Source organism: Halictus rubicundus, chromosome 2, assembly GCF_050948215.1.
Source record: "Halictus rubicundus isolate RS-2024b chromosome 2, iyHalRubi1_principal, whole genome shotgun sequence".
Lineage (NCBI taxonomy): Eukaryota > Metazoa > Arthropoda > Insecta > Hymenoptera > Halictidae > Halictus > Halictus rubicundus.
In genome coordinates this window covers 13,905,326-14,146,065 of record NC_135150.1, presented here as the reverse complement: position 1 = coordinate 14,146,065, position 240,740 = coordinate 13,905,326, and the positions used below count along the sequence as shown (strand labels likewise).

General features: G+C 41.8%; 12 protein-coding genes and 1 long non-coding RNA gene across 26 annotated transcripts; 5 read left to right on the top strand and 8 right to left on the bottom strand.

The window, feature by feature from the left end:
- Positions 1–4,640: 4,640 nt before the first annotated feature.
- Positions 4,641–7,197, top strand: LOC143365347 (uncharacterized). 3 transcript variants are annotated; one of them, XM_076805440.1, is made up of 2 exons: positions 4,641–5,132; positions 6,020–7,197. In XM_076805440.1, the coding sequence occupies exons 1-2, from the start codon at positions 5,017–5,019 to the stop codon at positions 6,705–6,707; spliced, it is 804 nt and encodes a 267-aa protein (XP_076661555.1). In that variant the 5' UTR covers positions 4,641–5,016; the 3' UTR covers positions 6,708–7,197. The 3 variants fall into 3 exon arrangements, with proteins under 3 accessions (XP_076661555.1, XP_076661556.1, XP_076661557.1); XM_076805441.1 differs by lacking the exon at positions 4,641–5,132 and adding an exon at positions 5,369–5,526; XM_076805442.1 differs by lacking the exon at positions 4,641–5,132 and adding an exon at positions 5,576–5,870.
- Positions 7,198–7,562: 365 nt separating this feature from the next.
- Positions 7,563–93,864, bottom strand: Src64b (Tyrosine-protein kinase Src64B). 3 transcript variants are annotated; one of them, XM_076805437.1, is made up of 7 exons: positions 93,633–93,864; positions 18,461–18,698; positions 16,838–17,029; positions 15,865–16,075; positions 15,521–15,774; positions 13,425–14,135; positions 7,563–12,967 (listed from the first exon to the last, which is right to left on the bottom strand). In XM_076805437.1, the coding sequence occupies exons 2-7, from the start codon at positions 18,501–18,503 to the stop codon at positions 12,753–12,755; spliced, it is 1,626 nt and encodes a 541-aa protein (XP_076661552.1). In that variant the 5' UTR covers positions 18,504–18,698; positions 93,633–93,864; the 3' UTR covers positions 7,563–12,752. The 3 variants fall into 3 exon arrangements, with proteins under 3 accessions (XP_076661552.1, XP_076661554.1, XP_076661553.1); XM_076805439.1 differs by having other exon boundaries at positions 16,898–17,029; XM_076805438.1 differs by lacking the exon at positions 93,633–93,864 and adding an exon at positions 41,239–41,261.
- A 1,475-nt stretch (positions 93,865–95,339) lies between these two features.
- On the top strand, positions 95,340–97,788 carry Uev1a (Ubiquitin-conjugating enzyme variant 1A). Its single transcript, XM_076805501.1, has 4 exons — positions 95,340–95,597; positions 96,047–96,189; positions 97,013–97,138; positions 97,207–97,788. Exons 1-4 carry the CDS (start codon positions 95,573–95,575, stop codon positions 97,345–97,347), a joined length of 435 nt encoding a protein of 144 aa, XP_076661616.1. The 5' UTR covers positions 95,340–95,572; the 3' UTR covers positions 97,348–97,788.
- A 1,228-nt stretch (positions 97,789–99,016) lies between these two features.
- Cyt-c1 (Cytochrome c1) lies at positions 99,017–101,694 on the bottom strand. Of its 2 annotated transcripts, none has more exons than XM_076805487.1 (9): positions 101,596–101,694; positions 101,339–101,456; positions 100,658–100,708; positions 100,326–100,471; positions 100,119–100,251; positions 99,872–100,036; positions 99,676–99,789; positions 99,450–99,584; positions 99,017–99,371 (listed from the first exon to the last, which is right to left on the bottom strand). In XM_076805487.1, exons 2-9 carry the CDS (start codon positions 101,408–101,410, stop codon positions 99,261–99,263), a joined length of 927 nt encoding a protein of 308 aa, XP_076661602.1. In that variant the 5' UTR covers positions 101,411–101,456; positions 101,596–101,694; the 3' UTR covers positions 99,017–99,260. The 2 variants fall into 2 exon arrangements, with proteins under 2 accessions (XP_076661602.1, XP_076661600.1); XM_076805485.1 differs by having other exon boundaries at positions 101,560–101,642.
- Positions 101,695–102,162: 468 nt separating this feature from the next.
- Positions 102,163–108,994, top strand: Tral (LSM14 family protein trailer hitch). Of its 2 annotated transcripts, none has more exons than XM_076805474.1 (7): positions 102,163–102,390; positions 103,389–103,543; positions 103,630–103,825; positions 104,927–105,128; positions 105,487–105,768; positions 106,020–106,199; positions 106,825–108,994. In XM_076805474.1, the coding sequence occupies exons 1-7, from the start codon at positions 102,270–102,272 to the stop codon at positions 107,129–107,131; spliced, it is 1,443 nt and encodes a 480-aa protein (XP_076661589.1). In that variant the 5' UTR covers positions 102,163–102,269; the 3' UTR covers positions 107,132–108,994. The 2 variants fall into 2 exon arrangements, with proteins under 2 accessions (XP_076661589.1, XP_076661590.1); XM_076805475.1 differs by having other exon boundaries at positions 102,167–102,390; positions 103,630–103,930.
- A 201-nt stretch (positions 108,995–109,195) lies between these two features.
- LOC143362046 (uncharacterized) lies at positions 109,196–125,257 on the bottom strand. The gene is made up of 26 exons (XM_076801854.1): positions 125,178–125,257; positions 124,550–124,648; positions 124,098–124,224; positions 123,631–123,737; positions 122,327–122,500; positions 121,763–121,911; positions 121,328–121,460; positions 120,716–120,923; positions 120,464–120,561; positions 116,520–116,678; positions 116,344–116,411; positions 116,271–116,283; positions 115,860–115,987; positions 115,591–115,594; positions 115,326–115,496; positions 115,105–115,121; positions 114,260–114,439; positions 113,696–113,800; positions 113,391–113,493; positions 112,642–112,927; positions 111,994–112,163; positions 111,793–111,919; positions 111,168–111,274; positions 110,917–111,090; positions 109,907–110,061; positions 109,196–109,828 (listed from the first exon to the last, which is right to left on the bottom strand). The coding sequence occupies exons 2-26, from the start codon at positions 124,643–124,645 to the stop codon at positions 109,594–109,596; spliced, it is 3,294 nt and encodes a 1,097-aa protein (XP_076657969.1). The 5' UTR covers positions 124,646–124,648; positions 125,178–125,257; the 3' UTR covers positions 109,196–109,593.
- On the bottom strand, positions 116,897–120,888 carry LOC143365376 (15-hydroxyprostaglandin dehydrogenase [NAD(+)]-like). 2 transcript variants are annotated; one of them, XM_076805494.1, is made up of 7 exons: positions 120,464–120,888; positions 120,020–120,148; positions 119,803–119,929; positions 119,520–119,626; positions 118,025–118,198; positions 117,584–117,675; positions 116,897–117,352 (listed from the first exon to the last, which is right to left on the bottom strand). In XM_076805494.1, the coding sequence occupies exons 2-7, from the start codon at positions 120,110–120,112 to the stop codon at positions 117,199–117,201; spliced, it is 747 nt and encodes a 248-aa protein (XP_076661609.1). In that variant the 5' UTR covers positions 120,113–120,148; positions 120,464–120,888; the 3' UTR covers positions 116,897–117,198. The 2 variants fall into 2 exon arrangements, with proteins under 2 accessions (XP_076661609.1, XP_076661608.1); XM_076805493.1 differs by having other exon boundaries at positions 117,569–117,675; positions 120,464–120,884.
- A 1,542-nt stretch (positions 125,258–126,799) lies between the features above and the next one.
- On the bottom strand, positions 126,800–129,271 carry LOC143365378 (15-hydroxyprostaglandin dehydrogenase [NAD(+)]-like). Its single transcript, XM_076805495.1, has 6 exons — positions 129,176–129,271; positions 128,804–128,930; positions 128,351–128,457; positions 127,893–128,066; positions 127,331–127,479; positions 126,800–127,020 (listed from the first exon to the last, which is right to left on the bottom strand). Exons 1-6 carry the CDS (start codon positions 129,269–129,271, stop codon positions 126,885–126,887), a joined length of 789 nt encoding a protein of 262 aa, XP_076661610.1. The 3' UTR covers positions 126,800–126,884.
- Positions 129,272–130,748: 1,477 nt separating this feature from the next.
- Positions 130,749–140,283, bottom strand: LOC143365374 (15-hydroxyprostaglandin dehydrogenase [NAD(+)]-like). 2 transcript variants are annotated; one of them, XM_076805491.1, is made up of 7 exons: positions 140,178–140,283; positions 133,460–133,558; positions 133,216–133,342; positions 132,746–132,852; positions 131,916–132,089; positions 131,367–131,515; positions 130,749–130,994 (listed from the first exon to the last, which is right to left on the bottom strand). In XM_076805491.1, exons 2-7 carry the CDS (start codon positions 133,553–133,555, stop codon positions 130,859–130,861), a joined length of 789 nt encoding a protein of 262 aa, XP_076661606.1. In that variant the 5' UTR covers positions 133,556–133,558; positions 140,178–140,283; the 3' UTR covers positions 130,749–130,858. The 2 variants fall into 2 exon arrangements, with proteins under 2 accessions (XP_076661606.1, XP_076661605.1); XM_076805490.1 differs by lacking the exon at positions 140,178–140,283 and adding an exon at positions 133,985–134,032.
- LOC143365389 (uncharacterized) lies at positions 138,031–138,725 on the top strand. Its single transcript, XR_013084538.1, has 2 exons — positions 138,031–138,532; positions 138,609–138,725. It is a non-coding gene; the product is annotated as an uncharacterized LOC143365389 (long non-coding RNA).
- A 10,701-nt stretch (positions 140,284–150,984) lies between the features above and the next one.
- LOC143365375 (uncharacterized) lies at positions 150,985–154,088 on the bottom strand. Its single transcript, XM_076805492.1, has 7 exons — positions 153,576–154,088; positions 152,542–152,668; positions 152,361–152,464; positions 152,005–152,181; positions 151,757–151,902; positions 151,522–151,684; positions 150,985–151,118 (listed from the first exon to the last, which is right to left on the bottom strand). Exons 2-7 carry the CDS (start codon positions 152,627–152,629, stop codon positions 151,002–151,004), a joined length of 795 nt encoding a protein of 264 aa, XP_076661607.1. The 5' UTR covers positions 152,630–152,668; positions 153,576–154,088; the 3' UTR covers positions 150,985–151,001.
- A 14,003-nt stretch (positions 154,089–168,091) lies between these two features.
- Positions 168,092–180,204, top strand: LOC143362961 (uncharacterized). The gene is made up of 10 exons (XM_076803515.1): positions 168,092–168,135; positions 168,286–168,597; positions 170,488–170,825; positions 171,532–171,863; positions 173,021–173,205; positions 173,310–173,521; positions 175,381–175,716; positions 177,339–177,461; positions 178,562–178,729; positions 179,025–180,204. Exons 1-10 carry the CDS (start codon positions 168,092–168,094, stop codon positions 179,177–179,179), a joined length of 2,205 nt encoding a protein of 734 aa, XP_076659630.1. The 3' UTR covers positions 179,180–180,204.
- Positions 180,205–183,367: 3,163 nt separating this feature from the next.
- Positions 183,368–240,510, bottom strand: LOC143365352 (protein FAM135A). Of its 6 annotated transcripts, none has more exons than XM_076805449.1 (17): positions 239,419–240,510; positions 204,803–205,060; positions 204,500–204,576; positions 200,696–200,909; positions 198,682–198,840; positions 198,573–198,602; positions 197,228–197,309; positions 196,921–197,118; positions 196,647–196,781; positions 196,088–196,328; positions 195,026–195,691; positions 193,519–194,459; positions 191,101–191,897; positions 190,073–190,385; positions 188,882–189,131; positions 188,561–188,788; positions 183,368–187,525 (listed from the first exon to the last, which is right to left on the bottom strand). In XM_076805449.1, the coding sequence occupies exons 2-17, from the start codon at positions 204,877–204,879 to the stop codon at positions 187,320–187,322; spliced, it is 4,614 nt and encodes a 1,537-aa protein (XP_076661564.1). In that variant the 5' UTR covers positions 204,880–205,060; positions 239,419–240,510; the 3' UTR covers positions 183,368–187,319. The 6 variants fall into 6 exon arrangements, with proteins under 6 accessions (XP_076661564.1, XP_076661568.1, XP_076661565.1 ...); XM_076805453.1 differs by having other exon boundaries at positions 190,073–190,274; XM_076805450.1 differs by having other exon boundaries at positions 196,924–197,118.
- Between the last annotated feature and the right edge of the window lie 230 nt (positions 240,511–240,740).

The following is a 240,740-nucleotide window of genomic DNA, read 5'->3' as shown; positions in this document are numbered from 1 at the left end:
GGCCTCCGCGTCTTCGAAACGCGTCCCGGAAGAAAAAGGAGAAAAAGTCCTCTTTGAACACGGTGGCCAAATGACGCCAGCGAAGGGGGAGGAGTCCGCAGAGTGTTCCGCAGACGATTACGCCTCTGATGTAATTTATTGCGCGGGAAAGCGGCGTGCGGTCGCGTCGTAACACGAGAACGAAGGAAAATCCGCGCCAGCTTCGCCGATGGGATTAATATGCAAACTGTCGAGCAGCGGCGCGTCGACTCGCGCGATATTTGACACGTCTGTCGATTTATGCTCTCAGCACACGAATGAACCAGACGGGCTTCCTGTTGGGCCGCCTATCCCCTCGCCTGTTACAACATTTAGTGTAGGCAGCCGCGCAACAATATTGCATCGCGCATTTATCTGCCGAAAATATTCTCTGTTGATACTTCTATGCAGCTATGTATCTACGATGTGCACGCATTTGTATTGTTCTTTTTCAATCGTTCGTGCACAATAACTGGATCGTGGACTTTATGCATTTATAATAAAAAAGAATGGATCAAAACAGTAAAATTATTTAAGGAGTTTAAAAATTCTATTATTTCCAGCAGTATAAGATTGTTGAGAAAAGAAGTGGGAGTCTATGCACCTCCTCTGTCTTGCAATTAGCACTTTTACATCGCATAAAAATCCGCAGTATAGTAGCGAAGTGATATGTAGCAGAACTAAAAACCTGTAACCTCGGACAGGAGCAATTAGAATGATGCATTATAATCACATTGAAATAATATTTAGCAGTTTCGAAAAGGATTTCGAAGCTAGTTATCAATCTATAAAACAGGATTATATTGTCCTGCCCCAACTACGAAGGATAGAAACTGAACAATTTCAAGAAAGAACTACAACAAAAGCATGAATTACCAATTACAGAGGAGGACTTCCGCAATCACATGCCGTCAAATTCAGGTAACCGGAACTCATCAGGATCGGTGACGCGCGCGTGTGCGTGAGCGTGTAAAAAAAACGCGAGCGCAGTTAGCCGCGTGTGCGGTCGTTTCGCGCTAATTCTCCGGATTTGTCGGAGATCAGCGGAAGGGGATCTGTCAGTTATTGTCGCGAACGGCTACCGGTTATTGCCGGGGAAATATATCGGATATCACGAAGAGCAGTTGGCCGATGCACCGGCGATCTTGAAATATAAATTTACCGCGATGGTGGACGCGTTTCCCGCGTGCCGTTCCACGGCCATTTCCAAACCGTGTGCAAATCCGCAGGAAGTTGACGCGTGGGTGTACGCACGACGCGCGACGTCCGCTTTTGGCAATGTTCCAGCACGCGTTTCTACCAACGGAACGGAAAGCTTCGAACGTGGAAACGGCGGGCTCGTTTCGATCCTACGGTCACGAGGATCACGCTCGTCGATCGATAAATCGATCGGCAGATTCGTTCTCGGGCGAAAATGCTTCCAGAGTTCGTAGCGGATCGACAGTTTACGGCTCAGACGTCCTCGTAGAGTGGTCTATTAAAACATATTTTGTACGGACATTTGTTCTTTCTATTTCGTAACGAATGTAAATATAAATATGTTCTACATTCTTGTTTTAAATGTCAATTTCCACGGACTCTGTTGTAAAATCTACTATGACGAACAAATTCAATTTACCAACTACAAAATTCCTCTGTCGTTAATGTTTGTAACCATGTATACGTGTTTTTATTTTAATTTTAGATATGTGTGAATACTATAAACGCTAGAGATTCGCAGTCCAGTTATGAATGTGCATAACTGTGATTGGAAGGAAGCCACTTGCAACCAGAAATCGAAGAATTGATTGAACATACTTCTGCACTTGTTACTATAATATATGTTGATGGAAACGAAATGGATACCACGCGCAATTAAAAGATTACATTTAGAATCTCCGTCAGGAGTTTAATTCGATATTTTGCAGCAATAATTGTGTGCAAAAATAAACTGCGAGTCTGGACCATTTAAAAATATGAAAGTTGTAATCGAAGAGGTATATAATGTATAAATCGTGTAGGTCCTATGAAGCATGTATCCGACGGAACTTGAGAGTTACTTAATGTTTCGAAGGAGGAGAACAATGCTCCAGGCTACCGAGAATAGACGAGGAAACACGAGATATGGTTGAATGGAATCAACACCGGGCACCGTTGTATCAGCCGCGCGCATACCGAGTTCTTGAGTGCTTTTCGGCACACGGAATTCGTAAATATTTCGCTGAGAAGCTAAAATAAAGCCTCTCGCGGAATGCATCGGGCCTTGTTCGCCCCGTTGGCTGATTCATCGATTGTTATACGCGAAAACGAGCACTCTTTCCCCGGTAGATTTCCTTCGTTTACTTCGAAATTCTCGCGTAAACTCGAACACGATAATAAATCGACCTATAAATACCCCGGAGAAAAATAATAATTCGCTTTTCAATCACGGAGCTCCATTAGAACCATAAGTTGAGAAAACTGAAGAAATCATTCAGCTTTACACATACAGCTGCTTCAATGTTCTTATGTTCCTTAAAAACCGTGTTATTTGCTAAGAACGATTTTTTCTTCGAAGAAAAAAATATTGAGTGTCTAAGAAATCTAATTATTTCTAAGAAATAAAAATATATTATAAGCATAATTTTTGTATTCTTTCTAATTTATAGGTCTCCGCGATCGCATAACTGCTAATCAGTTTGGGGTAGAGAATTGGAGACACGTCGAAAAAATGAGACCGCGAAGAATGTCTCGGGCGTCCATTTTTTCTGAACCGTTAAAGCGTCCCGTTTTGCTAAATAGATTCCATTCAAATGTACTTCCGGTTCTCGGCGCTCGTTAATTCAGTAAAGGATGCAATTAAAACGCGGCATTTAAGAACGCGAGAAAACACGTCATTAACGAGGCCGTTTTAAGAACGCTCACGGCTGAAAGAAAACAAAATGCCACGCGGCGTACTACACGATAACGAATATTTCCATAAATTATGGGAGGAAAGTTTTCGGCCGCGAATTTTCTCAGGGGCGCAAAGCGAAACACGCACGGAACGCGACCTGCCACGTGGGCAAGAAAATGGATCCAGTTCTATCTCGTTTCGCTCTGTTGCACGCTTAATCGCGAATGAAATCGATCCCCGGAGACTCTACCCGAGGCTTTCCGGAAATTACGGCACCCTTAATAACGGAAAGATACGTTTGATCAATACTTGGTTCGAATTGCTGTTCTACTTAATTCTTAGCAACTTATGCGCCTCCGTAAATGCAATGCGGCAGATCTAGCTGGCGAGAATGGCACGCGATACCGCCATTTTGGCACGGTCACGTCAATAGGACATCTGAATCGCAGGTACGAATTTTCGGGAATTGGATTTTTCGTTATTAACACACCTGTGATCACAAAATTACTAGATATTAAAATAAGTAAGTAATTAAGTCGGATATAATTTTTGGGAAAAATTGTAATAATGTATTTAGACACAATTGATTAAGATGTAATTGATTAAGCTGTAAAGATAAATAAAACTGATGTACTAAAACAAAAATTATTTATCAATTTACTCCAGGAGAAAGACCTCAAGACTTTTGATAAGAGTAATTATTATAACAACGGAAATAAAAAGAATATTTGGTACACGTTAAGAAGAGAGTTAAGTGGCAATTATATGCTAAAAAGATAAATAAAAGATTGATGGTTCAATTACCTCATACCTCATTCTTCATCTTTGTTTCTAGTACCCACACACAAGCAAAGTAGAATATTAATAGAAACAAACAGAATTCAGAAAAATATTTGCTTGTAAATTTTCATTCAGAATCCAGAAAATGTGTGACAGGTTAAATAAAAAATTTACTTCGTTGTTTAAAAAAAGGTAAGTAAACATCTGTCTCATCCACGTTTGTCTACAATGTTCAGTTATAGTAAGGGAGTATATCAATAACAAAGAATACAGATTAATTATAGATTATAGATAGATTAATTATGAAACTAGTTGTCAATTACCGATCATAGATATTTATTGTTGCCCAACAATCCCTGTTTAAATACATTAACCATTAATCATTAATTGTTGGTTTCTGAATTACTTACGGTCAAGGTAAAGTGGAAACGTTATTAAAGTGTGTCGACGTGAACATCTTTTGCAACGTGAAAGATCTGCAATCACGCAACAGTAAACCGTTAGTTACATTAATCATGATTTAACACCGCGCGTCATCAGCGTTCGAAGTCTGATATTCGAATCATTTTGTAAATGGCGGCGACTATGAGCGCGTTCCCGGTGCCGCCATCTGGGATAGTAGATTCCGGGATTGAGCAAGAGTAGAATGGCAGTTACGCGCAGAAGTCTGTTTATTTACGTTCCGTCAATGATTAATTGATGACGAGCTGCTGTCCACGAGCGATGTCTGCTGAGCAAGCCTTGTAAAAGCGGGTTCGAGATTAACCCAGTACTGACCATACGTTACCGCTACCGCCGTGTATTCTCCTCGTGCGGAGTCGCTAAGAGGAAAATCTGTGCCCGGTGCCATTTTCTCTCTGGTAGAAGTTACTAGAGCGCATACGATTCGACAAACTTAGAAACTAAACTTACTAGCTAGGGTCTTTAAAGCTAATTGCGCCTAGGTAATGTAGGTGTCGCGGTCGGATCGCCAATGGCGCATGTAATCTCCAAGCGCGTTCGCGATGGCGCCATCTGGGATCGTAGCTTCCGGTATCGAGCAGCAGTAGAATGGCAGTTGCGCGCAAAAGTCTGTTTATTTACGTACTGTCGATGATTAATTGATCGCGAAGTGTTGTCCACGAGCGATATCTGCGAAGCGAGCGCTACAACAACGGGTTCGGGATGGTGCACGCGTGACAGATCGTAGAAACGGTGAACCGGACACGGTGGAAATGTGGTGATCGTCGACGGACACACGGCTTTCGTCTGGCTGTCGTCATTGTCGTTCTAACCTAATTTTCCCGAAACGTTCTACCCATCGTTCTGGAATTTTCCGACGGAGTGTCAACGTTTGTTTGCCAACAGTGGTTCGGCAAGATGCCATGTTCCCGCGAGCATTGAGCACAGAAACGTGTAAAACTGTGAGCATGGCTGACGAGGTGCTGCCGGCGAGTTTAGAGAAGCTCGAAATTGACCGACTCTCGACGAGCTGTCCCCAGTAAGCAATCCACCGCCAAAACCGAATGCTTGGCTATAGCTCTCACTCTTCGACGCCAGTGGTCGTTTAAAGCGCCTGCTCCCTCGCAAACGAGTCCCGAACGCGTTCGATGTGTCCGATCGCAGAGGCGGTTTTGCGACTCAACCCCCTTTCCGCGCGCGGTCAAGGTCTCCGATTAACGTTACCTCGTTTTCCTCAAGTACGTGACCATCCGTCTCTCTTTCTCTCCCTCTCTTTCTCGCGCTCTTCGTCGCCGTCCCGTGTCTTTGTTTACATCGCGCGTGACTTCGATTTATCAAGTACAGCAACCGTTCGCCAGCATACATTTCAACGACCGACGTCTCATGCTCGTGGTGTCGACGCAACGACCCGACTACAGGGTTAACCGTGATCCGTAGGGGAATCGATATGTTTACATGCCAACAGCGAGTTCGATAAAAACCGTTACGATACGCCGCGAGACGCGAGTCGTTCCTCTCGAACGATCGCGAAACGCAGCAACGTCGAGACTCGATAGTGTTCACGTCGTGACAGTGTTATTTACGTACGTTTCGACGGACATTTAATCGATTCAACGTGGGCGACATCGGAACACGGTTCGAATTGCGCGAGTTTCCTTGGTTTCGCGTCATTGCATAAGCGACAAACTCGACCTTTATTTACCAATATCCGACCCAAGGCTGTGCGCCAGGAGTGATGAATCATCATTGAATAATACAGAACGATGCTCTTATCACGGTTCCGTTGACTCTTAATAAATACATTGTCCGATTAGTACTAGCTATGACATCCGAACAGTGATATTATTTTGTTTGTGTTTACCAAGATCATTGCTGCTGCTGGTCGTCGGTGATAATAATCCTGAACGTTGCTTTTTGTTGTTTCAGTTTAACGACCGCTGACAAAGCAAAGTCGCCGAACCCGTTTAGAAGTACAAGTAAAAGCGTTGGATCCGATTGTAGTTACTTATTTCAAAGGAGATCGATGCCTGGTAGGCCAAGTTTATCCGAAATCAGCCCCAGAGGCGTGAAAAGCACAACGAACTTCAAACCTTCAAAGAATGAAAGAGCACTGGATAAGAATAAGAACTCGATAATCAAAGAGGCTGTCTTAAAATTGAACGACACTGGCACTGCTTGTCTTAGTGATAGTCCAACAAGTACGCTGTTCAAGAAGACTTGTAAATGTAGCATCGCATGGAAGAACAAGAAGGTTTTCGGCCATTGGTCCGTGGCGAAAGACTTTAAAACTCTGAACATTGATCAGGAGAATAGGCAGGCTAAGGACGACACTAGCATCCAAGACAATTACCAAGCGTGTAGTTTCCTACGTGCGCGTAGCAATACAATGCCCAGTTTGAAAAGAGGGCCTGGTCCTGGCAGAGGTAGCGGTAACAGCCAGTCAGAGTCTAGCAGTTCGACCGGTCAACCTTCGAGTTCAAACACATGTTCTGTACAAGCGAGAATGTCTCCGCCTTCGTGCGACGTCACCATCGATGAACTTGCCAGTTACTTCGAGGAGTTTGTTCATATCCCAAAGAAGATGTCGCACATGGCAGAAATGATGTATATTTAATTGTAATGTACCGAGTTACTGGCAGATTTCTTATACAGTTCTTCGAGGACTAGCGTGCAGCGTTCGTGCATAAGAGACATGTCTAAATACTATATGTTTGCTACATGAAACCAATTCAATTTGGTACCTAAATTATACATAATATAAAAGCTCCAAAAAAAATAACAAAAAATATAGAAAGAAAGAAAGAAAGAAAAAACGAGAAAAAGCATCTGCGTATTTGTAAAAAGTATTAAAAAAAAAGAAAGAAATAACATTTAAATGATTCGATCTGGATATCGTTTCAAAGAACGTGATAAGAAAAACAAAAAACACGAAGATAATAAAACACGATGTACGGGTTTGTTTTGTTTTCCTATAAATCGTTTGTGTCCGACTAATTCAATTAGTTTTTAACGAACAGAAAAAAAATTAAATTTAATATCTTTATTTACAAATTTTTGTATTACGAGATGAGAGATTGGTACTAGAATAAATTTCTTGAAATTAATTCATTTGTATCATTCAAATTCCCAGTCTTCTGTTGCTGCTCTCGCGCGATGGTCGTTTGTTCAAGGTCATCAACATCTAACGTGTTCGTATGATACATAATATATTTATCTGCATAGGCTTATGATACTTAATACAATGATACAAAGTAACCGTTAAATTACTTAATGATAATAAGCTTTGGTACGTAAACAATGACGATATATTGATCCGTATTCTTCTTCTTTTTCTTTTTTCTCTTTACTTTAGGTACGAGTGTGAACCATGTTGACGCGCTGTGTACTGTGAGAAACCTTCGACGAAAGCCTAAAACTGCGTTAAAAAATATCCATCTATTTGGTGTGCGCATCACGTGACGACTGTTCGGTTTTTCTTTTCTTTATCATATTCTTCTTTTTTTTTCTTTCTCTCTCCGTTTATTTTCAACATCTACTACGAACGGTATTGTTTAGCAGCTTCTCCGGTACGACGAATGATTTCGTGGTAGCCCCGCGCAACACTCAAACTCTGTATCAAAACATGAGGTCTGTCGCTATATCACAGATTTAGTAAAATTTCATTTGAACGGAGACACGACGAAACGGATTTATTAATTAAAAGGAAACGAAGAAAAAAGTGGAGAGGGAAATGATTGAAGAGCGCGAACGCGCGTTCGCCACGAAGAGAAACCGAAAAGAACATGTTCGTGTTTGTCGACGCGCTCGAAACTTGTCCTCCGAGCCGAGTGACGCGGTGTTTTCTGGACAATAAACAAAACAAAAAAACCCGAAGGGATCGATCTCTGGCGATCCAGACGCTCAATCAAAACGGATTGTTATTACTCGATGTACCTAACAATGGAAACGAAGCTGTGCCTAAATATACAAGTCATAATGCAATGATTGGTGTTGTTAATAATAACCGTACAACGTATGCCAATAGAATCGAAAGTGTCGTTCGCGAAAGATTAGAAACGATACGGCTGATCGGACCGGTAAAAATAGATTTTACAGGATAAAAGTAGTAAAAATACAGTCGAAGTTATCGCAAAGTGCTACTAGATCGATAATTGAGACGGCAAACATTCATAGATTACGAAACTTCCAGTCTGGATCTTTATAATTCTATCAACTTGGTATTGAGAGAGGTGTGCAAACTATTGAACAGGCTTTTCGCTACTCTGCCGTTAGAAATTTCACTCGACAAACTATTATTCTCTGTTACAATCGCACGAACTGTGGCAAACAGCGCCGAAACGTTTGTCTCGCGTAAAAACAATAGATACGATAGTAATTGAATATTGTACTACCTGCGAGTTTTGAATAGAAGGAAACAAGTTTTTGTTCCTCGCCGGTTTCATACATAATCCGGGACCAATAATTTGCATACCTCTGTGTGTCTGTGATAACGAATGGTAGACAAGCATCGAAGAAAAAGTAATAGCGTTACATACTTGCGCAAACCAGCGTATTAAATATACTTTGGACTACCGGACGCATTACGATGATATCATTAGCAACAGGTTCTCTCGTCACCGAAACGCACGTGTGTCGCGGCACCGTTCGGAACGCGGCGTCTCCCGACGAAGAATTCAATCTCGACATTGAAAAAACCGCTGGAAACCTGGAAATTTGCTTCTTCTTCCTCTACCGCGAAAAAACTGTTCCCGTTCGAATATGATAAGAGATTGTGCCCGCCTAAGGTTTGTATTCAAATATCGACGAACAGATAATGATTCAACAGGCACGTGCAATAGAAATTTCACAACAGCTTTTTGTCTTGTACTGACACCGTACTATCGACGGAAGAGACACGTGGTCGTAAAATCGGTCGGGAGCCGAACCTCTCGTGTTCCAGACGTCTGAACAAAGATTATTAACAGCTAAAGATTTAAATCCTTTTCTTTTCTTTTTTTTTTTTGTGTGTACACAGGAAAGAAAGAAAAGATTTTAATTTTCTGACTGTTAAAAACATCGCTGTCCTTTACCAAGATTGTCATTTGGAATTAAAGTATGTAGGGTGAGGGACCCAATTGAGGTGGGGGTACCAATCACTGTGCCTATATCAATTATACTTATTTTAAAAGTATAATGAATATTAAAAAAGAGATGTATAACATATATATTAACTGATATTAATGAAAAAAATCAACATCTCTTTTTTAATATTCAATATCCTTCAAGAAGTAAGTATAATTAATAGTAATTGGATCCCTTGCCCTACATTTTACGACCACATAGCATCGTTTCCAGCGACTACACTTATCGATTCGAACAGATTGTGGAAAATTCGTGTCAGGTATAGTCGTCGAATACATTTGAATACAGCTGTTTCTGTTTTCTCTAAACGATATCAGTCTCTAGGTCCAGTGGAGAAGGCCACATGATGCCCTAACCAGTTATAACATTTAAATATACCACTCTCTTACGTTTTGCTCGGGTAAAATGATCTATGGGGACAGTGACACTCGATACAGAGAAATCAAACGATACTTTCCGCCCACCTGGATGGGGGTGGAGAAACACGCTTGGTCGTGTTCGAACGGACTTGGACGAGTCCGCTGAAAGCGAATCTTTGCTTCCGGTCTACCGAACCTATGGCGACAACATGATCAGTTTAGCGAGACACCTCGAAGAGTTCTCCGTGCGAGAGAAACACAACAACATTTTGATCGGTATAAAACGCTCATTAGAAAAAGTTTTTACTGGACGTAATACAGCTACTCTCTAAACACTACGTAAACATGATGCTTTTCCACGTGCACTCACCGCGTCGTATTATATAGAATAAATTAGTCAACTCACACAACGAAGGTATGGCGTTCGCCCTGCTAATCAAAGTAGAAAACATTATATCATATATATATACATATATGTATTGGTATACTATATATATATCTATGTATATATATATATATATGTATATGTATATATGTATAAAGTCTGCAATATAATGTCGAGTTCGCGACGAGTCCCGGTGAACGTAAGCCGTTTAAATGCATTACACTGACACGGTATCCACGATATATCGATGTATCTTGGGACGTTTGCGGTCAGAACTACGATAAACAAAAGAACCTGGTTGCTCGAGGTGACTTCTCATCAATAACACAATGCGTTGGCCACAGGAAATATTATTAATACTAAAAACATACAAGCTCAATCGCAGACGTGTTCCGATTCTAATTCAATAACAACTTATTACTTATTATTTCATTACTATTTTCATGGAATGTTGCGAACTCGGATATTCTATTTCTCCAACATGTAAAGAAAATTTTAATTCTCCAGCAATAACGTCCACGGTTTTAATGACAGGAATAATATCATCTCTATACAGTTTCATGAATTGTCGTTTGAAAAAATCCGTGGCTTCGAGCAACCAAGATCTCCCATCTCATAGATACTCACGCTAGTCAGGCTTGCCGGGTGCGCTCTGCTTCCTAAACGTGATCAGGTGAAAACGATGGATCCTTCTATTGAGCAATGTTTTACGGGGCGTCCGAAGAGCGCGACATTTTATTGCTGGTCTCTTACTGTCACGGCAAGATGCGCGTGAAAAATGAAAATAATACCGCACAGACACTGTGTAACAATTCACTACACACGCGTAATCTCTCTTTCTCTCATTTCGCACGCTATCTCTCTGTCACGCACACATTCTCTCAGTCTCTCGCGCTCGCTCCCTCGCATCAATCAATTGTTTTTCATTTTTTCTTATTCGTTTAAACGTTAATATCTAAACCTGTCATAATGGCTCATCGTGTAATTTTTCTTCATCTTTAAATCGTGACAATAGTTCAATGTACGCCTAGGGACTTACGTCTAACGATACGTTCCGCGCGGGGAACGACCATGACGACAACAATGATGTCCTCGGAATCGAAACTGGGATCGAGATGTCGACGTTAGAAAAAAGAAAGGTTCGCACGATTGCGCGTTTCACACCCCGAGGAGACTTATCTTTCTCTCTTTTTTGCACGTTTCCTTTTTTCTCTCGCTTTACATTTACCACGCGGCCTACCGCCTAGACACTACCCTAAAACCTGTCGTTCTTTGCGTGTTTAGTAGAAAATTTACAATCTCTTCGCTTTGTACGAGAAACATCGATGACTGAGATTCGACTTTTCCTCCGAAACACAGACGAGAAACGACAGTTCGACTTTGTTTTTGCGTTCTTTTTGCGGGCTTCGATCACAGTAGAAAATAATAATACGTATATTACAGAAACGTATCGTCGTGCGGTGCATTCGAATCGTGTACTCGCAAATACACCGTTCACAGAACAAAAGTATACACCGAAAAAACAGTTTCGTTACTGTTGTCCTTCCCTACTCTTCGTCCCTTTATCTTTTCGTTTGCTTGTTCATCTACGTAGAAAACGTATCAATCTCTCGTATAAAATATTGTTCTACGCGACGGCGCGTCGTTCGAAAACTAAACGATAAGGTCGCTGCTACTCTCTACACATTACCGTAGAACGTGATTGTGTTCTATCGCCGATTTGTGCGTCCGATGGACCGTTCGCATCGAAACACTTCGATCCTCGAGGATCGGACTTTTATCGCGTTACGATAAAAAGAGGAAAGAAAACACGGTTTTTGTGGATTTTCTTTATCTTTTCTTTTTTGTTCGGATCCTAGGAAAGGTCGGTTCGCGACCGATTCGAGATCAACGAGAACGCTCCTCCTTTCTGCTCGCGCTGCGATCGTACATCGACGGACTAATTATTACATCGGTTACATCTTCTACCGTTTAAGGACTCTACTCTTAGCTCTCGACACGTCTCCGGTCTCGTCTACCCTCTAAAACACGCATCTCCTCTCCCCTCGTACGATGATCGGTGCCGCCGTCGCCGACCATACTTCTCAGCTCCTCGAAAATTGTGAAAATGCTTAGTTTATTTTTTAAGTATCTCGAACGACGAACGATTTTTCGTTTAAACCTTAAATAGATACTGGATACGGGTAAAGATTCTATTAATCTTATTATCAGTCGTCTGACTCCGGAATCAGTCGGCAGTTATTTACGATTGGTCACAATAATTTTCATTTTTTCCTTCTTTCTTTTTTTCTTTGTCTCGGCTCGATATTCATATAGTCCCATGGCACACCAAGATCTCAACCGTCTTGAGATGCTCGCGCAATTTGAAAAAGTCCCGGAATAGAAAGAAAAAAAGAACGGTCGAAGAACACTTAGTATACTTCGCGAACACCGTGGAGATATTTTGGCAGCGTTTTTAACAACGATTGCTTCGAGAAATCTGTGGTAACGTTTAGAAAAATTCCTTGCCGCCAGTCTGCGTTTTCGCAGTGTGTTCCAGTTCATTCTCTCTCATTTTTCGCACGATCGTACGCACACTCTGTCATTCCGTTTCGTTTTTTCTCTCCTTTTGTTTCTGTTACGTTTGTGTGTTTTTTTTGTTTGTTTTTTCTTTTTGTTTTCGGAACCTGGAGAGCATCTCTCCTCGGTCGGAGGCTTTTTAACAGTAAATACCATAAAACTCCATGGCACAGTTAATGTGCGCTGGGTGGAAATGACCGTGCGGCATCATGTGACTCGGCATGTGAGCTGTGTATCAGTCCATTGGCGGCTCGAGATACGGTATTTCGCTAGTGACGTTAAATGACTCGAAATAGTGATTCAGGAACTCGAACGTGGGCCGCTTCTCGGGGCTGGCGTCCCAGCATTGCAACATCAATCGATAAATGCTATCCGGCAGCGGGTGATTCAGTGGTTTCGGCATTCGGTAGCCCTTGTTTATCTGCTCTATTACCTCGCGACCTTGCATACCTGCAAAACAAACCAAAGCCAACCATTAACTTTAAGCAATTAACATTTTTTTCAACCAGCGGTGTCTTCTAAAAATTGAGGATTAACGATTGGGGGCTTTTTACTCATTCGTTAGCAGTTTCACTCGTAAATCAATAAGTTACCTCAAGTAACGTAGTTTAATCATTACTTTTGGGTCTGTTATTTAAAAGAAAATGATTATGCTTCTTTTAAGTACAGTATAGTCATTAATCTCTTCAGTGCTTATTAGAATAACAGAGTTAATTGTTACGCTGCGACCAAATGTGAAGATACTGATCTTTTGATCTTGAAACAATTAATGATTAAGCTTGCAGTGGCTAAAGTGTTAATAGAACCCCCTACGACAACCCCCTATAATAACAATTCCCAAAAATGAATCCCTTTTCTGTTCAGCCAAAGAAGACTAACAAAATTGTGGATAGTGAACGATACCCACCAGGATAAGGAACTTGGCCGTAGGTGAAGAGCTCCATCAGCAGTATGCCGTAGGACCAGACGTCGCTCTTGATGCTGAATCTGCCATAGACGATGGCCTCCGGAGCCGTCCACCTGACAGGGAATCTGCTACCCTGCTTGGGACAGTACTCGTCGTCCTCGATCGCCCTGGCAAGGCCAAAGTCGCAGATCTTCGCCTTGTTCTTCTCTCCTATCAGCACGTTCCTCGCCGCCAGGTCTCTGTGTATCAACTGCTTGCTCTCCAGGTGTTCCATCCCGGATGCCACCTGTGCCGCAATGTAGATCAGGTCCTCGAACTGCATGTACTTCCCGTCTCCCGTCCTGAGGAAGTCCAACAGGCTACCGTTGCACATGTACTCCTGCACGATGTAGATCGGCTCCTCCTTCGAGCAGATCGCGTACAACGCCACCAGGTGTCTATGCCGGAACTGTTTCATGATCGCCGCCTCCTGGAGGAATGCTTCTGTAGACATGGTCCCGGGTCGCAACGTTTTCACAGCCACTTCGATCTTGTTCCTCCACTTGCCGTAGTACACCTCGCCGAAGTTGCCGTGGCCCAGCTTGCGGATCAGCTGGATCTCGTTCCTGTTGATCTCCCACTTGTCACGTAGCTCCGGACCGAGGTCCCACATGTCCGGCTGGGGCTTCGGGCAGGGTTTCGAGAGCACGTGGCAGAGACCCAACGCGTTCTCTGGAAGATCATCATTTTATTTAGCGCAATGTCGCCAGGGGTCTGCTGTGATCCTCTTATCAGGATTTACATCTTTGTAGTAATCAAATCCGAGCCGGTATTAACCCGATGAAAGAGGTATGTAGTAATGTATGATGTGGATCTTCTGATCGTACGATGGACTAGTTCGCGTAAGTTCATCATTTTTGTAGAGTATATTGTCAAAGATAGACGTAGGACAAATTTTGTTTAACTGAAAGACTCCTTAAGGCGAGATTCAGATTAAATACACTCTCGAATGCTGCCAATGTAGATGTTTTCTTGTATCCTACATTTTTAACGATTTATTAACACTAACTGTACCGAGCAAAAAGGTGACTGGCATATGTTGTTTCATGGAAATTACAAGACTGGAGTTATTTAGATTTAATGGAAGCATCTTATAATTTCAATAATTCTAAAATAAGAAATGTGAGACCGGTCATGGTGTGGTTAGTGTTCAAAATAAACGGATTTAATAATGCAAAAATTGTTTGGAAAAAGGCTAGAAGTTCCTGTAATCTTGCAGTGGAAGTAATTATCTTTCAGGTGACAGGAACAGGGGGTCTACTTTGATGCAAGGTGTCAAAAGTTGGTGGTTGTTTGTACCGGCTCTAAAAGGTAATCGATATGTCTTTGATTTACTGTTTCACTGAAACCATCGTCGCCGTGTCTGGAGGTTAATAGCGTGACAGAAATGGGCTTGGCGTTAGGATCAATGCTTGCGGCAGCCAAGGTACATGATAAATATTATTGGGCTCCGAAGAGAATGCTCCTAAGAGACACAATGGGGCGACGGAAACGCTTTATTGATTCGCAACTGTGCCGCCGTGCAAACATGTGTTAAGGCAGTAAATAGTCTACGAAATGTAAGGGGCGCTGAGGGATGGGCGATAAGGACATTTGGCACTCTTGCGGGCTCTGTGTTCATTTGCTCAATAGAACGCGATCCTGAAATTGATCTACTTCAAGAAGATTCTTCGTTTCAGCCATTTGCGAATGAACGTCGCCTCTGTGACAGTATAAATTACTCTCGAATGAGATCAGACAAATTTTCATTGAACTCGATTGACTCTTCAGTTCGTAGTGTTGCTTCATAGGGAAAATGGGTACATTAAATCCATAGAAAAATGCGATAGAAACAGTTCATGTTTGCAAAGATTGAAGTTCGCAGGAGTCACTGAATATCAAATTACTAATACTGAAATAGATTATAGTATAAGGTGAAAACATCATTATCAAGTAGCTAGCCGGTGTCGTTAACAAACGGTGATCATTTCTATGAATGAAACCGGTGTTAACGCAACCCATCATTTTCCTACAACATTGAAGCAAATTTTTCAAGGTCATACGAGTGGATTGCTTACTGCTGTACGCCATAACGAGGGCCGGCAGAGTGGGGAATGTCTGGTTGGTGGCGATAAAGAAGCCTCCATTGTCCAGTGGTTTAATTTTATAGTGTTTGACGTGGTGGCCCCTTCCCTCCTCCCAGTCCTTCACGGAAAGGCTGTATCCTCTAGGATTGTGCTCGCTGGGTCTGACCAGGAACGTTCCCCGCGGGTTCTCGTCGACCAGCAGCAGCTTGCCGGCCTCCTTTCGCGAGACATTTTCGAAAAACCAGCTGCGAACAGATAATATCATGTTTGTTTTAGCCAAAGTTAGTCGCCGGAATCAGCTGGCGCTGGTAAACCAATTGAAAAGGAGGGCTCACTCTTCGCTCTCCACCGAACGCTCGACGGCCACGAAGTTCCAAGGAATCAGGCCCTCTTGTAAAGTTGTCAAGTGCAGAACTTTCCACCAGTCGGGCTCCGTGTCGTCCAATACTTCCATTCGGTCGCCCTTCACGAAGCTGACGTCGGTGCTCTCGCGCGCGGTGTAATTGTACAGGGCCACCACGATCTTGTTCGACCTCTGTGAATGCGCTGTTTCAAGAACGAACCAATTTACACACGGGTCCAAGGCGCCCCGAGGGGGCGGCGACGGCGGTCTTAGGCGACCGACCGAATCCTAATTTCGCTGCGTTGCTACTGGTTACTGTCGAGCCCGTTTCGCGGCCGCAGAATCTGACGCCGTGCAAATCCTTCCTCGCGTGGCCGCGAAACTCGCGGAGCCGACTCTCTGATGGAGCAACTCGTGGAACACTATGTAACAAGGCAATTTCGGACATTTTTCTTTGGAGCGCTGAGAAAGCACAGTGTTCTCAAACTTTTAGGGGATGTTGCTACACGTCTCTGGCAGTAGAGAACATTTTTTCACGACAAAACTTACAGAGAAGTCTGCTGAATTATTTTACACGCCATTGGTGCGCGAGTTCTATGTTGTATTTGATGGAAACAAAAAAATCTAATTTCAAGAACGTCTATGGAAAATTGACGAAATGACACGTAGTGCTAACAGTGATTGTAGTTCTGTTAACATTTCGAATTTGGCGTTTAAATTTTAGGAGAATATTTGTAAGATATAGTATTATTGATTTGGGTAAGAAGAAAGTTGATGTTTTCAATCAGTTGCACGAGCTGCCCCGCTTCGGTTCAATAAAACTGACAAAACTGAAATCTCTCGTGTCTGGTCGAGGACCAGAAACTTGCTAAGCTTGTAAAGCTACATATAATTAAATGGTATAAGTTGAACTAAAAGGTACGTTCTATGCTACGAAATAAAAGAAAATAACATAAAATACACACATGCAGGCATAACGACAGGCGAGCTTGTTTTACGGGGTTGATGCGGAATCTGTAGCTTACAAGGTGTCGGCCTCTGCCGGATGATGTCCGCCCTGGCTTGTACACCCCTCTGATTAGGGTCGGCAGTGTACCGGTCCAAAGAGCCTCCATTGCTGTGTTTCGAGCTTAGCCCTGTGTCTGCCTTCTTGTAACCTGGACGAAGATAATCAAATCATTTCACGTGTTCTCGGTTCCTCTAGATTTTTAACCCTCCAATTCACTTAAAATATTAAGAAATGGTCCTGAACAACATGAATCATCATATATCCTTTATCATTCGGTACTGAAAACTCGGACGTCTGGGCCAACCGATTTTGCTACCCCAAATTAGCTTATCCTTCTTTCATCTCCAGGTTCACAACAGCCGCGCGAAACACCCCAAAAAATACTCAAAAAGGTAGTAAATGAAACTTTTGAAAAAGAGATCAAAAGAACCATCAGCTGGTTTGTGTCGAAAAAAATTAGGTCGACTCTGCTTTCCTGCATAACGGGTCCATTCTGCAACCCTTTCCCGCTGCAGGTAAGTCCACAATAGTCAACCGGTACTTCTCCAAGAATGTTCAAATCAATATGAAGAAGTTCCAAAAAGAAATTAAGAGGCAGAGAAAAAAATTGGGTCGACTTTGCTACCCTGCATAACGCGACCATTCTTCTTTTTTAGTGCACGATTACGTTCCTCAGGGTCAAGCGGGGCAGAAAATTCATTCGGCTCCTTTTCTCCTGACGCTGTCCGACTTCTTTTTTTTTTTTAAGACATGTTTCGTTAAAGTGTGACGTGATAAATGGAACGTAAGTTGTCGAGTTGAGAAGTATAAGGCGTAAAGTGCAAAAATGGGCGAAGTATTGATCATGGGATCTTTCATACAACTATTTCTGAGGAGCATACGAAGTGAAACTTGCGTAAGAAATTTTTTAAACAAGAATAAAGCTCCTGCGTCTAAAATAAAAATAATAAATTTGTTAAAATTTAGCATTTTATGCTAAATGGTGTACTCTAAAACGGAGTCTGTTGGTGCTAAATTCGATCATTTATACGATTCATTTCTATTCGATTAATTTGAATCATTTGCAATATATGTATATTAAATGCACGTTCTCCACGGTTTTCGAAATCCATCGCGACTAAAAATACAAGACACCGTTCCGGTACAAGAGCGATCGCTCGACTAAACAAAGAGCATAGCTGATACGATTTGGTGGGTTCATTCTTTACACAATCCCCTCTCTAAACCCCAGATCCTAAGGAACATCGCCGATCTCGTTTCCCACGGCAATGTCCTTAAACTTTCCGAACGCACCTTGCAAAACACGACCGAACTTGTAAAAGAGATCAAGATGCTGGCAGCCCAACAAAAAAAAAACGGGGTTATCTGTGGCACCCTGAACAAAACGTCTGCGAGGGCCCGTGTCTCGCTGCAACCAGATCCTCGACGGCCACTCGAAACTTTCCCAAAAGGATACTTAAAGCCCGACCGTAAGTTGGAAAAGAAAACTTTATCGCGGGGAACAGCCGCGAGATTGAAGTTCCAAGGAGTGACGAGGTCCGGGGGGGGGGGGGGGGATTGAAGTTTCGGGGGTACTTACCGAGGGGTTGTGACTCTTGCCGCTTGCTGCAACACTTGCCCATCTTGGATCCCGAGCCACGAAGCGACGGCGATGGTTCCCCTTGCGATCCTGATTCTACGCGGCTTCTATACTGACGGGAGCGCCGAGGAAAGTCTCCATCTCGTGAACCCGAGGTCGAACGGCGGCGGCGGCTTCCGCTGCGATTTTTAGGATCACTTTCTTCTCTCCATCGCGTGTTTATTGATTCCGCGCGCACCTGCAAGGTGAACCAGAAGCATCAGACGCCGCACGGTTCCCAGGCGAAACACGCCGTATCCAGGACGGTTGCAGGATGCGTCGTCATAATTCACGGTTGCGGATAGACGATCGTTCAACCGTGGAAAATAACCCGGCTCGATAACGTTCCGACCGTGACGCCATTATTATTACGATCCACGGCGTCCCTTTTTATCGATAATTGACCACCGATCGCGACTTTTGCAAACTTTCGGCTGGGAAACTCACCGCAATCTCTCTTCGCTCGAGGGAACGGTGTTCGAGGTCAAACGGAGAGCACGGCGAGTTTGGGAATTTTTTTAAACAAAAGATACTGGGTTATTTCAAGCTTTGCACACTTGTTAAGTTTCATTCGAAGGATGTACTCGTAATTTTTAGTAAAATTATAAAACTCGTAGTTTTAGTAAAAAGTTTGTTCCTGGAGAACGTAGTCCTCTCAGTTACAGTGAGCTGATCCGAAAAATACAGAACTTTTGTTAACCCTCGAACAGTTGACCTTTTTAACTCATTGCTAGATCTACTCAAAATCTTTATCAATTTTCTGTTACGCATTTTTCATTTTTCTTCGAGATCGACGCTAGTCCTCTTACAGAACCTATTATAAACAGCTAACAATTTCAATATGCATAGATAATTCTCCATACATATACGTAAAATAGAATACCGAATGAAAAATATTAAAAAATGAGGAAGTGCCATCATTCTGAGTGAAAATTCTCAGTTTTTGCTTGACGATTCTGTAGTTGAAGATTGCTTTCCGTGTTGAAAAGAACCTCGATAATCGTGAAAAGTTAATTTAGAGCCACTTTACACGAAGAATTTAAACAAAAAGAACATCTCACAGGTCGTTCCGACTTTCAAGTTTCGTAACAGCCCCATTTTTATAGGAAGAATACATTTTCCACGCGTAAATCCGAACGATCCGAAGGCCGCATAATCAACCAGAGTAACGGATGCTGCGTCAGTGACTAAGATTAAGTTGGACGCGTTCTCGGGCACGAAAAACGAGCGAACTTTCCCAGACGGACCTAATATCTCGAACGATTTCATGAAACTACGAGTCGCCCCCGCTGGATCATCGATCACGCCGTATTTAAAGAAGACTTTAGGCGTCCGCGTCGCCTTCGCTCTAGTCTTTTTCTCTGTCATGCATCTTCTTTACCGGGGGTCGCGTGTTCCGTTTCGGCGCGAGACAAATCAGGCATGTGGCCGATGTTTCCGAGTAGCACGCTAAATTAGAGCGAACGTTCCGACGACTAACGACGACGATTCTTAGAACGCTTTCATTCAGAAATTTTTCACGCTTCGTTCGGGAGAATTTATTCCGCGCTGCAACTGTGCCCCACCCCTCCTTCACTTCTTCGCTTCTAAAGCAGATTATTGTGCTCCAATAAAAATGTATTTAACACAATGAGGTCTGTGAAATTCTGTTCACTTGATTATTCAAGAATTTTGTTACGTTCTGTTACCGAAATTCACTTCTACTTCGATCTAAGACGAATAATTGTAATTTTTGTAAATGTTCTTCAAGAACAAAATATATTTGCTCAATTCTAAGCAAGAAGATATAACGAATGAACTGTTTCAGCCTGAAACATGTCTCAAATATATTTATGCATTTATGATAACAATGAGTAAGTGCAATTTGGGAAAATATGAATTTTAAAAGAGTTTGAAAGTATCGTATTATTTCTAGCTTACCGGAGTCATTGAAGAATGAAAGTTCTACTTGGGTCCTGATTCTTGCAATAATTATGAACAATCTATGCATAAAGATCCGCAGTCTAATTATAGGAATTTATTTTCCGAAGCAGAAGCGCTAAAATACAGTGGAAGGAGAGTGTAAGGGATTGGAAAATCTGACGAACGCGATAAAAATTGGACAATTTTTAATTTGCATACAGATCTAATGGCGAATTATAAGAATTAATTTTCTGAAGCAGAAGTGCTAAAATAAAGTCGGAGGAGAGTGTAAGGGATTGGAAAATCTGACGAACGCGATAAAAATTGGACAATTTTTAATTTGCATACAGAGCTGATGGCGAATTATAAGAATTAATTTTCTGAAGCAGAAGTGCTAAAATAAAGTCGGAGGAGAGTGTAAGGGATTGGAAAATCCGACGGACGCGATAAAATTGGAAAATTTTTAATTTGCATACAGATCCGCTGTCTAATTATAATTAATTTTCTGTAGCAAAAGCGCCAAAATACAGTCGAAGGAGAGTGTAAGGGATTGGAAAATCCGCCGAACGCGATAAAATTGGAAAATTTTTAATTTTCATACAGATCCGCTGTCTAATTATAATTAATTTTCTGTAGCAGAGGCGCAAAAATACAGTCGAAGGAGAGTGTAAGGGATCGGAAAATCCGACGAACGCGATGGAAATTGGACAATTAATAAAAAGTGCAGGTTGCCGGGGATAAAGGGGCGTCGGTACACGGTTTTATGAAAATGCAAATGGATCGCGTGTGTATAGATCGCGTGCGACAATGCGGGCCCGCGGGCAGGCACGATTTTCCGCGTTGCTCTCGATCCCCGTTGGCCTCTCCAAACACAAGAAACGCTGAGACGCTTGTTCCCTATTCACGTTCGTTCTTCGACAGATGCAATCGTCCCCGGTAGCGTACACGAAACCACGGAGCAGCCAGAATAAATAAACTTAGACGCGATGTGTCTAGAGCCTCGGAGGGTTCGTTTGGTAGCGCACGGCGACGCTTCCTGTCGTCTATGACACACCATTACATCTTGCATAATTATGAGGCTCTACGCGACCTCGTGTCCGAGCCCGTATATCAATCCTCCTTTATTTCGGCGGCTGAAAGCGACACGGCAGGAAATGCATTACGATTTTTAACCAACCGCCGCCATCCGGCTCGCACGACGAGCGATTTCGTCGCTCTCAATTTTCGGAAGTTCCACTTAAACATTGCGAACGTTTATTATTATATCCTGACACACTCCCGTGTCCATTGATTATTTGTTAAAGGCTAGACTGAAGGAAAAATTTATTTTATCGAGCAAATGATCTGAACGCGTGAAGATCTGCAGTAATTATAAGTGAAAAGTGCATGAACTTGTAGCGCAAATATTTATTTGTATTTTTCTGTTCAAAGAAATTTCGAATTCAGCGACCCAAGGATAAAATATTTCTTTAATAACAATGCACGCGAACATCCGTGATGACCCGACTATAGATCTTTACGCAAAAAATGCACTGCACCAAAAATTTGAATAAATCCTGTTTTCTCTATTCAATAAACTGTCTTACTGTTTTGTTACAAATGCACAAAATTCGCAGTTTAGTAGTGATAAGTCAGTAGACGGCACTGATGAATATTTGAAAATTTCTTATAGTGATTTCTCTATATATGTCGCCATGGCCTGGATGATAAACGTCGCGGAATTCTCCCCACTACCGCGGGGTATACCCCGTGAGGGACCGTGAACGTCAAGGACTGTAAACATAACACGGCTCGGGTATGTCTCCTGGACGATACACGACGCAGGCAAGATCCGTGTTGTTGACATATATCGAGAATTCACTGTATACAAAGTTCATACATTATTGGTCGGTTTTGAGAACTTGATGGCTATGAAAAATATCGAAACAAGATCATGGTAAAATGTTACAACGTCGACGTTCCTGTTAACGAAATGCCTGTTTCCACGGCGAATTTACTGTGACTTGTCAGTGATAGAACTTCACGAATCCCCGTAAGCATAGTGACGCAAGAAAATGACCAGCGAAGCAATCCGACGTAGTAGGGAAACTATGTAAATGCAAGTTGATAAAAGCTCGTCAGGTAATTCCCAGGGAGAGGATCGATCGGAACGGTCCCGGCGTTCATTCTGATCACCGAGGAACTTTCGCAATTACAGAAAGACGCGAGCGCAGCGGGGCACTCGCCCCGATAACAGCGTCAACTTTTGAAAAACAGTGCGCCGGGCTCGGATCCAATTCGCCGGGTGGAGTCTAAATATTTACGAGGTGATTGAACGACTCTGCGAGTTCGCGACACGGCTGAACCATGTTACGGAAACTGGTCGGCCCGTGTGCGTTTAACCCTTTTGTTACTGTCGGCGTCGAAAGGCGCTTCGAAATTTTGCTTCCGATCTACCGTTGACGCCTATGAACGTAAGGTCCACTTTCTTCCAAAATAATCGACGGCGTATTGTAACTTTATGCAGCTCAATTTCACTGTTTTTCGTCACCCACCCAGTATACTTATTCAGCCATTCTAGCGATGCGTATCTTTACTGTCAAATTAGTCTACGTGCTAACGATTCAGTCCAGAATGTGAATAAATGATATTTCAACACAAGATTCAGTGCTTTAACCATTTCAATATACCTTCTGAACAATTTTCCAGCGGACGTCGCGGCTGAATTTCTGCAGCATACCACGCACAGTATGCATGAGGTTCGTACAAAAATAATTACGGTTTTCTTCAATTTAAACTTCCGCGATGAAGAGGGTCGTCCTCCTGCCATTGATAATAACGAACCAAGGGCTATTATCGAGGCAGATACTCGAGAAACGTCTCGAGAGGATGCAAAAGAACTAAAAGATGATCATACAACAGTTATACGACGCGATGTTTAGTTCAAATTGGCAAATAAAGCAAAATATAGAGCTTTCAAATTCAAACCCGCAATTATCTTTACACTAACGTTAGTATCAAAGTTCTTCCGACCTAGAACGTTCCCAACTTACATTTAATTATTTTATTTTATGCACGAGGAACTGATGCTATGACAAAAACTTAACCATTTGCGCTCGAAGCTATTTTATCTCCAAAAGGAAACATTTCTTCCGACCTAGAATATTTCCCTTCTATATATCTGTTTTCATGTTATACATACGAAAATGATGCAATTTACTCGTACAATACTGAAATGTTTAGTAATTTATGAAATACAAACAAATTTAATAATGCAAAACATATTTTGAATAATGATACAGCAATTTTTAGTGGTGCCTTACAGTCACCATTCGAGTGCTAAGGGTTAAATGTCTCGTGATTTATTGAATATGAAAAAATTTAGCAAGGTAAAAAATATTTACAATAACGATGTACTCATTTTTTTCGGGCGCCAAAAGTTAACACTAAACCTATCAAGGCTGGGGAAAATGACCTTTTCAAACTTCTGCGTACAATTTCGTACACACAACATGATCGCATCGTTATTTATCTTTACGACTTTTCCTAAAGTATGTATACAATGTATTTTTCAGTATTTATTTCTCGTTTTATTTTTTTCCCCCAAGAAATATATGTATCTTGTTCTACCTACCGCGGCCGGTTCTAAACCTAATCAATTAGTATAAAAGAAAGGGTATTCTCAATGTGGCATGGCCAACTCAAAATAGACGAGCCGCCTTATTGAATGAGACGCTATCAAGTTACGCTCGTGCCTGGTTGATCATACTGTGTCATAGCAAATGCATCCAAACCGCAAATGTGGAGGACACAGTACAATTTTGTAAATCGAGGAGAGAGCATCGCAGTATTTTTTGTATAATTGAAATTATATGAAAATAAAGTATCGTCGTTCATCTACTAATTCATTCAGCAACAAATCGACTATTATCTACGTTTATTGTATTAACCCTTAGCACTCGAATGGTGACTCTGAAGCACCACCAGAAATTGTTGTGGCATTATTTCAACGAAATTACAAAAAATATTACAAAATATTTGTTACATTACAATAGTTGTATTTAATCGATTACTAAACATTCAAATACTATATGTAGAAATCGGATCAGTTTCGTTTGAATAAATTGAAAATATTGTGAGACGGAAGAACAATTTAATTTTACATTGAAAATAGTGCCGAGTGCAAAGGGTTAACACTTTGAACGCCAAACTAGAAACCCCAAAAATTCCATAAAATCAAAGTAAGTTATGTAATGAAATAAAAGTTGCAAAAAATGAAATGTATGATACTGAGTAATCCTCCAACTTTCTTGCATGTTACAGATCCTAATTAAGTTTAGTACAATGAATATATCAACGTAAAAATACATTTTAAAACCTGCACAAATAATTCCGTCAGCCACATATGGCTGAGGTGGCGTTCAACGTGTTAACAGTAACTTTTTTTAAGGACCGTTCATCTTGACCACGCACGGTAGGAACAGGTATACAAGAAGTGTCGGTAGGTTTAGCGTTAATATCGACGGTCTCTATAACGGAAGTCGAAGGATCCGTAGGATCGCGATTCGCTTCGTGCGCGTGACGTGCTTTCGTGCCGGAAACGATGGTAAACAAATTACGGACAAGCCGTGGGCCGAGGGAAAGCCCGGCGCGGCGTTGCCGCTCGAAAGGAATATCGGGGAACAATGACGCGACATTTCAATTTTCACGGCGAACAGAATTAACCCCGGGCCGAGGGACGGTTGGGTCTCTGTTCGCAGTCATAAATTTAACGTTTGCCTGCTCGAAACCCTCGGAAATTACTCCGTCGGCCGAGCTGTCTTCGAAGTTAAAAAGAATCGGACGAAGTTGTTCGCCCCAATTGTGGAAATTTCGACGCAGTTACGGCCGAGCAGAAATTAATTAAGATGTAACGTGGATAATTTTATTTTACAGTTTCTGGCGGATTCGGGGGTGCTGGATGGGTTGCTGCTGCCCTGCGAGGACACCGTTGTGCCCGTAAATGGAGTTCGAAAACCACGTCGATGAATTTCAGATGAAGCATTCCGCGAACAGAGGACACTTAATATCGGCCCGGCACTTAATCTTCCCGCACGCTCGACCGCGCAATTTCTCGCGCTGTAATTCAGGATGTGGTTCGCGCCGATATTTCTCGTTAATAAGGGAAGCCCGTCGTAATTACTTCCCGCCGCGAAAGACGGACTTCCGTCTCTGCGTTTCGCAGCTCTCGATGGAAACCGTGTTTTTCGCGGCGGACCGCAATCCAATCGCCGCGGGAAATTGCGCGATTTTAATATCGCAACTTATATTACCCACTGTGAATGTCGAATACCGTATTTTATTCTGAAAATGAAGTCAGAGTTCCTCTTTACGCGTCGCAAAATACGCACCTCAAAACGTCACGGACGAAACTGTGTTTTTCACTGGCGATTCAATTCTCAGTCATCGTATTCATTCTCGAAGCTTTTTCTTGATTCACCTCTGTTTCAGATGCGGCAAAATTAATTGTTTCCCCACAGTATGTTTTAATTCAATCAATGTCATGCCAAAGGTGTTTCTCATTCTTGTTGCATAAAACAGTGAAAAAAATCATACATCAGTTTTTAAAGAGTCGCTGCTTCCATCTTTACGGCAGTTTCGTTTACAAGACAAATTTTTGGAATGTTTTTGGAGACGCGCGAGTTTGCAAAATTTTTTAGGAAAAATGGGTCTTCCTCGTGGAAAAATATCTTAGGAAAATGAACACTGCTTTGCGAACGTAGAGGCTTCAAGCTTTATGATGAGTCAAGATTTATGGTTGTACTATTTGTTTTTACGAAATTGTCACTATTTAAATATCGATAGCTTTTCGAGGATCGGAAATGCAGTGTTGAAATACTTTTTGGATCCGCTCTGTAGAAGCGTACTATGACTCTCATAATTTCTCTCGTACACGAAACTAAGATATAATAAGATACACGGATGGGCATCCCCAATACCATTTCGCGCAATAGCCGGGCAAACTGCCGCCCCCGACGAGAATCACTGTCAAACAGCGTGGCAGCGCATTCCAGCGCCCTTATATAAGTAACATAAATCCCACGGAGCTCGTTGAAACCTATCAAACATCTCCATTGCCATCGAAATTTCCAGCAACCCTCGGCAACAGCAGTCACCCACATGCTCTGCCCCTCGTCACTGGACATTCATCGGACAAAGCAGGGGACACCATAAAAGGGTCCCTTTCGGGAAAACTCCGAGAAAGAGAACGTTTCCCTAAATCAGAAGACGCCCGCATCCGCGTCGTCGCAGGGGAAAAGTTTTTAATTAAACAGCCCGCGGGCTTGTCTCGAATATTCGAACGACATAACAACGTCGACAGAGCGAGACGTGGTCGATTTGGATATGGCCCGGCCTGCCCCGAACGGCCAACCCCAAATCGTGTAGCGATGGCAGTAAAAACTCGTAGAAAGTCAGACAAGTTCAATCGAACATTTTTACGACTATCGTACGGTTTCGCGAAACGGCGATTTCGTGTCCGTTATTGTTAGACTGCAGATTTTTATGTAAACCTAGAATGATCTTCGTGAATCGCGGGGTACGAGATTTGGTGAGAAATGTATGTGCTTTATAGCCCTAACACTTGTAACAGATTGAAAAGGATGTGACGGTGCTTTTACATTATTTCAATCTTTGAGAAAAATTGTTATCGTTCTCTTATTTTACGACTTCGGGAAATGGCACTTCTAAAATACTATAAAAATGGAGGGTAATGGAACTTGATTGCGATTTTTATGTAAATCGAAAGTGATCTTCATCGATAGGTTGCAAAACGTATGGAGATAAAAATACTACAAAAATGGAGGGTAATGGAACTTGATTGCGACTTGGTCCCATCACTACCATTCGGCCAGGACGACCACCGCCATCAGGATGATACCTTCGCGCGTCTCTGTGTCGGGGCCGGGCCGGGCCGGGGCGGCGGTGGCACACGCACGAAATCACACGCACAGCCGTCGCGGCGCGTAGACGGTCGATATCCCACGGTGGTCCGTATATACCCGGTATCTGATGGTGCTTTTATGCGACGAACAATGGCGACGGTTTCGTGGCACGGTGGACAAAGACGAATTAAAATTTTCGTCCCGACGCACTTTCCCGCCACTTTAGCCGGAGAGCGGCGCGGGCGCGGGCGCGGCACGGTCGGCGACACGGCTGGTGTACAATGCAGCAGCAGGATTAACAGAGAAAGGGATATCCTGAAGAAGAGGTGCGTGATCTCTCTCCGGTGCCTCGGGGAAGGAGCATTTAACGGGACCATCGAGAGTTTTTCCCGTTGAAAGAGGCGGCGAACAATGCGCGCATTAAACGACCCGCTTATCGGTTCACCGATTGAAACCTTTTGCTCCCAGCGATCCTGGGCTGGATGGCTGGGTTATGGTGTCACCGGGAGCGAGACCGTGGCTTTCGATGTTAATGCGTCCGCTTTTTGTGCGACGATGAGTTATGAGAAACCTGGGTGGCTCGCCTCCTAGATCGATCGACCGCCCTCCGGATACACACGAGGCTCGGTCAAATGTAAACAGGACTTTTTTTGTCGAACTTCGGATTCAAAAGAAATTTTCTAGGAATACGAATGAGCTACCTCCCCATGTCCTGCAAGAATCTACACACGCCCTTGCCACCGGATTGATCATTGTTTAACTCCGCAGAAAGTGGAACGTCCTAAGGCAATTGCACACGAAGTGCTCCGCAACTTCGTTACCACTGAAACCCTCAAATCTGTCTGCTCGAGTGATTCAAACAAATGGTAATCGCAATACGCAGCAGACAGGATCTTCGAGAGTTGCCTAACGCAGTGTCGCCAGACGAGGGGAGGGAACAGGAATCGAGGGGAAACAATTAACACCTCTCTGCCGGTACCGGAGTATGCGCGACAGAGACGGAACGGGTCACGTGACCGGGCCGCGTGGGGAATAGCATGGTGGAAAGGGAAATTAGAGTGGGGGAACAAGTCTTGATCTGGCGACACTGGCCTATTATAGTGTTTCAATTTTTTATTCTGCTCAAATAGCTCCTCCATTTAGCTTCAGTTTTTAGCGCTGACGTTTGCTTTGAAGCGTTGTGTTTCGAACGTGTTGAGTTTTGTTAAAGCCAACACACTTGTCCTCTTTACAACATTTCATCGTAAATCTTCTGACATAATGGATTTTCTCCAAAATGTATCATGATTATATATACGTCGGTGAGAACAGCGGAAAGTACAATGCAGAATTAGATTAATATTTGACTGACGCTCGTATTTCCCATCGACGATAACGCCGAATGTTCTTCGACAAGAATGCGCACACCTTTCTCTCTTCAGCTCCGACTCGGCGGGGGAAAGGCTCTGCATTATGCAACTATTAATTATCGTTCAGCTTCTACCGTGTCGCTCGTGATTCATCGCGAACAATGACAGAATGGGGACTTTCTGATAGAACACATTAATCAATACAGCAATAAAACAACCGGGGCTTAGCACGCGGGCGCTGCGAGGTGGACGTGCGCGCGCGCAAAGCGCAAACACAAAGGGAATGTAATCGGTAATGGTGAAAAATTAGCAAAGGACACCTGGAGCACGGTATAGTGCTCGCTGTCTAAAGACTAAAACTGTAACGCTTAAATTTGCACAAGCCATCCGCCACTCGTCCCCTGCCACTTACTCGAGTCAGCGCAGACTTATTCCACTAGGCAAAAATAAATTAAAGGAAGAGATGCGAAATACTAAATAAAAAAAATTTCAAATTCAGTCATTTTTGCTTTACCCTTTCGTACGTAGTATCCATTGATGAGATTTTTCTGATTGAAATGAGTCCCAACACGGCGTATATCGGACTAGTTTTATAGACTTAATTTAGGGACATTAATTAGAATGATTGTTACACGTAGAGTTTGTAAAAGTGGACCGATTTACGTCATGTTTGGATTCATTTGAACCGGGAGAACCTCGACAATCCATTTTTCAGGGTGAGTACCACATTGGAAATGTCAAATTTACAGAATTTGAAGTTTCCGCGGCATCCTGTACCGCAAGAACTCGCATTCGTAACGTTTGCAAATTCATGCGAGCACAACCGTATTTTTCTTCGAATTCGACCCGGGGCGATCGGTCAATCGAGGTTAAAAGTTACACAGTTGAAAACCCATCGGGCATCGCGTCCGTTCCGGCTATTTTTATTTGTCACACACCGGCCGGACCGTAACTAGGTTTCCGTTAGCGACCGACATTCTAATGGACACGCGACTACATTATTTGCCCGGGCACGATTCATCATCGTGTAATCGTGTTTCGTGCGCGGACCCGGCCACGGGGAATTCGTTTGTGTACCGTATCGTATCGGCGCCGAGGGGAAATTCACCGTGCACACACGGAGAGGGCCGTGCGCGTACGCCCCTGCGACGCAATAATGTCCGATCGACGCACCTCTTGCCCCTCGGAGCCCCCGGGAGCCCCACGGAGCCGCCGCGGGAGGGCAAGAGCAAGCCAGAAGGGTGGAACGGCATAGTCCCCGAAATCACGGGGTTCGCTATATATACCCATATCCGGCAAAGACGATGGCCGAGGGCTCGAATAAGCCCGACAAATCTGCCGGGTTGCCGCCCCCGCATCGGCAACGCAGCGATAAAACCTCCCGGATTATCCCCGCAGATATTTTGTCCTCCGTTCGGGTGCCCGTTGATAAATGATCAGCCGCTTAAACTATCGGGAGCTCGAATTGCTCTGTTTCATTGTTTGCCGGGGCAAACGTGAGCTCGCAAGAGCTCGCTAGCTGCGTTATTATTTTGGGTAATTCAGCGGGGAACGAGCAGCATGATTTGTGCGAGGTTACTGCTATGGAATCTATGATCTCGCGGGGCTAGAAGCTCTCTTGCTCGAGTGCTTAAAGCCCTTGCCCTGTAATATGGAAGCAGGCTCGTGGCGAGGGTTCCACACAACGTCTACTAATTTTTACTAAAATTCGATATCTACTGAAAACTTCTACGTTGCCGATATTTAATCATCAGTTAAGATACGGGAGTAGGAACAATAAATTTTGTTTCTCTTGTAGGAAATTATGGACAACGAAAAAGCTAATTTTGATTTAATTGGACTGCGGTTTTTATGCATTTATGACAAAAACTAGTTGGAGCAATTTAAAAGAGGTTAAAGAATTTGAGGGTATCAACATGTCATTTGCAACCTATTAACATTGTTAAGGAAAGAAGGAAATTTCAGTTTTTACAATTGATGCAGGTAATTCTTATTTTGCATAAAGATCCACTGAGATCCAGTCTACTAATTATCCACGACGGAAAGAAAATTCTAGTGCAAGGGGTTCGAGAAAAATGAAACGAGATGGTACGCATTGTGTTATCTTGAGGTATTATTTTACCGTTTTAAAATAAGATAGTAGAAAATCAAAAGATAGAAGAAGAGAAAAATTGAATGGTTTCCTTGTACCAATACAAATTCAAACTGTTTTCAGAAAAAACATTACTCTCGAACGAACAATTCAATTGATTGGACGAATTTCGAACTGTAGACTTGAAAAATACAAGAGTTGCTTTCAAAGAAAACTTTCTGTTAAAAAATCATTGACTTTTTCGGAAAGAAAGAAATTCATTTCCTGTTCAACGGACGAAATATGTACTAATTTTTAATAAAAATGCAGTCATTGAAAACGTCATTTCAGATTCATACATAAACTAGTACTCTAGTGGTTGTTGATAAGAAACGGTAATTCCCGATTTGCGATAAAGTTCATTATCTAGGCGTCAGGGGCTAATCGGCCATACTTTATCGCGACACTTGGAAATTTATTTTTCAATTATATTTTATTTGACGGTAATAATGTTTTTATGATTTTGATAATCATATCTACGAGTGTCTGTAGCGTCTGTGTCGGTAACGTGAATACTTTTGTCTTTACTTCATGCAGTGGTTGTTTGAATTTTGATTCATAATTAGTTTGTGCTTCATTAACTTATATCTGCACTACTTGTTTCATAAAAAATAGAATACATGAAATATTATTCTCTTGGATTTCTTCATGTCAAAGTTAAGTAAAATAGAAACGTCAGTAATTGTAGTTGATACAAATATTTCCATGTATTTTATAAAATTTGTACATGGTGCATAACGATCACAGTCTACTCGTGATGAAGCTACAGACAGTAACGTACAGCAATCTCTAAAAAAGAATTGCTAAAATATACTATACCAAAATGTAACTAAAGTATAATTATTGCTTACGTTGTCAATAACATAAATTTCACTCTTCCATATAAAATTACCGTGCGAACGTCCCTCGAATAAATCACGAGTGCACAATTCAACGAAGACAATCACTCTCTCCCATTCTGAAAAGCAGAAGTAGCCCTATAGACAGAAAATCAATACGGCCGAATATAACCGAACCAACCCAATCCCGCCATCGCATAAAAATCGATTCTTTTTCAAAGCTTCTGAGCAAATCACAAAATTCAATTTAGCCATTTAACACACTGAACGAGCATTTCGCGTTTACTTACCCTTCGGTTTTAGAATCGAAACGACCGAGTGTACTACTCGGCCCCACCGAATCAGAAAAACTGAGCACGCATAAGCGTCCCCCGCACAGTCAGTGAGTCATCCAACGACCGGCATAGGGAAGCACTCGGATTTCCATGCACTATCGATCGCGTCTAGAGAACGCGAACCGGCAGATATTATACGCGAAGACACATGATCCAGTGTACAGTAGCCGTTTCGTTAACCAAGACGAGCCCGTTTTCGTCGACGAAAAGCGGAAGGGACGAAGGAGCCATCGTCGGAGGCGTTGCAAATTACGTTTCGGTCCCTTCCATCGAATGTTTCACCGAGTCAAGGGGGAGAAGACTGTCTTTCTCACTCTCTCTCACTACATTTCGCAACCCCTAATTTTCGACCGGGCTGGGGAATCTCCGGATTCGACGGCAGCGGAAGCGACCCCAGTGCCGTTCAGGATGGGGCTTTTTTTTACGGTCCGCCATAGCAGGATTAAAAATATTAAGTTTGCTTCGCTGGTAGATCAATTCGCTTGATTAAACGCGCTGCCAGTTCGGACGAAGTTAATGCTATTCGCCGCCACAGGATTCTACTTTATTTCATCGTTACTTTTCTATTATCTATAGGGCCGCACGGGTAACAGTGTGCCACAGTGATGCACAGTTCTTTTTAGCGGTGAAAATTTCTCTTTGGGACACTATTCGTTGTTAGACATATCTCTGCCGTTTGCATTACTGCGTCAAGAAATATTAGGGGGATCCATAAGTAATCAATTATTTTGAAATCTAAAACAAACTTTGTAGTAAATTCAAGTTTTTATTTCTTAATTTATTATACAATCTCCATCATTACCAAGAACAGTTTGCCATCTTTCCTGCAAATTTTCAATCCCCCTCTTATAGAAATCCTGGGCTTGTGAAACAAAATATGACTCAAGGTGCCTCCTTACATCTTCTACAGAAGTGAATGTTTTATTTCTTAAATAATGCTCCAGAGATCCGAAAAGATGATAGTCAGAGGGAGCAATATCCGGTGAGTACGGAGGGTGCGGTAAAACTTCCCACTATAATTATTTGATTTTTTCCTGAGTGTTACATCTTTTCTGTGGACTAAAGATGCCCTCTTTTTCAATAGTTCTGAATACAGCCGTTGTAATTGCTGACAATACAACTCAGCAGTAACTGTTTCTACAGGTTTCAACAACTCAAAGTGAATTATGCCACGACAATTCCACCAAATGCACAGTAACACCTTTCTAAGTGATAAGATAGGTTTAGGGGTTGATATTGCGGTTTGGTTTACAGAAAGCCATTGCTTCGAACGCTTTATGTTATCATAAAGAATCAATATTTCATCTCCGGTAACGATTCTGCTAAGAAATGGATCTCTACGAAATCTAGATAGCAATCAAGTGCAAATTGATCGACGAATATTCTTGTTGGTCTCAGATAATTGATGCAGTACCCACATTCCTTGCCTATATGTCTTTCCCATTTCGTGTAGGTGCCTTTGTATAGTTGACCATGTGGACCCAAGGCTTCTCGATAATTCTTGTATACTTAATTTTGGATCAGCTTCCACTAGAGATTTTAGGGTGTCGTTATCAAATTCGACTGGTCGTTCACTTCGAGGCCTGTCAGAGAGATCATAATCACCAGCAGCAAACCTTCTGAACCAACGTTGACACTTGCTGACCTTCAATACATCTCCATAAACATCGCAAATTTTCTTTGTTGTTACCGTTGCATGAAGTCCCGCATGAAAATGAAAAAGTATGCAATGACGAATACGATCCTCGGAAGGTACGGACGCCGCCATTTCATTACAGGGTTGTAAAAACAATTATACTTTTTAGAATATTTGGAACACGGGCTGCTTTTCCGAAAACTGAATACGTGTTTCCTCTTCAACGATCGGTACAGAACTAAAGGCAAAACAAATTCTTTGCAAATAATTGATTACGTATGTGTACCGCTAATATTTAATCTGGTATCTAAAATATTCGTATGTAGTAGCATGTATTTTCGCTGTTCCACATGCTCGTGCATTTCCATCGGACACGGGCGGAGAGCAGCAAACACCGGGAGCGCGCGAGTCCCCTAAATCACCGGTAATGAACATAATACGCCGATCGGACCGGTCCCGAAGATTCGCTTAACAATTTACGAGCGGATGATCGACCGTGTTCCTCCGAAGCAGAACAAAACGAGGGCGGCCATGGGATCCGCTCGGGCGAGCGCGGCGGTCGTGAACGGAACGAGGCGTGAAATAATTTCAGTCCGTTCCTGCGCGCCGCGAAACGAGAAACGATCAATCTAACGATCCCGCGTGGAGAACCGACGGAACAATCGTGGCGGGATCGATGACGGTGCCACGTGAGGGAGGATCCAGCCTATCTTTCCCCCGAGATCTTTGACCCGGTTCGGAGTATCGGTTGACGTCATTCTCCGACATCTTAGGGACACGTTGCGGCTCGGTTCCGAGGGAGCCTCGAAAATTTCGGTGGGTTTGTCGACCGACATTAGGCTCCGGGTGAACGGACTATGCCCTCTTCCCTCGGACCTTAACAACCGCCAGGTAGACCGGGTCTGTTTACAATGAGATTACCGTGTAACAGATCATTAGCGGGTGGCACGAAAACGTCACCCGGAGGATGAATAATGCCATTAGGCGACGCTCGAGGACGGTTGTTCATCAGGCATGTGACCCAGAGTAAAAATACGCGATTCGAATCGCGGACTTCCTGCCGCAGATAATTAATTACTCGCGGTGACTAAGGGCCGTTGCTTTCGCGGAAGCTCCGCCATCATGCTGCTGCCCTTTGGCCACCGGGATTCGTAATTCCGCTGGAACCACGCTTTTTACGCGAATTATCGCTGCCGCCTAGTTTTGGCGTCGATCATTCCCGGCCCGGAAAGTCTCTTTTGGCTGTAAATCTAGACGGGAGTCTAGGATGTATTTCTTCCTTCAGCAATTTGATAATTTAAAAATATTCCACTGTTTCTGCCGTTTTCCATTTCTCGTCTTTGCCGTATCCGCGGTTTATTGATTATGTTCCTGTACCTTAATTTGGCTCTCCTCCCATTGGCGTCTCCATGGACACACGTTCATAAAGCGTTCCACGAGTTATCATGTCAGTAGGAAAAATAATGCTGTCTTGATTTGTGTTAAAATGAAGCAAAACAGCGAATAAATTCGCGATTATTTCTAACTTTGTCTAATCCCAATAAAATTTTTGATCAGAAAAAGAATCGAAGAAACCGTTTTTTTTTTTTAAGTGCTTCATGCTAAATCCACTTACAAAATTCATCAAAGAGTCGTATCTGTAAAGGACGTGATTGTAACATCAGCGAAGCTAATATTGTTCCTGCTAATGCTTCATCCTTTATGCAGACGGGCCAGGAAAAGCTTTCGCTCGGCTCGCTGCGCGCAGGCCGGCATCGTGATGGCAACATTACCATCATCGGGCTAATTAGAGTAGAGTCTTTTTGAGGTCAAGCTTCCCGCTAAATGAATATTGGCGGAGTCTAAGAGCCGCGGGATAATAATGTCGTTCCCCGGAATCACCGTAGTTCGTCGAACAGCGTTTTCTTCCATCGACGAGCGCCGTGTCGCGCGTCCTCTCATAATCTCGCCGGCCGAGTAAATTACACGACGTCGCGCGGCAAATTTCTCGGTCAGCGTTTCGGCTATGACGCATTTGCATTTCCATCGAACTCGCGCCCAGACCCAGCAACGGTTCGCTCGCAGCTTCCCGTCCTCGTCCCGCGGGTTCTATCTTTGCGCCCGTGCCCGGAGCTGGAAACGATCCCGCTTGTTGCCACTCTCGCTTCGTCTAATTCCGTGAATGTCCTCCAGATACTTTAGACAACCAAAGGAGCCCCGGCTTCTATTCCTGGAGGCGTTTTATTGCGACGCGGAGCTCGATGATAAGGCTGTTGCGTCCGTGGTTTACGAGGTCGTTTCGGGCCCGATGAGCCTCGGGGATCTCCGCGTTTCGGTCGTTATCGAATTAAAAGTCGCTGGAGCGTCATACGAATTTAGCCGGGAACGAGCGTCGCGTTTCTTACCCTCCTTTCTTGCTCGGGCGAGCACCCAGCATCACCAAATGAGAGGCATACTCGAAGCTACAGAGATTTTTGACACTCGTGCTGCCGTTCGAACAGTATGGTCTTGCAAGAGACGTTAGTTAAAATAAGATACAGTGATTTCTCTCTATATATGTCGCCAAGGTCTCGATGATAAACGTCGCGGAATTATCCCCACTACCGCGGGGTATACCTTATACCTTATACAGTGACTCCCAAAAATATTCGGACACTAGCTATAACTACCTTTACGACTTGATAATTCCTTTGTTAATGAAGCAATCGCCCCGGGAATTGTTTCTAGCAATAAAAGATCTATTAATGTTGATAAACATAAATAATTTATTTGAAAAATGTACATAAATTCCATAATAAAAATTAGTAAAAGAAATAATGTACCATTTTTGGCTCACAAAAATATTCGGACAATATTAATTTTTCAATTTAGATAATGTAATTTAGCATTAAAAAATTTGTTTAATACTTCGTGGCATAACCATTTTGTTTAAGAACATGTCTTAATCTGTTTGGCATACTGTTTGTAATTTTTTTTTAAATATTCAACAGTTATATTCGACCACTCAGTTGCAAGTCTTTGTTTTAATTTAGCTATCGATGTAATTGGGGTTTTTCGAATTTTTCTATCCAATTCATCCCATAAATTCTCGATAGGATTAAGGTCCGGTGATTGGGGCGGCGAATGAAGAATTTTGGGGCAGCGGTATAATAAAAATTCTTGCACAATACGTGACTTGTGCTTGGGGTCGTTGTCTTGGTGAAACTTAAAAGTATTATTAACCCCCTTTTTTTCAGCACTTTGAATTAAATTATTTTTGAGTATATTTAAATAATGATTTTTGTCCATGATACCGTCAATAAAAGCTAGGTTACCGACTCCATATGACGAAATGCAACCCCAGACCATTACGCTGCTTCCGCCGTGTTTCACTGTACCTCTTGTATTTTCAAAATTAAACTCTTTATTCGCTTTCCGCCACACCATAGTTCTTCCGTCGGAATTGTACAGATTGAATTTGCTTTCATCAGCAAATATGACATCCTTCCACCATGTCTCATCCTTAGAAATTAGCTCTCTTGCAAGGGTTTTTCGTTTATCAATATTCTTTTCGTTGATAAATGGTTTCTTTCTAGCTACTCTTTCATTGTAACCAGCTTGCCTCAGCACTCTCCGAACTGTTTCGGCTGAAACATTTTTGGAGCTTTTTCCTAATAGCTCACTAACTAGTTTTGGAGCACTTAAGCGCGGATTTTTTTTTCACTTTCCGAATAATTTTGCTTTTCTCCCTCGTACATAAGAGACTTGGTCTTCCAGTTTGCGGAATAGAATCAATGCGATTCTCAATATAAAATCGTCGACAGATATCTGCAGCACAGTACTCTTACTTATACGAAGCATTGCACTAATTTCGCGATAGGTTTTTCCTTTTTCTCGATGAAAAATTACAAGCTGCCACACATCGAAACTCGTATTCTTTCCTTTGCGACCCATTTTGAACGAATTCATGTTTACTACTGACAGTAGTGAGGTGGAATGGACATCTAATGGTCCACGAGATTCTGTTTGTAAACAAACGTTTTCCCGTTCTTGGAATATCGCGTCCCCAGAAGGCGATTGCCAGAGAAATATAATACGTGTCCGAATATTTTTGTGAGCCACAAATGGTCCATTATTTCGTTTAATAATTTTTATTATGAAACGTATATATATTTTTCAAATAAATTATATATGTTTATCATCCTTAATAAATGTTTTATTGCTAGAAACAATTTCCAGGGCGATTGCTTTATCAACAAACGAATTATTAAATCATAAAGTTAGTTATACCTAGTGTCCGAATATTTATGGGAGTCACTGTAGAGCTCGAGGGGCCTCGGACGCCGAGGAATGTAAACATAACACGGGTATGTCCTCCTGGACGATACACGACGCTGGCAAGACCCGTGTTGTTGACATACATCGAGAATTCACTGTGCCTAATTAACGCGAAAATTTGGATCTAGCCACCTCGGCCGCAAATTCCTGAAAATCATCCGAAGCTTCAGGGTTAGGAAAAGCTGAACGAGTTATAAGAAGACGGCAGAAGAAAACGATGAAATTAGATTTGCCGGGGCGGAAAGTGTAGAGTTATAACGTAAAGAGTTCAGAAGCTGCGGCACAGCTAATAAAGCTAATCCAGATTAAGTTTGCGCAGACGGTGTGCCTAAAAAGCAAATGGTTTCGGTGTCTGTGTTTCTTATTCGAGGTTCAAGTAGCGTAAGAGCGTCCTCTGTTCGGTGTTCGGGACGGTCTGTTCCGCGTGCTTGGCCAAAACTCGCGTTATTGCCCCCCCTTATCCCTCCCCCCTCCGTTTATCGGCGGGCCGAAACCCTGTTTCGGGTCCTTGACCGTACTTTTACGACGTGACGAGCTTTAACGCTCTCTAACTTTCCCCTCCGCCGTCCCCTGATCACCGTAATTGGAAGCCGGATCATAATCTCGAACGTAACGCGGCCGAGATATAAAAATTCCCGGGCTTAAAGTTTGTTGTTCGGTCGACGGGACGCCCTCGGGGCCCGGCCACTGTTTTAATGGCCCCGCGGCGTAATTAAATCCGCACGGAAAGACGAATCGCAATTTCATGGAGCTAGTTCGCGAATTTTCGCCGATAATCTGGGACGAGCGCGCGCGGGAAAACGCGTCGCGACGCGTTCCACGGTTTCTGTTTGGAAAGCGCTCTTTTTTAATGAGATCGAGAACCCCCGTGGCGCTAGCCTACTTTTTTTCACTCCTTCGACCCCCGCCGCTCTCGTCCCCCGAGAATCTAATTAATTTTGCCCGGCAAGCGGAATTGTGGTCGGAGAGACTAATTGAAACGAATATTAAACGCTTGAAAATTTTTCTTCCCTCTCCTGTACGAGCGCGCTTTCGTCGACCCCCTTTGCCGCCACTTAACCCAGACCTCTCTATAAGCGCGTCAACACCCCCGCTGCGGCCCAAAGTCAGCTGACTGGCTTTGTGCACCCCCCCCCCCCCCCCACGTGACAAATTTTTTGCTTTTGAGAGAGAAATGCCAAGGAATTTCGTGGTGGACCAGTTAAAATTGTTTTCATCTGATACCGTGATTCAGAAACATTTCTTGCGACTAGTCAATTTGTCCACATTGTTTCCACATACTCTTGTCCACTAAAAGTTTGCATTATTTCATAAAAATGAAAAGGGCGTAGTTATCCAATTTTTTAGTGATTTTTATTGAATAAATAGAATTATAACGATGGAAATAATAACAACAATTAGACTGTGGACAGTTATACAGAATAAGAATTACTTGTACCCATTACAAGGCACTGGAGCAGAAGGTTAGGCGCTGACCTGAGCTTCATTTTTTTGTTGAATAATTTTGTTTGACAGTAACATATCGATATTCTCAATTTCTTTTAACCGTCCCACTGTTTCACACTTCTCCTGAAACTTTTTTTATAAATACAGGTAACCCTCCTACAACACGGCATCTTATAACACGGTTTCGCTACCTGTACGTAACTCCCCTTTTTGTACTGGCTCTGGGTCTCATACAACACGGCATTTTCTTAGGAACCTATCTACCGTGTTATAGGAGGGTTACCTGTACATAAGATCCATAGCCTACCAAAAATGTGACAAGTCAATAATGAGTAGGAACAAGTCAGAAGTCATCAGTCAATAAAACGCTCGCAAAATGCCGTCTTTTACGATCGCGTGTCCACGTGATAGTACGACAACCACAGTTGCGGAACACTACACGGGACTTTAGCGTCGGAGTTTTTATCCCGTCGTTGTATAAATTAACGTTCACTTAATTAAATGTTGTAATAGCAGCGACGCGATGGATGTAGAAGCAACAGCTTCGCAAAGTTTCGAGGGAAATTTGCAGGCGGCTCCGGCTCAGGCAAGTTCGGCCTTAACACCGTGAAAGCGGGTCTCCATTATTTCCTCGAAGCTGATGATTAAGCCCGTTGGCGAATTTAATGCCGCGGATATCGACACGCGGACTATAAATAGAAGGAAGCGTGGACCCCCTTATCGATTATGAAACAGTAGGGCTTCCCTCGAGCCGGGAACACCTCTGGTTGTTCGTGGGAGTTATGCTCCTGTGGAAAAGTCAATAGAAACTCGACACTCCTGCCGCTACTCGATACGATATTGTAGGAAATCGATAAAAGCGTGCTCGAACCGTAACGCAATCTTCGTTGCTTCTGATGGGGAGGCGCGTTCGTGCGGTGCCTCGTTGTAAATAAAAAATCGCTCTATAAACTAGCAACATGCCTGGCGAATCCTTCGCAGTTTGCACGGGACACGAAGACGCTCAGAGGTGCAAGATCAAGGTCCTTCGCTCATTATTCGACTGCGGAACTTTATCCAAAATAAAAATTGTCCGCCAGAAAAAAAAACACTTAGGTAGCTCCAATTACCTGTTCAGTGTTCAGGAATACTGCAATGTGTTATGGATGAATACAACGGGAATCAATCGGGTGAGGAACTACAGCTGAAAAAATCAGACTTGCTCGACGCAGGACCGCAAAGGGTTCAGAAATAATGTTTGCGCACGAAGCGAGCGGCATTCCGGGCCCGAAAGTTTTGACTGCGCATCAAGACGTAGCCTGTGTTTACCAATTTGTGTTCTGGAAGCGAGCGTCGACCTCGTTCAGGCTCGTGGCTTCGATCGCGGTGGTACCTGCTCCGCGGACGTCACCGCTCGTTCCGACAAGAGAAAAGAGAGGAGACCGTGACTAAGTCACGGAACATCCGTGAGTCACGAGAGCACGCCGGGTCGCACCGTGTACCCGTCGCTTCCCGGGGAAAGGCCGAAGAGAATAGACGTCGTTAGGCGCGGCTGAAGAGGCCCGACCCGGAGCTTTAAAGCGCCACTTAACCCTCGCTGGGTCGTTGTTGCGCCGCGCGAAAAACGGCCTGGTCCGAAACGCCAGCTGGCCAAGCCCGCGAGAACCCGAAAATATCAGAAACATATCGGGAATCCCGAGAATAAATAAAAAATTTCCGAAAATACCGCGATTCGAGAGAATATTCCCGGAAATTTCGGGAGTACCAACATATTCGGAGTTCCGACATTTTTTAAAAACCCGACTCGTCCCGACCGTCGAAAACCCGATTTTCGAATTGATTTTCGGGTTCTCCGCCAACTCTACAGCTGGCGGATCAATCACGCCGACCGGAAACGGAGTCCCAAATCATGTCCAGCACGAACCTTCCTCTACTGCACCGGTCTCGTTCCAACGGAGCCTGACGATCGTCCAAGGACACCGATCTCTCCATCGGTCCGTTGACATTCAGCCCCGAATCAACTTCCCGAAGCAACCTTGACCATCGATCGCCCCCACGATCAACCTCGTTTCTAGGATCCCTGGACCGTGAATAGTTCCCCTCGGGGACTTTCTCGATTGGAGCTGGATATTTCGGGTTTGCACGTTGGTGCATGAAAATGTCAGGTCAGAACTCTCTGTTCCTGCGGAGGAGACGTGGGAAAGGCTTAAAACAACACGTACAGTGAATTCTCGATATATGTTAACAACACGGGTCTTGCCAGCGTCGTGTATCCTCCAGGAGACATACCCGAGCCGTGTTATGTTTACACGGTAGTGGGGATAATTCCGTGACATTTATCATCCTGGTCAGGGCGACATATATAGAGAAATTACTGTATATGTTTCGTGCTTGGTAGGTTTAGTCCGAGGTCCGAGGCCTCTCAGGGGGTATACCCCGCGGTAGTGGGGATAATTCCACGACGCTTATTATCCAGGCCTTGGCGACATATATAGAAATCTCTGTAGTAGGATAAGAGTTCAATAATCGTTATATGTTTAATCGTGCGATCATCCACAGATCACACTTTTAGAAAAGCCTTATACCACCAATGTACATTAATAGACGCTTCATTCTTTCAAATTTCATTACACAATTTTAGAAAAACAGTTCCGAAGGATCATACCACCAGCTTCTATAGCAAAAATCGATTTTTTCGATCCGCCAGATCAGATTGTCCTCTGAAGAACAAAGTCGGCCGTCCGTGACGCGAATCGGGATCGTCCCGCGACCGGAAACAGCGTCGCTTTACACCGGAAGTCTACGAACTAGCGAATGTTCTTCCTTCTCAGGCGTTTCCGTCGTTCGCCGACGAGATACAGATCGCGATTCGGCCGACACACGAGGCGATCGTCGGACCCGGTATCCTTAAGTGCGGAACGGCGTACTCTGCCCCTGCACAGGCGCTTTTCTTCCCAAGTTTCCTCGTGATTTTTCGAGCACGAGACCCGCCGAAGAAACGACGCGCTTCGAGCTCGCAGGAAATGTTCGAAGTTAAGCTGACAGAGGACGCCGAGATTCTTCGGAAGTTCCGTGGACGGTGGGCGGGCAAGAGAAACCGTTCGATGTCCTCGGATATTTTTGCTCGCGGAGATATGATATCGACGAACAGTGATGGATGGTGGCAGTTTGTTGTCCCGGTTTTGTGTCGCGAGTCGTGGATCATCCGACGGGATTGTCGGGGACGCGTGAGTGGCTCAGGCTCGGCTTTCTCGAAAATGTCTTGGAAGATGTTACGTTCGACGCTGCCACCGCTGCGACGGTGGAAATACAAATAGTACTCCAATGATTTAGTTGTGACTAAAAATGAAGCTGATCAAATGAAAACTATTAGGGGGGCCCATAAGTAAGGAATTATTTTGAAATCGAAAACAAACTTTTTAGTAAATTCAGGTTTTTATTTCTTAATTTATTATATAATCTCCATCATTATCAAGGACAGTTTACCATCTTTCTTGGATCAGCTTCCACTAGAGATTTTAGGGTGTCATTATCAAATTCAACTGATCGTCCATTTCGAGGCCTGTCAGAGGGATCATAATCAATACATCTCCATAAACATCGCAAATTTTCTTTGTTGTTACCGTTGCATTAAGTCCCGCATGAAAATGAAAAAGTATGCAATGACGAATACGATCCTCGGAAGGTACGGACGCCGCCATTTCATTACAGGGTTGTAAAAACAATTATACTTTTTAGAATATTTGGAACACGGGCTGCTTTTCCGAAAACTGTAAAGGAATACGTGTTTCCTCTTCAACGATCGGTACGGAACCAAAGGCAAAACAAATTGTTTGCAAATGATTGATTACTAATGGGTACCCCTAATATTTAACCCTCCAAAACAAAACATTTCTTTCAACCTAAAAAATTACCTTTCTATATATTTTTTTTTCGTGTTATACATACGAAAATGTTGCAATTTATTCGTGCAATACTGAAATGTTCAGTAATTTATTAAATACACACAAATATAATAACGTAAAAAATATTTTGAATAATTATACAGCAATTTTTAGTGGCGCCTTACAGTCGCCATTCGAGTGCTAAGATTAATCTGGTATCTAAAATATTCGTATGTAGTAGCATGTATTTTCGCTGTCCCACGTGCTCGTGCATTTCCATCGGACACGGGCTGATCTTCAACGATCGGTACGGAACCAAAGGCAAAACAAATTGTTTGAAAATGATTGATTACTTATGGGTACCCCTAATATTTACAGTCGACGATTTTATGATTGATTTTATATTTGAATTCAATTTTCGAGAAGAATCGGGCACCGTGCGCCGCATAGCAACTGCGCTTCCGGGCGCGTGGTCTATTAATCCCCGAAAGAGAGGAAAAGCTCAAAGCGGAACCGCGGAAAGCTCTTGACCCCGTTCCGCGGCTAAATGGCCCCGACGGTTTTTCTCCGTTTGCGGGACGAATGAAAGTCCCGTTCCGCCCAGGATCGATCGTTTTCTAGCACCAACACACCGGCCAGGATCTATCCGGCGAAGGAGCTGACCGGAAGGTCACGAACGATCCTCCCGAGGACTTTAATCGGCTGGCTCGCGGCCATCGTTTCAATTTTCCGCTACTCGAGCAGGCCTAACGTGTCATTGAACGATCGCGAGCTCGTTAGACCGGCCAGCCTCTCTGGTTTGCTGCGAGATTTACTCCGAAATTAGATTTACATATCGGCTAATATTAGGCTTCGATGAGAATTCGATCGGTCGGATCCTGAAGAACGTTTTCGTTGCATTCGATAAAATTGTTGGAAAATGGTAGATCAGAATATGGGAGAACGGTGGACAAGAAATTAATTGGACAGCGACAAAGAAAGTATTATTCGTTAAGAGTGGCTGAATTGACAATAAGTTTTCCAGTTACTTTGTGGGTCGCAAGAATGTACGGCACTTTGATATTTCGCCGCTTTCTCGACTTTGAGATCGAATAATAATTCATGTTTAACGGAACGTTACTTTTACCACTGCATACTTCCATTTGAAATTTATTGGCAAATCTAGCAGTATTGCACCATTACTCTCGCCACTGTAAACATTTCCCGTATTTAATGTTGCATTAGGTCGTAAACCGGGTCTTTGATGTTGTCCGCAACGATTTCTGTTACGGAAAGGGTACACGTAATAAAGCAATTTTTATGCTCAATATTTTCATCGCTTTCGACTATTTATACACAATGGTGAGAAGTTGTTTAAAATTTATGCCATCGATTACGAGATTGACTGTATAAAGCCAAGAAAATGGTGCTGCATACAGTGACGCGACGAAGGTTCGTTTTGAATCGTGATTATGGACTTTTTTCCCTTAATGTTATTAGTAGACTGTGCGGCGTCAATATTCCTTGCCGGTGCATAAAGCCCCATGGGAAACACTCATTCACCGCTATTGACCCGTCGCCCAGCTCTGCTATCGACTTCTGCGAAGGATCGTCACCCTATTCTAGTTGGCGCCATTCTCGTCGCGGCTCGTACACCCCCCATCCCCCTTAGGACAGACAGGAAATCGACCGGTCCGCGATTACTTTTAATTTACCGTCTGTTCCAGCATCGAGCTCCGCCGATTGCCGATCTCTCTTTCCCTCCGGTTTCCCTCGGATCAGGGAAACCGAGGGAAACCGAGGGAAAAGGCAGAGAGTTTCGTTGGATTCGGGCGTTAAGGGCGTCCGGCCCACGGAAGCCGCCTCCAACTGTTTCAGGAGTTATATCCTGCAAGAATTATCACCGATGGGAAGCACGGCCTCCCGTAGGATATTAGCAGCCAAGGTCCGCGCCGGTGTACACACGGCGAGGTGTCAAAGGTCGTCTCAACCTCTCCAGAGGCATTGGACTTGGCCGAGGGTCGGCCCTCTGAGACTTGTTCGACTGCTCCTCGAGGGATGCTTGATACTTCTGACGCCATTTGCTTCGCTTTCGTCCCCTTGTTTTTTTTCTTTTTCAACGGACAAATACTCCTCCGACAGCACCTCTCTTCTGCGGAGAAGCGATAAACCTGACAGGATCGGAGAAAAAAAAATGGTACATCGTCGTTTTCGTGTTTCTGAACTATGGCGAAGGCAGCGCTGTTTCAAGGCACTTTGATGGGTTCCTCGATCATGGGGACCTTTGGTGTTATCATGTTTTATTGGCGAAAAGAAAACTGATGCCAAGCAGAAACTTATAGGCTTGACAAGATTGTTGTGATTGGAGGAAAATTTCGTAAAATATTATTCAAGGTATTTAAGATTGTATATTGTACACTGAAACATACTATAAACTACTTGTCATTTGCACGTATTTAACACTATTCCTACCGGGACCGGTCAAATGACCGTTTTTAAAATTTCGATTAGAATTTCTTATATACAACGTAATTCAATTACCTTTAAACTTCACGACTTTTCCTAAAATATGCGTATAATACATTTTTCAATATTCACTTCTTTTTTTATTGTTTATTTTCTGAGAAAAATTTGTAGTCTGTCTTACCTACCGCGACCGGTCATTTGACCGGTAGAACGATTTATATCTTTTTGTAATAGTATTCTTTCAAAGACTCAATTCCAAAACTATAAAGTCGTTACAAACGAAAGGTAAGGCAGTTGTGGTATGATTTTAGCCGAAAAGTACCATCCAGGGACTGCTTTACGGCACTTCAAAGTGTTTACAGTTCTCGCTCGCCTATCGGCCTCGCGGTGTTTATTTGCCTGATTGGTATCCGAAGCGGTCCAGAACCTCGGATTTTCTTACACCGTCTTATCTACTATGACTGTAAAATAGATAAAATCATAGCCGAAGGAGATGCCTAGACGTCTTCTCACGAATTCAAATCAGTAAAGTCTTGTGAGCTGAACAGAGAGCATCAAAACGTGAAAGTTACAAGGAGCATATTCGGCAGTCTTTTACTATTTTGTATTTTTATTCTATTATTATTCTACTTTTATTTTATATCGTATTACGTGTTATAAGTGTCATTTTCAAAAAAGTGAACAAACCAACAATACTTCGTAGTAAGTTTCACATTTTATCTTTTGTTCATTTTTTTATCCATCTTGATTTACATTTTTATATTTTAATTTTTATTTTATCCCTTGAATATTCATTCCCAAAATGTCAAGACGTTCGAAATGTTTGATATTGAAAATGACAATACGGAAAATTATGATCTATTTGAGAACGACTCGAACACCGATGAGGACGAAGAGAATGTTTCGAACGTACGTAGAGGACGAAAGAGAAGGAGATTTTTAGTTAGTTCCGATAGTGAGAATGAGGAAGAGGTAATCGAAACTGCTGTAGACGGAACTGTTTGGCAAGAAGTAAAAGAAGGGTCTAATCCTGGAAGAGCACCTATTCATAATATTTTTAGGGGAACATCAGGCCCAACAGGGTATAGTAAACGAAATATTATGCGGTGAAAACGAATAAAATATACATTATATACTCCTAAATAAAAGAAACTATATTTTTATACTGTCAAATTGGCTATTATCTTCATTCTATATTAAAAAATATAAGTTGTGCTAAAGACCGGTCATTTGACCGGTCGTGATAGGAATAGGTATACAAGTGTCGGTAGGAATAGTGTTAATAACGACGTTATGATTGTTAATCCTGAGTCTAATAGTATTAGAAACTCTATATCGGTGGTTACAGGCAACTATCTAAATATCTTTCTCAGTTATGAAGACATAAAATATATTTTCTGCGCAATTTGAACGGAATCAATGGACAAATATTCTGCAACTGATTTTTGAACATATAGTGGCCGAGTAAATGATTAAACTAGACAATTTTTAAACGAATGTCTAGCTGGATCTACACTTTTTATTTTTTTACGAAATTTTCATATTTGCAAATTGCAAATACACGCCAGCTAACAGTGCGTGAGACGATGAAATGGTACTCTTCTCCCATCTTCCGTGGAACGGAAAATGTTCATTCCAGAAAATTTACTTTCATGAAGCCTTTGAAGTCGCTGGCTTGCCAGTTAGGATGTTAATCTGTAACAGAAAGATAGGATCCTAGGATCCTTTGTGCAAAGGATCTAAATATTTCCGAGTAGCGTATAAGAATGAAATCCTGTCCAGAAGGATCTAAATATTTCAACCTTGACGAAATGTTCCTTTTTCCCATTTCCCATGGAACTATTCTCCATTTTCCCTTTTTTCAAATTCCCAGTACAGAACCAAAAAGAAAAAAATCGACGCGACTGCCCAACGCGATTATAAGCGGCGTAGCACACGCGTTTCCCCTGTAACGCGACAAAGCAGCCTCGTCGAGAACTTCAGGATACGTGTCGCACACAATCCCGCGGGAAGTGTGAATAGAAGCGAAACGAGGGAGACGTTCCGAGAGGAACCGGGGCGGTGGGGAGAGAGGAGAGGCACTGTCGGCCGTGTAGACCGCTTAACTTTTCCAACATTACGATTCAGTAGACAACGAGCGACGGCTTTTGGAAAACAAAAAAAAAGAGAAGACGAAGAAAAAGTAGAAAGAAACGAGAAGCCTCGATCCTTTGCTGGCTCAGGCCTGTCCTCGTCCGTCCTACGCTCGGTCAGCGATCTTGTATGCAAACCGCGCGCGACGGCCACTTCCTTCGTGCTTCGACGATCGTCGTCTGCTGCGTTCGAAGACGTCCAGGAGACGTGACGATTCATCTGGACACCGGAAGCTTGAACCGAACGTGAGATCGAATTCAGGAAAAACGAAGGACGACGCTGACCCTAAACACCGGCTGGCGCGCTATTGTTTGGCAATTGCACCGTTCCGCGTACGTCCGCGGTCGAAGATTTTAGGGGATGGCCCCCCTGGTTGGGTCAGATGATCTATGAAAGGTAATAAAATGCCCTCGAGTGGGACTTCTTCAAGCCTAAGCTGTCAGGACTTCAGTCATTCCTTTTCTTTGTCCTGAAAATGCTGTAAGACATAATTGAATGCTTTCCCACTATGTTCTGAGGGTGTTGGGAAATGTTTCTATTAGATTTCTGTTACTACGCATAAATTGTTTCCACTATAGCGCTGTTTTGTATTCTATCAGTAGACTGCGGATTTTTATGCAATTTCCAATTTTTATAGATAAATTTTCAAAAAGTGTAATGAAATAAAAACCTATTTTTAATGGGAACAGCCTCTGCAGGTCCATGACAAATAAAAATCGTACTAAATTCTCTTGAATTTTATATTATAGCTTTTTTTTTAATTTCCTTAGGGCATAAATGCATAAAGATCCGCAGTCTATTTACCAGTAATAATTCTTTTAAGACTGATGACGCTGAAGAGCTAATGACGTAATCTAGAGGAATTAAAATTTAATTCCTCGACTCTGAACCATTTTTCACTAGAACGCTGTTCGAAATTTTCGTGATTATCTCGCCAAGAATTAACGACACCATCATTCTCGATACATTTTGCTGTAATTTCCATAGGGCATAAATGCATAAAGATCCGCAGTCTATTTATCAGTAATAATTCTTTTAAGACTGATGACGCTGAAGAGCTAATGACGTAATCTAGAGGAATTAAAATTTAATTCTTCGACTCTGAACCATTTTTCACTAGAACGCTGTTCGAAATTTTCGTGATTATCTCGCCAAGAATTAACGACACCATCATTCTCGATACATTTTGTTACACAAACTTCTGGAAGCGGTTCACGGAACTTTTGATTGGATTCGTGCGATTCGTTTTTCGTCGATCGATCCCAATTAGCTCGCGAACCTCGTAAATTACAGAAGATAATATTCTTCGAATTTCGAAGCAGCGATTGTTTCGCGACTGAGATTAAGCGATCTCGAGCAACCGTGCTCCCGTCAAGATAAAATGGATTAACCCCGCGAGCTTCTTTCTTGTTAGAATTCGCGAGGATTAACGAGCGATAAATCATTTACGAGGAGGAAGGCTCGCGAGTGGCAAACTCGTGTAGCAAGTTTCTAGAGAAATACGATAAATTTAACAAGTTAGGTGGACCGTGTCGCCGTACTACGGACATACTGCTCGTCCTCGAAGGATCTCGAGGCTCCTCGGCCCCGATAAGAACTCATTAAAGTTTCAGATCGACCGGCGACGGTTTTCTTTCGCCGTGGATTTCCCGTAGTCCTCAAAAAAAAAAAAAAAAAAAAGAAATTCCGACGCGCGACAAAAACGCCATGGTAACGAGTCTAGCTTACTTCGACGGGGTTTCCAGCTTGAGATGCGAGGGACTGCCCCACGGCGAATGCGATTGTCAATATCCTTGGTTTCAAGTGGACGCGACACTACGCGAGACTGGAAACAAAATAGACGAAACGAATAAACAGGTTTGTCCGGAGCGTTTGCTCGATCATTATTTCATATCGCTGCCACGGTCTGCTGCCAGTTACAAAAGGCGTCGGAGAATGTGGAATGGAACTCTGCTTCTATGAAAATTGCAATTTCAATTAAGTAGGAACCGTTCTGCGAGTTGGGCGGACGAAAATGCCCCACTAACAGCCAAGATTCGCAATCACGGAGTAATAAAATTATTTGAATGTACAACACAACTTTACTCGATTTGTTAACCAGGAGACCCGGTCACAAACCTTTACAGTCCATGATTGTTCATTCTCCTCCGCTTCTTTTGAATATTTTCTTCCGGTTTCTGCGATTTTAACCCCTTGCCCTAGAATATCGTGTCATACTCGTGATGAAGATTCTGAACAGAGTCTACTAAATATATATGTTATTAATTTCCTTCGAACCGAAATAAAATTCTATTTTGCCGTTGTTAATGTACAACTACTGAAGAACATATAGACAGACAATGAATATAAATATTCTCCTTTTTGCAGGAAATTACGAATTATAAAAAAGGTTTAATCACTGAAACCGTAAAATAAATCGTAGTGCAAGGGGGTTAATCTTATGTTGATCAGCTTGTTTGTCAAATAGTCGCGAAATACTTTTTTAAACGTATGAAATAAATACTGTAAAAGATATATGAATACTTTTATATTTGTAATTTATATTATGAGATACTGCCATTAGAATATAAATATCCAGTAGACATAAATCTTCTTTTTATTCTAGGGAACGACAAATAAATTCGAATCACTGTGACCAAGGAATAAATCGTAGCAAATAATACAGCGTTTCGTAAATGGTGGGCAAAACTTTAGGAATAGATTCTTAATGTTTAGAGAAAAAAAAGATGTGACAATATAGGTCCGGGAGAGATTAGTTTCTGAATTATTAAAGTTTTTGTGCCACAATTCTCGTCACATCGTCTCGAAGGCCAATTTAAAGGCATCAACAATGTTTTTGGGATAATCGCCGGTCTATGTTTACGTTCTCGAGGCGTAGTATTCTTGTTTACAATTTAGACTTTGGGAACGTGTTCGGTGCTCAATAAGACGACGAGCCCAGGCTTGTATTGAGACATGAGGTGGACATATTGAACATTTCCTCTGAGACGATATGACGAGAATTGTGACACGAAAACCTTAATAACTCAGAAACTAATCATTTCCGGTTAATATAACTTTTCTGTCTTCTCTAAGAAATCTATTTCTAAAGTTTCGTCCACCATTTACGAAACACCCTGTATAACAGTATTTTTAACACTAAACCGACCAAGCATTAACACCATCCGGTGAATATTGCCCTATTAACACTAAACCTACCGACGTTTCATGTATACCTAATCTTACCATGAGCGGTCAAATGACCGCTACAAAAAAAATATGTATCTTAATATAGAAAGACAATGTATGAAATTTTTTCGGTAAGTAAACAATAAAGGAAGTTATGAATATTGAAAAATGGGTTTTATGTATATTATAGGAAAAGTCAATAAGTTACATGGCGATACAGTAACGTTGTATACAAGCAATTCTAAACGAAATTTCAAAAACCGTCATTTGACCGCGCGTTGGTAGGTTTGGTGTTAAAATGACAACCCTAACTTTATTAAGATTGTCCGTAATTCTCAATATAATAAACGCTTGTACAAGGAAATTTGTTCCACTATTTTCCATAAATGAATTTATACAGTTTCAAGAATAGACCGTGGTAGGTTTAGTGTTAAATTGTTCTGACGTTTTTCCTGTATTTCTTTACACCTACTCATTTCCGTCATAAACGCGTAATAACCGGTGTCTGCTGACGATCCCGAAGGGGTTGTGAAGTATCATTTTCACCGAAATGTATCAAGCGAAAAGAACACCAAGGAACAACGAATCGCGACTACTCCGTACGGTCTCACCGCGCCGTTAGAGAGAAGACCAACGGATCGCGTACCTCCGAAGCGTCAACGACACCGATATATATTTTTATAGAGTCACTGAACTGCGTTCGTTTCCCGTCTCGGCCGTTGCAGGATCGCGTCGGTATCGGCCAAAGGGGTTGGCGAAGGTTGTATCTGCGGCGGCGATCGAACAATGCCTGTCGCTGATAGCGATTTACCGGTTGGAGAAAAACAAAGGGCATGCAGGTCTGAGAGCGAGAGAGAGAAAGAGTAATTTTTCTTCCGCCTACCGTAAGAAATCCATCGCGGCCGACCCTCGGCCGGCTGGCTCGCAAGGGAGGTTTTCTCGGGTCGCGTGGCCCTCCGCGACGGTGTTCCCGAGAGAAACGGAGAGATCGATAGGCTCTCCCCCGATAAGGGGAGGCCGTTTAACGCGGTAATGACGTATAGCCGAGGAGCGAGTGCAAAGGCCCTCGAGGAAGCCTCGACGCCGCTGCGTCGCGCCGAGCCGCGCCGCGTCGCGTCGCCTGGAAAAGGGAAAGGCGTACTTTCACAGCGGATTCGACCGACTGCTCCTCAACGAGCAGATTCGAAATTAGCACGGCCCGATGGAAGAGAGAGAGACACACGGGGCACCCCGTACAACCCAGGTGGGGGGGTGCTGTGTTCTCTGGCCGTTTTCCCCCCTTCGAGTGGCCAGAGGACAGCCCCCTGGTTGTACGGGGTGCCCCGTGCCTCCCTCTTCCATCGGGCCGTGCTAATTTCGAATCTGCTCGTTGTTCCGGCCAACGCGCCGACAAAGCTTTGATGCCTCCGGCACAGTACAAAAAATGACGCGGTGGAAAAAGGTGCAAAAGAAAGACGGAGGTGGCTGGCCAACGGCGACGTGGGCTGGGCTCAGGGGTGAACGAGGACCCAAGGGATGAAACGATCGAACCCACCCGATTGGAGAAAAAAGAAAGAGCACCGAGGCCCGATCGATTTTAATGAAATTTTTCGGTTAATTCGCCGCGCTTTGATTCGCGTTTCGGAACCACCCACTTTTTTCCTACCCTGTGTCCGCGGCAAGGGGTGGTATTGCTCGGTTCCTCTGCTCCGCGAACCTACTCGGTACACGCTTCGCCGCCATTTCCCCGGGATTTTCGAAACCAATTCGCCGTTCCATTTTTCTTGCTCGCTCGGCCACGAAATATCGAGCCGTGAGATTGCCGCAGATGGCGGAAGAATACGGGGACTGTTTCGATCAACGGCTACCACCCGCTCGTTTTCACCGATATCGCCCGCCAGTTTGTTGTTGACACACGACCCTCCGCATGCTACGGGCACTCCGATAGAGAAATTGATACTGGCGATCGGTGTTTCTGCGATTCGGACGGTGCGAGCGCACCCGGTAAACTACAAGTTTAACCCTCTGACTGGTCCCTGCGTGCTAATTCTGTTTTTGTAATTTCCGGCGAATTTTTGGTCGTATTTAGTTTCTCATTTTCTATGTAAACTTTAATTCAACGGATCAAGAGCACACACCGAATGCACTCCCTCAGCCTCTTGCATTTTGCAGATACTAATCAAATTCGCCGCACTAGACACTTCCGCCTTCCATTTCTGGAAGACGTGGCACTCGAAGTGCTAAACAAGATTATGAACTGAACAGCTAAGTATACAGACCCAGGGAAACACGCTGCGTTTAACGAAAATTTGTTTGATATTACTTGAAAATAATAACTTCTCGCAGCCCCGGTAACGTCAGACGTCCCCGTAAAATATTAACCCTTGGCACTCGGATGGCGACTGTAAGGCGCCACTAAGAATTGCTGTATTATTATTTAAAATATTTTTTAAATTATAAAATTTGTTTGTATTTAATAAATTACTAAACACTTCCGTGTGGTACGAGTAAATTGCACCATTTTCGTATGTATGACATGAAAAAAAATATATAGAAGGGAAATATTCTGGATCAGAAGAAATGTTTCGTTTTGGAGTTAAAATAACTTCGAGTGCAAAGGGTTAATAAATCACAAGAGTGTGTTTATTGAAACAAACTCAACTTCACAAATAAATTAATCAACTTAACCAATATATAACAAACTGTCAGAGACATGTGATAAACAGATTTTATAACAATTACCGAACTTCTCTATCATGTTTCTACTTTAGATTTCTACTTCACAAACACGCGGAAAACTACCCTTACGTTTTCTGTGAGCATAGAATAAAAGATACATTCTCGCCTAGTTCGATAGCACAATTGTCGCGATGCTATCGCCTCTGTATACGTCAGCCCGGATTAGAATAATCTGCGGGCGGAATATCGCGTCGGCGATTAGCGTAGGAAAGTTCAATTTTGATAGCGTCGCGAAGCTTTTAAGCAGCCCCACTTAATCTGCGAATATTCAATTCAATCTCGACCCAGATACAACCGGGTTTCCGTGCGGCTACACCATAAGGAAAGTTCGCGGCGGACCAAGAAAATTGCCAATAAATTTTCGCGTGCGCCGCTCTTCCTCGCGCTCACCTGCCGGCGCTATCGTTATTAATTCGGTCGTTGTACCTGCGCGCCAGGAATCGCCGATCGATTCGTTTCGGGAAGAACCGAGCTAGCAACTGCATATACTCGTCCGCATTCATTTTCCCCCCGCTTCTATCGCGAATCTGAATGCTCGTGATACCCTCGCTCCGCAAACTGGTTGCTCCGATTGTTAAAACCACGCTAAAAGCCTCGTGATCTATTATTCGAGGGAAAAAAATTAAAGGTCTTTAAGTGAAATTGTGAATGAATCCTGATTCGGGAAAGCTAATTACACGTGAAGATCGATCGTTCGAAAATCTACGAGAAATTAAAGATAAATTATGAACGTAGGATTTTAGGAGACTGGGTCAAATTCTCGTAATCTGAAATATTTTTGTTCCGTCAATTGCAGGTAATAAGGTCGTTTGAACATTTACGAGAAATGAAAGATAAATTATGAACGCAGGATTTTAGGAGACTGGGTCAAATTCTCGTAATCTCAAATATTTTTGTTCAGTTAATTGCAGGTAATACGGTCATTTGGGAATTTAGGAGAAATGAGAGATAAATAGTAGAATTTTCAGAGAGGAAGAAATTGGGTCGAGTTTTCCCAGAAAGTGTTACAGATAAGTATTGATTTTGAAGAATATTGTTTAATAGACTGATTTTGAAATCTCGTACAGATTCTCAACGGCGAAGATTATTCACTGTCGAAGTGTGGAAGACGCAGAAAAAGAATTTTTTTCAAGCAAAATTCCGAAGATTTATACGGCAACTTCGCCACGTGAAAATTGCCGCGTTGAAATTACTGCACAGCAAGTGAAGCATTTAAGTTCGCAGTGCGCTCCTTTGTGTTCAGCCCGTTGATCCTTTCATCCAAGTTTTTTAATCTTCCACCCGGCCCTTTTATCTGTTATCGGCAGTTTGTCGTGCGACGCCTTTGTAATCGGTTCCTTCCCGCTGTATTATCGTTCGCGATTTAGTTTAAACAGGTATGAAATTACTGTTAACGGCCGCCTCCTTCGCCGAGAATACCTAGCGAAAGCAACGAACGAAACTTCGGTTGGTTACTCGATATCTCCGGGCGAATTTCAGCTTCCCACATGGAAATTTTTATCATTATCATTTGCATAATCCGACGAGCGAGTTCGTTAATAAACTCTCGGGTTAACAAGCTATGGTAACTTAAGCGAAAACTGCTGCACGCTGTTATCGTCTGGCGGAGACTGCGTCCTCTGTGCTTCTAACGGAATAGTTTTCGTAGACACCATCACTTATGCTTGCAATCGCCGAGAGAATTCTCACTATTGAATCATAAAGTTGAAAAAAAAAATTGGTTCTGTACAAAAACTTAATCACAATACTGTTTTCTGGTGGATTTTATCAGGTAGACAGAATTGGTGACCGCCTATTGTAATCAGGTACATTGTCAGCACAAAAAAATTGTTGTGATTCTTTTTACAATTCTGAATATTTATGCATTCGATGCTTGGCAGCTAGATCTTCGTGCAAAATAAAAGTGATCAGTCAATTCGAAGAAATAGGAGCCACATAAAAATTCCTTTCTCTCTTTAATAATTTTTGCAAATTGAAAATAATATATATTCTTCACTTTTTAAAATCTTTCTGTTTTAAATTTAATCCGCTCAATTTTATTATGAATGCATAAAATCCACAGGTTAATGACAACACTCTGACGCTCCTAGTCGATGAATTTCATTTGTTTAATAGTTTCAGCAATTTGAAAATAATACAAAGATATCCTTCACTTTTCTCAATCTGTCCACTGTTTCAAATTTAATCTACGTACTTTTATCATGTACGCATAAAATCCGCAGTCCAACGATAACGTTTTAATCCTCTCAGTTGACGAGTTTCATTAAATAGGCAGCACCAGCTTTTTCCGTCTGTTACAATCAGAAATTTTGTGGACTTATGAATTTGTTTATAGAAGATGCGTATTCTTTGAGATTTTTCAAATCCCAGTTTTCGCTTTACGATAACATTTTCTGCGGATAATATCCCTTTGGCAGCGTTCTCGTCGGTAAAGGGTCAACGTTCAAGCACCTCGCGAGCCGCCATTGTAGACGGTCGACATTCAAAAAGGATGCATTCGACTATGAGCGCACGGTTCGGGGAAAAAAGATAACGCAAAAGTTGGGAAGGTTGTTTGTTTAAAATCGTACCGTCCGCGGGGTAAAAACGGGTTAAAGAAATTCGCTTTGTAGCCGATAATACGCGGAACGTATCCGAGTTCGAGCGAAAAGAGAGCACGGACGTCTGAAGATGCGGTGAATTTACGGGCGAACGGGTCGGTCCCGCGGGATTTTCGAGCGGAACGGCGGAATCCGAGCGGAAAACACATCGGTCGCGAGATTTCGTTAGCGGGCACGAGGTTTCCGGACCAGCCGACCGCCATTAAAAGGCTTGCCGCGGTCTCCCGTTCGTTTCGTTGGTACGTGATCGACGCTCGCTGGAATAACGAAAGTTCGCGGCCCCGTGTGTTGAAACACCTGCCGATTCGCAAGCCCTTTCGCGGAAAGGTGGAGCGCGCCCTTTGGGACGCAATCCTTCCGGCGGAATCCCGACCAAATTTCATTTCCACCACCCGTTCTTTACGAATTTAACGGCGGCCTGGCCGCGGCTGATAACAATGTTATTTCGAGCCGCGCACAATACCGTGGAAAAGTACGCAATTGTTCGGCCACCTGGAAGGTTGACGGACGTTCCCCACTTTTCCAAAACGTTGCGGTTTTCCTCGATAAAAAAATCCTCCGGGCACACCGACGCGATTTTTCCAGAATTATACGATACTCGCGTTCGGTTTTAACCCATTTGCATCATAAGGAAATATGAGAGGAAGGACTTTATCACCAAACTGTTTTTTTTTTAATTATATTTGAGTACAGAAATGACTACAAGTAAAAGAACTTCATATTTCAGCATTAGAAGAAAAAATAACCAGGAAAATTGAGTGTATTAAATACGCTAATGATGCAAATGGGTTAATATTTATACCCTCGCATACGGTAAATTAGTTTGCATCCGGAAAAATTGCAAATGTTCCAACTCAATTTTCTAGAAACCGATTAAAATCATTAACTGTTTTTATAGAGTCCAATAAAAAATCCGCATTCATTTAAAAAAAGGTAGTTTAACTTAAAGTTTGTTGCATAGGGATGTGGTTGGATTCAGACATGGCTGCCATGAAACCGTCAAAAGCATCCGCCTTGCGGAGTTTAATTAAATAATTTCACACACGAGCAGGGCGCTCGCAGATTGCAAATAACGATTTCATTTTACAGTTTCATAGTAATGCAGAAGTTTTAATTGCAAAGAGACCACCGAGAAGCGTTTGTCCTCATTGGCTGGCAACGCTGCTGATCCGCGATTGGTTGAGCGACGAGGTGGTCGAGATAGAAACGCGACGCTACGGAGGAAATATTTAAAGAAGCGTTCTCCAAAACAATCGATCGGAGAATGCGCGTTGTCTCGAGCATGTGTTATTAATTACGTCATCAATAAATGAAAATACAGTACAATATAATTTCCTCGTGGGAAAATGAAAATGTAGAAAGAAATGTTACAGCGAGACGTTCGAGAGTAGAGGAAGATATTTCGTGTATTCAGCTCACTCATTGGCTGCTGAGTCACTGTCACTGCGCGATTGGTTGAGCCATGAAATGGTGGGGGCAGTAGTGCGACGCTACCAAGGAAATATATTTCCCTCTACACCGAGCCGTGTCGAAAATAATTGATAGGATAATGTCCATTATCCCGAGCACACATTATTGACTACTTCATTCGTCCGTCACTAGGGGAGTTGGCAGAATAACTGACAAATGGAAGTAAGAGGTCACATAAATACGGCACGATCGTATTAGCCTTTAAAGAACATTTAAGAATTGTAGAAACAAAATTTTATAGTGAGAGTAGAGGATGTTATTTTCTGTTCGTCCTGGTTGTTGAGCAGAGTCGTTGTTGGTGGGGGCCGAAACGCGACGCTACAGAGGAAATATAATATTTGCTTCCGGCCAAGCGTGTCGAAAACAATCGATAGGACAATATGCATTGTCCCGGGCATACATTATTGACTACTTCGCCCGTCCGTCACTAGGGGAGTTGGCAGAATAACCCGACAAATGGGAGTACAAGAAGAGGTCCCATAAATACCGGCCGGGTATACGTTCGCATTCGCAATTAAAGGAGTTTCAAGAATGTCAAGCTGCCAATCGTCCGGCGGGGGTTTTGTTTCCTGCCTCCGGCGTCGAACGGTCTAAATCGGTGCTCTCGACGACAAAAGCAAGGTAAGCCCACCCTCTGAAAATAGACGCGACCCCCGATCGCGCGACGGCACGGGGGGAAACGCGCGACAAGTCCGATCGTCGAAGCGTTCCCCGGAGACAGAGCAAGAGAGAGAGGGACAGGGAGAGAGACAGAGAGGGAGTCGAATCCTCGGATTCGAGGTTTCTGGAGCACTCGGACACGGTTTTAAAGGTCGACAACCTTTTCCGCCCCGCGTGATCGTGCCTCGCGAGCTACGCGGACCCGCTCGATATCGTTGAAATGCTATTAGGTCGCTGGCAAAACGACTTCCTGGCGGGTAGTTCTCTCGCGAGCCGACTACCCCTCTCCCCCGCGCTGGCGTTTGTTTCCATCTGCCTGGTGGAGACGCCCGGGAAAATTTATGGGAGTTCGTAACAACGAGCTTGAAGGACATCTCGCTCCCTCTACGGATTCGGCACCGGCTGCCGAGCAAGACGAAAAACAAAATGGACGTCCGGAGCTCCGTTTGGTCTCTTTGGTCCCGTTACTCTCTGCCGGGGTGAACCACCTTCTTTCAACCCCTAAAGAAAATCTTGGTGACTAAAGTTTCAACGGGAGATTCTTTGCGGAACTCCGTTTTATTGACTGTCCGACTAGCGTGATTCGGTAAGGAACGGTAAATATGTTTCTTCGGGAAATTGATGGTCCTTTTTGACCCCTTCCTGTACAGTCACGAAATCGACCAAGTATTATTCGTTCCTTTTTAAGGGAAATTAAATTTAGTTTATCTATTATTATTATTTAAGCATTGAATGTACGATACATAGCAATTTTCTTTTTCTACTAGGAAACTGCTAAGATCTGTCGTCAAGGCCTGGATGATAAACGTCGCGGAAGTATCCCCACTACCGCGGGGTATAACCCGTGAGGGGTCGCGGAGCTAGACAGGCCTTGGACGCCGGGGAGTGTAAACATAACACGGCTTGGGTGTTGTTGACACGTATCGAGAATTCACTGTAGTCGTGAAGAAAATAATACGACAAGGTATTGAAACTTTTGTGCACCAGAATTTGATAACAGAGAGACAATGTCTTAGTATTTTACAAGCTCTGTTGATGTCGCAATGAAGCAACGATTAACCCATTTGCATCATAAGGAAATATGAAAAGAAGGCCTTTGTCATCAAACTTTTTTCAGCACTCCACAGAACTTCAGAACTCCATATTTCAGCATTATAAGAAAAAATCAGAATTACTACTTTCATCTCCAACAACAGCCTCCATTTCTATTTTTTAGCTAACGAATAATGATAGTGACCAACAATGATAGTGACCAGGAAAATTGAGCGTATATATACGCTAATGATGCAAATGGGTTAAACGTTCTTTTGGGTTCTTTTCTGACGAGAACCTGCATATTTATAAAACCGTTTCCCACTTGCGACGGTTTTTGTCTTTCTAAAAATAGAATCGACGTTCAATTTTGATCAGTGAATTGTTCATGACATTTACCTGCCTCGGTGAACAATCTGGACTCGTGTAGCGGTCAAAGGTCGACAAACGAAAATATCATTACACTCGGAAAGGTCCTCCGACCTTTCTTTTAAAAAAGGAACATCTGAAAATTGTTCAGTCATCATTGTGCGACTGGTCGTCAAAGTGGTGCGAGTAAAAATTTCAAACATACAGTCAAACTTGCTTTTGTGCGGTAGATAGGGACCTCATAAAAGAAACCACATAAGAAAATATTCAGAAACTTCATAAACAGCTATAACAAATAATTTTTTACAACATGCTAAAAAAAAAGTCTCACTTAGAAAATATATCAAAGATTCACGAACTAGCGAGAAAGTGCTTTCCAAACAAAATAAATAATTAAATTACATATGGAAACATTTAAAAAAAATTTAATTTCTCATTTTAAACATAGAGAAATTTTCCAAATGCGCATAATTCAATGCCAACACCGTTGGTATTCATATACCGCATAAAAAAATCGCACAAAACAAATCGCATAGAAAAGGACCGCACAAAAACAGGTTTGACTCTATTCATCTTTTTGCTTATTATTTACACGATCCTACTGATCCTGCAGCTTAAAATATAATTTAAAAAAAAAAAGGAAAGAACCAAAACATGGGTAAGCGTCCGCGAGCAATAGCAAAGGACGCGTCCGCAAATCCGAGGAGCGCGGTCTTATAAATAGTTGCGTGCACGAATTCCGCAGACTCTGTTTGACCTTTCGGCCGAGCCCCATCCAATAATACCGTGACATTATTTTTCGCGATCGTCGGTAGGCGTATGTATGTATACAGCAAAGGGAGAGAGAGAAAGGCTTCCGGCATAGCCGTTCGATCTTTTTCCGCTCGTGTCTCGGGGCCAGGCAGCGACAAAGAAACGCTCCTTGGAGGTACGTCCCTTTTGTCTGTACGTCGACATTATGCCTGACCCTAGCTCTCCCTACGCCGCTGTGTGAAAGGTTCGAGGGTGAAGTGGCCACTCGAAGCGAACTATTGATAGCACTACCAACGTGGCCTTTCGGAGATTCGCCTCGGCCCCGCATTCCCATTCGAACGGTTTCGGTGCCTCGCACGCACACGCGGCGACGCGACGCGACGCGACACGACACGACGCAACCCCAAGCGTCGACGCGACGAGGCCTCCGTCGACTATGTAACGGCCGTGTTACTTTCATTGCCGCTAACTAGACAATATGCCTGGCTTTTATTTCAATCGTATAATGCTTCCACGACTGCCTGGCACCGCGTGCACGCTCGATATCGCGCGGGAGCGATCGCGTCGACGACGTGCCCCGCGTTCCAACTATACTACCAAGTGCGCCACTCGCCAAAGAAATCTCTCTGAATCGTGTGAGCATTATGCTTTCTCTCTCTCTCTTTCTAACCCCATCTTTCTCTCTGGAAATCGAGGGCTCCCGGACCGAGTATTTTTCACTGCCATCGAATCAACGAAACTGTTTTCCTGTTTTTTTTTAGTCCCGAGCCTCAGAGTCTCAGCGCCCAGCTCGCTCGCGCACTTGAGTGCTCTCGGCGACGCCGAATTGGGAACACCATTGTAGCTCGGTGTTGCCTTGATATAGTAGCAAAAGGGGAACATTTCTTAGTGATAATTGGGCTGGGGACGTCTTTACGCGGAACAGGGATTTTAAGGTTCGGTTGCGAGAAACCGGAGACACTTGGGAATTCGTTTCTTCCTGTAGTCATTTGAATACCGGTCACCGCAGGTCAAACTGCTGGGTTTTAATGTTTTATGCAATTGTTGAAATTACAAAGGTCGTTCCAAGGGGTATCATTGAATACAGTTTTTTTTTTTTTGGTGTTAGTGAGTTGGAAGTCGCAACAGAGTTAGGAAGTCAGTGATTGCAACAAATAATAATATAAATGCGACTGCTCCAAGAGAGAGTCAAGAGACCAGTGAACAGTAAATTTCCATAGATGAAAAAAGTATCAAGATTTGAAGAATCATTATCCCTCGACTTTTGGGGACTCGGTCTACTTTCCACGCTTATCGGATAACGTTTTCCCACAGAGGTTATCAGTCGAGACGGTACGCAGACCCCGTGGTCACTCTCACACTTTGTATCGCCATTCAAGAGATCTATCAATTACTATTAACCCAAATTCGAAGTCTGACGAATCTCCAGTGAAACATCCAACACCAAATGAATGAAATACGCAGTTAATTAAATCACGAAAAGACAGAATTAATAAAAAGTAGACGGAAATAATAATTGTGAAACGAAAAGATTTCCTCGTCTAGACGAACACAAATCAGAGAAAAAGGCAGTCGAACGAAGATCGATTCCCAGTCGAAACTTTCGAAACGATAAATCGCGGCGAAAAATAAAAACAATTGTTTGTCTGTTGTTTGCACCGGCGAATCACGTATCGGCGGGACGTTTATACGTACCGAAGGTAAAATAAATTTGCAACGAACGTTCGCCAAGGATCGTTGCACCGATCGGTCGCTGGCTCGCGATCGTACGCGCGACACGGACACAGGTTGCAGACCGCAAGCTCGACAACGAATAAACTGCCATATGCAGAATACTCGGAACGGGCGTGCACGCGTTTCACCGTAATTACGATTCTCGATATTGTTTTCGGTCGCATTATTAGTCGGAATTCCGGCGAAAACCGCCGTCCGTGCGAGGACGCTGAATCGATGCGACACGTTGCATTGTTGGTGTGCAAGACGCTTCGTAATAGCAAACACGATCCCGGTTGATTGCACTTTGACCCATATTTTTATACCTTAAGCTATGTCCACATCGGAGCAACATCGAGCAACTTTTTGTTGCCCTCTTCGTTTTTCACCGTATGGAAGAACAACAAAAAGGCGACAAAAAGTTGCTCGGTGTTGTTTATTCGGCAGCTTTATGTTTACATTCTAATGATAGTTTTACGAAATCGTATCAATTGCGAAGAAGTGTGTCATTAAAGATAGATCGCGCGTTCTCAACAGTTTGAATATTGTTCCGTGTAATTATTTTCATTCTGTTGATTAACACTAAACCTACCGACACTTCTTGTATACCTATTCCTACCGTGCGCGGTCAATTTGTTGCTGAATGAGTTAGCAGATGAACAACTTCCATAAAATGACGATACAAATTTATTTTTATATAATTGCGATTATATAAAAAATACTGCGATGCTCTCTCCTCGATTTACAGAACTATACTGTGTCATCCATCTTCGCGGTTTAAGTGTATTTAATAAATACTGGAAAATGCATTGTATACATACTTTAAGAAAAGTCGTAAAGATAAATAGCGATGCTTGTACGAAATGGTTTAGTGTTAAAAACTTTACCAGAAGTTGTCGGATTGTTAATGTCACACACTTCTCGCCTGAGTAACGAGCAGTTCGAAATCCGATTACTTTGTGAAATGACTAGATCTGAAGCTTTTAACGAAAATTTGATGAACTAGAGCAGAGGTTTGTTTCATTTAGGACTTTAACGGATTATACAACTCACATATTCATCATATTACTAGATCTCTTCGCGTAATTTTCGAGAATAGACGTCCAATTAGTAAATTCTGTAGAATTTCACATTATTCCAAAGGCGCGGCGAGTTTTCCACATTCAGCAGCTTTGTTTTACTGAAATCTCGTTAAAATATCGTAATAGCAGAGGCGGTATTTTATCCAGAATATCATTTTGCCAAGTTCCCAGCTAGAAATTACGATCCTGAAATACAGCGCGGATCGTCCACCGCAGAAAAATCCTCGAAAGCGTTCAAAGTATTCCAAAACCTTGAAGTGGCTTCAACGAAACTTCCTCCCTCGTTTAAAATCGGAAACCCGGATAGCAACTCCTATTTACAAGCGATCTCCCCGGAACGAGGTACCAAAAACGTTACTAAATCACGTGTGAATCAATTCGCAGCCCGTCGCCCAGCAAAATAAGAAACAGAGCCATTATTCAAGCCGCGAAACTTTCGCGAAACAGAATAGGGATAAAACAGTCGTAAATCAGGCATCCCGGAACGGGGACGGCCATAATTTCCGGGAGTTCGGGGTCTCGAAGGTGCTCGAAAAGTTCGCGAGTTTCCGCGGGGCGACAAACGGGAGCACGAAGTCGTTCCGCTATTTTTCGTAAACAAACGCGGGGCGGGTTGTTGCGCGCCGGAAGATCCAGTTTCGAACAAACCAACCCCCCGAGGCGTCCCCTATTCCCGGGGCCATTCTGCCGCCGCGGCGTTCGTCTGCGAAAACGCGAGAAAGTTCGCGACGCGTGCATGTGCAACCCGATGGAAGAACTAGGAAAAATGGCGGCGGTGAATAGCAGCGGCCGAGTTTTCCCGTTCGCCTATTATCTGATTTCCGGTACCCCCCTCCCCCTCACGGGCGACCATTATCTTGTCCGACGTCCGGTATCGTGTTTAACATTTTTACGTGTATTCAACTGGTTGCCGTTCGTCCGGGGCTCATGCTCGAAAACTTTAATAAACCAGCCATCCCCGGCAACGTTCGTTTCCACCCCCGCGACCAGCTCCGGGGTTTCCTCCCTCTGTTACTAGGGTGAAAGCGACGAGGATCCCCTCTCTGTCTCCAACGTTCCCTCTCTCTCTCTCTCTATCTCTATCACTCTTTCTCTGGCCCGCAGCTTTCGACTCTGGGACACACGATCGATCGATACCCGTACCCCAGGAGGGAGGTAAATTTTCGCACGGCAACAAGATATATCCGGAAATAGGCCCCCGACATTAATAGACACCGGCAGCTTGGTAACCACCCCTTCGCGTCTCGCGACCTGCTCTCTCATCCCCTCTCTCTCTCTCTCTCCCCCTCTCTCTCTTTGTCTATCAGAGCAGCACACTGCGACGATTTTCCGGGCGCTTCGATCGGTCCTAGTTCCGCGTGTTCGTCAGCGAACCGCACGCTGCTGGACGAAATGCTCGATCCAGGTGCATAGAAACGGAACAGCGACCACCTGGTGAAAAGGAAGTTGCCTTCCCCCCTGTACAGGGTCTGTAATGAGCGATGCTTTCGGCGGCGGTTACCTGTTACAGGTAGTTTGCTTCGGAACTAGTTGGGGGAAAGTAAACAAGCGTTGTTTCCGCCCCCTAGAGTTGATTCCCAAGTTGTTCGCCGGGGGCCGTGAGTAAATCATTTCAAGGACCATTTACTGCTATTCTTAGTCTTAATCCTTCAGGGACTATGCTCCATTCTCGGTTTTCTTGTCTTGCACATTTTACCGCGATTTAACAATTATTAACCCTTAACGGTCGTAAGTCACCTCTCACGTGACAACAGTACTTTGTCGCTGTGGGCGTAGCGTCCGATAAGGATTAATAGACTGCGGATATTTAGGTAAAATAAAAATTGTCTGCTACATCGAAATCGATCTCTTAACGATCACGGCGCCTGATCAGAACATATTTTTCACATTTAACCTCAACTTCAGGACAGTAAGCAGTGCTGGACGAAAGTGTATCGCGCCTAACAATCTCACCTCGTGTAATAAATTTAGGCATGCTCGTCAGAAGCAGTACGCTGCACAGACGTCGTCCCTGGAGGGTTGAGTATGTAGATATTGTGTGTGAAGGATGTGGCTTCCGTTAGAGATTTCTGTCTTGATATACACGAATCACTGAGAGATTGGACCTACTCTGTGAATTAACCCCCGCACGTTCCTCGGGGGGAAAATTTCCATTTTCGTCCTTTAGGTACTGTGAAAGGGCTCCATTCTGTTTGCGTTGCAAGATGTACTTCTTCGAAACGGGACAGTAGAAGTGCAACATCATTTGTCAGTCAGTCTTTTCGGTATTATTAAAATCAACACTTAACCCCTTGCACTACTATTTATTTTGTGATTATAACGATTAGGAATTCTTCATCGTTCAGAAATTCATAGAAAAAGAAAGATATCTATTGTATGCTAATGTTTTCTCCAAAGGGTATATATCCACTACAAGAAAATAGAATTTTATATCGGTTTAAAGGAAATTAATAATCAGAATCTGGATCACATGTCTGACTCGATATTGTAGAGCAAGGGGTTAACAATAGTCCTTTTCGTTTTCAACAAATGCATACAAGTCAGAATAGTTTTTCATATATGAAACGTGCAACTGCGAAGCAACTTCTGGGAACAATTTAATACTAAAACATGAAGACACATTATTAAAGATCGAAGAACCTCAGATACACTTTCCAGAAAATGGTGGGCGTTCCATTAACTCCAGCGATGTTATCGATGAAATTCAAGCTGCGCCGACTATTATGTTTTCATGCTAGTATAACTGCACCAAGTATTGTAATAGAACCACACTCTATGAGTTCATTACAATTAGAATTCGAACTATTTCGTGATTTAACGGACTATTTTCGTGCCAGCAGGATTTTTATCCGTCTGGATCGGCAATTTCGAGCACGGTGCACCGTGGGAAACCGTTAGGGGCCGTCATCGATCCCCTCGACAACGAATTAACTGTTTCGGATGACCGCGGTCCGGCGGGGGTTGGAAATTTCGCTCGCAGCTGTTTTTAATCGGCCGCTTTTACCGGTCGAAAATAAAAGCTCGCGCGCGTCTGGGTCGTGCGGGTGTTTATGTAAATCCACGCTTTTATAGACTATTTGATGGAACGCGAGATCGGCCGAGCACACGGTCGCCGGTCGCCCGCGGAACCCGGAATAAAAAGCTTTGACGCTTTCATCCTGGTCTCCGCGCTTGCACACAGTCGCGACGGTTTGAAGTCTCGCTAGGCGTCGTAATAAAATCGCAGACTGAAATGATTATTGAAAGGTTTAAATAAAGGGGCATTCTGGACTGCTCGGTTGCGCGGAAGTTGCTTGCGATGCATGCTTTTTACGCTTCGATACTGGCATTGTGCCTGTCACGAGTAAACACTATATTAACACAACAGTCTCTATTTCTTAATCCACTCGGAATGGTACTGCACTTGAGTTGTGTCGATTGTTATCCTTTTCTAGAAATAAATTCTTTTTACTCGGCGTCACTTTACAAGCAGACACACAGCTGTATTTATTTTATTATTTTACATTCGGTGAAATAACTGAACGAATTCCACTTTGAAGAATTCATAAAAATTCGATCCGATCCCTTTTACATGGCAACCCGCACCAGTCGCTTTAGCACTCGCTAGGTTTACTGTTGATCAAAGTATACAGAAAGAATTAATGGATGGAAACCGTTCTAATGGAAGCTCTCTGCACCGGAGATCTAAAAGGGAAGCTGATAGCAAACTTTCAGAAAAATAATCTCCACTTCCCGTCTATCTGTGGGTTCTTCAAAAATTGTTTAATAAAAGCTGCGCTGACTGAGAGTTGGATACGTTATCGAACGTCCAATTAATTAAAGTTCGCGCTTCGGTGCATCGTTCAAGGAAAAAATCCGCTCGGGGAAGTTGAAGTTCGAATCGGCTGATAACGAGGCGTTTATCAGTCGCGGAACGGCCGATATCGGAGCATCTGTCGCGAAATTGCGTTTTAATTTCCGCGCCACTCTGCCGGGAGTCCTTCAATCTGGTGTTTCCTTGGACGAACGGCAAGGGAGGGGAAAGGAGCGAGTGTGCCCCGAGTGTGTATTTTTAAGTGGTCACAGCTGGAGCGTGCTCCAAGATTAGATAACAAGCCCTTCGTTTCGACCGAGACAGGGATTCTCTCTTTCGCGGAGCCAGTGGAAAACGGCCGAGGAAGACAGTCGAGGAAAATGAACGGGAAACACGGAAATGAAATGCCCCAGGGGCCTCGGATTACTTCTACGACACGCGGAACATAAAATAGTAAATGAACGGGGAAGTTTGGCAACGAGAACCAATCAAATTTTCATGCGCGAGCAACTCCCGCCCGACTTTCTAGATAAATATCGAACTTTCCAAAATCGCAACTCCGCTTCCCTGACGTTGCTCCGTTAAATAATACGATATTATGTAACGCAGCTCCTCCGAATGGTCGCTGCATTTTCCTAGAACATTTTTATTTCTGCTTATTCTAATCCCTTTCGCAGGAGACGAATTTTCTTAGGTAACAGTGAAAGTACAGTATTTTTGTGCGTTCTTTTTTTGTTTGTTAGACTGGTTCTTTACACTCTCCGTTTCTTTATGTAATGCACACCACTATTTTTAAATTACAAGTTTCTATTTTTTAAAGGCAATTCTTAGAAAGCTTCTATGTGATTGATTATCCTGTAAATAGTGCGAATTTCCTTTCCTATTTTTAGAAGGTGTAATAACACAATAATCATCACTATCGCTAGAATTTTTTTGTGCACACAGTTCCCTTCATTTTCTGTAATCTATCAAACGATATACAAACTTCTAATATTTGTGATTTATCATTTTGTGTTTCACCTTTCAAAAGTATTAGTTACTATTAGAAAGTTTTAGAATTTGATTATTTAGACACATCTATAGCAAACAAACAATTGCACAAAAAGGTGGAAGATTTAAAAAACTGAAACTTTTGCATACATCTAGCGTCCTACACATAAATAAAACGATTTGGTAAAATTGCTTTAAAGTTCTTATCGCGTTTGCTCGTTCAATAAACTGTAAGATCGATGTTTCAAGCAGATTTACATATCGCGCGGGTCGAAATGGCATCCCTCTGGGACCGTTTATTATTTATCAATTGTTGGTCCCCCGGTCTCCATAAATCCTTCCAGAATGGCTCGCAGTTCGGCTAGCCAGAGTATAATTTTGAAGATGAACGCATAAATTATCCGAAAGTCTCGTCTCGATCGACGCGACACCTTCTTTATCTGGCGATCGATCGGCAGATAAGTCATGAATAGCTCTCGCCGCGGGATGATCGTATCATTACGTCATTTACAGTTACGACTCTGTCGACGTAAAAATTGTAGCTCACCCGCGCGGATTTAACGACGCCCCGATAAAATCTGCTCGTAACAATGACTCGTGAAACGTCTTCTTGAATGCTGGAACGTGTACATTATTCTACAGTGTGTAGGTATTCCCGTTTCTATGTGCGTGTACTGGAACCTGTTCAAAATCCACGGGAATCGATACCGAATGACTGATTAAATATGAAAATTTTGTGAAATATTCTACGTAATATATCGCGGCTAATAACCGAAAAACTTTTGCCGTTAATATTCATTCATTATCCTGGGATCTGGCTTTATTATTCGTCTAATGGTGACGGAGATCGATTAATATTTATGCCGCCCGGAATAAACACCGAACTTTCTCTCTCTCTCTCTCTCTCTCTCTCTCTCTCTCTCTCTCTTTCTCTCGCCCTTCCTGCCGATACTATAGCGATCTCTCATGTAACTTTAATGAGAATAAATTATTCATTAACGCCTATTCCGCCGTCAAGAATTCCCGAATGTACGCGCACGATTCCGCCTGGACAAATCAAATTCGTTAGAGTGTTTCCGGCGATCTTAATTGCAACGAGGAGAAAACTCGTCCGCAATCCTTGTTAGAGGAACGTCTCGCAGGCATTAGAAAGCTAAATAAAAATTATTACGCGAAGAACACAATTATAATTTTATTAAATTACTCCAACTATTGCGCACGCGGATCCCAGAACCGTTTCAAGACGTCACACGCGTTACTCTTCCGTGACGTCGGACGGACCGGATGAAGGTTGAGGCAACCAATAAACAACTTCATCGTTTATCGGAAATTATTTTACAGTGATTTTACAGTGCACAGTCGCGTGAAAGGTCAGCCTAACATTAACACGAGCACGGTTATTCCGGTTAGCAAAGTCAAGCAAACATTCGATCAACTTCATTCTGGTTTGTACCCAAGAGATTGTATTATTTTAAGAAATTACATGCGAATGGTTAACAGGAAGAAGAGATTAGGACAGCTCGGGATGTCTATCGAGAAACCGCAATTCGTGAGTCGCATGAGTTGTCGCGGTTTCCTTGGAAACGTCTTCGAAGCTTTTGTTAAGATAAACTTCTCGAGACGAGGCTTTGTCACAAGGTGGCGAAGTTTCAGATTTTAAATAAAGGGTGTCCCAAATAGGACTGACATTTTAAATTGCGCGCAACTGGCATCAGGAAGGATTGAGGTTACAGTCATGGAGAATTACACGATCCAGCAACGTATAGAAATTGAGAAAATTCACTACAAAAATGGTGAAGACTGCAGAGACGGTTCGAAAAGTCCGCACGGCTTTTAGACGTCGTACCCCCCCCCCCTCCGTTTTTCTGGTCACGCAAAATCATTTTCAGCGACGAGTAATAAATTTAGGGGACCGAAAATCCACAAGTGATTCAACAGCTTCCCATACATCCACCACGAGTCACTGTTTCGTGCGGATTTTCGGGAGTTCGTTATCGTGGGCATGATAACCAACTTTTTATGGAATCAATTGAACTGCATGGACTGGGAAGACATATTCTTCCAACAAGATGCCACACTGCGGGCGAAACAATGCAGTCACTGCAGACGAAGTTGGCCACCAAGATCGTGCGATTTGACGCCATTGGACATTTTTCTTTGGGGTTTTCTGAAAGGAAAAGCGTATGCCAATGATCCACAGACCAATCCGGAGCTGAAGGAAGCAATTGGACGCAGCATTGCAGAAATTAGTTCGCAAATATGTCAAAATGTAATCGAAAATTTCGTCAAAAGAGTTAACGTTGGCAAACAGGGACGAGGCGGCCATTTGTCAGATATTGTGTTCCACACATAACCTCCAGGTTTGTACGTTATTATAAATAAATTCAGTCAGTCTTATTTGGGACATCCTTTATTATTGTAAGAATGATACTTTTTGTGAGCCGTCACGGAGAGCCGCATGTTCGCGAGGAAGAGCGTTTCCAGGATGTCTCGGCAGGATACGCGGCGGCGAAATTTCGCAGCGGGCGTAATTCCAACAAACGGCCGGATCAATCGCGACAATCTCGTTCCGCAGACTGCTCTCCGCGTGCAAATAGTCGGCATTTAGGCTTCTTCTTGCCAGGAGGCGAGGGCAATATATTAGGCGGATCAGCGGATTCGAGACACGTTCCGTGCAACGTTGCCGATAAACACGTGCGGACCGTGAACCGGAGGAGGACGCGAATCCTTGGACTTGTCTGTGTCCTGGCATTTAACGAACCGCGCGGCCAAGGGGCAAGGTTCGAGCACGTGGCGTCCAGATGTGCCCCCGTTGGTCCCCGTTGATCCCAGGAATCGTTGGGACCCCGTTTCCTTCGCTCCATTGGCCGCGTGTGCCCTCTTGCGCGCCTGTGTTTCCTGCGCGCATGAATAATCCATCGGGCCACCCGGTGCACACTCTGGGCCCCTTCACCTTTCAATGGGTTCAACGTGACACCGAGGCGTGGGGAAGTGTTGCCAAATGTTGAAAATTCCCGCGAATAAATTATTTTAACCGGTTAACTGCGCTCGACGTGTACACGCATCAATCCCAAAACTCTATTGCGGTGCGGTTAACGTTAATGAATCGTTCATTTCTTATCGAATAAAACTGCAATCCTGTCTCATTTTGCTTTACTTTGTATATTCGTCATTGCTGGATTTTAATTCCGCGCCGAGAGGGATTTTTAAAATTAAACTCCGCAGTTAACTGGTTGAAGTTAATACAAAAACATTTCCAATTCTCGAAACTGTTGTACGATAATGAATTCTACAAGATAAAACAAAAAATGAGCCTTTATTTTGTTCATTTTTTGCGAAATTATTTAATGAAAATCGGGTATTCAGTGTTTTAATACTCCTCCTACCCGCTGTGTCTAAATAATTTTAAATGACATAAGAAATAACGTATGAAATATTTATTATTCACATAACGATATATAAATATATTGTTGATTGTCTTACGTCGAAGGCCTCTACTGTAAACCTCTAGGATTCTACTATACTTTTGCAGATGCCCTTTTAAAGAAATATACTTTAAGACAATGTGATAGAAAATCGACTTTTTCAAATTCTAGACCGGAATACCCCCTGCAGCTGGTACCATATCAACAACTTTCCCCTAACAAATGTTTTTCCAGCGACCCGTCGACCCGGAGAGTTATAGTTTCGAGCTTCAGTGTCGCGAGAACCGAGATTTGACGCGAAGGATGATTCGAGTCCATTCATGTTCAGCTAAATTGTTGGCTGCGCCTTTGTTAGACGCTGAACTGCAAGCTCGACGGAAAGAGACGCGCTTATCAATTACTCGCCTCCATTGTTGCGGCTCCGAAGCTTATCGACTCTAGCGCGATTCGGTTGTTTACAACTGATTTTACCGTGCCGCCTAATCCTCCTGTTCATTCCTCTGTCTCCCATTTCCCCCGCCCTTTCTCTTTCAGCTTTTACGCGCGACTGATCGTCGGCAGGATGTGTAAACATTCGTTCCGCTTCACCGAGGTCAGTGGTGTGTATATAATCAAGCAGAAATTTAATTCTCGTATTTACGTGTCCGTTTATTGGCAATAACACGACATAATTTGTCACGTTACGATTTGTGCACACCCAGCCTGCTCCTGGGCAAATATTTCGATCAAATTACAGTTTTCACCCCTCGCACTATAACATAGAGTCAGGCTCGCGATGAAGATTTTCAACAGGTTCTGCTAAATATGTCTGTTATTAATTTCCTGTATAGCGAAATAAAATTCTATTTTGTTGTCGATGTACACACGGTCATTGGAGAACACGTAGATATAGAGTAAATATAAACTACATTCTTCTTCTAGAAAATTATAAACGACAAAGAAGCTCCGATCGCTGTAACCGTAAAATAACTTGCAGTGCAAGGTTAAGTCACATCTCGGAAACTGCCAGCGAAGAAACAACGGATACTTCATTTTAACGAACCCAGTATAGTATGTAAATATGCATCTTTCAAATAACGAGACTTTCTAAAAAACTTTCTACCTGAATTGCAACAAACTGGGGTGAAATAAATATTTATTTTCCTGCTTAATATGTTTAATAGGTCGAAAATAATATAATAGTATATTTAAATTCTTCAAATGTGTTTACTGTCTTCAATTAGACCTACCCATTTTTATCGTAAATACATAAAATCCGCAGTCTACTAACAACAGCGTGCAAATCTATTCTCCTCTGCGAGCAACGTTCAAATCAAGTAAGATAATTTTACAGGGAAGTATATATGCGTTTAAAAAATGGCGGACGAATTTCACGAGATCCAAGAAGGTTTCAAGAGAAAATCCAAGTTTTTTTTTTTTAGTAGACCTGGTGCTTTCATTCGAATTGCTCGGGATTCGCGGCCAACAATTCAACGTTTACGATCGAATCGGCGAGCTAGAACGAAGGAACAATTCGAACCACGTAATCAGCACGAGGCATAAACGATTAATGGCGTTCGGTTAACTCCCCCGAGCTGTTTACGAGTAGTCGTTCGCGCAACACGTGTCGCCGACACGCTTTCGAGCTGGCCCCGTGCATTTACCTTCGCTAAAGATCATTATTACCGGGCCGTCTACCCGCGATATACTTCAACTCGATCGATCCCCGATGAACGATACCCGAAGTCATCAATTTTTCGGTCGCTTAAACCCGGCGTCGCGTCGCGTCGCGTCGTTTGCATATCGAGGCAGTTTCCCCGCGCAGAGGCCCATTAACGTCCCCGAGCCCGCCACATAAACCTTGAAAACCGAGACTGCAAAAATTCTGATAATCTGCTCGATATCGTGAAACGACCGCCGACAACGCCTGGGAACTCGGAACTTTTTGGAACAAGGACTCTTGGAAACTGGTTGTTGCGAGATTCCAGTACTGCGGAGCTGCGAAGTGATTACTCTCCCGGCTCCTTTTGTTTTCTTTCCTGCACGTAACAGCCGCGTTTAACGCGTAACCGGTTTAAGAGCACTTGCAACGGGCTAAAAATGAGATTACTAGTTTGATGCGCGTTAACGCCACCTAATGGGTGTGCCGGCCACAGTTGCTCGCAAAAATGCCCGACCAACAAATCATGCTTCATCGCGTTTCTCCGGAGCCTCGCTCACACCCACTTTTGATACTCGAAGCCATACATGCATTCCGAAAGGGTTGTGCAATGACACAGCCGTCGGAGGACTTGACTTGATACTATTAACAATACTAAACATACATATTTCCTTTTAAAAGCACAATGGCAGAGTAACATGAAAGTTTACGCGAAGAACGTGTCAAATTGACACGGGGGGGGGGGGGGAGAAAAGGGTTGAAAAGCTGGACGGTATTAAAAACTGATCCCATCGCCGCTGCACCCTGACGAGAGATTTTCGAGTCCGGAGCGATCCAGGGGATCGAGAGGCCGTAGGATCCCGGCCGTTAACCGGATCTCGGACAAAACGGTTTTTAATACAATCTCGCGAGCGCCCGGCCTGAATTTCCATATTCCGTGGAACGCGATAATTATCCCCCCATCCAGGCCTGACCTAGTTGCAATTAAACGCGGGAAAGAGGTTTCGTAGTCGCGTGCCGACAAAAGGGAGGAAGGAAGGAAGAGACCAGGGGGCCAACGTTGAAGAGCGAAGGCGGGAGTGTGCGGCGCTCACTATTTATAGGCGCGATAGAATGGAATCGTGACGGATAAAGAGGAGCGAGCCGCGGCGAACGGAGGAGTGCTCGTCCTGGTAACGCGTGAGTTAATTAACCCCTGGCCCAATTACCATCGAGACTCGTTGTATCGGCGAAACCGGTTTCCACCCGGCAGGGAGATCGTTCGGGGGATGTTTCTTCTGGTTCGGCCATTGATATTCATGACCGCGTCAAGACGACGGACAATCAAACAAGCCCGGGGACGAGTGTCGAATAGACGAAAAGAAGGATGAACGCCGGAAAAGGGGGGAGAAGAAATGAAACATGAAATATTCCTCGTAGGGACGAACATTACCACATTCCCCACGCGGAAATGGCACTGTTTTAGGGGCCCGGTTACGTGTGGAGGATGTGAATTACAAAGGGAAGGCTTCAACGTTGTCTTCGGCTTCCATATTACAACTTCGTTCTCTCGTTTCTGTCGATGTAACGCGTCGTTAATAAATTAGACAACTGTTCGACCCTCGTACCGTCCTCAGAAAGAGACGCATAAGGAAATACTAGGATTAGGATCGTAACATTGCCTTCAACATCTTCTTTTCACTATAAGTAGTCTTTATCTAATCACAGTTACCAGCGTTTAATTATATTTGTGTATTTACAATCGAACGAATTTCTGTGAGAATCAATACTTCATCCAATTTCACTTTAGAGAAGCACGCGCCGCAACACACGTGCAGGAAAATGTAAAACGTGTCACAGTATGTACGAAAAAATGGATGAATATTCACGTTGAGAAATGAGATAATTTACTAAGGACACGTTAAGCCGACAGAAAATGAATGGTAGAAGTAACACGGAAGCAGAAAACACCACCGAGCTCGCTCTTTTATAATTCTCATCCTCCGGACGTAATCTGTTTGCGTTGTAAGCTGTACTTCTACAAAATAAAGCAAACGTGGCTGAAGTATTATTTCAGAATCCTTTGTGCAATCGTTTCTGGGCAGACTATAGAGGTTGAAGATTTAATCTCTTTGCGCCAAGTTTATATTTCAACCGTTCGTCCAGTGGTCGACTAAAAAGTCACGGAACGGAAGATCGAGGTGAAAAATTGATTGCGCGCGAACGCATTTCTGTCGACGTGCGTTCGCGAATCAAGGATTTCAAAAATTGAAAACGCGAACGAGTGGACGTTGTTTGCTGTTGGTGGTCGTTGGTCTCCCATAGCGCTCGGGTTTGCGTCGCACGGGATATTGTTAAAAATGAACAATTTTTTCTCGGAGGGGCGTCGGCGTCGGCGAAACGATCGTATCGAACAATAAAAGCCGGGAGAATGGGACCAACAGGCGAAATAAAAATTTTAACGACCCTCAAATTCCGCGCGCATTGCCATATTTTTTCCGGGGAAATTCCCGCTTTTACGGTGGGGCCAATCGGTGTTGCCCTATTACTTCCGGGTGGTTAAGTGGAATTATTAAAAGTTTCAAATTGCCCCTGTCTCCCCGGGGCCGGGGCAACTGCCGAGAAGTCCTGTTCTTGAGGGGGTGTGTTTAATGGTCGCGGAAAGTTTCCTACTGCGAATTAAGCGCGAAGAACAGAAGTTAACTTCCAAATAGAACTATCAAACTTAAAAACTCTCCTCGGCTCCGATAAAACATCTAATCTATCCAAGAGCCTCTAGGTCATTTCCAGCCTCCTCCTCCTCCTCCTCCTTTCCCCCCGCTCCCCTGGTTGTACAATTTATCTACAACATTAAGAGGCAATCTACTCTCCGGGATATTTGATGTTGTTAACGGGAGGCGTTCGTTTCTGTTAATACTATCCAATTAACATAATACGGAACGGAACTTGTAACGACCCTCTACTGTGTGCCGCGTCGCATTAATTCCAAAGTAAGCTTTACACAAACACCGCGCGGCAATTTACATATTAACATTATTCACCGTGATGCTATCTTTTCTACAATTTCGCCCGAAACAATACAAGACCCGCCGAGGCATACATTTCACCGGCAGCGGCCTCTCTCATGGTGCTTCTCGCCCGCCAACACGCCATATAATTAAAACACTCAGCCGTCTAGACCCCGGTGATCTTTCCTTCCGACGATCCTCCAATTATTCTACCGGTAAATATTCACGAGGCCATTATAGAAAGCGGATGACAGTAATTTGCGTGCGAGCTGCGTCGATCGAAGCCGGACGGGCCGCCCAACACGTGCCATCGGGATGCAGGATCATCCGTCGATCCAAGATCCCCGATCTTACGCTTCTTCTTCGCGACTAATCCTTCAGGGACGCCCACCGATCGTCGATTCCTTTCTATGCACGACCGACGTTGCACGATGTCACACGGACAGCCAATTGTGCAAGTCAAAACAGCTAAAGGATTACGAAGAGTTAAGTAAAATTTCAATAAAACACAAGGAGGACAAAAAATAATGCACGCAATTTTGCGTCGCTCCTAATGATCTGACCACGTGTAGTACATGTTGAAACATCTGTCAGTACAGTGCACAGACGACGTCCATGAAGGGTTAACGATCGCTGCTCTTTCTACAAATCTCTATTTTCATTGTCCCTAATTACATTGTCTCCTTCATTTCTCATTGCCACGCCACCATACAGCAGTCGCACGCTGTACCGCGCAACCAACTTTCTGGCCAACATTTCAAACTCAATCCCGAATTACTTGATAATCTGAAACTCTAGCCATAGCCGTACTCCCGACGCAGGTAACTCGAGTCACACCTGGCCATGTGGTTCGTCGAGCCCGCGCGTGTACTCTCGGGGAAACCCTAAAATCTGCACATTTTCACGCTCAATTGGAACTGCTTGGTCCACAGTTAGGATCACCAAATAATGTAGGAGGCGTCACGGAATGTCTCACGTTGCTCTCGACCATGCACATGATTAGTAGACTGCGGACTTTATGCGTTTATGATGATTATTTGTAGGTGGAATTGGAAGCAGTAAATAGATTTCAAATTTTAAGGACATCTATGTATCAGTCGTAGCTGATGAACATTGTTAAAGGATGGAAAAAATTTTTATTTGGCTTTTGTTTGTTGTAGTTATACTCAGTTGTTTATTTCGTAAAAATATGTATCAGTTACAACAATATAAATTCATTTTAACCATTCTTCGACCATAAAATCTAAGAAGTACATAGGTGTTAATATTGAAGGAAGAGCTTCATGTAGCAAAAGCCTTTGAAAAAAAAACTGAGGTGTCTTTTGCCAGATTGGTTATCGACGTTTCCCGTTTGTTTCCAAATCGCCACGCAATGTGAAGCTCGAAATTGATTGGTTCGGCCCACTGGTTGCAGTAAATTCCCAAAGATTCGTTCATTTTCAAAGGTTCACGTCAGGCTCTGCCCTTCAGATTTACAATCCCAGTCGTAAATCGTCCTGCACGGTTCTCTACGCGCAAAACACCCGGTATGCAGAACGCAGCGACCGCACCGCAGGAGCACGAGACAATAGGACACACTCGGTGCAACATGTGTTGCCAGCCGTGTAAAGAGAGGGAGCACGCTATGTAACCGTGTGCGGCGGCTCGGGGTCCGGTTCGGTCGCCAGTGTGCACACAGTGGTCCCAAACCGGGACTTAGCAGTTCAATACACGTAACTTTCTCGACGCTTTAAAGAGGAAAAAATACCATGAAAAAATCTCTAAACGTTGACAATATGTGGCTCGGTAGAACTACACTTCGGATTTTGTGACAAAAATTGTGCAATTTAGAGCAGTGGAGAAAATGTTTAGCATTGACAGAATGATTCGGTGAAACGAGGAACGAACAAGGCCGAAATTAGCTCGGCCCGTTTCGTTTCTACGCCGAAACGTTGGGAACCACTGTGGCGCTCTTCGGAGGCAAGGGTGGTCCGGAACAGTGTTCGAGAGTTCGTTTAGGTTCACGTGCGCGCCCGGGTCGCACGAAACCGAGTGAACAACCGGCAAAAACCGAGAGGAGCCAGCTGGTCCAGTCGCAGCGCTCGTACAGGACCCATTGTCAACCCGGTGATTATGATGGCCCGCGATGAAATTACTACCCCTTCGACGCAGGCTGCCGCGTACCGCGTCTGTCGGAGGACCGATCCGATCGTTTCGCCGGATTAAAGAACAGCGTGTGCACGATTTCCGAGCATATGTCTGGCCCGGGGATCGGTTAACGCCGAGGCACGTGCGTGATCGAGCGAACAACAGATCGCGTGATGTCGATTAATGATCATCGAACTGTCGCCTTTGGGCCTGTGGGGCTTCCAGATGATTTTCGGCGGCTGTGACTCTCTCAGCTCGTAGCAGCCACCTTGCTGCCTAATCTCGGGCATCTCGATCGCGCTAACACGATGCTCCAGGTAGTTCGGCTAAAAGTTGCCTCTTAACCGCTGAAGAATCGCCTTGGGGCTGATGATGCTGATGTTAGGAGGTGTGGACGTGATCTTGTATCCCTTTAGACGGTTTCGGTAGGAAACTCTGAACATTTTACGGGCCGCTTTTTAAACGAAAATGTTCTGTTGTCCCATAAGTTCGTGCCGTGGATATGAATTATTCACCATCGAAAAGTATTTTAATGAAAAACCGCAGAAATTTTATAGTGACGGTATGATGTCTTTGCCAAAAAGGTCAGATTTTATTTTTAGAATTTAATACATTTAGACCTAATACATTTCGGTGTAGAATATTTCGAAGGAGAATATTTGATAATGAGAATCGTCGAGGTTTTGATTTATAATGGAGGCCGTTTCGCAGCCTCGGCTATCTCTGGACGCGTTCTCTCGCAATAATCAGGTGCTCAATAATAAACGACCATTCCGCGGACGAGAGCGAGTCACTCGAGCGGCCCGTTTAACGCGAACCAGTATTCCAGCGTCTATTTCAATCCGAAATAAACAAAACCTCGCTAATTGACGAAACAGTGCGGCGAGCGCATGGCGAAACCGGACACACGGGAATTCGAAGCGAGAAGGAGAGCCGCAGCGGCAAGCAGCGCGGAGCGGTGGCTCGGGACGAGGCAACGTTTTCGCTTATGGCCTTAAATAGACGCCGGACGGTCGGGTTTAAAATTATAATGAGTTATTGTCCCCGGCGCGGTGCGGTTTAATCGCGCGCCATTAAGCCCGTCCCCGTCGACGAAAATCTGTTAAGCTCGGGTTAGGAGATCCCGTCGTGGTCGTCGACGATCTTTCCCGGCTTGAAACACGCCAACAGGAAGAAGCGGACGAGGAAGACGAAGAACGCGGGAAGAGGTGGACGGGGAGACGTTATCCGTAATGTGCATGGCAATTTTTGCAGAGGCAAAAGATCGCTTCAGCGATCGCTGAAGAGAGAGGTATGCTGGATGACCAACCATCAAGAGTTGTCTCAAGTTAATTGTTTCTGAGACTTCGGACATCAGGACTTGAGCATCCACGCTGCTCACCCTGGATGAGGCATCTCCAGGGTAGCCATCTGTGCCCCTTCGTTTTGCACAGTTGGTAGCAAATATCTACAGGGTGTCCCAGCTTCAAAGCGAAAAACTTCGTCGGTATATTCTACGGGTCGACGAAAATCTGTGGAACCATCAAACCTCCGTCAGAACGCGGAGCAACGTACAAAACTCTGGATCAGGAATAAAACGCAGACGCAACCAAGATTCAGATCACAAAAGTTCAAGGAGGTCCGGTCGTGGTCGTCGACGACCTTTCCCGAATCGAAACGCGTTAACATGAAGAAAAAGGAAGATGAGAAACAAGAGAAGATGATGGACAAGGAGGACGAAGAACTGGGGAAGAGGAGGACGAGGGGAAACGTTATCCGCAATCTGCATAGAAATTTTTGCAGGGACGAGTGAACGCTGACGAGAGGAGGACCGTTCGCGAACGGACGAAAGATGGGGACGGGGGGACGAGCGGACTCGAGACGGGTTGGATCGAGACGAGACGAGACGAGTCGAGTCGAGAACGGATCGAAGATGCCAGCTGACTCGTTCCTGACGGCGGAGCGGCCGCATTGTCGACGAGATTATTGCCCGAGCCGTCGATGAAATTGTACCGTTCGCTCGAGTCTGTCGAGTAGCACTCGTGGCGCACAGGATCGCGGCTCGACCCTCGCCTCTTTGAAGGCCTGCACACTCCCTCTCCACCTCCGCCTGATCCTCATCCTCCTCCTCGTCTTCCTCTTCCTCTTCTATTTCCCCTCTTCATTCTCCTTCGCCCTTCGCGAACGATATTCCCAAGTTGTTGCGAGGAGGCTGATCGCCGGCTCGCGAGCGCGGGCGACGCGCGCTGCTGCTCTCGGCGCGGCGCGGCGCGGCGGCGTGCTTCGTGAAAATGCATTTAGAATATCGAGCGTTCCTTGCCGGCGTACAAAGGAACGGCGACGCTTAATGCAAAATACCGGAGCCAGACTGCTCCGAACAGACGAACAGTTGGAAGTAGACTGAGCACAAGGTTATGCAGATGTACACGGTTTTGCGGGTAACTGGCCGGACGCTCTAACGACCGGCTACTTTCGACCATAATACATACTCGCCCGGAGGCGATATCGGACGCGAATTCACCAAATATGACTCTCTTCCTCGCGGCGTGGAGAAGCGATTCATCATCGCTTTCACCTTGAAATGCAAGGCCGAGTCCTTCCCGACAGGCGCGCTGCCGGCGGCGGGTCTTCTCAGACCCAGAAATCGCAGTTCCAAGGAAGGCAACAAATGTAGGATGTAGAAATTCTGGCAAGGATAAGTGAAAAACTTTACATTCTATATGTAATAGTGTATTCTGATATATATTACAAAATAAAGAAATTAAACAACCATTTTTACGTAAATATTGTATGCCCGTGTGTTAAATAAAGCTGATTCAAGGTTTTATAAAAGCTATATGCCTTGAAACATCGCTTTCACCTTGAAATGCAAGGCCGAATCCTTCCCGACAGGCCCGAGGTCGGCGGTGGGTCTCCTCAGACCCAGAAATCGCAGTTTCGAGGAAAAGAACAAATCTAGGATGCAGAAATTGTGGCGAGGATCCGTGAAAAACTCTACATTCTATATGTAATAATGTACTCTAATATATATTACAAAATAAAGAAATTAAACAACCATTTTTACGTAAATACTATGTCTGGGTCTAAAAAGACCCACCAAAGACCGTCCGTGTGCTAAATAAAGCTGATTCAATGTTTTAGAAAAGCTATATGCCTTGAATCAATCGTCTTCTGAAAGATTGGATTATTTATTTGTATCTTGGATTTACAATTTAAGGATGAATACTTGATAATGCATTATGTACCGTTCTTCAAAGTTATTGGATTTTCTTATGATAATCATAAAAAGCCAAGATCTGAATGGAAACACAGAAATTTTCAAATTTTAACAATTCCAAGAGTATTTTTTACACAATTCCTTAAAAGAGCTGTATCTACCACTTTGCTTGCACAGTTTAAATCTTATAGATTCTCGGTAACAGCGATATCACAGATCGTTTCACTGGAAAAGAGATAAACGCAATCCTGTCGTAATGGGACCAAGATAAAGTACCATAAAATTGGTGTGCTCGGTGTCCCAGTACAGTGTTTACTCGATATATGTGTAAAACACGGGTCTAGTCACGGACATATATTATCCAGGAGATACTATTCTACGATCCACGCGACCTTACACTCGACGACCGAGGTGTCTCGAGCTTCTTGGCCCCTCACTGGGTATACCCCGCGGTAGTGGGAATAATTCCGCGGCGTTTATCATCCAGGCCATGGCGACATATATAGAAAAATCACTGTATTGTCTAGAGGAACTTTCCGCAAAGAAGCTCAACAGCTATAAATTTGTAAGAAGTGACGAGATGAAAGTGGAGTCGACGGTCGATTGTATACCACAACCTAGCACAGCAATTATCCGCAAACGGAATAACATTCGGAAATTCGCCGGTCGATTTCAGCACGGTGATCTAGCGATCGCCGAAGGATCTAAAAAAGGAGACTCGTCATCACAGGACCCGTTGGCCATCAAAACTAAAAAAAAAGGAATGTTTTTCAAGCGTACACGTCTCGCAGCCGAAAACATCGTCGGCAACGGAGAAACGGAGGTTCTATCGGGTTTCGAAGAAAATAAAAACTCGACTGTCGAATAGTTAAGCCGAAAGGATTTCTCAATCGACACGGGACGATCGACGAATCGGTGAGGTAAACGCGAGGCTAACGAGCCTCGACAAGAGACGACGTTCACTTCTTACCAACCGATCGACTCTCCCCTCCCCCCCCTCTCTCACTCTTGCTCGCCGTCATTCTCTCTATACGTACATCTGTCTCTTTCTCTCCCTGCTCACCGTTTCTCGTCACACGTGCCCGCTCACGAGCAGAAAGAAAACAAAAAGAAAAAGGGGCAGGTGAGAAATGTTCTACGTGCCATACGCCGTACGTAGGCGACTCGCTCGATTAATCTAACGCTGTGCAGCACACTCCTCCGGCCGTTATTACGGTTAAACTGCACCCTGGCTCTCCGGATGTAATGCCGTACAGTGGTGCAAGAGACTGGAAAAGCGAGGGGTGCGGGGGTGGTGGAAGCCGCGTCGCGTTGATATCCACCTTCGGCCATCCCAGACACGCTCTCGCCGCCGACAATTACAGAATCCTCTCGTTTCGGCCGTTTATTTATCGAGTAACATGTAACGAGGACCGCGTTTCTGATTCTCGAGTGGGATTGGCAGCGTCTCCTCCCCCCCCCCCCCCCCCCCTCCGGGGAAAACGAGAGACGGAACCCGACCAGGGGGAAAATTCATTTTACATTGACCTGCTTGCGCAGCCGAAACTACGGTACTCCCCCCCCCCCCCCCCGTCTACTCTTTATATATTATTCGTTCGGCTCCGTTGAATAAAACCTTAACGAGACCGAACCGCATTTCCGGTCCTCCATTCAATGTTTAATGCTAATCGACCCCTCGTGCGAGCGACTCGTGCGAAATACAATGGAACGGCGATAAACTTGTATCGAGGTAGCTGGCGTGCAACGAAACACTACTGTGCTTTTAATTGATCGGAGGAATTAATAGGCTCGCCTCTTCTCGACGATGTTTGCCGGTGGTAATTAATGTGCCGCGCTTTCGGTTGTTCTTTCCAAGTGGGGAGGCGCGTTCGAGCTTCTATCGAGGCGCTACTGTAGTTCCAATAGAGCGCTCCTATTAGTTGGCTTTGCTCTTCGCGTGGTTCTTTTCACACGTTCGGCGCCGCGTCACCCACATTTGGGTGACGGAATTATTTGTGCAGGTTTTAAAGTGAATTTTTACATTGATATATTCATTGTACTAAACTTGATTAGGATCTGTAACATGCAAGAAAGTTGGAGGATTACTCGGTATCATACGTTTAATTTTTTGCAATTTTTATTTCATTAAATAACTTACTTTGATTTTATGGAATCTTTGGGGCTTCTAGTTGGGCGCTCAAAGTGTTAACGCGAAGGATAACATTGAACTTCTTCGGAATTCTTTTAAAATGGATTTGAACTTTCATCGGGACGCTACTGTACTTGCAGTATGAAGCTCTTCTTGCTGCTCAAATCGACATTTTAATTATTTCTAATGGAGTCTGAAATGGGGAAGGTGGAGAAGATGGACTTCTATACGAATAAATAAAAATAAATTATCCTTTTCTTGTTGACGTTAAAATGATTCTTTTTGATCAATCAAATTCTTCATAAAACATAGAATTTCAATAGGCATATCATTTTGAATTCTAGTCTGTTATGCAACGATCTGATAATTATTTAAATGATTAGCTGCTTCGATCGCTGGCCGGATCTACGGCGTAAAACCTCGAAATACCGAATATTCCGCAGAAATGATTATTCTATCTTTAGTTCGATGGACGTCGCTTTGTAGGATGATTTTACGGTCGACGACAGCTCTCGATCAATAATCGTAATTGGTATCGACGGCGCGGAAAATACCGGGGAATATTCGATAATTTTCCGCGTGCAGTTGGCACTCGATCGGCCCTCGAAAGCCTAATTGGAAGTATCGCGTTCGAACTGTCCTCGTAGTCGGCTGTCCCGCGTGTCGCGCCGGTTTCGCAAAAGCGGAGCCGCGTGCGAATGAAAGCTCTCGATTATTTCTCGCTCGATCTTCGGGGTTTTGTCCCGTTTCAACCGGATACCGGTGTGCAGCTCCGACGTTTTATCGCTCGCAGATGTTATCGCCGGTCCTTTATCACTTCCTCCTTACCTAGTGTTCTCCCCCGGGAACGGCGACTTCGTCACCGGACAGCACAATGTGCCGGCAGGATCGCCCACATGAGAGAGAGAGGCTTTCTTTCTCTCTCTCCCTCTGTCTCTCTCGATAATTCAACGGGAGAAAAAAAATCAATAGTACAACCACCCCGATGGGGGGTCCCCTAACCTGCATATACACGTAGACGCCGTCGTGTCCACCGTCGCTTTCTACCTCGTATACTTAATGAGCCAACCTAGTGGCGCGCCACGTATGCTTCACGCTCGACAATGCGAAATCGATGGTCAAGCTGCTTTTTTTCAGAGTTTCTTTCTACCGTCTGGATTTTGCTGATCCGAAGAAACAAAAGTTTCCTCGCGAGGGGTGATCGCCCCAAGCCTTAAAACTGCAATAATTTTCATCCATATTTGCACGTTGTGCACAGACCTGGTCGATAGGGGTTGCTAGGAAGTGTCTCATAATGTTAGTAAGAATCTCCCGGAAAGTTCACTCGATCAAGTCTGCCTATAAGTCAGTTAGCTGAGAGGCTTCTCTCTTTGGAGATAAATCTGATGTCTGAGATTGCAAACATTGATTATGTACGTAGCAAGAGAACAGTAAATATTGTTCAGTGTCTCCGTTATTTAAGACTTTGTCGCATAATTCTCTAAGAGAATTATAATAATAATCTAGTTCTCTAAGCACAATATTCTTAATATTTTAAAAAAATCCTCGACTGCAAAGGATTAATACAGTAGTACCTCGGTAATGGACACAGAGACATCCTCATCATTTTCTGGAATTTTTGGGGTCTGAGGGAATCTCTAGGCTTTCTTACATTGCTAGTAAAGAGCGCAAATAATATTTTGGCACATCTGCTTTATAAGATAGAAGCAAGAAGAGAAAGAATTTTTCTTCCTCCGCGACCTCAGTCACCAGGAGAAGTTGAAGCTCCGCAGAACAGCAATATCGAATCCACCTGGACGTCTCTGGCGGATTTTCGAGGCAGCACGCTCGAAGGACCCAGGGAGATGAATATCGGGGATCGAAGTTGTCGAAGAAAGCTCGGTTTCTCTGGCGAAACGTCCAAAGGAATGCCCGCAAGAGCGAGTCGCGTCAGAGGACATTGTTTCCTGGTGGATATAAGGTGGTTGTCTTTTTGTATCAGTTCCAGGAGACAGACCGACGCCGAATGGGGATCGGCGGAGCACGGGGTGGGGGGGGGGGTGTTGGGAACTGGCAATTGCGTAGAAGGACTGCGTATCGATTTCTGAAAGCGAGAGTGAACACGCACGCGAGGCTCGAAGGAAGCTTCGTATACTGTAAAAGAAGCTTTTTCCTTGGTCGACGACCGCCGATGAATCTCGTTAACTATTTCGAGGGTGAGCGAACTCGAGGCAAGGATGCTCGCAAGGGTTCTCCTCGCAGCCCCTGGGGACAGGGGTTAGGGAGGCGAGCACGTGGAATGGCGGACACGATCGATTTTTCCCGGAGATTTTTCATCGGCAATCGGCGTCGACGCTTTGTTCGACGATACCGACCCCTCCCGCGGCTCGCATCGGCAAAACGGTTTAATCTTCGAGCAACCTACATCTGTTGTGCGCCGCGCCTCGAATTACGTCTCGCCGTGGTAATAATCGGGAATTCGTCGGAACCACGGGAGCCGATATTATTTTAGTTCGAACGGCCAATAAATGGATCCACGCGCGACGCGCTCCACCGCCATCGCAGCCGCGAATGATTAAAAAGATGATCGTACTGCGGCAATATCGCGCAGAAACGCGTTCACCGCGCCCTATCGAATTTGCGGTTCCAAGGCAAAACATTCCGAATCACTGTTTACACTTTCGGATACGCATTCCGATAGCAATCTGCAGAGGTCATATTCGTGCGATTACATCGCTCACAAAATTGTGGGTAAATTGACCGAAGTCCGTTCAGGTATACAGCGATTTCTCTATATATGTCGCCAAGACCTGGATGACAAATGTCGCGCAGTTATCCCCAATACCGCGGGGTATACCCCGTGAAAGGTCTCGGACGCCGAGGAGTGTAAACATAACGGGTATATGTCTCTTGGACGATACACGACGCTGGCAAGACCCGTGTTGTTGACATATATCGAGCATTCACTGTACTGTTTAAGTTTGTGAAGTTCAAACGTCCGGAAACTGTCTTATCATTGCTAGATTGAAGGTCGAGATATCAAGCAAGAATCTTATATTCTCAAAGAGGACATGTTCCTTTGACGTTTGCTCTCTTTTTGAGAATCAAAGGACGAAGATACGAAAATTGCACCGTTCGAGTACATCTTGCTCGCCTCCACTGAAGTCATAAACGACATTCGAGTCTCCAATATTAATTATTAATGGCAGGCTCGTATGAAATATCGATGTGCAAGAAAGTAAACACCAAAACGGAGTTGCCGAGCCGATGCGACGGGCCAGTACACTGCTTCTCGCTGGCAAAGGGGTTAATATTTAATTTCCGTGCTCGTGAATTATATGGCCAGCCATTCGAGTGCTAGCCGGATCGTATCAAAGTAAATCAACAAAAATCCATATAGACCACCGAGCGAGGGGTGGAGATCCGAATCAAAAGGTCCGTGTCCTTATCTGGGAGCGCAACCGACAACGCAAACACGTCGAATTGCTTGCTTCCGGTACGCGGGAGAGACACACGCCCGTGGTAACCGAGTCGATGGAGTCGCCAAGGACACAAAGGACCCTTCCTTCCCCCGACAGAAAAGAAAACTAGGGGCGGGGGAGGGCCTTTAAATCGTGACTTTCGACGGACAGGACTGGCGCGGATCCAACGGAAGCGTTTGCACGGCCGAAACCGGAGGTCCTGCTTAGATTTACACGGAGTTCCGTCCGACGGACCCAACTGCCGTAAATAACCGCGGGAGGAACAAAAATCCTACTCGCGGACTGCGAATATACGACGCCGCGACGCGCCAGAGCGCATAAAATTTTCGCATTACTTTTATCGCGCCCGCTTTGTTTCATCGCGCTTGCTAAATCAACCGTCTTCACTCTCCGCCCGTTTTTAGCGGAACTTTGATTACGCGAAAATGTCCGTGTCCATTCTACTTGCAAACGTTTTACCAACTCGAGCATTTTATGTTCCTCTGATATGCTTACACGAATAATACCGATGATTAGATTGTGAACCTTCATGCAACATACAAATTGTTTGTAAATTCTTTTAATCCGTCTCCTGCTTTAAATTGCACTGAAATAAATGCATAAAATCCGCTGTCTACCGATGATGATTGAGAGGAAAGTACTACGCCGGTTTGCGGAATATTTTTCCAGCATGAACATCTTCATTCCTAACAGATGTTGTTCAGAAATTTAGCGACTTAAATTATAAATTTTTACAACAATCCCTTTAGTCTTCACCTTTCTACACACGTTGATCGCTTTGGAAGAAACAAAGACTTCAGAAACGAGAACAACAGTAACAAGATGATTCCACAGAGTATAAATTCGAAAACTATGCTGGGAAAAGTATGTTGAAGATGATGGATCATGTTTTCTACTGAGAGAATTCGGCGTTTCGCTTACGTTTACAAGAACCAGCAAGGTTCGGAGGATAAAGACAGGCTTCGCAAATTGGCGTTACAATTTCCATCAAGAGTCATTGTGCCGGCGAGCATTATGTTGCAAATAAGAGAAATGTAAATGGCACCGGGGACCGTGCGGGCCCTATCCCTAGACTTTTTCTACATTTCGAGGGATTAACATAATTTCCACGGAACAATAGGAGACACCAGAAGGTCCCTTAATGGCCGCCTTCCAACGCTAAATGGCGTTGCCCGAGAAATGCGACGGTTTGCATTTAAAGCAACCCGCAGAGCACGCCGGGCCGGCCGTTTCGAGAAATCGTAATAAGGAATTCTGTTCGCGGGCTTCTTTTTATCAAGGCGAAGTTTTTTCGTGCCGGTGTATTACAACAACGGAAGAATAAGGGACGAGGGACACGAGTGGGCGGAAGAGCCTTAAGTGCCACGGGACAATCTCAAAGAACCGCCTTCAAATCCGCGGCCAAACTGCATCGTCGAGTCTAATTAATGTAATCACTGACCTCGTCAAGTGTACCGCCGGCGATCCAGGCTATTTACTTGTTGAAAGGGTACGATTAAAAATTCAATTCTCCCCGGAGATAATGGGTTACGAACCTCGAGCCTCATTACTCGCTTCGCGGAGGGAATTTACTCGGAGTCGTCCGCGAAAAGCCTCGGATTAGCGCGACCGCTTTGGGACCCGCGAGAAGCATTAAACCGGGGACAAGCTACTTCGTCTTGACGTACGCTGAACGAAAAACGAAATAATCAAATTAGTTACCAAATTATTCCATACCGTTCGCAAAGTTTAACGCGAAAAGGCACCTTCTAAAATGTTAAATAAAAATCGATTGGTGCAAAAGAGAACAGGGAGATTCTACATAAAACCGCGGAAGAAATAGCGTTAAAAGATAAATATAACGTAGGGAGCTCTTGCTCAACGGAGCGTAAACTCTCCGGATAATGTTCGCAATCCGTCTAACTCGGTGATCATCACCGGCGAAACTTTCTGAATCACTTTGTCCAACTACGCCCGCATTGTATGGAACACCGTGCACAATTTGAAGTAACACGCTGCTCGACGAAGTGTCTCTCCGAAGTCTATTTCCGAAAATACGGCCATTCAGAACGCCAACGGAGACGCGGCAAACTACTTTCATCCGTAACCACGGAGCCGTGATTCAACGTCTCCCGAGATGTTACTCGAAAATTGTGGGCAACGTCGCCCAACGCACGGCGCGCGCTCGTGTTACAGCATCGTTTCCAGCCTCGAATTTCTCCTAATAGCCGTTTTGACGTAAGCCCGTCTAAAGCCACCCGGCATACAACACAGGCACACCTAGTCGTATTTAAAGATACTTTGACGCACGTGGTTCCGTATCTTTTAAATGTCGCCGGTGGGCGGAGGACGCTAAGTGTTCGTCAGACGGAAATGATTTCGGGCGTCCGCGTACCGTGGCTTAACAGCTCTTCCTTTCCCCACACATACACACGAATATCTCCTCCGACACACCGACCGTGTACTGTCGTCGCACAATGCGCAGACTGTTCGCCGGATCCTCGAAAAGATAAGCGAACCTCTTCAGCGAGCGTTCGCTGTCCAGGTGATTCGTGCCGCTCGCGGCGCGGCGTTTCGCGGCTAGACCGGCAAGAATTATCTGCGCTTTGAGCGAAACAGACTCGGAGACGAAAATCAAGTCTCGAGCTTTTTAAATTCGCTTATACGTACACGTTAACGCAATCTATGGTTGCTTTTGGAATAGCCGGTACGATTTTGGTGTCCAAGAACATTATTATATTTACACAGCAGATCTTTGTGCAAAATAAAAATTGTCTACATCGATTGCAAGAAACAGGAGTCAAATTTCATTCTTTCTTTAACGACTTTGATAAGATGGAAATAATGCAGCGGTATTCTTCAACTCTTCTATCATAAATATATGAAATATTATAGGAATAAAAGTGTCTTCATTAAATGTTTCATCACCGAGGTTTGAGAAGATGATGTAAAATAATTGTTTGATCTGTATCTTTAAAATCCCCTAAATTAGACCTCATTAGGGACTTTCATCAGACCTTATTATCAATAAGAAGATCTTCCGAGTCTAGGAAAATTTGCAGCGAGGATTGCAGAGTCTCATTGCGGAAAAGGTTGAAGGCAGAGTCGCTTTTAAATTACTATTGTAATCCTAAGAAAATGGAAGTAGAGACCGGGATCAGAATGAACAGCATTAGCTTCCTGTGCTCCGCTGAACGTAGGAATCATCGTCTTTTTCTCAATATAAAAATTTCACTGTGTTGCGTAAACACGTGGCTGGCACCATCGCCATACTGAACCGCGTTTTCTCCTTTGTCCGATAAAGAGGGATGAGTAGAACACTCATAAATTTCTGACGGTCACGAAACCACTATGAACTCTCCGGAGATACGAGTTTCGACAACGTTAATAGCTGCCAGTGATTATGCCAGTAAAACAGTGATTACACGCTCTTTTCTGCGGCTGTACAGGTCATCGGTCTTGTCGAAAAATATTTTGTCGTCGGGATTCTTTAAATCTTGCTTTACAATCACAGCTGACCCGAAGTAGGTTGATCAGCATTTGCAATTGGTGATAGTAGGGCGCGCGTGAAGATGATACTCATTAGACTGGCATCAGGAATGAATTGTCGGACGGTGCAGTGGGGAAGATAAATAAATTGCTCTTCAACACACGGGAAAACGAACTCGACCGGGAGGAACGAAGATATAGCATCTCTCGAGATGCTTTTTTAAACGCTCGAAGTATAGCTCCCTTTATTCTGGTTGAGCAACAGAAGATAATACTAGGCGCACTTGAGTTCGGATTGCAAACATTCGAACAGGAAGAAGTGGGGCAATTTTCCTGGGTTCGATGATACGCGGTACCGGTTTCCTTTGTACGGGGAAACTATTCATAGAATCAGTTGCAAGCACCGATATAACAAAAGCTCGTTATTTAAAGGATTCGAGTTGACGAAGAAAAACAGGGTCGTCTTCCTGGTGTAAGAACGGATCTGCATTCAACATTCAGCACACTTATCTATTTAGGACAGGGATGAACGATTTAACCAGTCAATAGCAGAAGTTTAAAGCCCATTAAGCGTGAATACACGGAACGTTCTGAAATATGCGATCTAAACGCATGCGAGCATACGCCAACGGATAAAATGAAACTGAAAAATTCTCCTGCGAGAAATTCCGTTATCGAAAAATTCTAACATATGGAAGATAAATGAAGCAACGTTACGCGGAAACTCCATTTACGTCATTCCCTTAAAATATAAATACAAAAATATTGCACAGGAAGCTTGATTTCCTTCTCAATTTTTTGTCGCGATGATAAATTCAGTACCATCCTATTCATCATTTTATTCATAATTTCCTTTTCCATCAGTTTTCGTAGCTTGTTCAATTTTTAAATTACCCCACATGCATATACTACTTTCAGTTTAAACTAATTTGATTATGCCCAACTAATAAATTTAAGTAACAAGCATTTCCAGAAATTAAGAATTTAATGTACGGAGTAGTTCAATATTCACCCGTTACCTACTAGAAACCTATGAATCAGTTTTTCAATAACTGTAATTTTAATGAAGCTCAATTATTCCTGTCTAAAGATTCCAAAAGAAATCAGCAAATTATATTTTTTTGCATAAATTATTAATCTACGAACAAAATTGTTACTGCCATTAATAAATCGACTAACAAAACCCCTGCGAATAATAAATTCTTAAAAATCAAAAACCTCCGGTAAGTAACGTATCAGCCGCAAAGAGAATTTCCTGAAAAGTCTTCCTTAAATGGAGGAGGTAATTTATTTGAAAAAAGTACTCGAAAGAATTTAGAAACTTATATTTTTTATAATACATTCTTAATTTACGAATAAAAGTGCTATTAGAAAATTCGCTAAGGAAACCCTAGCTGTGGATAATAAATTCTTAAAAATCAAAATCCTCCGGTAGGTAACGTATCAGCCGCAAAGAGACTTTCCTGAAAAGTCTTCCATAAATTAAGAAGGTAATTTATTTTTTTTTAAAACGCTCCAATGGGCACAGAATTTTTAATTAATAGTCGTCGTCCTAAGCACCCTCGAAGTGTGGCCCCAACCCGAAGCTTGCGAATGCGCGCGCAACCCACGTACTTTTAAATTCAACTTTACCGAAAATGTCGCTCGTGGTTCATGTTCGCTGCGAGAAGAATCAGCTTTGGATCATGCTGGACATGCGATCGCGAATCCCTCTCTGCAATTATTGTATGCCCGCGTTATTGGCTTTCGTGACACAATGTTATCGAACGCGAACGATAACGTTCATTGCAAAGTGGGCGCGTGCGGATCACGGTGAAAGCTCGCGAAATGCAATGCCGCCGCGCGCGTGCCGACGACGTCACGCAACGACGGGCAGACCACTAAAAAAAAGTCCGGGACGTGTTCGGACCTGTACGAACATGCCCCCCCTCCCCGCCGTCCAACAAATCCGCACAGAATTGAATATGTCCGAAGTTAATCGCGCTCTTAACGGTATACACCTGAACCCGAACGCTCAACGGCTCACCCGTTGAAGCCTCAAAGTGCCGTTTATTACTCTTTTACTTTCCTCGTCATTCCCTGCTCTCAGTTTCACGGTCCGCTGCCGCACTATTCATTGACAACTGTTCGATCACGCGGACATTAACAATGGCTCGCACTGCAAAAATCGTATCGATATCGGCCGTGAATTTCGAAAACCCCAGGCGCAATGTTCATGGTATTTATGAATTTCACGTTCGGATAGCAAAATTGCGCTTTCATTCAGAGACATCGTACTCGGGAAATACGAGACTATCGAAACTTGATCACGACTATATCTGTAACGACTATCGTTTCGCTCACTTTCTCTACAAATATTCACGGATAACCATTGCGCGTTTTAACGTGATAATACACGTTTACCAGGCGTTATGAACTTGACAGATCGACGAGCTTAAATATTTGGGATGCAGCATGGAAAATGTTTGTTGTAGTCCGACTGAGATTAGTTTTTTAATGATGGTTGAAAAGGGGTGCTTTCATGCTGTCGATTTCGTAATGCACAAACGGGAATATCTATATTTTCAATCACGCATTTGCTTGCTCCAAAAAATAATTGTTCGGATTAGAAATGCACCGAAATAATAAATTGCCATTATCGAGTAAAATACGAGAAACCATGAATATTAATTCGTCCGCTCGAATGAAAATAAAAGAAATGACTAGAGAGACAGAGATTAAGTGGAAAACACCTTTCCCACGAAAGTTGAGTTTATCGATACTTTCTGTTTACAGTTCCTTTCGCTGGAGAATCTTGAACCGTGACAGAAACACGAATTAATCCGAAAAGTTTTGAAAACTCCGATTCGAATCGACACGAGAAACCGAGTAATCATCTCTGCGAAGGATGATGCTTTTTAAATTGTTTGGAAACTGGCGACAATGAGTAGCTAAAGGTCAATGGCGTTCGTTTGTTTATTATGGTGGACAGTTGGGTAGGTGTATCTGCTCGAATGTCAAACATCGCGCAGAATTCTCGGTGCAGTTCTCTGTTACGGGGAAAAATTCAGATTAATACGATTTTGAAATTCACGTACCTATCTTAGAGCAGGATCCTCGTTGTTCTTCGAGTAATCCGCGTTCGGTGGTGTATTTAATATATCGTACAGCACATTTTAACACACGCCGGGACACACTGTGCGCAGCAAGAGTCAACGAAATGCACCACGAGCAGACTGACAGTTACCACGGGTTGTTCATTATTGGAAAATCTGCCTTACAGGCTGCTCTTGCGCAGCCGGCGCGATACTACCGACTTCCTCCCCTCTATCGGCCGACGCCATTTGTACCAACCATCCTTCCCTCTAGCAAAGAATATGTATAACGAGAAGCGACACTCCGGGTGGTACTTTTGTAGTAGATCGGTGGCCTGTCCCTTTAAATTGGTTGTATAGGAAAGCGGGAAATTTGAATTAACTGGATTTAATATTCTTATTTCGTGTTAATGTCTAATAATTAGAAATCTATTTGTGTTAATTTATGATAGAATATTTATTAAGATTGGTTTTTTAAGTATTTACATTAATTTTACAAGAATGAAAAGTTGAAAAAGAAGAAATACAATGAAATGATAACTGTAAAAAATATATTTCAAGAATATCCATTACGGATATATTATAAAAATGTTTATGACAGATGAGTTATGAACAAATACGTTACAAATACATTATCGTAGCTTACATTGTAAACATATTACAATGTAAATATATACATATACGTACATATATTTGCAATTCTAGTCTCTTAGATCATAGAATGCGACTTGGTAACAACTTTCTTATCCATTCATACTATTATACTATCATTCTTGCATACCGTTAGTTTCTCATACAAATATTTCTAACTATTATTTCTTACAATTAAATCTACTTATAACTAGTAATATAAATATATATCATGTAATTTTGCTTATAATAATTAAAAAATAATAATAAAAAAAGGGACTCAGTTTACAATAATTTTTTCCTAACGTCACACTTTCACACCATGTCCTTCCACACACATCCATCCCCTCCTTTGTTCATATATCATTCCTCTAGGCTCAATTTCTTTAAGTCAAAATGAATTAAAATAAATAAACTGCTCCAATAAAATAATGAATAGTAAATTAAATATATTACATATATGAATTTAAATATATTACAATATATATTGTAAAATATTTATAGCGCAGTTCAACGAGGATTGCCGAAGTTTATCGATCCTTACCGAATGGACCTTTAAATTGGTTGTATTACCTCATCTCTCTCTAAAAGTAGTTTCTTTGTCAGAGTATTGTCTCTTATTATACCTCATATCCGTATCGAAAAAATACGGTGCCTTGTCCCTGCACAAACAGTTCAATACCCACGGCTCATGACACATGTCAACTATAAAATCAATCATGTCCCAATACAGCTTTGAAAACATTCATTTCGAAAATGTACTAATAAATATTCTATTACGAATTTTATACGCAAATTATTAACTCGAGGTTCGTTCATGCCACTCGCTGTCTAGAACTATCCATATTTTATCCTTTTTGTTTTTACCATTGTGGAAAAAGTCAAGAATCTCGAATGAAAATAATATAGAGATAAAAAATGACGCGTTTACACCCGTAACAATGTGTTTGTTTCTGTTAAGCTGATAAAGGTACGAATGCTTGTCGACATTCTAGAGATTACGAAATTTATCTGAAACTTTGTAAAAACGACGCCGGCAACTATGGAGATATGAACATTGGCGATGCAGTAAACCCGTCTAGAAAGCGAGTAGTCTGTGGAAACAGACAACCTCACGGAGGTTGGCTGAATTTTCGCAAAGTGAATTTCACTTGAATATTAGATATTATTTTCCTTGCCTTACCTTCGGGTGATGAGAGATTCGCGTTATTGTTGAGTCGCGTGCCCGATAGTGCAACGGATTATAGCACATTATTTGGTGTAATTCGCTATTCTTTAGAAAAATATACAGCGCTTCACAAAAATAAGATATCATGGCGGTACCTACTACCGGTGTAGGTAAGTATTTTATATCTGTTTTACAGGCTAAAGAAGCAAACGACAAACAGATGTATTGTTCCTTAAGAACTGATGACTACACCGTGTAATACGTCAAATGAATCACACATGAAATTTTAAGTCTGCAACCAAATCTGTGCAATCCTCGTGAAATATAAGATATTGTTGTACTTCTTTCACAAGTTATCACGCACAGTAAACGTGTCTAAATGTAATTAGAGATTTGTCAGGTTCTAGAAGATATTTGAATTCTTTTACATGTTCTTGTGTTGTAATTGATATAAAATTAAGAGGGGATCGTGAAAATATTAATGAGTAATAGGTTACACCATGCTTAAAGTCACAGATTCATAACCTGTACCTGTACCAGGTTTTATATTACCAGTAGCCTAGAGACAGTAAACTTGCTTATAGTCTATTAAGAGATAACTATAATTACTGATTTTTAGTTGTGCCACGAAACTTTCGTTTACTAGAGGAATTAGAACAAGGTCAGAAGGGTGTAGGTGATGGTACAATCAGTTGGGGCTTGGAAAATGATGATGACATGACTCTTACACATTGGACTGGAATGATAATTGGACCACCTAGAGTAATTTATCTCAAACATTTAAATTCAATTGGACTTGCGCATAATTATTATTTTTTTACATGAGCTATTATTGCATATAAATGAAATTAATATTTCTGAAACCTATACAGTTTTCTTTCGCTATAAGTCGATGGCTCGGTATGATTTTCGACCTTTTACGAATGAGGGTACCTATGTGACTTTAATGTGTTCCCAAGTGGGCCAGGAGTAAATAGGGGAAATGTGTCAGATGCATGAATGTAGCAACAAACTATCCAGTGGTTGGCTCAGCAGCGATTACATACGCAGTTGTATGTCATATTAATTCTGATATATGATGGTGGCTCATGGAAATGACACTTTTGACATACTGTGAATGAAGGTACCTATGCGGCTTTACTCTGTTGTTGAGTAATCCGGAAGTGAATAAGAAGATATGCAAAAGGCGATGTAGCAACATCAATAAAGTTGTCAGCCGAGCAGCAATTGTACAAACATGACATGCCTTCTCATTCTGCTACATATGTACATATCATATGTGGTTTGACTTTATTCGTGTGTCAGCTGCGAGAGAATATAGAGAATGAGCAACAGGCAAGGGTAGCAACAGACCATAAAGTAGTCAGCCAAGTAACAATATTTTTTGTTGGAAAAGGATAGAATATGACATATTCTCTCATTCTGGCCCTAAGCAGTGTTGAGCAGACAACTTCAGAAGAAGGAGAGGGGATAAAGATTTTCTTGTTGTGAAAAAAACATTTTCTTCTTATTTCGAAAGAAAACTGTAGTTTCAATTTCAATGAATTTGTTACAGTTACTTAAGTATTATGTATCACTGTTTTAGACACCATATGAAAATAGGATGTATAGTTTGAAAATTGATTGTGGTCAAAGATATCCAGATGATGCTCCTAATGTAAGATTTTTAAGCAGGATTAATATGAATTGTATCAACAGTACCACTGGCGCGGTAAGTACCTGAATTTGTTTTGAGTCTTTGATGATAGAAGCATGTGTTATATGCGTCAGATTTTATAGGTTGATAACCGCAGTGTACCAGTACTTGCAAAGTGGCAGCGGGAATACACAATTAAGACAGTTCTGCAAGAGCTCCGTCGTTTGATGACATTGAAAGACAATATGAAACTGTCTCAGCCTCCAGAAGGTAGCACCTTTTAGCCTAACCACATGTAAACTCAACACCTCTTCCTTTCTGTGGTAGCATGGGGCGAGATTTAATCAAGGTACCGAATAATATTAAATGGGTACCCAATAAAGACGTATGCTAAGAGGTAACATCTGTATAAAAAAAAAAGAGGGTGATGATGACTAAAAAAAAGTTGAATCAGTGTTTTCAATTTACAGGAATATTTTTACTTATAAAATTTTAGGAAAAATTTATTTACCTATTATTTTGTAATTCTAAAGCCCATTTCATGTACATGTACAATTATTATTTTGCTTTTAATATTATATTGTAAAGATATGCCCTCGCATTTGATTGAAGAAAATACTGTTTCAGCTTTTCAAGTTGATACAATCTAAAACAAGAGTCATATTTTGAATCTTAAAAGCTGGAAACACAGACTGTGTAATAAAAGTAATAATCAGTAAGAACAACTTATGCTTTCAAAGTTTTTTAAAATAAAAAAAAAGAATTGCCTGAATACGAATTAGAAAACATTTCAGTTTGTGCATAAGTGCCATTTCATGATCTGTGGAGGTGTCTCAGTAATTACTACTATAGACCATTCGAAATTTTGATAATTTATATTTTTGTGTGCTCATTTTGCCAAGCTTTACTTTACTTCATTCTCTGTTAGTTGTTACTAAGATATTAGCAAATAACAGGTTGTTGAGATCAATAATTGATGTAATGATGTGCCTTTTTGTGCAAGTAGCATAAAATTGTGCATGTATTTGAGCGTGTTTGGTTGAGACATCATCCAAGAACGGCCTCTTATTCCGCATAAAAAAAACAAATATGTTTTCTTAATTGATTATACATTATGTTGCAATTGAAAAATACCAAACAGTAATTTGGTTCACAGTAGTATATATGGTAAATGGTATAGTGTTGCATCAGTGAGTACATCAATATATGAAGCATTATATTGAAAATCTTCTGTTTTCCATTCCACTATTTATATATTAGAAGTATATTTTAAGCTCATTTGATCTTTATACCACAGATCCAATAAAACTGTGTTGTTTACTTTTCGAGCTTAGCTTCATAATTGATGTATTAGTAAAATCATATTTAATTCTTAATAAACATCCAAAGTATCATAAATAGCTTTTCAATCATTAGGGAATCAGGTGTATAATGCTAGCGCAATTCTATTATGAATTGCTACAAACTATACCGTTCCATACAGGTATATGCAGAACGGAAAATAGGTTCTCCATAATTATGTTACATTCTAGAAAAGAAAGATATAACCATAAATTATTTGAAACATAATATAATTTTTTGGAGTTTTGTTATCCAAGCTGTGTAGCAATGTCCTTCATTTTTAAAGTAAATCCAAACCAAAGTACGAGATTTTTAACAGAATTCCACACCTATCATGTAATATTATGAAATTCTCAACTACCTGAAACATTATACATACCTCTTTATCAGCTTCGCATTTCAATGTTACACTATAAATAATGTAATAGTGTAATCTAATTCATACTACTAAAAATATGAAATAATTATTACTCTATGTCGATGAAGTCAAGCTTAAAAAAAAAAGAAAATAAAAGGATTTCTTTAGAAACGATTTTCATATTATTACTTTCTTTTACTCCTAATGTCGATACTTTGGGAATTTTTGTTTTCGAATAAAAAATGCATAATTAATTATGTTTAACAATTTATTTAAACCAGACGATGGCATGATTGACTGTAGTTATATGTACAAGGCGTAAGTAGATTGACTGTCAACTGACAATATAATGTGATAGTATGTCAGTTTGGCGCACTATTAGATTTTCCAGAGATGTCATAATTTTCAAATAAGTTATAAAACTACAATACAGAAATCTAACATCGTCAAAGCATTTTCTTTGAGCTAGTCTCTGAAATTATTTAGATTCAGAGAATATTACTTTTTTGTTGTGGGAGTAAAAAGAATTTTAGTAGTCTTTAATGTCGTCCACTTGTGTCTCTTCCAGTAGTATGTTAATGCTGATAGCGCTGTCATTATAATTACCATCTGCAAATAATATAGAACAATTATATCATTGTTAGATTAATAGACCATTATATAAAAAATATATTTGGAATTTCTTACTTTTATGGCAATTCGATGTCTATCATCAAACTCGGGATTCGATGTCCACATAAGGAATGTGGTAACATCCTTTGCTATTTGAGATGCAGTCGCTGGTGTGCCATCACTAAAATCTACGACTTCGTCGAAGATAACCTATCATATTGAATATAAATAATTTTAAAGTAGTTCTAACAAGAGTGATTGCAGTTCAATATAACGATTTTAAATAAGTCGTTTTACTTGCCTGTGCCATACCAAGTGCTCCTCCTGGGAAATATGGGTTGAAATACTGTCCTTCTCTCATAGGCATACCAGCTGGTGGTTCACAATAACCAGTCAACAAAGAGAATACATAATTCTGAAATTTTAATTATGTTTAAAGTAACGTAATTATTATTGGAACTTAAGTAAACAATATAAATGTTAAATCATATGTTTACCTCTCCATTGGGCCTTGCATTAATAATGTAAGACAAATCTGGTGGATAGGAACCATTATTAGCTGCTCTAGCAGCTTCTTCATTTGGATATGGTGATGGGATATGATCAGCTAGTTTACCAGGACGCATGAACATAGCACCATTACTATCTGGACCATCTTCTACCTATGCAAATCAGTGATTCTATTATGGAATTTTTATTTATCGACACAGTTAAATTATTTTCACTACTGTCTAAATTCTTTACTTCGATTTCTTCTGCAATAGCTCTTGCTTCTTCTTCGGTGTGTGTAACACCGATAAGTTCACGGTAAGTTACATATTGTAAGCTGTGACATGCTGAACATACATTCTTGTATACCTCCCATCCTCGCCGCATACTAATAATCAAGATATTTTTGTTTATGCACTCAACATGTTTGCATTTGTAATACTTTATTATATTTGTAATTACCTTGCATGATCTAACGACTTGAATAACCCATAAAAGCTCCAATTATAATCAGGAACATGGGCACCCGAGGATGCTTGCACAGATTTCTCCAGTGCATAAATTAATGCAGTAATTCCTCCTGCTGTTACTCCTAAACATGTTAGTAACTGAAACATTTTTAATCATATTAGCTTTCAATTACTCACATTCTATTTATATCTAATGGTTTGTTAATAAATGTTAAACTTACTATTACTATGTAAATACGTATTAAACGAGAGTTAAAGTTTTGGATATGCATTAGGGTTAGGGGTGGATAGGACATCTTCAAACGATTATAAAAATACACATACCGCTTTTCTACCCTTAGACCACTGATTTGCTGTTGAAAAGTTATGTGTTTGCTGAAACACAAATTTCCATATTAGATAAAACTCATCAAGACTTTAGGCAAACTTTTTTCTCTAAGGTTTACATACTGATGCTAATCAAATCCTTAAAATTGATAGTAATACTAGGACATCCTATACATTACCATTAAAATAATGGTTACTTAATAGCTGCTGATATTTGTGGTTTTACATTACTTTCATTAGTACTTCCCTTAATTTATCACATACATGAAGCGTGGGAGTGTTCATATTAAAAATTATATATTTTTTTAGTTAGAAATTAGATTTTTTAATACAGTCCATGCTATGCTGAAGCATGTATGATCATGGCAGCATCACAATTTTCAGTACTGATCACTATTACATAACATCAGATAAAATGTCTTCGATATCTTTTTCAATCTATCATCCTGTTATAAAACGTCAGTAATTAGCAATTATAAAAATTGGCGAGTGCTTGTAAATTAATGTATCTTTAGAAAAAATGTCATAGCAGCCGACAAGTTGTACAGTTCCATGGGGTTCATTCAGATTACATTTCGGACGGCAATATCGTAACAGTAGCGCTTCGTCAAAGAATGATATTTTTGTAATAAATGAGTAGACATTTCAGAAATTAAATGATGTTTTTAGTTGACATACCTGACTGAATAAGCTTCCATAATTCGTTCTTAAAAGACCAGATTTACAAACTCGACCCAACGAAGCCGCCATGTTGGCCAAAGGTACAATGTACGAAGACGGCTAATCAATGTAACATCTATGAAAAAAATTTTGATGATAGAACAAATTAGATTTTCATTGAATTGTATTTGAAATTTTTTACTATGACGTCTACAGACTTGTTAAGAGAGTGCATATACCTCTTACTAGATGGGCTCAGAAGAAAACGTACTTACACAACTTTCAAGACTTAAGATGACTTTAATCAAGGATACCAATAGTAAAGGACCGAATTTGAAACGTTTGAATTCGTCCACATGTGTTCATACTGTATATAACACTTTTCATTTATATACATACTATTTACCGTGATCAATTCTTCTATATTTTTAAATTACAGAAATGTTAATTCCTGTACATACATAATATTTAAAATACTGTGCGCGCCAGATGATGGCTAGCAAAGTGTATTCGTTCTAACTCTAAAATGATGCATTGGCCAATAGCGATCACCTACCACCGGACGCGTTGTTGTTATTGGCTGAAAAATCGTCATGGAGTTAAAACGAATACACTTTACCCAGCCATCATCTGACGCGCACACGGAACATCTAAATTTGCAAAAGATTATAATCGTGAACAATGCATAATATTTTATTGAAGAATGCGGTTAATCCAGCGATGCTTAATTACGCTACACTTTATAATTTTTTTATTTTAAAGTTTTATTTTATAGAATTTAATACAACTTATGCGTTCTGGATTTCTGGGGGCGTGGCGCATGCGCAATTTCTGTTGGTAGACTTGGCAGTTCGCTGTTGACCATTGGTGTCAGCTGGTGGTTTCGTCAGATGGTATCGTGAATCCTATAATATCACATCGATCACTGTTCCGAAGAAAACGATTCAAGATGAGCGGAGGAATGCCAGAATTGGGTTCGAAGATTAGTTTAATATCGAAGGCGGACATTCGTTACGAGGGCCGACTTTTTACCGTGGATCCTCAAGAATGCACGATTGCCCTAGCTAATGGTGAGTCTCGAATCAAGATGGACACCGAAATCGGTTTTGCCGCTGTTCCTTTTCCCGGTTATTTCGTTGTAATGCCCATCACTACTAATTCTCGATTATTCTCTCCTTTTCGTTTCGAATGCTTCGTTAGCGGAGCGTCATTGAAAATTCTAAGATTTCTCCGTATATATTTTATTTAAAAATGTTTTCGAAACTGTCGGTATTCGATTCGTCCGGTAAAGCTTCGATACAAAACAACCGGGGTCACCCGTCATTTATAACGGGTATTTTGCCGAATATTTTCGGTTAAAATACAGGTTAATGCACACGTTTATCGGCAGTTAATGTATTTCAGACTTCCGCAAGTAGATTAAACTTTTGTTTAACAGTCGCAGAATTACAGGAATTCGTACCGAAATGCAAAGTAACCGAGTTGGAGTTGCAATATGTGTCACATATAATTTATCTAACTAAATCCCCGCATATTTTTCTGTTATTAAGTTTCCAATAAAATTAATTAAATGAAATTAACGGATTATCTAAACTAAATAATGTATAGGTCTACCATAACATTTCATTGTCTTAAAGTTTTCCGATTTATCTAAATGTGAGTAGAACAAATTAAATGTAGTATATGAAAAACATATTCAACTAAAATTTCGATATTTCCTGTGATAATAAAGGATGACTATGATTATACAAAGTTAGGTTGCCTCAAAGCCATACATTACATCCACCATTGTGTGGAATGTTTGTGTTCCATGCTTGTCCTGTTTATGTTCCCTGTCCTTTATTTTTTCAACCGTATTACTAAACTGTTATAATGAATCGTTAGATTTGAATTTAATAGCATTACATATTAGGTTTGAACTTGAACTTCTAGTTTAATACTTATTTTATATTATTATGCTAGATATTATAAATTTCTATTTTATTTAATATTCTTACATTTTACGGAAATTAATATTAAAATATAAAAACCATTTTCTACAATATCTATTAATTTTTTTGTGTTACAGTGCGTTCCTTTGGAACTGAGGATAGGGAGACACAACTTCCTGTGGCACCACAGAATCAAGTCTATGAATATATCTTATTCCGTGGTTCGGATATTAAAGATATTCGGGTGGTGAACAATGTTAGTTCTATCCCAAACGATCCAGCCATTGTGCAGGTAATATGTATACACTTTATCAAACATTGAAGTATAGTTCGATGTCGATATAATTACTATTGCTAAGTGATTGTGGTTATTTATAGATGACGGTACAACCGTCTATGAGCCAGCAGTCGTATCAACCTCAGCCGAGCTATGCTCATCCAATGATGGGTCAGATGGGCCCAATGGGTGGGCAATATGGAGCACCCTATAGCATGACCATGGGCACTATGGGACCGGTATTGGGAATGCCCACTGCTGCTAGAGATCCTCGTGGACCAATAAATAAACAGCCAAGTGAGTTGAGCTTGGGCTCTTCTGAACCCAATGCCATCTCTATCCCAAACTCACTACCAACGGCCAATGTCGACCCATTACCAAAAGACCAATCTCTGGAAGATGGTAAACTGTTTTTGCTATGAACTATCCTTTGCCCAATGGCATGCTTGCTGCTTCTGCTTTGGTAATGCTTGCAAATTTCATTCTATTTAATCGAGTCTATTTTTTATTTTTTATTATTATTTACACATTATTCACGCTTTGTTTCTGGTATGCATCAAAAGTTTGCTTATGCTTTCTTTTTCTTAATCTACTATATTTTGTGGTTTACGTTGTGAATTCCAATTTCTTTTTCTAATTGTTTATTACAATTACTGCTTGTGCTTGAATTCAGTATTGATTATTTTATCAGATAAGTTCTGAATGCTTTGAGCACTTCTAACTTAGTATTTAATAATACATTTATGTACATATTTAGAAATATTTGGCATGTATGGCAGTATCTGAGAAAAACTTCGTTTTTATACAATTGTTTCATAAAAACAAGTCTGCTTTCTAATATTAATAAACTATTTATTGCGAATAAATGAGCAGTTTGTAAATATTATATTATATAATACAATATTAGTCACTTATGCTATTTATTTATTTATTATTCACTGCTATTTATTTTTACATTTTTGATCATGCATCGATTTATATTATTTTCTCGTTGTATGTGTAATGTAATAATGTTGATTATTTTCAATAACTTCCGTTTTGTTGGAAATTTCTGCATGAAAGTTTGCTTTACTTCTTTTTCTCATTTTCATTGACTTTGTTTTATATTTGCTTTTCAAATTTGAATAGCGATACAAGTATTGTGCACTAGCAAGTAACATAATAGCAAGAACAGTTGAAATTTCTCGTAGACTAATCTCATATGTTCTATTCTAAAAAATTTTCTTTTCGACGTAGTTCTTTCTGAATCTAGTTCATGTAGAGCTACAAATGCAAATGAAATGTTGGACATCTCTATTCATGTACCATATATTAGTTTGCATATTTAGAATAAAGCGTTTCAATAATTACGATTGTTACACAAAACATGAATATGATCGGTTCATATTATTATCATAGGTGTATTAGATCTTATCAGTGGAGGTTCAAGATCAACGACTCCAACTTCATCATTGCTGACAAGGAAAAGTCCTACGTTGGATCAGGGTGTTCGGGTAAACAATCAGCAACAGCAACAACAGCAACAAAGTGGCACTATTGGCAAGCTTGGTGATAAGACGAATATGAGAACCATTCAACCTGCCCGACGTGATCATGATAGGTAATTCTATTTTGTGTAAAAAATAAGTTGTTAGCAGAGGTGTGCAAGAACTTGAAAATGTTGGGCCGGGACGGGTCGAGAATTTTATTCGGGATCGGGGCGGGTTCTTGAATAGATCGGAATTCCCGGGGATTTTCGGGATTGTCGAGAATTTTCAAGATTATTCTCGGGAATTCCGATATATTCGAGAATCTGATTCATCTCGACCCCATGCATTTCCGATCCGTCTCGACCATCAGGTACTCAACATTTTCGGTTTCTCGCACACCTTTGGTTATTAGTGTTTACGTAGAATTTGTTTGTCTCTATCACTTGTAGCACTTCTATAGGATTTTATAAATTGTGTTTCGACGTACAGCCATGCTGGTAACAAGGCGGGAGGCGCTGTGTCGCAGTATAACGACGGCAAGCGTGACCCAATGAAGCAGGATGGGCAGATACAAGGTCAAGGTGGCTACGCGCAAGGTGGACGAGGGAACCGCGGTGTTTGGATGAACCGTGGAAACATGAGGGGCCGAGGAAGAGGTCGCGGAGGCTTTAGGAATCAACCTGGTAATGCTGGTGCCAAACCGAAGAATACCCTGAAATTCGACAACGACTACGACTTCGAACAAGCCAATACCGAGTTCGAGGAGTTGAGGTAAACGTGTTTTCCACGCTTAATCTGCGCTATGTAGCATGGTTTAGTGCCGGATTCATTTCAAGTACAATTTGAAATGTGCAAAGTGGATACCATGCAAGATTAAAGTTTATGCGTTTTTTAAAGTAGTGTATAAACGTAATTTATACATTGCTTACGCGACGCAGCAACAAATTATTTTCCTATCTCAGTGTGATAAACGTTGATATATTCGCAGGAAATATCCAGAGTTGATGTGTGATTGATTTCAGATCTCAGTTGGCGAAAACAAAGATCGATTCTGGGGCTGATAATGAGAAAAAGGATGATAGCGGCAACGAAACCGGAGCAGGCGAAGGAGAACCTGAGGAGGAGCCGGAGATTGTCCATTATGATAAGTCGAAATCTTTCTTCGATAATATCAGCTGCGAGGCTGTCGAGAGGAGTAAGGGGTGAGTATAATAATGCTTTGAAAAGCATAATCATAATGTTTTTAACACGTTACCTACCGGCGATTATTCAACGCCTTTTAAATTCTGTGATTCATAGCTGAGGATTTATTTTAGTAATCACAGTAACATGGTTATTCAGGAATCTATTAATAGGTTTCTGGCAGGTAAAGTGTTAATACTGAAGTAATTCGTTAATTCGTGTAGATGTGTGTGAATTAGTAAATTGGAAATATTAGGCGTACGTAGGATAATTAAAAAGTTCGAAGCAACCGAAAGAGTCGTTGATAAAAATTTCATTTTGTATGTTCGAAGAAAAACAATTTCGCGTAACGTGAACATATCTTGTTCTTGTTCGATCGTTTACACAACAGGTATACAATTTGTGAATTTTGATAAATTATAAGAGAAAATGAGCACAGGAGTTTGCTAATCGAAGACTTGTTATTGTGGAGGTAAAGGGAACTGAAAAGTAGCACAACACGGTACTCGCAGAATTGATAAATTCAGGATCGAGAAGTAATCTGAATGAATGAATGAGAGAGAGAGAGAAAGAGAAAGAATGCTTGTGAATCGTGTGCGTATGCAGCTTGTAAATCACGTTATGTATACCTTTGAAATGTTACAGTGGGTTCCAACGTACAGACTGGAGGACAGAGCGTAAATTGAACTCTGAAACGTTCGGTGTGGCGTCAACGAGACGCGGTAGTTTCCGTGGACGCGGTTTTTATAATCGTGGGATGGGAGGCATGTACCGAGGTGCTGGTGGTGCTGGTGGGGGTGGTTTCCGTGGCGGTTACAGAGGCTCCAGAGGTGGTAACCGTAAACCAGCAAACCAACAGCAACAGAACAATCCCGGAAGTCAAAACCAACGCACGACCAACGAACAATCCGCTCCTCAGTCGCAGCAGAACAGTCGCGTTGTGTCCTTTTGAATGAGCCAACGCGCCACTAACTATGTATAAGTATTCACTCTAGATTAAGATTTTTACAATACGTGCTCTGCCCTTACGGACTGATTTGAATTCGACTTCACGGAGGATTCAATGATTCACAGATACAATAGAAGAAAAAAAAAAAGAAAAGAAACACAAACGACGTTTGAGTGTGGGCGGGGAATGGTGGGAGTAAGAAAATAAAAAGGGCGAATAAGAAAGTTCTCTGAGAGAACTTTATCGAGGATCATTTTTTTTTTGTATCGCCGCGTTAGAGTTACACTGGTAGGGAATTAAACGGATGCTCGGGGCGGAGTCCTGCGTTTGAAATTTCTCGACAAATAAATAATGAACTTTATTGTTATATAGGTAGTTAATTTCGAAAACTCGATATTCAGAGCCATTATGTCCTACGAGTTAAGAAATCGTCGAATGCTTGATAAATGTTTAACAAGTACAATAACACACGTCGGACGTTAGAAATGTTCGCGAAACAATAACCCACAAGAAGCAACTGTTTTTTGCGGCATCCTCAGTTAGGCTTGTCTCGAGCCCACACACACACTACTACTATTCGGGACACGAGAAGCATACAAACTACGATCACGAGAGAGAAAAAAACGCTATGAATCTCAACGGGAATTTCCATTTTTTCTTTCTTGAACGCGACACTGCAACGCGGCAGATGCATGTAGTAAACTGTGAAAAAAGAGAGTGCTCGAAACGGTTTCCAAGGGAGTATGGTGGCTGAACGAATGCAAAACTTGACTAAGTTACTATTACACCACCGTGGATTGCAGCTCTTCGCGGTTGAACGGAATAGACATTAGCGTGGGTTTTGAGAAAAGAAAAGGAACAAAGTGGAACATGCGTTCAATCGCAGAGTAGAAAGTAGGACAATACATTATAGTTATTTCGATCAGTCAGAACTTTATTTATTTAAGATGATGACCGACGTATGCGAGTTTAGGTGAGATCATTATCTTGCCCGTACATTTTACACAGCGGGTTTTGATTTTCGAACAAGCGAACACACGGTTTCGATTGCGCCGCGTCGAGGAACCGTGAGCGAAACAAAAGGGAGAAAGAAAAATATGATTGATTTTGTATGGTTGATATGTAGGGGGTAGGCACGCGCGCGAGGCTGAATCCGTACGTCGATTTATTGACTATTAGGTTTTTTTTTGAAACATTGAACAAGTGGTACGTTAGTGTTTAAGTGAAAATGTGAGCGAGAGCGCGCGCGGATGCCTTCTTGTAGAGTTCGACTGCGTTAGGTAGCTTCGAGAATCCTTCGAAGATATCGTTTTGATGTACGAGGACGCTGCGTGTAGCTCGCAGACTGCGTTTTGTGAGAGTAAGACTCTAAAAAGAAACAAAAACAAAACAAGAATGAAGCATGATAATGTCCTTAAACGTATAAGACGCGAGAAACAAAAAAAGAAAGGCAGAATAGGTATATTATTTGCGACTGTTATTTTCTTATGGCTCGCATGGAGTCCCAAGCGTATACAGATATATACATACATAACAATGAGATTTAGTTACATGTAAGTCGAAGAGGAACCTCCATAAGCTATCAGTAAAAGTTGCAAGGTAAAGTTACAAAAACAAAAAAAATAAAAGAATACACGCGTAATAATGAGTAATGATAAGTAAAAATAGGAACAAGGAATATATGGGGGATAAGAAACAAAAAAAAAGAAGAAAATATAACTTTTAAGTTTTATGCATTGCGTGTGTAAAGAATGCACGGTGTATGCGGTTTTCCGATGATAAGTTTTTGTTTTGTACAGCGGATATTGTGATTCCCAATGCTGAAATAATACTGAGATAATAAAAAGGAAAGGAACGTTTAATGTACTCTTTAAGCTCACTGATTCACCTCGAGAGAAAGCGGCAGAGAGATTCGGTTCGAAAGTATTCGTCAATTTATCGTACCTCATTTTTTTTTGTTTGGCCATGTGGGAAAATATTGTTCGGCATAAACGATTGTAAATTGACAGTACGCGTTAACAGACAAAACGAGAAACAGATGTTTCAAATAAAAGAGACACGATCGTATGCAGTGAACGTACACCATTGTTCTTAATCTTACATTAAATACGAATGATTTATGTACAAAGTGCGATGCGTATAAATACTTGATACTGTATCAATCGCTCCGGATATCTCGAGCGATTCACCTTAACACTTTGCCTTACGCTAGCTCCCTGATTGTTGCTACCAGGTTCATGCGGCAGGACTCGATGCGGTTATGGCTACCCAGTTTCGTCGTTGCGAAAAGGGGATCGCATCGAGTCTTGGTCGTCCGCGATGCCTCCGGGTAGCCGAATGCAGGATCGTTTCCGGTTCGCGTCGGCGACAATTTCTCAAAAAAATTGCCAGCTGTCTCGCGGGGGACTGTTGCAGAGAGATTCGAGGATCTTCGACGAGACACTCTTCTTCCCGTGGTCGTTTCGTCAAGCGCAACTCATCAGACCTGTTCGCGTGTTGTCGCAGACCTCTCTTATCGGACGACCTCTGGTCAACGGTTTCGTTTCGACGAGCGTGAAGTTATTCTTGTACATGCGGCGCAAAGTGCGAGGATTCGGTACGTAGACCTCGTACGGGCTGCGACCGTTCTCCACCACCCATATGCTACCGGACTCTCCGACCCTGAGTATCGACATCAGACCTTGGGCCACCACGTACGGCCTGCAACGGACAGTAAACAGTTAGGCGAAAGAGAACGGAGACAAAACTCTCTCGGTTCGACAAGAAGAGGCGCCTCACGTTTGTATCGACAACTGCTCCAGGTTCTTCACGAAGTCCGCCTTCATCACTCTAGACAGCAATTTGTTAGGACTGTCCACCGTCAACGCTGTCTCCGTCAACCCGGGGCACAGTGTTATCACTCGGATACCGGTCGTTTCGTATTGATAAGTGTTCTGAAACGGATCCATTTTTATTTGTGAATCGAGGCAGACTTGGATAGGTTGATGTAATTTTTATGGCAGAAAATATTCGAGCGAAGAAACCGAACGTTTATCGTTACAGCTAGAGTATGGATTTTTATAATACAAAATTTCCGAGTCAGTTGTAAGAAAGGACACAAAGACACATTTCTAAATTCTTGTAATGTTTTTACAGTTTTGTATTCTTCCTAGTCATTTTCTGTCGTGAGCGTATAATATCCACAGTCTAATGATAAGTTTTCTTATATTTGACGTGTGTTCATTAATGATAATGCCAATATAGTGATAAAAAATCGTTATATATAAAAAAATTATTAATATAAAAATGGATATGTTTGCTTCTGTAGCACTCATTTGAAGGGTTGAAAATATTTCTTTTAGTAATCCCTATCGTCAGCTTCATCGTTCGAAGTATCAAAAGGAGACCTAATTCTTTGGCGTGTCTTTTAAATTTTTCTACAATTTTCACGTAACAGTTAATTATTTTATTAATATCCTTGCGAAATATCCAGCAAGTAGTTTTTTCAAGAATTGTTTACGATTGAATATTTTCTGTCAAGGGTAGTACCTTAATAGTATGGAAGAATCACTATAAAACTCACTTCTTTCTTTCTGTTTTCTTTTATGATAGTTTAAAGAGATTAATGGATTTATCTTACAGTTAAGTTCGAAATTAACGATTCTGTGACGATTGCCATGTTTCACATAACATTGATAAGGGTTGTAGCTCGAGTAGATAATTGTGATCTATTTATACTTAGTGTATCATCGGCAGCTATCATCGAGGATGTTAAATTGTATAACATTATATGTAAATAATTGTCTTACCGCAAGGGACTGCGAGAGACCGATGATGGCGTGCTTCGTGGCGGTATAAACCGGAAGTTGTGCTGTGTTCTTGATGTCTATGTGCTGACTGACGTTCACCAAAGTTCCGCCATGACCGACTTTGTCTCTGTTCATGTATTTCACAGACAGCATCGCGGTGGAGATCATTCCTCCCTGAAACATGGATGGTAAACACGTGTCAGACGCAATAAATAATAAAAAGCGAAGAAAACCTCTCTTCTCTTACTCACAATATTCACTGCTATCTCCCGCTCCCATCTTCTCTCGTCCAAGATACCGGCATTGTTCACGACGATATCGATGTCGTTCATTAGTCTTACTGTTTCTTCAAAAGCCTCTGCAATTGTCAAATTTATTTGTTCACAGATTTGGCAAAAATAGACGCAAGCAAATAATTGAAAGAAAATAAAACTTAACATTGTAAGTATCTGAAGGATTCAACAATCAGAATTCATTAAACAATTGAAAATACTGAATATAAATGAATAACGATACAAGATCAGAAGAAAATGATTTGGAAAACCTGAGGCTCTGAGCATCCGAAGGATTTAATTATCAAAAGTCTTAACAAATTGCAAGAACAATGAAATAAAAGTTAATGGGAAACAAAAACGTTCAGATTCAGAAATGGAGCACATCGTAAAAGTGTCATCGTCACAGTTTGTTAGAGTCATCAAAATATTTATGTTTTCATTACACCAAGGCTCAGACTGCCGCGGTATCATTATCATTATCTGTTACGTGACTGCGTTGGTGTTTCAGGAATTCGTTAAGGCGTAATCAAATGTTATTAGTCTTATTACTCCTTGCGATAGATATCGCGATCTAAACGCGCTCATTATGTTCGTTACTTACCAGCCATTCGCGCGTAATTAGAGACATCGACGTGAATAAAATGAACTTTCTTCTCGCCGCAGGACTTTTCAACGCTCGTTTCAATCCTTTTCCCAGCCTCCGCGTCGATGTCGAATATCGTTATCCTCTGAAAACATTAAAAAATGAAATATTTCTTGGGATAAAAATTACATTGACGATGAAATGCTTCTTGTCGCTTACATTTGCACCGTGTTTCAAAAAATGATTGAGAAACGCGATTCCCAAGCCGGCAGCTCCGCCAGTGATTAGGACATTTTTACCGGAAACGATTCCGTTGATCGCCTCGATTTCTTTCGCCTTCTCGGACGCGGATGACCGCCTGCGTCTATGACTAACGTTGACTACGGTCTCTGAAAAATCCATGGGTGTTTAGTATATCCTTATGTATGTTCTGCAAACATACAGATTGCAAATAATCAGTAAGTTTAAAAGAGATTAACGAAAGGGTTTGCTATCGAAATCAATCAGCGCGTTCTCAAGTGTCATTGACAAAACGTAACTGCGATACTGGAGCTAAACGTACGAGCGTCATTCGCGATTGGAAAAAGAAAAAACGCAGCGAAACGATAAGATAGTTTACAAATAAGGTAAAACCGGTAATCTAGAAGACGAATCGAATCGTCACTGATCCGGCTCTCGAAGACTGGACGTTCTCGAGAGTTTCGGAGTAGCAAAGTATCAATTTTTCAATTTCATATTTCAGACTCCCGTAAAATGTCCTCGGAGCGAGACAGAAGTAGGAGAGTGTTTCTCGAGAAGCAGATTCATTTCATTCTTTCGCATCGAGTCTTTCCGCACCGTTTGATTCAAAGGCACGATGAAACGTACCCATTTCTACGAAGCGTTTCGCACAAAGCCAGGAACGGAAGCAAGGAGGAGAGCTTCTGTCGAGGAACGAGAACTCGCAGGAGGGCGGCCGTTTCCTGGTAAACTGAAGTGTGGCCAGTCTTCGTCGGTGGTATTTATACGCGAACGAAGCTGTCGCATCGCGATTAACGCGGGAAAGATGATACGGATGCGGCGCGTCTTGGATTTTTATCAAACGGGAGCCTCGTGGACGCTGAGCGAGGGCGATCGAGCACTGTGTTGTTCTTTTCCCCTCGATCGGCCTCGGCTAGACCCGTCTCGAACTCGATAACGTCTTAATTAACCCCTTCCGCTCGGACTAATTAATTCAGTCGCGTTTGCTGCGCGATTTCTGCGCTCGATACCGGCCGAGGACTTTGCGCGCGTTGCTCAACTCTGTGCCGAACAGGTGAAACTCGAGAGACTGTGTGTCTCATTCACTAATTTATTCAAACAATGTAATTTATTCAAACTCTGATAGTTACTTGTCGACTTTCAGGAACTGATGAACTCAGGAACGTTCTTTACTATTAGACTGCGGATCTTCATGCAAAATAAAAAGTAAGCAACAGAAGCCAAGTAAAAAGATCTTTATTTCTTTACTAATTTTAGTAAGTTGAATCCATTCTTGTCACAAGTGCATGAAATCCGCAGTATATTTATTATACAACAGGCTTCCGTATGGTGCGATCATAAAACTGGTTACAACCGCGGTTAATATTCTCAATTACTGTTCTACGTCGAAATGGAACTTGAAAATCTTCTAAAAAATAATCCCGTAACTTCTGAGAGTGTTTTGTTAGTTCATGTCTCAAAATTGCCATCGGTTCAGCTCTTTAAGAAATACTCATCGTCAGCTGCGAATGACAAACGTTCGGACTATGTCAAGTGGCCGCCGATAAGCAATGCGTTAATAGAAGATGTATTGCCATTGTTTTTACGAATACTGTGACTAGACCGCGGGTCTTTATGCAAAACAAAAATGACCTCTATCTGTCGCCAATAGACTGCCGACCTTTACGTAAAACAACAATACTCTGCACCGAAGAATAAATAGAAATTCACTTCCACCGTTAACAGTCTTGATAAAAATAACAGGGCAGCGATCTTTAATTTCTGTGTATCGTTTTGATTTATGTAACTGCATAAAATCCGGGGTCTCGTTGTAAGAAACAATAATGATTCTCATGATGATGAGGGCTCATTATCTTCGGGAAAATCTAAAAGATGGTTTTCCGTTTTAAATGATCGAGGTTGTGACCGAGGAATTGATCGATGGCGAAAACGATCGAGGCAGGTCAGCAAGATCGTTCCGCGAAATCGTACGATCCCAACATTCGATTAAATCATCGCGTCGAATGACGTCCGCTGGAAACGGTGGCACCGTTGCGTTTGACGGTGCAACGACCGTCCGATAAAAATGCAGTCGGTCGAATTGTCGCTCACGATTGCACTGCATACATACGTGTGTGTTTTCGGCGATTCGCGCGCGTAAACGCGTTAACGGGAAACGCGGATCAAGGGGATGTCCACTTTCCTTGACTCATCCGCTTTGAACTCTGTCGACGCGGAACTGCGCAAAGAAACTGTAACGCGTCACTGATCGAAGATAACGGGACTCGACTCTTTCCTAGTAATTTCTAACGATTTCTCTCGTCGATGATGCCGAGACAATTCCCGGAGAGCGTTCGTCGCAATACTGAAACGATAACTAAAAATTCTGGCTAGAAATCGGTTTCCTCGCCGAGGCTGAAGAAAAATTGCTTTGCACGATCTGGTTCTTCGAGATTAGGATTTTCATGTTGCTGATTGCGTAAGGACTATGTCGTTCCTATACAAATGGGACAGTTGCATCGTTTAACCCCTTGCACTCGGAGCTATTTCAACATTTCCATTGCATAAGATCTTTTTGATTTCATGCATGTGTAAATGCGCATTCGTAATGTACGAATTTTTCAGTGAAATTTGAAAGTGACCAGAGACACCTTATAGTATTTTACTTCAGTGTGCACAGTGTCTTAAGTTTTTGTACGTAAAGGGGTTAAATGTAAGCAAGAGATTGTTTTAAATTATCATATGACCATTTTTAGTGGCGCAACAATTCAATATATTTATTTCATTTCACACAATCGATTAGAAAATTCTTGGCTAAGAGTGCCCTCTATTTAGTCACGGTTACATATATTTGCAATGAATCACTTGCAGTCTCAGCTTTACAAATTCATAGTTAAATCAAATTATCCCCGGACAGAAATGCTCAAGTGGAATACATTTCTCAATTTGACAGGGGTTGTTTTGTTATTTGTGGTTTCCGTTGCAAGTTAGAAGCGCATTTCATGTTCAAATAGAAATAGTGCAGCGTCGAGCGAGCATTTCCTCGGCGACGTCAGTATCACTGCTGTTTTAACCTTTTTATCTAGATAGCAAGCCCCGGCCGCCATTTACCTCTTTGAATAAATAATCTGAGAAAAACATAAGTCACTGGGAGTCGTGTGGCACACGGGGACGATAAAGAGTCGACGTACGCGCAGCTCGTGCTCCGCGTCCGCTTATCGAGGAAAAAGTGCATTTAATGTCAGCCACGCCGTGCACTATAAATCAAAGGGAAACCACGCGTTTCAACGACTATATCGAACCGGTGCGAATCGGTTCGCGACGAACTTTACTCCTCGCGCGACCGGCGTTTGAAGTAGAGCCGAGGGAAACGCTGGTTTCGTTTTCATTGTTTTGTCTTGATTGGCACATTGTTGCAAACCGTATGAGTACAGATGATAAGCGCTCACAATCATTGTCCGCTTACACAGAACAACATCGCAAAAATCCACTTTCCATGAGTACTGTCAAAGATTTAAAAATTCAATAATACATGTTCTCCGACAAAATGGTTGTGCAGGTAAATTTGTGAAACGTGCAAGTTCTTGATAATTATACCGGACTTAAATTAGCGAGGGTTCATTGCGTTAGAGTTTGTAGAACACTATATCAGACATAGAAAGGGGGAGACAATTGGAGCAATTGTTTAAAGCGCCGCTCGCTGCACACTATCAGCAAGCCTTCCGTCTTCTTTGAGACAGCTATTTTAGTGAACGCCGGTGATTGTTTACAATTTACTTATACTTTCGTAAATAAGAGGATCGAAATTTGAAATTTCATATTAATTGCTACGATAATTGCTGGAAGATACTACTAATCCGTATCACCTTCCGAAGACACAATATTTGTCCTCTGGAATCGGAGAAACCGGGCAAGACGCGATTATAGTTACATCCCGCGAGACAAAACAATTGATAAACATGTCGCACAAACGGGAACCGGAAGGATCGAACGTCTATTGCGAGAGATAAAAGCCAGACTGACATTTCGCTCTTCCTCGAATAATTTTAAGAATTTCTGCTACATGTGCACAAAATCCGTAAAGTAATATTATTATTCTTGACCTGAATTGGTTAGAACATCGCGTAATGATTTATTATAATTATTCTACAATAATCCTCGAAGAGGATGGAAGAAAATGAATAGAAAGATGAGTGAAAAATGAGTAGTGAGCGATTTTCTACGCGTCTCTGAATGATAATATTTTTTTCTTTCGTTCACTCTCAATTCCCAACGACCTCTTCATAGATGCTAAACGGGATGTTACCGGGTTATCGTTCGTCCGAGCTGATTATGAAGTTTTGTGCACACAGCTTGTCGATTCGCGGGCGACCTATCGGTGCACGTATGTACGTATCGCTACGCCATAGCGCTAAAACCTAAAAAATTGAGAAACCTTTCAACTCTAACGCTGTTTTTTCATCGTTGTTTTAGCCACTCGCTAAAAGATACGAATTAAAGTTCAAGTTTTTTTGGCGTAATCGAACCTTCGGTGGTCCCCGATATCGTGGTGCTTGGGGTCCAACAGAAATTATGTGACCCCACGATGATTTCGCTTCGTGGTGTCTTCGTTTTCGATAAGAGGATGCTTTAGAAAAATGTTTGTTCTGTTGAATTTCGCTCGAAACAGTTCCCTCTGTTTTATACTATCTATAAAAAAAAAAACTACGAAAACTACGAAATAAAAAAATACGAAAAAACACTAGATAAATTTAAGAATATTGTATTATTTCAGAATTTTTAAGATTACTACGAAAAAACGCATTAAAATCTTCAGATAGGACAATTTTTATTTTGCATAAAGACGAGTCTATGCACCCTGCTAACGCCAGAATTACAGATACTTATTTAATTAAAGTGCAAATGACGTTGATTAATCTTTATTGTAGTTTTGGTTTATCCGTGTTTGGTACATTTTCAAGAATACACAAAACTCTACGGACTAATAAAGAAATTGACGAACTTATATAATGAAATGAACGTAGATAAAGCGTAGAGAAGTGGCTAAAGTATAAGGAGTTAAAGTGTCTATTATCATTTTCATCGACGTGCATTTTACATTACAATCGTAAATATCACGAATTTATAAAATCACAATGGATCACGAATTACAATACTAATACTTGTATTTACAAGAATGTTACAACGGAATCGTCTGTAATTTGTTTAATTTTCTTCTGCCGAGTATTCGTCCGGCTTCAGTGGCAAACTGTCGGACAATTGAATTTCGTAGACTGGTTTTCTATCCTCGCTGATCCAAATGCTTCCGTTTTGGGCACACCTGATCGCATAAATCAGTCCGTGGGCGACACTGTCCACTCTGACAATTAAATTTCACAGGTTAACAACGGTATTGGCAAATACTGTATATCAGGATTAACAAGTATAACACAAGCAAGAGAACAACAAGCCAAAAAAAGTACATAGACAGAATATTAGACTGCGCATTTAATGCGCTTATGAAAATAAAAAAAAATGAAAACAATTGTTAATTCTGGAGGAATGTGCGTCTACGTAATGTTAATAAGGAACTTACTTCTGAGACTGATACCTGTGTCCTTCCGGGAGGTCGTTTGAGGATTGCGTGAGTTCACGACACAGGACTATTATCCTTACTCCCGTCCTTTGGTAGTGATAAGGTTGCTATCAGAGAAATACGTATAATTTTTATTATCTATATTACTATATTTTTATTATCTATAATTTTATTATCTATTCAAAGATTATTTACATTTATTATCTATTTTACCTACTCAAAGAAGCGTTTATAAACCAATATGTAGACTTATCATTTACAGGTCCTTTCAAATATTAATTGTCTGTTGATCTTTTAGCTTATTTGGCTCGTGAGAAGTCGATGAAGGGAAATCGCTAATATAAAAATGGTACTGCACCAAAGAAGTTTGAAAATCGTCAAGAGCTCTTGACTGACTCGAACACATTGCAAATTGCAGAAAACTGAGCCGTGTTTAGAAGGAATAATTAAACTTACTGCGAAAGAACGACTGAAGCTGACCACCGCGTGCTTCGTTGCAGAATATACTGGAAGCTGTGATAACGAGTGCAGACCAGCCACAGACGAAATGTTCACGATAACGCCTCCTTTGCCGCCGGCGTCCTTTTGCATTTGTTGTATTCCCAGAAGCGTACCGCGTATCACAGATGTCTACGTGAATTGACCTCGTTTTAATAAATCGCAGTGACGTATCGTCGACGTACAATCTATTGAAAATGTTTTCCCATCACTATGCGAGCGTTGCATGTGCTCACGAATGCATGAAAATTTACCAAACTGCGTGTAACCTTCGCGTTTAAAAATTATCTTCTTCGCCTTGAAGCGTGGCATGCAAAATGTTCCTAAATTGATTGTCCACGTTTTGGTGTGTAATATTTGAATGCATTATTTTTATTTTATCGAAAGATATTGACGTTCAATCAGTTTATCAACAGATAGATAACAATCCTGTGTTGGAATATCAATCATCTTCGAGGTGCAAAAATAGAGTCTGCATTTCTTATCAAATGTCAACCCGAAGTACAAAACACAAAAAAACAATTAAAGATTTGGTTATCGTGTTATTATTGTCTATATCAGTGCTTCCCAACCTGTAGGTCGCAACCCCACTGGGTGTCGCGAAGTGTTTTCTAGGGGGTCGCCGTGGTTATTTTTAGTTGATGATTTTTAACACTTATTTCTTATAATATGATTTTTTAAATCAAATTAAATATGAATAATATTGCAATCAAATATTATTAAGTTCGGATTACATTCTGAAATACCTATTTTTAACGTGTTTTTTATAGCGTATTAAATTTACCTTATCTTTGGGGGGGGGGGGCATAGATTATTTGAATATTATAAAAGGGGGTCGCGACTCAAAAAAGGTTGGGAAACACTGGTCTATATTGTAATCACAACTTGCTTAACAACACGTTAGCTACCAGCCATTTGTTTCAATGTCTCCTCGTAAAATATGAAAAAGATACTGTCACAGAAAAGTAACGAATTCGTTCAACTTAAATGATGACATGCACAAAAATCATTTGCTGTTCTTTGTGTGTCACACAAAGTCGCGGCTGTCACTATGTTTAACGTAGAGCACATGCCAACGCTTGTACGGTAGCCCTCCTACAACACGGCATTTTATAACACGATTCATAAATTGCGGGAACCCTCCTACAACACGGCTACAATTAAGTTAAAGTTGCGTTAAATTAAAATAATATTTTTTGTTTTGTATTGTACATACATTTATATTTTTAATGAAAATTAAGTTGATTATGTAGAATTTAAAAAAATATTTGTTTTTAATGTTTTCGGACCGTAACCCCCCTTTTTGTGCTGGCTCTGGGTCTCATACAACACGGCATTTTCTAGGAACCTATCTACCGTGTAATAGGAAGGTTACCTGTATTACTGATAACCGCTGTATGTATAATATAATTCCCATGATAGCGAAGCGCCAGAGGAATTTTAACTCCCTTACCACGTTTACGTCGATGGCTTTCGAGAAGTCACTCTCATTAATCACGCCGGCATTGTTTATTAGAATCTCCAGTCCGCCGAGCGTTGTCACGGCTCTCTTGAACGCGTCTGTGATAGAAGCAAGTGATTTGTTAATGACGGTCCCTACAATATCGCACTTTCGAAGTGGGAAAAATTTCGTTTATAGAATTTTTGTTGCAATATCTCCAATTCCGTTTGAAGGACAAATTACGCTGATTTATTAATGGCTTTAGTAGCGATTAAACAGCTTTATCCATAATTACCATCGAATTCGGAGTTGTTTGTTACGTCGCAATGGAAGAAAACAGCTCGATTACGTCCGAATTCAGCATTCAGCGAATCCATTGCGTGCATCCCGGCCGATTCGCGAATATCGATCAACGCGACCGCCTGAAATCCCATTCCCGTGAATAATAACAAATTGATTATTAGACAAAACATAATTTGTTCCGCAGAATTATTAAATTCGATGTTACTCACGGCGACGCCATTTCGCAGCAATTCTCTGCTAATAGTCAGGCCTAGATCACTAGCAGCTCCTGTCACGATCGCTCTTTTCTCCTTGATCTGCATGTTTCCGGTTGCAATTTCCCTTTTTTACACCGAAATCTACGAAGTGGACAATTGTTTGCATTGATCCCTCAAACATCTCTCAGAAGACGTAAATTCGACGATTACGGAAAGAAAGATCAAAGTAATAAATCCATAAACTCAATTTAATAAGAAGATATTTCAACTTCGGATTTATCTAAATTTCGATGTAACTCGCACACATTTACAGCAAATACAAACTACGTCACTACTACTACTGGATAAAAATGGCGACACACGAAATGGTACTCTATTCTCATCGAGAGTTATTTCATCGTGAATTCCTCGAAATTTAACTTTATTCACCACACAATATTTACAGTACACCCTTACCTTTACAAAAATGACGTTCTCGTAATAATACGCAGTAAATTGTACTTGGTAGAATCTACTATCCTCGAGTTGCCTCTGAGGCCAGCTTCGAAGGACATCTGGTACCCAAAAGAATCGGCAAGGATCGAGATTCACAGATTAACAGATTCGGTTTAGGAATTTGAATTCTGGCGTGCTGTAGAGAGTAAAACTTCAGCGGAATTGTCAGCGAATTGCGCTGCCGTCTCGGCCGTCACTGATTGTTCCTCGTACCCGAGTCTGTTCTGTCAGTTGATGTAGAGGAACTGCTCGTTTTCGTATCACGATCTTCGACCTTTCGTTCGCCATGACATCCCGGATTCGCGGAGAACGGATCTCTATCTTCAACGATCTCCCATTTCAACACAACTCGCCCCTTGAACTCTACGAGCGGATTTGACGCTCTCGCTAAAAGATCTCGAGAACGATCCTCTACCGCCATCTTTTCGATTTCAGAGAATTAAAGTCCGTCGGAATTTAGTATCGGTAGTACGTTAAATTTCAGTTTCGATATTACCATTCATTATTGCTCCAGTGGAGGAGGAAAATACGCAGTTTTATTTTTTCATAAAATGGTACAAAAAATTGAAAGTGAATTATGATAATGTGAGGTTCACTCAGTTGTGAATTTAACTTTGCAACCTGACTGCACAGTACAAACTTTTAGGTACTATGAAATATAAAACTGTACTAGGTGTTCTGACTTAAAGACCGTAAGATGACAGAAAATTTTGTGGTCGTGAAAAAATTATTTATTAGAAAATTTTAATATACGTATTTCGAAGATTCATCAACATTTCACAATCACCGTTCCTTTGCCTTTTCTATAACGAAGATCTTTTTTTACAAATCAAGTTCTATCTTTTTGATTGGAGGGAATTCGACAGCGTATGGTGCTTCTCCTACATCGCTGACCCACACAGATCCATTCTTGCCCTTTTGAATGAGTGAAACCATTGTTTCCGCTACAATTTCGGGTCTGCGAATACGAACAAAAATTATAAGTAAACATTCGCGGCGTTATTTCACAAGTATTTTATGCGTTGACTGCTGAATCGTGTTCCTGTCTGTCAGACATGGAAGACGAAATTACTTGTCCAGATGAAAAAATGAATTTTGGAATAGAAAATTTCTATTCCATAGGAGACATTACATTGACTTTATGGAATATTGAAAACTTCTGTCAATAAATGTCAGAATAAAAATTTGTTTTACAGTCTGTTCAGAAAATACTAACGTGGCAGCCAACGGATTAAATTGATTAAAATGAAATTAACTCACCCCTGGGAAGGCGAGGAATCAATTTTCTCCTTGTACTTCTCTGCGTCGTTAAAGTCTAAAATAGTCGACGGGATGCTATCGAGCAAGTTGGTTTTCGTGAGACCAGGGCACATTATGAGAACACGAACACCGGTATGTTCGTACCATTCCTGAAACAATGAAATTTTCATGAAGATCGAAATGAATTCTGCTTCTATTGCCATTAGAAACATGCTCAGTCATTTGTTAGCAGCGATCAATGAATTTCAAAACTATGAACTGATAATGATCAGTGAACTAACGTTTGAATGTTTAAATTGAAATATTTGTCCTTCTTCGTGCAAATTTCAAACGATAATCTCGGAATAACAGTTCATGTTATATTTTATTTATGATCTTTTTATATTTCTGCACATATCTCACATAAACAGTTTTTTAAGTTTTATGTATAGTATATTACCTTTCCTTTGAAGTGAAACTATAACGTTAATGAAGGACGTTAGTGGATGTTTGTGCAAGGCATTTAATTTTTATCGAATCGGTAACGGGGGTTTTGTTAAATATTATGATTTTTAATTAATTTACCTGAAGACAACGACTGAATGCAAGCACTTGGTGCTTGCCGGCACAGTAAACTGGCGCCACGCTTTGGATGCGAAGGGCTACGGTAGACGCAACGTTTACGAGAGTACCACCCTTGCCACCTTTGTCTATGCGCATGTGTTCCAAGGCAAGGAAAGATCCTTGGATCACTCCACCCTGAAATCCAAATTGAATGATCATACGATTTCTTTCAATGGAAATTTTCATCGGAAACTGCCTTAATTGATAGCCAACCGACTACTACAAGTACGTCATATTTTGAAGTGATTTGTAAAAATTACAATGCAAAGATTGGTACTGTTAAGAAGTAAGGTCAGTCGAACTGTGTTCGATCATTTTCACATTTTTATTATTGCATTTTATGCAACATGTTAAATGCGGGTGTAATTCTAATTATATATCATATATAAATGTAGCATATACAGGGTGGGGCAATAACTATGTCCAGTTTGAATATTGCCGTTATTTGTAATAATATGAAAAAATGTTATATAGAAAACTTACACGGTAACCCTCTATACTGCTCCCTCCTTATTCCTTTTGCATTTTAATTTCTTCATAATAATTCTTTTAAAATTTAATTTTTATTTAAATATTCCACTAAAATTCAAATTAAAATTATTTTATTATAAAAATTTCTTTATATTCAATTTCTCCATAATAATTCTTTTAAAATCTAATTTTTATTTGAATATTTACCTAAAATTAAAATTAAAATTATTTTATCATAGGAATTTCTTTATATTCAATTTCTTCATAATAATTCTTTTGAAATTTAATTTTTATTTGAATATTCCACTAAAATTAAAATTAAAATTATTTTATAATAAAAATTCGTTTCCTCGGATACTTGCAGCATATGCTAGAATAAGTTCAGAAACGATAAGACATGCACGTGATGCAGGTATACGAAGATTGCAACTTTGCATTGACGCAAACAGTCATCAATTCGAGCATCTCCCGTAATGTAATAAAGTTTATTTTACTACCATATTTGACCTTGCATGACCTTCAATGATAACTCGCCGAATTCGTCTCAACACTGGCTATCATATCGTGATAAAAAAATATAGCATTCCATTTAAAAAAATAGAGTTGACCTTGAAATCTCCTCTATGCCTCCACCCACGCAGAAAATGTTTGTGTCACAATATGGCACCCTCTATACCGTGTAAGTTTTCTATATAATATTTTTTCATATTACTACAAATAACGGCAATATTCCAACTGGACATAGTTATCGCCCCACCCTGCATAATTACATTTCATGATTTTATTTCACTCACAATGTTCACGTCAATGGCCAACTTCCAGTTCTTGTCATTTAGTACGCCGGCGTTGTTGATAACAATGTCGATAACGCCCATGATCTTTGCAGCCTTCTCGAAAGTCTCTGTAAAAAAACAATTTTCTGATAACGTTCAAATGATTATGATTCCATTTTTGGATGGTTAATATTTTATTATATGTAAACGGGTAATCGTATGCGTGCTTCTTATCGCTGCTAAATTACTGTTCTAACGTAGACCACTGCGAATACCTACAGTTACGTATAACAGGTCTATCAGTTATGCTAATATATTAGGTTTCCATAATTTGTTTAATCCTTCTTATCTTATCTATGCAAACTGTTATTTTGGTTCTGCGCTATAATTATATGTAGACAGTCTTAATATCCGAGCTCTTTCATAAGATAAGAATTCGTACCTCAAAAAATTACATGCATATGAATTTAAAAAGTTGAAGGAGGTACCTTCAAATTGTTTAACATTTGTCACGTCACACGGGAAGAACAGTGCCTTTCCTTTTCCAAATTCTTTTTCCAAAGTAGCTACGGTTGTATTACCGGTAGATGTGGGCAGATCGAGGATGGAAACAATCTGAAAAAATGTAATTTACAATTGATTACAAATCCATGCTCATCATTTTTCCTTCTTGTCTCGAAAATTTCTGTTACGCGTTACTAAAGAAATCGATTGCACTCATTTACACAATTGTAATTTGTTTCATCTATCAGTAGTTTACTATTCGGTTAATTCTGAATGTATAATGTCCATTTATTAGTATCTGATATCATTTCTAATTTATAGCTCTGCACGCGAAAGAAAATTTCACTCCATTCATTGATTAAATAAATAATTTGGATTTCAATTTACTTTTCAGGATTGTCGATATAAAAGTGGTAAAATTGTGCAAAAATATTACCTTGGCCCCATTTTTCAACATGTACTGTGTGTACGTAAGGCCAAGACCTCTGGCTGCTCCGGTGATCAAAATGGTCTTGTTCTTAATCTGGTCCATGGTCTGAAATAAATTAAAAATGAAACGTTAAGATTATACGATACATTGTGCAGTGATCATATATTCTCCAGACTAAAAATGATCTGTAGAGAAAATGCGAATATAAGCATAAAACATTCACAACCATTGAAAAAAATGTATTATTCATGCTGCTGGCATAATAATATTTTTCATGCGAAGAGGAAAGAAATTGGTAACTGTATTTTTAAGTAGTAATATTTCTAGACCTCGAGTGATTCATCTACTTTTCACAAGAAAGATTCTTTGGTTCCCAAAATATTAAGTTAAATCCACTTATAATTCGAAACGAAAGTTATCCAATTTAAGGAGAATTACTTATATTTAATAAGAGGAGCTGAATTTTGAAAGATGTGCGGAATTCTTAATCGTTTCTTTCAATTTACATTTTTATTCTTTCCGAAAATCGCTCGCTCGTTCCCGAGGTGTTCCAAAATCAAAAATGAAATATTTTTGGAAAAGATTCTGATCAACAAATTAATTTAGACACAGAATAAAATAAAATGATAGTCACCGGTTAGTGGAGTTGTCCTGACGATCTTCAGAAAGTAGGTCCACACAGTACGGCGCAAGAATGAAAAATGAATGCTGTAATCCACAATTGCGAGAAATAAATGCGTCTCGACAGATTTGAAACAGACGATTTGCAAAGAAGTAGACTTGTGGTGTGTGATGTATGTGTGTACGATAATGACTTCCTTTTCTCGTTGAAAGTGACAACGACGAGATAAGGAAATCTCCAGAATTTTCCAGATCTTCCATTGAAAGTTACTATAACACTAGTTGTATAACACTAGTCAATTTTTTATAATCATTACTCATTTTCAGAACATCTTATTTTCTAAAATTTTTCGTAACTTTTATTGAAACACAGTGTTCGACAAAAGTACTCAAACGCCACGAGAGTTTACGACACAGGACTATTATCCTTACTCTTAACGAAGTTGCTAACGAAGGAATACATAAAATTTATTCAAACTTAGACTTATCATTTATAAATTCCTTCAAATTTTAACTAGTAATATAATGGATATCGAAAGTTTCCTTTCTGTTGCTTTTCTATTACAGAAAAAGTAAGATTGCACTTGTTTGTTCCCCTTTTAGCTGATTTAGTTGATGAAAAATGAATGAAACGACTACACTGTGCTATGGGTATAGCCGGGTGGGCATCAAAATCACTATTATAAAAATAGTACTATATCAAAAAGATTTCAAAATCGTCAAGATCTCGTGACTGATTCAAACACTCGCCATTCGGCATCGTTTACCAGATGTCCAGTCCGCTGAACTCTCTAACGGTTCTCTTGAAGAAGTCTGTTACAGAAACAAGTCATTTGTTATTTCATTTGAATTTCGGTGTCGTCTCGGTCGTCACCGATGACTCTTCATTCCGGAGTCTGTTGTGACAGTTTATATGGCGGAACTGCTCGTTTTCGTATCACGATCTTCGACCTCTCGTTCGCCATGACATTCCAGATGTGCGGGGAATGGATTTCTATCTTCAGCGATCTTCCGTTACAATACAACTCGCAACCTTGATCACTGCGAGCGGATTTGACGATCCATCGATAGCAGGCTTGTGCAACTATTTCCCCGCCGTCGCTTCACGTCCCCCACTAACAGTGTGTAGGTTCACCCACTACTGGCCACTTTATATTACCCGATCATGCTTTCATCTCTCTTAGAGGCAACCTCCTATAGGTTTCTAGCCCCCACCCACTTCACCCTACTCCATAGGGGAAGGGGGGGGGGGGGGAGTCAGGTCTGGGAAAAGAACTCGCGAGCCACCAGTTGCCCAAGTCTGCTCTATAGACATCTTTTTAATTTCAACGAATTAAAATCCGTCGGAATTTACTTAGTATCGGTAATACGTTAAATTTTACTTTCAATATTACTATTCATTATTGCTCAAGTGGAGGAGGAAAATACGCACTTTTATTTTTTTATCAAATGGTACAAAAAATTGAAAGTGAATTATGATAATGTGAGGTTCACTCAGTTGTGAATTTAACTTTGCGACCTGACTGCACAGTACAAACTTTTAGGTACTATGAAATATAAAACTGTACTAGGTGTTCTGACTTAAAGACCGTAAGATGACAGAAAATTTTGTGGTCGTGAAAAAATTATTTATTAGAAAATTTTAATATACGTATTTCGAAGATTCATCAACATTTTACAATCACAGTTCCTTTGCCTTTTCTATAACGAAGATCTTTTTTTACAAATCGAGTTCTATCTTTTTGATTGGAGGGAATTCGACAGCGTATGGTGCTTCTCCTACATCGCTGACCCACACAGATCCATTCTTGCCCTTTTGAATGAGTGAAACCATTGTTTCCGCCACAGTTTCGGGTCTGCGAATACGAACAAAAATTATAAGTAAACATTCGCGGCGTTATTTCACAAGTATTTTATGCGTTGACTGCTGAATCGTGTTCCTGTCTGTCAGACATGGAAGACGAAATTACTTGTCCAGATGAAAAAATGAATTTTGGAATAGAAAAAATTTTCAATTTCTATTCCATAGGAGACATTACATTGACTTTATGGTACTTCTGAACTTCTATCAATAAATGTCACAATAAAAATTTGTTTTACAGTCTGATCAGAAAATACCAATGTCTCAGCCGACGGATTAAATTGATTAAAATGAAATTAACTCACTCCTGGCGAGGCAAGGATTCAAAATACTCCGTGAACGTCTCTGTGACAGTAAAGTCTAACTTAGTCGACACAACATTATCGATCAGTTTGGTTTTCGTGAGACCAGGGCACATTACGAGAACACGAACGCCGGTTTGCTCGTACCATTCCTGAAACAATGAAATTATCGTGATGATGGAAATGAATTCTGCTTCTATTGCCATCAGAAACGTGCTCAGTTATTTGTTAGCAGCGACCAATGAATTTCAAAACTATGATCTGATAATCATCAGTGAACTAACGTTTGAATGTTTAATCTTAGATATTTGTCCTTCTACGTGAAAATTTCAAACAATAATCTCGGAATAACAGTTCATGTTATATTTTATTTGTGATCATTTTATATTTCTGCACATATCTCACATAAACTGTTTTTTAAGTTTTATGTATAGTATATTACCTTTCTTTTGAAGTGAAAGTATAATGATAATGAAGTGTTAGTGAATGTTTGTGCGAGGCATTTAATTTTTAAGGAATCGGTAACGGGGGTTTTGTTAAATATTGTGCTTTTTAATTAATTTACCTGAAGACAACGACTGAATGCAAGCACTTGGTGCTTGCTGGAACCGTAAACTGGCCACAGGCTTTGGATGCGAAGGGCTACGGTAGACGCAACGTTTACGAGAGTACCACCCTTGCCACCTTTGTCTATGCGCATGTGTTCCAAGGCAAGGAAAGATCCTTGGATCACTCCACCCTGAAATCCAAATTGAATGATCATACGATTTCTTTCAATGGAAATTTTCATAGGAAACTGCCTTAATTGATAGCCAACCGACTACTACAAGTACGTCATATTTTGAAGTAATTTGTAAAAATTGACAGTATCAAAGATTGGTACTGTTAAGAAGTAAGGTCAGTCGAACTGTGTTCGATCATTTTCACATTTTTGATATTGTATTTTATGCAACATGTTAAATACGGGGGTAATTATAATTATATATCATATATAATTACATTTCATGATTATATTTCACTCACAATGTTCACGTCAACGGTCAACTTCCAGTTCTTGTCATTTAGTAAACCGGCGTTGTTGATAACAATGTCGACACCGCCCATGGTCTTTGCAGCCTTCTCGAAAGTTTCTGTAAAAAAAGGATTTTTGATAACGTTCACTTAATAACGTAATATTTGAGTACATATAAACGGGTAATCGTATGCATGGTTTTTTAAACATCGCTGCTAAATTACTGTTCTGACGTAGATCACTGCGAATAGTTACTGTTATCGATGACAGGTCTATCAGTTATGCTAATATATTAAGTTTCCATAATTGGTCTAATCTTTCTTATCTTATCTATGCAAACTGTTATTTTGGTTCTGCGCTATAATTATATGTAGACAGTCTTAATATCCGAGCTCTTTCATAAGATAAGAATTCGTACCTCGAAAAATTACATGCATATGAATTTAAAAAGTTGAAGGAGGTACCTTCAAATTGTTTAACATTTGTCACGTCACACGGGAAGAACAGTGCCTTTCCTTTTCCAAATTCTTTTCCCAAATTAGCTACGATTGTGGTACCGGCAGATGTGGGCAGATCGAGGATGGAAACAATCTGAAAAAATGTAATATACACGTCGCTAAAGAAATCAATTGCACTCATTTACACAATTGTAAGTTCTTTCACTTATCAGTAGTTTACTATTCGGGTAGTTATTAATGTCCTTTTATTAGTATCTAATCCCTATTTCTATCTAATCTAAATTTCACACACTCATTGATTAAATAAATAATTTCGATTTCAATCTACTTTTCAGGATTGTTCGATATCAAAGTTCTAAAATTGTGCAAAAATATTACCTTGGCTTCATTTTTCAACATGTACTGTGCGTAGGTAAGGCCAAGACCTGCGGCTCCTCCGGTGATCAAAAGGGTCTTGTCCTTAATGTTGTACATGGCCTGACATAAATTGATAAAATTAAAAATGAAATTTTAAATTTATACGATACTTCATGACCAAAAATGTGCTGCATACAAAGTGTGAATATTACCATAAAACATTCACAACCGTTGATAAAAGTGTATTATTCATGCTGTTCGCATAATAATATTCTTCATGTGAAGAGGAAAATAATTAGTAACTGTATTTTTAAGTAGTAATATTTCTAGACCTCGAGTGATTCATCTACTTTTCACAAGAATGATTCTTCGGCACCCGAAATGTTAAGTTAAATCCAATTATAATTCTAAACGAACATTATCGAATTTAAGGAGAATTATTCATGTTTAATAAGAAGAGCTGAATTTTTAAAGAATTGTTGAATTCTTAATCGTTTCTTTCAATTTACAATTTTATTCTTTCCGAAAATCGCTCGCTTGTTCCCGAGGTGCTCCAAAATTAAAAATGAAATATTTTTGGAAATGATTCTGATCAACGAATTAATTTAGACACAGAATAAAATAAAATGATAGTCGCCGATTAGTGGAGTTGTCCTGACGATCTTCAGAAAGTAGATCCACACAGGTCGGCGCAAGGATGAAAAATGAATGCTGTCATCCACAATTGGAAAAAGTAAATGTGTCTCGATAGAGGAGTGGAAATCTTTTCGCTTTTAAAGTGACAACGACGAGATAAGGAAATCTCCAGAATCTTCAAGATCTTCCATTGAAGGTTACTATAGCACTAGATCTATAAAGGGGGTCAAAATGACTCATTTTGTCAATGTTTTATATCATTATTTTCTAAAATTTCTTGCGACTTTTATTGAAACACAGTGGTCCGCAAAAGTATTCGAAAGCCTCGTGAGTTCGCAACACAGGACTATTATTCTTACCCCAGTCCTTCGGTAGTGATAACGTTGTTAACATAAAATAAAATGTATTCCAAGAGGCGTTTATAAAACAATATTTAGACTTATCGTTTATAGATCCCTTCAAATATTAATTAGTAATATAAAAAATATATAAACTTTCTGTTCTGTTGCTTTTCTAGATAAGAATACTTAAGATTGCAACTCTTTTAGCTTATTTAACTCATAAAAAGTTAATGAAATCACTGCACTGTGCTACAACAGAGCGTCGAAATCACAAATAATAAAAATGGTACTATATCAAAAAGATTTCAAACTCGTCTGTATCTCTTGACTGATTCAAGTCTCAAGAGTGGGAAGGGGACTTGCGTGTGGCTCGCAAGCCACCAGTTATCCAGGCCAGCTCTATAGCCATCTTTTCAATTTTAGAGAAATTAAGTCCGTTGGAATTTATTATAAATAGTGAATTAAATCTCAGTTTTGTTATTACTATTCGTTATTGAAAGTCTGGGTTGTGAATTTAACTTTGCAACCTGACTGCAAAGTACAAACTTTTAGGTGCTATGAAATATAAAACTGTACTAGGTGTTGTTGGATAAACGCGGTGCGCTGACGGAAATGTTGTGGTTGAAAAAAAATTATTTATTAGAAAATTTTAAAATACATATTCCAATGTCTCTTCAACGTTTTACAATCATAATTTCTCAGTCTTTGGTATAACGAAGATCTATTTTCACAAATCAAGTTCAACCTTCTTCATTGGAGGGATTTCAATGGCGTACGGTGGGTTTCCGTCTTCGCTGACCAATATAGATCCGTTCTTGCCCTTTTGGATGAGTAAAACCATTGCTTTCGCCACGTGTTCAGGACTACGAAAACAAACATAAATTATAAGTGTACATTCACATTATTATCTCACAGGTATTTAACGCGTTGACTGCGAAATCGTGGATTCGAAAAATCCTACAAGTAATCATCACTTCTGTAGCTTTGTGTTCGTGCCTGCAAGACATGGCAGACGGATTTATTTATCTAGATTAAAAAATGAAATTTGGAATTGAAAAATTGTTCAATTTCTATTCCATGGCAGAAATTACATTGACTTTACGGAACTTTTAAAAGATCTAACAAAACTTTCGTTTACTTGACTATGTCAGTATAAAAATTTGTTTTTCAGTCTGGCCAGAAAATACTGACGTGGCAGCCAACGGATTAAATTGATTAAAATGAATTTAACTCACCCCTGGGGGATAAAGGTACTCAAATGCTCCTGGACATCCTTTGGGTCGGTAAAGTGGTACGTAGTCGACTCCATGTTATCGAACAATTTAGTAGTCGTGAGACCAGGGCACATTACGAGAACACGAACACCCGTTAGCTCGTACCAATCCTGAAACAATGAAATTTTCATGAAAATGAATTTTAAAACTACGAACTGATAATGATCAGTGAACTAACGTTTGAATGTTTAATCTTAGATATTTGTCCTTCTACGCGAAAATTTCAAACAATAATCTTGGAATAACAGTTCATGTTGTATTTTATTTGTGATTTTTTAATATCTCTGCACATATCTCACATAAACTGTTTTTTAAGTTTTATGTATAATATATATATATATATATATATATATATATATATATATATATATATATATATATATTTACCTTTCCTTTGAAGTGAAACTATAACGTTAATGAAGTGTTAGTGGATGTTTGAGCGAGGTATTTAATTTTTAGCGGATCGGTAAGGGGTGTTTTGTTAAATATTGTGCTTTTTAAATAATTTACCTGAAGGCAACGACTGAATGAAAGCACTTGGTGCTTGCTGGAACAGTAAACTGGCCACATGCGGTAGATGTTGAAGCCTGCGATAGATGAAATGTTTACGAGAGTACCACCCTTGCCACCTTTGTCTTTGCGCATGTGTTCCAAGGCAAGGAAAGATCCTTGGATCACTCCACCCTGAAATCCAAATTGAATGATCATACGATTTCTTTCAATGGAAATTTTCATTGGAAACTGCCTTCATTGATAGCCAACCGACTTCTACAAGTAAGTCATCTTTTGAAGTAACTTGTAAGAATTACAGTGCAAAGATTGGTACTGTTAAGAAGTTCGGTCAGTCGAACTGTGTTCGATCATTTTCACATTTTTGTTATTGTATTTTATGCAACACGTTAAATACGGGCGTAAATCTAATTATATATCAAATATTTCTTCGATTTCTTTCAATGGAAATTTTCAATGGAAATTACCTTCATTGATAGCTAATGCAATTTGTTCAATTGAAGTGCAAAGGTACTATATGTAGTTCAATCGTTTTCTACGAGTATTTCAGATTTTGAAGGAACTTGCAAGAATTACAATGCAATGGTTGATATTGTTAAGAAGTAAGGATCTACTGTGACGATATGTACAAGATGAGAAATAATTGGCTACATTTTCGAAGCAAATCTTATCTTAAATGACAATTTTAGAAACCATTGTGATGTTTCAGGGAAATTTTTCAGGGAAACTGTGCTATGATCATTCTTAGCAGTATAGAATTTTCTTTTTAAATAAACAACTTTAAAATACGTCATATGTAGGTACATGAAACTGGATTATATTTCACTCACAATGTTCACGTCAACGGTCAACTTCCAGTTCTTGTCATTTAGTAAACCGGCGTTGTTGATGACAATGTCGATACCGCCCATGGTCTTTGCAGCCTTCTCGAAAGTCTCTGTAAAAAAACGATGTTTTGATTACGTTCTCTTCTGATTCTATTATCCGATGGTAAATATTTGGTTATATATAAACGGATAATCGTATGCGTGGTTCTTAAACATCGCTGCTAAATTACTGTTCTGACGTAGATCACTGCGAATAGTTACTGTTATCGATGACAGGTCTATCAGTTATGATAATATATTAGGTGTCCATAATTGGTCTAATCTTTCTTATATTACCTATGTATGTAAACTGTGATTTTAGTTTTGCGCTATGAAAATACGTAAATAGTCTCGAAATCCTAATTTTTTTTTTAAATCAAAATTAGAACCACAGAAATTATATATAAATAAATTTAAAAAACTGAAGAAGGTACCTTCAAATAGTTTGACATTTGTCACGTCACACGGGAAGAACAGTGCCTTTCCTTTTCCAAATTCTTTTTCCAAATTAGCTATGGTCGTGGTACCGGCAGATGTGGGCAGATCGAGGATGGAAACAATCTGAAAAAATTTAGTTTACAATTTCACTTCGTTCATGGATTAAATAAATAATTTGGATTTCAATCCACTATTCAGGATTGTCGATTTAACAGTTGTAAAAAAGTCCTAAAATGTTACCTTAGCTCCATTTTGCAAAATGTACTGTGCGTAGGTAAGGCCAAGACCTCTGGCTCCTCCGGTGATCAAAACAGTCTTGTTCTTAATGTTGTCCATGGCCTGATATAAATTAATAAAATTAAAAATGAAATGTTAAATTTATACGATACTTCATGACTAAAAATGAGCTGGATACATTGTGTGAATAAAACCGTAAAACATTAACAATCGTTGAAAAAAATGTACTAATCAGGTTGGTCGCACAATAATATTTTATTGTGAGGAGAGAAGAAAAGAAACTTTATTGTAGTGTTTTTAAATAGTAATATCTGTAGACCTTGAGTTATTCGTCTATTTATCACAAAAGTGATTCTTCGGCTTCCAAAATATTAACTTAAATCCAATTATAAGTCAAAACTTTTGAATTTTCAAAAAGTTGCTGAATGCTCAATCGTCTCTTTCAATTTACATTTTTACTCTTTCCGACAAAGTCTCAATCATTGAGCGAATTAATTTATACACAGAATAAAATAAAATGTTAGTCACCATTTAGTGGAGTTGTCCTCACGGTCTGTCTCTGACTTAGGAAAGTGGATCTTCACGGTGCGGCGCAAGATTTATAGACGAGTGGTGCGATCCACGATCGCGATAATTAAATGAGTCTGCATAGATTAGTGGAAACAAACCAATTGCAAAGAAGGAGACTTTTGTTGTGTGATGTGCGTGTGTTGTTATCCATTTTTGATTGCCTTTCAAAGTGACAACAACGAGATAAGGAAATCTTCCAAAATTACTTATTATGTCATATTTTATAATCATTACTCATTTTCAGTACACTTTAATGTCTAAAATTTCTTTTGACTTTTATTGACACACAGTGAGCGTTTATAAAACAATATTTAGACTTGTTTCTAGATCCTTTCAAATATTAATTAGTAATATAAAGAACATAAAAAGTTTATTTTCTGTTGCTATCCCAGATTAGAATACTTAAGAATGTTCCTCTTTTAGTTTATTTAGCTCATAAAAAGTTAATGAAAAGACTGCACTGTGCTAGAACAGAGCATCGAAATCACTAATATAAAAATGGTACTATAATACAAAATTTCATAATCGTCAGGATCTCGTGACTAATTCAAACAATCGCCATTTGGCATTGTTTACCAGATCTTCAGTCCGCGGAGCGTTTTTACGGCTCTCTTGAATAAGTCTGTTACAAAAGCAAGTAATTTGTTAATCACGGTTTCGAAGCTATCTCTAAAATACCGCCCTTTATTTATTGAATTCGATATTACACACGGCGATCCTATTTCGCAGTAATCATCTGCTAATAGTCAGTCCTAGATCACTCGCAGCACCTGGCGCGATCGCTCTTTTGTCCTTGATCTGCATGCTTCCGGTTACAATTTCTCCTTTCACGCGAAAATCTACGAAATGGACAATTGTATGCAATAATCTTTCAAACAGCTCTCAGAAGGCGTAATTTTGACGATTTCGAATTTTAATGTTGTTGGAAAGCTCTTATCAGAAAGATTAAAGTAATGAATCCACAAACACAATTTAATTAGAAGATATTCTATCTTCACGTTTATCTAAATTTCGATGTAACATGTACACTTTGACATGAAATACAAACGACGTCACCTCTATTACTGAATAAAAATAGCGCTACAGAAAATGGTACTCTATTTTCATCCAGAGCTATTTCCTCGCACATTCTCCAAAATTTAACATTATTTATCATATAATGTTTGGAGCACTGTTTTACCCTCACAAAAATGACGTTCTTGCAAATTCTACTTGATAGAAGCTACTATGGTCAAGCCACCTTTGGGTCCTGCGAAGGTCATCTAGTGCCCAAAAGAAACGGTAAGGGTCGAGATGGAGAGATTAAAAGAATTGAGAAGATTAACCTCTTAACTTAACAATTATTTTGCAAAAGTGCGTATCATATTATATTATAATACCCGAGTATTCTCGGGCTTTTAAGTTAAGAGTTTAAGAGATTGAATTCGCGGAATTGTCGTTCGCCATGACAGCCTGGATCTGCGGAGAACGGATGTCTACTTTCAGCCATGTTCCATTTCAACACTCGCGATAAAATGGAAACGCGGATCTCTATAGCCATCTTCTCGATTTCCGAAAATTAAAGTCCGCCGGAATTAATTAGAAATGGTAAGATAAGTTTCAGTTTCATTATTACTATTCACTATTGCCCAAGTGGAGGAGGAAAATGCGCACTTTTATTTTTCATAAAATGGTACAGTACAAAAAACTGAATTATGGTGATGCGAGATTTCCTGGGTTGTGAATTTAACTTTGCAATCTGACTGCAAAGTAGAAACTTTTAGGTATTGTGAACTATAAAACTGGTCTAGGAGTTGTTGGATACAGACGGTGCGCAGACAGAAAGTGTTTGAGTTATTAAAGAAATTATTTAATACATACATAAATCGTAAAATACATATTTCCAAGTCTCTTCAACTTTTTACAATCACAGTTCCTTAGTCTTTGTTATAGAGAATAGTCATTTTCACAAATCAAGTTGCACCCTCTTGACTGGAGGGAATTCGATAGCATATGGTGGCTTTCCTCCTTCGCTGACCCATACAGATCCGTTCTTGCCCTTCTGAATGAGTAAGACCACTCCTTTCGCCACGTTTTCGGGTCTGGGAAAAAGAACATAAATTATAAGTATACATTTAGATCATTATATCACAAATATTTAACGCGTTGACTGCGAAATCGTGCATCCGAAAAATCCTACAAGTAATCATCGCTTCTTTAACTATGTGTTCGTGTCTGCCAGACATGGGAGATGGATTTATTTGTTCAGATGGAAAACGAATTTTGGAATTGAAACATTTTTCAATTTCTATTCCATGGCAGAAATTACATTGACTTTACTTTACTTCTAAACTTCTATCAATAAATGTCACAATAAAAATTTGTTTTTCAGTCTCGTCAGAAAATACCGACGTGGCAGCCAACGAATTAAATTGATTAATATGAAATTAACTCACCCCTGGGACGGCAAGGAATTCAAAAACGCCGTCAGAGTCTCTTTGTCGCCAAAGTCGAACGAGGTCGGCACGACGTTATCGAACAAGTTGCTTGCCGTGACACCGGGGCACATTACGAGAACACGAACACCGGTTTGCTCGTACCATTCCTGAAACAATGAAATTTTAATGAAGACCGAAATGACTTCTACTGCTACTGCCATCAGAAAGCAGCTTAATAATTTGTCAGCAACGGATAACGAATTTCAAAACTATAAACTGATAGTGATCAGTGAACTACCGTTTGAATGTTTAAACTGTGATATTTGACCTTCCATATTTCTGCGCAAAGGCTATAGCCGGTTTTGGGGGCCAAATCGGCCCTGGAAGGGATTTTATTCCAATTCGCGCCATTCGATAGCCTACCAAAAAAGATACCTTTCAGCCAAGTTTTAGCCCTATAGCTCATCTGTAAGGGTAGTTACAGAGGAAAAACGAAAATTCAGTTTTTGGCCCATTTTCCCCATTTAATGACAATTTAAAATTCTGAAAAAAATCTGACACATTTCGGACACCAAACCACATACTTTGAGTCGTTTTCAGATTTTTCCGTTGTAAACTCTGGCTGTAAAAATCGAAAAACACGAAAAAAATCGAAAAAATGCAGATTTCATATGGAAATCTAAGAGTGACCCAATCAGAATTAATTTAGCAATAAGATATTGTCCTAAGTATTATGCTCAATTTTTTTCAAATTCCTGCGATTGGTGCGTCATAGTAGGAAAAAATAAAAACCACTTTTTTCGGCGTTTTTTCCGTGAAAAACTAAGTTATAATTATCGTAAAAATATATTATGTAATATTAAACATCTCTAAGTTCAGGGAAACATCGTCCAGACTTTAAAAATTGCGTAATACAAAAAACGACAATTATACTACGAAGGATATATCCCAATATTTCGAAGGTATTTTCAACGGCGCCGGTTGGTGCAGTAGCTATGGTCTCCGACTGCGGAACCGCTGAAGACTTTTTGGACCGGGTTCGGATCTCGCCCCGGTCCAATTTTTTTTTTTCTTTAATCACATGTTTTTTCGATTTCTAACCGTATGATTGTTGTTACGCTGTTGTAAAAACATTTTTTAACTATGTTTAAACTATTTTTTAATAATTTTCCGGAAAAATATTTTTGGAGTACTTTCGGCCTTTAGTCATCTACGGGCTGTATTACTTATCTACTTAACATTTTTTTACTGTTTTAAAATTGTATGTATAATCTTTTACGTTTCCCCTGAAGAGAAACTGTAATGTTGAAGAAGTGTTAGCGGATGTTTCAGCGAGGAATTTAAATTTTAGCGGATTGCTGTGGAGTGTTTTGTTAAATATTGTGCTTTTTAAATAATTTACCTGAAGGCAACGACTGAATGCAAGCACTTGGTGCTTGCTGGAACAGTAAACTGGCCACCGCTGGTAGATGTCGAGGGCTACGATAGACGCAATGTTTACGATAACACCACCCTTGCCTCCTTTGTTTTTGGACATGTGGTCCATGGCGAGGAGAGATCCTTGGATCACACCACCCTGAATCCAAATTGAATGATCATAACGATTTCTTTCAATAGAAACTTTCAATGGAACTTGCCTCCATTGATTGGTAACGCAATTTGTTCAATTGAAATGTAAAAGTACTACAGTTCACTCGTTTTCTACAAGTAATTCATATTTTGCGGTAACTTGCAAGAATTACAATGCAAAGATTGGTATTGTTCGAACTGTGTACGATAATTTTCACATTTTTGTTATTGTGTTTCGTGCAACACGTTAAATACGGGCGTAATTCTATTTCACTTTGCATTTAATTCGTTTAAAGTTTTGAAGTACAAAAAGCATGTCTACGTCGAAGCAAAAAATTTGTACGCTTAATTTTTTACTAAAAGAATCTATAAAAAAAGTGTACACACAAATTTAATAGTGACAGCGTTCAGTGCGTTACTATATCTCTGCGTTCTCAATTATTATTACAAAATCGCGGATTAAATTTTTGCGGACGAATTGGAAGAAAGACTCGATATGTGGCTTGCTTCAAAAACATTAGTGACACTAATTTGTTGCGTTTTGCTGTAAATATTGATGTCAATGACTGAACGAACCTGCGGTCACGAAACCGAAGGATCTACTGTAACGATACACAATGAGAAATAATTGGCTAGATTTTCGAGGCAAATGTTATCTTAAATGACCATCTCAAAAATCGCTGTGATTTTTCGTCTAATTTGTGCAATTTGATCAATTTTCTTTCTAAATAAATTACTTTGAAATACGTAGTATGTAAATAAATAAAACTGAATTAGATTTCACTCACAATGTTCAGGTCAATGGTCAACTTCCAGTTTGTGTCATTTAGTATACCTGCATTGTTAATAACAATGTCAATACCGCCCATAGCATTCGTAGCCTTCTTGAAAGTCTCTGTAAAAAACGATTTTATGATTACGCTCACTTATGATTCCATTATTGAATGTTGAATATTTAATTATGCAAACGAGTAATCGCATGCGTGATTTTTATCGCTACTGAGTCACTGTTCTGACGTAGATAATTGTTTACTATCGTTCATCATGATGAGTAGTTTAGTTTCACCATATTTGTCTAATCTTATCTTGGCTTTGACTATGAAAATACGTAAATAGTCTCGAAATCGTAATTTTTTTTTTTTAATCAAAATTAGAAGAAGGTACCTTCAAATAGTTTGACATTTGTCACGTCACACGGGAAGAACAGTGCCTTTCCTTTTCCAAATTCTTTTTCCAAATTAGCTGCGGTTGTGGCACCGGCAGATGTGGGCAGATCGAGGATGGAAACAATCTGAAAGAATTTAGTTTACAATTGATTTACAAAAATGCTACACGATTAAAGGGCACGAAAAACTGTACATCCATGCTCATAACTTTTTTCTTCTTCTTTCGAAAATTTCTGTTGCTCATCACCAAGGAAATCAATTGCGCTCGTTTACATAATTGTAATTTGTGTAGCTTATCAGTAGTTTACTATTCGGTTAATTATCAATGTTTAATTTCATTCATTGACTAAATGAATGGATTTCAGTCCACTATTCAGGATTGCCGATTTGAAAGTTGTAAGAATGTGCAAAAATGTTACCTTGGCTCCATTCTTCAACATGTACTCTACGTAGGTAAGGCCAATACCGCTGGCTGCTCCGGTGACCAAAACGGTCTTGTTCTTAATGTTGTCCATGGTCTGATATAAATTGAAAAAAATAAAAAAGGAAATGACTTCGTGACTGAAAATGAGCTGCTTACAAAGTGTGAATACTAACATAAAACATTAACAATCGTTGAAAAAAATGTGCTATTCCTGTTGGTCGCACAATAATATTTTGCGTTAAATAGTAATATTTGTAGACCTCGAGTGATTCATCTACTTATTTAAAAAAAATTCATTTTTCTGCTCTCAAAATATGAAATTAAATCCAATTATAATTCGAAATGAATGCTGTTGAATTTAAGGAGAATTATTTATATTCGATAAGAACTGAATTTTAAAAAAGTTGCCGAGTTCTTAATCGTTTCTTTCAATTTCTATTTTTATTTTTTCCGAAAATCTCGTGATCATTCCTGGGGTGCTTTAAAATTAAAAATTAAGTATTTTTGGAAACCATTCTAATGAACGAATTAACTTGGACACAGAATAAAATAAAATGAAATAGATGAATAGTCACCGTTTAGTGCAGTTGTCTTGACTGTCTTCGGAAAAACTGGATCCTCGCAGTACGGAGCGAGATTGTTGAATGAATTGTGCGCTCCACGATCTTCATAGTTAAGAAGTGTCTGCGTCAGTGTGAGATGAGTGTGTGTGTGTGTGTGTGTGCACGATAGTGGGGCACTAATTGTGTTTGCTTTCGAAGTGACACCAACGGGATAAGGAAATCTTCCAAATCTTCCACTGAAAGTTATGACTGGTTCTACTAAGGAGATAAAAATTTCTTTTTTTTTTTTGGTCATTTCTTACAATCGTTAGACATTTTTAGTTCATCTTATTTTCTAAAATTTCTTGTGACTTGAAATTGTACCAAACAATTGACATTTTTTTAGCAATTAGAAGCATTGATTTGTTAAATGACGTGCAAAATGGATTCGGAAACAATTGGTAAGAATTACATAAAAAAATGAAAAAAGCACTTTTAAAAATTTTTTTATTTCTGCTTTTCATTTTTTATTTTTTATTATATTAACCTGTAAAAAATGTCTTTGATTTGTGTGTGTGTGTGTGTACTCGTTTTAAAAATCATATATCACTAAAATATTATTAAGTTTATTTTCAATTTTCCACAAATGGAACAGAAAATACATAAAACATCTTTTTAAAATAACACGTTTCTTTCAAAACAGCAAGTCATATTCATCGCTTGTACAGTAGAATCGTCGCGTCGGCAGTTCTGGTGTTGCGTAAATGAGCAACCGTGACGAAACGATAAATATTTATTTAAAAATATGAAGAATATTATCGTTGCCGGAAACTTGTTAATATAAAGTTAACTGTCTGCAGCCTTTTTGTGCGTTCGATTGATAAATGTTGTTCGCTCAATTCCGAGTGGGAAAATATGGTCACTTTCGATGGCAAGTTAAACGGGGCACTTCAAGGTAGCATAACTGGGCACTTCGACGGCGTACGGGGGTTGATTGTTCTCGCTGACGAAAATCGCGCCATTCTTTCCCTTCTCGATCAATTGAATAATGGCACTCGCCACGTGTTCCGGTCTGTCAACAAAAATTTCGATCACAGCACTATTAAATATGATTTTCGTGAACAGCTTTTGCAAAACTTAACATTAAACCAACCCGTGTCGGTCAAAATACCAATTTTTTTATTTTACAATTATTGAAGTTATAAAGATGCTTTTGTGTACAAATTCGTATAAATTCTAGATAAATTCGATTCACTTACTTTTACAAGGCAACTCATGCCAGCCATTTTTAATGTTCGGGAGGTTTAGTGTTAGAATAAGCAGATTGTGTCATAAATATTATCTCTTTGGAAACTCTAACTTCAAGCAAATTGATTTTATCTTATCGAAAGTTAAATATAGAAATCGGGTAGTGTCCCTATTGCATGCAATGTTTTATCAGTTTTTAAAAAGAATAACATTCCTATGCCAGCCTTCTGAAATGTAGGCTATTAATATTATGATAATATTATATAACGATTATTTGGGCAATAAAAGTTTCCGATAAGAAGCTCAAAGAATCTTCTTCTTACGGTTGTTTCTGCATATTAGTCATCGCTAAAGCCGCAGTTTCTTCGTCGAGGAGGTCCATGGCGTGTTCTTTGGTAGACATAAATCTGGCAGCCATAGCAGTAGTCGTAAGTCCGGGGCATATTGTCAGCATACGAATCCCAGTTTTCTCGTAATAATGCTGCCAAATATTCGTACGATATAAATATTGTGGAACAAAATTGTTGAACCAGCGTCCAATAACTCGTTGATTTTTTATTAAAAAAATTTCGAGCTTTTTAAGGAAATTTTTTACCCACACTTTTTGTTTAAATTTCGTGTTTATAAAGTCAACGATGTTTAGGATCACTCAAATTTATTTATTAATTTCTTGTAAACATATTTTTGAAGGTACTTTTTGTAGAATCAAACTGGACTGTCATTAGACTGTGGATTTTATGCAATTTTTATTCACTCACGAAACTGAGTAGGTCAAATGCAAAACAGTACAAACATTTAAAGAATTCAAATGTACTGTTGTATAATTTTCAACTAATTAAATTTATGAAGATCTTTATCATAAAATTAAATAGAATGATAAAGATCTCCTCATGTGGAGTAATTATGTCTTCCATTGGAAGTGATTGAATGAATTTTTGTATTCAAGCAAGTACAACAAAAATCTGCTAACTTTAAATTAACTAAATTTGCTAACTTTAGACTGCGATACTCCGGATCAAAGTAGGTTTGAGCTGTGTCATCGGAGGATTGATAGGAATTTATTATGTCGGAGCAAACGATTACTGAACATCCAATTAGTACCGTTAATGATTGAGTGAATCCAACGATGGCGTACTGCGTTCCGCCATAAATCGGTGCTATGGGGATCCCATCGAGACCAGCCACAGAGGACATGTTTACGATGGTGCCGCCATTGCCACCTTTGTACTTGCCCATGATGTGCAGTGCCAAAATAGTGCCATGAACAATGCCTTTCTGTTTAAAAGAAACGAGGAACGTCGACTTGAAGTTTCTTTCTTTGACACAAGAAGAATGTAATCATACTCGCAAGCAAGAAATAGATAGTCGAGATAACAAACACACTCCTTAAGTCACTCCGTCGTTAAATTATACTAAGCTCCTCATAGTACGTATAATAGTACTGGAACGCTTACATAATTGACGTCGACCATAATTTCCCAATCCGCGTCATCCATGATGCCTGCAATGTTTGCGACGATATCTAGCGTCTGGTACGTCTCGACAACTTTCTGAAATGCCCCTGTAGAAGCATAATAAACTTGTTGACAGATGGAACGGTTATGCTAGTGACACGGGTGAACTATGGAGCATGCAGAATTCGGCACGAGTTTGAACGACGATATGGATTTCGTTTTAATAGAAAGTTCCACGATGACATTGCTATCGCGCAATTCTTCATGCGTAAGTGTCCACATTTAGTGTTTTGGTTTTGGCGACATGAAGATAAGTTACTCTCGCAGATAACGCATTTACATAATAGAAAGTCACGAATATTTTTACTTCAAAATATTACATTCGTGTGTGTGTATTCATTAGTCGTACAATTTTTATCAGTAGACTGCGAATTTTAGAAAGGGCCTAGCAGGATAAGACTGGTCCAGCGGCCCCAGTACGATTTTTCTCGGTATTGTAAACAATGGTATTGGAAAACAATGGTTTTAGGATCTTGAAACTTTTGTACATATTAAATAGGTAACAGAAGATTGTTCTTGAATTTTTTGGAAGTGGTCACTCGGAGGGTTGCTTGCAAACCCCACCCCTAAAAAATTAAATAATTTTTTTCTACCCTTAAGAATTTGATCACGATTGTGAAAAAAGTATATGATATGAAGGAGGTAAGTTCGAATATTTTCGTTTCTGTTCCATCTGAATATCTTAATTAACAACCGAGAAAAAAAATGATACAGTTAAGGGTATTTACCCTCATATTATCCTTAAATGAAGGGTTAGCGACTTAAAATTTTGGGGGATTATCTTTCAACCTAAAACCATTGTTTTCCAATACCATTGTTTACAATACCGAGAAAAAACGTACTGGGCCCGCTGGACCAGTCTTATCCTGCTAGGCCCTTTACGACAACAATGAATAAGTAAAATTTAAAGCAGTGGAGAGGATAAAGAAATTTGAAAATATCAATGTGTTGGTGTCAGCTTATTAAGATCATTAAAGAAAGAATGAAACCTCTGTTTGACTCCTGTTTTGTATAATTTGTACAGACAATTTTTATTTTGCCGCAGTCTACTTGTCGTAACGCGTACGTGTGCAGAAAATGTCAAAATTCTGTAGCAGAGCAGCTTTATGGTTTCGATAAAAATACACTACATATTAAGGGCCCGGAATAGTCACGTGACTTTTTAATTAATAATTTCCATTCACAGCCTTCAGACACAGACTTACGATCCGTCTTGGTCTTGATCCGACGGGTCTTAAGTCTGTGACTAAACTTGTCACATTTTTTGCTCGGTATTATCGATATTATGAATTCTGACGCCAGAAACGTGCTTCAAGTTTTTTGGCTTTCTTTCGCAGAGAATCAAGACAAAGTATAGCTGAATTTGTAGCTGGAGATATTTTCTAGTGCGCGCTGCTCTCGATTTCATCCAGAAAACTCATCCACTGGCATAAAAATGCTTGGATTCCACGGCATGCGCATCGTCAATTTTTGGCCTACTTCTGACGCTTACATTACCAAATATCTGCATAATCTCGGCAGCTCCTGACCAGCGCGCACTAGATTGAACCTTCCTCTTTCGAATGAGCCCTTTACCAGCGACAAAATGTGCTTATATGAGGACGAAAACTTGAGGCAGGTAAAACCATTTTTTGACGGTAATGTAGTCACTCTACCTTATCGCGAATCTACGAAGACCGGGCCCTTAATTATCGTTTCGTTTATCCACGATGGGATTACGAATACCTTTAAGCTCTTGACTCTTGGAGACGTCGCAGGCGACGAAAATCGCACGGTCTTTTCCGAATTCATTGTTTAGGTCAGCAACCGCGCTTTCGCCACCGGAATCGCTCAAATCCAATAGAGCCACCGCCTGAAAGCAAAGTCGATTAGACGTTAAAAGCTTTCAGTCATCGAACGAGCTTCCGCATCGCCGCATTTTCAATGTTCTGCCAAGTCATTCGATGTCGTAATTGAGTTGTGATTTCGCTTCAAGCGTTACGCGTTATCTGTAACTGTATCGCGTTTTTATCCTCGTCAATAATCCTATCTCACGAAGCCATCGTAACTGTTTACCAATATTAGAGAATCGTGCGGTATTGTATAACTCACTATTGTGTTTATCTGGCTTCCTAGATAAAGGAAACTGCAATTTCAATTGCAACTCTCGCGATAAATGCCCAAAAGATCTTGCCTTCAATTGTTCGAAAACTACTCCCACTACTATCGCCTCAATGCGCCGAGGTACGCGATCGTTGCTTCCCATTAAAATAATTCCCATAAAAAATAAAATTCCCATAAAACATAATCCGAATTATATCGCGTGTGTTGTCGTTTTAATCAGAAAAATGTCACAAATTGAGAAAAGTCTCATAAAAAAATAATTAATAACAAAAATGTTTTTCATTGGCGTTAATTGATTGACATAATGGTATACAGGTGGGGCAATAACAATGCCCACTTAGAATATTGCCGTCATTTGTAATAATATGAAAAAATGTTATATACAAAACTTACACGGTATAGAGGGGGGCATACAGTAAATTCTCATTACGAGTCAGTCCCGTCGTACTTTTGACTGACTCTTATACGAAATCGGAGGTTCACGCCGAGCGTCGCATTTGAAATACTCAGGACACGCTGGAAATCTAAGAGTCATGTCCGTCTATTAGTCATAAAAAAACCTATGACACTAAGGGCTAGTCACAAGAAGACTGGAGGAGTGTGCCACACACTGTCGTCTATATCGGTGTGAGACCACTAAGTACTAATCTAATCATAAAACTTCTTTATTTTTCGTTATTTTTTTATGAAACTTTTACCAACATATTCGCGGCATTTTTCTGATTAATATGAAACCAAATATGATATAATTCGCGGCCGGCGGCACAGATCAAAGTCCGCGTGAGCGCAGCCCCTTAAATAAAAAATTTAACTTCTTTATTATTAATTATTTTTTATGAGACTTTCACCAATATATGTGCGGCATTATTCTGATTAAAATGATACTAAACACGATACAATTCGGATCACATTTACACTAATTTTCCGTTAATGTAATTGTTATGGGAAGACTTCCATCGTTCATTACACACGTAAATATCATCGGAATTATATCATATTTGCTTCAATATTATATAAAAAATGTTTCATCGATTTGTATTTTGTGTAGAGCCCACTGACAAAATGCGACACGATTCATAAAATCCGTATCGTGTAACTCTTGATGAAGAGTAATATGGTATGGATGAAAATACCGTGCACGGTATAAATTTATTCGTAGCACGCTCCTTCTACTGATAGCCGACTCACGTTCAATCTGTCGGGATCTAATCTGTGGACTATGAGCTACAAGTGCAAGGACACCAACATCATCTTCATTTCTTTCATCAGTTGCTCTTTTACGACGACTGCTCTTACGAGTACCCGCATTTCCGGTTTTTTTCCATTTTTTGCATAATCTTTGAAATGTTCGGTGCAAAGGATGTGTACGGTTTGTCGAATTTTGTCGCATTTTTCCATAAATAAGGATCATATCCACTTGCTCTTCGAAAGAAAACTTCATTTTAATGATCACGCAGCTACTTGACTTAACAATCGACCGAGACTGACTACCGATTCATGTTAATGTTACGAACTGATGAGATGTCCACATTTCTAGCTATACACGATGTATGGCCACAACATAAAAAATGTTACAAGAGTAAAAGTGTTTATGTAAAAGTGAGTGAAACTGTAAGATATGCACGTGATGCAGCGATACGAAGATTGCAACTTTGCATTGAGGCAAACGGTCACCACTTCGAGCATCTCCTGTAATGTAAGGAAGTTTATTTTACTACCACATTTCACCTTGCATGCCCTTCAATGATAGCTCGCTGAAGTCGTCTCAACACTGGCTATCACATCGCGATTAAAAAAAAACATAGCATTCTATTAAAAAAAATAGAGCTGAAAATGTTTGTGTCAGAATATGGCCCCCTCTATACCGTGTAAGTTTTGCATATAACATTTTTTCATATTATTACAAATAACGGTAATATTCAAAGTGGACATAGTCATTGCCCCACCCTGTATGTTATATTTGGTATCGCTTTCATCAGAAAATTGCCACGAATATGTTGGCGAAAGTCCCATAAAAAAATAATGAAGAATAAAGAAGTTTTGTTATTCGACTAGTAGTGGTCTCACACCGATACACCCGACCTGTATTATTTCACACTCCTCGGCAACCGAGGCCCTCGAGCTTCGCTGTCCTTTTCTACGTTCAGCAGAGATCAAACAATAGTATTTTCTTGTAGATAAATTTCCCCGTACGGATCTGTGTTTTGTTCATTTATAAAAAGAGTATTGCTGATATACACCAAAGAGCGAAGGCTAAATAATTTAATAATGTGTTATGCGGTTTGAAAGGGTTCCATTCTGAATCCTTACTAAAAAGAATTATCTTGTAATTTTTCCAGATAACCGCATAGTTTTGTTTCCATATTTATGCATTTACCGAATGTGTGAAGTAGCTGAAAACGTGTTGACATTTCTTTGTGTTTAATTTGGTTTAATTGGGTAGGCCCCCAAACAGTGTTAGCCCGGGGCCCCATAAATAACGGTCCGCCGCTGCCTGAGCGTCGAGCGGCCCTTTTCCGTTTGTCCTCGAGAGACACGCGCACGATTATGTTCTTCCTCACCGACACGATCAGATCGAATGTAGTAGTAGGCTTTTGTGTCGGTACGTATAACGATATCAGTCAAATTTTACAAAAACTGCATGAGTTTACGGCCCGATTAGCATTTAGTTTCGACATGTGGTTACTTTCAAAGACCGTCCTTGGTGGCTCGCGATAGACTGAACTTTTTATCGTTTAAAAAATGAAGTAAGTTTGAGAATATCTGAGTAATTATCAATTTTAACCCTTAGCACTCGACTGGCGACTGTAAGGCGCCACCAAAAATTGCTGTATCATTATTCAAAATATTTTTTACATTATTTTTCTTTGTATTTAATAAATTACTAAACATTTCAGTATTGTACGAGTAAATTGCACCATGTTCGTATGTATAACATGAACAAAAACCTATAGAAGGGAAATATTCTAGGTCGGAAGAAATGTTTCGTTTTGGAGTTAAAATACCTTCGAGTGCAAAGGGTTAAGCCTCGTTATACGAATAGGGATAATAATAAAGATAAAAATAATAAAGAATACTAATCTCAAAAGACATGCAGTTTAAGAGTTCATTTATTGGACAGGTCACCCTATAGATGTAACAATACCTTCGCTCCGTTTCGAAGGAGTTTTCGAGCGGTGCAGAAGCCGATCCCGTTTGCTCCGCCGGTGACGAGCGCGACTTTGCCCTCGATGTTCGACATAATCGCGAAACGGGATTAGGATAACACGAGCTGGACCGTTCGCACAGAGTATCGCGGATTTATGGTTGTCGCGACCGTTCTCGCGGGAGGCCCGGTTGCGAATATATTCGAGGAGTAAGAAGCACGACAGTCCGGTCGCCGCGCCGATGAAATCCGAGAAATCGAGAATCAATCGGACGAGATTGAATGTCCCGCGGATATTTATCTGATGGATAACGTGACCGCGGATCCGCGGGTAAACAGGGATCGGGTTTACGAAAAAATTCGGACACGAGGTGGCCTGGAACCCGGCTCCGGGAGGCCGTTTATTTCTGTCGATTTATTGGATTACCGATATGCGTTTCAAATCTCGATGCGCTCCGATGCGGGAACCCGAGCGAACCGATTGAGCATTCGTTCGACATCGACACGCCGGTTTTACGGAGGTCGAAACGACGCGATGTTGATGTTGATGTTGGTGGAATTTTTCTGCGTACGTAGCTCGAATTGTTTTGCATTCGACCGACCGTACGGACAGGTTTCGTTTTGCTCCGCGACTCGCTCTACCGGGTCGTCGCAAACGTCCTTACGTATTTTTCTGCGAAGAACTTTCAACTGAAATTCTAATACTGTCTGGAACACGGACGAGTCGAAATAAGACATATGGGATTTTTGATTTTACAATCATGGAAATTGCGAGGATGCTTTTGTGGAATTTTGTTCAAAATTGCGACACTTCCAGTGCGAATTGTCTTCGCAATTTTTCAACGACTTCTTGCCGTCGTTTTACGGAGTGACTCGTTCGAAAAACTCAATATAGATTAAGAAGAAGATCGACTCAAAATTCGTGGTAATTCATTTTTTAGAGGTCGTTTAGTTTGTCGGAATTGTCTCTCTAGTCTTGTCAAACAATTTTACCAGAAAAATCTGACCATATCCTTCATAGTCTCCTAATATCACTCCTTTTGATTATTCTTTATAATAAATAGAAGGGATCCACCAGTTTAGAAAACGTTGGCAGAGAGTTGTAAAAAGTGGCGGTGACAATTGATTGACAGAACTGTTATTTTAAGAAGCAGCCAACAACTTTTGCCATCATCTAATGCAGTGACTTTCAGCCGGTGTGCCCGGAACATTTTTAAAAATTATTAATTAAATTACTTTCGGAAGAAGTGAGCAGAATATATGAGAGTACATATCAAAATTAAAATCTCTTTAAATTAATTGTACGAGTATATCATTGTTATAGTAAACGTACGCATAATGTAGTAAAAACTATATATATATATATGCATACGTAAAAATATGTGTACCATGTGCCGGTGTGCCGTGAGATAAAAGAGGTGACCTAATAGAACGATAGAGCATGTCGCAAATCCAGAAGAAGTATCTACAGGACACTCGCTTGATGCAAGTGGTTCCATCTAGTCGAAGCCCATGAAACAGGTCCATCCGTATTTTCTACCAGAGGGCCGATTACTTGATCCTATTCTCGCAAGTCCTTCGTCCGTTGTCGATTAGTATATATACAACTTCCTCTGCATGATTGAACATCCCAGCGTCTAAGGCAGGGTCTGCTAGAGTAGCCTTACTGATGAGTCCTTCTAGCAGACTCAGGACGAAACGCGTGGCTTGTCCTCTTCCCTTCCCTGTCCCCCATCTTTGCATAGCAGGTAGGCGAAACAGCAGCAGCAGCAACTTTGCAGGAAGGAGGAGAAGGAGGGCGTGAAGAAGAGAAAGCCGCGCGTCATTCTGCCGGGGAAAGCCGAAGGACCAGAGCAAAAACATCATCCCCAAGAGGATCGCTGAGGGGAACTCTCGGAGCAAGGTTGCGGGGCCGATACCACCAAGCAAAGCTGGATCCACACCCATGAGTTTGTGGTGACGTCAAGCATCGTGTCTCCTGATGAGAAGTCGAAATTACCCCCCTTGAGGCCAACCCAGAAGAAGGGAACAAGGGGTTCGGAGGGAACCGACGGAAGAAGAAGAAGGAAAAAGCGTCAGTGCAGAACGCGCATTCCTGTATCGTGGGCGAAGATGATGTGCCGTGCCGCGTGCCGTACCGTTGCCGGATTACCGATTACCGATTGCCGTACCGTTGCCGGATTGCCGATTGCCGGATTTGCCGAGTGCCGTGTGCCGTGCCGTATGCCGCCCTTTAAGTAGTCCAGGGACGAAGATGATGAAGTGAAGGACTCACCACTGGGGAAAATGGAGTCCATACTATGCGGGATCATCTAAACTTCAACTTCGCTTCGAATGCTGGACCGCTCGCGGACTTCTTGTGTAATGTTGGAGCTTTCTACTTCGTCTTGAAACATCTTCCTTCCGGCGTTTGAGGCAGGGTCTGCTAGGTTGCCTTACTGATGAGTCCGCTAGCAGGCCCGGGACGAAACGCCTAAAATTCCCCTTACCTTGAAATCCCATCTAAATTTTTAAAAAAAATTTTTATTGTTCAATTATTGCGAATATAGAATAACATAATTTGATAACATCAATACATTTAAACTTGCACTTGCAATTATAATAAAAATCTAAGTCATGGTATTAATATAATGTCTATGTCTTATGCAACTTCAGAGCAAGTCGATTAATCACCATTCCGGCTTTTTTTGACACTTTTCTGATGATTAATTTTATAGACGTTGTTACTCAAGATCATAGCGTTCAAGCAGTTCACAAAGACTTTGTTAAATTGTCTTAAGGCAGGTAGCGAAACAAATATTAAACGAGAGATATATACTCACGCACGCTAAGTTTTCGTCGAGAGATTTATTTCTTCTGCGGAGCTTCCGTTCTGCAGACTTTGGTTTTTATTTTGGGGCAAGGTTTCGATCGATCGATTTTGGAGAATTCGACGCACGGTGGCGCTGCGTTCACGCTGCAAGGCTGCAATTTAGAAATATCGATTGATGATATCTTTTGTACCTTTTTGTACGCATCACGGGATCATTTCACGTCTGATTGGCCTAGAGACCCTTCGCTCTGGTACTTTGAACCCTTTTAATACTAGGACAATCGAGCACTAAAAGTAACTAGTTTGCATTGCGTTCTAAAATTAAGAAGGCTGCATTTATTGAGGCGTTGCATGATTATTTTGTATATCCAGTAAATATATGTGTATCCAGTAAATGTCTACAAAAACATCTCTAAAATGTAAAATGCATAGTAAATCGCCGGATCGTTTAAGGGTTAAAGCAATGGCGACAATTTTGGATGAATGTCATTAATATCATTTGTATCTTCAACATATGATCCGATGGTTGTAATTACAGTTGGAAATTAATTTTACCGGTGTCTGGTAAATATTGGGATCGATTTTCTCTCCTTCCTTGATGGGGAAGTGAATCATTCGAGGACTTTCATGGACGCTGATCGCTGGTTCTACGAACCAGACGCTGCCATTCTCTGCCCATGCCAGCACGTAGCTCAAAGCTGGGCCTATTTGACGTTTCCTGCTCGCGATTTTCACCTTTTGAACATTATTCGTCCATAAACAACGGTTATTATTGTCGGTATCTACTCACGTGGTTGGCACACAAGGTGGTATTTCGCAAATTCGATTGTTAGGCACGGAGTCCGGGAAGTCGGGCAACCCTATGTCGCTAAAATGTTTAATCGATGGACACAGAGACACTAAACGCACTCCGGTTTCATCTATCTTCGTATCCTTCTGCGTTATTAGGGAAGTTGAGCAGAAACAATAGATATACAGATCGTTGGAGAATTTTTTTATATATAAAAATATGGAATACTATTATTTTATTGAAAGTACCACGAAGTCCTTGACCACTTCAATCATGGGTTCATTTTTGCAATAAACTGGATACGGATCCTCGGGCCAGCCCATGAACCCAAAAATGCTGGCACAGTTTACTATCGCTCCACCAGAACCGCCTTTATCCATCCCCAAAATTTTCATCTCTATTCGAATCAGTTTGGCTGTGTTATTCTGAAAAACGTTATGCTGAGATTTAGTGCAACTGCCGAGTTTAGACGAATTTCCCGCAATTTTATTTGCTTCTGCAATATCTCCATGTCTTTCACTTTTTCTTCATCATTGAGCTCTTGTTTTGTCAAATACGACATTAAAAGTGTGGCTATTACAAAAATCTATGACCCGTGACATACCTCCTGTATTCCCACGTTGTTAGATGTCAGAGGCCAATCTTTATCGAGATCGTTGAAAATAATATTTATGTTTTTGTATTTGCGTCGCATCCGAGTTAGAATAGCTATAAAGTTATTAATTGATTTGTGATATATATATGTACATATGATGTAATAATTATACGTAAATACATATGTCAACCTTCGAGGTGGCAAGGACTTTGCATGTGACACTCAATAAACTGCACTCGATTTTTCCCATAAGCATCGCAGAGCTTCCGCGCCGCCATATTTCCTTCGCCACCATCCTCGTCCGTTATTATTACATTCTACATTGTAGTAAAAAGTTGAATTCACATTATAAATTTCATACGTAATTATGCTGACGTGCGCGGTTAAAGGATTAGTAAATTTTCAATATTCAAACGATTTTAACTTCCTTAAAAAATATACAACAATCTATCTCGATTCATTTCAAATGATAAAGCCCTATCTTTTGCAATTCTCAGTTCATTTTTGATAAAAATGTTTTTGCATCACGCGGTGGATCGAGAATTGAGACAATTTTTCTTTTCGGAAACTTTACACACTCGCTTGTCTTTCAGAGTTTGATTAAATGGCTGAGAAAAAATCGCATTACAAGATTTAAGAAATTGTTATAAATGTCAGACTTCAATTCACGAAGATTTTGGTTACTTAACAAATTTTCTCCGTGGAGATGTTTGGTTTGTAAATTCTCCAAGTAGTATCTTCACTTTTCTGATGTACATTTAAGTGCACACTGCATTTCTTTAAGAGAAATGAACTTAACAGTGTGAAGTTTAATTTTCTTATGAAGTTTCAACAGTTCAAATATTGACGAACACCAATTGGCGTCAACTTTAATTTTGCAAGTCAGCGTATTGTAATGGGGAACAATTTCTTTTCGCGTGTTTGTGACATGAGTCTGGTGATCATATTTTCTTGGGGAAAATAAAGGACAAATCGGGAGGTGTTTCATGTTTAGAAAAATTTAATTCTAATACTTTTCACAAGAATGTACTTTACGGTACAGGCCGATGTTCAATTTTATTCCAATTCACAAAGTAGAGAGCAAAATAGTAATATGGAAAAAAAAATTCAGAGGACAGACCAGTGAAATAAAAGACTGTCCTCTTAAATAGAGGATGTATTGCCGCTTTAGATATCAGTGAACTTGTTTATCCAGAAAAGTGTAGGCAGCGATAAAATACTAACTCGTGCCCCTCTGCATAAAAGATGGTCGGCCGCTGCGAAACCAAAACCGTCGGCGCCGCCAACCACAACCGCGACTTTGCACGCAGGATCGATAATCGGTTTCGGTGAGTCAGCGCTGCTATTTCGTCGCAAAATACAAAATCGTTAAAACATCACGATCTCGACGAGATCGCGAGACTAAAGATACTCCAAATAAAAAACTCCTCAGTAGTTGTAAAAACGTCCCGCTCGTTCCGAGCTGCTCTCTACGTATCTTCGAAACGTAGTTACCAATAATCAGGCTTAATTATTCTCGGTCCGTCAGGCTCTTTTTTTCGCGAGAACCAACCTCCGCTCTTCTTTTTCTTTTGCCGCGTCGCTGTCGTGCCGTGGAACTGACAGAACTCGATTATCCTTAAAGTTCTGAGGAATGACGTGTTCAGTGCTCACGAGAGAAATGAAAATATTCGGACGCGAAGTATGTTTGGAACACCGCGAACTGTGAACTACTACTAGGGAAAGCGTCAGGTTTGAAGTAGCTTACCTTGGACTAGAAGTCAGAAGGTTGGAGACGAACGAGGTTACGTATCGTGTTAACATGCTGGAACTGGTTTTTTAATGGTCGCGTAATCGATATCCGGTAGAAACGGAAACGTTCTCGGCGAACAGACGTTTCCGACGAAAATGCAACGCGAGACGAATGATTTTGACGCTCGAGCCGAAAGTTGGGCGTATCAATTTTCTGGTTGTCGAATTTGCAGTCATACGACGACTTTTGTTTTACAATCAAACGATCCGCAACTATGGATTCTTTGTGTTTAATAATTATTATATTTCCTGTTCAAGGAGGCGAAAAGAGCAACTTAGTACGGGATTACGACAAAATTGTTTTTAATTTTTATTTTGTGAAACCTTTACTAACAAAATTGTGCCATTTCTCTGGTAAAAAAAACGTGATACAATCCGGTGCGTATTTACTTGTTTAATTCACAATTCAGAGGAACCTCGATCATCCGAACTAGTGATTCTCATATAAAACATGATTTCATTGTATGGAGTAGTAAAGATTTAATTTCACACTGTAGCTAGGTAACTGTTCTATTATGCGAATACTCATGTTCCACTGATTAGTTAGGACTAGACTGCGGATCTTTATGCAAAATAAAATTTGTATACATCAATTGCAAACTACAGGAGCTAAGTAAAAATTCATTTTCCACATTAATAATTTATATATGGTAAAAATAGTATCTCGACATTCTTGAACTTTTTTAATCTTTCTACTGTTTTGAATTACGTTTTTGTCATAAATGCATAAAATCCGCAGTCTCGCTAGGGCAATCGGGGCTCTATTGTAAGTGAGTTAAATAAACCAATATGGTATAAATGGTGTCATGTTCGGTGTCGTTTCAATCGGAAAAATGTCACGAATGTATTGGTAAAAGTTTCAAAACACAAAAAATTGACAATAAAAATTTGTTGTCACTGCGCGGACAGTTTTGTCACAGCGATAGTATCCAAGCACGGACATTTCTGTCCCGAATTTCGGGGACATTATCGAGGCATACCTGTGATTGCGATTGTTGAGGGATCTAATGTAAGAATAGCGTGTTCGAGTTTTTTAAAAAGCTATGCACTTTATTGACTAGGCTTGCAACATACATTCCGAGCAAATCATAACAAAACCAACAATTTCCACTAGCTACCGACCGTGGCGTCGATTAAGATTACGTAATGTTATATTCGAATGTGCGATTGCCCTTCGATTCCAAGTTTTCCGCGGGTCCCCTCTCGCCGCGGTCACGATCGCGATCCGCCTCGATCGCGATCGAGGCCGCGACAAGAGAAACCGGTGGCTGTTCCGACCGACAATAATGGACGATTAAAATATATAATAATTGTGATCTGTGTGCGCCGAAGACACCGGGCTTAGGCCTCGATTCTCTGTATATCTAATTCTACGTTTTATTCGTTTCCTCTCCCATTGGTCGAATCCCCGTCTAAAAGTTCGGTATAAAAATTACGAGCGCGACTGTGTTGTGTAATCATGGACAAAAATGTTTTTGGACTCGTCTATCTCGATTATTCGTTATCTCTCCTCGTTTCGTTGATTCCATAATATTTACGAACGCGTGATGGGTGGACTGAGATGAACGGAAGCGATGGTTTGTTTGTTTTTCTTTTTTTTTTTTTTGTCGATCGACGGTTCACGTGAACCTTCGTGTCGAAGATCAAACAGCTTCGATAAAAATGATTTCGTTCGTTTTTCCTCGCACGCATTTTGCTTCAAAGAATGACGAACAGTCGAATATATTCTTCGCTTTGCAATAAATGATTTCGTTCGTTTTTTTTTTCCGACACGCGTCTGGCTTTCAGCACTGTCGCTTTAAAATCGCGATGAACCTATGAAAAACCTCGGATTTCACAAATGGCTGACAGAATGTGTACAAACTAGTCGTGTGGTAAACGCAATACGAGTGCTAGTCTACGAAATATTGAGTCTCAACGACACGGCAGTTGTTCATGGTCCGAAAACGCGTGTTCCTTCCGGTTTCCGCTTTCCCTTCAAAATTCTTCTGTCCCGCTTCGATCGATGTCGCTTCAGGCTGCGGTTACAGTGGCTGCCTTTGCCGACGAACATTCGCGTAAATTAGCTCTCACGCAAATGGCGTAAATCACACTGCATGCGTTTCTTTCCTCGGAAGTCGCGCGAATTTGCGAATATTGCAAGTGTTTCTGCAGAAATACACGAAAACACGACTGTTTAGACACAGTCCCACTTAACATACAATAAAATGTGACTGTTATTTTAGTTCTTCAAATAGTACATGCAATGTGTTACGACATATGCCTTCAGTTATCCTAATAGCGCTTCAAACTCTTCGAATAATATTCTCGAGGAAAATACTTGCTTCAGTCTTTCACTCGAGAGTGAAAAATTTCAAAAACTTCCCAAGCAATAAGTATCGTCGATATCCGTCAAGTTACGTTTACTAGCAGTTCAGACATGTTCGCCGGAAGATGTAACCAGTGTGACGCAACCATGCAGCCTCCTGATACGTTTACGTTGAAGCTGCGACGAACAATTAGAGCGACGACGAGACCGACTCGTAAACACACGACCTATTTTTTCGTATTGAAAGTGTGCATTTCAGAGCAGAGCAACCGCTTGTTAAACGAACAATCGCTTTCGTTGCCGCGCCGATCAACGTTCCTTCAACTCGAATCGCAGGTGCGACACAAACGTGCCGCTGGTCGCCGGTAAAACTCGATGTTCGTCGCCTTTCCCTAGATTCGGGAATTTCCCTAGATTTCTACGTCTATCGAACTCGGGCGACTCCCGGAGGAAAAAATGGAGTCTAAGATCGAAGATCCGAGGATGATCTCCGAGGATTGCTTCGTCGGCGTTAACCGCTATGTCTTTAACCTCTACTTAAGTGTAATACGGAACGCATAACAATGTACAAAAAATGTGTTCTCGCCAAGTGTACAAAATCCTGCACCGTTTTTTCTTTTCTTTTCTTTTTGTCTTTTTTCTTTTTCGTTCTTTGGTGTGGCGCGAGAGACGGTTTCCCGTGGGTTCGGGGTTCTCCGCGTTCACGCCGCTGGTCTCGTTTCCGCGCGACAGCGTCGGCATAGTTCCGGTAGTGTATAATGAAAGGTACATTCGCAGTTATGGTACGGCATGATTATTTGTATTCAAGCGAGGGTGGGTCCACGTCGATTCTTAGATCTTCGTGAAGGTGAGCTCGTGGGGAGGCTGATCCTTCTCGACCAGCCAGACGCTTCCGCTTTTCCCGGTGGTCAGCACGTGCACCAACGCCTTCGCCACGTGCTCCGCCCTTGAACAAGAAAAAGTTTTAAACAGTGCCTTTTTCATTTTCTCACCGTGATTCCTACCGATTGTAATTTTTCTGCGATTATTTGAAAAAATGTTACACCGTCTCGAGGGGCGTTAACAGTCCGGAAGTATCTCAAGTTTACTTCCCCGCAGGACCAAGCTATTTTTCATACGAAGAGAAATTGTGAACTAATGGAAATGGGTATTTATAATATAAGAAAATAACGCACTAGAATGCAACGTATCTGTTCTTTATTAAAACGAAGAAGAACTAGTCAGAAGACGTCTGTATAGTTTGCAAGCCGAAACTGAAGTGAAGCTTCAGAGAAAGTTTTAGGGTGAAGAAAAGAAACCCCTGTTGGGTCCACTCGGGAAAACAGATGTGGGAGGACCCTTAATTTATTACTCAGGGCCTCTTTTAAGCGTAAGGTTGCAGGCCTTCCACTTCTGACCAGAGTCAATAAATAAAGAGCCGAGGACCGTTAAAATATACCAGGACACTCTCAGTATCCTTCAACACTCGACTTACTTTTGTTGATGTTCCAACATGAACTCAACATTTTTATAGCAAGTCAAGAAAGGAAAATATTTATATTTTATTTTTTTTAATTTTTGCCGCCATATACGCGGCATTGGACCCGGTAAGTAAAAGTGCCATGCCGCTTATATGGCGGCATTGGTCCGTTAAGGGTTAAAATTTCTGGTATGAGAATCGAGCGGGTCCGTCGAAAGGGTGTGTGAAAAGTTTAGGCTGTCGACGACAGAGATAGAATTGTGTGACGGTTTGTTTGGCGTTTTTCTACCTTTGCGGCACGGAATTGGCTATGTCGCAATGCCAGGCGTCCTCGTATCGCAACCAGAGCAGCTGTTTACTGACGTCCTTTAACAATTTACTATCCGTCGCACTTGGGCACAGTGCCATCACCTTCACGCCGGTCAGGTCCACGTGGTACTGGTGCTGCAGAAAACAATAACAACGCGTAACTACTTTCTCCGATCGAACTCTCATCCGCATTCGCTCGAATTTTTAAAATATACAAGGTAAAACGCTTAACACTAAACCTGCCGAGCCTTCAAAGTAACTAATACATGTTGTCTCATAAAAATTATTTGGACTTTGTACGGTTCGTATTACAATATATGCTCTATTAAATATATTCATTTAATCATTTCCTATGAAAGCGTCTTTATAATTGCAGTAATTGTACAATAAACAATCTGGAACCGGTCATTTTGACCGGCCGTGGTAGATTTAGCGTTAAAAAGAATTGCTTCAGATTGCTATATATGTACATACTGTGCTAAACATAATTGAACACCGATAGAAAAATTGGCAATGTTTTCGCGATTGCTTGATGTAACAGTTAATATAATTTAACACGTTAAGCGCCAAAAGTCAATCCCGGAGAATCTCACAAAATCAGTGTAATTTAATTAATGAAACCGAAACTAGAAATGTAAAATGTATTATAGGGGATGCTGTCTTAACCCTTTTCAATTCTAAAGACCCTAATGAAATTCGGTTTATCTAAACCTAGTAAAAAATCATTGTCAGTCATATATGACTGACGTGACAGTTAACGCGTTAAGAATAATATTGTGAATAGAATATTTTCCAGCATGATAGACTTTAACATTTACCCCGAACGCTCTGGTGAAGTTGACAATGGCCGCTTTGGTGGCGGAGTAGATTGGAACACTGGGGTAGGGGTTGATGCTGACATTGCTTCCGATATTAACCACTATTCCGCCGTGACCGCCCATGTCCGTTCTCATAAATCGTTGTGCAAGCAACGTTCCACGGATTACGCCATTCTGAAACCATGATTTCAACACTCACACATCGAATCACCCAGTACAGTAAATGTATTAATCAATTAATTCTATTTTCTAGTGTATCGATCGAACATGTCGTCTAGAAGTTGTTAATTGGCACGATGAAACGAACAAACTGAAAAGTAGATGCTCACAACGTTAATGTCGACTTCCAGCTCCCAAAATCGATCGTTCATGATCCCAGCGTTGTTTACAACGATATCGATGTGACCGAACGTTGCGATTGTCTTCTGAAATGCGTCTGGAAATGGAGCATTTCGCAATCGGTTACTATGTCGGCGATTGAAAATCCATTTTATCAGTTAGAGGACAATCTGTTCAATATTCGCGTACCTTCGAACTGTGAGTAATCTGTGACGTCGCACTGACAGAATATTACGCGATCCTTTCCGTAGTCGGAAGTTAAAATTTCCACCAGTTTCTCGCCTTCGTCTACGTCGATGTCGCACACGGCAACCTGCGAATGAAAATATAGCAAAATGTTCAAATAAAAGCTCGATTTGGTTAAAAATTCATATGATTGGGACGCTATTTTTCCTAAATATATGGAGTATTGTATGCGCTTCATTTTTGTCATACCGTTCACAATTGTGTAAATTGAACGGAGCTAAAAAATTACGACTGATAATCTCGAAACAAGTGGACGCATTTCAAAAAGCTTTTAGCAGTAATTTAGAATTCCGTGGAAAGCATTTGATATTTTTACGCGATCGTTCTCCCGTGAAAATTGCGATAAACGAGCTTCCCCCGCTGTTTCTGTTAACGAGCAATTTTTATTCCTTATAAGTCGGTCAGATAGCGCTTTCATATCTTCCCTGACGGGGAGCGATCTAAATATAAGTCGGTCACTCTTCATTGCAAGCGTTTAAAGCTAGGGTGACACATGAATCGAGTCAAGGTTACATTCTTAAAAAGGATTTTTCAAAAGTTTTTTGCAATTTTTGAGGGCGATATACATTCGTAAATTCTTTAAAATCCTTTTGCTACACCAAATTTTATCTGCGGTTATTGCGATTTTCGAAATTATCTGGGAAAAAATTTCGAGCCGATTTATCGTTTTTCACTCACCTGCACACCTTGGTACACTAACTCTGTGGCGAACGCTTTACCGATCCCGGCAGCGGCACCAGTCACCAACGCTACTTTCCTTTTCAGGTCCATTTTCGAAAATCCCTGGACAACTGTTCGTCTGCGAATCACATAATTTTTGCATTACAAATAACCGTAAATACTTCGACACAAAATTTGTGGAGCCCTCAGTCTGATAACTGAAGCTCTAAGGTAAGGGACCCAATAACCGTGGGGGTAATTTTTAAAGCATAATGAGTACTAAAAAAGAGATATATAACATATTAACTGATTTTGAAGAAAATTTCATATCTCTATTTTAATATCCGTTATGCTTTAAAAGTAAATAAAATTAATATACGCACAGTGATTGGGTCCCTTTACATTATAGTCACTCATAAAAATAGCTTTAGAAAATCATTTTACAATTTTCGAGTTCAGCAAGTATGCTTTCTCGAAATCATTCCGCATATTAAGTGAGAAATGGCAATTAGATTTATACAATGTGTCGTATTTGAAGAAAATGTTCAACCAAATACTTTCTCTCGGAGTACGAGGGTTACCGGACCGTAAATTATAAAGTTAACCGTTTACAGTGTCTTCGTGTTTTAATTTATGTCAACAGTGCGAGGACAATTTCTCAGAAGCTCCCGAACGCTACTGTGTTTATTAGTCTGACCGTGATCAACGTACGAACATCGTCCGACCACGTGTTCCGCATTCGTGTGCACACCAAAGCGAAAAACAAATCCACGTCTCCGATAGCAGTCGCTCAGCAGACGTCGCAACTTAAAATACATGTGTATCCGAGGCGGCGCTATAAAAACAAATATCGTGACAATCTGCGTGCTATTTACAACATTACTCTAGATACCAGAAAAGCAATCCTCGATTACACGAACCAGTCCCAATCTGACCGAATCAGCTCACTCAAAGCTAAATCCGAGTTTCTCACAAACTGTGGCAACGCACTAAAAACAATTCTAAATACTCCAAGTCTGAACAAAATAAAAATTCTCAAAGCAACATTTTCTGCCAAGTTCTTCACGCAAAAGTCCAGTTTTCACTTGATCAGTGGTCCTGTTTCGAAACAATTCGTAACTATAAACACCTGGTGAATACGGATTAGAAAACAGTTCTTAAGGGGCCGGTCTCCGTAGATTCGCGATAAGGTAGAGTGACTACATTACCGTCAAAAAATGGTTTCACGCGCCTCAACTTTTCGTCCTTATATAAGAACATTTTGTCGCTGGTAAAGGGCTCGTTCGAAAGAGGAAGGTTCAATCTAGCGCGCGCTGGTCAGGAGCTGCCGAGATTATGCAGATATTTGGTAATATAAGCGTTAGAAGTAGGCCAAAAATTGACGATGCGCATGCCGCGGAATCCAAGCATTTTTATGCCATTGGATGAGTTTTCTGGGTGGAATCGAGAGCAGCGCGCACTAGAAAATATCTCCAGCTACAAACTCAGCTATATTTTGTCTCGATTCTCTGTGAAATAAAGCGAAAAACTTGAAGCACGTTTCTGGCGTCAGAATTCATAATATCGATAATACAGAGCAAAAAATGCGACAAGTTTAGTCACAGACTTAAGACCCGTCGGATCTTAAGTCTGCGTCTGAAGGCTGTGAATGGAAATTATTAATTAAAAAATCACGTGCCCTTAAATGCACTACTCGAAGCTTAACAGAATCAGCTCGTTAGACGTTCACCTTTTTAATATCCTGTTTAAAAACGTGCCCGCGTATAAACACCCGTCGAACGCGACGAATCACAGCCGAGAAAGCCGGTTCACATCGGCGGCAGAGTTTCAGCAGCGCCGAAAACGTTCCGGGAAAAGGGAAGAAGGAGGCTTTTGAGGAAATCCGGATGGCGGAACACGGGCTCGCGATCGTTTCGGATCAGCTTTGAAAGCCTTGTCTAAGCAATTTCCGGTCTGGTGGCGGCGTGTGATCAGTCGCGTGGGCGAAATCGAATTTCACCGTCTCGTTATAACCATTTCGTACTCGACTTCCCGGCGTCGATGGGGGATGCTCGCTCGGAAATAAAGCCGGCGATGCTCGACGCGGCGCATGACTCACTGAGCCCGCGTCGCCGAGCGTCGTTTTACCACACGCTTCGACGCCAGACTCCCGTCGTGCTGTGTCTACGAGTCTTCTTGCACCCAGCCCTCGCAAAGACACACCAATCCCCGACCACTTCAACGAGAGCCAGCCGGCCGTTCGCAATTAAAAACGTCCGATTACAGCTTTTTCACCAGCCGGCCGCTCGCTGGCCACGCAATTATTTGCCTCCGTTAAAAAATTCATTTCTCAGGTTCCGCCTCAAGCGTACCCCCTTCGTCGAGATTTTAGACGTTCCGGAGGCTTGAAGTACGATTAACCGTTTGCGGATGAGTGGCTCCCTTGTGCGAAGAAAAATGATTGTTCTCTCATGATAATGTTTTATTTGAACTCTTGCATTTCAGGGTTGGGCATATTTTATTTGAAATCAAATAAGAAATAATCGTTTGAAGTGATTTCGAATATTTTAATGCCATTTTTATTTGGCAAATAACATAAAATAAGCTATTTCGATTTTGCGGAGAATTAAAATAATTTTTCGTTTCAAATACTTGACTCGAATGAAGTAAATAATTTTACATGATGCGTTGGACTAAATTCAGTAACACTAAACCTACCAAGCACAAAACATATAAACGTGGAACACCTTATAGAAGGGAGAAGATTGAATTTATTTAAACTTTGTACGATTTTCATTACAATATGTGCTTAAATAAAGAAGTCAATTTAGTAATCTCCTATGAAAACGTTTTTATAATTTCAATAATTGTGAAATAGAAAACCGGCCATTTTCACCGTGGTAGGTTCAGTGTTAATTGTCTGAGTTGTATAACGGTAACTATAACAGTAACTTTTAGTCACAGTTGACGATACTGAGAAGATAGAAGTAAAAAGTATTTGAGATTTTATTTAAAAATTCCTACGAACATTGAGATCTGTGTTTCATTTGTCGAACATTGATCCTTTCAGTTTTTATGAGACAGTCTTTAAAATAAGGGTTGCTACAACCTTTAGGACATATCTGGGATTTTTCTATTTTTTGTTTCGCTAAGCAACTTGCTACAGCCTTGCTGAATGACCGGTTTTCTATTCCACAATTATTGAAATTATAAAATATATGTATTATGTTCTGTGCTTGGTAGGTTTAGTCTTAAGTTCAGAAAGTATGCAAAGAATTGCCGCATAAAAATTCGAAGGCACCTAGCATCGCTGCTATAAAATCATCAAGAAGCATCCGTCTTATAAAGATTACAATTCATCTACCATTTCCTACATAATTTCCATAGTTCACCAACCGTCCACAACAATTTCAAAAAAGAACGCAACATGTCCAAACTTTATATCGCACGTTGTGCAGTCCAGCACAACAAAATGAAGAATCCGAGTCGAGCTTAACCCGGAGCGTTTTTGCTCAGCGACGCTCGCTAACGCGTTTAAAAATTCAACAGCTCATGTAACGTTTCGAGCGGCGGGGGTGGGGGGGGGGTGAAGAAAAATAGGAAAAACAGAGGGAAAATGCACGAGTCGCGGGGCGCCTCGAGCCGCGTGAAAGGTGCGAGCGTCGAGGAGGAGGATTTCACGCGTCCGTAGAAGAGGATTTCAAATACTCCTGCGTGTGAATCGACCCTCCGCGAATGAAACAGCATCGTACAGCTTCGTTTAATATTGCGCTCGTCATGACACCGAGTCCCCCTCGTCCCCCTCCCTCCCCCGGTGCCCCGGCCCTGTTTCAAACCACCCCCGCCCTCGTGTCTGGCAGCCGTAGATAAACCGGCGAACACGTTTCCCTCGGTGAGCATCAGAAAGAGGCGATCTAAAAAATTCACGCGACGCCTCGATCGCTCGATATCCCCGGGAAACTGTACGACGCCGGCAGCCGCCACGCACCTCTCGACTTTCACCTACGCTCCTCGAAAACACTCGACCACCATTAAAACCCCCCCTACGGACGAGAAAGTCGAGCAGTCTTCTGGCGAAATCCCCGGAGCGGAAAGAAGAAGAGCCCGCGAGGAGTGGGGATCCTCCATTCATCGAAGAGCGGTCGAACGAACAGAAAATCCGTCGAACAAACAGAGAAATCCATTGATCAGATCAGAGCTTTATCACCGGCGAGACTGTATCCGAGGTTCTCAGGTTTTTACCAAATTTGTTTGCGAACCAGTTCTGAAAAATCTCCGAAGCAGAAAGCAGAATCTGCCGGGAGAGGGATATGTTCCCTCCATGTTGATCGATGAGTAATCGAACGGAAAATTTCCATCGATCAGATCGGAACGACGACGGGGTTGTATTCGAGGTTCAGGTTTTCACTGAAGGGAAAATTTATTTGCAATAATCAAAAAATCCATCGATAAGATCAGAACGACTATGGGGGTAGCTATGTTCGAGGTAGAATTTTTAACCAACGACGAATTCGTTTGATGAATAAATCCGCACCAACTCTCAAAGTTCTACGAGGCTGTGCGAGTCCTTGAAATTCCTGTACACTCACCCTGAAGTCGCAGGAACGCCAAGAACCAACCACCCCGGTTCTCCCAAAGACGTAACAAGTTCCAACTGACAAGAACCAACCTGTAGTTCTTGAAATTGCAAACTCAATTGCTGGGCTACAGTGTCTTCGAGATTCGAAGAGCCATCAGGTAATTACCCGGATTCAGCTAAGTCGGAAGACACTCCAGGAAACCACCGCCTAAAACCGCAGAGGCTCGAGGTCGCTGATACGGGCTGCCTCGATGCGGCGATACCTTATCAAGTTCACCCTTCAATTTCCCGGTGGTCTCTCCCCTCGGTCCGCCGAGCTGGAGTCTTTTAACGAAGGATCTATAATTTCAGGGAGTGCTGGTGGCCGGGTAGCACGAGCACCGCACAAAGTCTCCGGGAACTACAAAGTCACCCCTCGCGGAGCACTGACCGCGGACGTCGATCAGCCACCCCGGGGTGTCTAGTGACCGGTCTACCAGGTGTACGGGGGTGCGGGGGTTGGCGCGGCTGCTTCTTTGACCGGAGAGTACTTTTCAATCGCCAGCACCTTCGTACCTTCAATCGCAGCTCCCCGGAAGAGTCGGCTGGTGTCCCGCAACAGGCAGGCGGCTGCGACGAAAGCGAAACGAGTCGTCGGCGACGGAGGGCGGTGCGGGGGTGCGCGCACACGGCGCGGCCGACCGGGTTCGCCTGTGTCTCCTATATGTATGTGTGTACGTTCTGTAGGGTGTGTGTGTGTGTTTGTGTGTGTATGTGTATGTGTATGTGTGTTTGTCGCGGACGGAGCCTCGCGAGCAGGCTACCCCGACAAGGTGTGGTTGACGGCCGCGGACGCACTGGCTCGCTGCACCACCGGTGAACACTGACTCCCGGTGAACGCACACACCCCGCGCCGGGCCCCGATATTGATTGGTGCGGTTGCGTGCCACGTGACTTTTACGTGCGACTCCCGTCCGCCCGCGTTCCGCGTCCCCGTGTCCCTGCCTCTCTCTCTCTCTCTCTCTCTCTCTCTCTCTCTCTCTCTCTCTCTCTCTCTCTCTCTCTCTCTCTTTCTCTCTTTCTCTCTTTCTCTGTCTCCCTCTCTTGCTGAGCGTGCGAGAGTTTCCCCCTCCTGTCCCCCCATAGCCCTTAACCTTCGCCTGTGGGCTTTTTGTTTCGCGGACACACGATCCCGACCACGCTTTCGATCGGCCCACCCCTCTCCGCGTCCCCCTCCGCCTCGACGATCACCCCCACTCCAACGTCTTTCTGCCATGGTTTCACCCCCTTCGACCCCGCCCAGTCGCGCGAGATCCGTGTTTACCGGGTTGACTAGCAATGCTCAGGGTCGTCGAGAATTCGGACGAGCCTTGATCGCGACGATCGATCCCGCTGTGTGGATGCTAGATTCGGGGTCTACGTGCCTTTGCCTATCGGCGGTGGCTCGAGGAATTCGCGGAGGAATATACGTTTAGCGCCCGACGATTTAGCTCGGGTGGCGGAGCTAATTAGGCGAACGCGATCGTCTGGTGGGCCTCGATTTGTAATTAGTCGCGCCCCGCCTCTTCGACTCCTTATTTAGATTTTTGTGTATTGCCGGAGTAATTTTATGTTGTTGCATGTTTCGAGATATTCATTTTATATTGTTGTGTATTTAGTGTAGTCATGCGTAATGTCACGCCTCGGTTCTTTGCCCTCTTGTGTATTTTTATTTATATATATATATATTAAGTTGATGTTGTTGCATGCTCAATATTTCTGCCGTGACCTGGAAGAGAAGGGCCGGAAATACATTCGTCATTCCCCTTATTTATATTTTTGTATATTGTATTAATTTTGTGCTGTTGCATGTTTCCAGATATTCATTTTGTATTGTTGTATATTTAGCGTAGGGCGATTTAGTTATACTGGATAGCCGGAACTAATGGGGTGTGAGCGATCGTCTGCCACCCCTTGATTTTTAGTTAGTCACGCCTCGCTTCTTTGCCCTCTTATGTATTTTTATTTTTATATATATTAAATTGATGTTGTTGCATGTTTCGAGATATTCATTTTATATTGTTGTATATTTAGCAAATTGTGATTTAGTTATACTGGATAGCCGGAACTAATGGGGTGTGAGCGATCGTCTGCCACCCCTTGATTTTTAATTAGTCACGCCTCGCTTCATTTCTCCCTTATGTATTTTTATTTTTATATATATATTAAAGTGATGTTGTTACATGTTTAGCGTAGAATGATTTAGTTGGACTGGATGGGAGGGGTTAATGAGGTGGAAGCGACCGTCTGCCACCCCCCGGTTTATAATTATTGGTGCCTCGCCTCGTCTACGTACCATCTTCTTTATTTTTATTTATGTATTAATTTTATGTCATATGTTTGGTAGTGTCGGATGGGAACAATTAATCTGGTGGAAATAGTATAGTCGTCTGCCACCCCTCGATTTCTGATTAGTCATGCTCCAACCCTCTCTGTTTATTTTTATGTTGGTAAACATTTACAGAAATGGGGCCACACCCTAAGATCATTTTTTCATGTCCTGCCAACCCCACCCTTCCTTTACACCCTCGCCCCCAAAAACTGTAACCTAAGTCAAACTCATTTATGCTCAAATTGAAAGTAGATTACGTTTTTACGGGATAGCTCAAATTGCGTTTACCCTTAAATTCATTGGAAGTATAATAAATCCGTGATAAGAAATCGAAGATCAAAAGTGAGACTTGCCTTTGAACTCATAAATTTTTAAATAAAGAAAAAGAACTTTTTCCCTCAGTTTTGTAACAAAAAATTGATCCTGAAGAAACCGAGTCCAAGGAGATGAAAGTAGAAAATTCGTATTCGTTATTTCATTTCTACAAACGATCAGAATAATTAAAAATTATTATTAACTATTTGATAAAGAAGTTTGCACCTTACACTCTAAGTTATGACTAATATTATGACAATCGTTCTTAGCACAGTACCTACCGGCGATTATTTCATAACTTTTAGAAGCTTGTTAACTTTTCATGGATCCCTCAACAGCAACAGCAATTTCAACTGCGAACCAACAATATAGCTTCAGTAGCGTCATCTAAAAATTTCGCTTCAGATTATCATTATAACAAAAAAAAAAAAATGTCTAAGATTTTTGTTGCTACAGTACAACTACTGAAAATTATATTCCGGTAGTTAAAGTGTTAAGTAAGACAACAGCGTCAGTGACCGGGTTTATGTCCTGGCAAAAATATTGTTTAATTTTGTGGAGTAGCGTAATATCCTAGGTCCTAGACGATGTATCGAGTGCTCATCCGGAAGTCGGCTCCGACGAGCCGGAAGTGAGCCGAGGATCACCGGCCGGTCTCGATCATCGATCATCGCGCTCGGCAGTACCGTCAGCTGAAAGTATCGGCGTTCCTCTGTCATGGCCGCGAATCTCCGGTCTGCCGGGGCTGGCATCGATAATCCGAACGAACACGAGAACGCAGGATCGGTCGGGAGCATAGTAAAACGCGTAAAGTAACGTTCGTGCATCTGGCGCGAGGAAGAAGTGAAAGAAGGCGCAGGGGTCGCGTGGTGGCCAGCGACGAGAGGATCGCGTTGGTCGGCCACGAGGCGATGGACGGACGACGCAGGATGAAGTTTCGAAAGCTATTCCGCAGCCGAATGTCACGGGCCACTGTCATCACCGCGAAACTGAAGCAGTGCACCAGGAAGCAGACGAGCAAAGTCCGGAAATGCATGTGTCTACCCTCGAACTACGCCCTCGTTGAGTTCCCCATGGTCTGGTCCGAGCTTAGGTGCGTCTTCCGCTTGGTTTTTACACTTCGACCCCCAATGTCCGGAACGATCTGCGGTAGGATGTCTCAATTAGACGCGACCCTTCTCCGTCGCCCCGCGTTCAACATTTTAATTGACAGTGGACGGCCATTTTCACTGTCAAGTTGATCAGTCTGTGCTCCATTAGTGACCCTGAATCTCGTCATCTATGAATACTGATTCTTCAGCTCACCGGATGGTGGTAGCAATTCATTTTTATTTCAATGTTTAACTCTTAAGCATGGCGCGCTCGTCCGCAACTCTATTTCCCAGGTACGGCGCGCTTGTCCGCAACTACGTCTCCTAGGGACGGCGCGCCTGGCCGCGGATGGCACAAAAGCCACTATAGTGGCGTTACCGATCAAACTGATGCTTTCCACGGAAAGCCGCTATAGTGGCGTACAGTGTTTAAGAGGCTAATTGCGGTTCGGATTAGCACTAATTGCCAGTAAATGTCAGTTTCACTGCCCATGTGATTAGTCTATGCTCGCGAGTCGCATTTAATCTGGATGTTCATTCTTTAGTTAACAATGCCACAGGATTAGCGCTATCGAATTATTTAAAAGTGATCGTAAAACTGAATATTAATTTAGTGATACTAGAATTAATTAGATTATAAAGTAAGGAACTTCGTTATCAAGTAGCTAACAATTCTTGCGAATAATGTTGCGTTGTTAACCAGCACGTGTTAATTGTTCACGGGAAAGTGAACACAACGTTAAATTTGTTTTGCTAATATCGAACGATTCGCGGTTCCTCAATGATTTGCCACGAAGACTGAATAAAAATAAGAGCTTCGACGGTGTATAAAGGCCCCGTTCTATTTCGATCACTTCAACCCCCAGCGGACTGTAATTATCCAACCTACTTCTCAGTGACGCTTCGATCCCTATTTAGACTTAACGTAATTGTCAACCTAATTCGATGGCTAAATGCTTGACAAGTGGGACGTAATTCTCCGGAAATCTGGGTCAGATTGAATCCAACGTTTTCAGGTCAACGATCCAACCCTTCTCTCTAGAGAAAAATTTACGAAAATAAAGACGCTACCAACCACATCATTAACGAAGCATAGCGAAACGTGCAACCATTTATGACGCGTGTAACTATTCCGTGTCAACTTATTTAAACTTGTGATTTTATTTTATTCTGCTTCGAAGTGCAAGTATTAATTAAAAAATACCATTCGCGTAGGTTCTTCGGGGATTCGGGAGAACTTAAGACGTGTGTACTTTCAATTTATCGAAACTAGCGAGTCTATTTTATTCTGCATCGGAGTGCAAGTACTAATTAAAAAGTACCACTCGCGCAGGTTCTTCAGGGATTCGAGAGAACTTAAGACGTGTTGTACCTTCAATTTATCGAAACTAGCGAGTCTATTTCAGACTCCGGTGCATCGGAGTGCAAGTACTAATTAAAAAGTACCACTCGCGCAGGTTCTTCAGGGATTCGAGAGAACTTAAGACGTGTTGTACCTTCAATTTATCGAAACTAGCGAGTCTATTTCAGACTCCGGTGCATCGGAGTGCAAGTACTAATTAAAAAGTACCACTCGCGCAGGTTCTTCAGGGATTCGAGAGAACTTAAGACGCGTGTACCTCCAATTTATTGAAACTAGCGAGTCTATTTCAGACTCCGGTGCATCGGAGTGCAAGTACTAATTAAAAAATATCACTCGCGCAGGTTCTTCAGGGATTCCAGAGAACTTAAGACGTGTGTACCTTCAATTTATTGAAACTAGCGAGTCTATTTCAGACTCCGGTGCATCGGAGTGCAAGTACTAATTAAAAAATACCACTCGCATGGGATTCGAGGGTCCAGGTGACATTGCCCCGACACTGTCCGTTGTCATTGACGCGTCGATATTTCAGAGCGAACCAGCAGTTGTGCGACGGTGCGATCAGATGCGCCAGGGACCAGGTATTCCCAGTGCACCGAGTCATTCTGTCTGCGGTCAGCCCGTACTTCAAGGCCCTCTTCACGAACAGCCTGAAAGGCGGCAAGACCGAGACAACCGAGGTCGTCATCGATTCCGTTCCCGGCGAAATTTTCAGCCTGATCCTCGACTACGCTTACACCGGCGCCTGCGACATCAACACCGACAATGTCGAGCAACTTTTACCGCTGGCCGATCAGTTCGAGGTCCTCGGCGTCGTCCAATTGTGCTGTCAGTTCCTGCTGCAGGAGCTCAGACCCGAGAACTGCTTAGGTAATGTGTCGATTCGTTGGTTAATAAAATCGCGCCGAACAAAAATACCTTTCTCCCAATCGATACCTTTTTTTACCCTCCTCGTTCTCCCGAAACGATAAAACCGATTGACACGTCGACTGCCAAACCGGCAACCATAAAAGTGGAACCTTGCATCTCGCGCACCCTAACTGTATTAGGTTAGCTACTCGGTATTTTTCTGTTCAATCCAGCGACATTACTTGCTGGAATAAATATTAAGACAAAATAAAGACACTGCGAGGTGCCGGAGTATTTCATTAGCTCCAATCGAATGAGGTAACACTTACCTGTAATAATTAATCCTCTGACCGGTACGTCTTACGGGCAGAGTATGTTTCTAAAAATGGAAAAGGAACAGAGATAACATTTTTTACGTTATATCTTTACCGCAAATTAGATACAATTCTAAAGGGTCATTTTTTCGGCCATTTTTTGAGCGCCTTTCATAATTCTAGTAGACGCGAAAAGAATTTCTGAACAGCCTAATATGCACGACACAAGGAAGAATGAGTTTTTAAATCTGTACAAAATAATTATGGCTCCCGAGGAGTCTGCGATCGACGGGTGAACGACTATTTTTCGCGAGATAACGAAATGAGAGAGAGAGAGAGAGAGAGAGAGGCAGAGAATTTCGTTCTGTGTAAATGTCAGCCATTGGCGAGACTGCTGAATTGTGACAACTTAGGTATCTTTAAATTCGCCCGTCACTATTTCTGCCGTGACCTGGAAGAGAAGGGCCGGAAATACATTCGTCATCACTTTAAGCGGATACTGCAAGAGAGCCCGGAATTCAAAGAGCTCACCGGCGACGAACTCAAGGCGATCCTACGTGACGACGAGCTGAACGTTAAAAACGAGGAAATAGTTTTCGAGGCCGTTAAAACCTGGGTCGAGCACGACCAAGAAAAAAGGAGGCACTGTTTGCCGAGACTCTTGAAATGCGTGCGCTACGGTTTTATCAGCTACCCGTTCTTCACGAACAATATTCTCACGTGGAAGATCATCGAGGAGGATGAAGTGAGTATAGTCCCGGACGTCCATTATCCGAAGGCCAAGCGGAGGATATCGATTCTTTTTTATTCTCACTCTTTCTTTCGTTCGTCGCAGACTCCACAATCATTGGACTGCGGATTTTGTGAATTTTTATGACAAAAATGTGTAAGCACAATTTAAAGCAATGAACATATTACAAAAGATTTAAGGACATCGGCGTATCGGTTTCAGCTTAATAAACTAATTAAAAGGAGAAACAAATTTTTGTTTCGCTTCTGTGTCTTGCAATCAATGCAAACATTTCTTACTTTGCATAAACATCCGCAGTCTAATAATCATACTATATTTCGTTCATTTTACTATTCAACTCTTTATTTTATTATTCTCAGCCCCTTTCTTCTTAGTTGTTCACTGTGATTTTATTATGTTATGTTCGTAGTTTAGAAACGAATTCTTCACTATCTAAAATACTTTCTACAGACAATTTTAATGCTTGCAACAGTTTGGCGATTCAGATTCTACTGAAAAAATAAAATCTCATGTGCTAATATTCTGTTGAACAGGTGATCGTTATCTCCATGTTCTCAATTAAGGATCAAACTATTAAGAACTATTAACTTATTAACATTTCAAAGTTAATACACCAACTTTCATTGAAAAGTGACAAAACCTTAATTATTAATATTAAATAATTAAAACCTTAGTTATTTTCCCATGAAACTTTTACTAACATAATCGTGGCGTTTTTCCGATTAAAACGACACCAAACACGGCACTATTTCGATCATATACACTGGTTTAATCCTCGGTACAGTGGCACCTCTACTATCCGAACTAATCCGTAGAATACAAGTGTTCGGATAACTGTCACAGTGTTACATTAAATCCTTATTGATTTGTACAATGAACGGGGCACTGTATGCAAGCCATTTCAAATTGAATCGTTTAATCGAAGAAGAAAGAATTCGGATATAGGAGTTTCAGATAATCTAGTTTCTATTGTGCTTTCATGCTACGTCTAATAAATCACAATATTTAGAGTCGTGCTGTCTTTTCATCACCAACCGCATAAATTGCACCTGGTGATGTTTCAAAATCGATCTTCACACCTTGGCCTTCCCCTAAAATTCATCAGAAAAATCAAAAAATAATTTTTTACGCTTTGTCCCTAATGTCCGAAGCTGTGCCAGAAAATTCTACGCGACGCAAACGCGTACCTAAACGAGCAAGACGCGAAACAGAGCACCGGCGAGATCGACCTGAAGAACCCACTGGCGCGTCCTCGGATTCCGCACGAGATCCTGTTCGCGATCGGCGGCTGGACAGCCGGCGCACCGACCAATTTCGTGGAGACCTACGACACGAGGTGCTCCGACTTTCCTCCATTATTCCTCCAATTGTTCCTCCGTATGTCGCGCGAGAACCGTTCACCAAGCCGAGATTCACCGGGTCGTGTAATGTGAACTCCAGAGCTGACAGATGGTTTCTATCAGTGAGCACGGACGCCACGCCGAGGTCCTACCATGGGCTCTGCACCCTCAACAATCTGATCTACATGATTGGTGGGTTCGACGGAAATCAACACTTCAACACGGTCCGATGCTTCGACCCGGTGACCAAAGAGTGGCGGGAGAGGGCCTGCATGTATCACGCGAGGTGTTACGTCAGCGTTTGCACCCACGGTGAGCACCGATACTTTATCGGGGGGAGACGATATGGGAAAATAGAGGGTCGTTTCGATGAAGGGCTGCTGGAGTTGACCTTGCTCTTTTCTTGGTCCTGAGAGCAGAGGACACGCTTCTGTTGGATCAGAATTTTTATTTCTCAACTTTAGACTAGTCCAGAGCTGCTCAACGCAAGGCAAGGGCAAGGGCGCCCGCCGATGCCCGTGGGCGCAGCTACGGGCAGCTACGGGCAAGTGATCTATGCGGAGTGGGGGTAGGCCGTAGTTGGCCACGTAGCTGTGACAATGCGCGTGACAGATACGCGCAGCCTTGCCCGAAGGGCGTGGCTTTATGCCCTTCCTGTGTACGCCCAGAGCAAGAAAATGCCCGTACGGGCAGCTCTGGACTAGTCAGAAACGTCTGATTTCTGGGCGTTAACATTTCGGTCCTTTTATGCTCAATAACCTAATCTTCCTGACCTTGAGGCAGACTTCACATTGGCTCTTGCTCCAATAGTTACTTATTTTACTATTTTACCAATTCACGTTTTGATCATGAAGTAGGGTAAGGGACCCAAGTACTGTGGGGGTGCCAATAATTGAATATTAATTATTCTCTAAGAACAAGTATATTTAATGTAGGCACAGTTAGGGAAGGGGAGCTGTGTGTGTGTGAGGCGAGGTAAATGATAGGAGTAGATTAAGTTATATATTTTATTTTTATATTATATATTTTATTTTTATTTTATGTCTATTATCTCTCCCTCTCTCTCTCTCTCTCTCTCTCTCTCTCTTTCTTTTTGATTAATTTAGTGTTGCGTTTATTTTTAGTTTCATTGTTTAGGTTAAAATATAGGATATAAGATATGCGATAAGATATTAGAATTTAGGATAATTTTAAGATAGGTTAAGATTAGGGTAAGAGCGGCGCGAGAAAGGAAGGGTGAAGATATTTGAATTGTAAGTCTGAGGGGAACAAAATAAAGTAGTACTACTAATGTAGGCACAGTAATTGGTACCCCCACAGTAATTAGGTCCCTTACCTTACTATTACAATCAGGTATAACTTGATCCTTAACTTCTTAAGTACGGCGCGCTTGTCCGCGACTCTGTCTCCCAGGTACGGCGCACAGTGGGCAATTTGGACGAAATCGGATTCAAAATCAAAGAACTTTCGATAGAAATGAGGTAGAGCGATGAAACTTTTTTTAAATTAAAGCTGAAACTTTGTAGAATATGGGAAAAATAGGGAGATTATGGTACGAACGTTTTTTAACCTTGAGAAAATTCGTTAAACTTGCACAATTTCAAGAAAATTATGGTTTTTCCAATACCACGCGCGGAAAAATTTTTTTTTAACATGCTATACATCATTTCCCATAGATTTTTTCACGCTGATTTCAAATCTGGTCTCAAAATTTGTCTACGACCTCAGGATTTTGCAAAAAATAGATTTTTGTGACAAAAACTAATGAAGTCATTTTTTCGTTGAAATGATTGGATGGTAATAATCTGTCTATTTTTCCCATATTCTACAAAGTTGCAGCTTTCAGTTAAAAAAAATTTCATCGCTCTACCTCATTCCTATCGAAAGTTCCTTGATTTTTAATCCGATTTTGTCCAAATTGCCCACTGTGCGGCGCGCTCGTCCGCAACTCTGTCTCCCAGGGACGGCGCGTCTGGCCGCGGCAGGCACAAAAGCCGCTATAGTGGTTCGTATCGTTCAAACTGAAGCTTTCCACGGAAAGCCGCTATAGTGGCGTACTGTAGAAATTAATGCTTCCCACGGAAGCCACTACGGTGGCGTACAGTGCTTAAGAGGTTAAGGCCCTATCTCTACTTTTAACTGAGATATGTAATTCGGGTCTTTGCAAACAGGTGGGAAGATTTACGCCCTAGGTGGCTACAACGGCCGCACCAGAATGAGCTCGGGAGAAAGATACGAGCCGCAGAGGAACCAATGGGAGATGATACCGTCGATGCAACGACAGAGATCGGACGCAAGCGCCGCGGCTTTGCACGACAAGATTTACATCGTCGGCGGTTTCAACGGGCGCGAAGTCCTGGATTCCGCGGAGGTCTTCGACGTGGAGACCAATCAGTGGAGTTACATTCATCCGATGCTGAACCCGCGCTCGGGGGTTTCGTTGGTCGCATTCCGGGACAGCCTCTACGCTCTTGGAGGCTTCGATGGGTTTGATCGACTGAACTGTGGTATACTCGTAACACCTTAATCATTCGTAGGAAACTTTACCTTTATTTTTACTGCTAGGTCCTGTTAGTTCAATGTCAACAGACTTAGAATATTCTGGTAGTTAAATTCATACTACACTGTTAAAATCAATTTTTATTGCCTGATGCATTGGTTGAATTTAAACGAAATAAAATTAATCATTCGTAGGAATCCTTACCTTTACTTTTACTACTACGTCCTGTTAATTCAATTTCAACAGACTTAGAATATTCTGGTAGTTAAATTCATACTATACTGTTAAAATCAATTTTTATTGCCTGATGCATTGGTTGAATTTAAACAAAATAAAATTAATCATTCGTAGGAATCCTTACCTTTACTTTTACTACTACGTCCTGTTAATTCAATTTCAACAGACTTAGAATATTCTGGTAGTTAAATTCATACTACACTGTTAAAATCAATTTTTATTGCCTGATGCATTGGTTGAATTTAAACAAAATAAAATTAATCATTCGTAGGAATCCTTATCTTTACTTTTACTACTACGTCCTGTTAATTCAATTTCAACAGACTTAGAATATTCTGGTAGTTAAATTCATACTATACTGTTAAAATCAATTTTTATTGCCTGATGCATTGGTTGAATTTAAACGAAATAAAATTAATCATTCTTAGGAATCCTTACCTTTACTTTTACTACTACGTCCTGTTAATTCAATTTCAACAGACTTAGAATATTCTGGTAGTTAAATTCATACTAGACTGTTAAAATCAATTTTTATTGTCTGATGCAATGACTGAATTTAAACACAGTTAAAGTATGCTATACTTGTTCATATTACAAATTCACAGTACATGCATAGTTGATATCCTGACTACGGAATAAGATTCATCTTTATATTTATTTTTAAATTCAGTATACTTAAGTATACTTGTTAAATTTTGGCGATCAGGATGATTTACATTACTACTCAAAAGTATTGAGCACGCTCTTATTTTAAATCGAATTATGTGCTCCTTAATACATTTTTTACTGATGATTATACAATATTTTTAAAATATCTTTGGCCCAAGGCTGAGGATTTATTTTAATACATTTTTCAGTAGCAATAACATTTCAATCATGAACCATCCTATCATACTAAAAAGTACAATCAAATAACGTTTCTCGGATTAATTATTTTATTTTCATTGTTAACAGATGACTTGGAAATTTCTTCATGATGTAGTACAATAAATCAGAAGGCAAATAATAGACCTCCAGTAGATAAAGTTAAACAAAGAATTTATTGGATTAATTATGATGTAAAATCTTCTTCCTGGATAGATATTTTCTGGAGAAGAAATTTTTCATTTCAGAGCGTGCATAAATGTTTAGAATTTCAATTCAGTGGAAAATGGACTGCGTCGTATATTTTTTATTGGGTAGGCTGTATCAGGATTGAACAGAGGGGTTCTGTAACGCGGTAAAATCTTTTATTTATGCCGGCGATTGTTTGTTCTCTGGAGCATTCAATTTTATCTGGAAGGTTCCTGGTTGAAATCGTTCTGCCGAGCGTAAGAGCACCCTCTCGGCTCGGGATTTTCCGCTGCGTGGAAATTAATGTCTCGTTACAATATCGATCTCGTGTTCCCGCAGGGGAACGTTACAATCCGAACCATTCGGAGGACTGGCACGCCGTTCCAGAAATGTTCAGTCCCCGCAGCAATTTCGCGACGGTCATCTTGGACGATATGATCTTCGTCGTTGGTGGTTTCGATGGTAAAATGGTCTTTTGGCCCTTCCGTTTATTCGGGTCAGATTTTTAAAGAAATATCTGCCCTAACAAATTTCCTCAAATTCACATTTCAATTTTATTTAATAAATATTACTACCCTGCATAAATCTGTATCGAAGCTGTATTAAGTTTTAGAAAATGTATATTTTTCAAATATAATAAATGCATAGAAATCTGCTGTCTCTCTTTGTCAGCAGATTGCAAATTGCTCTGCTTTTCTTCTTGCTTCATATGAATCTTCAAAATTGCAGTTTGATAATTTAATTTGCATCTTACTGAAACCATTCAGTAAGGAAAAGGAAATTAAATTAATTCCAATACAATAAATGCATAGAAATCTCCTGTCTCTCTGTATCAGTAGATTGCAAATTTTTCTGCTTTTCTTCCTTCATATGTGACTTCAACATTGCAATTCAATAATTTAATTTGTATCTTATTGAAACCATTCACTAAGGAAAGGAAAATCAAACTAATTCCAATACAATAAATGCATAGAAACCTGCTGTCTCTCTGTATCAGCAGATTCCACATTTCTCTGCTTTTCTTCTTCCTTTATACGAAACCTCAAAATTGCAATTTAATAATTTCATATGTATTTTACTGAAACCATCCACTAAGAAAAGGGAAATCAAATTAATTCCAATACAATAAATGCATAGAAATCTGCTGCCTTTCTTTGTCAGCAACTTGCAAATTTCTCTGCTTTTCTCCCTTTACATGAAACTTCAAAATTGCAGTTCAATAATTTAATTTGTATCTTATTGAAACCATTCACTAAGGAAAGGAAAATCAAACTAATTCCAATACATAATAAATGCATAGAAATCTGCTATCTCTCTGTATCAGTAGATTCCAAATTCTGCTTTTCTTCCTTCATATGAAACCTCAAAATTGCAGTTCAATTAATTTGTATCTTACCGAAGCCATTCACTGATGAAACAAAAATCAAATTAATACTTATAGTTGACTCATCTGTTCATGAAAATGTAAATCTGTATAGATGTCTGTAATCTGCTTATAGAAATGATAAATCTCCGAGTATTTCTTAATCTCTCTGAGAACATTCTTTCTCTGATTATCATAGGCGTAACGACAATCGCGTATGCAGAATGCTATGACGCAGACACGAACGAGTGGTACGACGCATCGCCCATGAATCTGAATCGAAGTGCCTTGAGTGCGTGTGTTATCGCTGGTCTTGCTAACGCACACGAGTATTCATATCAGAGCAAAGCTCACAACCTCGGCCAAGGTTTGCATTACGACAGCTGAAACTTTCAAACACAGATTTAATTTTATCCTATAAATTCTAAAATTATACAATTGAGATTTCAATTAACTTTTATCATAGTGTGCGTATAAACGAGACAATCTACTCAAATTCTTACAAAGAAACATTTCTGTATCTTTGAGAATTGTAACACAAGGAGTCCGTAATTATCTTGACGCTTCTGAAAATTGTTTTACGTTCAAAATTGAATCGACCAAGTAAAGACTCGCTTACTGTAATAATTGCAAAATTAACGTGGCGAACGATTATGTCTCAGGACAAGCATCATCGGAGAACCAGGACAAAAATCAAGGAGGCGAAGGAGCTGCCGAGACGTACGCCATTTCTGTGGTGGAGGATGTGGAAGAAGAAGAAGAAGTGAACTACGAGGATCACGAAACGGCGGAGAGCGTCGGCAACTTTCTAGGATGACGGAACGACGATGAAGCAATTTTGACAAAAAAAAAAGGGCAAAAATAAGTGACATTTCGAATAGTCATCGTTTCATCTGAGGTATCGAGTGATTCGTCAAAGAGGCATGAAATAGAAATGATCGCTTAGACAGAAAAACGCAAAAACACACGATCAGGAGCTACGACGGAGTTACTGGGTTCTAGGCAAGGGAAAAAGAGTTTTGCAGCCTAGTGTTTTTTCTTTTTTCATTTTTTTTTTGTAATATGTTTTGCGAGAAATTGTCGCGTAATATGGTACGCGGGTTTTAACCGCGACTCAGCCTTCCATTTTTAACCAAATCGATGTTTTATAGGGGGTATTATTTTTCTGTTAAATTATTTATTTATTTATTTTTACTTCTTTTTGTAGGACACGATCGAGAAACGGAAAACTCGGGTTTTTCGCCCGAATTTTATCAATTAATGTTATACATTGCAGACCGATTTGCGTATTTTAAGCATAGTCTAATACTTTTCGCTTGTTCAAACACCTTTTTCGCCTGCTTCTCTTCTGAAAGAGGTGTGCGATGGATTCACACGGTTTTGTCTTTTAAATCATCCACCGTAGAAAATTGTTATTTCCCTTTTTCCTTTTTTTTTTATCGCACACGCGCATGGCTTTTGGCCTAGAGTGTCCCTTTTCCAGGAAGCGATTCCAATGTGCCTTGATCTGTTATTTTAAATGAATAAAAATATACCTGTTCGCACGCGTGTTTTCATTCGACATTTTTAGTGTACAATTCTGCATCAATAGTTTATCTTTGATGAGAAGATCAGGATATAAACAATGGAATGATAAGTATCAAAGAACTAAACTATTTGAAATGGTAATAACATTGCAAGAGACTTCGAGGTGAGGTAGCACCAATAACATTACAAGGGAAATGTATAAATAAAATATATAAAATAAATATATGCGTACGGTTATTTACGTGCAAGATTTATGAAAATTGCATTTCTATAATTTGAAAACGTGGTATCTATATTTATCAATATTATTAGTATTGATAAAGATAATTATAGATATATAATATAATGAAACCAAATAAAAAAATATAACTTGAACATATAGCCATAACTTCGCAGACACAACTCGCCAATCATTTGTATTCGATCAGATTTTATCAAACGAAAATTCCAAAATTTTTTTTTGAATTTCCGCGCTGGATTCAGTCTTATGTGAACACGGAAGATATTGTTAACAAATATCATTGTTAAGACTCTCGAACAGTTACCGATAGCTTTATTTCTTGAGTTCTAGAACAAAGATAAATCCACATATCAGTACACATTGACGAACAATTTATAATCGCGCAAAGAAGTAGCTGGAATTACAAAGAAGTACTTGGAAGCACAAAAATAAGAGGCACAGTTAATCAACCCTCGTACGGTCCTCGAGTCAAAATTCATTCAATGTTCGTTTCGTAAACATTGTGAAATGTTCGGATTCCTGCCGATGATGTTTCACTTTCATATATTTATTCGTAGAATTATACGTAACCGTATGTGACTGTAAATAACATTATGCGAACCGTTTTCCGAGGACCGTGCGAGGGTTTAAATGAACATCCTAGTTGTTTGACGTCTCTTTATTACCAGGTTCTTAATCCATTAAAGCCGCTGTGCACTATTAATCGATAACAGTTATTCAGAAATTGAATCGTGCACTTCCGGACTCGACGAATGTACAACATACACGCTATCTAAAAACCGATTACAGCAGACCGTTCAACGAAATCAGAGATCGTACGAGCACGAGACGAACAGAAAATTTGTTCCGGAAACGAGTCCACAAACGTGCCTTAAAAATATCTTCTATTTCTCGTTGCGGGCGTTTCGCGTCAGCGTGAACCAGGCGAACCGATTCCCGGCATCATGGCCGCGCGCTTTGTCTAGTAGAAACTTAAGATTACATGGTACAAAATCGATTCCCGGGCCAGAGAACACGTCGATCGTGCGACAGTACACGCACAATTGAGCAAACGATAGTTGTCCTACGATAAACGAACGAAATAATAATTCCTTCGACCGTTTTTAGTTTCTGTTTGTTGGTTTGCTTGTTTTTTCTGTCTCTCTCCCCCCGGACGAGATACGCGGTTCCCTCGGGAGTTCTCATTCGTCGTCGAGCTCATTTACCACCCCTTTTTGTGCTGGATCCGCGACGAGTTTCTTCGTTATCGATCGACAAACGCGTTTCCTCGCCCTCGAGACAGCGCGTTACCGCGAAAACCGCGCGTCCCTCGATATGTGTGCACTAAAAAACGTCGAAAGGGGACGCCGAGCGGCCGCGTCGACGCTCGCGAATATTCCGCGCGAGGCCTGTTACAAACATATTACAAAAAGGGAGTGCCGGGCGAGTGTGCGACCGTTTTGTAAACCAACGGAGATACGCGAGCGGCTTAGAATCGAAGGAGAAGCGAGCTCTCGATCGTTTCGTTCCGTTTCCGGGCTCGCGCCGAGCCTGCCGATCCACCGTCGTTTGCCAATCGTTCGGCTGAAAACGCGCTCGGGGTTTAGACCGACACGGGCGAAGAAATCTGCACGCAACAATCGGCGAAATACGTGTCGCTGAAACTTTTCCCGAAATCCTTCCTTTACGGAGATAATCGATTTTTAACAGGTCGAACGCCGGGTCGTGTTTGAGCGATTATTCGACTGTTTAACAGACTTGGAAAATAATTCTTAACTGTATTAGGGGAAATTAAATTTTAATAGAAACAAAGAATGTTAAAGAATGCTCAAAATCTGTTGATATTTTTGCCATTTTGTGTTTCATCCACTCATTTTTACTGTAATATATTAGGGGAAATTAAATTTTATTAGAAACCGAAGAGTGCTGACGGAATAATCAGTAAGATCAATTTTAATCTTCTGAATTCTCAAAATCTGTTGATATTTTTGCCATTTTGTGTTTCATCCACTCATTTTTACTGTAATATATTAGGGGAAATTAAATTTTATTAGAAACAAAAAATGTTAAAGGAATAATGAGTAAGATTAATTTTATCTATGCGAATTCTCAAAATCTGTTGATATTTTTGCCATTTTGTGTTTCATCTACTCATTTTTGCTGCAATAAATTAGAGAAAATTATGTTTGATGAGAAACGAAGAATGCTGAAGGAATAATCAGTAAGATCAATTTTATCTGTCCGAATTCTCAAAATCTGTTATTTTTGCCATTTTGTGTTTCATCTACTCATTTTTACTGCAATATATTAGGGGAAATTAGGATTTATTAGAAACCGAAAAATGCGAAGGGAGTAATCAGTAAGATCAATTTTATCTTTCCTGATTCACAAATCTGTTGACATTTTCGCTATTTTGAGTTTCATCTACTCATTTTCCTCATAAATGCATAAAATCCGCAGTCTAATGATGAGTTAGGCTCGCGATGAAGATTTTAAACGGAATCTACTAAATATGAATATTATACCTTTCTTTTAAATGAACTCTGATCCGTCTATTATCAATATTCATGTATTGACATCAATGTAGACATAAACTTTCTTTTTCCACTAGAAAACTGTAAAGGACAAAGAAGTTACAATGATTGCAGCTGTGAAGAAAACGACCACCGCGTCACCCCTCCAGAAACGACGTCAGTGCATTGTAATAACCGAGACGAATGTTTAAAAATCCATTAGACAACGTCAGATTACTAGAAGGGATCCACATCGTTATAAATAGATACTTAAAATATGAAAAAGTCTAAATTACGAACAGATTATGGCAACATTTGCAACACCAAATTATGTGGATCGTACAGAAATAAATCAACGATCAGGCATCGTCCCTGAAGAGTAACGATTATCTCAAACCCGAGGCCGTTTGCAACGAAAAATTTTCTGCCACGTACACTGCTCGCTTTTGCATGGAAATCTACCCGTCTCGATCCGCCCCGTAAACCAAGATTACCCCCATAACGCTCCCCTACGCTACTTCTAATTCAAAGACCCTCCTCTTCGTTCCACCCCTAGGTTTCCCGTTCATTTCTTCTGGCGACTCGCACGAATCAGACGCGATACAATAATATTGCCATAGTTATTGCGTGCTACAGATGTAAGAAAGTCTCTAAATAGAATCGATCGACGGGCCCGAAGAGGCTGCACGGTTGTTCGAGTCTTCATCTGTGAACGTCCTCGGCAGGGTTCTCAGCTTCGTTTCTAAACCCCGTTATTTCTCTTTTTAGTTTCTTTCGCGATCGACGACCAAAGTTTTCGCGACGGAGGCGCTGGGAAAGCGGAAATCAAACGGAACGATGCGATCTGTTTTCGAACGAGAAAAGTTTTCGGGGGATCTCTTTCTTTGTGCTTCGCAGCTTCGTATGTGTGTGTGTGTGTGTGTGTGTGTTTGTGGGAGGAGGGAGGGAAGGGGGCGAACAACGTTACGAGCACCGATTCTGGTCCTGATAATGGGAGTGTGCTCGTGGCAGAACACACGACACACGTTGTCTTTTCTGTTACGGTGTAAAGGCGTACACGTACGGGCGTTGTATACAATTGTGTGGATGAACGTTTACAGTGGGCGGTGTGGGTTTACACTTAACGATATTTCGCGAGGATCGCCGTACGAGCTGGCGCGATTTCGTTTCCGCGTCCGTTCTGGTGCGGCAATATGGCGGCTGGATTGACAGGCTACTTGGCACCAGTCGTTTCGAATTTACTATGACGCTCCGAATCGATGTTTCAGTTCAGTCTATTCAATGAACAGGGCAGTTCTGCCTCTTCAGCTACGGCTCAACGAAGATCGCACGGAAACGACATCATTTAGTTTAATTCAGTTAAATTAGTCGAGATTTATTCAAATTACAGTTGCGGACGCGGATTTTTTAAAATGCTGAGACTATTTCTCTGAAAAATCTGAACAATATGTCATGATCTTTTGTTACGTATATTGCACATCATTAAATTATATATTTCCTAGTTCAGAAGTTAGACCTCGAATCCTAATTTCATCAATATGTCGACTTTCGTTCGCAAAGGGTTAATATATGGTCATTTAAAAAACTTGAAGGGTATAATGTGAATGAATATTTTTATAGTTACTAGTTTAAGCACGAGATAAACAAGTGAGCCATAGTGGCGCACCGTCCAAAAAACATCGAGGGCAGTAACATCATAGTGGCGTACCATAGCTAAGAGGTTCAAGAAATGCAACTACAGTGATTTCCCGATATACGTCGCCAAGGCCTGGACGATAAACGTCGCGGAATTATCCCCACTACGGCGGAGTATACCCCGTGAAGGGCTACGAGGAGTGTAAACATAACACGGCTCGGGTAGGTCTCCTGTACAATACAAGACGCTGGCAAGATCCGTATGACATATATCGAGAGTTCACTGTAGCTTCTAAATTTGAGACGTTCCGTTGGCATTTCTCTGGATTGTAGATCGGGTGCAACGATCCTTTAGAATTGAAGCTAGAATTTGGCACAGAGCTGATTCATCTAATTTGGCAGAGTCTCATGTGTCGATGATCTCGAATGAGAAACCCGAGCGCCAAGTGACGCAATGATTGAGCAGATCGAGCGCGAGACTTCGTCGTCGGAAGCTCGACCTTGCCGCACCACGTCGAAGACGACAACCGGCCGTCGTACCGCGAGCCTCTCTCCGTCGACGTTTATTCCTGCTTTGCATTCTGCGTATAGCGAAAAACTCTTAATTACACACGTCCTCTCCCTCTGCCACTCTTTCGATGATATTCACGATTAGCAATTAGCAGACGCGACGCCACGCGCCTTCGTTGCTTCGATTACGAATAATGTATAACTTCTTACATTTTTTTTTTCATTTTTTCTTTTCTTTTATTTAGATTGTTCTGAGCAATTGAGATCTAGTATTGGAGGGATTTCATATACCTGAAATGGTAGTCACTTTTTCCTTCTTGTGATTTGTTTCCGTTTGCGAAAAAAAAAAAACGAAGAAAAAAAAACTCGTCCTTGTTCCTCCTCCTCTTCCTCGTTGCTCCCGTTCGTCCGTTTCGCTGTTCAACTTTCGTCGCCGAAGCTGAAGTATCCGAGGACCATCGGGGATCCTTGTCCTCTTCAGCGTCGATCATACCACGTGGATGATCGTCATTTATGCCGATTCAGTACTTCGTCGTTTCACTTTTCTCATTCTTTGCTTTGCTTTTCCTTGTTCGCCGTTTTGTTTAATTAGAATACTCTCGCTCTCATTCTCGCTCTCTCACTCGCGCTCTCTTTCTTTCTCTCTCTCTCTCTCTCTCTCTCTCTCTCTCTCTCTCTCTCTCTCTTTCTCTCTTTCTCTCGCAAAAGTTACGCGTCTCATCCATCCGCCTCACACCGCACGCACTCACACTTATCTGAGAGTAACAATTGACATACGTTTCGTAACTTTCCTAGCGTCTAGACAATGCGTCCCCGCATCGTCTTATTTTTTTATATATCTGGATTTGTTATTTTCCCCGCTTTCTCTTTTTTTGTTTCTTTTTTCTTGTAAATTTTACATTTTTCCTCGCTCTCGACATCGGGCTGGGGAGCCACGGCGAGCGACAGACACACTTCGCCGTGCTCTCGAGATTGAAAAGAGTCTGTTAACGAAAAAAGAAAAAACGAAAAAAGAGGAGACGAAAATTAACGTATGCGAGCTTGTCTCTTCGCAGATTGTTTTTTTTTTCTTTTCGAGTACGATTCGCGTTCCGTTTCCGGTTGAGGGTGATGATGAACCGTGGTTCTCGATTTATGAACCTCTCTTCTCGATCGTGCGCGCGATTTTCCTCGACGGCCACGGGTTTCGCGATAGGCCGAGAATTCGATACTTGGTTCGATCGTGCCGATCGCTCAGAGCAGTTTGACGATTTCAACGGAAAACAAAGAGCATGTTCCAGAAGGGATCTCACGTTCGCCTAATGCTTTTTGCTCGTTTAAGAGAAATGCAAGTTACACCATTCTCGCGGAACCATTACTTTCATTAGCTAAAACTAGAGCTGCTAGAAGAGTCGAAACGACTCGTGTCAGATTTATCGTTTTACGATTATTAAAGATGTAAATTGTTTTTGTAAGCGTTTAGTCGGTAAAATTGGATTCATCTAAACGTACGCTAGAACAAAAATTGCATTCGATGAATGCATTTTTGTTGTTCTAACGAAACATTGTCGTCAGACTGCGGATTTTGCAGATCGAATACGAAAGAGGACTTGAAGAACTCAGAAATACTATTATATTACAATAAATTCTATAATACTATTAAGAAAAGAAATAAGTGTGTACGTAGCTCCTGTATCTTGCAATTAATGCAGACAATTTTTATTTTGCACAAAAATCCGCAGTCTAGTCATAAATGTATAAAAGTCTGTTTTTTATCATCTTTTTCTATCGGAGAAATTTAAATGCTTGACAAGAGAGACGTTAGAATGTTAAAAAAAATGTAAAAGATGCTAACATTATACTTTCAAAACAAACTTATACACATTATATTATGACGCGCATCATTTCGATCCTGTGCCGAATGATTTCAAACTCGACTTTAATCCCGTTGTCCTCCTCGACTTTCACATACTATTTCCGTTCTATCCGAAGTGGACTGAACAGATCAGATCAAACCACCCTGAGCGGTCTTCAACCCCCATGCATCCCCCATTCGAACAAAAATCAGCTCCGATCGCGAGCTGCGCGTAGGCCCGATCTCCGTGCAGTCGTAATCCCGTTCGATGATTCGATGAAGCGTCGATGAAGCCGTGACGACAGAAATGACGCGTAGGAACCTAACGAGAGAAACTGATCGACGTTTGCTATAACGATGTCCGAACGATGTGTCCGCGTCCCATGTAAAAACATCGAATTGCCTGGTTTCCTCGAGGATCGCGATCGCGGTGTATCGAAGACAACGTTGAATACGATGAGAGGAGAATGAGGGATGAGACAGAGTGGAGAGGTGGAAGGGCGTTTCGCGGTGAAGAAACGAGGCAATTCCGACAGTACGACCGCGGGTTCAATTAATCCTAATGCGGCGTCGGTGACGTCACGGAGAGTTACGAGGATATCCGCTCCGTTCTGCCCGAGAGTATCGTTCCCGCTGGCTAGATTCGCTATTACTTTGTTTAAATCGCTAGTGTTTCTTTCTTCCCTCGCTTCCATTTAGTCGCTAAGTAGTCCGTTCCTTATCTGAAGTACTTCAGGCCCGCCACCAGCAGGAACTTCTCGATGAAAAGCTCGGAATCGAGGACGGCGATGTGCGCGGCTCGGCCGATCAACGCGTTCGCCGTCGCTGGCAACGCGTGGTGCACGTCGTACCTGACCAAGCTGACACCTGACGACGACATCACCGGGTACAAGATGTTCTGCACCATCTCGCGATACGCTGCACCTGCAAGTCGATTTTTCTGTTTTTAGTTGCAGTTTTAGTAGCGCTGTGCGAAAGGATTCGGGTCGGGGACATGAAAGTTAATACAGTTCGGATATACGAAATTGCAGTTGTAGGATTGGTCCAGTTATCGATAAAAATCGACATTATTAATGTGTTAGCAATACTTTGATACATCGATAATGCGACAATGGTAACGTACAAGGCGTAATAGTTTATCAATTAAATATATCTAGGTACTTCTAGTCAGTCTCCGGGATCCCAAAAGTGTATACAGTGAATTCTCGATATATGTCAACAACATATATGTCAGGAGACATACCGTAGCCCTGTTATGTTTAGACTCCTCGGCGTTCGAGGCCTCACGGCAGTGGGGATAATTCCGCGACGTTTATCATCTAGGCCTTGGCGACATATATAGAGAAATCACTTTAATCACTAGACCGCGGATCTTTATGGAAAATAAAAATTGTCTGCATTCACTGCAAGCACAAAAGTCACTTGTGAATGTGTTCCTTCTCTTAATAACTTGAGTAGGTTGGGAGTAATGCACACTTCAATTTTCTATATCTTTCTGCAGTTTCAAATTACAGCTGCCCATTTTTGTCAAGAAAACATATGTTTTCGTATATCAGTATATCTGACGATAGCAATCTACAGTAAAGTGTACACAACTGATCACCTCATCGGAGAAAAAAGAAAGACGCGGCACTTTACGATCGATAAATCGAAAGTAAATGATTGCAGAGACGTGACTAGAAATATCCAGTAAAATTTATCGATCGATTTAGCACACGATCCGAGGATTTCGCTCGCGATACTAACGTTCTACAATAAAAAGCACGGTTGATTGCCTCGATCGAACAAAAGGAGAAACATTTTACGAACCAATCGACGAAGAAGTCAATACGGAAAGTGTGCAGGCGCGGTCAGAGGTGTCCAATAAAATTTATCGATTGACTTGGCAAACGTTCGCACAACTTGCGATAATAGGATAAAGAGCACGTGCGTTCCGTAATAAAAAGCACGGTTGATTACCTTGATCGGAGGAGTCCCGCACGGCAGCCTTGCAGAGTTCTATGCGCGCCGAATGGAGCGGCACGTATCGATCCTGCGCGCTGCCGCAAAGAAGAACGTGTTTGAACTTCTCGAGATTGCTCTTCTGGCTGAGACGGAACATGAAGGACCGTTTCACATCGGACGCGTCTTTCATAGCCAGCTGCAGCAGCGAGCCGGATTTTTTCAGTTTCTGCATGAACCACATACCTGGCGGGCAGAGTTTCAGATTAATAACTTAGCGAGACTCTTCGGCAATGATCATGCGGCGATTAAACAGAGAGAGAGAGAGAGAGATAGTACCGGCGTTAACCAATCCGCTGGTGTTGTACAGTGTGCCCAAGTGTGGACCGCTGAGACTGAGAAAAGTGTGCAAACGCGGGAGAAGCGGCCGCAATCGAGGCCGAGTCAGAGCGCTTCGTATAATGATGGTCCCTAAAGAGTGTCCGATGAAGCTCACTTTCGTCGGATTCAGCCCGGACGTGTCTATGTGATGCAGAATCTCGGCCACCAGCCGGTCCGTCATCGTGTCGAAGTCCGAAAATGTGTCTCCCTGTGCGACAAACGCGACACGAACGTCAGACAACCGCCAAGACTCCGTAGATTCGCGATAAGGTAGAGTGACTACGTTACCGACAAAATTAGACGAAAAATGGTTTCACGTGCCTCAACTTTTCGTCCTTATATGAGAATATTTTCGCTGGGAAAGGGCTCGTTCGAAAGAGGAAGGTTCAATCCAGCGCGCGCTGGTCATGAGTCGATGAGATTATGCAGATATTTGGTAACACAAGCGTTAGAAGTAGGCGAAAAATCGACAATGTGCATGGCGTGGAATCCAAGCATTTTTATGCCATTCGATGAGTTTTCTGGATGAAATCGAGAGTAGCGCGCGCTAGAAAATGTCTCCAGCTACAAATTCAGCTATATTTTGTCTTGATTCTCTGCGAAATGAAGCGAAAAACTTGAAGCACGTTTCTGGCGTCAGAATTCATGATATCGATAATACAGAGCAAAAGATGTGACAAGTTTAGTCACAGACTTAGGACCCGTCCGGACGAGAGCAAGACGGATCTTAAGTCAGTGGCTGAGGGCTGTGAACGGAAATTATACAGCAGTTACCGACCTGCTGACTCTACAAAAGTCACCCCCTACTTAGTTCGGATAATCGAGGTTGTTCTATATCACGGATTAAACAAGCATACGTGATCCAAACGGTGTCGTGTTTGGTATCGTTTCGATCAGAAAAATGTCACAAATGAGTTGGTAAAAGTTTCTCAGGAAAATAATTAAAAACTGACACGTTTTGTCACTTTCCAGTATTCGGTGCGTTATGTCACACGATATAAGTCACATTTCGATCCCAAAGTTTTGCCCTGCAATATTGACACATCTACGGAAAACTTTAAGATCTGTCACCAACCATTTTGGTGGCTCGGTAGTTCTGGTAGCAGAAGTGCTAACAGAAGAGTTAGAAGGCAGATTGAATGACCTCACCTGGTTCCTCTCGGACATTAAAAAATCTAGATGCGCCCCGGGAAGACTGAGCTCCAAGTAGGTCTTGACGAGACGCAGATCGCCGGGGTTGCCATCAAGACCGTGGACGCAGATGATCAAGTGGGCCCCTTCCGGCGAGAAGAGCCGGTACTCGTTGCTGATGTGGAAGTACGGCATGGTCGAGGCCAGGGTCGGATAGTCACTAAGAGGCACATTCGATCTTAGAGGTTTTACCGACGACGGGGTCAGGAGGTCACCGTATCCAAGGGAATGGGCACGTTTATGGAAACGCAACTGCGCTTCCTTTCGTTCTCTAGACAGGATAAGGTAGACAAAAGAGAAACGTAACTACAAAACATAAAGATCAGATCCGAACAGCTGCCGAACGGAGGAAGCGGATCGCAAGCGTGATCGCAAGCGTGATCGCGCGCGTAAACCAAACGTAAAAACGCAATGAACAACACGTCGATAAAATCTGATGGTTTTCGCAGCGTCGGATAACTCAAAGTGGAGTGGACTCTTCCAGCTGGAGATCCAGGTGTTTAAACCTGACATGCTCCATAACTGTTGGAAAATCCTTTTCCGCTGTGAAACCCAAACGGGTGAACACTAGGATCTACGAGGGGATCTTTAGCGCTAATATTCTTTGAGGAGCGTGCAAGGGTTAAAGTAGCTAAGTGATCACAGGACCAGGGTTACCAGGCGAAGTGTATACGCCGCTGAACGCTTCCCCCTCTACCGCTAAATCTAACTCGGTTCTTCCCTAGTCACCAGGGTTACCAGACGATCTATATTCCCCGCTAAATGCTCCCCCCTTTACCTCTAAATCTGGCTCGATTCTTCTCTAGCGACTCTCTACGCAAGGTTAATATGTAACCTAGCTGGTAGCACTTGCTAGCCCAACCGCTGTCACGTATCCTCCTCGTGCAGAGTGTCGCTAGAAGAGTATCGGATGGTAGAGAGGGTAACGCGAAGACTTTATCCAGCAACTCTGGACAGGACATCGCAGTGCGCACGCGAAGCCGTACCTGTAGATCTTCCCGGAAAAGCTCATCTGTCGCTTGAACTCCTCCTTGCACTTCTTGAAGTTGATGGCGTCGTCCTGGGTCGACTGTAGCAGTTCCTTGCCCTCCTGGTAGCAGTCCAGACAAATGTCCCTAGCGCCGTACACCGGTTCCCTGTCCCTCTCCCTGTCCCTATTCTTCTGGGGGCTGCAGGGCGCCGTTTTCGTCTGTTTCGGACTTCGGACCGGTTTGACCGTCTCGTAAACGTGATAGAGGGGGTTGTCGATGATCGCCGGCGGGTCCCTGAACTCTTCTGGCGGCGGGGGCTCGTCCTGGAACATCTTCGGCGGCGGAAGTCGCACTTCCTCGTAGGAATGCTCCTCGACTGCCTCCTTGGCGAGCGGCCGCTCCTTTCGGGGCACTATCTTCGACAGTTTCTGTCGCAGCTGCTCGCTGGACAGCTTCGCGTTCCGACGCTGCTCCGAGCTGGAGGTGTCCCCGCTGCTGACCCAGCCGGAACACTCGGACGTCAGGTTGCTCGAGCTGGAGCTCGTGGTCGGGCTGCTCGGTCGGCTGGACGGTGGGCTGAGCGGATTCGGAATGACGGGAAGATTGTTGCTAAGGCTGTCCTTGCTGTCGCGAATCGGCATGCAAGGCAACGACACCGCGCTGCGCGGAACCACCACCTTGTTCTGCGCCACCGGCACGCTGGCGCATCTCAGTCTTTTCGTGTTCGGCAGCGGCGCACCTGTGCTGGACGTGTCCGAAGGCGTCGTGCCGTTCGTGGCCGGCGCCTCTATCGGCGACTTGATTGGCTCCACCTGGAAGCAAAGGTCTCGTGAAGTACCAGGAAGAAGAATCATGAAACAAGCTGCTCGTACAGCCTGTGCTGACATTGTCTTTTCATGGGACTGTCACGTCCGGTGGTTCGATCGCTCATGAATAAGACAAATAAAACTTCAAATAAAAATTATGCCACGCGAGGAGAGAAGAATAAATAAGATTAAGATAAGCCTTAAGATTCTAGGAAGTAAGACGGTGTCATGTCCGGTGATTCGACCGCTTAAGAATCAAACGAATAAAACTTGAGACAAAGAATTATTATGAACTATTGTTGAAACCCAATAATGTCATGCAAGGAGAAGGAAATAAATAGCGAACAAAACAATTCCAATTATCCTCCTGCGAGAGACGCAGCAAAGATCGATGTCACCCCGAAAAATAAACAGAAAGTGTGTCTAGTTGCACCAAGTTCCAAGAAGGCACACTAATCCCATGGTAAGAATGACGCGCATTAGATAAAAGATCAAATCAATATCCTATTGAAACAATGGACTGTCCATCCTATAAAAGGGAACCAATACTTCAATTCATTCATTCCGTCATAAAGTTTTGACCGGATCAGTCCGTCATAGAAGTGTCAATTCAGTTTTAAAAAATTTCAGTAAAGTCTAAGTTCAGTGAAAGTTTATAAAGTTTACAAGAAGCGATAATTGGAATTGGTGAAATCTGCGACCTGCGGCTGCGATATTGGAATTGGTGGAATCTGCAACCTGCTACCCGCAGCAACTGCGATTAGCGGTACCAGCGACTTGTGGACTTGCGGTGTCCACTTAGCGAAGCGAACCCAACAACTCGGTAAATTAACATTACTATTATTGAACGAAATATTTGTAAGCTATCTAGTTTATGCGTTAACTACACATAATCTCTATTTGTCAAATCATGTTTAAAACTTCTGATTCAGCACCTAATTTTGAATAAATCAATAATTTTGTTTGTTTTGGAAAATAAGAATACAAGTTATTTAAACAATCCCCAATTTCCCGAACCGTAGCCGGTGAATGCAGGTAGGTTCAAAACTGCGTCCTATCTCATAAAAATCATAATCCGTCCTATCTGGGACGTAACAGGACCTTGGGTTCATTGAACTTGACTTAGACCGTAGAACAAAGTGCAGCAGGTGAAAGTTGCTCGGTTTTCAGAGGCAATGTTTTGTGCGCTTCAAGGTCAACCTTGTTTTCTCAAATGGAATGACGTGGTCTTTTATTTTCATTTCGATTGCGCGCTTGAAGGTCACTCAAGATCAACTGCAACGGAAAATGTATTGTTCGAGGACACTCTTCGAACACCAGTGTTTTACATGTTAGCAATTGTTGATGGGACTTTCTCACTAGTATAAACGTTCAAAATTGCGAACTTGAACATAAATACACGGACTAGAACATTGTAGTACGCATGACACTGCAATTGGTCATAGAGCAAGCTGCGCATTAGAAGATTGATATACCAACAACCGGAGAGAACACCAAAGTAGAATGTTGACCTTGAGTGACCTTCGATTATAGACATTGAATCACTCGATTTCGATTGAAGAATCTGTGTGCCGATGCTCGCCACAAGGCTTGTTGAGCGGCACTGATGCACGCGGTGACGTGTTACCTTGAGAATAATTTTATTGTTATTCTCGACCTCCAGGACGCTGGTGGTGAGCGCGGGTGGGGGGTGTCGGTACTTGGGCAGGGGGGCAACCGCTGGGTCCTGATACGCAGGGGGCGGCGGTGCAGGCTTCCTGTTCCTGTGCCACTTCCTGCTGTCATCGGTTGGATGATCGATATCGAGGACAGGTGCGGAATGCGGTCGCTTCCCGTGTCTGTCCTTCCTCCTCTCTCGGTGCTCCTTCTTCGGCTCGGGCATCGGTGGCGCCACTTTGTAGAACATATCGTTGGCCTCGGTCTTATCGTCGACCTGCGATCTCCTATGCGCTTCGTCGCTGTAACAGGGCGGCGCACCGTTTCTGGGCGACTTCGCAGCCGGCCTGTCGTCTCTCCACCTGACTTTTTCTCTCCGGAAGTCGCAGTACTCGCTGCGATCGACCTCGTCGACCAGCCTCTCGGTGCTTTTGGGTCGCCGTGGTCTGTCGGGTTCGCCGTGAGTTCGTCCGCTTGTCCCGTTCGTGCGGTAGAAAAACGAGTCCGTGGTCGTCGCGGAGTAATTCGATCGTTTGTACAAGGGGTCCGTCATCGTCGAATGACTTCCTGGCATCCCGCTGCCGTTCATCGACTCTTGCGCCTCGCGGTTTCGCTGGCTCTGACCCGAACCGGTTTTGCCGATCGTGTGGTACCTGCGGGACTCCAGCCCGTTCGTTTGACTGTATTTGCCGCCGGCTTGATGGGTCTGCTTCCGCGAGTTCCCTCGATATGTCACCCTGTCCAACGTGGCCGTGTGCAACGGCTCCTGCTCCTGCAGAAAACCGTCCCCGTTCATGTTCTTCCCTGACAGGAAGCTGTTCTGATCGTTCACCGTCGACAGGGGCTGCCGGGACGTTAGACGGTGGCTGCGAGGCTCCAGGCGGATCCTTCTTGTGTCCAACGAATGGTAGTCTGAAAATCAAAACCCTCGTGTTAAACTAAATTTACATTGGTCCGGTAGCAGTCCAGCTTAGTGATCCAATCCAACTCTGGATCGTAACTGGAATAAAGTAAACAGTGTTTCTACACCAGTACTGTCCCTGCCTCACAAGAAGTCTCGCGGGACGGCACAGGGGCAAAGGGGACCCTCGCTCGTTCCGCTTATCCCCACCATTGGTGCTCTCGTAGTCCCAATGTTTAGGCTTTGACGTCACACTCTACACAGTGTGCTTGACCGCTTTGACCGATATTTCGCTAGAGCCGAAAATGCGTGTGAAACGAGGCGTGCCTCCTCTACTCTGACCAATCAGCTCCGCATTCCTTTCACGGGACTTCTTGTGAGTCACGTACAGTACGCAATCCAGTTAAACAATTGGACCGACAGTCCAAATTCACTATTTACCCCACATCATTCTAAACCCAGCTTAATGCGCAATCTATGTAGGCTCGTGATTGCTCGAGTTCGAAGGGAAGAACGAAATTTGCTATTGGGTGTACAAAGAGGGTCTCAATTGTCCGTGTCAAATGTCAGGGTGTACCTTCGGCCTTGTTCTCGGTCCAGCAGTCGGTCATCTGTCCATGATCCATGGGTCCCATGCAGGTGGGCACCGTCAGGGTCGGTCCCTGTTGTTCGCAAGGCTGTTTCGTGGGTCGATACCCTGGAAGCTGTCCACCGGGTGGCAACTCTGGAAACATGGCTGCTAGCAGCGACGTTATGGAGGTGTTCTGCGGGTCGGCCTGCTGCTGCAGGTTGAGTACCAAGATCTGCGTGGACTTGGCCCGCGGCAGGGGGACCACGGGCGTCGATCCGAGGGATGGATTCGGCGCTGAGCAAGCTTGTTGACCCGACGGAGGAAAAAGTGTGCTACTGGACGGCGGTGTCGACCTCTGCCTGCCACGCGATGGCACCGTGGCCGGCGGGGTGACGTTTCTTGCGCCTCCCCTTTGTCTGGGGAACAGTTGCGTCGACACCGATCGAGGAAGCGTCTTCGGAGAGGTCCTCGGCTGCACCGGCGCGATCTCTGGTCCTAGCTGATCCAGGGACTTGCTGTGCCTCGCGGGAAGAGTGGAAGGTGTCAAGGTCAGCCGGCCCTGGACCATCCCCAGGTCCTGGTTTGCACCCTCGCTCCTAGGTGACCAGATCCCCATCGATCTCGACTCCAGGATCGCTGCGATCCCGCAACTGCAGTCGTCCATGCCGGGAACTGGGAGAAAAAAAAGTATTTATTTATTTATTCAACTATGCGATCGTTGATTCGTGTTCTGATCCCATTCGTTCCTGTCCGGTAGGTTTGTTTTATTAGTCTGAGATCCTCTTGCACAAAAAGTAAAAAAATAACAAACATAAAATAGCAGAAGTTCTGCCCGTGACTCTTCAGACTTTTCAAGATCAAAGATAGGCAAGTTTAGCAGAAATGACCATAGTTCCAAAAATCTACATCTGTTAATTGTCACAATTGCTTGGAAGAATTGTACTGACCAGACTACGATACTTTATGCAAAATACAGAAGTTGCGCATCAATTGTAAGAAATAGAAGTCATGTAAACTATTTCGTTTTGAAAATTCAACTTAATCTTTTCACTGATGATGGACACTCACCGCTGTTTCTGTGCCTCTGCTTCATGTCCACGTACTGATCCTCGAATATCAGAGGCAGCGAGTGCAGGTCTCCGTCCAGTTCCGGGCAGTGCACAGGTAGAGGTGGCAACGACGCTAGGTACCGTGATCTTCTGGCAGCCTCGCTGACCGCTTGGTAGGATTGGTAATTAGCGTCGTAGCAGCCCCACGCCGACGTTCTTGGGTTCTCGAGCACGAAGAACCCCTCCGCGAATCGTTTCACCTGGGAATCGATATTCACAGCCGCAGAGATTATATTGTCAACGTGTAGAGTCGATACGTACGGTACTAAATATGTATATGTCATTAGTTTTCTTTACACCGAGATAAAATTCTATTCTGTGTATAAATAGCCAGAGAATCCGCAGACAGACAACAAATATCAATTTTCTGTTTCTTCTAGGAAATGATGAACGATGAGGAAGTTCTAAAATACTGTAACCGTAAAACAAATGATAGTGCAAGTGATTAAGAAAGCTGAACAGTAAAAGATGACGAACGACGCTCGCGAGAGGAGACAATAGACGAAGTGGGATTTTACCCTGAGTTGATGATGGATCCTCGCAAGATGCTGATGAACGGCCTCGCGTCCCGAGAACGCCTCCAGAAAATGTTGCCAGAGAACAATGTTTTGTGCGCAGAGTTGAGCGATATCAGTCTCCTCGGTGTCCATCATCTGTAATTACAGAGCGGACGTTTGCATGCCGATCAAGATCACCTGGCGACTACCTCCCAGAAAAAAAGAAAGAAACCAATGAGAAAGGGACACGGAGGGGAGGGAGGGGTGGACGGACAGTTCTAGAACAATATTGAACGACCTTGGTGATTTCTTTGTGCGTGTTCTGAGCGAGCTCGAGCGATCTTTGCTGGCACGACGGCAACAGCCGTGCTAAATCGGATAGATCGCCGAGCAGAGATTCCCGCGCGGCCAGAAGCAACCTGATCACTTCCTGTTGAACCAGTTTCGCGTGCTGTATCCTCATCGCCGATCCGACACACTTGGTCGTGGTCTCCTGCAAAAGTGGGGTTTCCTCGTCAGCTCGATCGACCGTCGGCCGATCAATCGTTCCGACTCGATTAACATAGATCGGTACGACAAACTGGTATGATTCGAAAACTCACGATGTTTCCTAACGAAGCGTTATTATCGCCGTTCGCTGCGGACTGTTTGAACTGCAGCCATGGCTTCCCTCCGCGCGGCGCGCTGCGAGAATATTACTCGGTTGATTACCTTCTCGTGATTTTAATTGAGATACGACACCGTTTCGATGGCATCGCGCGCGTCACGTATGAGAGAATACTAAACTGACGGAATAATTGAATAGCACTTCCAGCGAAATGCATTTCACGGCCGTTTTCTTTCACACGGATTCGAAAATGCGGCAAGAGATGAATCGAGCCTCCCGGAGCTTTCTCTCTTTCTCTTTGCAATCGTTTGACTTCATTCCCCCGTTCATCCGGATTATTAAGTCGAACTCGTTGCCTTCGAAATTCCCGAGAACTCGTTTCAAATTAACCCTCTGCAGCTCCGTGTAACTTTCTAGTCACGTGCCAATTTCATTTGCAGCCGGATTGTGACAAAAGTGTCTTGTTCGGTTGTCGAGTTTAACGCTAAGCCTACCAAGTATTGACAGTATCTGGTGAATATTGTCTTACAAAAATGGCAACCCTAAAATTATTGTGATTGTCTGTAATCTTCAATATAATAAATGCTTGGAGAAGAAAACTTATTTCACTGTTTTCCATAAATGAATTTTTGTAGTTTTAATGTTTGTATGATATAAACCCGGCCATTTTGACCGTGGTAGTGTTAACTTTTCTTTAAACTGCGAATTCAGTGTTAGGTTGCATATATAGGACTCGCTGTTTTACAGGATTTCTGTCGCATTCATAAGAAAAATTCGGGCTACAGAGAGTTAACACGTTCGCGACCTGCACTTATTTCAGCAATAGCCTTCATAGTAACAATATTCTATTATATGCAACCATCCTCTTGGAAAATATGAAAAGAAGATATTATCACAGGCAAGTTACGCGATCTCTGAATTGACATTCATTGACTAATAAATAACGACAAAAATTTGATTTTCTTCCTGTGATGCACAGAAACGTGAGCATCGTGTGAATGTTATGCTGGTCGCGACAGTGTTGCTGTGCCTTTATGCCTAACGAACGAATGCTCGTTCATCCCCCACTATAATTGCTATAATTATTAATTATTAACGAACGTGCCGCATTCGCTGTATATCAAAATTATGTATAGAGTCGAAAATTCGGCGAACGTAGCATTCGTTAATATTTATAAAATCGAGTAACCATTCTTCGAGCAATCTGAATTTTCGACGAATTTTTATGCTGGAGTGGGGGCCGAACGAGCATCCGTTCGCCTAAACGCACCATCAAGAAGCGGTCCCTGTCTCTCGCTGAATTTATTTTATGTTTCGAGCAAAGAGAAATGATAACTCACCAGCTCTGCACGTAGTGAAGTATGCTCTTCCTGTACGAAACGATGAAACGAAAAAGTTGAGAGAACAGATAGAGACCAGCCTCGCCAGTAATAGTATGATAATAGTTACTTAAAATAACGAGTTGATACAGACTTGATGTAGGGCTGGTGAAGGGCGACGAGGCACGCGTGGATCGTGATGGACACCGCCGCCAGATGAAAATAATCAAAGAGAACCGGCAGATGATAGTGAAGCCCCTTCGTTGGCGTGAAGTTCAGCTGCAACGCCCTGCAAACCGATAAAAAGCAGACGATGCACCCGTCAAAACCTTCAACCTGGAAACGCGGTGGCGCACGCGGCCAAGGTTATCGATCACTTTATCTATTAAGTCTGTAGGGAAGTTCCGACGCCTTCAAAGAACTTCTATAGACCCACTGTCCTCCTTTGCAAACCGGCACTTTCTGAATTACTTGACACTTGGGGATGCTACTGCCGCTAACTTGCTACTTGAACTTTCGAAATTGTTCTGCATTAACCTCCTATTGGATTTTAACCCTTGGCACTCGAATGGCGACTGTACGGCGCCACTAAAAATTCCTGTATCATTATTCAAAATATTTTTTACGTTATTAAATTTGTTTGTATTTAATAAATTACTAAACATCTTCGTATATCTGCTTCCATATTTTAGTTTCATACGTTTTTTCTGTCCTTGACCTTGAATGACCTTGGAATAATATAGTCGCTGCATTCCTAATGAAACGGACTATCATTGTAGGTGTTTAGAAAAGGGTGGTTCTATTTTTAAAAAGTGAAGGTCACCTTGATATCTCTAAAAAAATGACATAAAAACAAAATTTTTTTATGGCATCGTGTCAGCCCCATTGTACCATTCAACTTTGTCCTTACCATATTTTACGTATCTTTAGAAACACCAAAGATATTTGAGGTGCAAACGTTAGGTGACTCACCCTGTATATAGAAGGGAAATATTCTAGGTTGGAAGAAATGTTTCGTTTTAGAGTTAAAATGGCTTCGAGTGCAAAGGATTAATATTACCGTGGCGTAAGGTTACTCTATAAGTGTCATTTTGCGGTTATTTTTCGGAACAGAAAGACAACATTTCTAGAACCGAAATATAATATAATTATAACAGTTATAATACTATTTCACTTCTTCGTAACTATATCAATCAGAACCGATATACCGGGTGATTCACGGAACGTGATCAGTTTAGATAGCTCAGTTCTTAGCAGGTCGATCGAAATTTTTTTTATCAAGCATAGCAGGGTTCAGAGAGAGAGAGAGAGAGAGAGAGAGAGAGAGAGAGAGAGAGAGAGAGAGAGAGCTTTAAAAATATAGTAAATTCTTTACAACATTTTTTTTTCAAGACTTTTTCCAAGGTCTCCATAAATGTTATAAATAAACCTACAGTTTTCTCACACCTACCTTTTAGTTTCTATATAACTGGATAGATATAGATATAATATATAATTAGAGATCTAACGGTGTATAATTAGACGAACGAGCTGGCTAATTTAGTACACCCTAACGACCGATCCAACGTCCAGGAAATTTATCAGTTATCCAGTTCTCGATCATATCACACCACAAATTAGAGGTGCACAAAATTGTAGGTTTACTTATAAAAAGTTCAAGGTGACCTTGAAAACTCCAGGAAGAGCCGTGCTATACTTGATAACATTTTCGATCGGCCTTGCTAACAACAGAGTAATCTAAACTGATCACGTTCCGTGGATCACTATGTGTAACGGTTTGAAAATGTTATTTTCAGAACCTTTTCGGTCCCTACAGTATCGTCTGACGACTCAAAAAATTCCGCCACTCCGTATTCGCTCGCAATAATTGCTACGACTCGTTTCTCCGTCAGCCGGGGGAATCTCGAATATTTGCACGCGAGCCTTGTGAACCCCGTTCAAATCCCCGGCAGGGTCGCACACATCGAGGGACGCCAGACGTCGCGACGCCGTTGTCCCACGGACCTGATCTAACACGCCGGCGAGTGATCTCCGGCGTCTGAGACCGCAATATCGTTTGCCGGCGACGATCCTCGCGGATGGCAAGCCTCTCGTGAAGACTGTCGTTCGCGGCAACGGGGGATGATCAAGCTAGAGCTGCTCACCTAGACGACACGCAAGCCATGTTCCCGGGCTGTGTCTGATCGCTGAACCATAGCTCGACGCCGAGATTGAAGTGGGTGCGCGAGAGCACCTCCTCGATCTTGTGACTGTGCACGAGCACGTGCGCCCGGAATAGGACCGATGTGCCGAGTGTCACCTCCTCGTTTCTGTAGAGGATCTGAAAGCGCTTGCTCGTCCCGGGCGCCTCCAACGAGTCTGGAACAATGCTCTTCTGAAATTTCGGCAAGATAACGGCTCAAGAAGAGACGGAGATGGGTCTGGGGGGTGGACAATAACGGATGGTCCTTACTTTTCGACTTGCGATCATTTTTTCTTGTATAACCTACCTAAATTGTCAGACCTGACACTGCCTGTTACAGTACTTTATCAGGGAACTAAACAGTAGAATAGCATGTTTTCATATTTTTGAGATATCTGCATTTTTCCGATTTTTGGGGGGTTTTGCATTTTTGTGATCACAGTTTGCAACAAAAAAATCTGAAAAAATCCTCAAAAATCCGCCATAGGATTCAAAATATGCCACATTTTTTTCAGAATTTTAGGAAGCATCCGAGTGCGGAAAATGCGCGAAAAGCGAGAAATCCAATTTACCCTGTAACTACCCTCACGGGCAAGATAGGGGGTTGAAATTTTACTCAGAGGGGTTTTTCTTGGTCAGCTTTCGAATGGTTCATTAATCATTGAAAAACAGTCTAAGGGCAGTTTTGATCGCCTTAATCAGCTAGGCCCTTTGGAAGCTATCGGACACGCGGGAACCCCTGCCGTATTTTTCACAATTTAGGGGCGGGGGGGAAGAGCGAAAAAATAATAATTTTGTGTCTCCTGTATCCGAGGACCACCCCAGTGGACAGGTGGCCTGGGAAAAGGGGATGGTATGCGGTCGTGTCTGATTCGAGTGAATGCTTGTCTGGATAACCGCTTGATGCACCAGCCAGAAGCGTCTGACGCATCTCCGGAATGAGACAGCTCCGAGTCCTACGCTCGGCTCGTCTACATTGCTCCCATCATTCTTGCCTTCCGAACGGAATCTCCCCATTTGTTAGATTATTGCGCGGTCGGCGCAGCTCCCGCCGAACAGAATGCGTGATATACCGCGGACATTTAGGAGGTTCCCAGCTTTTATTGACTACTTTGTCAAAAGCTACTCGGCCAGACTCAATTTTCGCAAACGGCGAGATTCGTCCAAGCAGGCGGCCGATTTACTTTGCTCAATTAGAAACGGTCTTTGGAGCTACGGGCAGCGGCAGGTGATTTTTTCAAAATATTTTCCACGAGAAAGACAACGTAGTTTTGTTTCAAAGCAATTCTTTCAGGCTGTCTGAAGCGAACGCATTACTGATACTGGAATTACAGGTCAAAATTACTTATCTCGTAGAGAATCAAGACAAAATATAGCTCAATTTGTAGCTGGAGATATTTTCTAGCTCGCGCTACTCTCGATTTCATCCAGAAAACTCATCCAATGGCATAAAAATGCTTGGACTTCACGGCACACACATCGTCAATTTTTGGCCTACTTCTAACGCTTATATTACCAAATATCTGCATAATCTTTCGAATGAGCCCTTTTCCAGCGAAAAATACTCTCGTATAAGGACGAAAAGTTGAGGCACGTGAAACCATTTTTCGCCTATTTTTGTCGGTAACGTGGTCACTCTACCTTATCGCGAATCTAGGGAGCATTCGAGTGGTGCCTCTGAGGCGTCACTAAAATTTTGTTTACATTATTTGTTTTTATCTAATAAATTACTAAAGTGTAAGTATTGTATAAAAGAAATCATATAAAACGGAAATATTCTAGGTCTGAATAAATGGAATTTCCCATGAAAGATGTCCTTGGTGCACAGTGTCGCCAGATCGAGGAAATCGAGGGGAATGTACCCCCTCTCTGATGACCAGCGTAATATGTGACACGTTGCGCGTGCGCAACAATGACAGACATGTAGCAAGTTTTAGGTTACTGCCGCGTATGGTATCTATTACCTACTTAATGAAATGAATCATATGAATCGTTCTAGAGATTATAAACATTCTTCATTATATATAAAATGAATTGTAACTACCGATTCGGGCTTGTCCTCAAGGTACGACTACCAAATGCAATGTGATTCAAATTGAACAATACGATTCTAAACACCAAGCGTCACGTGAGTCGGGCGCGGCGGCACCACGTGGTACGTCACGTGACCAGTCTACGGTCTTGGTGGGGGACGTTGAAGTGTGCTCATGGTGGTGGAATGGGATAGTGAAAGGGGAAAAGGAGGAGACGAAACAGATACCCAAATGGGCATCTTCTGGCGAGACTGTTGGTGCATCAAACAATTATCCAGACCTTCATAATCTCAACAATCGCTAAATCAAAAAACAGTAACTTGACAGTGATACTGAGCCAATTAACACTGAAATGTGCACAATTCATGTAGATGTTCGCACCGTTGTGGAAAAAAAAGGATAGAAGCCTATTCCGTTTAATCGACGGTAAAGCGTTCGAGTATTAAACGCAGGCGCGGCATGAAAATGTTGGATTCCAAATAAAACACAATTTATTAACTCGAGAAATAAAGCGGGAACGGGCGAATCATTAGCGCAGAATCTGCCGGTGCAATTATATCCGGGGAAGTTACGCGAAAAGTTGAAACACACCTCGGCCAAGTTTTTCCATTCGTCGGCACCGCCGGCGGAATTCCGCGCCCGCGTGAAATCCCAATGGCCGCTAAACCCGCGAATTAGCATAAAACTCCGCACGGTGCGGTTATGACGAAGTATCGCGGGCAGCATGGTCGATTTTTTAACCGTAGCCGTCGTCGTTGTCGTTGTCGTCGTCGTCGATCGAGTGGTAACTGGTTCGCGGCGCAGAAATGTCTGCTAGTCGGAGAATCGTTCCTCGAACTTTCTAATGCTATCGCTGTCGGAGTGCAGTTCGGTTTGAACTAGTTTGCCGTTGTCTAACTGAGAGCCGGTAAGTGAATTCAGCTCGGAGTTTTCTCTGGCGAGACGAGTGCAATGTACCAGAAACTTTCCACCCCCGGTTTTCAGGGCGCAAGGAAGTTCAGAGGATCGCTGGACACGCGACGCGAGTTACCCCGAACCGGATGCGATTCACGGAGAACACACTACCTTCGACGGGGTTTCTTTCTCTCGAGCAAACAGTCGTTCCTAGCCTGTCTTCCGGCTATTAATCAAATTAGGAAATAGGAACTCTGCGAGCGCTCTCGGAGGCATTATCCCGAGGACTCTCGCTTCTATAATAATTTTCATCGCATCGATGCTTCTCGGAGGTGCACAATTCTTCCCTGATTTTATGCAGATAATAAAGAAAATAATAAAATTGCTATTGCTACTGAAGGATATATAAAAAAATCCCTATCCATTGACCGTAGACTTGCAAAAATTACGAAATACAGTGATTTCTCTATATATGTCGCTAAGACTTGGATGATAAATGTCGCGGAATTATCCCCACTACCGCGGAATATACCCCGTGAGGGGCCACCAAGCTCGAGAGGCGTCGGACGCCGAGAAGTGTAAACATAACACGGCTCGGGTATGTCTCCTCGACGATACATGACGCTGACAAGACCCGTGTCGTTGACATGTATCGAGAGTTCACTGTAATCGCCGGTGGATAATGTGTTTAGATGACGAGAGAAAGAAAGACTTTGCCTGTTGCTGTTGGTACCGACAATTTTTAATCTGCATAAAGATCCGCGGTCTAACGATCACATCAGGTTGGAATAGTTAGGATCGGGGTGACGTTAACAAAGTAAGAGTAAGCGTGCACTCACGGTTCCGCAGCTGGTTAACCTCCACCTTAACAGGGAGTTTCGGCGACACTCGTAGGGCGGTTCGAATCTGGTAATACCTGCGAAATTGGAAATCGTCGATGAGCCCCGGCTAAGCCCTCGCAATTACGAGGCGGAGCCGAGCCAAACCGAGCGGAGCAGAGCGGAGCGGAGCAGAGCAGAAAGCCCAGGGTTCTGATCGCCAGGGCTCTGGCCTCGCTCTCTCTCTCTCTCTCTCTCTCTTTCTCTCTCGCTCTCTCCCCCGGGTTGCATTTAGCAAAGCGTGGCAAAGCCGGATCCGCTTACCCACGCTGGAACAGGTCGACATTGTAGAACTTGCAAAGCTCGAGGGAGAACTCGAGAGTGGCCTGTAGATCGCTCATCTCGATCCCCGCGATGCCAAGAACCACCCTCTCCCTTTCCGGCCTCCTTCGGAGCTACTCTTAATCGCGCGAAGACCAGCTTCTGCCGCGAGGATTCACGAGCGTAGACTGGTTAGGTCCTGGCCGAGATTCTCGGCTCGTTCCTCCCATCCTGGACGAACACCTCAGCGTCGCGGCCACCCTAAAACAATCGTTGTGCCAATGTCAATCCAAGGTGAAGTCACCTGACCAGTCAATACAGCTTCTTCCCACCTCAAATTAACTCTTTCGCTGGTTTTATTCACCCTTTTGCAAACCGAATACAGTGATTTTTCTATATATGTCGCCAAGGCCTGGATGATAAACGTCGCGAAATTATCCTCACTACCGGGGGGTATACCCTGTGACGGGCTACGAGGAGTGTAAACATAACACGGCTCGGGTATGTCTCCTGCACGATACTTGACGCCAGCGAGACCCGTGTTGTTGACATATATCGAGAATTCACGTTACACCCTTCCGCAGATCAAATTCACCTTTTTGTAAATTAAATTTATTCGTTTGCATCTCAAGTTCTTCTACAAATTGGTTTTCTTGAGCCACGTTAGCAAAAACATATCCAAACATAACGTTTGTATTATTCCGAAATAAAATTTTTATAAAATCTCAAAAAACGACATCTAAAAGACGAATTTGATTTACAAAAAGGTGAAAGGGCGAATTTGATTTGCAAAAAGACGAATAAGAGCTGAAAAAGTAATATTCTTAACATGTGCAGGATAAAATAACAATTTGCGAATACCAAATTTAGCAATCATGTGACTCAAGTGTTCATTCACGGGAGCGATCTACGCGAGAGGTGGGGGAAGGAGGAGGAGAATTGAAAATTGGGTTAACAGGAATTTTTAACGAGTTACGGCTAATGGAAACTTGTTGGAAATTCGCGGAACGCTGTGCCGGGTGCTTCAGAATAGATGGTGCAGCCGGCGGGTTATTTTGCATAAAAATAATTCAAAAATACAACATTTAGTGTGCCGCTCCTTGCGATGCTCGCGTACCCGTGCGCCCGAGAGGTGCAGATGCTTTTATGCTCCATCCTCGACTTGTTTCCATACAAAATAACCTCCTGTCTGCCCGGGCATGTTGACGTTAAGCTGGCTGCCTCGGGTTGCACGGTTGTTTCGCATAAATTCACTCGAAAATCCTGTTTCTTGTACGCACGAATGCTTTCAACTAATTCGTAGATGAAATTATTTCTATCTGCGCGGTACGTGTCTTTAATGCCGATTGTCCTGGGCGATTCGACGATCGAGCAATTTCCCTAATGAGACACAACGGAGAGTGCCTACTGCTGTTCCATTAGGGGGGCCCAGAAGTAATCAATTATTTTGAAATCTAAAACAAACTTTGTAGTAAATTCAAGATTTGATTTCTTAATTTATTATATAATCTCCATCATTATCAAGGACAGTTTGCGATCTTTCCTGCAAATTTTCAACCCCCCACTTATAGAAATCCAGAGTTCGTCAAGCAAAATATGATTCAAGGTGCCTCCTTACATCTTCTATAGAAGTGAATGTTTTATTTCTTAAATAATGCTCCAGAGATGTGAAAAGATGATAGTCAGAGGAAGCAATATCTTTGATTTTTTCCTGAGTGAGTTTCGTTATATGGGACCGGCCATTGTCAATTTGCAGTATTACACCTGTTCTGTGGACTAAAGATGCCCTCTTTTTCAATAGTTCTGAATACAGCAGTTGTAATTGCTGACAATACAACTCAGCAGTAACTGTTTCTCCAGGTTTCAACAACTCAAAGTGAATTATGCCACGACAGTCCCAAAAAATGCACAGTAACACTTTTCTAAGCGATAAGCTAGGTTTAGGGGTTGATATTGCGGTTTGATTTGCAGAAAGCCATTGCTTGGAACGCTTTATGTTATCATAAAGAATCCATTTTTCATCTCCGGTAACGATTCTGCTAAGAAATTGATCTCTACGAAATCTGGATAGCAATGAAGTGCAAATTGATCGACGAATATTCTTGTTTGTCTGAGATAATTGATGCGGTACCCATATTCCTTGCCTATATGCCTTTCCCACTTCGTGTAGGTGCCTTTGTATAGTTGACCATGTGGACCCAAGGGTTCTCGATAATGCTTGTATACTTAATTTTTGATCAGCTTCCACTAGTGATTTTAGGGTGTCATTATCAAATTGAACTGGTCGTCCACTTCGAGGCCTGTCCGAGAGATCATAATCACCAGCAGCAAACCTTCTGAACCAACGTTGACACTTGTTGACCTTCAATGCATCTCCATAAACATCGCAAATTTTCTTTGTTGTTACCGTTGCATTAACTCCCGCATTAAAATGAAAAAGTATGCAATGACGAATACGATCCTCGGAAGGTACGGACGCCGCCATTTTATTACAGGCTAGTAAAAAAAAAATTATACTTTCTAGAATATTTTGAACACAGGCTGCTTTACCGAAAACTGTAAAAGAATACGCGTTTCCTCTTCAACGATCGGTACAGAACTAAAGGCAAAACAAATTCTTTGCAAACAATCGATTACTTATGGGTACCCCTAACATTTTCAAGCAGCCGCCCGCTCGAGCTCTAGCTACACATGCGTTTGATTTCATTTCTCGAAAGTCACGGGAGAAAAGGGTGCGCACGACCGTTTAATCGTAATTGAACAACATTACGGAGACTGTGCCTCTGAACGGCGCGGCGCAACAAACTGAAAAGCCGAATTCTCTCGGCGGTCGATCAACGCTAATTCCAATTGCATTCATTCCGGCGAGTCACCCCGGCCATAATTTTAATTAGAGGATGCTCGAAATGGGACAATCCCCGTTTCCAAACGATTCAATCCCGCGAATTCGGGGATAAAGTTAGTTTCCCCGGCACGTCTCCGCTCGTCCCCCGGTCCTCTCCGGCTCTTCAACAATTTCACCGCGGCCCGACTTCCGAAAGTTCCGGGCTGTTCAGGGGTTCCGGTTTTTGACACAAAATGACGGATCTTTCAAGTTTTCGTTGACGCGAACATGCAGGATAACTGGATTTATGGCGACACAAAAAATTAGATTTCGAGAAAACTATTTATTAACTTTTATAGAGATATTTTTGATGGTACTTTTTGTAGACACGTTAGTCTTTCTGTGATACCGGAGACCATAATTGTTATGAACAAGATTCTAAAATTTGTGAGACAAGAATTGGTATATGTACATATTCCTGGGCAACCGAGGCCTCTAGAGCTTCGCTCTACGTTCGGCGTGGATCAGAGAATAGTGTCTCCTATCCGATATATGTCCATCGCCGTGTTGTGGACATATCGAGTAACCACTGTAATGCTTTGAACGATTTTTGGTTAAAATTTTTCTGATCATTAGTAACTATTATCGATGGCGGTACTTTCGTTTTGGTTACTTCCAATCGTCTTATCTTTTTATAATATATATTATTAATTCCCTTAAAACCCAAATAAAATTCTATTTTGTACAGCTATTGGTTCTAATCACTGAAAACAAATCGTAGTGCAAGTGTTTGAAGAGAAGGCGATGAGATTGATTTTTCGAAGGTTCAAAGCAAGAATACCTAACCTCTTAACCCCGGCCGATGATTCTCACCCTGAGGAGAAAGGCTGTGTCGCGAGCGGTCACGACGATCGTTAAAAAACTTCGTAACTGCGACTCCCGGGGCCTATTTGTCGTCGTAGAGGCGGAAGAATAAAAACAAAAAAAAAAGAAGAGTGAGAGAGAGAGAGAGAGAGAGAGAGAGAGAGAGAACTCGGCCCGTGACACGAGCAGCGCACAATACACCTTTATCCACTCGTGCTTCGCCGGAAGTTGAAGCACCGCTCCGACGAGGCGAGCACCGCTTCCGCGCTCGTCGACGCTCGAGCATTTCGTCCATTCCAGACATCATTTTTGTTTGTTTGCGCTGCGCCGGCTCGCTGCCGAAATCGAATTTAACGGTACCGATCGAACGCCCCGTCGTTCGCAATCTTCGGGGGAAAAGTTAACGAAATCACCGCCGGGTTTTTAATTGAATTTTCCTGGAGAGAACATCGACGTTTCCATTGACCACGTTACCGTGTCGAACGTCGAATTCTCTAGAGATAAATGATTCTTGCTGTTTTATTTATTAAGCTCCACAAACCCCTACTTGAGAGAAATGAACCTCATCCCCGTTTACATTAAATCGTACGGCAATTAAACCGCGAAATTATAAATGAACCACGCGTTCTTTCGAGATGCGAAACAAAAATGTCTTTAGAGTCCGTAGAGTCCTAAATGTCTTTTCGAATCCTTCAGTCTCCTGCCCACGAATCTCCTCTAGGCCTCGCGACAATTAAAAAACAATAAATTGGTCGTTCCGCCTTATCAGGCAATTCCAAACCGACCGACAAACTCTCGCTCTCCTCCGCAGTCACAACCTTTGGACGAGCGCCACGTCAAGATTAATGGCCCCGTCCAATCTTGTCGCCGCAGAAAAAGATACGTCCAAAATAAACCAACCAGCGACAACCGTACAATAAAACACAGGACTCGAAAGAAGATTCATCGTTGATCCCACGGGATCGTCGACCAGATCGTACCCTACGTCGCGAGTACAATAGCGAGTAACATGCTACGTTTCTCCAGTGGGCGAGTCTCATGTGTAAATACGTCTGAGACAGTCGACCCGGCTTGGTGGACATTATATTAAACGTGTTTACGTACGCCATGAAATTCGCTCGCGCAAGAAACATAGCCAGTAATGTCCGGATATATAGCCAGAAAACGGTGACAACTATTCTAGCTTTGTTCATTATAATTGATAATAAAAATGAATTATTAAACTCTTAAGTACGCCGCGCCTTGCCGCGGATGGCACAAAAGCCACTATAGTGGTTCGTGCCGTTCAAATTGATGCTTTCCACGGAAGTCACTATAGTGACGTAAAGAGGTTAATAACCATTATATTAATAATCGTTAATAATAAAAATCTCTCTAGGTACCTCAGTAGCAGCGAATTGTTCTTTTATATTACAGGCAAGGCTTTACCCTTTGAAATGATACCAAAATGACTGCTGCGCTCTGCTGGACAGGTATTAAAATTAATAATGAAAATGGAAAATACTTGGTTACATATGAATCCAAAGATGCGCATAATATAAAAATTAAATTTGGTACAGTTCAGATGCATATTCAGTACACTTTGCTCCATGAGAAATTAGTCAGATTAGAGGAACAGCAAACTTGTAAATAATAATTTTAGCTATCGGTCATTTTAAGATTTAGATAACACATTACGCTACAAAGAGTCAACTAACCGTATAGAATTTTTTTGTTTCGAGGATATCTAGGAAACGGACTTTCTCCCGCATTTTAGGGCAGTTTGCACATTCTACCGGAAATAGTATCGTTAACGCATCGCGGTCGGGCATCGAGCGAGTACTTGCAACGATTGGTGGGGATAACTCGTGGAGTATGGACACGTGTTTTGGCATCGCTGTACTTGCTAGTGCATCTGCACCTTTAGTGATAACAAAACAGCGAGGATGGCAGCAGCAGCAGCAGCAGCAGCTCCTCTTTCCGGGGTAAGTGATTCAATGCACTTTGAGCGAGACGCGTCCGTGACACGACGCCTCGTCTGTCTCTCGACGCTCTGCTGTCAGGCGACGAAACTAGATTATACGCGAGAGCCCCTGAAAGTGGTCAAAGACGAGGAGCAGGAGCGGAGCAGAAGCGGAGCAGAAGCCGAAGCTGAAGCAGAAGCGGCCCGTGTTCCGTTCCGCCCTTGCTCGCGCGACGCCACGCGCCAAGGAGTGCCGTTCTTGTCACAGTCCCGCCCCTCTCTCTCTCTCTCTTTTCTCTCTCTCTCTCTCTCTCTCTCTCTCTCTCTCTCTCTCTTTTCGGCCTCTCCTCGTTGCACCCTCTCGTGCTCTGAGTGCGTACGCTGGGTCGTTGATCTTCTCTCGAGGAAGCGTGCAGAGCACGCGGCCTTCGCGCGTCCTTGACAGTGGCGCGAGGCAAGACCGCTTTCAGCCCGAAGAGTCGTCGAAGTCCCCGGGGGCTTCGCCGGGAATTTTCATTTCCGGTCTCGCGGAAGCTTTCCGCGCAGAGCCTTCCACCACTTAAACTTTACCCTGTCTTGTTCCTAGTGGACGGAAAACATCTCCAAGCCCTCTGGCTGCCGTGGAAAAAAGCTCGGACCGCCGACGACCTCTACCGCCCTGCCGCAGTCTCTCGTGTGTCTTCTGTACATCTTCTCTCTCTCTCTCTCTCTCTCTCTCTCTCTCTCTCTCTCTATCTATCTATCTCTGTGTGCGTGTTCCTCCTTCCCCTTGGTAAACAGAGATGTTTGTCTCGGAATTCTCGAGGACTACGAGAACCTTTTGAACCCTTTCCTAGATACGTATTTTTCTTTTGTACGTGGCGCAACGTCAAAGAAGTCTCGCTCCCTTCGAGGGACGAGCCGGGGTCGCAAACCCTTTATGGTTCTCCGCGGTACGTCCGCGACCAGAATTCGCAATCGGACCTGCCGAGTGACTCTTGTTAATATTCGGACACCCTTTGAGATGGGGGAACTTCTTTGACTCTTTGTAGACGACCATGTTCTAACCCTTTGCGGTCCTACGTCGAGCCAGACATCGACGTTTGCGTCGATAGTCCCTTATTTTATTGACTCTCATTATATGCACCAATAATGTCACGATTATAAGGTACACGAGGACAACTGTTCTAAATGGGTTAGGGTTAGGGTTAGGGTTTCACGTTTCACGTTTGGGTTAGGGTTCGACGTTTGCGTCGATAGTCCCTTATTTCATTGACTCTCATTATATGCACCAATAATGTCACGATTATATGGCACACGAGGACAACTGTTCTAAATGGGATAGTGGAGCTATCCGTGGAAATTGACTGCGCCATTTTGTAGCAAATTCTGAAGCAAACGAGAGGGAACACGTTGGACCGCGACGGGTTAAGATATTGGAAATAGTTTGCTATAACAAAGCCTTCGGTTTTGGGAGAAAGAACAATACCTTGCAAACAGCGACTGTATTTCCCCCGTGACAGCAGTGAATTAATTTTTGCAACTGCTCCCGAAAGAAGTCCGTTTAAACAAGCCGTTCTATTTTAAAGGACGCCCGAATATTAATAAGAGTACTTGGAAGAGCCTCAACTATGCGCAACATTTACGAGCTTTGCGTTTAGGTCGCCGAAAATCGTCGCTTTGACAATGAGGAGACTTGGACGAGCTTCAACCCCTTCAGCATTGTATTATTCTTGCTGTCCGGGCACCGGGGATTTCCGAAGGACTTGGAAGAGCCTTAACCCCTTTACAATTTGATATTTTCATAGAATTAACTCTCGATCCGGCACAACGTTCTGGGAGGAAGGTCTGAAGGTCTGAAATCGTGTTGGAGGGTCGTCTCTTTGGGCACAATGGGTCCATTGTTTTTAGGACTCTGGGCACCAGTTAAGTGTTACTTAACCTGGACTAGACATGATATGTGTTAAAAATAATTAATAATAAATAAATCTTCACCAAAGCAACCATCATTGTAATTAACATATTCTATCATTGAACTATAAGTTTCTTGATCCGATGAAATTTTTAGCATAGCTTACGTGAATCTACAAGCAAATTTTTTGGAAATTCCGCTACAAGCCGAAATGAAACAGTTGTGAAAAGCAAGTTTTACTATTTTTTTTTTTCGTACTTCAGACTAGACACAATTTTCCCAAAATGTTGATTACACATGATCTACTAAACTAGTTCACCTAGCTTGGCAGAAAAACTGTATTCGGTTGGTCCATCCATAAAAATATTATTCTGACTTAAAGTGTGTGCCATCAATCATGTGACTGACTGTATATTAACACTTTACCCACCGGTATCCTATTAATAGTATTTTCAGTAATTGTACTGTACCAAAAGGAAGCTTAGACATTTTCTTTTGCATTTTGAAACGAAATTCTCAGATGACGTGACTGGAAGTGACTTGTTGGTTCACAATTGAAATTGCTGTAGGCGAATTCATGAAAAAGTCTTGGAACACGGGCTTTTAAGAATTATGGGATAATCGTTTCGATCGTTTTAACCCGGAATCGAAGAATCGTGGCCTTGATATCGCGAGGAAGATGCAGCGACGATTTCCGCGCGTCAGCCGGTTCGCAAGCGATTGAGTTAGGTTTCCGGATGAGCGAATCCGCACGATCCGTCATCGAATGAATTATTTCGAGCCCGCAGCGAATCCTAACAGCGGTTCTCCGCCAGGAAAAACGGTTTTCACGGCCTCGAATCGTATCGCGTAAGTACACGACGGCCGATGTAGGCCAGAAACGACTAGTGCCGCTAAACTGGGCCACGGTGCGTCGGCCTCGGTTCTAGAAATACCATTGCCACCGCTTCGGAACGACGGAGAAGCATTCGTTCCCGATGAGAATTGCTTGGAACCAGAGGCGGCGGAATTCGCGAAACCGCGCCCCGAAAATGACTCGCGCGGTCTTTGAGTTTCGAGAGGTCTCGACGAACGCTGCAAAAGCGTGGAATTCAATTTCGCCGTTCATCGAAAGCTCCGGAGACTCTGCGCACAGCGGTTCGAGTTGTTATATACACTTGCGAAGCGTTGAAAACGTCGATTTTTCCAAAAATGCTTCTTCTGAAAGTATATTATCGTGATTATGTAAAAAATTTTAATCGCAATCTGACTGAAGCTGAAAATAAAACTGGAAAGCTTCAACCAAGAGAAATGAGTAACAATTTTTTCTCTTACACTGTCGAAGAATGTAGAAGTTTCCAGTTCGTTTCAGAACAAATTAAAAAGTGGTCAACGCTAAGTGCTGATCGGTGACTATCGATTGTAAAGAAATTGTAGAATAGCATTCCCTGTAGAATTAATTTAAAAATAGAACGGAGTAAAAATAGGACAAGGGGAAAATACGAAGCTCAGTCAAGAGACCTTCTTCGAGATTTACGTTTACAACCGGACACCGTCCGATCTTCATTGAAGTTTCAACAGAATCTGCGCCGGCAGGCGAAGAACCCGTGCTTCGTGCACGTGCAGAAAACAGTTCGATCGCCCGGGGTCCGGTCGGTCGCTTCGAAAAATATCGTGGGAGTTTTATTTATAGCCGTTCATACTTAATTTAACCGGACCTGCTGCGGCTAGGGAAATGTCCGAGGTGACATATAAAGATCGTTGGAATCTGTTGTCGGTGTTATTTCGGGCTTGCGATTACATCGGCTCCTTGTCGCGAAAGAAACATCTACGAACATCGTCGAAAATAGACGCTCCAATCGATCTTTCCTGCATATGGCAAGTCGATCGTTCTGCGACACTTGGAAATCTTATTTGGTGGCTCGAAGATGATCAGAATAGTCATCACCACCTAAATCTTTCCAGCAATACATAACAACGGAAATATATTTGACATAAGACTAGAAAAATCGAGGTACAAAAGGAAGGGTGTAAATTGAACGAGTGATGGGATTATTTTTTATCAAATTATTGAAGGAGCAACAGAAATATTTAAAAAGAAGGCTATAGAATTGAATGAGTGACAAAAATATTTGTAAGCAGTGTTCTCTACAAAATGTTTTGAGAAAACTTCAGGAATGAACAGAAAAATCGTAAAAGTTGTCAGGCGAGTGTAATCAGGAATTATAAGATTAATGTTTTTAAGTGTACATGGTACAAAATCTGCCATTCATTGGATACCATGACTAGACTGCGGATGTTTATGCAAAATGAACATTTTCTGTCTGAATTGCAAGAAACTGCAGTGAAATAGAAATTAATTTTCTTTCTTAATATGTCTAATAGATTGGAAATAATATAACAGTATCTTTAAAATCTTCTAATGTTTTTACTGTCTTCGATTACACCTACTCAGTTTTGTCATAAATGCATAAAATCCGCAGTCTAATCATGACATATAACATACATATTACAATTATATCTGGGAAGTATTTAATACAGAGAATCGATAGGCACAACACACATTACACAAAGACTGGGTTCCAAAACCATAGAAGGTAGTTAAAAAAATCGTCCCCGTATTCATACGTATACACGTACGTTAAAAGCAAAGGATAAAAGAACTTGCACGAATACGAATAATAGAAATAAATATTATAAGGAACGAAGAAGAATAAGGGATCAAGAGGAATTTCGTAGAAACTGCGTTAAAAGGCTGCAGAGAAGGTAACAACGTATCGCGTCCACGAAAGCAAACAGAATTCTACAGCGGGGAGCAGGGCTTCTCATAAATAAAAGAAAAGCTGCCGAGGAGTTGCAGCGAGAAATATTTGCGAAGAGCAGGCCGCCGGCGTCGTGGCAGCCCGAACGCAAAATTACGCGCGTCGGCGAGACGAATGGCGGCGCAGGTGGATTTTCTGCTCGGCGGTAACGAAACGAGAAAAACAGCGGCGTAAGAAGAACGAGAAGAACAATATTATTGCACTCGGTTGAGAGCGCGAACGACTCACCCCTCGTCGAGACGTAACAATCGTCTTCCCGGTGCGCGGCGGCTTCACTAAAACGAGCAAGGCCGACAACGAGACCACGACCCGTTAACAGCCGAGCGACGGTGCCGACCCTGAACAGCCTTCGGGGTTTATTTGCGTCGTAATCGACGATAACGACTGCCCCCGGTTCTGGCCCCTCGACTTGGCCGAGCGACTCGGGGGATGAAGACCAGCCGGAAGGTCGGCCAGAATCGAATCGGAACGGAAGCACGAGCAACGAACAACCCCTCGGGAGGGGTGGAACACAGTCGGACGACGAGGGACGGGGAAGATTGAAATTTCGTATTGATTAGCGTTTCGTTTTCGGACGAATTTTCGTGGGCGCGGACAGTGTGACGGGGTCGACAGCCGGACGGCCGGTGGGACGACCTTCGTTTTCTATTCGGCCGGATGGGAACCGGGAGCCGAGTTCTTGAAATATTTGCGATTCCGTGTCGCGCGGCAATGGCGAACCGACCCCCCCCCCACTCCCTGATTACCTCCGGGATACGGCCGGTTTGTGTTATTCGCCTACGCACACGTCGCCCCTGAAGATTCACGGAAACACATTAGAGTCATTCAATTCTTTTAGAATTCTAGAATTCTAACATTTCTATTTCTTATAGATTTTTTTAACAGTTTCAAATTGCGTCATAAATACGTAAAATCTGCAGTCGATTTATTAGACCGTCCATTCATTTTCTCGAGAACGTAGTTTCAAGAATTTAACCCGTAACGGTCCGGAAGTATTTCAAGTTTACTTCCTACCAGGTCCAAGCTATTTTTCATACGAAGAGAAACTGTGGACTCAGCATTTTTATATCAGGTATAGAAAGGGAAATATTTACATTTTAGTGAAAATTTATTAACAAACTAAAATATAATATACGCAATTGGGTAAAGTAACTCCGGGAACGCTCACGTTTCCTTGCGAAATCAAAATAAGATTGAATTTGCATGCGAAGAGGACAGAAGTGTGCGTAGACAAAAACGGCAAAAGATAACGGAACATAGGTAACAAGCGGAAACAAATTCACAGAAGTGACCTGGCACAATGCTTTACGCGATGAACGCATTCATCGTGTAAATATGACAACAGTGAGAGTGATAAAAATATTAAAATGATTTTTGCCGCCATATACGCGGCATTGGACCCAGTAAGTAAAAGTGCCATGCCGCTTATATGGCGGCATTGGTCCGTTGAGGGTTAAGATGTGACAAGAAGTCGACATGGTTATCAGCAATAGGTACATTTTTAAATATAATAACGAAAAAAAAAGTAATGTTTATTCATGTTAGCAAACCATCTAACCATTACTAATAAACGTGACATATACGAATTCTTTAAGCAAGTACATCGAAGAAACACTTTTATCTGTTAAATATATTTTGAATTATTGTTAGACTGCGGATTTTATGCATTTATGGTGTCTTTAACACTAAACCTACCACGGTCAAAATGACCGGCTTTATATTCTAGAATTATTGAAACTATAAAAATTGATTTATGGAAAATAGTAGAATAAATTTCCTTGTCCGAGCATTTATTGTATTGAAAATTATAAATATTGCCATTTTTATAAAGCAATATTTACTAGATACTGTTAATGCTTGGTAGGTTTAGTGTTAAGAAAATTGAATGAGATCTTTGTCTTCTTCAGAATGTAATGCAACCTCTAATAGGGCGAAGAAAATTTTTTTATTCCATGTTCTATACATTGACTAATGAAAATTTATATTTATATGAAGATCAGAAGTATACTCTTCATATTATGCTTTCAGGATATTCTACAAAAATGTGTATTTTAAAAAGCAGAACTATAGATACATAATTGTAGATATAATTATAGGGACATAATTATAGGGACATAATTGTTGAAACATAATTGTTGAAACATAATTGTAGAAACATAATTATAGAAACATAATTGTAGAAACATAATTATAGAAACATAATTGTAGACACGTAACTCTAGACATATAATTATAGAAATGTAATTGCAAACACATAATTATGGAATGAATACCAAGAACTGATTTCATTGGTCGCCATATTAATTTTCTGGAAATTGCTACTGACACGGGGCGCTATAGTGAGCGAACAGATTGGCGAACATGTCAACAATTTATCGATCGTTTCGACGACTAATTGCAACTATTCCCAGCGACATTATGATCATCACTGGCTTCGTCGTTGATTTCATAACGCATAACATTTTATTTCCTTTTCAAGCTCGAAAGAATCACTATAACAGACGAAATGTCAGACGAAAGCTTTCCGGCAGTTATATCACGTATAAAAATATTTTACGAGATTACCGTTTCATAATGTATAACACCTTACATAAATGCATATTCTTATTTCAATGCCGTGAGCCGAAGAAACTCCGTATAAAGGTTGAAACGCACAAGGGAAACTTTTGAGAATGGAACAGAGACTAGCTTTACTTTGTGAAAATTATTTTTTTGTACAGTGCGCGGCGGGTGTGTTGTTCGTCTAAATAACAAAATTTCTTTTCCTTATAAAAGCGAATAATATAATACATATTTATATGTTCAAATTGTACCTGCAAATCTACATTTCATTTAATATTAACCCTTTGAGAATTATTTCTAGTGTGTTTTAGTAAAGAAAATTATTTACTGAAGAGCTAATAGAAGAAACAAACGAAGGAAAGAACGTGTTTAATGAAAATGCACGGTATTGTTTGTTTAAGTAAGGAGACTCGTTATTTTCTTTACTACTTTTTGTTAACAAAGACTTTTATGACTTCAAAGTTTGAGAATTATTTCCAGTACATTTTTCGATGAATAAATCTATTTCCCCAATGAAATAAAATTGTGTGCTGAAGAAGAAAAAACAAAAATCAACCGAAAGATACAGTGTTGCGTTCACTAAATATTTGTATAGCAATATTTAAGAGTAATAATTCTTTTACTGCCACAGAGGCGAAATTTCTCCACAGAGGCTTAAATCGTTCCAAGTGCACGAAAAATAATTGGAAAATCGATAACGCGACTTTCCCGAAATATTAGGGCTCCCACCGTGCCCGTTAATTTTCCTCGAAGTATTACAAGTCGCTGGAGAGCTACAAATAACACTGCTCCATTAATTGAATGCCGTCAACCGTTCATCGGCCTCCGTCGCCAGGCTGTAATATAAGGGGGCTGGTATCGCGACGATGCAATCCCTGTAATCTCACAATTTCACGTAGTCGGACAACGATTCCCAACAGCCAGCCACTCTCTCACTCTCTCTCTCCCTCCCTCCTACGATCGATCGACAGTTAATAACGCGAAGAATATTTATCACGGTGTACGATTGCTCGATCGGCTTTCAACGATTTTCTCCCTCGCCTATCTGCAATTCAACTTACGCGGCTTTACTTGAATTCCGCACCGGCTCGAATGTCGAAGCTTCGTCGATAATCCGAGGTGCTGATTCTTTATGATTTGAACGGTCGTTCGACGAACGATTCCGATTCACCTCTGTCGATACCTAATTGTTTTTATTTCGCTGGTAACGAGTACAATACTGTTTTATTACTTTCGACTTATGAAAATTATCGAAAAAATGAACAAGTGGCTACGTAGTTCACTGCAGTTTAATGCAGACAGTGTTTATTTCTGTAAAACTTTTAATAAAAATCTCGGTTACCTTAATGCGTTCTATACCTAACATGAAAATTCCTCCGCCTCCTATTTCAGATGCTGTAAGATTTTTAATTCTCTATAACCCTGTCATAATTTGACGTATTTGTCTACAATATTTGGGGGACCCATAGGTAATCGATTATTTTGAAATCTGAAACAAACTTTGTAGTAAATTCAGGTTTTTATTTCTTAATTTATTATATAATCTCCATTATTATCAAGGACAGGAAATTTCCAATTCCCCTCTTATAGAAATCCAGGGTTCGTGAAGGAAAATATGACTCAAGGTGCCTCCTTACATCTTCTACAGAAGTGAATGTTTTTTTTTCTTAAATACCTTCTGAACCAACGTTGACACTCGTTGACCTTCAATACATCTCCATAAACATCGCAAATTTTCTTTGTTGTTACCGTTGCATTAAGTCCCGCATGAAAATGAAAAAGTATGCAATGACGAATATGATCCTCGGAAGGTACGGACGCCGTCATTTTATTACAGGGTTGTAAAAAAGATTATAGTTTTTAGAATATTTTGAAGACAGGCTGCTTTACCGAAAACTGTAAAAGAATACGTGTTTCCTCTTCAACGATCGGTACAGAAGTAAATGCGAAACGAATTCTTTGCAAATAATTGATTACTTGTGGGTACCCCTAATATATCATTACGAATAAAACGGTTCAATGAAAATGAAGAAATAAAATCGGTGACTTCTAACCGAGAATCGTGTACGAATCCCGACGTTTCAGTTCCTCGATCCGTTGAAATCTTCATCGGGCATTTACCAGCGCGAACAGGCCGTCAGCTTTGATCCAACGTGACCCGCGATAACACGGCAATTTGCAGAACGTTGGAACAAAAGGCCGTAGCTAAGTAATGGAGTAAACGTTTGACTCGATTGGAGTTGTTGAAAGAGCGTAGAGCGCTCTGTGTTTAGCCGACTCGTTTTTCCATTTGGACCTAGGGGGTCCGGGCCTGTTATTGCGAACGATAAAAACGTTCCGTGAGACACGGTATCGGAGTTAGTTGCCGGGACAGATCACGCCAAGGCAGGTGTGCGGGCATGGAAAAGCCAAACAGCTCGTTTGCGTCTCTTTGTTCGAGAGAGGCGCGCAATTCTGTTGGCAATAAAAAAAAAAAACGACGAGCTGAAAACGAGTTTTGTCGCGAAAGTACCAAAGAAAGAGGGAGAGAGGGGGAGGGAGAGCGGATCAAGCCCTTCAAGCCCTGCGCCACCCCCGTACAATGCCGCTCAATAGTTAACGTCTTTGACCCCCTCCCGGTCGTTTCCCCGAACTTTCAACCTCTGACCTTTGCCGGAAGGGGAACGCTTCCGTTCAATCAGCCGCGTGTCACGCGACCGCGTTCTCGCGAGCCGCAATTTCCAGCGAAGCATTCACCGCCCGAGAGCAAGAACTTCGAGGCTTCTTTCAGCCTCCGGCGAAAAACGCGGACACGGACGCCATTGACGCGGTATTAGGTCGCAGACTATGTCTTCGGACTTCTGCGACACGTTTTTACTTCGCACGGGAATCACTCTGCTCGACCGTGCAAGTTTCATCGGGTTCGACCGTCACGCGTTCGCATTTGTTTCATCGCTCTTTGATCAAATGTTTTGTTCGAATTTTTAATAAACACGGGAAAGGATATGAGAACGTTGTAGCACTATGGCGATATTTTTATCGATGTTCGAAACATACTTTTAACACTTACGGGAAAATGACGGGTTCTAATATTTTCAATTTACAATTATTAAAATTCTACAGATACATCCATGAGGAATTATTCAAGAAATTTATTTCGTTGGGTATATGTCATTAAAAAAATGGCTAAAAATTTGGGCAGCACATTCTTGTTGTTTTTATAATGTAATGTAAAATAGTCACTTTTAGTGCTCTGTAAAGTGTTAATACATATTATAAATTATAAACTTAATAAAATATAAATATTATAAATATTATAGGGGTTATTATTATATTTTTCCTCATAACTAAGAAGACCTAAGTGCCACTGATACTTGTGGATAAATCTGACAACAATCAGCATATTTGCCTTCTCAGAAACGGTTAATATTTGTTTCAATATCTCCATTACATGCCGATGAACGTAATGATGTCGAATATGTGTAAACGTTATCATTTATGTGCTTCAATCTAAATATATAGAGACACCCAGTCGCCATTGCAGGTCACGCCGTGTCCATATTTACTTCCTATATCGTTACACCGTTGCTGCAAAGTTTTCTCGCTGCCTTTATTATTATTAAAAAATATTCTTGGATACTTTCCCTCGGTGTGTGTATTTTATCAAGTTTTTCATCCATGAAATTCTTATTTATAATCACACACATATTTTTGTCTTACATAGATCATTTGCGAAAAATTGCAAGGACATATTTATTGAAAATACGAATTCTGTTGAATACATTATTAAAAAATATTGCGATTCGAGCGACTGTCAAACAACCAAGTACTAAATACATATCACTTTATAATATTAACAAGATCTGAATTTGTTCATATTATAATATGTGTTCGAATAAAGAAAAATATTTGTACAACGTCAATTATCGTAAGAAAAAATTTTAAAAGCTGGTCATTTTGATTTGTCAGGTAGTTTTTAATGTTAACCCGTTGTCTTGTAATAACGAGTCGGGCCGGTGACGAAAATTTCAAACAGAGCGAATGGTATTTCATTTCTTTCAAATGAAAAAACGATTTTATTCTTCTGTTATCGGTACTGAAGCGGTAAAGTAACTGTAGCAACACAAAAAGTATGGGCTCTCCTTTTCTACCAGAAAATTGTGGACGAAGAAGATCTAATAACTGTGGCTGTGAAGAAAATAATAGGAGATAAATCCCAGTGTTTCAAGTAATGGGGGCCAACGAGGGCAACGGAGGAATCCCTCCAATCTTTTTCCGCTGACGATCGCACGTCGCATTTATCCCACACCTTACCTGCGCCGTCGGGAAACTTCGAGACCGAACCTCGGTCTTCCGGAACTTTTATTTTGAACAGCCATTCGAAAACGTTCGCCGCCCGGTCAACCCGTTTCACCTCATTGTCGAGGATTTGCTCCTTGCGACGCGGGATAAAGCCGCGGCGAACGTCGTCGAAATTGCCTTCGTTAAGAACGGCGACACGCGTTTCGCGTTTTAATGGGCGCTGTCGGGAAAGACTCGGTTAGAGTAATTAATTCCGGAGCGCGGAAAACGATACGCGGCCCCGCATTCTGCCGCCCCCCTCTCTCTCTCTCTCTCCAATTTATTAACGCGAAGCTTAGAGTTCAGATTTCCGACGAGAGTCTTGCGATTTAGCAGGACCAATTGTTCTCGACTAATTGTTCGCCAGGCGTAAATATTTCATTGTTCGAAGTATTTGACTTTTTCCCTTTCAACGCCGCGTTCGCGTGCTCATCTAACGAGCGCTTGGATTTTTAACGACGAACGATCGCGAATGCATGTTTTAACTTCTGCGCTTTCGATATCGTTTATTTCATTGGTGATCGCAAGTGGCGAGTGTGCGTGATCTTGAATTTTTGCCGAGCAATTGTCGAACTTGTTGATGCATTTATTTTCAATGATAAGTAGACTGCGGATCTTTGCGCGAAATAAAAATCGTTTGCAAGACTAGAATTGATTTCTCTCTATTCTGGTTTTACGATGTTGTAAGAATCGTATTGATACCCTTAAATTGTTGTAATCTCGTTTCACTGTTCGAAATTACGCTCTCCTATTTTTGCCAAAAACGCGTCCGCAGTCTAGCGATAAACAGTTGCCTTGGGTGGAGGAAATACGCCGAAACGGGCCAAGGAGCAGTTTGATAAGGACGAATGTGTTGCTTTTATTGTTCGTAATAGCAGCGCTGATTATCTCTCCCGGAGCGACATTTCATGACGTAGTGTTCGCAAGATTTTTTGGAGTTGGCAGCGGCTTCCGACTTTTTTTCTCTTTCGATTGATCGGATAGGGCGCGGTGCCTTGCCAAAAACAGGCTTTATGAAACTAGTTTGTATTCCGAGAACGTTAATACGTCAGTATATACCGGTTTATGCGCTCTAAAAACTTACATAACACTCGAGAACCGTGTTTTTCCAAAGCTACAGAACCTTCCGCATCGATTTGTGTTCCCTCCTAAATCAAAAACGAATTAACTACTCGTTCGCGACCTCGCCAAAGAACCTTCCACACAACTCTAACCTAAAACCATTTAAGATCGACAAAAATTCACAACGTACTCTAGACCACACCAATTCAGAAACTCATTACTAGACCTTAATGTGAAATAAAAATGTTCCACATGAATTCCAGAAAGCGGTAATCGAATAAAAAATTGATTTCATCAATTAACCCTTTGCACTCGAAGCTATTCTAACTCCAAAACGAAAGATTTCTTCCGACCTAGAATATTTGTAATTTATTAAATACAAACAAATTTAATAATGTAAGAAATATTTTTAATAATGATACAGCAACTTTTAGTGACGCCTTACAGTCGCCATTCGAGTGCTAAGGATTAATAATTATGATACGTATGATAAATGAAAATTTGCTGTATTTATTACAAGATACAGGGACTATTTATTTCTTCTCTTCAGCATTTTAATAAGTACAATATTTTTTAATTCTCAGAATAGTTTCACTGTTTTCAATTCGATTAACTAATTTTGGCGACGAGTGCGCAAAATCCGCAATCTACTCGTTACGAACCCAACGAAAAAGCGTTTCAAATAAACATTAACCGATAGCGCAATTTCTCCTCATCAGTGAACAAACAGTAATCCACTCGACAAATCTAATTTTCGTAATTCATCGTACAGAGCAAGGGCGCACGCAACCAACGGAAAGTCTGCTCGAACTCTCCCACGGAGATCCGCGAGAGATTTATTATTGCAGTCTTCTGGCGTCTGTTTCTTTCGCTTCTAATTACCCTAACGAATCCTCGATTGCGCCGGGGTAGCAATCCGAAGAGAACTCGCCAAGGTTGCTCGAAGGAACGCGATTGATACGCCGGCCTCGCGTCGCAGATTGCCGGCAGCCAGTCGAGCTGTTTTCTGAAGACGCTCCCGGCGGTGAAAAACTTTGTTCCCCCGGCGGGGTTCATCAAACTAGCCGGAATTATCTTTTAAGCGGCTCATCACTGTCCGCCTGGCTGCCGCGCCGGTTCTGCTCCACCTCTTGGCAGGAGAAGCGCGCGTATTTGGTCAGACGTCTAGACACTTCTATCCGTACCGAGGGGCGGGACCATGCTCGGCCTCGTGTCTTCAAGGACGGCCGAAGGGAAAGCATTTCTTATCTGCTAGCCCCGAGCCTGCATCGCAAACTGCGAATCGACGCACGTACGGGCACGCTCGACCCTCCCATAACACGGTATTCCGAGAACACTTCGATATAACGCGGTGCAAAAAATCCGACTGCCCTACAATATCATATCGTACAACACATTTGCAGCACCAGTTATATTATATTGTATTGTGATATATTATACTGTATTATATTATGAATATTGTAATTTCTCTATATATGTCGCCAAGGCCTGCATGATAAACGTCGCGGAATTATCCTCACTACCGCGGGGTATAAGGGGGCCACGAAGCTCGAGAGACCTCGGACGCCGAGGAGTGTAAACATAACACGGCTCGGGTATGTCTCCTGGACGATACACGACGCTGGCAAGACCCGCGTTGTTGATATATTAGGGGTACCCATAAGTAAACAATTATTTGCAAAGAATTTGTTTTACCTTTAGTTCCGTACCGATCGTTGAAGAGTAAACACGTATTCTTTTACAGTTTTCGGTAAAGCAGCCTGTGTTCAAAATATTCTAAAAAGTATAATCTTTTTTACAACCTTGTAATAAAATGACGGCGTCCATACTTTCCGAGGATCATATTCGTCATTGCATACTTTTTCACTTTCATGCGGGATTTAATGCAACGGTAACAACAAAGAATATTTGCGATGTTTATGGAGATGTATTGAAGGTCAAAAAGTGTCAACGTTGGTTCAGAAGGTTTGTTGCTGGTGATTATGATCTCTCTAAGAGGCCTCGAAGTGGACGACCAGTTGAATTTGATAATGACACCCTACAATCTCTAGTGGAAGCTGATCAAAAATTAAGTATACAAGAATTATCGAAAAGCCTTGGGTCCACATGGTGAACTATACAAAGGCACCTACACGAAATGGGAAAGGCATATAGGCAAGGAGTATGGGTACCGCATCATTGATCTGAGACAAACAAGAATATTCGTCGATCAATTTGCACTTCATTGCTATCCAGATTTCGTAGAGATCCATTTCTTAGCAGAATCGTTACCGGTGATGAAAAATGGATTCTTTCTGATAACATAAAGCGTTCCAAGCAATGGCTTTCTGCAAATCAAACCGCAATATCAACCCCTAAACCTAGCTTATCGCTTAGAAAAGTGTTACTGTGCATTTGGTGGGACTGTCGTGGTATAATTCACTTTGAGTTGTTGAAACCTGGAGAAACAGTTACTGCTGAGTTGTATTGTCAGCAATTACAACGGCTGTATTCAAAACTATTGAAAAAGATGGCATCTTTAGTCCACAGAAAAGGTGTAATACTGCAAATCGACAATGCCCGGCCCCATACAGCGAAACTCACTCAGGAAAAATCAAAGAATTGCAATGGGAAGTGTTACCACACTCCCCATACTCACCGGATATGGCTCCCTCTGACTTTCATCTTTTCAGATCTCTGGAGCATTATTTAAGAAATAAAACATTCACTTTTGTAGAAGATGTAAGGAGGCACCTTGAGTCATATTTTGCTTCACGAGCCCTGGATTTTTATCAGAGGGGGATTGAAAATTTGCAGGAAAGATGAAACTGTCCTTGATAATGATGGAGATTATGTAATAAATTAAGAAATAAAAACCTGAATTTACTACAAAGTTTGTTTCAGATTTCAAAATAATTGATTACTTATGGGTCCACCTAATGTATCGAGAATTCACTGTATTTATTATTTGGATCAGTGAAAAATTATCCAGGATAACAGAAATCTGCAGGGTGTCCCAAAAATGTAGTTTCTTGAAAGGAGTAATTCTTGAGGTGATTTGAAGAAACTTTTTCCTTTGAGAAAATGTTCTCCGAGGCTTTGTTGAGGACATATTAACGAAAAACACGGACCAATCGGAGCGCGTGGACGGATTCCGGTTCGGACAGGTCTCGCTGAGCGTGACGTTGTCGTTGGCCGAGCCGGAATCCGTCCGCAGTAGCCGCGTTCTGATTGGTCCGTGTTTTTCGTTAATAACTCCATAACGAAGGCACGGGGAATATTTTCGCAAAGGGAAAAGCTACGTCAATTCACCTCAGAAATCACCCATTTCGAGGAAGTGCAACATTTTTGGCACGCCCTGTATAGCTACTATGATAATTGTCAACAAGAACGTTATATAAATTTTAAAAACTAATTGAAGGTAGGAGATACGCACGTGACATAACGGGTTAATCATATGAAAACTGAAAGATTCAATCGAACGTTTTTCATTAAACGTTAATTAAACTTAAAATGACGTTAAAGGAGTTATAATAAACAGATGCTCAATTGTCAACGTATTAATTAAGCGCAATCAAAAGATCAACGAGACCGGATAAAATAAAAATAATTCGAAAAATCCCTGCCAAAATGGATCGATGCCAGCCGCCATCTATACAGACGTCGAAAGCGTCCCGGTCGGATATTTTTTAACGTTATTTTGTCGCTTTTGTTCGACGGAAAAGCGGAAAGCATCGCGTTTGGTCGTCGATTCATTTGGAAATGGCGCTCGAGCCCGACTGACAACACTGTTTCGCAGCAACGGCTGCGAGTACACTGTCGTTCAACAAATTACCGTGACACGAATGCGACGGTGTACATTGACGCCGCTGGCGCATTACGGGGAATCCTCACATTTCTGTTTCCACGACTATATTCGCACGGTGTGCGTGAATAAATTATCGTGTGTGAAACGCTCGAGAGAGACCGTAGCGAGATTGAAATCACATGTTTAATAATAATGTTGCGGAACGGCGAACGTACCTCCAGTATCCGCCAGTGAATATATTAATTTCGATAATCGCCAGCGTTTTTATTCGTGCAGACGAGACAATAGGCAGTGTGTATCGGATAAGGATCGATCGTGCAATTTGAGGAAGTGATAACCGATTCGAACGAATAAATTACAAATCGTTGCGAACTGTAATTATTAGACTGCCGATTTTTATTATATTTTTATTATAACAATGTTGAAACGCGATCGTAAGAAATAGAAATTAGACAAAAATGTCCAATATCTTCAGTTTTGGTTTTCAGTCATCCATTTTTTGCATGAGTGCATAAAATCCGTCTACTAATTACGGTTTCCAAAAAATCGTATTGAATACAAAAGACGTATGAAAGCGTTCAACTTGGTTCTACCACAAAGCTTTCAGAAATTAAAGATTTTGTTTCGAGAAAACAGACTTACAAATGGCCGGGAATGTATTTAGTTTTATTTGTTTTGTTCGTTTACGCAAGAACAAAAGTATTCTGGTGTTTTGAAAACGTCTGACGCCTTCAAGAACACGCAATCAAAAATATAGGTCCCCACTGTAAATTTCAATTGTGGTCTCTACAGAGCTTCTCAAGGTTACTGCAATGTCAAACAAATCCAACCATCACGTAGTCTCTTCAAGATCCTGCAACTTTCGTCTGGAACGTTTATTCGTATCACCTGTAATTCACGAGTAATGGAATTGTGTGCAAAAACCGAGGGGTTTTCAAGTTGCGCAATGGTCTGACAGTCGAACGGTGATTTTTCAGCGATAGCCGCGGCTCGTATCGTCCGTTGCTCGTTACGTATAAGTAATTACGAGATTATCTGAGCGGCGATAAAAGGAACGCGGCCGTTCAAGCTCACAATCCCGTGTTATCGTCTTACTCATCGCGGTTAGCCTGAAAAAGGACCCCCACCCGGTGCGTCTACACGCGGCCGGCGTGTCGTTATCACTATCAATAGCCTCGATACGCTCTCACGGGGGTGTCGAGGCGGTTTGAGGGGGTGTAGGAACCCTGAGCCGAGAGAGAGAGAGAGAGAGAGAGAGAGAGAGAGAGTGAGAGAGAGAGAAAGAGGTAGAGAGGGAGAGGGGGGACGTAGGCGACGTGTGCAAGCGCGTTGCAATAAACCACGCTTTATCGCCTTACGGTTGAAACTTCTCGAGCACGCTCGCGTGGTTGTTGAACCACACACAGGTTCATTGGCTTCGGACCGCGGCTAGAAAATAGCGTGGACACGTGCCACAAGCACGACACCTTCCGCTTAACGTGCGCTTTGCAAATCATCTCGCTTAATTTTTTTCCGATCCGCCGTTTTCCTAACCTTTTCAACGGTACTGAATGTGCAACGCATACAGACTACCGACTTCGACGTCTTCATTCGCGACCAGCGAATTTTCTATGCCACAAAATTAACCCTGGACTACTTCGTGCCGATCCGGCCCCGCTCAAATTACTACAATTATTTAATGCGTACTCATTGATACGATTACGTTTTCTCCATTTTTATTATCGGGAGTACAGCGATTTCTCTATATTTGTCGCCAAGGCCTGGATGATAAACGTCGCGGAATTATCCCCTCCACCGCGGAGTATAACGAAGCTCGAGAGGTCTCGGACGCCGAGGAATGTAAACATAACACGGGTATGTCTTCTGAGCGATACACGACGCTGGCAAGACCCGTGTTGTTGACACATATCGAGAATTCACTGTAGTTTGCACTTCTTTTGCCCTTGAAACAATGCGAGAGCGTTTTACGTGAATTTCCGCGAAGCTCGGAATTAATAACTAACAATTTCTTAGCGAGAAATACAGAAGTTACACGTTCAGAATGTTTGTACGCTTGAGAAGCTGAATATTCTATTATTAATATTTTATCTTGGATCTCCGGCACGTGTAAGGCTCGCATGGAGGAATTAAATTTCTTTAAAGAGGTTTCTTATAATCCAAGTTTCGCTATTATTAGATCGCGGACAGGGGTTTTTCTCCATTATTTAACAAAGATGAAAATTGCACGGAAAACCCCTTCTGCGAAGCTCTCCGGGAGGTTAAAAATAAAACGAAACTCTGAGTTCTTCATCCATGTATGTATCTCTGTTGTAATCTACAAGCTTTCATGCGGTATATCAAGGCCGTGCTTTGGAACAGCTGCCTCTTATCACGTAGAAACCTGCACACCGGTAATTACCAGTCAGATTTATATAAACTCGGTGTCTACGTGCTCCGGGTTTACAAGACAGCGTGCATATTATGTACATAATCTTATCATCTCCTAACGAACGGTTTTAAGTTCCGCGCTGAACTTTATGAAAGTCCGGCCATTACGATCTTCCCTCCGCCATTTTAATTACGCGTACACCGCGTTATTCTCCCGTATCACTTTTGTATCAAGTGCTGGCGAATAAACCCCGACAAAATAAATGTGTCAACAGGCCCGGACATGGGTTTAATATTCTTCTTTGCTCGGGAAAGAATCCTTTATTACGATAACGAGCTTCTGTGCAATTTCCGTTTAACCAGCGGAAACGTTCACTTGCATAAAGGTCCGCAGATAATAAAGCTTCAGTGGTAATTACTTTTACCGTTTTCTCCGATGTCGGGGAGATACGAGGAATTTTTTTCAGAGGAAGTTGTCTCGCGTTACGCTAGAAATAATATACTCATTAAAACTCTTCGACTCTCAAGTGATTGGGAAGACAATCGGGATCACTGTATTATTTTAATTTATGTTCACAACGATGAGTTTCATTTACCAACTCGATACAGATGTATACATTTTATTTGAGCTACTACAATTTGTAAATTCATTTAGAAAGTTCACTTCAGGATTAACCCTTCTGCATTCCTCGGGGTTTCTTCTAAAATCACTTAAAAGCACTATATTATTCCTTTAGTATTATTATGATTTTTTCAGGTTTTCGCCTCGTTCTTCCTAGTCGAGTCGTCAAAAGTCCTGTACGTTAAACGCGGTTTTCTATTTTAGCAAAATGTTATTAATGATATTTTACTGTCCCACGTTTCAGGAATGCAAAAAACGCGAAATTTAGTAACATTTTGCCAAAAAATCAACTGTCTCCATATTGACTTATGTTGAATGCTTATTGCTTCCTAAATATCCATCAACCTTGAAAATGAAAAAATTAATAATATTTGATAAATACCATTACTGTAATAAACGGTTAAAGTTGAAAGTTTTGAAGACAGCCTTTCTCATGGAAAAAATTGCTTTTCTTCTTTGAGATGTCCTGACGATCCTTTTTAATATTTTCCTTCTAATTTATTTTTAAATGAAAGGTTTATCTTTAAGCTGTAAATTACCATTGTCGATTAAAAATTACTATTCATAATGTATTCAACATGTCATGCCAAATGCAATGTAGAAAATTTTCAAAATTCTCAAGACTTCGCAAGGAATATCTTCTGTATCATACGAGATCATAGAATTTTACAAAATGGAGGATTTTCAGCATACTTTCTTCTACACAATCATGTAAGAATTATTTCCCATTTTGTCCCATATCACAAGATATTATTGTTTAAAGTTGCCCGCGTCCGTGCGGCTATACGCGTAGGTCCTCGGATACCTCAGTATACTTTGTCCATTAGTTCAGTATATCTTCTAAGACAGAAGAGATCATGGAATTTTACAAAATGGAATATGTTCAGCACACTTTCTTTTATATAATCGTGCAAGAATTATTTCCAATCTCGTCCAATATCACGCGTTATTATTGTTTAAAGTCGCCCGCGTCCGTGCGGCTATACGCGTAGGTCCTCGGATACCTCAGTATACTTTGTCCATTAGTTCAGTATATCTTCTAAGACAGAAGAGATCATGGAATTTTACAAAATGGAATATGTTCAGCACACTTTCTTTTATATAATCGTGCAAGAATTATTTCCAATCTCGTCCAATATCACGCGTTATTATTATTTAAAGTCGCCCGCGTCCGTACGGCTATGCGCATAGGTTCTCGGGTTCTTCGTCGGGACTCTTCGACGACTAAAAAACACTTTAAGCACTAAACCAAATTTTATTTAAAAATATTTACTAAGCTGACTGTGATTCTAAAAGTTGTTAAATTTGGAAATATACTTAAAAAATAGTAAGAAAAGCTATTAAATAAACAAAAAGTACATTATGCACCACTAAAAAAGATTACTTGTTAATATTCTACACCCCAAATATCACCTCGACATCTTTAATAGTTCAGAAGTTGTACCAAAATGTCACGAGATTCCGCGTTTCAGACCACTGTGGGGCGTCACTGAAACCGGAAAACCGGTAACGCAAGCAATTCCGCAATTCCCAGACAGATCGGAGGACTGAAATATCCGTTTCACGTTGCAGTTGACAGGTCGGGGTGCACGCGTCGCACGCGTCGCGCGTTGCATTCGTGCGGAATCGCCGGTACCGAGCCAAGCATCCGCGGCACTCGGCGCCTAATCAACGGGAGTTGAAGTAGCCAAGAATTTGTCACGTGCAAACGAGCCTCGGGGTCCTCTGGCACCGGTCGCACACCGTCGACGGCGGGCCGTCTTGGATTATTCATGGGATCCCATCGCGATCAGGGGCTCCGGATTGCTGGTCGATTGAAATTGAACAATGCCGGGAGAGAGAGGGGGGATGAGAGGAACAAGGACACACCGTGCACGTGCACACGCGAGCCGGTTCACTGACCACGGCCCGATCGAACTGGAAAATGACCGTGCCCGGTCAGACTACGTGCTAAGGTTTCAATTCGGATAAGAGGTCGCGAACCGCCCGCACTCCCCCGCGACCCGAGACGCGGATTTATACGACGCCGTGAATGAGAATCCGCGTTAGGTGTTGTCACTGGGGAGAAAGCCCGTCTCCCAGACAAAATTCCGTTACTCGAATATTATAGGCGATGCGAACAAATGTTTCGCACGAGAGTTGTCACATGTCCAGGGTGTTTTTTTTTTTCGTAAAAGGTAAACATTAGATAAAAAATCGAGGAGGAGATGGTTGTAGTACATTTTACTAGATAGCGTATCTCAATTTTTTGTATTTTTAATACTTTTCTAGAAATAAAGATGACCTTCATTTTTTAAAATGGAATGACACATATTTGTTTGCATCATATGAAAACGGACATTGAGACAAGATCCACCATGTAGTATACTACGGTCCTCAGGGTCATACAAGGGCAGAAATAAGAGAAATAGATTTAACATTTCGTAGTATTGTATTTACTAGTATGTTGTGGTGATAAGACTTCATCTCGTGTTCAATGTGACTTCCGCTGACTGTGTGAATGTTTATGTTTTGAAAGGACAAGCTTATTCCTTCAGTTTTAGTACAGTTGTGCGAAACAACCGGCCAAACCATACGTTATCATTACGTATCGTTATTCTACGCAGGATAAAGTGAATACGATGAAACAGGATCTGTAGTGGAGTCAAAACATCAGAGGATCCGTCGAATCACTGTTTTCAAAAAACAAACAATTAGAAATACTTCTTCATTTTCAAGAAGATTCCTCTACTTCGATAAGAAAAGCGGCCAGGCTAGGTGATATTGCATCAACACACAAAGTTCTACAATTGTACGATTACAAACCTTTCAAATATCACAAAGTACAAAGTCTCCAGGAATCTAATCATCCACGACGTACTGAATTTTGTAATTGGATCCTAAAAAATAACATGAACGATTCCGAAAAATATTAAAAACACAAAAAATTGAGATACGCTATCATATCGCTAGTAAAATATACTACTACTACCTCCTCTTCGGTTTTTTTCTAACGTTTACCTTTTACGAAAAAAACGCTGGGACAAAGTATTGCGAACACGCTGCAGAAGAGCATGACGATTGTATTCGTTTGACATTGCAGTAACCTTGAAAGCTCTCTACAGATTAGAATTGAAATTTTCTGTGGAGACCTACAATTTTTGATTACGTATCGTGAAGGTGACGCCAAGACGTTTTTAAAACACTCGAATACTTTTGTTTTTGCATAAACTATTCCAGAGACGTAAGCGTCCAAAGTTGATGTGTCGACATTATGCAGTATATATGACGAAGTTGTTTGATTGGACTCTGCACTTCTCTATGCCTTGTAACATTCTTCTGTGAATAATTAGTGAAAGATTTAAAAGAATTTTCAAATTTTCAAATACTACTAATCCTTTAAAGAAACGTAATTGTATGTATATCAGAAAAATTGTTGAATTCCTCTTGCATTTCAATTGTTGAAAGGTATCTAACCGCTTAATTCTACCACGCGTTGCTCGTCCATTTAGAATTAATTATAGAAGCTTATTTATCACGAAACAAATAAGAATTAATAACAGTGCCTGTAAGCCGCCATGCTTCGCGAGCATTGAATCGTAAAGGATTAGCGTGACAAAGAAACTTACAATTAGCGTAAAGTAGAATTGGCCGACTCCGGGTCAGACGGCGCTTCGTTATTTAATATCACGAAAGCTGCGTCCACCAGTTAATAATTTCTAATTCCATCATTTTCTTCCTCCCGCTATTTCTCGTATGACAAGCAGTAAAAATAATACAAATAATAATATATTAATTCTGTTTTATAAATATGCAACGTCCAAAGTACGCGTTCGATATTCCCCCCTCCGTCCATTACCATATCGTGCACGTCAAACCGAAACTGTAATCGTTTCGTGATTAATAATTCACAAGTTAATCACACCGGACAGTTAGTATGCCATTTCATTATTTCCGTTATTCACGAGTAACGATTATTCGGTGCTCGGCGGCAACCGTTTAACAAGAGTTACATCACGTTTCGGTCGACGATGCTTCTAAGTGCTCAAAGAATTAACGGGCAGGATATAATGACCGGGATCGAAGTAGAAAATGACGGTGCCGTGTCAGACCAGACACATTACACTTTCCGCTAGCTTTCCGGCCATCATACTTATCAATCTTCCCCGCCGACACCCCTCGTTTCTTGCCGGATTCTATTAGTAATCTATCCGAACGGTCTGAAGGCTCAAGTCTGGAAGACTGAATAATTAATTCAATCTTCCGCGGCGATCGGGCACTCTTCGAAACCTACACTTCGCAGTTATATTCTAGATTCTACGCGGGACTTATCGCTCACGCAAGACGCGGGACACATTAATTACATTCCGACCGTCTTACGAAATTTGCAATCTACCCCGAACGCGATCTCGACGCGAATATTCATGAGGCTAGACGCGTTACGGTTGACGCGGACAAATCTAAACACAAAATCAGATGTCGGGATCGATCACGTTGCCCCACTGTCGTCTTGATCGACACGATTTCCTTGTTAGTCGGCTCGTTAACCTGTTGGCTTGGTTAATTGGCAGAGAAACCATTTTCTTATTACGTTACGCAAATAAGGTAATTCGACTCGTGATGTTAAGTAGCATATTGATTCTATTTTGAAATTATAAAATGTTAGAGAGCCGTGCAGAATAATTTAACACCGTGTGCAGCAAAGCTTTTTCAGATTGCCAAACAGACAGAAATATAAAGAATATAAAACTGCTGCGCCAATTTAATAAAAAATAGATTATTCCCGACGTGAAATATAACTTTTTTTTTTTGAGCTTGGTTAATTGGCAGAGAAACCATTTTCTTGTTACGTTACGCAAATAAGGTAATTCGACTCGTGATTGTTGTAGGCAATGTTAAGTAGCATCTCGACTTTATTTTGACATTATGAAATGCTAGAGAGCTGTGCAGAATAATTTAACACCGTGTCCAGTAAAACTTTTTCAGATTGCCAAACAGACAGAAATATAAAGAATATAAAACTGCTGTGCCAATTTAATAAAAAATAGATTATTCTCGACGTGAAATATAACTTTTTAACAAGTTCAGCATTTTCTCGCCGCCCACCTGCCTCGTTAAAATGTTTTATCAGACGCGACGTACCTGTTTCGTGAAGTATTAAATCAATTTACATGGATTCTACGAATACCGTGTTGCGTGCTATGATTTTAAACAATAAAGTGTACAAAATCACATGTTAATATTTTCAATTACTATTTATTCTGCGAAACGAAGGAAAGGCGGCTATTGAAAGATAAGCGAGCGTTCATAAAAGTTCAACGAATTGAGACATCAACAGGAGAGTGTCGGCGATCCGGTGGATGCAAATAGTTCAGAGATCGATGTCCCTTTTTAACTTTCCAGCGCCGGTCACCGTCGGCCGCCGGGTCAGTCGATATTAAATCGCAAACATGAATTGCAATTGCGACGACGACGACGACGACGAGTCGGGTCGGGTCGGGTCGGGTCGGGTGCGGTTATAACCTACTATCCCGATCTCCTTATTCCTCGTCGAATATTAAAGTCGATCCGGTGGTAGGTTCTCAACGGGGTGATCAATCGCGGCCGATTCCAGCCGGATGGTCGTATAATTAATTTCAAAGTCACCGGGCACGACGCCCCGGCTGTTATAATTCGATGAAGCGAGTTTTCCATTCCGCTCGGTCGATTTCGCGCCTGAAAATACGCTCGCCGAGAATTATTAAGGTTAGCCGAGGTGTCGGTCCCGCGAGAACGCTCGATCTGTCCGCTCGAAAGTTGCTCCACATTCGGTGACCTTTCCCAGGGACGGTCGGCGAAATGTCAGGGTGCCGCCGCGGTGAACCACGGGGAAAAATGTGGTCCACTGTGGCTCCCAACACCGATCCCACCTAATAACGAATCGCACTCATTAAAACTGCTCCGAAACGTATTGCCGCGCTACTCCGATTTTCGGAAAATTCATTCGTCTCCGATGATTTCGTAAAACCCGCACTCATTTTGAATCTTGCAGTCTCTGCTCTCTCAGTCCATCGTTCGTTTTATTCTAAAATTTATAAATTGAATTGTTCGCGCGTAAAACACGTCCTTGAGCAATGGAGATTCCAACGGTTCGGATAATCGAGATTCTACCGAGTCGCGAATTACACAATGAAATACGCTTCGAATTGCGTCACGTTTGGTCTCATTTTAATCGGGAAAATGTCACGAACATGTTCGTAAAAGGTCCATAAAAAAATGATTAAAAACAAAACGGTTTTATCATTCTGACATGTTACTTTTCGATCATTTTAACGTCGAACAATTTCGTCGTATATTTCGCTTAATACAATTTTAATCGTGGCAGTATTTTCGTTCTGAAACGTACTAGAACGTATAAGAATGTCGGAGCACGAGGCGGTTCTGTGCATAGCTCTGGACATTCATATTGCAAAAGCTGTGCCAATGCTACCGCCAAGCGAATTGCGAATAAAATTTCAATGCTCCGCGGCAATTCCACGGTTTATTTCCGTCCCGATAGGCGATTCGACCCGATCGAATCCAGGAAAAGAAATTAACCGTTCGTCCATTGAAATCGCGCCGCGAAGCTGACGCGGACCGGCCCGACGGAGACCTATTCATCCCCGGCGAAAATGAGACGCTAATAAAGCATCGCCGGAAAAGAAATAAAGGGACGCGGGCCCGAGTGGCTCAGAGATATTAAGCCCGATAATGGATTCTTATGTTCGGCCGAGCGTTCACGGATATTCCCCAGATATTCATTTCGCCATATTGTTGCCGGGCTCTCCCGTCTTTCCGTCGTCGTCGTCGTCGTCGTCGTCGACGACGGAACGGCGTCGCGTCCCATTCCGGGGCAAGAAACTTTCCATTCCTTAATGAGAAAACAGCCGGCATCCGGTTGGATCGCCGGGATGCGCCGGGGGGTTGCATTAAATGCAACTTAACCGGAAAACGAGGGGAAAACGATTCGTCGGCGGAACCTACCTACAATTTCTTCGGGACCGTGGATTCATTCGAATTGGATGACGAGCGTCGCTCGCCTGGCAGCCCGATGAATGCTCCGGGACACGTTCTTCGACTAATTGCAAACACTTATTGCTAAACGGTGGGATTGTCTCTGTAACGCTTTGTAACATTGACGTCACACGCTCGTGATTCTCCTCCATTTCATCGCTAGTATTCAGCGCAACATTCTACCGTTCACCCCTATGCAACGAAAGAATTTCCTCATTACTATTGTATAGCCTACTCCAGTCGTCTATAGTCAACCCTGCTATAACATGGTTAGCTTCGTTCCGCGTGTATCGGAACTGTGTTAAGCGAAACTTAGGTGTGATAAAAATTAGGAGAACACAGAGAATACATTTTCCAAGTCTATTAATACATTCCTTATTCGTGTGACGGTAAGCCTATCGTATCATTTTATTAAAATATAAAATTCTTCTTTCACTTAGTTGGATTACTGAGCTGCCTTTGCCATTGAATAATACTTGAAGTGATGTGTTGAATCATGCGTTATATCGAAACTGCGATCAGAGTACCGCGTTATAAAAGGATTGGGTGTATTTCTCGGACCTCTTTCACCGCGTTCGTTCCACAGAAAATTGGGTTAGAAGGGGTTAACGGTGTTGGGGTTGACGGCATCGAAAAATGTCGTAGGGTCGCCCCTGCGTCAATGTTTCCGTCTAAAATTATTCGTTCTACTTTCGCGCAATGATTTTCCGCGCGGCCCGAGTGCGGTGCCGTTTCTACGTACGTACGAGCGTACGGCTTAATAGACCGATCAGGGCCGGAGATTCAGATAACGTATCGCGGGCAGAAAGCGAAGGAAACAGCTTTTCCCGGGGCGCGTTAACCCGTTGTTCCCTCGTTAAATAAAACCGTCGGGGTCCTCGAAGCGGCAGCCTATTTTCAATCGCCCTCTCACGTTTGATAATAGTCTCGGGCTCCGGGTACCGTCACGCAATCATCTGTGCTTAATCTTATCTTCGGCCCTAAACCGGGAAGCCGCGTGGAACACGGGCGGCACGAGTGCGGAAATGCCGTTCGGGCGCGCACGCACACACACGTACTATCTTCCACTCGGCCGGCCGTAAGTAGGAATCACGGGATCGATCATTCTTGCGAAACAGACCGACCGACGGGGTATCGACAGACCCCGTAACCTTGCGAAATTATTGAACGAGAGACCGTCGTCGGCCGCCCGTTAGGAAAAACGTCGTACCCGCACCCGTGGAACCACCTCGGGCCACGATCGTTTCCGGCCCGTATTTTCCGGTCGTGTAAATCGTCGGGGGGAAACGTGGGACGTGCAGGAAGAGGGCACGTTGCATCAGGGATTAAATCAACGCGCCTTCGTTGATGGGAGATGATGGAAAACGAGATGGAAAGGGTCGAGAGCGGGGGGGCGTCGTGTGGGAGAACGACGATAACCGAGTTGTGTAGATTGGAAAGAGGACGAAAAAGCTGGAATAGGTGTAGTAAAAGCAAGAGGATGCAGGGGACACGAGAGCAGGAGGAGGAGGAGGAGGAGGAAGAGCAACCATAGTGGGGGATCAATTTAGAAGCCGTGACTCACTCGACACGGTGACGTCGTTAGCGCACCCCCTTTCGCCTGCCCCGAACGCCCCTAAAAAAAAGAGAGAGAGAGAGAAGAAAGAGAGAAGAGAAGAATAATCCGGTCACAACTCTCTCTCTAAGCGAGAACTAATCGAGGCCAGTGCACACGGTCCCGGGTATAACGGGGTAGAGGGATGTTCTTGAATCGGCCGGTCGACAAGCCTCGAGTTCTGGCGTTCGTGTGTGCCGGTGTTGCCCGTCGAGGAGGGCCGAGGAAGCATACAGGCACGCATGAACACACAGACGAGTAGTGGCGGAAAGGGCACCGAGTCGTCTTTGTGCACGAATAACACCGGCGGTCCCTCGTTACGTCGAAAAACTCGACCGGCGCGGCGCGGCCGGGCGGCAGCGGCGGCGGAGAGGCGAGTTTTACCTACGCCCATGTACCTTCACACGCCAGTGACTGCTGTTTACCAGCAGCACGGGGAGGCGAAGACCGAAACACGGTGGGAAGAGGAACAAGGAAAATCGCGGGACACCGAACGGGGATAGGGGTGCAAACGAGGAAGAGGATGCGAAAAGAGGGAAGTATCCAACGCATCCTCTCCCCCGCGCCCACCGAGCTAGCGTCCCCTCGCCCCAATTACCGTGGCCATCGCGCACCACCTCATCCACGCTCGTAATTTGCATCCGACCTCTATTTACTTCGTAGCCGTCGAATTTACTCGTGTCCCTTCCGAAATCTCGGAGGGTGTCCTGAAAGAACACGGTGAAAACGCACAACTCTTCCTTGCGTGTTCTTTCTCCTCGTTCTGACCTCCAAGAGTGCGCGCAGGGGAAGGACAGGCACCTGCGAGGGAACGTTCCAGCGTTTGCTCGACGTTAAACGGTCGAGACCCACAGGTTACGGCGCGTTGCTAACAATGGAAAGGGAAAAAGAAAACGAAAAGAAGCGGGACTGGAAGCCGCGTATGTTCCATGTGTATACGTGTGTAGAGGTATGTCCTTTGGGTGTACTCACGAGGCACACGATCTACGAGGACCAGGCTCTCGGTTGGGAGATCGTTGTGTCGTCGAGCGACGTGCATCCTCTATCAACGATCCCTCCGTGCCTCGAGTCCTGGCGGTGAGGACCCGGACGGACGGTTCCTCCAGTTGTCACTCCGGCAACACCCACTTTCTCCTCTGGCCTCGTAACCTCGAGGGCTACTTTTCTTTCTCTCCCTCGCTACCGTCGTCGGATGAGGCGCAGCACACTACCCCGACACTACTACCACCACCACCATCCGCACCACCACGATACGAGGCGATATATCGGACTACCAACGGGCACCACCACGATTGAAAACCACCACCACCACCACCGCCACCACCATCGACACCACTGCCGCTGCCACGAGTAGCAGTTTCGATACTGGCGAGACCCCACGGTCCGTGGCTCGATGGCCGAAGGATTCTCTCCACCCTCTCTCTCTCTTTCTTTCTCTCTCTTTCTCTCAGTTCTACCCCCTTTGCTTTTCTGTTCCCCCGGTTATTTAAGCATCGCCACTCGCAACACGGTCGCGCGTGCTTCGTCACGGGCCACTCCTCGCGCTGACACGACGCGTGTGACCGTCGACGAACCACCCTCTAGAAACGCCAGCTGCACGCGGCGGCGGTCTGCGAGCATGGGACGAGATTCCGTAGCTCGCTCTCTCTGCGGAAACGCCACCGTCGACGCTGGCCTATCTACGCGCCTGTCTGCGCTACCAAGCCTCCACAAGCCCGGCCCTCCTTCCACCCCGCCGCAAAGCCTTCTGGCCAGTCACGACAGCAATATATGGGCGATCGTGACACACGCGTGCCCGTGACACGTTCCAGCATGCGCCCTTCTCAGCGCGCCGAGCACCGCACGCGCCCGACTACGGCCTAATTCGACGGACCAGCCGGTGTCGCTGCTCTTCTACACTTGTCTAGGGACTTTCGTCTCTCATCATAACCCGAGGAAGCACTGCCGCGCCGGTGCCCGGCAATCACTACTCTTTGAACGCGAAATCGATAATCAACTCTTTACATCTACCATGATAAGAACCGCGTTTTCCTTTAGAACTTAGAAGGAGAAGGAAGTTTATATCTCCTCTTTTCTTTTACTTGCAGTTGATAACACGTTATCTGCCATGTTGGCTACCGTAATGTGGAACCCTACGGGAGAACATACAAAGCTCCCGTGGCAGTCAACGTGATAATCAACCCCTTGCCGTATGATTCCTTTTATAGTTGCAATGACTGGAACTCCTTAGTTGCTAAGCCGTTACCTACGGCGGATCTGAAGGCGTGCTAAACGAACGAACCCCAGACGGTGGC

Bases quoted from the DNA above. Each gene is read 5' to 3' on its own strand.
- LOC143365378 (XM_076805495.1), bottom strand. From the start codon at position 129,271: ATGTACAACATTAAGGACAAGACCCTTTTGATCACCGGAGGAGCCGCA. The intron at 128,458-128,803 runs GTACCTCCTTCA...CTTTTTTTACAG, and splicing joins AAATGTTAAACAATTTGAAG to AAACTTTCGAGAAGGCTGCA. The intron at 128,067-128,350 runs GTGAGTGAAATA...TTTGGATTTCAG, and splicing joins TGACCGTTGACGTGAACATT to GGTGGAGTGATCCAAGGATC.
- LOC143362961 (XM_076803515.1), top strand. From the start codon at position 168,092: ATGTATCGAGTGCTCATCCGGAAGTCGGCTCCGACGAGCCGGAA. The intron at 173,206-173,309 runs GTGCTCCGACTT...TGTGAACTCCAG, and splicing joins GTGGAGACCTACGACACGAG to AGCTGACAGATGGTTTCTAT. The intron at 178,730-179,024 runs GTTTGCATTACG...ATTATGTCTCAG, and splicing joins AGCTCACAACCTCGGCCAAG to GACAAGCATCATCGGAGAAC.
- LOC143365376 (XM_076805493.1), bottom strand. From the start codon at position 120,112: ATGCAGATCAAGGAGAAAAGAGCGATCGTGACAGGAGCTGCTAGTGAT. The intron at 117,676-118,024 runs GTAAGTTTAATT...TTTCTCTGATAG, and splicing joins GCTTCAGTCGTTCTTTCGCA to CAACCTTATCACTACCAAAG. The intron at 117,353-117,568 runs GTAAGTTCCTTA...TTTAATTGTCAG, and splicing joins CACAGGTATCAGTCTCAGAA to AGTGGACAGTGTCGCCCACG.
- LOC143365375 (XM_076805492.1), bottom strand. From the start codon at position 152,629: ATGGCGGCGCGGAAGCTCTGCGATGCTTATGGGAAAAATCGAGTGCAG. The intron at 152,465-152,541 runs GTTGACATATGT...ATAACTTTATAG, and splicing joins AAGTCCTTGCCACCTCGAAG to CTATTCTAACTCGGATGCGA. The intron at 151,903-152,004 runs GTACTTTCAATA...CTAATAACGCAG, and splicing joins AAGTGGTCAAGGACTTCGTG to AAGGATACGAAGATAGATGA.
- Tral (XM_076805475.1), top strand. From the start codon at position 102,270: ATGAGCGGAGGAATGCCAGAATTGGGTTCGAAGATTAGTTTAATATCG. The intron at 102,391-103,388 runs GTGAGTCTCGAA...TTTGTGTTACAG, and splicing joins CACGATTGCCCTAGCTAATG to TGCGTTCCTTTGGAACTGAG. The intron at 105,769-106,019 runs GTAAACGTGTTT...GATTGATTTCAG, and splicing joins ACCGAGTTCGAGGAGTTGAG to ATCTCAGTTGGCGAAAACAA.
- LOC143362046 (XM_076801854.1), bottom strand. From the start codon at position 124,645: ATGGACCAGATTAAGAACAAGACCATTTTGATCACCGGAGCAGCCAGA. The intron at 120,924-121,327 runs TAAAAAAAGATC...GAAATCGAAAAG, and splicing joins AAAAGATAGAACTTGATTTG to ATGGCGGTAGAGGATCGTTC. The intron at 112,164-112,641 runs GTACGTTTCATC...TGGATTTTTCAG, and splicing joins GAAACGCTTCGTAGAAATGG to AGACCGTAGTCAACGTTAGT.
- Src64b (XM_076805437.1), bottom strand. From the start codon at position 18,503: ATGGGCAAGTGTTGCAGCAAGCGGCAAGAGTCACAACCCCTCG. The intron at 17,030-18,460 runs GTAAGTACCCCC...ATCTTCGTCCAG, and splicing joins GCAAGAGTCACAACCCCTCG to GTTACAAGAAGGCAGACACA. The intron at 12,968-13,424 runs GTGGGTATCGTT...TTTGTTTTGCAG, and splicing joins CGGCCAAGTTCCTTATCCTG to GTATGCAAGGTCGCGAGGTA.
- Cyt-c1 (XM_076805487.1), bottom strand. From the start codon at position 101,410: ATGGCGGCTTCGTTGGGTCGAGTTTGTAAATCTGGTCTTTTAAGAACG. The intron at 100,472-100,657 runs GTATGTGTATTT...AAAATGTTTCAG, and splicing joins GGTCTAAGGGTAGAAAAGCG to TTACTAACATGTTTAGGAGT. The intron at 100,252-100,325 runs GTAATTACAAAT...CTTGATTATTAG, and splicing joins AAGTCGTTAGATCATGCAAG to TATGCGGCGAGGATGGGAGG.
- LOC143365352 (XM_076805449.1), bottom strand. From the start codon at position 204,879: ATGAGCGATCTACAGGCCACTCTCGAGTTCTCCCTCGAGCTTTGCAAG. The intron at 197,310-198,572 runs GTGAGTTATCAT...ATATTCTCGCAG, and splicing joins CTTCACTACGTGCAGAGCTG to CGCGCCGCGCGGAGGGAAGC. The intron at 190,386-191,100 runs GTACGGCTTCGC...TATCCTGTCTAG, and splicing joins TTTTCCGGGAAGATCTACAG to AGAACGAAAGGAAGCGCAGT.
- Uev1a (XM_076805501.1), top strand. From the start codon at position 95,573: ATGGCGGTACCTACTACCGGTGTAG. The intron at 96,190-97,012 runs GTAATTTATCTC...TCACTGTTTTAG, and splicing joins TGATAATTGGACCACCTAGA to ACACCATATGAAAATAGGAT. The intron at 97,139-97,206 runs GTAAGTACCTGA...CAGATTTTATAG, and splicing joins TCAACAGTACCACTGGCGCG to GTTGATAACCGCAGTGTACC.
- LOC143365347 (XM_076805440.1), top strand. From the start codon at position 5,017: ATGTTCCCGCGAGCATTGAGCACAGAAACGTGTAAAACTGTGAGCATG. The intron at 5,133-6,019 runs GTAAGCAATCCA...TTGTTGTTTCAG, and splicing joins CTCTCGACGAGCTGTCCCCA to TTTAACGACCGCTGACAAAG.
- LOC143365374 (XM_076805490.1), bottom strand. The intron at 132,090-132,745 runs GTGAGTGAAATA...TTTGGATTTCAG, and splicing joins TGACCGTTGACGTGAACATT to GGTGGAGTGATCCAAGGATC. The intron at 130,995-131,366 runs GTGAGTTAAATT...TTGTTTTCGTAG, and splicing joins AGTACCTTTATCCCCCAGGG to TCCTGAACACGTGGCGAAAG.